The following is a 288,358-nucleotide window of genomic DNA, read 5'->3' on the forward strand; positions in this document are numbered from 1 at the left end:
CAGACACCAGCAATGCACGTGGCTACCCTGCTTCTCCGAGGCTGGAGATTACTAGGCCAAGGAAATGCGGTTCCCTTTGAACTGTCTCCCAAGCCCTTGCTGCTCAGAAGTGTGATGCCTGGGCCAGCGGTTCTGCATGCACTGGGAGCTGGTTAGACGTGCAGACGCTCAGGTTCCCCCTCTCCAGACCTACTGAATCGGCAGCCGCGCTTCGACAAGCTCCCCCGGCTGATTCCCAGAGACTGCAGCAGAGCCGTGCTGCTCTGGGTCCCTCCTTCCCAGAGCCACACTCCCGCTGCCAGACCCAGCACATGCCACCCAGCAGCTCCACCCCCTGGAGTGCAGCCGGCAAGAACTGCTGCCCCTCTTGCTTCCCCCCGGCCTTCAGAAAGACAAGTTAGGACCGAAAGGTTAAGCAATACAGCTCTTTGCTTTATAGGACAACACAGCCTGCTCAAGGCAGGAGGCAGAGGTCAGTACTCAGAGAGTAAGTGGTAGGAGGCTCTTGCTTCTGGGCAGCGACACCCAGCGGCCCCCAGGGCACTGCCGCCGTCCAGGCTGCGGGTGTCTGATACCGCCCAGATGCCTGAAGTGCCACGTCAATGCAGGTCATCACTCCCAGATTACTAAAGGACAGGTCGTTGGGCGATGCATTTTAGACAGTCTTAAAAAAACGTTTGGAAGAAAAAAGTCCCGGCATGCAAATGTTATCTAGAAAGTCAATTCGTGGGCAACAATCCTTCCTTTCCCAATAGTACCAGATACACGAGGTTGTCCCGTGTCTCCGTAACTCTCACGATGTTGCTGATGAGCGGACCTACCGCTGTTCCCAACCCCCTTCCTCAGCCAAACTACTGTCAGCGGTTCCTGCTGGTGGTTAATAAAACACACAGGAGGCAAAAAAACACAATGTTTTTAGACTTTTTTTTTTTGGATTTGTTTTTAAAGAAACTGCATACATCATCAGAGACAAACAATAATTTAAATACCATGCAGTTTCTGTATGTACAAAACCTAGGCCATAGAGATCCAGTTTAACTGTATTCTATTTACACCGTCTTCCTCACACAGCCGTCTTGTTCAACGAGAACGCGCTCCTATACAAAGACAAACTATGTACAGACACCCGGGAAGCAACTGGAAAAAGCAGCTGGTCTGGGGGTTAACAGACAAGTGGGAAGAAAGAGTCATTTCATTGAAGGTGACCTTTGCACACTGGCTGGGCACAGGGGGGCCGGAGAGTCCATTCACCGAAGCACACCACGGTTTTCATTCAGCAAATACAAGTACACGTTCATAAACGGGAGAAAAATGAACTCGGGTTTTCACCACACCCACCGTCACATGGTTTGGTTTCTCTAATCTGATAGAAAGGCTAAAATTTTCAGGGTCGTCCAGGGCTCTGAGGGCCTTTGGGGAGGAACACAGCGATTTTGGAAGAGCCCACAGGCCTGTGGATGGCACAGGGGGTCGGGGCAAGGTCCGATTTTCAGGAGGAAACACTTTGATCTGAGAAGTTTCACGTTTTCCCTTTCATGCTCATCCGAATGGCAAGAGGCTCAACTGGAAATCTATCCACACAAAAGAAATCTTTCTCTGTAAACTGTAGCCTTTTCAGAAAAGGAATGCATTGCACTCCAGCTGGGCCAGCTCCCCCCGCCCCCAATTAATGACCATTTGTCATCTTGGAAAGTAACGTATGCTTTTTAATTGTCATAACAATGTGGCAAAAATGAATAATTTCTATCAAGTCTTCCGGATTTCAGAAAAGGAAGGAGACAGCCGAGGGGCCATCCTGTGGTTGCTGAGCCACCTACAAGGGGCTTGAAGCCCCCCTCTGTGGTGGGCACTCTCGGTGGCACAGAGGGGGCACTTCTGACTCCTACAGGTGGCTCTGGAAAACCGCGCTCTGCAGGAAGAGAGGTGGGGCGTGTCTGATTTCTTCCGTGCAGAGTGGTCAGATAGTAGGTCACTTCGGGTGGACAATCTGGGCTGCGGGCTGGCTGCAGGGGGGCGGAGCTGGGCCTCCTGTCCCCGGGGAGTCTGGACAGCCCAGGAACAGGGGCCAGCAGAGCAGCCACGGGCCTTGGTGGGAGGAGCCCAGGTCACGGAATGAGCTCCCGTAGGACTCGCTGCTGGGCCAGGGGAAGGCCTGCCCGTCCTGCCAGGGCGCCGAGAGCCGCCTGAAGCGCAGCGGAGAGTCAACGGAAGCTCAGGCTCGACTCCTGGCAAGGCAGGCCCTGGGCCCAGAGCACGTGGCCGCCGCAGGGAAGTCACAGGAAAGCCCTCCGTCATCCCATCTGCACATTCACACGTCAGTAAGCCTTTCGGGAAGACAGTGCTTACAGCCGCACTACGGTCCTGACCACCCACATCTTCCCTGAACGATACTTCTACCCATGCCAGTAACTACTCAGATTCAGTGATCAAAGAGAAAGGGTCTAGTGGTGACGCGCTCCTGGGGCTGGGCAGCGGCGTGCTCGCTGCAGGAAAGCACGGGGCAGCTCTGCCCGCTGGTGGCTCTGCCTGCGGACCTGCCCGGAGCCCCCCCACAGCTCCTGGCCGATGCTGGCCCCAGGGGCCGTGAATGCGGCAGAAAGGCAATGGCCTCGCTGATGGTGCACATCCCAGACTAACTCGTTTCCCACACAGTTCGGGTGGGACTGGGTAGCTCCTGGTGGCGAAGGCCAAGCCGGCATCTCTCTAAAGCCCGGGCGTGTGGGGAGGAGAGAGAACCTAGAAAGATCGTGGTCCCGGGGGGCCACCCGGGAGGCCAGGCAGAGCTCCTGGCGGAGGGCCCTCTGCGCTGGCAGGAGGGGACAGCAGGAGCTGCGGGGGGCCTCGCGACAGCTGTGCGGGTTTGGGGCCTGTCCTTCCTTCACGGCCCACGCTCTCCTCGGGGCCCCTCAGGCAACAGAGCACTGCTCTCCTGTGGCCCGAGAGAGGCGGACAGTTAGAGCCGCGTCTCGGTCGCCCTCGCCAGCATCACGAGGGCAGGGCAGGGCTCTCTCTGGGTGGGTGTGAGCAGAGGAGCCCACGAGGCCGGCGTGGCTGGCGTCTGCACGGGTCTGGCACACGCCACGCCTGGGGCGTTCCCACAGAAACTGCCGTGCAGACAAAGGACACCAGAAGGCCATGAAGTGGTTCTAGAGTACCCGTCCCTCAGCGACCGGAAGGCCAGTCGTTCAGGAACGGCTGCCGGCCTGCAAGCATGGGTCCTGCCCTCGGAAGCCATGGATTCCCAAGCCCTGTAGTCCCCGGCCTGGGGCACGCAGAGGAAATGAAGACTGTCAGCCAAGCAGTTTCCGACCCCAGCCTTTATGCCCTCCGGATGGTCCTGTCACACACGATACCATAGGTGCACCTCAGCAGTGGCTGTGCCCCGAAGACCACCTGTGACGGTGGGCTTTGGACACAAGGGGTCAGTTCATTTGAACTGAGCAGACGACAGCCTTCTCCTCCTAAAGCAGAGCTTCCCGTGGGCAGCTCAGCTCCATCCGGGGGGACAGGGTGGGTGTTCGGGGTCAGCCTTGCACTCTCAGGACTGACAGTAACCACAGACTCACTGGACAAAGCGCTCTTCCCTTTTGTTCCCGCGTGGAGGGTGGCTGCAGGGAGAGGCCAGGGCAACCAGACAGGGCCCCCTTTCGGCATCCTCCTCCCAAGGGGACCCCGAACCAGAAGCCAAGCCTGGAGCCAGTGTGTTTGGCCACGTCTAGGAGGCCAACCGGATCATTTGCTTCTCGAAGTCATTCCCAGGCCACACCCCCCCCGACTTTCTTTGGACTTGGGTGACAGGTACTTTCGCGGAAAGGACCCCGGAGCCTGCGTGAACGCGGGGCCCAGGCCTGGCTGGAGGACCAGGGCAGTGCCAGGCCAGAAAGTCTCCCGGGAGGCCCTGGTGCCCTCGGCCGCGGGGCGGGCACAGTTCGGGGTCAGCGGTGGCGCCAGCCGCTCTGACCACGGAGCCGTTGCCATGGCGTTTTCGCAAACAGCATCCTGATTGTGTTTCCTTTTCTTCTTCTTCTTCTTCTTTTTAAAAAAGGCAGTTCTGAAGATTTACATCGTGATGGGGAAGTGAATAAATACCAGCACTTATGGTTCTTATAAATTTATGTTTCGACGACAGCATAGCACTCGAGAGGAATTTGACTGTTACGGTCGGTGAAACCTGGTAAGACAAACAAATGAATCAAGACCAAGCGGCTGCCCGAGACATCCGGCTCCACGGCCCGAGATTTCCATCCGCAGAGTCCTTGTTTCTGACAGTGAGAGGGGTTCACATCTCCAACCAGGGGCACATCCCACAGAACTGCTCAAGTGCCTGGGGCCCACCGAGTTCACCTCTGGTTTTGGAATGTTTGATCTGAACTCCTAGGGACCAGGGAGGTGGCTCTGGGGGCCCTCAGGCTGGCTCAGCAGCGAGGTGGAGAGCTCACGTCTGCGGGCCCAGGCACCATCTCTCTGGATGTTCACCAAAGAGGGGTGTCATAAGAATTGCAGTGGTTCTGCCACTGACTAGCCAAGTAGCCTTGTCTAAGCCTCTTGAATCTCTCTGGGCTGTTTCCCCAAGCAGCATCGCACAAGACCATCTGGAAGGGTGACATGGAGTCACAGAATGAAATAGGTTTGGCCCCTGATGCCTGTCAGTGGACAATGATTCTTTCTCCTCGGCTTAAGTTTTCATGAAAACACACTTTGGGGTTAGCAGTGGTCTGGCACTTAGCTCTTTAGTTTGAATGAGTTAAAACCCAGGCTTTTAGCCGGGCCGGTGTGGCTCAGTGGTTGAGCATCGACCCATGCACCAAGAGGTCACTAGTTCGATTCCCAGTCAGGGCACATGCCCAGGTTGTGGGCCCGATCCCCAATGGGGGGCATGCAGGAGGCGGCCAATCGATGCTCTCTCTCATCAATGTTTCTCTCTCTCTCCCTCTCCCTTCTGCTCTCTCTAAAATCAATACAGGAAAAAAAATGAAAACAAATAAAATAAAATAGAAGCCAGGCTTTCAGAAGGTGGGTTTTAGCCGGACCCTTCCCAGCTTCGGTGTCCACAGCAGGGACTGGACGCTGACCCGGCTGTCCCTTCTCCTCCGCGCCCACCTCACCGCCTGGGGTCCAGAGGGGGACTGGAAGTAAACATTACAGCATGAGGGGGAGAAGCCACAACTCGATACTAACCTTGTTAGATGTCTACTCAATTCATGAACTTCCATTTCAGTGCTTTTGAATTCATTCAGCTCCTTCCGAATGGCCGCCTGGAATGAAGAGAAGCCCGTGAGTACGCAGAGGAGGCCGATGGGTAGGAGTTCCCTTTTTATTTTTTTTTAATTTTTTTATTTTTTTATCCTCACCTGAGGACATTTTTCCATTTTTTACTCAGATAGAGCGGGAAAGAGAGAGAGGAAGAGAGAGAAACATCGATGTGAAAGGGACACATCGAGTGGCCGCCACCCACACGACCCAACCAGGGCCGGGGACAAACTGCAGCCAAGGTACATGCCCTTAGCGGGAACCGAACCCGGGTCTCTGTGGACCGCAGGCTGACGCTCTAACCGCTGAGCCAAACCGGCCAGGGCCCTTTTTATTTTATTTCTAACCATTCTTCATCCTTTGACCGAGTCATACAAAATGGGTTCATTCACGGGGAGAGAAAAACAATCACCTGAGACACTCTTGAGAACCTACTGAGACTCCCCGTACCCTGCAATCGAACCTGCACATGATTGTGTATGGAGACTGCCCCGCGCGGCGTCGCCGGTCCCCCAGAGCCGGTTCATCGGAGCCCAGGGTGTGTACACCTGCCCCACACCCCTGGCTCCTCCCAGCACACGTTGCAATGGCAGCCTCCCGCCTCCCTTAGGCAAACACTCCGAACACATCGCAGCAGAGCCTGCCTCACCACGGACACTTCCAGAAGGAGAGGGTGCCCCGCCTTGACTTAGTGCCTCTGCTCTTTCATGAGTCTTGACGCCGAGGGAATAGTTGTCCCCACTCTGGGTAGATGGGGTGTTCGGACTAACCTCAGCACGTTCTGAGATAAACCTGAACGACCTCACCCTTACAGCCCTGCGCACGGGGGCGGGCTGGGCAACCAGGTGCAAAGACAGGTGAGGCGGGCCTGGAACACAAGAGTGTCTGGGGCTGGAAACCCCACTTCTTCCTCAGGGGCTTGAATTCTAAACGTGCGCCCTTTCGCGGAGCTTTCTGAGGTCGACATCTGCTCCGACGGGACATCAAAGCACCGGGGGTTCGGGGCTGGAGTCTTTCGGGAGTGTCGCAGGGGCTCCCTTGGGGAGGGAGGGCGCACCTGAGTCTCCGTGTACTTTCCCGGACACCTGTGGTGCCCTTATCCTTGGAAAACAGGCAGACTGTGGCGCAAGTGGGACCAAGAGAGGACAAGGGCCAGGGCGCCCTTCTGTTGACATGTACAGACCCCGCTGCCTGCCCGCGGGCTGGCTCTGGGCCAGCTCCCAGGGTCGCGCACCCCGAGCTCCTGTGCAGGGAAGAGGGGTGCTATGTTCAGGAGGAGGGCAGTGTCCCACTCGGATGTGTGGGGCTGACCCATCTGAGGCCCTTTCCGGAGGTCTCTGGTCTGGCCACGTCAGTGTCCCCAAGTGCGGCGGCTTCCCTGCCGTCCCTGGTCCAGCCAGCGTCGGGCTGTAGCTGACCCTGCTGGGCCTGTAAAGGCACTGGCTCCGGGAAGCGGGGGCAAAACTCAGGAGACGGTCACATCATTTTGGACTGTTTTTTAAAAGGCCCTTAGCCCTCCAGTTCCTCATGGTGACTGGACTAGAATCACCAGCGATGACCAAGCAGAGTTCCATTTTAATACACGGTCTAACGCACAGATAAGAATGACACTTGCTTCCCTGCACTTTGTATACAATGAACTCAACGTCAGGTTGTTTCCACTGCTTTCCAGTCGGGGAGGGCTTGGTGCAGGGAGGGCGTTTGCTGTCTCCGTGATTTGTGTCGTCTTTGCCATTCGGTTACGAGAACCGCCAGCACAGTGGCCTCGTCTCCTTTTGGTTTTGCGAGTCCCCTGCTGCGTGCCGAGGACACAGGCCTCTGCCTGGAAGGTGTGATAAGCGTGGCACCTCCTGCCCTTGGACGGTCCTCTGCCTGCACAGGTGCGATTCCTCCTCCGGGCACTGCCGCCCACGCCGCCCTTCCTCCTTAAAGCCGCACAGTCCTTCCCGCTCCTCCAGAGCAGAGAGGAATCCACCAGTGACCTCTGCCGATTACCTGGAGCCTGGGGAGGGGCGCTGGCCACATGGGACTCGGCCTGCCCAGGGGGCCCTCAGTGCTCCTCACCGTGCCTGTGACCAGGGCTTTGCTGTTCGTGTCATTACAGCATCCCAGGCAGCAAGCGAGAAAGCCAGAATGTGGGGACCCGCACCCCTCTGCTCGCCTCTGCTTACTTTGTCGGCAGCGGTGAGGCGGGTCCAGGGCTTGTCGGCCCTGCGGTCGTAGTCCTGGGCGTCGGCCACCTCCACGTAGTCACTGAAGCGGATGAGGATCTTCCGTTCCCGAAGTTCTTCCACTGTGGGCCTCTGGCTGAGCTGCAGGAGGGAGAGGGGCACAGTCAAGCAGAGTTTGGATCACTTGCTGGTCCGTGAGTTTATAGCTGAGCAAAATGAGGGCCAGACAGGCAACCGAGGCATCACACAGCAAGGGAGGGACGGGGCCCGGTGGAGACCAGGCTCCCGACTCCTGCACCAGGGACTTTTCTAGGACTCAGAGCGGAAGGGGGAGAGAGAGAGAAAGAGAGAAGACAGAGGGTTTTACTGCTCCGTGAGCTACCTCAGGCCTGTGGGCAGTCAGACTGTCCTAGTGACACTCAAAGTGCCTCTTCTTACAGGCAGCTTGTGCTGTGGGTGTCCAGTGAGGATTTCCCCACGTCGGTCCCCCTTCTCCCACCAGGTGACAGGATCTTGCACAAAGATTTTGTCTTATTTGGATTTATGAGTCCATGTGTGTGTCAAATTCAGTGCTGAGCAATGGGTGTGCAAGTCATTTTACATGTGTGTGCTTCCTGTGACTGTGCGAAATCTGGGTATGCGGGTCAGAAATCTGGGTATGCGGGTCAGAAGAGACCCTGCTCCTCAGAAGGTCAAAGGAAAGGTCAGCCCACGGAGGTAGAGCTCAGCCTGGGGACCGGCCTTTTGGACGGGTGTGCGGTGAGGGACTGAACCTCGTAGGAAGGGACTCATATTCATTCCGCCATCGCCCGACGTCACCCACTAGCACCCTCCTTTGCCCTTTAACGACACAAGGCTGACGTTTCTGCTCTCTCTTCCCGTCACCAGGCTTATTTCTTCTGGAGCAACGAGCCGCCCTCTCCTCAGGATGCTGTCGCTTCACGTTTAACCGACAATATTTAACAGCAATTTTCCCTCCAAGCCCTGGATTGTACTTAATTATTCTATGAAGAGCAGATGCAGTCAGATAGAATCTTACCACAAAGGCCTGCACAACAGACACACACGGAGGGATCCAACCACCCTGGCTGCTCGCTCTAGACCAGGCAGCTGCCCTGTGCCTTCGCTGGGCCAGGGCAGCGGGCAGTGCCCTCCAGGCCAGTGCTGGGAAGATCCGGGGGTCGGAGGCCTCTGGGCCACATGTAGCCCCCCTCCAGCGGTTCTGGTGTGTCCTGGGCAGCCTGGTTCTCCTAGGACAGGGCATTTTGGCATCAGTGCTGGCCTGTCACAGGAAACCACAGGTCTCCCGGGCTCTTTGGGGTCCAGCCTGACTCTAAAATGTGTGTGGGGAGCTTTTGTACTATTGTTAAAATATAAAAAATAAAATATAAAGAAGGATTCCTACTCAAACTCCTCAGTTCCTGTTGCTTGGGACCAGCAAGGTTTGCCCCAGGGTGCTGGACCAAAGGAAATATTTTCGAAGTGTGCCATGACTCAAGAAAGGCTGCTAAGCATGGAATGTGTAGTTTATATCTCTGGAAATCACGACCTGGACTTTACTAACAGCCTGTCGATGGCAGAGTCTGGAGTGAACAGAAAACTATGTGTTGGCTCTGAAGGTCAGGGACCGGTTTCCATGCCTGAATTCTATGGGAACCTCAGACACGAGCTCTCCAAGTCATAAGGCACTCTGCTCAGGAGCCTGGGCAGGGCTGAGGTGGGACTTGTGCTGGGAGAGCCTCCGTGGTGTGTGGACGGACTCAACAGTGCCACCAGGCCTCCACGTGAGCGTGGGCTTGTGCCCCTTCCACGTGGGCTCAGGACACGTCCCTTTGGTGTGTGGCTGGTTGTAGCCACGGGGGCACGTGAACCCAACGGTCCTTCTTCAGATGCTGAGCAAGTGATCTTTGGGGCCTGAGCTGGTTTTCTGGGGATGGTGGACAGGAGAAGAGGTAGGAGCAGGGGTGGTATCAATCTATAGCAGCAATAATATCTCTGCAACCAAATAAATACTCAACCACAGGGAACGGCTGGTCTGTGCCATCAGCATCAGCTACCGTGCTATTTCCTCACTAGAACATGCAGCTAAATAGAACTGCACCGGGAGACCCAGGGCGGAGGGTAAACAACGGAAAAGCAGCCGCCGCCACTGGCGTCGGGTCCCAGTGAGGTCCAGGCCCCAGAGAGAACTGCCCGGGGCCAGGAGGTGTGGGTTCCCTGCCGACTGGCAGGCTCACACCTCTCGTGACAAACAGAGATGTGAAAGCGTCTTGTGGTCTCTCCCTCAAAACCAGTTCCTTCCCTCAAGTTCATTATTTCAAATGCCCCAGGCCAGTCCCCAGGGAGGGAATGCTGAAATGACAAGGCAGTGTTCCCGGGAGGAAGGACAAGAAACCAGAGGAGGAGGGGCCTTTATCTTGTCCTGGAGTCCTGCAAAAATGATGGCTGTCGGAGGCACCTGTCCCTGTGTGACTCGCCCTGGGGGGATGGGTGTGGGATGGAACCGTTTCCCCTGCCAAAATATGCAATTAGTCAAGTTTTTCTCTAAAACTATATACTCTTTTTATTTATTTATTAAAAAAAAAGTCTTTATTGATTTTTTTAGAGAGAGAGGAAGGGAGAGAGAGAAACATTGATTGGCTGCCTCCTGCACGCCCCCTGCTGGGGATCGAGCCTGAAACCCAGGCATGTGCCCTGACTGGGAATCGAACCAGGACCTCTCAGTCCACAGGACGCCACTCAATCCACTGAGCCACACTGGCTGGGCTATATACTCTTTTTAAAGAGATAAGAGTTAGATGGATGTTTAAGTATTTTTCTATTACTACTTTCTAGAAATCCTAAAGTTTAGGAGAATTTTTTGGGATCCAGCAATCAACTCCAAGGAACTTCATGAAAACTGGATTTAAACTTTTTTTCTGAATGTCTAGACCTTTCTGTATCAGAAATGAATCTCTTTTTGATACCATAGTCACTTCAAGGTCACACTTGGAAGAAGCTAATGCACTCCCCATCCTCCTCACTGCTCAATTTCAGGACAAGGGGTACCCTGCATCCGAAGACTGGGTGGGCTCAAGGATGTAAAGAATCAGACCTTGCCTGGGGTGAGGGCCCCTGGATGAAATGAGCCCACTTAGCTCTTGTTCTAGTTCCCACCAGGGGGCGCCGGCCTGTCCTGGCCTATCAGGCACTGTGTGTCCTACTGTTTTTCACTGGGATGGCATTTGGCTTGTCACCAGAAGTCTGGGATGCTCTAAGGGAGAGGAGAGTGTTGAGATGCACAAGTCATCACTTTCATAATTGGTATGATATTTTAGGATCTCTGAACTTCCTTTGCATAATATTTCTGGGGAGAAAAATCCATTAATAAACCTTTGAAAAATTAATTTTAATGGGACTCTTAACTGTCCCTGAGATCTGGGACTCTTTCTCTCAAGATGGTCACTATAGGAGGCTGATTGAGACCACTCTTAGACAGAATACACTGTTATATCTTGTGTCATCAATTAATTAAACTTGTCAACATCACCCAAGAATAGCCTCAATAAGAGTTTATTATCAAAGAGGCACTCATGTAGAATTGGATCCATTTGAGTCTATACTGCATTGCCAAGCCATCTATGTTTGGGGTTAAAAATATATACAAATTCTAGCTTTATGGCTTTTTTTTTGGTACGTGCCCCTAGTGGGAATTGAACCCAGGACTCTCTGGTCCGCAGGCTGACACTCCAACCGCTGAGCCAAACCAGCCAGAGCTAGCTTTATGGCTTTTAACTTAAGTGCTTTTCAAACATCTTCAAAAATGTATCAGTACTTCAGGCTTTTTCCTAATTCAGTACTCCAAATTGGATTTATCGTAATGAAGTTAAATAGTTCTTAGTTAATAGGTAAGGAATAGTATCAGGGGAGGCAAAGAAAATTCATATGTTCCCAAAGTCATCACAAATAACTATGTTGTATTTGAACTACTGATTTTGACAGTGAGTTTCCAATTGCTTGATGGGGTAACAGTACCTTGTTAAAAATAAAATATTCACAGTAACTGAAAATAGAACGCACTTGCCATCAAGTTGCTTGGGGGCAGGTGAGTGTCATGGAATCAAGCAACATAGAACGTCAGGAGACAAAAGGGCAAAAGGTCATGCAGCTGAGTCAACCATGGTCCCCTGGAGAGGTCCTGGGTGGCTGTTTACTCTGATAGCGGAGATATGGAAGCGCTCATGTGCCACCCAGTGGGCCAGGCAGCTGCCCGGCCACTGGGCCAGCAGCGGGCACAGGAGCGGAAGGCGGCCCACCCTCTCCCGTCCCAGCTCTCGGGAGAGAACGTTCTCACCTTTCGAGTTAGCCTCCTCTTGATCTCTCTCTTCTCCTCTTGTTCCTCTTGTTCATTCCGAGCTGCAAGAAATAGTTAAGATGCTTTTGACTTTGTAGCCAGGGCACACGGGAGCGCCTCACCGTGTGGAGAGGGGAGGAGAGAGCTTCCGTTGCCTACCCCGGCCACACTTCTGCCTGCGGGGACACTTTCCAAACTGCCTGCATTGTTTCAAACTGGCGGTGAGCAAGTTGACCTTCTGACTGCGTTTTCTCTCTGTTGCTGGGGTTTTGAGTCTCCTGGCAGAAATGCTGGATGAGAAGAGAGGCTTATAGGGCAAGGAGGGGCTCCTAAGAGTGGGGTGCTGTCAGCAGTGCATGGGTGTCTGGGGAGAGGGGAGGCTCCTCAGATTCAGGCCTCATTCAGCTCTGCCCCCAGCCTCACAATGACTGCAGGGGCTCAGTGTGATGCGCCCTCGCTGCGCTGTGGGAGCGGAACCCGAGACCGGCCTGTGGGGGTGCCGAGGCCAGCCTGGCTGCACAAACAGGAATTTCAAAACGCTCACCTTTCACAAGCCCTGATTCCACTAATTCTTTGAATCTTCCAAGAAGTCCTCTGAGCACGCGTGAGGCCAGAGCGTGGGGTACAATTGCCTGCATTGGGACTTCTAAGGAGTGTCTCAGAGGAACAGATGCCAGAGCCTACAGCTGTCAGCTGAACATGCGGGTGACTGGCTCGTCAGAGGTTTACAGAGCCGCAAGTAAGAGGGTCCGGGAAGGGCGCAGAGCCTGGGAGGGCAGAGGACGTGGGCGTGTTTCTCCAAGGGGCTAGCTGAATGACCTTGGGTGCGTCAGTTTCCTCCTGGGCGGCGGAATGGAAGCATGGTGGTAAGTATGATATTGTCTACAGTCATGAGTCCCAGGAGGTAGGTCTCTGGTCCTCACCCGCTGGGTTCAGAAAGGCATCAGTGACAGGGGCTGCTTCAAGCAGATTTTGGCACAGGGCATACACCGAATGCCTCGGACTCTCGTTCTCTCATTTTGAAATCAACTAGTGTTAAATTATGTTTCAATAACTAAATGAATGTGTTCTATCAGTGCACACTTGCAGTTCAGTTGTCTCGGTATAAGACAGATCTTTAATAAAAGAGGGAGACCCCAACCCACCTCATCAGCCCTGACAGCAGTGACCACAGCCACAGCCGACTCCCCCCCAAGGGGCAGCTCTGCCCACTGGAAGGGAGGACGGCCATTCAGAGCAGAACTCGGACCCTTGAGCCACAGCCCCAGGCGCATGGTTTGGCTGCCTGTGGGGATCAGGACCCTGTATGAAGGCAGCACCAGAAACGCCCAAGGCCTGCCATGGCCCGGGGTTCCCAGAGGTCCCCACTGTAGCCTGCCCACAGTGCCCCTAGCCACCTCTCAGAGTTCCTTTAAAAATGCAAGTTTCTTTCGGATAAAAACCCATGAAACTAGTCAGCCATTAATGTCTTAGTATGAATTAATCTATCAGAGGCAAGTAAGCTGGGAGGCCGACAGCAGGACCCAGAAGAAGCTGAGAGCCCAGACAGCTGCATTTGCAGGAGTGCGAGGGAAGACCCCGTCTGGGTGGGGCAGGTCGCTGTGCTTGGTTCCACTGTACAGACTCGAAGTATTAGGGCCACGGGGGGCCTGAGGGACCACCTAGACCCCCACTCCCAGTTCGTAAATGAGGATGGGAAGGCCCAGGGCAGTCCTGTGGCTGCCCCCAGGATAGATACAGGGCCCATCAGTCAGACAAACAGCCCAGCTTCTTTTTCTCACTGGAACACACTGCCTCTCCTCCTGTCATGTTTTGCCTGGGGCCGGCCCTCCTCACTGCTGGTTACTGGCCTCAGACTCTAGGCAGAGCTTCCTCACCCTACAGGCCCCTTTCCCTGTGCTGAGTGGCATTCTGAGACAGAGCACGGAGCTGTCATCTCCTGTGTGCATCTCTTAGGTTCCTCTGGGGGGCGGGGGCAAGACCACCTATGGGATCTGTACCTTCAGTTCAAACCCAGACTAATGTTTTCTTAGGCCAGTGGTACCAAGGCAACCCCACTGGGCAACTGGGGAGAGAGGCCAGGGTAGGCCCATGATGTCATCGCACCTGCAGCCACCATCAGAGTGTGCTCATTGTGTGGTCAGGTGGGCACGGAGCCTCCCGGCTGAACAGAGCTGGCCCTGTCCACAGGGCGGGCAGGGCGGGCAGGGCGGGGCTGGGAGCCAGGCCTCTGAGACATGGTGCCTCAGAGGACGCGGCTCAGGAGGTACGAACACGGGCGCTTTCTCATGCTACTAAAAATTTTCTTGTTTCACAATCAGATTGGAGGAAAAAAAAAAAAGGAAAAAAAATTTATTTAGGAAAAAAAACATTCCAGAATGCAGTGGAAAAATAAGAACCAACAGGAAAAATGAGTTTCTTCCCAAAAAGTTTTGGGGCTGTGGAATGACCAAGCCAGTCTTTAACTCGCAGCTACCTGAACAGGACAAGGAGGCGGCGGAACTAGAAGGAAACGTGGGAACAGTCTTTTAAGCGGCTTTGGTCTCCTGACCCCCCCCCCCCCCCCTCGACGTGAGTAACTGTCCCTAAGAAGCGAGTATTTTCTGGATGCAATGAGGACCCAATGCGGGGGCCAGCCTGTGATCTCCGGGGTCGGTAAGTGGGGCACGAGCCAGTGCCTTCAAGCCAGAGGGGGGCTGGGCTCTGGCACCTCCTTCCAAAACCCTTGCCTTTGCTGAGAGAACTGTTTCTGAAACCTGATGTTTTTAGCTTCTTTGAGTGGAGGGTCAGGTCGGAGGCCCATGTAGGGGCTCCTTCAGAAGACGACGGATCCGCGCCGGGCCCACGCGCCGGGTGAAGAGGCAGAGGCAGAAGGATGCACGTGTACCTGACTTCTGATTTCAAGAACAAAGGGACACTTTTCTGTTTTTCTTTCCCTCTAACAATGGAGAGTTCATGCATCAGGTGTCAGGTTGGGGCAGAAAGGGAGACGTCCCACAGGCCAAGTGCTTCCCTGACCACGGAAGGACACCCTCTGAAAAGATTCTCTGTTCCACAGCCTACGATGCTTACAAACTTCAGTGCGTGCCCCTTGGTTAAAAAAGGCAGACATACATTCCTAGACACCTAGGAGGCATGTGAGGTTTGATCAAGACCGAGGAGAGCCAGTCCTAAGGACAGCACCGAGAGGTGGGGACACGGTGTGGGAAGCCCACATCGCGCAGGTGGGTGCACCGGAGGGCTGCCCCCCCTCGCCCCCCCTCCACAGCCTCCCCAGGGAACGTCAACAGCTCGTTCTCAGCAAACGATTTCACACTGACCGGGTCACGCGACCACAACGAGGAAGGGGAGCAAAGTAAAATAACCAAGGACTTTTGAGTTTGGCACATGTGGAAATACCCACCCCCACACACTGAAGCTCCGCGTGACCGGAGCCTGCGTGTGTGGGCGCGTGCACACATGCGGGGCCTTGCCTTGGGTGCCTCTGCACCGCGCCTCGTTCCCGGCCCGAGAGAAACTAGAAGGGGTGTGCGTGCGGGAAGACGGGGCAGTGGAGTGAGCTAAACACTTATCTGCTGACCCTCTTGAGCAAAGTTTGGGGAGAGCGGTAATAACTGAGCAGAGGTTTTAATTTTTAATTATGCAGTATCTCCCCCTAAATGGAGGCTCACTGGTGTCCGTGCGATGTGTGGTTTCTTAGTATTATATATATATTTTTTAAGCACCAACTGGATTCTCTGCACATGGTCCGATATCTCTGTGTCCTAAACCAAACAAGGGGCTGGCGAGTGGCCTTGGTACCACAGCCACAGTGAGGTTTTCTCCAACGAGAACCTAAAGCAGGCACAGCAGCCAGCTGGGGAGGGGGTCCTGAGAGATGGACACACAGCATTTTCCTTGGCAATGCTCTCCCAGGCTTTACATTTGATGTTGGGAGGGCGGGGGGATTTGACCAAAGCAGCCAGCTGCACTGGAGAGTCATGTTCTCTAGTCCCAGGTGTCAAATAGCCATTTGCCTTATTTTTGCCTTCCGTGGAGTATTTGCAGCTCTGAAGCCAATTTTGGTTTAAAGGTGACGCCAGCGCTCCTCAAAATCATTTAGTAACAAGAGCCCTCGCAATGCATTTTCAGCTTTTCTCTGACTTACAGCTCACCACAGGGACGGTGGCTGGCGTCTGGGAGCTTCCAGTGAGCCACGTGGATTAAATCTGCGCTCGGTGGGGAGCTGGCCTCGGCTGTTCTGACACACAGGGCTGAAGCCTCAGCCATCAGACACCTTCTCAAGAATTTCCTTAAATCGTAACTACAGCCACCACAGAAACATCAGGAGCTGCCACAGGCTCAGTCACTTACGTTTCAAAATGTTCCTCTGCTCCAACTCCTCTGCAGTCGGCCTCTGGCTCAGTCGCCTGCGGAAAAAATCCAGGAAAAGTTTTTGGACCATATCATAGCCTCCTTGGGTCATTAATCTCTCTAGCCCTCGTAGGTGCATGAAACCGAGCGGGTGGCTGGAGTTCTTGTTCCATCCTGGGCTCCGAAAGACTGACTCTCACGACCGACGCCTCCTCAGTTCCTCAATTTCAACCCCAGGAAAGGCACCCCACGTCACGGCACCAGGCCGACCCTCCCCCTTCCTCCCTGCAGGCCCCTCCCCAGCCCCGCTCCTCCAGGGCCTCCAGGCAAGAAACTTCTCTCCACAGAAGTCCCTTTCTTCCCCTGTGGCCTCCTAACTTCGGGACCTTGGCCTCTGCCTTTCTCCCCCAGCCCCGAGGCCAGAGCTCACTTCCTGCCATGTTGCTGCAGACCTGGTTGGACTACAAAGAGGCCCATGGCCCCAGGGAGACGCAAGAAGCTTGTCTGTCTGCAGGGAACAATAGCTGCTCTTCTTCTTGTCCCCACCCACCACCATCCAGCCTTATTAGACGGGGAATAACACATGAACAGGAACAGAAGTGACACTCCTGTTGCTGGGCACATCAGTTCACCAGAACAAGTGAGCCACAGCAAGGCCTGAACCTGCTATGATGCAACAGCAGAGGGGTGGGGACCGACCACGGGCAGGAGCCACGCAGTGACAGAAGGAATTGCACCAAAGGGGAGAACTCCATGCTGGTACCCCGGGAAGTTCCAGGAACAGTCAGCACAAACACGGTGGGCCTCAGCATTCACAGAGGTGTCCGCATTTTTGGAGCTCTCGGAAATTATTTAACAAGCCTGCAGTTAGCCAGCGTTCTGCGTCACCCTTTGGGAGGAGGTGTGTCGGATAACTGGAAGGAGCTGGAGGCTTCTCAGAGACCTCCCCTGGGACCTGTGGGGTAGCAAGGAGCGTTCCCCTCGCGGTAGAAGTTCCAGTCCAGCGGTTCTCAACCTGTGGGTCGCAACCACTTAGGGGGTCGGACGACCCTTTCACAGGGGTCGCCTAAGACATAACAGTAGCAAAATTACAGTTATGAAGTACAACAAAAATAATTTTATGGTCGCCACAACATGGGGAACTGTCTTAAATGGCTGCGGCACTAGGAAGGTTGAGAACTGCTGTTCTGGTCTCTCCCCAAGTACTGGCAACGAGTATCTGTAGGGTAAGATCTTTACATCATGGAATCTGAATAAAAGTGTAAATAGTTTAAGTCCAACGCTATTGTCACTTGTAGTTTTCTTGTAGTCACTTGGAAATTCACAGTATTGGAGGATCTAAATTTGGACTCCGCCGTCTAGAAGTCCTCTCCGAGGAAGCATCCTCGTACTGCAGGAGGGAAGTGATCACACAGCTGAGCAAACTGTCAGAGGCCTGGACGCAGCCACGAACCCGCTGAGAACGAGCTTCCTGGAGGCTCGGCCGCACCTCTCGGTTCATTTTCCCCAAGAACGCTGGCTTCTTGGGTAGGGACGCACAGCTACTTGATGGGACCATTTGGTAAAACCCAGGTGTTGAATGAAGCTAGGGTTCTGGGGACAATGTTTTGGACAGACCCCAGAGTCAAGGTGGAGCTTGCACCTTGGAAGTCGGGCCACTGGTTTGGAGTCTTCGGCAGAACTTGCCCCCGGCTCGTGCTGAGCAGCCCAGCCGTTGGTTGCCTGGTTCGGCCTGGCTTTTTGTTTTTCTTCTGGGTTATGTTTGCAGGGGACAAGACAAGGAGGGACTCAACTACAACCAGAGAGAATGCTGTTATTAACCAGGCTTTAGTCCAACACGCATGATTTGTAATGAGGACCTTTATGTTTCGTTTCTCTTGAAGGGGTCTGAGGACCTCGAGGCTAATGATAGCTCTAAATTGTAGCTAAGCCCTCCCAAAGGGCATGTGCTATACTTAGCTTTGACTCTGAAAATGAGATTTGGTAGGAAAAGGATACTGTAGCACTGTAAGGACAAAGTACTAAACAGCACAGGGGTCATGGGTCTGGGTTCTAGTTCTGACTCTGCTCTGAGCCGCTTTTCCTTGGACAAAGTACTGGACCCTGCTGGGCCTATGCTCTTTTTTTCTGCAAATAATAAACAGTAATAAATGAATGCTGATTTAATGCCTGAAGTGTGCCAGCATGGCTCTAAGAACTGTATGTGTGCTAGTTCACTTAGTCTCCATAGCAGCTCTCTGAAGTAGGATGTACTATCATTTCCACTCTATAAATGGGGAAACTGAGGCACAGAAAGACAGTTGCATGCCTTGCCTCAGGTCACGTGGCGAGCACATGTCTTAAATCCAGGCATTCTGTCTCTGTAGTCTGAATACTCTTAACTAGTTTATTAGCTTCTTATTACTGCTGTAACAAATGAGCACAGATTTATTATCTTATGGTTCTGGCAGTCAGAAATCCAAAATGCATTTCACTGGGCTAAAATCAAGAGTGAACAGCCCTGGCCGGTTTGGCTCAGCGGTTAGAGCATTGGCCTGTGGTCCAGAGAGACCCGGGTTCGGTTCCGCTAAGGGCATGTACCTCGGTTGCAGTTTGTCCCTGGCCCTGGTTGGTCGTGCGGGTGGCAGCCACTCGATGTGTCCCTTCACGTCGATGTTTCTCTCTCTCTCTCCCTTCCTCTCTCTCCCTCCCACTCTATCTGTACAAAAAATGGAAAAAAAATATATATATATATCCTCGGGTGAGGATAAAAAAAAAAAGCCCTGGCCGGTTTGGCTCAGCGGTTAGAGCGTCGGCCTGCGGTACAGAGAGACCTGGGTTCAGTTCCCGCTAAGGGCATGTACCTCGGTTGCAGTTTGTCCCCGGCCCTGGGTGGTCGTGCGGGTGGCAACCACTTGATGTGTCCCTTCACGTCGATATTTCTCTCTCTCTCTTCCTCTCTCTCCCTCCCGCTCTGTCTGAACAAAAAATGCAAAAATGTCCTCGGGTGAGGATAAAAAAAAAAAAAAAAGAAGAAGAAGAGTGAACAGAAGTGTGGTCTTCTGGGAGAAGTGGAGAGTCTGTGCCCTTTCCAAACCAGTGCACCCTCAGCCTGTCTCTGACTTTGACCCTCCTGCCGACTCTTAGGAAGATCCTTGTGCGGACACTGGGCCCACCCAGGTTATACAGAATCATCTCATCTCAAGACCGGTGACTTAATCACAGCTGAAAAGTCCCTTTCGCCATCAAAGGCTACATGTTCATAGGTTTGGGGGTTACGACATGGACATTTTTAGCGGTCCAATATTCTGTCTACCACAACCATAATACCTTACTAGTCAGAAGCTGCAAACGGATGTCTTCTGGCTGGATTTGACTCTACAGATTCTCCTCCGCATGCTCAGACGTTAGAATTTCCCACCCGAATGCCTTTTGCTAGGGTGTGCGCTCCCCGCGGCAAGGGCCCCATCGTGCAGACAACACCTGTGAGTGCAGTGATATCTGTCCTGATTTCTTCCGTCCCAGTCACTCCTGGCCCCTGGCGGCGTCTGAGTTTGAGAGCCCTGGATGAGATCACCAAGCTATAACTTCTGGTTTCCTTCTTTCATCCACAAGCTACCCAACACCCACTAAGAGCTCCACCGAGGAGCACCGATGCTCACAGCTTAGAGGTGCACAGTGGTGATTAACATTAGTATGTGAAATTGGATCAACAATTTTCAGGAGCTGGACTGTAATAAAATGTCCTCAAAATGATAAGTTGGAGAGGATTTAGACTGTTACGGCAGTGTAGCAGGCACTACAGATTCTTGCAGCGCCTCAGCTCGGCCCTCTGCAGGGTCGACCAGCTGAGTCCACACCACGAAGTAGAGCTGGGTGCATAGCAAAGCCGCAGGGAGAGAACGTGGGAGTCCTGTCTCCACTCCGCCTCCTGGACTCTTCCCGTGTCCTCTGCTCTCATTCCTGTCCAGACCTGTTCCTAAAAGCAAATGCTACATACTCGGCCATATTCAAATGCAAATTCATTCTTTCATTTCACAAATTATTTGAGTGCCAGCTCCAGGCCAGGTCTGTGTTAGGCACAGGGGCACAGTGATGAACAAAACCACATCAAGGTCCTGCCTCCTGGAGCCTAAAGCCTGGAAGGGGCTGGGGGACAGGTATTCACCACAGTCGCAGAACCAGCTATGAGATGTGACTGTAGGAATGGCTTCCGTGGTAAGTCGCCTGGGGCAGTGATACTGGGATCTGACCAAATTAAGTCGTCAGAAAAAGCTTCCCAGAGGAAATGACGCCAGATCTGAGGGCTGGAGGGTGCCGGGCTGCTGGAGGGGAGAGGGCCAGGGGAAGAAGGATGGTGGGGACGAGGCAGGGGCCAGCTGCGTGGCCCATGTGGCCTGTGTCTGGGATTCCGATGTTTTTCCGAGGAGCGATGGGAAGCCACCAAAGAGCTGCAGTTTTAGGATGGGTGAGGGGAGAAGTGCGTGGACATTTCAGGTGTGAGACCACACTGAGCGTTGTGTGGAGAACGGACTGGGGGAGGCGAGAGGCGGTTTGCGTAGAGGCCTCAGAAGGCTAGACCTGGCAGAGGCTGGCGGGCAGGGGGCTCGGCTGTGGCGGTGGGCAGGCAAGTTCTTAGGAAGCCAAGCTGACAGCCTATGAAGACAGAGCATATGGACAGAGAGGGAAGGAGGAGGTACACAGGGCATCTGGTAGGTCTCCTAACTTACACAGCAGGACAACAGTAGTGCCATTCATTGAGATGGGGAACACTGGGAGGGAGCAGAGCACTTCTGGGGAGAACAGAGGAAGGATAGAAAAAAACTATGAGTTTGAGCCATTGAATCAGAAAACTTTTGTGATATCAAACTGGAGGTGTCAAGTAGGCAGCTGGATCTATTGAGCTCAGTGGACAGAAGTCTGGACAGAAACAATTTTAAAGGTTTTCTTTATAATTTTTAAATGACTTTTATAATATGTTTTCATTGATTGTAGAGAGAGAAAGGAAGAGGGAGAGAGGAACATTGATGTGGGAGAGAAACACCAATCGGCTGCCTCCTGCATGCCCCCTGCTGGGGATCGAGCCCACAACCTGGGTATGTGTCCTGACCTAGAATTGAACTGGTGACCTTTTGGTGCACGGGAAGATATTCAACCAGCTGAGTCACACTGGCCAGGGGAAGTGACAGAAATGTGTGACAAGTCCGCAACAGAGATGATGTTTGAAGCTAGGCATGGAGAGAACACTGAACGAGAAGAGGAGAGGGCTTAGGATGGAGACTTACAGAATTCCAATACTTCATGCTAAGGCTGAGGAGGACAAACCTGCCAGGGAGTTAGAGGAGAGGGGTGCATGGAGGCAGGATAAAAACTAGATTGTCACACCGTGAAGACTGTCTCGTCTTTATGGAAGCAAAGTAAGCGATGGGCGTGGTCAGCCGAATGCCAAGGGCTGCGTGCTGCTCGAAGGCCAGCAGGGCCTGGAAGGATGCCCACTGGGTTTGCACCAGGCAGGGTCTTAGCAGCCTCACCTAGAGCTCTGTCAGTGGGTGGCGGGGACAGAAGCCAGGCGGCAGTGGGTTGAGAACAGAGGTCAGAAAAGGGACATAGCATGTATGGAGGACTCTTCCATGAAGCCTGACTTTGAAGGGGATGAGAGAATTGGAGCTGAAGGAGGCTGTAGTGAGATTTATATTTTTTAATGGGAGAAGACTGAACACATCTAATGGAAAAAATCCAGATTAAGTGGTGGTGGTGAGAAACTAAATATATAAGGAGGGAGCAGATAGTACAGGAGTCCTGAGAAGGCAGGCGGGGTTGGGACCCACAGGACAGAGGAGGCCTCACCTTGCACATGGAGGATGGACAGCCCTTTGCTGTAACAGGGGGAAGAAGAATAGAGAGCATTGTACATAGGTCTGTATGTTTGGGTACTGGAATTAATAAAGGCCTTCCCAACTGATGGTTCTTACTCTTTCAAGTTGGACTATAATAAAGATGACTTATAGTCATTGAAAATGTTACCTTTCCTTGAGGGATGTGTCTTTGAAAAGAGCTAAATTCACAGACCAGAGGGATGAAGCTCTAGCCTCAGAATTCTAATCATCAGAATTTTAGGGGAACACCCAGGGCAGCCTGCCCCCTTCACCGAGTAAAGCAGCCATGGGCTAGGTTCCTTCTGAAATCTACCTGCTGCAGAAGAATTGGCTAATAGAAAGCTGAATGACAGCACAATTACTGTATTAACAAAGTGATGACTTTATAATTCCAAGGAGCCCAAAACTCCAAGAATAAAAGTATTGTATCTCTTACCCCCACCTTGCTAATAGATTAAAGTAATTGTATCTGATTTAGGCTAATATTAAATAAAAAAATTTTAAGTGTTTTTATTGATTTTTTAGAGAGAGAGAAGAAGGGAGAATAGAAACATGAGTGTGAGAAACATCAATCAGCTGCCTCCTGCACGCCCCCTACTGGGGATCGAGCCCGCAACCCAGACCTGTGCCCTGACCAGGAATCTAACCAGGACCTCTCTGTCCTTGGGACAGTGTTCAATCCACTGAGCCACACTGGCCGGGCTAACTGAAAAAAATTTTTCCTGACTATATATTTAGACATGACCATTTATATGCTTGGGTGGCAAGGGAAACCTTTTTGGGAATTAAACATGAATTGAAAACATTTATATAAAATAAATCCAAAAGTAAACATTTAATGTACTTTCAAGTGATCTATTTAAATAATTTTGCTATTATATATGTGGCCCTGGTTTATGAGCTATCTCTGAGCAGCAAAATCGTCTCCATGGCTAAAATGATTTCTTCTTTCCCCTGGACCACAGCTAAATGATTTTCATTTACTGTGAATTGAAAAAAATCACCGAATTTCCATTTAAATGCCACATGCCATTAATCACCATATATGAAACTTCCATTTTCTTTCAACACTTGAGAATTGATCTTTTTATCGGTCTTAACTCCCATCTTCACCAGTAACTATAAACAAGCATACAAACAAACGCACTTCAGTTTTGGCCTTGGAGAAAGGAGCCAGAGAATGCAGTACCAGGGTGCTTCCAACAGATGCAAAGCAGGGGACACTGCACTCAGGTGGGGTCATGTCTGCCCCATCCACCGTCAGGGCCACTGCTGGGCATCCGACTGGGCACTTGCACGGGGCCCAGAACAGCCCCCCCACAGGGTTATCCGGTCCAGGGAGTCAGCAGCGCTGAGGGGGACAAACCTCACTCTGTCGAACCAGTTCTTGTCAAGGTCACTGATGATTTAACTGCCAGCTCCGGTTGGGACCCCGTTTTATTTGACCTTTATTGTGTGACACCTTTGACTAATAGCTACTTCTTGAGCCTTTTTCTTCCCAAGGTTTTCAGAGGCCTCACTTCTTCTTTCTCCGCCGCTTTATTTCCTGCCCCTCACAGGTCTCACATACGATGGCAGCCCCGAGGGGCCGTCTCCTTCAGGGTGACTCCAGGGCCAGGAGTGCTTGCCAGCGCCCCCTGTGAGTCCACCTCTGGCCAGTGGAGCAAGGGGACGCTGATGGCCAGTCTCTCTCACACTTCCTATATTTTGGTGCCAAGCATGGGCCAAGGAGGAGGATGGGGGCGGGAAGGTGATAGATGGTCTCATGTCTCTGCGAACGGCCTCCAGGGGCTTGGCATTGCCCTCGGAGTCAAGTGCAAACGCCCTCCCGACCACGCAGTGCCGTGTAACGTGGCCCCCACGTGTTCACCTTGGAGATGAAGATAACGGGGTACACGCCCACGTGGCAGGGAAGCTGCCTGCTCCGCCTGGCTCTGCCCGGGAGAACTAGCAGCTGCCTCCGCCGTGTTCCGCCTTGATCACGGTCTCCGCCGTCACCCTGCTGACACACTTAACGTGACAGTCTCCGTCAGCGGCGCAAGTGATGTGTCATTCATCTGTTTCCAGACTTAGTATAGCACCTGGCACCCAGGAAGGGCTTGCGAGATTTTTGATAATTAAATCAATAATAATGAACAACCCTTTAACCCAGGTGTGCCCCTGGGGAGACCAGAGCCCTGGGTGTGAAGGCGCCCCTGACCCCCGAGAGGCGCCCCTGGCAGGCGGCAGAGCAGCTGTGCTTTCGTGCCTCAGTCACGGTGCCCGTCCACCTTCTCTCTGTGAACCAGCCAGCACAACTCTTAACACTGTTGATCCAGGCACCCGACTCCTTCCAGGTCCTTCAGTCAATAATTTTCAACTCTCCCCTCATCATTATTCCCCTCAAGCTACTAACAAATAGCCTGGCTACAGCAGAGGAAGAACTCAGAGGGGAAATGGATTGGGACCCAGAGCCCTGCCTCCTGGCCTGTCTCCACCATTGGCCAGAAGGTCGCTTGGGTACATTACCTGGCGTTACCTCTCTACACCCGCGTGTCGCCGTGTGACAAATGGCCATAACATCAATCTAGCCTGCTTGCTGCCTAGGAGTGTTGAGGACCGAATGAGAACAAGATATGAAAGTCCCCTTTAAAAAGAAGTATGAAGCATAAAGTATTATTTTTGGTAACTTGAAAAAAGTCTCTTATCTCAAATAGATAAACAGGTTATGCTTCAGAGAAAAATGTTTTTGGATGTATTTACTGGAGGTTGTGTTCCCAGTGTGAGACCCCAAGGTATCATAAGATAATATGATTATAATAAAGTCTAATAAGATATGCAATCGGGTGTTGTGAGGCGATAACCAGGGAAAACATTGAAGCAATGCTGGCCATGTTGGCTGAAATCAGTTCAGGAATAACAATGGGACTGTGTCATCAGCTAGGCGACAAAACCATTAAAAAAACCCCCAGCAGGACAAAAACTAGAGCCTACATAGTAAACACCTGCAGTGTTGTTTCGGTTATTAGACATAAATCCAATATTAGCAACCAGGAAGGACACACCTAGAGATTAGGATAGTTAATAAAGTTAAACAAAGAACATACTCATTTCAATAATCTTTACATAAAGAATCAACCAAAACAAATGCTAAAACAATGTGATGTCAAAAGATAAGGAATGTGGGAATTCAGAAAATGTCCACTATTCTACCACTTTAAAGTGACCAAGATGATTTGATCACCTTTAGCTTACTCTGCGTGAGTCTGTCTGTCCATCCATCCATCCATCTATCCACCCAGCCATGTGTCGATGCATACTTCCATATATCCGTCTGTCCATCTATCTCACTGTGCATGCATGCATCCATCAATGTACCCCTCAATTCATCCACGTGTGAGTCCATCCATCATCCATCTGTTACTTACTAGACATTGATCTGGGTCTTCAGAGCTAAGTACAAGAATAAACAATACTGTCCTGGGAGGTGTGGCTTGATTGATTGGAGTGTCATCCCGTACAACAAAAGGTGGCAGGTTCAGTTCCCGGTCAGGGCACATACCCAGGTTGAGGGTCCAATCCCCAGTGGGGTGTGTGTGTGTGTGTGGGGGAAGCAACCAATCAACGTCTCTCTCTCTCTCCCTTTCTCTCTGTAGAATCAATTAAAAAAAAAAAAAAGAACTAACAATATTAGCAAGAATGACTGCGTATGGATGATATAATAAAGATCTACCATCGAATGTATAGTGTTTTATCTTTCGCCATTAGCCTCTCCCTAAAACACGAAAGTCAAGATTTAGTCTCTGCTTTCTTTCTTTCTCCTTCTTTTAAATCCTCCAATAGATAGCTCTACTGTAAAAGTTAACATTCTCCCTAGGAGCACAAAGCATTTTTTAATAACCTTCCATTTGTCTTCAGCAAGTTTAATACGATCTGGCAAGAGGTCAAGGCGAGACTGAGGCAGAACCCGTACGTCAGTACTGCCCTAATCAGCATGCTTCCCTAGCCCAGGGGGAGCAAAACCCATCCTCCAGCTGTAAGTTCACGCTTATCCTTGGTCCTCCTCCTGTAGTATTTTGTCTATGTTCCTGATCTCTGTCATTTCAGTGGTTTCTGCATGAGTGCTCTCAATCCTGTAGTGCATTGGAATAACCTGTGTTACCTTTAAAACTACCACTGGCTGGGCCACACTCTTGACCAGTTAAATCAGACTATATAATAGGGCAGAGCTCGGTTACTGATACACAGTTTCAACAGCTTCCCAGGTACTTTGAACACGCATTCAGGACTGTGAAGCACTCCTTTAAATCAGTCCCCAGGGCCAGCAGCATTGCGTCATCTGGGAACTCATTAACTATGCAACTTCTGTGTAATCAGAAACTCTGGGAGGGGAGCTGTCTGTGTTGTTTCAACCCCGGAGACTCACAGGCACGTTGAAGTGAGAACAAGGGCCCTGATGGCGTTCAGAGAGGCGGAGGAGGCTGTTTCCACAGCTGGGCGGGGCTGTGGCACAGGCCAGCAGGTGAGCCTACAGAGCCTGTGAGGATTTGGAGAGGTTTTGTATATCCGAACGCGGTTCAGTCATTACTCATGTCACTGAAGTTAGGGAAATCATTGAGCAATTAGGAGAGAAATGAAGCGTGCAAGATGTTGTTCTCCCACACAAGTGGAAGAACTGAGATTTCTATCTTATGAAAATGAAAAGATCGGGAAGGAGTTAGAAGCCATAATTTAGACAAATGGGTATAACATTTATTTGACTTCAATTCAATATGCTTCAAGATATATCTGTTGAACACTGTCCAGATAAGGTACCGGGTAGGTGGGAATTAAAAAGATGAATATGAATATGTAATAAAACTTTGTAGAGTTAGAGATGTGTTAACCCTGCTGGCCTTGGGGACCTAAGAGGTAGGTTTTTCTTGGTTCAGAACTTAACTCCTTTCTTAACCAGTGCATTTGAGAATCTCCCACATATCTTTACCATCTTTGTGTCAAAAGAGATACGCAGTCTACTGCCTTCTTGGTTCTAAGGGAAGATGTAACCAACAGTAATATACATGACTCACTTTGAAAGACAGAGCCTATCATTTGTCAACTCCAGCTGTTTGACAGAGGCTGTCAGGGGGGCTTTGTATTGAGGATTCTGAAGCCTGCCCACACCTCTATAATTAGTCCTGCTGGAAATACCACCCCCCCACCAAATTATCATAACAAGTGAACCCTCTGTTTCCTCTTGACACCTTGATGGATGGGAAGCTCATAGTAGGGAAAGTCTCTGATGAAGCTATTCAGATTTGAGACACTGAGGAAAACCCAAAGAGAAGGAGACACTTAACCATATCAACTCTGGTGATCAACAGAGTGACAGACGACATTCTAATTATATTATCTTTATAACATTTCTCTTTCAGGTCAAGGATCAAACTGGGTACCAGGTGCCAACCAAGGAGCATAAGTGAAGACAAATATTCAGATGACTTATACACAATATTTCCTGTGTCTCACAAACATGCCATCTCCAATCCTGGCAAATTATCCCAATGACTTCCGAGAGTCCCTGCTTGATTTTTCACATGTCACCAAAACAAGTCCTGCTGTGATCAAATGGCATCGGCCACTTTTTCCTTGCATGCGTTAGCCCCTTCCGTGAGGTCTCCTGCCTTCACTGCTGGTAAAGCCGTGATGACCCCTGAGCACCTTACTGCCAAAGGACGCCTGCCCTGCGTGAGGGCGCACAGGTGCATGTCAGTGAGCTGACCCACAGGAAAGCAGCCCTTTGGTGGACCCAGGGCATGCTCAGCAAGCATGCCCGCAACTGTCTGCATCTGGGCAAAAGACCCGATTTAGGCTCACACGGGAACTTCTGGTATATGCAGGCACCCAGAGAGTCTTCTCTTAACTCAAGCCTTACCTGGGCATCCCTGTACTTACTGTCCTGACTTCTTTAAAGAACATTGCTTCTGATGAACACAGATCTCTTGGACAAGGACAAAGGGTGATTCAAATGAAGGGACGAAGCTCTGGGGGTCACTGCTAAGTGGCTGTCAAGGCCAATATCATGGTTAGGTTGGCATGCAAGCTAGGACAACACAAATGTGTAATAAAGGACATACTTAATCCATTCATCCATTCATTCATTCATTTATTCACAAAATACGATGGGTCCAGATTTCCCCAATGCCTCTGTTTTGTGGGGCCTCCATAAACAACATACACAGCCCTGGATTCCTTGGCAAAGCAAGGCAAGGGACGAGAAGTTGGAAATGGGTCCCGGGATGCCTCCTCTCCTGCCCTGCCCTGACTGTAACAACTGGGCTCCTCCAGGAGCTGCAGAGTATGTGCAGTCCATGCCTTTTTTATATTCACTCCCAAAGGGCCAGTCCTCACACGGGGCCATCAGCACTTCCCAAGGAGAGGTCAGAGGGTGGAAGCTGAGGCGGAAGTGGGGAGGCAGCTGGCAGGAACCCCCAGCCTCCTTTCCCCTTGCAGTCAATGGGGCTGCAGCTGTTTCCTCCGGCTACTTCCCAGGGCCTCATCTGAGCTCTTACTTCTGGAAAGAAATCACAACTCTGTGCAGATAAGACCCCTGCTGCTTAGAAACCTGGAAACACGATCCCCAGAGTCTCAGATGCACGAGTGGAAGGGTTTTGGTCAAATTCTTTTTTGTAGCACCCCCCCCTCCCCCTTATTAAAACGTCTCCTGTCCCGTCCTGTCTCCTGATCCTTCACGCTGCAATTTTAAATGTACAGCTTCCTTTTTAAACCAACAGCCCTGGAGCCCAAAGGAGGGTAGAGTGTAGTTCTTCTCACTGAACTCAAGGCGCTTTCCCACGCCTGGTGATCTTTCCGAGTACATTCTTCTGTAGATGTGATGCTACAAAAAGAAAAGACTCCCCCCACTCGCACCTTTTTTACGGGAGGGGGTGCGGATTCCAGCAACATGATGGATTTTAGGAATGTCTCACCAGTCTGGATTTGCAGTTTTGCATCTTTGAACATCTTCTTGTTAATTCTAAAAAAGATCAGGGAACATGAGTTCTAGAAATGGAATGGGTTCGTTTGCCCAGGAGAGGACCCGCTTGAGGGGGAGGGGAGGAGGACAGGGAGGGGAACGCAGGGTGACCTGTGCTTCAGAGACTTCACGGTGACTACATGGGGACAAATACAAGACTTCTCACCCATTCTTGGCTTTATCCGTCCAATGCATTGGGACACCCCTGTGAGAAGACACTGTCTCCCCTCAAATATGTTCCCCCAAAGGAGCACGGATTTGTAGCACACATCTAACGCAGGCCGGTTAGCTCCCAGCCTGGTGAATCTTAGTCCGTCTTCTTCCCTCTAGTTTTTTTCGGTTTAATTTCCTCACATTCTGGTCACAGAAGGTACAGAGCACACTCATACCTCACACCCCAAACACACCCCTGTCCTGCACGTGCCACACGACGTGGCAGTGCGGGAAACCTGAGCACAGCCCCCGCCCCGCCGCAATGCCCACAGGAGCGTGGGGACCGCCTGGGCGGACTCCACCAGCAGCCCTGGGCTGACACGCGCCCCTCACAGGAAGCACCCGCCAAGCCAACTCCCGGGGTGTCGGATAAACACCCACGGCCACCCGAGGAACAACGTGCCCCTCGGGATCAGGAGCGACCCCTCCCCGAGGAGCGCCAGTGGTGGCCGGCCTGTGCCCCGCGTGTGGCTTTACCGCGGTCACTGGGAGGCCGAGCTCTGGAAGCGAGCGGCACCCAGCTGACAGCAGCTCCCGCTTTGCAGAGCCCACCTCCCCTCCTCAGCCAGGCCCGCACCCCCGGAGAAGCGGGGGCAATGCACCGCAGCAAAGCTCAGAGACCCTGCTCCGGCCTGTCCTGTTAGAAGACAGACCTCCTGGCCTGTGGCGTGTGCAAGACACCTCTTCCTTCATGCAGGAAGTGTTGTGCAGAGGTGCTGGCAGCCACTTGTCACCAGTTTTACACACCCATGTGACATTCAGCTCAGGTGTCACCGTCTCATCTGTCCTGAGGGTGAAGTGCTGAGGCTTGGCCTGTCTCGGGCCCAGGGAGCCCCGGCTGGTCTTGGATTCTTCCCGGCCGCCGTCCCCTCAGCAGCCCACACCTTGTCCTGCGGGGCCTGGAATGCAGCTTCGGCAGCCGAAACAAGGGGACGTCCATCACTGCTGTGGACATTGGTTTCCACGCTAGGCCCACTCAGCGTGGCGTGTGGCCTTCCTTTCTCGAGGAGAAACCACTTCTGAAACGGGTCTTCTCTCTCACGTGCCTGCAGAGCTGGTCCCTTGGCAGCTGCCAACAGCTGAGCTGCACGGCTTTCAACACCAGCTGGCGTCCCCAAAACGGCTTCTCACTCCCCAGGTAGCACCTCGAATATAAGACACTGGAGTGTATCCCCGGAATAATTTGTAAAGCAAGATGATGCTTTCGATTTGGACTAACTCGTAAACGTAGGTGAAGTCATTTTGATGATTAGAAAAATGAGCGCAAAGAAAACCCTATTTATGTGAAGATAAATTTGTTTATCCCTCTAATGGGGATGTTTTAAGTTTATGCACTTCCTAAATGAATCCCCTGCCCACACTGTGACAGCAAGGCCACTTTCTGGAATGTCCTCAGTCCAGAGCCTTAAATATGTCATCTCTTCTTCAAAGGCTCACACAGTAAAACCAGGTTTGATGGACAGATAGTCTCAATCACAGCTACTCTACTCTGCCACTACAATGTGACAGTAGCCACAGATGACATAGAAATGGGTGTGTGTGTGTGTGTGTGTGTGTGTGTTCCAATAAAGCTTTATTTACACAGACAGGCAGCAGGCCGGATTTGGCCCCCAGCCTGCAGCGTGCAGCTCCTACCGTGGAGTGTCGCCTGTCCTGAAAACTGTCCCTGGAGCACCAACCACTGGAGTGGAACCGCAAGAAACGCCACAGCTTACTGCATGTGGTTACTTGGGTGCCTCCATGCATGACGAGAGGCTGAGTCTTCAGTCACGTGCTGTGAGGTTCTCAACCCCATTCGCAGCACGTAATGAGCTGCGTCCTTCAGCACATTCGATCAAAAATATGAGCACTGCACAAAGGTCACAAAGAACAGTGCTGGTGACTGACAACCCGGATGCAAGTCTTCAGTCATTGTGCGTCTGGTTCACGGACTGTGGGGGCAACGAAGCAAGGAAGGCCTAACAGCTTCCCCTCCTCCTCTTCCCCATCATCGTGAGGGGTCAAACCTCTGGAAGACGCCACGTCTCTCCTGCGTGGGCTTTTCTTAGCCTGCACCCTATTTTGGTAGCTGCTGAGTGTTGGTTTGGTCCTACCAACGCCCCTGCACAGCACTCTCGTCCTCCACTCTGGCTTCGGCCACTCGAGGGTTAGACTTTCGGCGGCTCTGCAGTCAGATGCGCCCGGCAGGGTCTGGCTGCAGCTGCGAGTTCCTTCACCCACGGCAGCTGGAAGCCTGCCCCTCCTGACAGGACTCACGGCCTCATCTACTGATTGGCCTTACAAGGATTCAATTCCTTAACAGGTCGATGGCCTTAGGGCTCCGCCTCAGCTCCAGAAGGGGATGACTCCCGGACACAAAGGAGATCAGGACTTCTCCCTCAAGCCAAGTTGGCTTGTCAAATAGGCAGTTGGAAAACTTTTATAGAAATGTTTGATGTTTTAAGAAAATGTTCCATATATTTCTACATACTTCAGCATTCTGTTTAGTAAATTAGTAAATAGATATCCTGTAATACGTGATGTAAATTTAGGACAACTTTAAATTGATTTCTTAGGTAGTATAAACCTGACGTTATATACAGGCTCTTTTAAAAAAAGAAAGGCTTATTTTATTTTTTACTTTTTTTTTATTTTTTGTTAATCCTCATCTGAGGATATTTTTCCATTGATTTTTTTTTTTTTTTTTTTTTGAGAGTGGAAAGGAAAGGGGGCTAGAGAGAGGGACACACATCGTTTGATTGCCTCCTGCATGCCCCTCAAACAGGGCTGGGGATCGAACTTGCAAGCCAGGTATGTGGCCTTGACCGGAATCGAGCATGGAGCGACGCTGCTCTAACCATTGAGAAACACTGGCCAGGGCAGGCTTATTTTATTTTTGCCTGGACAAAGTTATATAAATTCACAGTTCCCTTGTGGAAACGCCTGGGCACATCCTGGGTGCACTATTTGTGAACCATGAAGTGAGAATCAGATTTCACAGGGAACGGCCCCAATGGCGCTGCTGGTTAAGGACTGTGAGGAGGGAGAGCAAGGTGATAGAGAACGAGGCGGAGAGCCTGGGTGGGCAGGCAGGTGTGCCAGGGACGGGCTGTGCTGATCGGGCAGGCTCCGGGCAGAAGCTGCCCATTCAACTAACATGAACACAAAGGCGGAGCCAGCCCCTTACCCAGGGGAAGCTGAGGGCAGTCCTTGTGTGGGACGGGGACTGGGCTCCTTGGGGGGAGATGCGCAGGAGGCGGATGTATTGGTCCAATCAGGTGTGGGGAGGGCAGCTCCTGCATGGTGTCATTCTGATACTCAGGAAGGTGCAATCGCCCGTCTTAGCATCTTTTAAGAGAACTTAATGTTACAACATAATGATGAGCAAGAAGGAAAATCCTAACAGTCAAAAGGAGGGTTGGATTTAAGGTGAAACTGTTTACCACACCGATTACCTGTCAGCACCCACTATTTAACTGCCTGCCTATTTTTCCCCAAAGGAACTAACAAGGCTGCCCACTTTGAAGAACTATTGTTTTAATGATTCAATGGGCACAGGACATAAAATTTTTATGATCACACTTCCTAAAATAGAAGCGCATTCACTTGTATTTCAAAGGAAATGCCTTGAGAATCAGAGGGAAAGCACTTTTCCAGGGTTTGTGTCTTTGGATGATTTTTCCTGTTTATATCCTGTCTAAAAATGACTACTTAGTTAGCACATATGTGATTTTCATGGCCATTATAAAAATCTTTGCATTCTAACCAAGAAGAGTGAAAAGAACATAATGGAGCTAAATAAAATGAATTACTCTTATTAGCATTTTACATGAGATTTGAGATATTTTGCCAGTAACCAAACATGAAAAACAACTGCACTGGAAATTTCTCAGTTATAATCTAGTTGTGCTATTTAAAAATTCAGGATGGTGTGTAAGCTCTATACAGGAGCTGCAGAAAAACCGCATAGGAGCCAACATTGGTGGGTGAAGGAGAAAGGGCATTATACACTGTGGAAATCGTGCTGCCAACTTCACCATTGATATACGAACAAAGAAGTCTTCTTACGTATAAATGATGAGAGCTTCATTGATCTAAATCTGAATCACAGAAATCACTAGAACAGAGTGACTTAAGATTAAGGCTCTAGCTAAAGAATCTTCCAAAGTACCTGCTCAGTTTTAAAATTTATTAATGGAACTTTCTCAGCTGTGATGAACTACTAACTGTGAAGATGGGAAACATCTCTCGCTCGGGCATTTAACTTAAATGTTCTCTTAGCTAAGTGGGCTGGAGGAGGACACTGTGTCTGTGAAAGAGCCAACCTGTGCGAGAAGTCAAGGTTTCCTTCTTCATGGCCCTTTTGAGTACTAAAAATATTTCTTAAAGATCTAATTAAAAACTTCTGCTTTAAGTCATTTGTTTTTCTTTCAGATATGAATTGAGAAAATCGACTAAGATATATGACTTGTTATGCTTTCTAGGTAATAACTAGCCTATTCTTCCAGAGGAAGTGAATAGATTTCTCTCTTTCTTGAGGAATAGTAATTTTTAGCACTGGGGGCAGGGGACCTATTTTCAAATCTCAGTGCAGCCAGGTAGCTACGTGACCTTGGCTAGCAGCTTCACCCCTTTTGGCCTCAGTTTCCTTACCTATAAAATCAAAGGTGTTGGAGGCAATGATGGCACGTATCCATTGAAGCTCTAAAGTGCTCTAATCTTATGATCTTTTCAGATTCAGAAGATGCATTTGTGAAGTGGGTGAAGTGACTCACAAATAGTCTCCTTGAGATACAGGCACAAACCCATAGTGGGGAAAAGATCTCAATAAGCCAACTTAAAAGAATTAGACCAGCTTTTGAGTTAGTATTCCCTGCAACAAAATTACCTTTCAACCAAAGTTTAAAAAATACTTTGATCCTTCATAGGATGGTTTAACTCCTCGTTTATTCATTGCTTCCTGGTAAGTTCACAAATGGCTTTGAGAAATTGTTTCATGGATAAAGCATGATGGAAATGACATGTCCTCATGACTGTATGACTTAATGAGAGGATCAAAAGATTGTAGGAAAGAAAAAGGAATAAAGAATATATTGCAAGAAAAGTGGTCTGAGAACTCAAGTTGCAGTTGTTAATTAATGTGTAGGTTTAAGGAAAATACACTCTGAATCAAATGTTTAGATTATTCAGTGTTCAAATTATCCAGACCCCAATCCCACCCCGTTACATTTGGGAACATTTTAAGGGAGAAAAAAGTAGAAAGAAAAATAGTCTACAATAAATTCAAAGCAATAAAAGAGTGTGTGCGCCATAGGACCTATATTTTCCCAACTTGCCATTAGCATCCCAGACTTAAAAATGAGTGCACTTTGATTAATTAGTCTTTATCCTATTAGAAGAATGGCTGTCTAGCTACCCTCTAAATGATACTGCGCACAGGGTTGTGCACACAGTAGGTATTAAATAATACATTCCAATCAACTTGTTGGAGTTGGAGTTCCATGATCTTGCATAGTAACGGTTTCCCTGGAAAGTTAATCTTAAACTTATAGAAAACAAACTCATTCAGTCTACCATTCCTTTTGGGATTTCCCAGAAGTAATTTAGCTATTTTTTTTTCAAGGGAAGTAACATTTATTTTAGGTTTCATTTTTCTCTAACTGGGATTGTTTTAATTTCCATGAGTTGCTTGACTAACCAGGACCCCAGGAGCAATCCATTCATTGATGTAGATCATGAACATGTAGTGTGGTGTTCCCAACACAGACCCCCGGGTCTCCAGTGCTGCTCAGATTAACCACGAGTCTCTGTGTTCCAACTGCCAATTGGCTGCCTTCTTCCTATAGCCAATGGTGACGTCTTTTATTTTTAAATTAAAATTTTTATTTATTTATTTTTGACAAATAAAAATTATATTTAAGGTGTAAAATATAATGTTTTGATATATGGATACATTGTAAAATGATTACTGCAATCAAACTGATGAACATATCCATCACCTCCCATAGTTACCATTGTGTGTGTGTGTGTGTGTGTGGTGAGAACACCTGAGATCTACTCTTTTTGCAAATTTCAAGTATAGAATACATTATTAACGACAGTCACCATGCTGTACATCAGGTCTCCAGAACTTATTCATCTTATAACTGTAATTTGTAGCCTTTGATCAATATCTCACCTCTGTCCCTCACTCCCCAGTCTCCGGTAATCACCATTCTACTTTGCTACTATGAGTTTGACCTATTTTTTTAAGGTTCTACATATAAGTGAGATCATGTGAAATTGGTCTTTCTGAGTCTGGCTTAGCAAAATGTCCTCCAGGTTCATCCATGCTGTTGCAAATGGCAGGATTTCCTTCTGTTTTAAGGTTGAATAATATTCCATTGTATGTATATACCACAATTTTGGAAAAGTCTTGTAATCAAGTCTTTTTTAGAGATGATGGTCCCTTTTATATGGAGCCATGACTGGAACAATCATCACATAAAGGCCCATGACAAACGGAGGGCTCAGTGGAGCGTTGGCCAAGACTCTGTGCCCCTCACACACGCCAGGTGTCCTCCGCCTTGTTCTGGTGAATGGATTGTGACCAGGAAGGATGTGTGTGCCTCCTCCACTTTGGAGACGTTGCGTGATGTTGGAGCCCTGTGTTCTAGAAGTTTCCAATGACTACATGCTGGATAAAGACCATCTGACCAACACAAGGCTTTCCTCCAGTGAAAAGTAAACCTTGACTCCCTTGGGATGTAGGCTTTTCCTATTAGGGCAGCTAGCATTGTTTACTCTGGCTAATCAGAGTCTAGTGTATATAGCACTCAAATTCACAATGAGAATTTGTCTGTGCTCTTGTTGCTGTGGGTGGGAGGTCCATCTTACAGATGTGGAAACGAAGGCTTGACAGGAACCCAGCTACAGGGCAGGGGACTTTCCATCTATGGTCGAGTTTCACAGTCTGTGGTTGATCTTTCTGCTCGACCACTGCTCTCTTGAACTTTTGTGTGTTTGTTAAAAATGCAGATTTCTGGTGCCCACCTTCAGAGGTTCTGATTCAGAGTCTGCGTGGGGCCTGAAAATAGGCATTTTTAACAAACTCCCAGGTGATGTTGATGTCAGTGTCCCAAGGACCATAAGGTGGGACCACTGCACTGGCCCACCTTGCTTTTCACATGGCCTCAGACATGAGGGCCTTCAGTCCCACACCTCAGTGTCAAGTGTTGTTATGAACAGTGTTGCTGAAAGGCAAAAAAAGCCCACTCGAGTTCAAGATGGAAGCAAACTTCCTATTCCCTGGTCCTTCCATGGCTTATCTCTCTGAGCACATCCACACACACAAGCCCGAGTCCGGACAGAACTCCATCATTCCATCCGATCCCCGCGCAACCACAGGGAGCTGGGAGGGAAATTCTGTTCGAGGTAAAAGCCGAACACGCAAAACATTTGTCTCAGCACGTTTGCCTGCAATAGGAAAGTCTCGGATTTAGATGTGCTTCCCTTTGCCGCTCATCTCTAAGATCATTAGCTCGGTTTCCTCACCTACAAAGTGCGATTCCCTACAGCAACCACCTTGCAGGGACATGGTGGAGATTATCAGACGAGGTGCTGATGGGAGAGCATTTTGTCAATGGCACAGGGCTCCAAAGTCTTAGATAATGTCACGTCAGGGACCATCACCTGGTGGTCATCTCTAAGTGCAGATTTTCTTTTACAGGCTGATTTTTCTTTTACTTAGCCAAATATTCCAAGAAACAGAACCTTTCTTTCTGCCATGTGCTAAGATGAACAACAAACAGGAGAATCATTTCAGATTACTCCAGTAGACAAGAAGGAAAATCACAGAAAAACTAAAGCGCTCCCTTTATCTAGCTCAGGTCAAGAGGAACCTCCTAAAATGTGCCCAGAGAGTAGCCTGGAGGATTCACCTATTTACTTAGTCTGTAGTTGAATATAGTTGTACCCTCTCCACCCCCTGCACCCCGATTTTGGGATGCTGTTGGGATAATCAGCCATTTATAAAAGCTATGAAACAGAAAACAAAACAAGACTCTCTACTCCCCTATCATGGAACATTAAAACCAACCACCCAAACTTTGCAAGTTTTAAACACTGAGATCAAGTCTGCTCCTGCTGGGGAAAAAGCAGCTCTTTTGTCCCCCACAGTTACTATATCACTGAAAAATGCACAGGCGACCGGGCCAGCTGCAAGTCACGAACACAGAGCTCAGGAAGTGCCTGACAAGATGCGGCTTTGTTCCTTGCCATCCAGTGTGGGCTCGAAACTGTGACTCCTGTCCTGGACACACACAGCCAGGGCTCAGAAACTCGTCTCAGGAACAGGATGTCAAGAGCTCAGTCTTTGCTGCATTTCTTAACAGCTGGAGGCTGGGTGAGTGGCCGAGAGGCTACGGCTGTCTCTGTGAGGCTCTGAGACAGGTCGCATGGCTGTGGGTCCCTGTGGTGGGCTCATGCGTCAGTGCCCTCTACTCACGAGGTTTTGAAATTTCATCCCACCTCCTCTGGATGGCCTCGCTCAAACCTTATGGGGACAGCTTTCTCATCTTTCATTTGAGAAACAAACAAACAAATAACCAAGTAATCAATGCGTGGTTGCCCTTCTATCAAATAGGTAGTGCTGTGGTCTTGACTCAACTCAGTGCCTGTCAGAAGATGTCAGCATTTCGAAAGGGCCCATTGAAGGCATTTTCTCTGATGTGCAGTGAAGTAATGGGAAATGTCAAATGATGTGAAAGCAGCCCAGCTACCTGAAGAGGTGGCGTGTTTGTTACGCAAACGCTGCGGGACTCAATAACGACCTTCAGGTCATATTTTGCTCTGTTTTCGCTTGTTCCATCCCTCGGTCTCAGCTTGCAGACTAGTATCTAATTCCAGTGTTGTTACTGGGAGGTCTCCGAATGCACAGAAAAAGCCCACCCGTCTGAGCCCTTCCCATCCAGGCTTTGCGGATGTGAGGATGAGCAGATAGACCCAAGTGGCCTCTTTCCATTTCTCTCAGGTCCCCAATCAGCTGTGAGCTGCTCCGTGACGATGATGGCAGCCAAAGTGATGACAAGGAGGACGCAAGGGCCGGGTCTACCCCCAACTTCACTCGGGTCTACTTTCTTCCTTTAAAACGATTCGGTGACGCATGTCCAGGGTGCACTCAGTCAGTCCGAGCTGGGTTGAATTCATAGTGCCTTTGATTGTTATTCCTATTTCCAGAAAGTGCCTTTGTAGCAGAAGAAATTTCCTAGCCTGGGAGATGCCAGCCCACACTTAGCATCGGTCCTTACATTTTTGGGGGGGAGACGCCATTTGCCACCTTGAAACGAGGCTCCGGGGTGTCAGACTCAGCACTGATTTTCCCAAACCATACACAGGATGCCAGCCAGCCGCAGCGAGAAGTCAGCAGTTCTCTATTTTATTGCCTGTGCTATGAGCACAAAAATGGATTTCAATTTTCTTCCTTGATCATTGAATTATGATTGAAAGCAGCACAGAATCCTCTGTACATATTATTTTTATACTGCCTGGAGCGACTGCAATGTGAACCCCTTGGGAACACAAAACACGGATTTAGGATTCCCTTTCTTTCTAGCACATTGTTAATTTCTAAATAGAAAGGAATACCATATTAGGTCTCATGGGATGGTCAGGCTACGATCTGTCCACCGTCCCTGTCTCATTCGCCTCCCTCCTGCCACCAGAAAGACAACAGCTTTTTAAGTGATGGCAAAGAGAAGTAGTGAGGAGGAGCGAAGAGGGTCCTCCCGCTGACCTAGCATATGGTGTTGAATGCTGGTTTTCATGCCTGAAGTACAGCTTCAAACGACCAACACTGTCCGAGAGCTGTGATCCCAAGTCCGCCTGACTCCCAGACTCACGAGCAGTAAGGACAAGAAAGCAGTCCCATCTATTCCAACTTCTTCATCCAACCGAATGCATTCTTCAGTGGAGTCATTTGTAAACACTCTGAAAACCATCTGACTACATTTATGAAACAGAGAGAGCTGGAATTCAAATTCATTTTAGGAACATGGTATGTTTCTTTAATGATCAATCCATATCAGTCACCACATTCAAATTAATTTAGATCCTACAAGATGTTAATTCCAAACTGCTACAGACACACCCATGCACATTCTCACACTTACGTTTACCTCACACATAACAAGAGTCTGTCTCATCTCATCACAATGTGTGGTGTGTGCTCACATAGAATTTACACTACAGACAGGAAGTACACAGCTTTCCAGGAGGCCCCGGTGAGGTGTGGTCCTTGGGCTGAATGTAGTCCATAAATATATCCTGCTTGTTCTGTACAATGTTTAAAAGTTTAGGAATTTTCATTTGAAAAAATCCAAATTTTTCTTCAGAAAACTGGCCCTTCACTTTATAAAACAGCAGGGGGCTGGAGCTGAGTAGTGACGGCCCCTATAGATAAGGGGCGAACTTCCACCTTGCCCTCGCTCTCAACACTCCCTGGTAACAATCTTTAGCACTGCCTGCTTCACTTATGTTCGCGATCTATTTGGCCCTGGCACGCATTTGAGGTTGTAGCCTGTTTTCTAGGTAGACTCGTTTTATTTATTTTTAAAAATTTTATAACTGTCATTTCTTTTCTTTAAAATGTTTTCATTGATTTCAGAGAGAAGGGAGAGAGAGAGAGAGAGAGAGAGAGAGAGAGAGAGAGAGAGATTGATTGGATGCCTCCTGCATGCCCCCTACTGGGAACTGAGCCCACAACCCAGACATGTGCCCTGACTGGGAATCGAACCGGTGACCTCCTGGTGCAAGGAATGATGTTCAGCCAACAGAACCCTTCCAGCTAGGCTAGGTAGACTGACTTTATACTTCCCCAAATGCTATTAGTTGAACTGTGTTTTTCCAAAATTCATATGTTAAAGTCATCATCGCCAGTACCTCAGAATGTGACCTTATTTGGAGAGAGGATCTTTATAGAAGTAATCAAGCTAAATCAAGGTCATTATGATGGGCCCTGATCTGATATGACCAGTGTCCTTATAAGAAGGAGAAAATTACTGCAGAGGCACACAGAGGGAGAAGTGAAGATGAAGGCAGAGATCAGGGTGACTCGTCTACAAGCCAAGGGACACTGCAGATGGCCTGCAAACCACCAGAATCAGGAGAGAGACCTGGGCCAGATTCTCCCTCACAGCCTCAGAAGGAACCAACCCTGCCACCACCTTGATCTTGAACTTCCAGCCTCCAGAACTGTGAGATAATAAATGTTTGTTTTGCAAGCCACTCAGTCGGTGGTCCTTTGTTATGGATGCCCTAGAAAATGAATGCTCCAAGTAGCTCAAAATAAGTATCTTCAATCACTGACTATGTCTCATCTAGAAAACAGACATCACAGGGAGAAATATTCTCTCCAAAACCTAGCAGCCAGGCTTCCAAGATCTTCCCCATAGAGATGTTTCCAATGATAAGTGGGGACGTATGTCTTCTCCAGCCTCAGGTAGGTACTGAGAAACTTCTGATCAAATATGACTGCCAAAGATTATACCAGTTCACCCCTGGGTGGGTGGGTGATATTTTAATGGTATGAAATATTTTAGGGGACAAGTATGTCAGGGAGGCAGAATGTTTGAGCCCCCATTTACTCCTGGGCTTAATTTAGATTACATACTCCTACACATACAGTTCAAGACACCTTATGTTTTATTTTTCTTCCTGGGCTTTTTCTCCCTCTGTCTGATCTAAACTTTACAGAGGGCATTGGAGGGGCTGAGGGAGAGGAGCTCAGCTGGAGAGGACTGGGCCAGCTGCACCCGAACAGGACTGGCTGTTCCCCAAGAGGAGGCCTAGGAGCACTGGCTGTTGAGTAACCATGAACAGGTCATGTTTCAGAGTCTTGGTTCCTTTCTTTTAAAATAGGTAGTCCTGCCCTGGCTGGGTAGCTTAGCTGCTTAGGGCATCATCTTGATACATCGAGGTTGCAGTTTCAATCCCTGGGCAGGGCACTTACAAGAATCAACCAATGAATGCATAAATAAACAACAAATCAATCCCAATTTCTCCCCGCCCCCTTCCTTTCTCTCTAAAATCAATCAATAAAAAAATGTAAAATAACTAGTCCTGGTGACTTACAGAATGATTCACTTTCTGTGATGTTTCAGAAACAAAAGCATTACTTCTCTATGCATTACAGTTCCTTTAGTGCCTAAAAACCCTATTCCCATGGCCTGAGCCCCATCCTCTGGGGGATTTCACTTCTTCAACCAATCAATGTCCCAAGCTAGAAAGCGGAGAAGGCCAGATGTGTTGCTCTGTCACCCTATGAACTTTGAGAAGCATGGTTCTTATTTTTTAAATGATATATTTGGGGGAGGGGTGCAAATTGGATTTCAAATAACTGAAATGGAGTTGATGTGGATTATATGTGATTCTGGGTCAGGGTGGGGGGGATAAAAGGCTTAGTAAGTGAGGGAACCATTGGTAGATCTGATGGTTAAGATCACAGTTGGGCTGACGACTTACTAGGGTTCAGGCTGAGGGACCCTGAGAACACACCTGGAGAGAAAATAGCATGCTCCTGCATTTGGAAGTTCTCTGGGCGGGGGAGGAATTGTTCTGAGATCTCCACATTTCCCCTGACTAGAGCTCACTGGAGATACAAAGACCTGAGAAGGGACCCTCAGGCCTGTGGACTCCCAGCTTTTGGAGGACTCCATCAATAAAAGTCTAAGCATGTGCCCCTACATATGCCATTTCTTTATTTAGAAGTTATATACGAGTTATATACAAGTACACTCTGATACAGGGAGAATCAACTTAAAAAGAACAATATCAAATAAACAGAAGTTCTATTTTCATCCCCCATACACCCAAGTGGACAGCCTTGTGTGTCCCTTGGTTCTCTGCACCTGTCCTGAGTCTGTACAGCAGCCCCCTTATCTGCGGGGATGTTTCAAGACCCCTAGTGGATGCCTGAAACTGTGGGTGGTACTGAAACTTATATACACTATGTTTTCCCTTCTATGTACATACCTATGATAAAGTTGAATTTATATATTAGGAATAGTAAGAGATTAACAACAGTAATAAAATGAAACAATTATAATAATTGCAATAAAGTGCCAGCCAGATGTGCTGGCATTTCACATCTGCAGAAAAGTCTTCCATGTCCCAACACCTGGGGCTCTGCTTGTACTGCGGCAAAGTTGGGGAAATGCGATGTGAGGGTAGGACTATGATAAGGAGGTCCACACTCAGGCGGTGGCACTGAACTCTGAGAGGAAGGGCTGGGATCAAGGATCTGCTCCTTCCCTTTTTCCTGTACTCCCCTCCCCCTACACCCACAAAACAGCCCTGTTATATTAGGTATAAAACTAAACAAGCTGGTCAGGGATCAGCCCAGCACTCTATCCACCCGCCCCACCCGCCCCACCCACCCCACCCGCCCCAGGGAGAAGACCTGGCTGTATGCAGCCTAGGCGGGAAGACTTGGGGAGGCGGGAAGACTTGGGGAGGCGGGAAGACCTGGGGAGGCCCGAATCACTGTCTCTGAGTACCCTACAGCATGCATGCTAAGAGGCATGAGGCTTTGGGTAGCTGCAGATAAAAGAGAAGAAGACCCATGGGTGGGAGTTGCATGGACAATAGAAGGAAGAATGTTTAACAATCAGGCTCTGCAACAATGGGACCATCTCTCCAGAGGGCTGGAAGTAACTACCCCAGAGGCATTAAGGGGGACCGGGATGACGGGCGTGTGGATGTGTACCACATTCTCTGACCAAGCGGGTGGGGAGGTCGGGAAAGACTGCATAACACAAGGACACATCGTCCGCCAGCGCTGACTGTTTTACCCAGCTCTGTAAGAGTAATAGCATCCAGGAGGAAACCAAGTTATTTATGAGAAAGAAGCTGTCCTTCAGTAAACAAAACAAATCAGGTGGGAGGGAAGATCCCAGCGCCCAATGGATGGCAACTCTGCCTCCACAAACTCTTCAGGTACCAGTTTCCCCACTTGTGCTCGTGGAAGTGATGATGAAAGCCACCGGTGGGGTTGTGGGGAGAAGCAAATGAAATGACAGGTAACTGAATGTTTACTGTGGGTTGGGGACTATTGTAAAGGCTTTACCTATATTATTTAATTCTTATAACTGCACATTTCACAAACAGAAACACAGGCGAAGAAAGTAAGTGAGATACTCAAGGCTATACAGCTAGGAAGAGGGAGAGGAGGATGAAGCCCAGGAGATGCCTACACGTTGCACCCAAACACTTAGCACAGTGCCTGGGACAAGGTGGGGCCCAGGCGATGACTGTCATCCCAGAGGCAGGGCCATATGGTAGTCGGGAGGGAGCATTTCTGTGCCACGTCATACAGGTAACTGAAGTTCTCTATGCCTGGCGTTCTTATCTGTAAAGTGGGCACAAAACATCCATTTCATAGGGAACCTCAAAGATTAAGTGATTCAATGCATGTAAAATGTTTAGAAGAATCCTTGGAAAATAAATGCCCCACAAATATAAGCTAAAGCTATATAAACGTGCTCTAGATTACAAATACATACAGTGTTTAGGATATTAATACGATACACTCTATGCCTATGTCTAGGGTAATCACTCAAGAAGGGTCAGTGCAGTGACGAGGCATCATTAACAGCCACTGATGTCTTCTGGTTGCACAATTTAGAAGAAAGTGCATTTATTAGATTTCTTTGTGTGTAACCAAACCACAACTTTCATGTATACAGGTCAGTGGCGATTTTACTACAGGAGGTTCTTGTCCCAGAAACCAGCCTCTCAGCTTCTCCCTGAACCTCTGATGAAGTGAAATCTCCCAGACTTGAATGCATGAAGGGGAGGGGACTCTAGAAGCAACCCTGGAGGAGAGATGGCATATTTCCCGTGGACTCTTTCTGCAGTAGGCTCTCCAAGAGACCCCCAGGACTGATTTGGGGATGGAGACTGACGTCTTCCACCAAAATCTGCAGAGCTGGTGGTCCTGCTATCCTACCTGGTGAGCTTGGTGCCGATCTGCTGCCTCAGCTCCAGTCTCTCTTCATCTGTCTGCCTGGGAAGGATGTTCTTTTCTTCTAGCTCTCGCTTGGAGGGCCTGTTGCTGAGTTTGATGGCTAAGGAGTCCTTCCTGCACACCTTCATGGCCAGGGAGCCTGCAGGAGGGAGAAACAGGTAAATAACGCTGACACACACGTATCCGGGCTCCCACAGGACCAACTGTGGGCCACAAGGTAAAAGGCAGGAAGACTATGGGCCTCACTTAACACCTGAGTGGTTAAGGCCCAAAGGACCCTTCAATGGAGTTCCTGCAAGCAACATGATCTGTATACCCAGCAGTGTGTTGGGCATGCGAAGAGCACAGGGGGAGCCTCGCTGGCTCTTGGCTCTCCAGGGACCTCCGGTGTGCAGGCCACATCAAAAAGGAGGGACAGACTGGAGTGCAACAGGATGCAAAGGGGGTGGGGTGGGGAAGGACGGGGCCTTTAGTAGCCAAGGGAGCTTCACAGAGCAGGAAGGGCTGGTACCTGCAGGACAAATGAGATGCGCCAGGCAGCAGGTTGGTGGACATTGCATGTGGGAAACTCAGAGGTGACAGATAAGCCAGGAGATCACAGGAGACAAAAAGATCAGTGACCATGGAGCCAGGGGTACGTGAAGGAAAATAAAGCTGGGCCGACAAAGTTGGGTCCATTTGAGGTGGGAGTGGAAGTGAATTCATTAAAACAGGCAATCTTCCGGGATTGTTTTTTCTTTTCAATGGAAGGGGTTCTGAGCAGCCAGCCGGGGCAGGGCGTCCTCCCATCTGGAAATAATCTGTGGTTCTCAACCAGGGGTGATCTTGCCCCCCAGGCGACACTTGGCAGAGTCTAGAGACATTTTTGGTTATCGAAAAGGGGGTTTAGGGGGCAGTGCTCCTGGTATCTAGTGGGCAGAGTCTGGGGGTGCTATTAAATGTCCCACAGTACACAGAACAGCCCCCACAACTTGTCTGGTCCAAAATGTCAACCGTGCCGAGGCTGAGAAATGCTGGTATAAAACCACCAGTTCTCTGGGCAGGAAAGGGGCTGGGCAGCTGCTCCTTCCACCCGGCCTTCTCTGGGCCCTTGGCTGCCCCTCAACGTTATCTTGATTATGTCATCGCTCCCCAGGAGTCTCACTGCGCAGGACACTGGGAAGCAGCGGGTTGGGGGATTCCTCTGGATTTTATTTCGTAGGCTAGTCCTTTCTTCCTCACGGGGCTTACAGCATGGGCTTTGGGATGAGACACGGGGGCATCAAACCCCAGAGCAGCCGCTGCGCGGATGAGAGGCTCTGGGCAAGCCGCTTGCCTCTCCCTTTCCTCCCTCGTCTGTCATCGGGCAGCGGGGCCTACGCCACCGCCCGCTGTAGGGGTAGATGACAGCAGTCCGAGCACGTGGCCTGGCCCGGTATACATTCAGGGAAAAGCTGCTGTAACACAAATTCACTTATTAAAAAGTTAACCAAATATCAGCCCCTAAGCACTGAGCTGAGACGTATTGATTATCCATGGCCAGAACGACAGGTTTTGAACTGTGCTTTCTTCATTTCTCCTCTCTTAGCACAGGAGAGGCCTTAACCATGAAACTTCAATCCAGGGCTACCAAAGCCGTTGGGTCTGCTTAAAGCAAATCTGCTGCACACACAACGGTGAGTACACCTGAGTGCTGTGTAGACAAAACCGAATGTTAAGGTCCCCACCCCGTTTACTGAGGGAGGGGCTGCAGCCCCAGGGAAGCGGTTAAAGGAAGGGAGCACCATCTGAGAAGTCGCAGGTGGCAGCATGATGCAATTTTTAGGTCTATAAGGATGTTTAGAGGAGACGGACACTTCATTTTACTAATGGAGACACTGCCGCCCTACGGTTAGCTGAGCTGCCCCGAGACAGGCCCAGCTGACACCAGGCCCGCATCGGAACCAGAGTGCTGCAGCTCCTCGGCGCTTTCTCCACGCCCCGCCCCCACCAGAGTCGGATGCACGCACTGGTGTACAGGGAGCTGTCGTCATCCTCGTCTTCCTCCTCCTCCTCCTCTTCTCTGGAGTATAGGCAGGAAGAGTCTTCGTAGTCTGATTCATGAGGCACATTTTCTTTATTGTCATCACATTCAATCACAACAGTTGGCACTTGTCTTATTTCTGGAAGGCCCAGAGGTCCTGTTTTTGTGACACCGTCACCCGAGTGCAAACCGGAGCTGTGGTAAGAAGTGGAACAGGGGACCCGCTGCTCGGAGCTGTGCAAAAGAAGGAGGAAGGAAGTCAGTCACTCCAGCCTAACATCACATAAACACATCAGAACCTCTGCAAAACTCAGTTGTCCGGTCCTAGGAGACAAAGGGTCTCCAGGGCAATTGAAGTCTCATTTCTTGTCTTACAGCCAAACACCTGAGGACAGCAGACTTTTCTGATGGTGGCAGCAACATGGATCTAATTCCCATGTGAATGTACTTAATGCTACTGAACTATACACTTTAAAATGGTTAAAATAGTCGTTTTTGGTCCTGTATATTTACAGTTAAGAAAATAAAAATACAAAATTGAAAAAATTCATCCCACAAGCGTTTCTGGTTAAGATCAAAGGGAAGTTCCTTTGCCACCCGAATGTCTCACAGGAGTGAAATGCTGAGTGAGGGAGAAGCTAGAGACCCAGGACAGAGACCAGGCACGAGGTTCTAGCCTCCGAAGCCCCCGTGAGTGGCAGGGGCTGAGGTGGGGCAGACGGTTTGAAATTTTGTGCATGGAGATGCAGGGAAAGAGAAGAGGTGGGACCACAAGGCTGGCGACCCGTTCGTGAACGTCAGGGTGGACCTGGTCAGGAACGACTTAGAGAGTTCTCCCCCAGGGATGGCGTCGGACCCTCAGCAGCCACAGGTAATGACAGCCTGTTTTTTTTGTGTGTGCTTTTCAGGTCAATTTTCCAAGAAGCAGTGGTGAGAATAGTCTTGGTTTTCCCTCTTAAATTGAGCCAACTCTGATAAAATAGATTTTTTTATTTTTATTATTTATTTTATCCTCACTTGAGGACATTTTTTGTTCAGATAGAGCGGGAGGGAGAGAGCGGAAGAGAGAGAGAGAGAAACATCAATGTGAAAGAGACACATCTAGTGACTGCCACCCAAGCGACCCAACCAGGGCCGGGACAAACTGCAACCGAGACACGTGCCCTTAGCAGGAACTGAACCGGGTCTCTCTGGACCGCAGGCCAACGCTCTAACTGCTGAGCCACACTGGCCAGGGCTAAAATGTATTTTTTAACTACAAATGATTTGCTTCATAAATAGAAGCCACATAGTTCATTGTAGGAAAATTAGGAAATGTATAACATCAAAAAAAAAAAAAAAAAAGTAGCTATTTTCTTTAATAGACTCTATCTTAGGCTTCTAGAGCAATTTAAAATCCTTTTTATGACAGTCTCTGAATGAAGCTCGGCAAGAAAAATGGGCCAGAAACACACAGTTAAATTTTATAATTCTTTTTCAGATTAATTGGAAGTGGGATTTATATTTTTCACTTAAGGAATTTCTAAACATAGAGAATCCAATGCATTTACTATCCAAAATTGTTTGATAGTCACAAAATAATGGACTGAGGTTATACTATATATCAATAAATTCACATTAAAGTATTTTATACAAAAGAAAAATCCTACTCATGACATATGAATGCATGATAGTCTCCTTTGAAACTTTCAATTATGCTTTAAATTATTGCTATTTTAATTTAAATTCAATTAACTCTCTTCCTTCCATTGTTTCCAAAGCACTGTTTTGCTCTTTGTATTTTTCACATAACTCTTCAGTGACACAAATGGAAAATCTACTTAACACACTACGCTGTGATGTGAGAGGCAATGAATTCACTCAACTAAAAAAAAAAAATCAAAAAACAAAAAACCCAACTGCTAAAATTAAACACATTATTACACAAATGCAGCATCTTATTAGACATTCGCAGCTACAGGGGTCCATTTCTCACCTAGTTTAATACAAATGGTAATGAGAGCAGGAAGGTGGACTGCAGGGTAGATGGCCTCTGGGTGACAAATGCAACAGTGGACTGAAGGGTGACTGACGGGGGATTAGTTGCCCCCCGCCAAGGTGCGCCCCCTTCAGACCACAGCACCCACTGCCTTCCCGTCCTGCCGGGATTCGACATCGGCTTTTACAGGGAGGGGGACAGAAGAGACAAACATAATTCCGTGGCTCATGAGGTGCCCCACCTTTGCATTCTCCTCTTCTTAATCTATAAAGTAATTAACAAGGGTTCCCAGAAAGGCACAGAGCTGGGGATATTAGATTCGGGGGATGAAAAGCAGCCAACAGATATTCTTGTCAGTGGGAAAAAAGTTGGAAACCAGAAGGTGTGAGTTCTTCAAGGCAAAGGGCTCCTCACTGCCTCGAGAAGGAGAGAGGAGAACTGTTCATGTGAAGGGAGCCAGAACACAGCCTCCCGGGCAGCCTGTGGCCAACAGCGCCCTGCGGTTTCTCTTCCCTCAAAGACACGTGGGAAGTGTGTGACCGAGTAGAAGGGGACTGTGAGGCCGATCCCCGAGCTGCTCAGGCAGGCAGGCATCATGCTACCCATCTGCCTGCAAAATAGGGACCAGTCATGACGATCGGAGACGGACTGTTGGGGGTGCTGTAGGAACAGCTGGGACCGCACCAGGCCAATTAGGTCATTCATGTTCCTGCGTGTGACTCCAGCATGCGGCAGAACGTCTGCTTTCCCTTAGGGGTGAAAAGGTGTTTTCTAGGCACCGAGGTGAATCCACCCAAAGGGTTTTTAAATATTCTACCCCTAAATATCCACTGACTGCCAACTTGGAGGGGAAGGAAGACAAACACCCAGGCGAGCCTGTCTAGGAGCAAGAAAAGACAGACGCGAGCGAAGATTGGCTGAGAAGGAGGCCGGGAGGTCATGGTTATTCGGCTCCGATGGAGGGATCAGGACACAAATTGGAGTTCAAATTGTGCCACTCACTATGGGTCACATTGTTTAACCTCAGCCTCAGCTTCCTCAACTGCAAAATTAGGTGAACCCACCCCTTTGGTGTAGGGCTGGTGTCTGTGAAGTGTCCCACCAGCCGTGCCCTTACGTGAGACCCTCCCCGGTTATTTACAGAAATGGCCTTCCGGGAGGTTTCAGAACGCTCCTGGTTTCCACCTGTTTTCCACACTGTTGTCGGGGCAACTTTCTGAAGCTCAGATCTGGTCACACCTGTTGGAACTCCGAACGCCCGTCCATCTACAAACCAGTGCTTCAGGGCTGACACAGATGGAAAAGCCAGTGAACACATCATGAGCTATACTATTCAAGGCAGAGCTAAATCAGCTTAAATGTAGCACCTCATCACACCCGGCCTCCACCGCTGGCGGCCGTGGGCAGCAAGGGCACCCGCCGCTGAACATCAGTCTTAGCAATGCCGCTATGTGTAATGGAGCTGTCACTTGGAAGGTGTGCTCTACATAAAAGGTCTCACTGTTCAAGAAGAGGGAAAACCTAGAAGTCATTTAAACACAGCATGACAAGCCATGCCTTGCACATGTGGCCCGTATTGCAAACCCCGCCTCTGTCCTCCTGTAATTTATCCCTTGGTCAGGCGCCACGCACTGCACGCTCGTGGCCTGGGACGTGCTCCCACCCCACCCTCACCTTAATTCTATTTAACTTCTTTTTGGGGGCTTAATCCTCACCTGATGTTTAGATGCAGTGGAAGGGAGGGAGGGAGAGAGACACAGAGAGAGAGAGAGAGAGTCCTGCATGACCCTGACTGGAGCCAGGGACCGAACCTGCAACCCAGGTATGTGCCCTTGACCGGGAATCGAACCCGAGACACTTCAGTCCATTGGCCAATGCTCTAACTGCTAAGCCTAACTGGTCAGGGCTCTATTTACCTTTTAATAATTGTCGCAGGTAACATGTTGCCTATGTTCTCGGGAGATTCCACAATAGTGAACATTACTAACACCTGTTTGTTTAGTGTCTTCCCTTCCCACTAAACCCTGCTGCAGGCTCTGTGAGGGGCAGGGACCATGTCTATTTTTCTTTATTTTTTTTTTATCCTCACCCAAGGACATTTTTGCATTTATCTTCAGATACAGTGGGAGGGAGAGGGGGGAAGAGAGAGAGAGAAACATTGATGTGAGAGAGACACATCGACTGGTTGCAGGGACAAACTGCAACCGAGGTCCGTGTCCTTAGCAGGAACTGAACCGGGGACTCTCTGGTCCTCAGGCTCTAACCACTGAGCAAACCATCCAGGGTAGAGACCATGTCTAATTTATGTCTGCAGCAAGAGCCTAGCACCATGTCTGATACAATGTGGACACTCAGAAACTGCTCACTGTTTTTACTCAATGAAAGAAATTTGGGCTGGAATCACTGATACAGTACTTAGGTGCGGCTGTAAGTGGAGGACAAATCCTACTTATAGGGTATAAGTGAAGAGATCTGGTTTTAATTTTCAGGGAAGCATCTGGTGGTGTATTGCAGGGTTGCAGGTGCCCACCAAGTCTGACTTGGTTGCCACTTTTATTAATGGCTTAATAACAAAAAGGGCATCCTGATCAAATGGGCGGAAGAAGGGAGGGAGAGGGGAGGAGGGAGGGCCGAGAGTGAGCATTTACTGAATGTGCCGCCCACTGTTCTAGAAGCGCTCACATCCAGCGTCTCATTGCCTCTTTGTGAGAACTCTGCAGGAGGGGTGCCCTTATCCTCATTTTATTAAACGGGAAACGGAGGCTCCAGGAGGGGATCGAATAGACCCACGAGGACACTGGTCGTAAACAAAGGAGGGAATCGGAACCCGCTCTGTTTCAATGCGCTACACCTCAAAACCGAATTACAATACTTGTAAGGCTGTATACTTTGAACACCAGTCCCACTCACTGTACACATGTAAAGTGGAGAGAACGTCATGCTTGATGAACAACATGCAGAAATGGGCATCGTTACTCGGTGAATATTTTAAATCTTGCTAGCCAGGGTAAGGGGCAGTGTTCGGCCTGCCATGGCCAGGCCATCCCCGGGGCACAGAGTTTAAGGGATTCATCTCAGATGCTGGGTTATGACGGTCAGGGTAGTGGAAGGGGTCACCTGCTGATCTACTGTTGTGTGGCTTTTGCACCAGAGCGGCAGAGCTGAGCAGTGCCGCGGAGCCTCAGGTATCTGCTTACTCTCCAGTTCTTCCTGGAAAGCGTCCTCCGACCGCTGGTCCAGACCAGACCCTCGACCACACCCACACTCCTCAGGTTTTTCGTCTGTGCCGTATCTGAAGCCCATTTACCATTATTTACTTTGCATTTTTAAACCATCACTTTAAAAAACTTAAAAACGAATTTAGCCTCATCGTAAGGCTTCTTTTGATAACTGTGTGCTTATAACTTACTTTAAAATAAATATGACTACTAAAACTTTTATACAAGGCTTGCGCTCCACAGCGATGCCCATGTCACTTTGGGTAAGTGATGGGCTGACATTTCAGGCTAGACCATGCTCTGTGGTGGCGGCTGTCCTGTGCACTGGAGCACGTTCACAGGGCCCCTGGTCTCTAGCCACTAGATGCCAGAGGTGTCTGTGCTACTTGTGACAACCAGAATTATCACCAGACGTGGCCAAATGTCTTTTGGGGGAGGGGCACTGCCCACGTGGGAACCACAGGTTTGGAATATGCTGGTTCTTGGAGCTGTACCAGGTTGAGTCACTTCTAAAGCAAGCTGGGGACGGACCATCAGGAGTGAGCAGTAGTGGTGGATTGATGAAGTGTCCAGATGCGGTCTCCTATGCTCCTGACTTGCTGTGTCTCAGGCGGTCGCTGGGGCGGCAGCAGCAATTCAATGCTGTTAGCATTCCACGGCGTTGTTACTTACAGACCTGGTCTCCTCCCCAAGCAGCTGTCCCACTAATGTAAGAGCACGAAGCTGACTCCTGAGTGCGACAGCTCTTCTCTTCACGATGCCCAGCTCAGTGATTTACAGAAAGACCCTCCAGTGGCCTCCAGAGTCACCACGTCTTCCAGAAGACCTGTCAACCCCCGAGGAAAGGCTGACTCATGGAACCAGGGCTATTCTAGACCACTCACGTCAACACTCCCAAAGTTAAGCTGTTACATGGCTTGGAATTCAAGTGGCTCTCACTGCATGTCTGTTCTTCCTGGTGGCTGACCAGGGACTAAAGCCAGAGGTAACCAGAACGCCTCTCATCCTGACCCACGGAGCCTTCCTTCACTCAGACTGGACTACCGTGCCTACGATGGTAGCAGTTAGTGTTCTTAAATGCTCACACTGTGCCTTGTGTCGATTCATTTAGGCCTTACAACAGCCCAACGGATAGGTTGCTGTGATCCCCCTCATTTTAGAGAGAAAAAGATGAGGCACACGACCAAGGTCACAGCTAGAGGGATGCAGGCCTCATTGGACGCAGGCCACAGTCCTGCAATGGCTCTGGACGCTAATCTTCTTCCAGAACCTTCTCTCCCCCCCCCCACCACTCAGTCCACTCTTTACTGCTGTCAAACAGGTCCAATCCCTCAACTCTCCCATTTAGAACCTTGAAGGGTCTCACCGTAAATGGCAAATTCCGTCCTCTTTGGCATGGGGTGGGGGTGCCTCACGACCTGGCCCCACAATGCCCTCAGCCTCGGTTGCCAGCGTTCTGTACTGTATGCCCAGTGTTTCAGCCACAGGGCCGCCGGCCCCTTCCCAAGCGCCTGTCAACCTTCCTGCCTCCTCCCTCTGCTCCTGCCATCGCTCCGCCCCCGAACTCTCCCCCGAGTCTGGCCGGAAGCTTCCTACCCTCCCTTCAGGGACAGATCACGGGCCATTTCTTCTGAACAGCCTTTCCTAACTTTCCCAGTGGAAATCAGTCCCTTCCTGTGTTTCCTCCGTAACAGCACCTGTCACATTATGTTGTGATGCTGTGTCGAAGCATTTGCCCCTGCCCCCACCGGCTGTCCTCTTTTGAAGACAGAGGCCGATTATTAGTGATCTTCAAATCCCAGTCCCACTGTGTGTGTTTGTGGCACTGACGGAGAAGTCGGCTCAGTAGCTGGGTTGAAGACTCTTGGAATCAGAGTAGGTCACATTACATTTCTCATTACTTAATACTAAAATGAGGATCCCTGATCCCTAGGGTCTTACTGGTGCAGGGCAAGTATCCTTGTGAAAGGAGAATTAAGGTTTTGGAAATAGTGATCTAAAGTTTTTTTCTAAGAAGATAATCCACAGAGGCATGGCACAGAGATCTATGCAAGCAAGAACGCCATGGTCGCTCCGTGCCCTCCGTCCTGGCACTGTCTGTGTGAGCACAGATGTAACAGAGAGAGCGTACGGTCACTCCGTTTTCCAACTGTACACTCCAGGCGGCCAGGCCCCGCAGGGAGGACTGTCCGGGCTAGGCTGCTGTGTAAGGCGAGGTAGAAGAGAATCATAAGGTTTCTTCTTATATGATATTCTATAATGAATTTAAATAAACAGCAAAGACCCCCAAATTATTCTACAGGGAGATAAATGAGATTCTGTTCCCCACCTAGGTAGCTCCAAATGATGCAATTTTCCTGACAAATGTAACCGAGATGAGCATGCGAAAACGCAAGTGCATTCATGCCAGTCATGAGCCGTGGGACAGCGGCACCGCTGAGGGGTATTTCCACGCTATTCCACACCCCCGGGCCGCCCAGCTCAGGAGGAGGGAGCAGGGCATCCAGCACACCCGCTAAAATAACTAACACACGTGGTCCCTGGGGGGCCAAGGTGCTTTGTAAATGTCCATTCTCTCAATCTTCACAAACACTTGCAAAGTTAGGAAGGGCATTGTGATAATTTTGACTTTAGGGACGAGAACATTATTACGTTTCCGAGAAAATAAGTGGAGTGATCACGGTAAGGGCGTGACCTTGGGTCTCCTCCCTCCAGGGCCTGTGCACGTTCCATCAGAAATGCTGTCGTGTCCCAGAGGACCCTCATTACATTTTCTTGTCTATGCACACACTGACTGTGAAATGCAATTTGCACCACAAATTCAAACAACAACGACAACACATGGGATATACTCATGATCTGTGCAGCAGAAAGCAAAGAGAAGAGGTGCTCACAGAACCCAGCACTCTTCTGTGAGCTCTGCTGTGCACAGCTGGGGGTGGGTCGGTGTGCAGAGGGCTGGGACGTGAGGGAGGAGAGAGCAAGCACCGCGCTGATGACCCAGCCTTGGCTAATGGAGTGTTGTCAGCAAGGAGGACGGCAGTGGGTTGACTGCGGCCGCGTTAATGATGGTTTTCTGGAGGACAGAAAGGCATCACTGTTATCCCCTCCCAGGCCCCCACGTTACCTTTCTTCAGTTCCCCGTCCCCACTTTACAAACTGCAGCACAGTCATTGGTATCACCTGTTTCTGCCACTAAAAGGTGAGCGCGTGAGGATGCGGACTTTGTTTTGCGCTCGCTGTCTCCCCAGACTGGAGGGTGGAGCAGCCTGAACATCTTCCTTCATGAAAACAAAGAAAGGATAGCAACGAGTAAACAGTTGCTCGCCCGAAACAGGAGGCCTGCCACTCTCGAGAGCTACACTGCAAACAAGCCTTCAGAAAGCCTGAGAGTACAATGGCTTCAATTGGTACAAAGCATGCACGTCACGGTCTCTTCATTAGTCCTTGTGACAAGCAGGGACGTGAAAAGCAGCTTCTCCCCCCTCCATCCTGTCTCCATCGTGAATAACATTTAATGCGTCTTCTGTTTGGAAAACTCAACTCTCTTTACTTCCACCAAACCAAGAAGTTGACACATAGATTGAGAATACAATGGCACCTCTCAGACCCCCATTCCACCTCCCCCCATTTTCCTACCATTTAAAGGGTCTAAGAAATGCCTAGATTTGAAAAAATTAAGAGACTGCCTTATCTTTCATGTTTATTACCAGTGAGGGACAGGCAGCTTATTTTTTAATTATTCATAAAGAAATGAAGGCCAAGACATCCGCAACACTGCAGAGTCAGTACAACAGTCGGTTCCTTTCCAAGGAGCTTTACCTGCAGCAGGTGGTAGCAGGCGATGCTCAGTGGAGCGCATGACTCGGAGTGGGCGGGGATTACAGGTGCTCAGACACCTCTGCTGCTCTCGTAGAAAATCAAGAGTAGGTTTTGAAAGGAAAAAAATCACTGTGTATTTTAAATCCTTCATCTTCACTGAAAATACCTGAAAAGCATGTCGCCATCACTTCTAAAGAAAAATGTGTGACAGAGGAACACTGCTCTCTGGCTTCTGATCTCAAATGCGACAATTGTGAAAATGAACAAAAAGAAGACGTTAATCTCCTCAAAGGACAGAGGAAGTTTGTTATCTATAAATATGACAATGAAAATGAAGTTAAGCTTCAAGGGGACTGGCCTTTGTAATTTAGTCTGCACGAATCATGAAGGGAGTTTTCGGAGGGAAGAGAGAACGGTCGGACGTTTTCTTCCGAGAGACCAAAAATGGGTGAGAAATTATGCTACAAATTGCAGTGCCTGAGGCTGAGGCTGAAAAATGACAGAAATAACACCGCAACCCAAGAAAACAGTTAATTAGCTTCCTTTTAGGAAAGCAGTCACACATGGTATGTTTCATCATGGCCCAGGATTAGCGTTCTGAGATAAGAAACTCAACATTAGAGCTTTTGTTTCTTTTGTTGGACTTCAGTCAGCAAGAAACTATGCCCTTCTATATATAGACCAGGGTACTGAGCTTCCCCGAGTAGGGAATGTGTTTGGAGCTTCTTTTTTTTTCTTTTCTAGCAGTGGTAATGAATTTAAATTAATTCATTCGCAACCCTCTCTGTCCTTGAAGGGACAAATGACCCACATTTCTGAAATACGGTCTGGGCTTGGGATGTGATGAATGAAACAATAAGACATGGAGAGTCTGACCAACAGCCCACCCCTCCCCTCATGCTCCATTTCTGATGAAGGAAGCACACAGTGGTGGCTCTTTCCCGGGACTTCATCCCTGGATATCAGTGAATGGCCTAGGTCACTCTTGGCTGGACGGGGGTGCCAGAGGGCAGGACGTGGAGGGGGGAGGGCTATGTTTGAGCCCCAGCTGGGCCATTCAGTAGTCGTGCATCTGGGTCTCCGGGTCGTCATCAGTGACATGGAGAAGCCTATTTGCCCCTCACAGGCCGCTGTGAGGTCAGAAGACAATGCTGGTGCTGTTGTGCTTTATGAACGTCAGTGGGGGTAGTTGCTGTTTTAACTAAGGATGTACTTAAACACCAGCCATGGCCATAACCCAGTCATTATGGATGTTATTCGTTAATTTATTAAAAATGCTTCCTTTAGTGTTTTTATACTTTTGGCCCGCAAAATCTTTCTGAACAATGGTTTGCAAGATCAAAGAATCATTATGTATGCATTGGGCAAGGTAGAGTTTCTACTGATGTACACATAGGAACTCAGGTGCAGATTCTCTCTCTTGAAAATAGAATTCCTTTTTAATTCTCTTAAAAGACTTCCAAAGATGTGAATGGTTTGTACAGTCTCCTTTAACCTGACTCTAGCCAGTGTGTCACCAACCTTGCAGGGGAAGGCTGTTCCTGCTCACTGTGACAGTACCTTCACCGAAATCTCGTCATGCCCCTTGGAACAGCAGTTACACTGCAGAACAGTCACTATTGGCAGCCACTTACAGATGATAAGTATATGCTTTAAAATCAAAGAACTGACCTCAAGCAAGAGGGTGATAAGACTTTGACCTCAAAGGGCCAGGGACAAATGTCTAACCAGAACTGGAAGAGATTTTAGAGATGGTCATCAACATAAGAAAAAGGAATCTTTCCCTGAAAACACATTTCCCTTAAAAATGTATACCATTTGCACAATGATAAAATTGTGAACTTCTTCAAATATGCCACTTCACGAGCAAGTAGCGCTCAGGCATTCAGAGTTTAATTCTTGCTTCTTGCTAGGGCACCAATGCACCTCTGCTTATCATCATGGAAAACTCTTTTATTTGCAGGTGGAAACATCATTAACATAAGCCAATGCAGTAATCATGTCAGACTGTCAAGACTAAAAGAACCCTAGCCGGTTTGGCTCAGCGGTTGGAGTGTTGGCCTGTGGACCAGAGAGTCTTGGGTTCGGTTCTCGCTAGGGGCACGTACCAAAAAAAAAAAAAAGACTAAAAGAAACCCTGGGGATCACGGAGTTCAGGACCAAGAATTAGTCTTTAGAATTTCCTGTGACCCTGGAGGTCACACAAAGAGTAGTAATCGTCACAATGAAATGTATTTATACTAGGATAATGAATGATTTATGCTCTCTGAAAGGACTAAAATAATTATGGAATAATAGAATTGTAGAGATTGAAGGAATTTGGGGGGGCTACTGTGAAAATTAGTGGCTGATTAGGATTTGAAGTCTAACTTCCAAGACTGATGCCAACTAGATCACAGAGCTTACTGGAAATATTAAAAATAAATATTGCTTAATCTTTGAAATGTTAAAACATCACCTTCAAAAAAGCTATGAAGCATCAGTGGCGAGAAAACCAATGAAAACAATCTAATTTGCGGAAACCGACACAAACAAACAAAATCTACAACAAGACAGAACCAAACCAGTTTGAGATGTGTCTTTTAGGGGCACCGAAGGCAAACTTGGTGTGCTATATAATTCTGCTTAATATTCACTACCATTTACCGGACACTTACTGTTATGCTACCTCATAAGATGAGTGACTTGAATGAAGTCCTTTGTTCCTCACAAACAATTCTACTGAGGTTGGTAGTGTTATTAATATTCCTACTTCATACATGAAGAGTCAAAGGCAAAAGGAAGCCGTATCTCTGAGATAGAAACTGTGGCAGTTAGAGGCTGGAACCCATGCAGGACGTGGGCTGCCTCCAGCTTGGCCATGCTGCCTCGGCCAGCCCTGTGACTTCGGGTAAACACGGAACTCTAAGTTTGCTTCGGGGGTCTCGAGTTCTCTCCTTTTGCACCCCTCCCACTGAATCCAGCGAGTCAGTGTTGTACCTATCTAACCACATGTTACTTTTTAGTGTCCACAAGCAGGGTTCAGGTTAGGGCAATGATTAAGAATTCACAAGCCCTGGACGGTTTGGTTCAGCGGTTGGAGCGTCGGCCTGTGGACCAGAGAGTCCCGGGTTCGGTTCCCGCTGAGGGCACGTACCAAAAAAAAAAAAAAAAAAAAAAAAAAAAAAAATTTATATAAATCAAACAGATTTAGAAAAATCTATGGAGAACATAGACAAGATGGTAAAGGGTCTAGAAACCATCTCAGTAAACGATTCCATGAATTTGGGATTATTAGCATAGAAGGGGGAGTCAGATGAAGTAAATGGCAGCTCTCTTCAAAGATTTGAAAGCCTTTCACAGCAAAAGAAGATTAGAAATAAGATGGGGGGTTTATAATAGGTAGAACTTTTAGCTTAATGGAATAAAGAACTTCACAGTAATCAGACCTTGTCGATAGTGGGGTGGGCTGTCTCGGGACCTTTCTCGAAGGGACTAGAGGACAAACAGCTGGGAGCAATGCAGTGGGTGGGCTGGTTGCCTGGATGGCCTTCAAGGTCCCTTTTAATTGAAATATGATTATTGATTCAAGTTTATGGTTCAAAGTCAGATATCAGAGCTGTTTAATTCTTCATTCGATTTTTGTGTTAACTCCAATGTTTCGTGAGGATCAGACCGGAAGTCTGGGCTAATGCCCTATAGGTGACGTTCAGGGAGGTCTCGGGACCTTTGTACGTGGGAGATCTCACGTTCCTTTCTTCCTGTGGTATTTTTTGGGGTCACTGGAAATTGCTAGGAGAAGAGAGAAAAATAATGGTTTCCTTCCGTATTACACTTGGTCAGAACACGAGTGAAATCACGTTGAAAGCCAGAGGGAGACATTTCAGAAAATAAACAGAAGAAAACTTCACTGGAGACAGTGGCAGTTCCCACACTAAACTGACAGGTGGCCTGGGTCTGTTTTCTGTCCCCAGATCCTGCCAGGTCTCCTGGAAGACAATGTGGATGCTCAGAAAAAATCGCTCAATCTTTATTTGTTTGGGAATAAAGCCTCTCTTTTTCTGAAGGGTGACCTTGTCAAAGTGATATACGCATTAATTCCCTACATCCTGGCCGGCCTATCAGAACAACCCTGGGCCGTGACCTAGGATGAGAGGGAGGGAGGCAGAGGAGGTAAGAAGAGCCTGGGGATTCCCTGGGCTCAGCTGCCAAGACCATGCTGTCCTCCTGCCCACCCCCACCTCCGATAACATCCCAACACCTCCCCTCCCGCCACCCCGCATGTGTTCTCTAGGATTCTTTTGTTGTTGTTGTTAATCCTCACCCGAGGATATGTTTCCATTGATTTTTTAGATAGAATGGAAGGGAGGGAGGGAGAGAAACATCATTGGGAGAGAGACAAATGGATTGGTTGCCTCCCGCACAGCCCCAGGGCTGGGGATCAAACCTGCAACTCAAGTATGTGCCCTTGACTGGGAATCGAACCTGAGACCCTTCCGTCCACAGGCCCATGCTCCCACCGCTGAGCCACACGGGTCAGAGCTCTCTAGGATTCATTTTGATAAAGAACCTGCCTCAGTTTAGGTCAACAGACCTACCCATTGGTCTACAGTCAACTGAACTATTCTGCAGACACACAGAAGTGAATGAACCGAGAAACACTGTGTGACTTGTTGCTTAGAACTGTCAGCCCTTTGCAAATGGCATGCTTCAAGAGGAAATGCGTTTAGCGATATCCTCCTAGTGTACTGTCCTGAGTACCTTTTTCAAGTACTTTAGGCTCCCAAAAAACACACAGCTTACTGGATGCAGAGCAGACAGGGGGACAGGACCGTACGTGGATCGCCCGCTGTCTTCAGGAAAGCGGCTGCACTAGAACCGAAAGGGGTCTGGCACCCCGAATACTACTGAGAGCAGTGCTTTCTAAAGGTCTATGGGAAGGACCCGTTTTGTCGGTTTATTTACATACTCTAACTTCAATCCATTCCAAATGGATGTTCTTATAAACTCTGATACCTATAAAAAATGAAAGTCTTTTTTATTGTAATATCCCACAGACATCACACTAGTCTGTCGAATGGCTATGAACGTGTGGAAAGGCTGGCTCTCCATTTCCTACCCCTCTGGCCGCAGAGGGCGACAAGCAGGCAGTGGGCCGCTATTCGAGCAGCTGGCCGGGCACTCGCCTTCCTTAGTCTCCCCAGGTGCTGTGAGGACTAAGATGATTGGAAAGGTGTGTAACCATCCACAAGGTGCCATCCACATTTTAAATTATTATTGTCCTCATTAACAATAAGAGCAGTTGAAAATGATGACAAGGGGCCAAGTCCATTTTCTGTTCTTCTGCCAGGCAGCCATTAAGGTGGCGCAATGGAGACAGAACACCCAGCGGCGGCGCCTTCCCAACAGTCACCAGTTCCCCAGACACAGAGTCCCTGGCCGGGGGCAGAAAGGGGAGAAGCCGCTGGGAGTTGGGAAACTGCACCAGAAAGCTCCCGGCAGGGTCCACCTTGCCTCTGGCTCTCTGCCGGGTGACCAGCAGGGGCCCCGCCGTGCAATGTTCCACCTGCAGGACCCAGTTCACAGAGGTCACTGGCCTGGGACAGGCGGTCCAGGTCCCAGCTCGGGCACACCCTTTGTGCCCGATGGCCACTTTCTTCTTGTCATGCCAGGGAGCTAGGTCAAGCAACACGCCTTGGACTCCTAGTGGGAAATTTCAGCCACCTCTGGGCACAAGAAGGGTGGTGTTTGAACACACACACACACACACACACACACACACACACACACACACTTCCGAGCTATTCAGAACCAGCCGGAGAGCTCTCCCCAGCGGCAAAACCAGGGTCTTTGCTGCGGGCCTGCCCGTGGGGTTCTCTCGGCAGATCCCCCAGCGATGCCGTCGGAAGCAGGTCCCGGTGAAGGAGGCTGCACCAGCTGCTCCACTCTGGAGGCTCATGGCATCTACGCAGCCCCGACTGCCCGCTTCCGCCCTCCTCAAGAACAGAGCACACCTTCACCTCCCAGCCCTCTGGTTCCCAACGCATGCTGCCAGCTCTCACCTTTTCTTATTTTGTATTCAAAGGACATTTTATATAATAAAACACTTGTAAAATAAAGAAAAAGCAGTACAGGAAGAGATGAAATAGAAAAACAAAAGGTTTTTCTCTCCAACTCCCTGCCCTAGGGGTAACTACTATTTTTTAAAAATTATTTTATTTATTTATTTAATTTATTTTTATCCTCACCTGAGCACATTTTTTTTTTTTTTTTGCATTTATCTTCAGATAGAGCCGGAGGGAGAGAAGGAGGAAGAGAGAGAGAGAAACATCGAAGTGAGAGAGACACATCGAGTGGCTGCCACCCACACGGCCCCATGGGGCCGGGGACAAACTGCAACCGAGGTGCGTGCCCTTAGCGGGAACCGAACCTGGGTCTCTCTGGTCTGCGGGCTGACACTCTAACCGCTGAGCCAAACCGGCCAGGGCGTAACTACTACTAATGATGATGTGTGTATGCTTTCCCAGAACATCAAGGCCCATGCAGATACAACATGTGCTAGCATCTATGTTACTTTTTCTTTTCGACAAATGTGATTGTACCATAGTTTGGCAACTGGCCAACATTATTTTTCCTTCTATACTTCCTTCTATACTTTCTTTGATATTCAGATTTTGGTCAAATTTTCCTTTCAAACGTTTCTCCCCCCCAGTGGCCTTGGTCCTCACATCCCTATGTCGTGATCAAGTCCCCAGCCCTTCTTCTGTCCCCTCCCCAGCCAAGTCCATCTTGCACCCCCCATTACCTTTCCAGCCTCTGCATGGTCATGGCCAGCGTCTTGTTCAGCTCGTCGATCATCCTGCAGCCCGAGGGGTGCATGGGCAGGGAGCCGGTGGCGGAGGGGAGGTGCTGGCTGAGACTGCCATACTGCAGCTGGTGCTGGATCTGGGATGGCAGGACCGTGTGGTGGTGCTGGGCCCCACCCTGCTGGCCACTCTTCTGGGCTGCGTAGGATGCCAGGGAGAGGTCTGGCCCCCCTACGGGCATGCAGATCATGACTTTCTTTGGAGGTAGCGGAGGCGACAGTTTCACTGGCAGACAAGGCAATTTCACAGGGGCGCCAGGATCTACAGCAGAGGAGGTGAGACAGGTGTGAGCTTTGGAGGAAGAAACGCAGAACACTGCACATGCCCACCTTGGGCATGGCCACCGAGAGGCCTGAGATAGAATGCACCCACCGAAGACACCAGCAGAGTCGGTGCAGCTCAGCACGCCCCCATCCTCTTGTTTCCTGCCTAAAGTGTGCTGGCCCACAGGGTCCTCGGGGGCTCAGGCGTTAGTGGTGTCTGTCACACAGCTGTCACACACCTTCCAGCACAGGAAAGGGAGCGAATGCAAAGTGCCCTTCTGCTCACGGAAAACCAGGGACCTTCACACACCTTTGCGAGGCTGAGCCATGATGCCTACAACTTGGCCATCACGATGTGAACTAACCTATCAGGTGGCACTTTCTAACAGGCAAGAGATTGGAGTCAGCCCCAGGTTCAAGCCCTGTAACAGCATACCAGTCCGCAAGAGACTCTAACACTGCCAACCTCCACTCCCTCCCTGCAACCTGAGGACGATGTCCACATCTGGGAGGGGGATGCAGTCACACAGGGGCCCAGGGGCCCATATGGGGTGGGCTGTGGGCTTGGTGGCTGGACTGGCCTGGCCACTCACGTGGCATCCGTGGCAGGCTGCTCGGACTGCAGGAGGCTCCGACAGGCACTCTGGAGCCCGGTGGAACTGGCCCCCGCCAGCCCCCTGGTTCCACGCAGTGGCACTGCAGCTTCCCACAGACACTGAATCAGGGAAGCTCCGGGTTTAACCAGCCCTCAGGGCGTCTTTGGGATGGCCTTGCCGTCCTCTGCTGTGCCCACACTTCTGGGCATCATCCAGCACGGGGAGGGGGCACGGCCGAGTCCTGCGGGTTGCAGGCTGCGGGAGAACGAGGTCAGGAAGGCAGCAGGGGAGGGGAGGTGGGTGAGCACAGGCCGCTCACCCCTGCTGCTCGTGCCCGGAGCAGTGCGGGCTCCACTCGGGTCTTTCAGGCTCTGGATTCTTCTCCAACTCTGTCTGCTTTGAGTGTGGCCGTTTACCTGCCACAGTCCTGCCAAAATGACATCCCTAGAGCACACATCTGATCACGTCGCTCCTGGTGTAAAACCCACCAATGGCCTACGACTAAAGCTCAACTTCGAGGCGTCCATGACCTTTGCTGTTCGGCGCCTCTCCTCAGGTCACACTGACCGCCTCGATCCGCTCCCTCCGGTTGGGGACAGCCTCTCCTTCGACGTGCCCTGCTTTTCTCCCACGAAGTTTACTCATTCACCCCAAAACTGAGTTCCACACTCAGCTCAGTCCTACCAGGTGGCCTCTGTCCCTCATAGTCTCCCGCCTTCCCTAGCCCCCCACATTCAGTGATCACCTCTCCCACTTCACAGAGAACCCCGTGGTGAGCCTTGTTCTCCCCACGACCCATGGGCACCCACCCTCACTCCTGAACCCCCTGGTGCTTCCACACCCCTGGGCCTGGGTCGCTTTCCCTCAAATAGGAACTTTCTCACTTTTGTCTTCTTGGTCAATTCCTTCTCTCTCTTCAAGATCCAGCTCAAAAATGACCTCACCTGAAACATTTCCCTTGATCATCACATCACTCCTGCCATGCCGCACCCCCTGGACCACTGTGGGCGTGTGGTGTGTCGGGGGGCGGCGCCAGAGGGCCACCAGGGCCAGCACCCCCACTGGCTTCCCACGTGCCAGAGGTTGTCCCAAGTGCTTTTCGCGCCTGACCATTCAGTCCCACGGGAGCCTGTGACGTGGACCGCGCTATCGGCTCCCCTTCACAGAGATGATGGCACTGATCTGCGCTTCCTGTTTACATCGCCAGCTCCTCTGGAGAACAAAGACCGTGAACGATTTGTCCTCATCGCCTTAGCATCCTAACAGGCACACAGCTCACACAGCAGGAGGCTCAAAACATGTTTACAGAGTGAGCTGAGTCTAGATGCTCCTGTGAGGGATGAATTCACACCTCCCACAGAAAGAGACAGGCCGGGAGGTAGATATGAGCATGAAATGGATCACAGTTCTGGGATCGTGCAGCTGAGGGTGTAGGGCCACTCCACAGCTGATCCTACAGCAGAGACACAGAAAAGCCTACGGGCCCGGGGGCCTGATAAGATGGCTCCCCTAACACCAAACTGTGAACTAAGCATAACCACCAGGCTCCCGTATACTCTCCCCTGAAGCTCATGCTGTTCAGGACGACCCTCACGCACAGGCCACCGTGGTGCTAATTCCAGAGTGGTTGAGATGCAGAAACTCACCACCTTTATCCTGTTCCTGTTACTAAAGGGGCATTCCCGTGGCTCTTGGACGCTTTAGCACACATCTAGCAAATGCAACGTGTCTGCAAGCGTTCAAGTTTTTCATCAGGGACCCTTAACCCACGAGTCCTTCATTTGTGGGTCTAGCTGTCTGTCTAAGGCAGGTAGGTGCTCAGATGCAGGAGAAAGCAGACCAGGAGGGCAGCATGGACGGTCTGCCCAGGGAGGCACAGTGACTGCACCAGGTTCCACTGTCTTGTGACGCTCTAACTTCCTGCACACTGTCCCCCACAGCACTACCTCTCATACCTCCATGTCGAGAATTGCTTGGTCTCATCCCTGGGAAAACAGCCAAGTGTATGCCAGGAATTCTACCAAAACAGGCCCGGAGGAAATGAACAGCGGGAGCACATCAGAGGAGGTGGATACTTTTCTTATCCCAGGAAAGATGGGCTGGGCCAGGAGGACCCGCTCCTCCCTCTCCCGCCTGCACCTGCCTTCGGTTGTTTCACTACGTACGAGAATACATTTAATAGTGGCAGGCAATGAAAGTCAACCGTTCAAAATAATTTTTGGCTCAGTAGGTTTGGTAAAAAGGGAGGAAATTAAGAAAGAGGGTAAAACCAGGGGGACTTGCTGGCTCTCAGTAAATCAGCTCTGTAGTCTCTATCTCTTGCCAGCACTGTGGGTGACCTAGGCGTGCCCAGGCAGCTCAGATCTTTAGAAACCTGGCAATGCCTGTTGTTATATCTTCATGACCTCTTTTTTTTAATCCTCACCCAAGGACATTTTTGCTTTTTATCTTGAGATATAGAGTGGGAGGGAGAGAAAGAAGAAGGAAGGAGAGAGAGAGAGAAACATCGATGTGAGAGAGACACATCGAGTGGTTGCCACCCACACGACCCCAACTGGGGCCGGGGACAAACTGAAACCGAGGTATGTGCCCTTAGCGGGAACCAAACCCGGGCCTCTCTGGTCCATGGGCTGATGCTCTAACCGCTGAGCCAAACTGGCCAGGGCTAAGGCCCCTTTTTTATTAAAATATATTTTTATTTATTTTTAGAGAGAGAAAAGGGGGGGGGGAGGGACAAAGAGAAACATCAATGTGAGCAAGAAATATTGATCAGCTGCCTCCCACATGCACCCTGACCAAGGATTAAACTTGTAACCTGGGCACGTGCCCTGACCGAGAATCAAACCAGTGACCTTTCGGTGCTCGGCACACACTGGCCAGGGCTCTCTGCAACATCTCAGTACCAAGTCACTCCTTATGACAGACCTGGAGACACGACTTGGAGCCATCTGTACCATCAGTCATTCTGAATGTGTCCATTTCTCTCTGTCCCTCGCAAACTTCTGTGTTCTCTGCCTTCCCCAAGGCTGGATTAGGTGCCCACCGCTGGGTTCCCCCAGGCTCCGTGCTTCGTCACAGCGTTTCAGAGAGTCCATTGAACTCATTTCACTTTTCTTGGCTTGTTGCTGATTTCTGTTCTTTTTTTGCAGTAGGTGGAGGCGATGCACTAATGAAATCACATTGGATTTGGCTGTTTCCTACCTGTTCACTAGTAGGGGCTGAGCCTAGCGCATAGTAGGTGCTTGATAAACATTTGTTGGTTTTCCTTCTCACTATGTCTTTCAGGCAGTGAGGAAGGTAGAGCTTAGTGACCTGTTTCTCTCACGCTAAGGCCCTGCCAGTCAAAGTGTGGCCCCTGGACCAGCAGCAGCAGAACCTCTTGGGAGCATGACAGGCATGCAGATCCCAGGGCCGAGCTCGGACCTTCTGGATCAGAAGGCCCCAGGGGAGCCTCCACGGTCCAGTCTGAGAAAGGCATCCCTTAGGCGCCATTCCTTTGTGAAGAGGCTGCTCCCTCCACAGGCAAATGGGGGAGGAAGCTGCTTGCTCTCTGAGGGTGGGGCATGGGCTTCCGGAAGCTTCTGCTGCAGGTGGAGGGTAGAAAGGCCTAGCGAAGTCACCACTGGCTTAGAACTCAGAAGACTGGGGTTTAATCCCCCATGTAAGGCCAAGAAGCCCTGTTCCTTTGCCTAAGCCATTTGGCCTTTTTGAGCCTCGGTTTTCTCATCTGCAGAAAGAGGGCATCACCCACCTGTGGGCCTGCTTGAGAAGGAAATGGGTCAGCGGCTACACGACCTCCATGGAAGGTGCCGAGGGGATGAGTGTGCTGAAACCCCGCCTGAGGTCCGCCTGACGGGGGCTGGGGCTCCCCAGAGGAAGGGGCAGCTGCACTGCACTCATTCCTCCGAAGGGCACATTTGTATAATCTCACAAAGTCCCCATACAGACTAGCACAGGATCTGAGTATAAAATAACCCCTAGTACAATCCTTAATATGTAACAGTTCAACAGATAAGGTCCTAATGGATTCTGAAGAAATGGTGACACACTCGCTGCCTGCCCCAGAGGTGCTGTGAGGGTCAGCCCAGAGGAAGTGGGCGAGCTCTGTGAACCGCGAAGCACTGTAGACCTGGGCAGTGTTACTAACGGGGCTCTTGCCACACCCTGAGAGTCCACCTGGCCGCGTGCTTCCTGGTCTGGGGCGTGAAGATGGCCAGAAAGCAACAGAGAGTGTGGTGCTTGTTGTAAGTAGGGGAAACCGGGTGCAAGTGAACCAAGCAGGGGGCAGAGAGGCCCCCCCAGCACCATCGTTGCAGTTCACCGTGGATGACAGCGCGGCAGGAGGGCAGGAGGAGGGGCGCCCAGGTCTCGGAGTGCCGTTGCCATGCGCGGCCTGTCAGTGCTGAGGCTGCTGGAAGAGGGGGCGGCTGGGAAGATAGCTAACCTTTGCTGGGCACGAAGGCTCTTTACCACTAGAAATCCAGGGACAGAAGTGCCTCCTTTACCTTGACCGCCCCTCACCGAATAAAACGCGCTGCCCGCCTGCTGCATGACGTGAGCCGCCTGCCGCGGGCCTGGCTCCACCCCGTGCATTGACCACGCCCCTAGCGGCCGGGCCTGCGGGGGCTCACGGGGCGCTCTGCTTGCCGCCTGAGAAATGGACGAGTCCTCCGCAGCCAGACTGATCAAGATGCAGCGTATTCATAAAACTGTCTGTGCTGATGGAGTGGAAGGAGCAAAAACAACCAGTTCCAGAGAACAAGGAAAATAAACGCAAACTGTGAGGGTCATGGAGCCATAAACCCAAGGGGGCTGTATTTCCAAACACGACACGGCTCTGGACAAGGGAGATGAAACCTCAGACTGCTTCTGCAGCGGTTCTCTGGCCGCAGGACTGTAGGATGAGTCTGGGCTAAATGATCACACCCTAGCCTCTCTTCTCACTTTATTAACACCTGCCGCAGAAGCCATGTGTAACTGCTGATGTAGCAGAAGTACGTGTTCATGATAGTAGCACTTAGGGTCTTAATGAACAAAGATGTAAGAAGTCCTCAGTCATTTGCCGGTTTGCAGGTCAGAAATTCTGGTCTACTTTCATAGCTACAGACACTCCCTGCAAGACATAACGGGCATGAGAAGTGTACTAAGAACTTAAGAAGAGCCCAGTATCACCCAGACACCCCCGGCGGCAGGAAAGGCGCTCGGAGGAGCTCCGTGGGTTCCTCCAGGCCATCCCAAGGTTCTGTGGCGGTCCCTGCAGTCCTCGGTCGAATGCCTGTGAGGACAACCTGGGTGGCCTGACCCCTTGTGGTGAGAGGGATGTGCGGAGGGAAACAGGTCTGGCCAGCACGCGGAGACTGCAGCAAACGCCTGCGTGTGAGAGGAATATGTCCCAATACCTTCCAGAGTCCTGAAACGGGGGCTCTTGGAGCATCTACAGCACCGGCACTGGCACCGGCACCGGCACCAGCACCAGCACCAGCACCAGCACCAGCACCAGCACCCGGCTCTGTTTCAGAGACACTTCCCACAAAGAAACATTTCTGGTTTTAAACTGAGCCCTCCCAGGCCGTGTGGGAGGATACCCGGTGGAGAGGAACGTGCCTCACTCGATGGAGAGGCTGGGCAGTGCGTGGGGCCACTTGCCGGCTGAGTTCCTCGGGCATGTTACCTTTGCAGAGCAGGCAATTCAATTAGACTTTTAAAATAGTAAAATTTGCCCAGCCGGTGTGGCTCAGTGGTTGAACGTCGACCCATGCACTGAGAGGTTGCTGGTTCGATTCCTGGTCAGGGCACATGCCCAGATTGTGGGCCCGATCCCCAGTGGGGGGCATGCAGGAGGCGGCCAATTGATGTTCTCTCTCATTGATGTTTCTATCTCTCTCTCCCTCTCCCTTCCTTTCTCTCTCTCAAATCAATAAAGAAAAAATCAAAATAAATAAAATAATAAAGTTACACATATTCATTGCCTGAAAACTGCCCTCAAAGAGTCAGAACTGTAGATGTCCCTATCATCACGAGGACAGACACCTGTTGAAAGATGAGTATTGTGTTAGAATTTACAAAGTGTTTTATATAAAAACAAATGTATTGTTTATTTCTGCAGGGATGCCGAGGGCTGCCGCCTCCAGGGAGACGGAGAGGAGAGTGCCCTTCTGTTGACAATGTGCTGCTGAACCCGAGCCCCTGCGAGGCAGCGTGGAGGAAGATGGGAAGGTCCAGAGACGGACCAGCGAAGGGAGCGAGATCCGGCAGTGCCTCCTGGGAGGGCCGCTGTGTGTGAAAATCCAGGCAAAGATGAGAAGGAATCGAATCAAGGCTACAAGGCATGAAGATGAGTGTAAATGTGTTCCTCTGAGCTCAGAACACCAGGACCAGAGGAATATATCTATGACGTTTGAAAGCCATCCGCTTAGATCATCTGCAATGAAATAAATAGTACCCAGAGGTAGCACAGTCATGGTGAAGATATAGGACATTAAGTTAGATCCATACATATTATAAAGGAAGAATAGGGATGAATGCAGTTCATCTCTAACCTTGCATCTACTTGACACACAGTATCTATTCACTGCTGCAGGACATACTCAACTTCTTGCGTTAGTAGTGATGGTGGTGGCTGGTCTAACTATCCACTGTTGGTGTCTGTGAGGTCATCCTGTTTCCCCCTGAAATCCCCAGTGCGCTCCCTGACACCTAAGGCTGGACCACAAGTGTGACCGATGGCTGGCTGGCATGTTCTAACTGCTAGCTACTTATACAAGAGGTTGCTTTTCCATCTAGGTTATCCTGTTCCGTTCAAACACTACACAAAGCAAGAGAATCAGATTTTATTTACGGTAGAAGTCAGAGCTGGAGAACAAGCATCTAGCTATGAGCTTGTGGGCAAATGATCATCCAGCTCCTCATTCCATGTGTCAGCGACAGCGGCTTCTCTGGCTCACGGGCCCTGGTCTGCTGCGGTGCGGGGCCTGCTGAGGGTGCAGCAGGGGGCACAGCAGACGAAATCCCTGCCCCCTGGAAACTTACTCCAGGGACACAAACAATGCCCCAGAGGAAGGACCAAGGTGCCCTTGGCAATTTCAGGTTGACGCTGGACACCCCCCAGTTCAACTCATCCATCTAGTTGTAGATCCCTCTTATCCATGGGAACGTCAAGGAGAAAAGCTTGTGTGAAATCAAGTAAGCATTGCTAACAGTCCACAGAGGGTGCCCACTTCCTCCTCCAAAGTCAAATCCCTCATCTTGGCCTTCCAGGCTCTCCACAGTTTTGCTTCAGCCCAATTCTGACCTGATCTTTCATTACTTTCCTAACAAGAATCCATGTCCCGCCATGCTGGGCTCTCTGCTGTTCCTTAACTACACCACGCCTCAGACTCACGTGCCTCTGTGCCGGTCTCCCTCCACAGCGACCTCCTCTACCACCCCTCACCATCACATTTTTCCTTGTCTTTAAAGCCTGTTCCAAATGCACCCTCCTTTATGATGCTTTGTCTGATTCTTCCAAAAGGATTTGATCTCTTAGCATTTGAATTTCTTTAGAGCCATGTTTATGTATCTTCATAGGAACCGTTTTCTGCAGTTTACAGCTGCCTACAACCCCCATGGGACTGGCAGAACACCTTGCACATAGTCGGCACTCGAAACACGACTCCATTCAGCCTTACAAAGAAGGAAACACTGTCCCGTGTTAAACATGGGAAGGCTTGAGGCCGTTATGCTGAGTGCAATAAGCCAGTCACAGAAGATAAATACTATATGATTCCACTTCCATGAGGTACTGAGAGTTGTCAAATTCACAGAGAAGAGGATTAAAGTGGTGGTTACCAGGGATTAAAGGGAGAAGAAAGAAAAAGAGGGGTGTTTAATAGCTGTAGAGTTTTAATTTTGCACGATGAGAAAATTTTGGAAATCTGTTGCACAACAATGTGAGTAGCCTTGGCATCATTGAACTGCGCTTAAAAATGGTTAGCGTGGTAAATTTTATATTCTGTGTTTTCACCACGGTGCACACAGTGCCAAGTGAATTCGGTCTCCAATCTAATGGCACTGCAAAATAAGAAAGGTATTTTCCTGAGACCTTCACTCTGATCATAGAGGTCAGAGCTGAAAGCGCCCTTTTAAAAATGTTTTCATCAATAGTCTGTACATGCACTGGAAAAAGAATTTCTGCACTTTGAAGACAGAAGATGAAGACTGGAAAAGCAGAGAGAAATGGACATAAAGAGTGAACTCAGGTAAATTTCCCCTTCCTTCAAGGTATCAGCTGTCAAGAGAGTGTGAGCCTGGAACCTCTTCATGAGGCTCCTGGGTTGCAATTCAGTGACATTTAAAGGCACAGGTGAGTCCAAGGTCGCAGTGGTCTAAGTGTCAGTTTTCATGCACTGTCAGAGTAGAAGACTGTAGGGAAGGCCAGGCCAGAGGCTGAAGCAGTTAGACGATTTCATAGGGTTGGAGAGGAGGCTGGATGGGTGGGATATTGAGAAGCAGTGGGGGACAGACAGAATCGGACAACAGAGAAACAAAGCGAAATCACACATCAGAGTGTAAGTGTCGGAAAGTCCATTGTAGACAGTGCCCCCCAAAATGAGAGAGAGCTGTAAACAGGAATACTGGCTTGGGCTTGACAAGCACTGGACAGAGGACTGGCATCAGACATGTGTTGGGGCTGAACATACCACCGGGCATGGATGGCATTTGTCAGGTAAATTTGCACATGCAAATAAGTTGTGATGTTGAAACTAGCAATCAACGGATTTTTGATAATAGTAAGTTTCCTTGTATTTCAGGTTCTAAAGACTGCGAATAAGCCTTGTTCGCATTAACAGCAGGACTTGTTTTTTAAGGAGCAGCAACAGTTGCCTTTATTCACCCCTGAATTGTGGCCAAATGCTTCCAATGTTATTTGCCCCATTCTTGAATACTACAGACTCTCCTTCTAGCATGTTCTTTGAAACCCAACCCAACTGTGCTCAGGTCCTTTTTGCAACCAAGTGCCTTCAGAATACACCTTATTTTTGAAAGACTGGATAATTATTTTGTCTTAAACAAACTAAAACACACAAAGAAAAACAACAACAAAAAACCAAAGAAAGCAAACGATTTTGTTTTTTGTTTTTGTTTCTGAATTTTAGGAATAGGTATCTTGGCGGACATGTGTAAACTGATGGTTATTAATGAGGGCCCTGGAGTCCAGTGATATAGATCTAGTCTATGTAACCATGGCCAAGTCACTTAAATTCTCTAAATTTCACTTTTCTCCCCCGAGAAAGGACAGAATAATCATAATCACATTTACCTCACAGGACCAAATGGTATGTTGTAAAGTTCTCAAAATCGGGCGGCTGCCACTAGTCCTGCTCAGGTGTGAAGGTCCGACTGTGAGGCCCAGCTACCTTGTTGACCGTCCTCTGTTCAGTGGCCCACGGGGCACCTGGCCACAGGTACGTTATGCAGGAGGCATGGATTATTCGTGCCCTGCCTGACATTCGACTTCTGGAGACAGGATGGCTGGAGAGGTGACTGGTGAAGACTTAGAAAGAAAGAGAACAGTGGGTTTTTGTCTCAGTCAGCTTTTCCTCTAGGGTCAGCCATCGTCCAAGAAGGATCCATTTTGAGAGTCATTCATCTCAGACCATATTCATTATGCAACCAGCTCTGCTAGGCACTGTGCTTCTGGAGTGGAAGGGAATCTGGTGCCCAACACTCCTGACCTTTACCACGTGCCGCTGTGCACGCTGGTGTTGGAGAAGATGAGGTGGAAAAGAATGACAGTGGGAGAAAAGAGAAATCGTTTGGGCGAGCAGGAGGGCTTCTCTCTACCTGGCCCACGGACAGGGAACGTTGGTAAGACAAACAGTCTCCAAGTTAATTATGGTTTTCCTGATGGGTGTGGAGGTAAACACCAAAGCAGAGATATTTCTGCATCTTTCCCCCTAAGCGGGCACCTGGAAGTAGCCCCAGTTCAGGCTCATGCGTCCTCTAGCCCCCTACCAGACCATTCACCACCGTCCTTCTCCGTCGGTCATGCTCGCTGTCTTTCAAATTGTCCTGTGTTTCCTTTCAAAACTGTCAACAGAACAACAGACGTTGAGAACAGGTTGAAACTCCGACGTTTCAATTTAGAGCTTTAGAATTCTCAATGAACCATTTTAGAATTCTTAGTTTATTAATTCATTCTGACATGGCCCAGATGTCTCCAGAGTGATTAGTAAGAGAACAGGGTTCATATAGCTGCCTCATGGTGATGCAGATTCATTATGATGATTACTCACTTATAAAAACTAAGCAAGTCTAATTGACTTTAAACCCAAAGGATAGCGCCAGAATCATAGCCCACAGGCTTCTGCACCTGTTTTGTCTTCATCATATTTAAGGGGCTGCCAGGTACAATGTGGTAAGGATGACTGGCTTCTATGTATTTTTTATCCATTTGATGTGGAGGGGAGGTTTATAGATAATAGATAAAGTCCAGTCTTCTTGGGAAAGGCAAGGGAAGCCAGAGAGATTGGGTTAATTCACATATCTTCAGTTCCTCAAATATCAAGAGTCCTCCGGATACCAGGCTCCCCAAGTTCAGGGCTCAGAGCTGAAGCTATGAATGAATGGCGTGTTCCTTCATTAATTAAATAACCAGATCAATTAAAGGGTGTTGTTAGCTAAGAAATTCTGTCAATTCTTCTTCAAAATGTCTTATCTAATGTTCTGTTCTCTCTCTGCCCACTGCTATCAGCCAGATGCTTGTTAGCTCGTATTTCAACCACTTACACAGGCTCAAACTGTTCCGTTTAGTCCAGTTGGTGAGTTTGGGGAAGGAGGCAGAGGGCTGGCCTCGGTGGCTTCCACGTCAGGCCTTCAACCCTCTCTTCTTTCTGTTCAATCTACACAGTGACCCAGGAACATTTTTTAAAGGTTAGATTTCATCATATCACGTCCCTGCTCAAAAACCTCTACAGGCTCCCACTGCCCGGGAACACGACCCGAATCCTCTATGCCTTACCCAGTGAACCCTCTCGACACATCCCGAGACGGGCCCGCCCTGGCGCCACCACCTGGCCACTGACCCGCACGTTGCCACCTCTGAGTCTCCATCAGGGTCTTCTTTCCTGGAATGCTCTTTCCTCGTTCTCTACAGATGCCTTCATACTTCCAGGGTCAGCTCACACTCAGCCTTCTCCAGTCACCTGTCTTAGATTGCATGCACTGAACTGAAAGGATCACTCTTGATGATGGTTATTTTGCCTCTATCTATCTATCTATCTATCTATCTATCTATCTATCTATCTATCTATCTATCTATCTATCTACTGGTTTGAACTGCGTGGGTCCATTATATGCAGATTTTTCAATGAATAATTTTTAGATTTGAGGTTGGAGTCCGCAGATGCAGAGGGCTGACTGTATGCATTGTTCTGCGTCATTTTATATAGGTGGCTTGAGCATCCTTGGATTTTGGTATCCGCAGGGGTCCTGGAACCAATCCTCTGCAGATACTGAGGGGAAACTTAAGTTTGTATGGAGTCAAAAAGTTAAATGGGGACTTTCAACCGCACAGGGGGTTGGCACCCCTCACTCATGCATTGTTCAAAGGTCCACTGTATAGATAAATAAGCAATTTTAATTCTAGAAACAAACTATTGAAGATTGAAACATGCTTAGAAAGAAACATGCGTGCTGCCGAGGATGTGTGCTGCTGTGCTTTTCATATGAGAGAAGACGGACAGCCCCAACCCCAAAGAGGCCAGTCAGGTAAATCCGGGGCTGCACCAAGCAGCCAACCAAGTCATGTGTACCTTCACTCATGTGAGAATCAGTTCACGAGCTATCACCACGTGCACAGAGCAGACATACGAGCCTGGACAACAGGGCTTGCCTTTTATTAGATAGGTAGACAGACAGACAGATGGACAGGGGTGCTCTCTTAGAGGCGGGCTTATGAGAGCATTTTCTCCTTTGTGGTGTTCCATGCACTTACATTTTGGGGCACTGACTAAAGTGTATTTAAGGTGGTGGATGATTCCTTTAGTTGGAAATTTGCTCTTTTAAACCACAAACATCTGCATAGGTGGGTGCACACATCGATGGAGTAATTTGACACAACCCCATGTTTAGGCTGGACTCTGATGAAACTCAGCCCTACGTGAGAGACGTCCCACTACCCAGGAACAACATCCATTGAACTAGGAGCTGGGAACCACAGGTCCAACCGTGCCTCTAAGGTGGAATTTCTGCTAGCCCAGGAAAAGCCACTCATTTTTCTTTTTTTAATCCTCACCAGAGGACATTTTTCCATTTTTTTTTTTTTCAGATAGAGTGGGAGGGAGGGAGGGAGGGAGGGAGGGAGGGAGGGAGAGAGAGAGAGAGAAACATCGACGTGAAAGGGACACATCGAGTGGCTGCCACTGTCACAACCAACCAGGGCTGGGGACAAACTGCAACCGAGGTACATGCCCTTAGCGGGAACCGAACCCGGGTCTCTCTGGACCATAGGCTGACGCTCTAACTGCTGAGCCAAACCGGCCAGGGCCACTCATTTTTCTTGATCCTCCATGTTTCTATGATAAAATAGGTGAATATTCTCTCCAACCTCTATCTCTTTCTATCTCACAGAAATGTACAGAGATGAGCAGAAACGGTAAGAATACCAAAGACATTGCAAAAAGGCAGCCGGTCAGTATCAGGTGGGGTATCAAGGTGGAGAAACAACCCCCTGAAATCTTTAGTCTCGGACACACCACCACCTCGACCCCAGGTGCTGCGATCCCCGGGCTGATAGGCAGGGAAGAGCCATTTACCAGGTGCCCGAGTCAATAGCCGTCGGTACATTTGTTAAGTAACACTTTAAAAATTAAAATACAAGAGTCATTTTAGGGCAACCTTTCTACGCTTACTCTTCTTTTAAAAATATTTCTCACGACACTTTACAGATTATTGTCTGTACCCTTTTTTATTTATAAGAGAACAGCGCAGATACAGATTTTAATTAAAAGAAATAATGCTGGGCTTCAGATCAATAATTTAAAGACAATAATTTAAAGCTTTGACAAACTCATTATGAAGGGAACAAGGCACTACTCTATCTTTGCAAAAATTTTTGACATTGAACCTAATTCACCTAGATGGGCCAATAGTCTTAAATTAGTCACATAGCTGCCAACGTACATATTTACAGACACACATGGCTGAAAGCTCTCGGCATAGGACTGGTAGGTGTATATCGAATATCTCTTGACACAAACACACAAACCCAGGCATGACCGTGTGTACCCAGACACACACAGAAACACCCACATGTCCCCCGGAGCAGCCTCACTAAGGAGGTGCTCAGGCTTCAGGTGAAAAGTGAGAGAAGAGATTATCCCCTGAAGGGAAGGGAGGGCGGCGGGCCCCCAGAGACGTCTTGACTCACCTGTTAAGTGGTTGGCAATCCTGGCAGTGGGTTTGGGAGGCAGGGCGGGGGGTTGCTTGAGAAGGGACAGCTGTTTCACTGGGGTCTCCTCATGGTCTCCAGAGAAAGCAGCAGGTTTTTTGGGGGGCAGTAGCAGGACTGGTTTGGCTGAAGGATCTTGGGACAGGAGGACTCCAGACTCACTGGCAGAGGGACTCTCTTCAGACACTGAGGGGACGACACAGGACACACAGGAGACATTACACAAACGCAGTGTGGGGGGGCTGGCAGGAGCGCACAGGACAGGGATGCGGGTGGCGACACGGCAGCGTACCGACTACTCCAGGTGGTAGCACGTGTGCAGAGTTAGAGAGAGGACGCCGGGATCCGACAAAGCACAGTGGTTGGGGTGGGGCACAGCAGGGAGGCAGAGGCAGGAGAGGGAGAGGTAGAAGGACCACGAGGGAGAGGAAGGAAGGAGGCATGTTCTCAAAACTATCCAAAGGCTCGTCACTTTGGTTTCGGCATTTATAGAACCAATTCTGCGGGTGCTCCAGGCTGTGACAGCCCACTGATGGCAGGTGTGATGGACCAGGGAGGAAGAGCCCCCTCGGACCCCCTGACCCAAACCAGCACCAACGCCAGCCCTTCCTTTGGGCTGTTTGCCCTTTTCAAGGCAGAAAGAGAGAGTGGATTCTTGTTTCTGCCTGCTGGGTCTCATGGGGCTTTGCTCCCAGGTCTGGGACACCAGGTAATGAAGATGTCCTAGAGGCTGACATCGGTGGGCCCATCACATGGCTGGGGTGACTGCTCCTCAGGTTCTGGAGCCGGGAGCAGCCTCCAGGGGGCGCCCTACACTTTCACAGGCACCTTCTGCCCCTGCAGCTTCTACAAACCTTGATAAGATGAAGGATGCTCCAGTCAACACCTTTCTGTCTTCCCCCTTCCTCTCTCCTCTTACTTGCCAGAATTACGGGTTTCTTGTTTCAATTTCCCCTTTTTCTCTTTGCTCTGCACTGGCCCTGATTTTTCCTTTTCCTCATGGGGGACCCCGACTGGCTCCAGTGAAGAGCCGTCTCAGGCAGGCCTCCTGGCAGGTGACAGGCTGGAACTGTGACGTCTCTGGAAATGGCAGAACTCACTATGCCGATCAAACCCACTGGATTCAATGTTCCAGGAAGGTTGGATAAAAACACAGTTCACTGCCTGGGGGGTGGGGGATGTAACTCAGCTGCATCTCCTCCTTCCTCCCATCGCTGCCACAATAAGAATGCCCTTCTTCCTCGCTGATCTGGGCGGCAGTGTTCCGTGCAGCAGCAAAGCCCTGCAAATAACCCTCCCGAGTGCTCAATTCTCCCTTTGCCTCAAGGGACACTGTTATTCTCTGTGTGGGACACACCGGTGGGAAATGACTCACCTGGTCCCAAAGTGAAGCCTTGGAACTGACTTTGCGAGACACCATCTCTGCCTTCCTCCCACCCGAGCTCTGCTAATGAAGACTTCAGAGCTGGGGTGGAGAAAGGGCATGACCTTTCTACCCGCCCCAGCGATGTCCAAACGTCCCTTCCCCCAGGCTTGTCTCCTGACCCAAGGACCAGTCCTTACTGGCTGTGGGGAGGGTCTCAGCTTCAGGTAATGACTATTCTGAAAACCTCCTGAGGGGATGAATCCTGGCCACGCAGAGGGCCTGGGACCAGAGAGGGAGTGACGGTTAGATGGCCTCAAAGTCATCTGTTGGCAGGGTACAAGTTAACCAGCGAACTGTAAACAGTTAAACGGCCAATGAACACATTGATTGTACGTAGTGAGTTGATACGATTTGCTAAATTGATACAGCCATGAACTGGCACACTGCGACTCGAATCAGAGGGCACGCCGGCGCCTTGCAGGCGGGCGAACTGGTCCGGTGCGTACAGAAGTGCAGGAGTCTTGAGCTTGATCCTAACAGAACCGAGTGTTCGAAAACAAAACAACGGCCTTTGAAACCAATATTACAAAAACAGAGTACATCTCTCTAAAGATACTAAAAGTATAAAAATATTTTTAACACTATAGAACAATAACTGCAAATATCCTCCCCATTTTTATACTCAGGATGTACTAGTTGGTCAGTTTTATTCCTATTTCCAGGAGATTCTTATACTCAGCGTGGCTCACCATAGAACCCAAGGTCCAGCCAGGCCCAAGATCCTATTGCCAACATGCCGTGCGGGGGCCTGGGTTACAGCTCTCGCAGGGCCTTTACCTGTCCCATCCATGATGTCTGAAGGCTGGAGCACCTCGTAGGAGCAGGGATCTCTGGGCATCGGGACCGGCTCCATTTCCGACAGGGCAGGCAGGGACAGCTGGCTGGCGCTCAGGGACTGTCCGTTTTCCAGGGAGTCGTCCTCGTTCGATACGGAGAGCTCCCCATCTGTCAGAGAGAGGGGCGCAGAGTCAGACGTGCCTGCCTCCCAGGGAAGGGGGCGTTTATAGCCCAGTGACTGGGCTACATGTGTTTGAGAGTCTTCATCCCGGTCCACACTTGTTCTTTTGCCTTTGAGACACTCACTTTGTTTTGAGAGACATACCCTCTAACTGCAGGGCAACCATTTCCAGCGACCTTTAGCCAATTGCGTGTGTGCTCTCCACCTTTCTAACCATAATCTACCATATTTTGTCTCTATTTTTTTTAATGAAAGTGAATAAAAATTGTTCTTCAACCTGGAAAAACTGAGCAGGTCTCAGAGACTGGAAAACCAGGATTAGGAATTCCTCCTTCAGGAATAAAGGGCTTCATATCATCCAACGAGTGCCCAGAGCAGGGCCCTCCAAGGCCTGGGGGAAACTCACCCTGTCTTCTCTCTGCCCAAGTCCCAGCTCAAAGGCTGTGGCCACCAAGAACGCCGGGAAGTGCCCAAATTGTCCAGTGCTCCCCACTGACCACTCGGCCCTTGGGCAGGCCGACTCCGATCTGGCCTGGAGCTCAGCCAAGCAGCTCGCTAACACCGTGGTGAGGACCAAAGGTGCCTGCACAGTGGCCATTTGTCACATCGAACCCACCCCCACTCCTGTGTTTTATCCTAGTCCAGGGGAGGCCTAGACAACTAGACATTCAAGTTGTTAATTTTTTAAAGAGGACTGAAAGCTGTTCCAGTTAAATGAGTAAATGCCCAAATGAAAGACTCTTACATGATGCTTCGTCAGAAACACAGAGACTGGCGAGGCAATTACCTGCCTTAAAAGTGGAGGGAAGGTGATTCACTTGTAGAAATGAAACAGTGAAATGACTCCAAGGTTAAACTAGGGTACTTCAGCCTTTTGCTCTGCTCCTGCCAAGGCTTAAATTTTATCCACAATGATAGGTGGTGACGGAGGGCCCTCTGCCAGGCCCACTCCCCCAGTAGAACCGTCTGCTCAACAGGGTAAACTACACACTGACAGGCTTCAGATAACTTATGGTTCAAGGACATTTAATATTTGATCTGAATGTTCTATAAACATAGAGGAAATATAATGCATAGCAAAAAAATCTTCTGAAGCAGATGTACAGATCACACTAATTTCTTAGCTTATGGTCATTTCTTCAACATTAACATTGATAATCATGTTCTATCTATCTATCTATCTATCTATCTATCTATCTATCTATCTATCTATCATCTATCAACATATATACTACACGTATATACATACCTAGTAGAAATATCTAAAGCCATTCAATATGTACAAAAATTCATTATTAATATCATTTATGACCAAGATTGGTAGCAACAGGAGTGAAAAACATTTTATTTGGGTTCATATAACATGGGCATAGAATGATGCTATCATTGTTAAGTAACTGTTATTTAAAAATTCTTCTTATGACATTTTTTAACATATACAAGTAGAAACATTAATATAATGGACCTAATATACTCATCTTCACGCCAAGGGACCAGCTGGGAATTCCTAATTGCTTGGTGATTCCAAGTTTGATTAACTTGAAGACCATGGAGGGGCTCCATGTCCTTTTACTATTTACCAGCATTGTATAGCAGCACCTTTACCAGCATTACTTTAGTAGCATTATTGGAAAAACATTTTTTTTTCCAGGAAGAATTTAACTTTCCTGGTTGAGTCTTCTGGATTATTTGTACCTTCATCTAACTAGATCATCACCATCTCTTTTACACGATCTTCTAAAATTACCTGTAATAATGACCTTCAACCATAAGATGTGTCCTACCAGAATTGGTAAAGGGTGGATAGGAGGAGGGGAGAAAGAAGGGAAGAGAACAGGTGGTCAAGGCAGTGGTTCTCAAACTGTAAGCAAGCATCACAGTTCCCTGGAGCAGTTGAAACACAGATCGCTGGGTCCCACTCCCGGAGTTTCTGACCAGAGTGCACATCTAACATCTTGGGTGATGCTAAAGCTGCTTTTGCTGTGCACTGTTCCACACTTAGAGAACCATTGGGTTGGCCTTCTCATAATGAAATCTAGGGCAGGAAATGCTGTTTATCTGGCTAACACGGAACAGACATGGTTGGTTTAAACCTCGGAGAGGACAAGAAAGCAGGAGGTTGCATTTCCTATCCACGGATCATGCATGTGAACTTGTCACGAAGGACAATGAGAATGGAGAGACCCGTCGGGTAGAGTGGAGATGTACAATGTGAGCCAGATGCGGATGCATCTGACAAGGTAAAGTCAGGTCACAGAGGTGGGAGAGAAGGGAATGCTGAAGTGGACTGAACACAGAACTGGCCACGGATGCTGTGCCAGCCCGATTCCCCTCTTCTTGTGTGGCGTGACAATGAAGACGGTGGTCCAGTCAAGTTAACACCAAATCAAGGAGGATGAAGGGGAAGGTGAGAGTGAACTAATCCACTCAATTGATAAACACCTGCTGAGAGCCTATAATTAACAACATGCATCACGGACCAGAAACTGCCAACCCTCACACCACCCACGAGGAAGGCAGACGTTTTCTATGGGCTCCTTATGACATGTGTAGAAACCACAACCAGTCTGTTGCCTCCACAGCCCCAGGGCTTCACCACACCCTGCCCCGCCTCTCCTCTCAAAGTCAGGTGGGCACCGTGCCAATGCTACGGAGAAAACAGGCATGCTCTGGGGAAGAGAGCGGGGTAAGATGTGGTGGTGACATGCAGAAAAGCAGAGAGGAAGTAGTGTGAACCAACTGGTGTGAATAAGGATAAAGAAGCCAGAGTGAGCCCGGCCGGTGTGGCTCAGTGATTGAGCATCAACCCACGCACCAAGAGGTTGCCAGTCTGATTCTCGGTCAGGGCACATGCCCAGGTTGTGGGTCCGATCCCCCAGCTGGAGGCATGCTGGAGGCGGCCAGTCGATGTTCTGTCTCATCGATGTTTCTATCTCTCTCTCCCTCTCCATAAAGAAAAAAAAGAGAGAGAGTGAAGGAAGACAAGACATGTGCTCTGACTACATGGAGGCCACCTGTTAGAGAGGGTCCTGTCTGGCATTGAATTTTTAGAATATTCTAAAAGCATAATTTATGCAAAAGTTGTGTTCCAGAAGATAAGCCCAAAAGATTCACTTGATTTTTTTTTTTTGGTTTGCTTAGGAATTGCATCTGTACTCCAAGTGGGTTTTAAAATCATGGTTTTGCTGTTGTTTATTTTGCTTTAGGAATCCTCTCCAGCTCTCTAGTGTTAGGGGGACTGACATCAACTTCTGATCAATTTAACTTCCTCAAAGCTTAAGGTAACTAGAGTGTTTTTTTTTTTTTTTTCTAAAATAGATGAATGCCACCCCAAAGAATGGACAACTAGAATTTTTTCAGGATCTAATGGATACCTATGTAATAACAGTTTTGACTTTTTAAAAGTTGTATGAAAGATAGACATTTTGTTCTGAGTGGGTTCAAGGTTTGTGATATTCTGAAGATTAAGAAAAAAGTATTAATTTTAATTTTTTTTTTTAATATCCTCATTTGAGGACATTTTCCCATTTTTTGTACAGACAGAGTGGGAGGGAGAGAGAGGAAGAGAGAGAGAGGGAAACATCGATGTGAAAGGGACACATCGAGTGGCTGCCACCCACACGACCAACCAGGGCCGGGGACGAACTGCAACCGAGGTACATGCCCTTAGCGGGAACCGAACCCGGGTCTCTCCGGACCGCAGGCAGACGCTCTAACCGCTGAGCCAAACCAGCCAGGGCTAATTTTAATTTTGAAAGGCAAAAGTACTATACTATAAACTTAAGCTCAGCACTGAATTGGATTTTTTAGTATATCATTATGGTTTATAAAAAAAAAACCACACCTGTTTAAAAATGTATTTCTAGTTGGACAAGAATTCTTCATTTAATAAATAATAGTTGAGTGTGAGTATAAAGAATTGCATCATATATACATATTAAACCATTATTGCAATACATTTCTCAGAGATAAAACACTAAAAATTAAAACTAAAAACTAGAATAAACAATGTAAATAAATGTGTGTTGCACACATACATATTTATTTTCCAGGTGGTGTAGAAGAAACGCAAAATGGATAGCTCTGACTTACTCATAAAACTTTTTTATTTTTAATTTGCAAAATAAAATGCTATAAACCAAATAAAGAACCCAGCATAATGGGGAAATATGAGCTAAACATAGCTAGCTAATAAAAGAATAATTATTCCAAAGTATGAAGAGTATTTGTGTAAATAAAGAAAGATCAAGTCCTGGTGCCACTTGACAAATGCATGGCCTCCCTCGGAATGAGAGAAATGCAACGAAATGACCCTGTGGTGATGCAGACACATGAGGATTCTTGAAGCAATGTCAAATACAAAAGGAGGAATGGACACACCATGTACACGGTGACTATAAAAACATCCACATGAAGTGTGCATGCAGGTTGGCAAAGTTCTGAAGTAAATCTGGCAAAATATAAGTAGGATATAATGATTATTTTTTTCTGTAAAAATGTCTCCGTTTATAAAACATAAAACAAAATCTGCATGCTGCTTTGTTATGTTAAATGAAAAAAGTTTTTGTTAGGAGAAAACCTCTTCCTCACTCCCCTGGTTGCTTGAGGAAGCATTTTTCTAAGCCCTCCCTATTTTTGCCTGGCTCCCTACCCCTCTCCATCGTTACCACACTGCTGAGGTGCAACCACTGGGTGGAGAGAGTCCCAACTGTACGCACAGGGGTGTGCTCTGCACGCCGCCCTGGCCACCTTGGACTAGTGTTGACTCAGGACTCAGACTTTCCCTCTTGGTGGGCTAACTCTGCGAGCTGGGTTTGGGGGAGGGCAGGAGCATAGAGCTATCAGGCCCATCAGTGACCTCCTCCAAACGAGCCTTTATTGGTAATAAAGGCGACATCCTCCCTACACTTTGATCTCCCATTTGTCCGATCTCTAAAGTGGTTCAGAAACTTGGAGAGGGAAGAACAGTGCTAATATTGGGCCACTCAAGTCCTTAACAGTTAGGGGACTCAAGGGAAGAGAACGCTTTTCCATCTCAAGTAAAAGGAAGTTGAAGGAGCACAGAGAGGTGATAGAAAGGATGCTGTTATAAACGGCTCCGGGGAGGCCTGCATCTCAGCAGGCGGAGGTGTGCTGGTGGGCACCCCTACCGCCCTCCGGAGAGCCGGCGGGGACAGAGGAGCAGCAGGCTCAGTGCACGAAGCCAGACCTTGAACTCGGGAGGGAGGAGCTGCCTGCTGGTTTTTGTTGTCACTAGCTTGTAACAAGTCGCTTAACTCCTGGGACATCCGTTTCTGTCCCTCGAACACAAAAGGTCTATGTTAGATGAGGCCCAACTTCCTTCCAGATCAAAGTATTATCTGTATGCCAGTTGGAAGACATAGAATAAGACCCACCCCCAACCATTATTTGCAAATAACTCTGAAATAACACATCAGCTAAAACAGCAAATCATTTTTTGTTCAGGTTTTCTTCTCATTGTATGACTTACTCTGGGCATATTACATCAAGAACTAGGAAGCACATTGATGGATTTTAGGTTTCTTTGTTAGCTAAATACAGTTTTATATTTTTATTTGAAAGAACTGGCAAGTAGAGCTGTAGCCTAGAGCCAGTGGCTTGGCCGCTACACGAAGACCTCTGCACAAGGTGGAAAGAACGGGAGGAGGAGAGGAAAGGGAGAAGGGAGGGTGAAAGAAACATGTTTGGAGCATTTAAAGCGTCTTCAGTGTCAAGCACTATGCTGGACATGTTATATAGAATAGCAATAATCGCAACACCTGTAACAGTGTTTCAGGAATTTATTATGTGCCAGGCTTATGCTCATTACATATATGTATTATATCAACTATATATATGTCTTAAATGTGTGTGTGTGAATATATATATTCACATACACACATACTTATAACAATATAATGAAGCTGGTACCCAAATCACCCTCACTGCAGGAAGAAAAGTGAACCTAGATGGTCCAGGTACCGTGGAGGGTTACTTGGCTAGCAGGTGCTGAGCTATTGTGTGGTAGGAGTGTGTGTGAGCTCATTTAAAAGGACTTGTTTAGAGATTTTAATTACTTAAGGGTGGTAAAAGAACAACATAGCCATTCTTTACAATTAAGAGATAGTTGTCATAGTTAAAACTCAAATTCTGGTAGTACCTGCGGAGAAGAATAATAAACACCACCATGAAATTATGGCTACATTTATGCCTCTACTGTAAAGAAATTATGTAACTGAAGTGTCCTGTGATGGTTTGGGGCTGAAAACACTGGGAAGTGTTAGTCTGACAGCTTTGCTGGTGATGGACGTGTGCAGATGTACATATGCACACTTGTGAAAATCCATACACACTTCACTGTGTGGTGATCACCGATGGCTATCAGTCCACCGTTATGGGCACGGACCCTGTGCAGTTGAAAGGTCACGTATAACTTTGTCTTCCCCAAGACTTACCTACTAATAGCCTACTGTTGACCAGAAGCCTTACCAATAACATAAACAGTCGATTAACACCATTTTGTGTGTTATACATATTATATACTGTATTTTCACAATGAAGTAAGCTAAAGAAAATGTTAAGAAAATCATAAGAGAAAATACATTTATAGTATTTATTGAAAAAAATCCACATATGAGTGAACCTATGCAGTTCAAACCCATGTTGTTTAGGGGTGAACTGTAACTAAAAAGCAAAAAGTGAAGTCTCCTATGTTATATGTTAAAATGAATAATTATCTGTGCATGAAGAGCCTAATGCAAGAGTTTGCTAATTGTTTTTCCCTTTGAGACCAGAGTGCTGTTCAGCCTGTTGCATGGTTTCATGTTACTTTCACAGATATGCTTCCTGACTGACAAGTGCATCTTCACGGGTACCCCATGGAGCTGAGGGTACTTTCGGAAGATGCTCACTCTGGTAGCGCTGGTCCTAATTTTAGTGAGCCATGAAATAGAGACTTCATTCATTTTTTTATACACTTTTCCCACTAGAGTAGGAAAAAAAATCCATCTGTTAATCGAAGTATTATCTGTATGACAGTTGGAAGACATAGAATAAGCCCCCCCCCACTACTTGCAAATAACCCTGAAATAACAGATCAGCTAAAACAGCAAATCATTTTTCGTTTAAGTTTTCTTTTCATTGGACCACAGCCATAGTTTTGTTACTCAAAAGGCATCATTTTAGCACCAATATGCAGTCATTACCACTAAACAATGGCAATGCGTTCTGATGAATGCATCGTGGGCGATTTGGATGTTGTGGGCGCGTCACAGAGTGCCCTTACTCAGACCTAGATGGTGGAGCCCACCACACACCTGACTAAGTGATGCAGCCCCTTGCTGCTAGGCTACAAGTCTGTACATCATGTTACGGTGCAGCATGAACACTACAGGCAACTGGGACACAAGGGTAAGTATTTGTGTATTTAAACATATCTGAACATAGAAAAGATACAGTATAAAAGATAAAGATGGTCCGTCTGTAGAGGGCGCTTCCCATGAATGGAGCTCCAGGTCTGGAAGTTGCTCTGGGTGGGTCAGGGAGTGAGTGGTGAGGGACAGTGAAGGCCCCGGGCATTACTCCGCACTACTGTGGACCTTATACACACCGAACACCTAGGCTACACTAATTTATATCACAACACGAGATTAAATCAAGGCCAAGAGAAAATGATGCAATCAGGAGATGCGGCAAACACAAGATATATGAGGTGCTACTGGTGTAACGTGGCACACTGTTTTAATTTTTTAAAATATGTTTCTATTGAATTTTTAGAGGGACAGATAGAAACATTGATGTGAGAAAGAAACATCGCTAAGCTGCCTCCTGCACGCCCCCTACTGGGGGTGGAGCCCGCAACACGGGCATGTGCCCTGACCAGGAATCGAACCAGGAATTGAACTGGGACCTCTCAGTCCATGGGAAAATGCTCAATCCACTGAGCTACACTGGCTTGGCGGCATATTATTTTATAGCAAACTTTTTTTGTTACAAGTAGAAAGAGTACATTCTTAACTACCAATAAAAAGCATAGTATGGTATATGCACAAACCAGTCCCATGCTCGTTTATTCTCATTATCAAGTAGTGCGCACTGTACACAATTGCAGGTGCTGGACTTGTACATGACTGTTAGCAGTAGCTGCGTCTACACCAGCGTCACCACAGACAGGTGAGTAATGCTTTGCGCTCCACTGTAATCTTATGAAACCACTGTTGTCTGTGTGGTCCCTTGTGGATGGAAACGTCAGTTATGTGACGCTCGGCTGCGCTGAGACCAGGAGCAAAGCTGCGGTCACGGTCTCGGTAATGGAGCGCTCAGTGCCCGCTGGGCCGGCCGAGTGCTGCCTCCTCGACCCCTTTCCCTCGGCCTCCAGATACTCTAAGAGGTCACTGGATTGATTCTTCACTGGTCTGGAGAAGGCACCCGACGAACACGTAATACCATGGTGCTTTTCAGGAGCAGGAAAGACAGCGGGGAACTGCATGCGTGTGTGGTCCCTTGTCGACTGTCTTATGCGGCACGTGACTGTACGGAGCTTAGTAAAAGCTTCTGTTAATCCCAGTAACATTTTAAATCTTTGCAATTAAAGCCACTAGCAGTTCTCATAGCCAGGAAAATGATGTGCCAAGCAACAGTTAGCTAAGACATAATTTATTTAAGGATTTTATTAAAAGATTAAAGAGCTTTCAACCTAGAAGTGGGAAATGGCTTCCTGGTATTTGTTGACTTTCGCTGAAGACATTTTCTTCATTTTGCCCGACTTTAGGGAGTTGATGTGGTTAAACTAAACGATGCTACAGATGTTATTTTGTAGTATTGTCAACATACATAGAAAGTAATACTTTCCTATTAAATATTGCTTATTTAGTAATTAATGTATTTGACTCAAGCATTTAAAAAGATTTGAATTTCAAGTCTTATTTGCAAAAACAAGTAAAATTTTTTTCACTCTTCTGGTGCATTTTCTTTCTCAGTGAGGAAATGTCATTCTGTGTGTGTGTGTGTGTGTGTGTGAGAGAGAGAGAGAGAGAGAGAGAGGAGAAGAGAGACAGAGAGAGAGACAGAGAGATCTATGCACCGTCAGGATTTAAGGCAGACACTGCAGAATTCTGTAGGATCAGGAAACCTATACTTTTAGAATTCACAATTTAGATAATCTCCCAGTTGATCTATTATCTCTATTTGCAGCCAGAAGTCTTTGGATTGTTCTGAACAGCTCAGATGCAGGAGCAGTTTTCCAAGAACCATGAGGTTTCTTACTGCCGATATAGGCATCTTTGTGACTCAGAATCCTTTTGAACTTCCTACCTTGAGATCTGTGTAAACTTTTTAAATCTCAGCATTTAGCCCTGGCCAGTTTGGCTCAGCGGTTAGAGCGTCAGCCTGCGGTCTTGAGAGACCCAGGTTCGGTTCCCGCTAGGGGCACGTACCTCAGTTGCAGTGTGTCCCCGGCCCTGGTTGGGTTGTGCGGGTGGCAACTACTCGATGTGTCCCTTTCACGTCGATGTTTCTCTCTCTCTCTATCCCTCCCACTCTATCTGAACAAAATATCAAAAAAATGTCCTCGGAGCTGAATAGACACCTCTCCAAACAGGACATACAAATGGCCAAGAGACATATGAAGAAATGCTCAACATCACTAATCATCAGAGAGATGCAAATTAAAACAACAATGAGGTATCACCTCACACCTGTCAGAATGGCCGCCATCAACAAATCATCAAACAACAAGTGTTGGCGAGGGTGTGGAGAAAAGGGGACTCTAATACACTGCTGGTGGGAATGCAGACTGGTGCAGCCGCTATGGAAAACAATATGGTGCTACCTCAAAAAATTAAAAATTGAACTTCCATTTGACCCAGTGATCCCACTGCTGGGAATATACCCTAAGAGCCTGAAACACCAATCAGGAAGAATATGTTCATAGCAGCACTATTTACAATAGCTAAGATCTGGAAACAGCCCAAGTGTCCACCAGTAGACGAATGGATAAAAAAGCTGTGGTACATATACACCATGGAGTACTATGCAGCGGTAAGAAAGAAAGATCTCTTATCCTTTGAGACGACATGGAGGGACCTGGAAAGGATTATCCTAAGTGAAAGAAGCCAAGCAGAAAAAGACAAATACCACATGATCTCACTTATATACGGAATATAATGAACATAACAGTCTGAGGAATACAGTAGACCCAGACACATGGAAGTAGGGCACAGACTGACATCCCTCAGAAGAGGGGATGGGGGGTGGGGGGGGTGGGAAGAGATAAACCACAGAACTTATATGCATGTATGCATGACCAATGGACATGGACAACTAAGCAGGGGACAGGGTGGAGGGGGGGTGGGGTGGGGGATGCCAATGGGGTAAAAAGGTAAAATATCTGTAACAAAAAAATAAATAAAAATTCATAAAAAAAAAAAAAAAAAAAAGAACTTAGCCAAATAAACAGCATACTTTACAAGCCAAAAAAAAAAAAAAAAAAAAAAAATGTCCTCGGGTGAGGATCCAAAAAAAAAAAAAAAAACTCAGCATTTAATTCATCCCATGACACTGTGGATGATTTCATACATGCAGTGGAATGTACAGGCTTTTGTGCTTGAAGAATCAGACCTGTTTTTTTTTATTTTTAATTAAAAAATGTATATGTTTTTGACGAGAGAGAGAGAGAGAGAGAGAGGAAGTAAGAGGGAGAGAGAGAGACAGAAACATCAATGAGAGAGAAAGAGATCGACTGCCTCCTGCACGCCCCTGCTGGGGATTGAGCCCACAAGCTGGGCATGTGCCCCGACCAGGAATAGAACAGGTGACCTTCTGGTGCATGGATGATGCTCAACTAACTGATACACCCCAGCCAGGCTCACCTGTTTTTTAAATTGTTACTATTGTTCTGGATTGAATATTCTATTTGGATGTTCATATCTTCTTCCCCTTGTTCACAGGCTTTTGCCAAATTAAATATGTGAGTCACAATGACTTCCTACCACAAAGTGGCCAAGACATGAGCCCTGCATAGCTCGTTTCAGTTGAATTTCCTGGTAGCTCTTTCCTGCTGGACTTGTGAGCATTCGCTGCCTTCTACTGGACCCACGGTCAACCAGCCCTGCTCACGTGGATTTGCACTGCATCCCTCGCTACAAACATCTCACCGTGTCAAGTTGTGGTGTCCGTCTACCAAAGGGGTTCCTTTCACTTGTCCTGTGTGAAGCCTCCTCACCGAAGTCACACAAGCTCATAGGTTCTTACATCACCTATGATGTAAGTTTGGTGGCTATGATGACTATTTCCAAATAATGACACTGGCTCCAAGGTTTGTAGATAAAAGAGGGTTTACCCTCTTGCTATTCCTGGGCGTTTTGATATTAAAAATGCAGTTGGGACAGGGACTGAATAGAAAATGAGCAAAACGTCACAGTTTCTCTTCTATGCTATTATATGATAGTGTGACTCTCACAGAATCATACATTGTGGTGCAAGAGGCCTTCCATAGGGTAGCCCAGCCAAGGCTGAAACCCAAGATTTTAACAGTCTTTAATAGCTAGGGTTGGGGGAAGGAAGTGATAGGGGCTGGCCATTTAAAAATGTAAGCAGCTCTGGCCGGCCTGGTGTGGCTCAGTGGTTGAGCATCGACCCATGCACCAAGAGGTCACCGGTTCGATTCCTGGTCAGGGCCCATGCCTGGGGGTTGTGGACTTGATCCCCAGCAGGGGGCATGCAGGAAGCAGCTGATCAATGTTGATGTTTCTCTCTCGTGGATGTTTCTGTCTCTCTCTCCCTCTCCCTCCCTCTCTCTCTAAATTCAATTAAAACAAAAAGACAAGCAGCTGTCTCTCTAGCTGAGCTCTCCAACAGGGTACCCACTAGACACATGTGGCTGTTATTCAAGTTAGTTAATATTAAATAAAATGTGAAGTGCAGTTCCTCAGTCAGACTGAGCACATGTGAAGTGCTCGAGACGCACACGTGGCTGGTGGCTGCTGTCCTGGGCAGCACAGGTGGCACGGTATTTCCGTGATTGCTGGAAATGCTGCTGGACAGCACTGCGCAGGGCAGACGGGGAAGCCACAATGACAGGCCTCATGTATCTGCAACGGTGAACCCATTTCTGGACCTGAGAGGGTAACGTGATGCTGCGAAGCGGGTCCACGTCCCTGTGAGTGGTCAGTGCTGTGGCTGTTTCCTTTAGGAAAACTGCAGGTGGGAACGGGAGACCTGCAAGCAGCAACACAGGACTGCACGGTGGACACGGCCTTTGGAGAAGTCGGGAGTCTCCTGATGGAATCTCAGCTCTCCCAGCGGGGAGAGTCTAGGCTCAGGTGAAGGGGAATCGGAAGGGGAGGTGGGTCGGGGAAGGCAGGCATCTCAGGAGAGCAGTGCAGGCCGGATGTCTGGTGGAGAACACCGCTAACATTTAGTGAGCACTTACTCTGGGCAACAGACAAAAAGCCCAGATTGGAACGTGTCCTCTGATCCGAGAACAAGCAGAGGCGGAAGGGAGTTGAAGGGTCTGCCACTCCTGAGTATACCCGGAGACCCCGGGAGGCCTTCAGTCCAGCGTCTGAGCGCTGGGAGCATGAGAGGGGATGGAAGGGAAGCATGGCCTTGCTGGCGGAGCAGTCCAGGACCCTGCAGTTAGCGACATCACAGAGCAGGTCCGGAAAGATGAAAAGCTGCCCTTGCGCAGATAAAAAACGAGAAAGCCAGGACAAGAGCCTGGGCTTGTAGCTCCTAGGACTGTACTGTCGTCTTATAGATATTTCTGTGCGTTAAGGTCCCTCTGACTTACACAAATCGTAGGCAGAAGCATGAAGCCAGGAAAGGTTTTCTAAACCTGACAGCTTTCCTTTTGTTAGCCACTAGCCTTCCGAAGTTTGGCTTGCTTTCTCGTTACGAACAGCAGCGCAGCTCAGTGGCTGTGGAGGGATCAAGCATCATGCTGGGGGCATGTCAGTGGAGCAGTGATGCCCACTATGCCCAGGGTCCCCTGCCATGCCTTGATTTCACAGGTGGGTGCAGGATAGGCAGCGAGAAAGGGTGGTATTGGGGTGGATCTTCCAAGGATAAGTCATGGCAGGCAGCAACAGCTCTCCACAGCTGACTGTACCTGCAACACTTAATATTATGGAAAAAACTGTCAAAATAGGGCAAAAAATATTTAGTGGATTAGTTCCAAAAAGTCTGGTCAATGAGAAATAAGAGTAATTCTAGAGAGGCTGTTGGGTTAGCTTTTCTTACTCTTAGAGATACCAAGATCCTCTGGACATTGTGTCTCATGTAATGTTGGAGCAACTGCAGCCATCTTGTTACTATGAGGTGTTGCAGCTTGAGGATGGTATTCCTCAGGCATGTTATCAGTTAACCTGGAGCTGTTCTGTCATTGGATATTATGTGAGATTCACTCACTGACTCACTCACTCATTCATCCACCCACCCATTCATCCAATAAATATTCAATAAGTAGTGACAAATGCCAAGCATTGCTCAAAGCATTTGGAATACTTTAGAGGACAAAACACAAAAAAATAGTTAGTCTACATCTGCCTATTGCTTCAGCCTCCTTGAATGAGGGTTTTTATTACCTGAAAACAAGTATCTGAACTTACATGCTGCTGACTGCACACTGGCTTCACAGGTGACTCGAGGCTACAATTAAGCAGCATGAGAATAATCCAAAGGTCACTTCTCAGTCCTTGTTTGTTTGATGTGTCTGCACTTGCCGCTTTGGACCCCCCCCCCAAGCCCAGCAATGAACCCCTACCCCCACTGAACTGCAGTCTCTTATCTTGACTTCTATAATGCTACTCCTTTCTGGTTTACTTCCTATTTTTGGCCACTTTTCAGTCTTTGAGAGGTCTTCTTACTCCCAGACCATTTTTTAAAAATTCCCAGATCATTCAGTGCTGGGGTTCCATAGGGTTTTCTATCAGGGCCACTTATTTTCTCATTCTACATCTTCTAGAAATGTCAATTTATATGACTTCATGATCATTTATACACGACAATTCCAACCTGCATCTCCAACCCATTCTCCCTCTTGAACTTCAGAGCTGTGTATTGAGTGGTCTGTTTAGACATCAGATATTTCAAACTCCACGTGGCTTCTCTTGGGTTCCCAGCTCAGTGGATGTCCCCTGTATGCCCAAGCCAGACTCCTGAGTATCAGCCTAAACCCTCTCCATCACTCCCCAACTGAGTCACAGGGCCCTCTGGACTCCATCATCTATAATTCTCCAGTGTCCCCACTCCACCCCCATCCCTGCCACCCTCCTTCCTGCTACCCGCCATCATGTCATCTGCTAACTCATCTCCCTGACTCATGTCTTGGTCTCCCTCCAAGGCCTCTCCCCGTAGGTGGAGTGATGAGGCTGCAAATCTGATCATGCAGAAACCCTTCCGAAGCTCCTCACTGCTCTAGGGATAAAGAATAAACATCTAATCGAGTTCTCCTGCCTGCATGTCCTACCCCGGCTCCCCCTCACCTTCCAGACACACTGGAATTCTCTCTCTCACTGTCCCCAACCTAGTACCTCTACATACGCTGGTCTTTCCGCGTGTAACCTTCCCCCTACCTGTCCCATCTTCTCTAAGACAATCTATCATATTTCAGGATCCCTCTAGTACACCACTCCCTCCAGGATGCCTTCCCGAAATCTCTAGACATGGGTGGGTGACTCATCCACGTGCCCCTGGACATCCTGTACTTCCCCTATCGGAACTGCTGAGTGCCTGTTCTCAGGACTGTAAATTCTGTTAGCCAGGGGAGCCTGGCTGTCCCTTCCGGTATTCCTAGTACCCAGAATGGCGCCTGCAAGACAATAGCTACTCAACAAATACGCAAGAGGCGAATCTATTCACTGGGGAAGGCTTGCTCATTGCTATAATAATAATTGCATTAATTTTTGGCTTGCGATAGTGCTTTTCTGAAAGAACAGTGTTGTTTGTGAGAATTTGATCACAATTTCTTTTTATTCTCTTTATTGCTTAAACCACTTTGCAGTTACCCCACTGGGGACAATCCCTTGTATCAGCTGCTGAGGTGCTACGTAAATGATTGTATGTCACTGATGCTGAAAGTAAACATTCTTCATTTTCACACCGTTACTCAAAATCACAGCTTTCGGAAAATGCCATTTCTAGGCGAGACATCAGAAACAGCTAAAAATGTGACAAAATAACTGCCTGGTACTGGCTGTGAAAAGCATTTCCCATCAACTTCTAGGACTTTTAAAAGTCGGTGCACCTGGGATACCAGATAAAGAATGGGATTTCAGGGGGCTGAAGCCAACTACATTGTCTGTTCGGATACAGAGAGTTTTTATTTTAATTTTTTAAAAATGATGACCTTTTCCTTTAAATACCAGTCTCTTTTCTCCTGAATGCCGAGAGCGGAAAATGCAGCCTCCGCATAAAGGAGTTGTCCATTCCAGGGAGCTTCTGTTCGTGTTTATAATAAAAAATAACACTTTCTGAAAGGTTGCCCTAACTCGATTAAGGGGGAAAAGGCACACCTCATTGCACTTCAGTATTTGCTGTGACATGCCGTCTCTAATTCTCAGCACCCAGTGAAGAGGGAAGTCGCGCACTGGCACACATCGGTTCTGTTCTTTGTGGCCCCTGCCTCTTCCCCTCCCGTGGGATTGTCTCTTCCTCCAGGTGTTGATGGGTCTGCAGCAGAAACTACTCGGTGAGCTGCTGCAGCTTCACCCACGTCCTGTGGCTGCCGCACATTCCCGCATCACGCTCCCACACAGAGAGTGGGCATGTGTAATATGCATGGCAGGGTCACCTCAGTCCACGGGAGGGAGAAGGTCTCCCGTCCCTCTCCGCCCCTCCTGATAAGTGGCACAAACATTCATGTGCACTAAACATGCCCACACTATATGAAGCAAGTGGCATGGTGATAGAGTTGAGGTTTCATAGAACCCAGCGGTGAAAATACAGTACAATCGCCTTTGTTATCCCTAATACTCTTTAAGTACACCATTATGTTTATTTGTAGAGACGATTTGCAATAACCACAAATAGCAATGTTTACTAAGATCCTTTGACCACCACCAGTAGGTAACACATTACAAAGTTTTCCTGGCTTCCTATACATTCCAAACGGAGGACATGTGGTCTGGGCAGGGTTTTCAGTCCATGCACACTGGCTCTGCACCCTCGAGCAAGTCAAAACGTGGCTGGGCTTTAGCTGCTTCATCTCCACATTGTTAAAATCACAGGAGCTAGACCACGTCACCTCCTGAGATCCTTGCTAAGTTTGAGAAGTATCATCACTATTGTACTAATGGGCAAACAGCTCACTGTTTTCAGGATATTTTTTCTCCGTATTATTGAAAAGCCACTATTTGAAAGTATTTAGCACACATATACATAAATGAACACATGATATAATATTGTCTATATTGTATATTTAAATAGCTGGCAATAAAGTGTCATGGACCATAAAACTGAATAAGCCAGGGGGATCAGAGTTCCTAGTCGTCTTGGTTTTGCCAGCAGAGGTGAATAAACCAAGTCACGCGACTATGCAGTTAGAGCCTCGGTTTGTACGTGTTGTTCTTTCAGTAAACATTACTGAGCATCAGCTATGTCTCAGGTACTGTCGTTGGCAGGTGGACTATATCAGTGAACACACCAGACCAAGACCCTGCCTGCCTGGTGGATCTTACATTTCAGTGAGGAGAGACAGATGACAAAAACATGAGCACAATAAACAATTTATAGAACATGTTTGATAAGAGATAGGGGAAAAAAGAAAACAGTAGAGCAGAGATGGAGGACTACAGATTTAGGGAAGGAGGTGGCAATTTAAAATCTGGTGGTCCCATGCCTGGCTTGTGTGGTTCAGTGATTTAGCGTTGACCCATGCACCAAGAGGTCGCCAGTTTGATTCAGGGCACATGTCCAGGTTGTGGGCCCAATCAATCCCCAGTGGGGGGCATGCAGGAGGAGGCCAATCGATGTTCTCTCTCATTGATGTTTCTATCTCTCTCTCTCCCTCTCCCTTTCTCCCTCTATGAAATCGATAAAGAAAAAAAATAAAAAAAAATAGATAAAATCTGGTGGTCCCAAGGTAGGCTGCATCGAGAAGGTGACATCTGAGCAAAGACTGAAAAAGAAGGGAACCATATGGATGGAGATCCGGGGAAGAGGATTCAGGGAAGAGGGCATGGCCAATGCCAACCTCAGGGGCTGGAGAGGTGCTACAGGGAGAAAGATACCAGGAGGTACGGTCAGGGAACTGAGGCAACTCAGGGGTTGGAGGGCCCGTCATGAAGGGCTCCATGGGCTGTCAGGAGAACTTGCAATTTCCCTGAAATGTGGAACAACTGCAGGCTCTTAGCAAGGAGAGATGTGCTCTGATTTATGAGAATTGAGAGAGAGGCAAATGCAATAAATAGGTTTTAATTTAAAAGAAACACACTGAGTCAATTTAAAAAACTTAAGAGCTCATGAATTAGGTTACAATTTGTTTTGAAGTGGTAGTAGAACCAATGTCTTCGTTTCAGCTGCTGAGCCTTCATTTAGGTCTCTGTCCAAATATCACCTCCTCCAGAGGTCCTGCATGATTGCATTTATCTGTAAAATCATCACTCTCTCACTTTGTCTCTTTAGCCTCCTGCTTTGTTTTCCTACATCGTATTCATCACTCCTTGGCAACATAGCATATGCTTGTTTAATTATTCCCTGTAGTAGCATTAAACTCTGAGACGGTGAGGAGTTTGTTCTTTTTGTTACCACTGTAGCTCGACACCAATTTATTGAATGAACCAATGAATGTCCTAGGGGTCTAAGAGAACCCTTGAGTTTTAGTTCACAAAAAATAGCCCATGGGATTGGGGATAAATAGTTAAAAATAAGCTGTCAATCAAATTATAGATTATGTTCTACCATTAGTTGGTTGAACGTTTAAATTTTTTTTTTTCCCTTTATTGATTTTAGAGAGAGGAACGGAGAGGGAGAGAGAGAGAGAAACATCGATGAGAAAGAACATTGATTGGCTGCCTCCTGCATGCCCCCCACTGGGGATCGGGACCACAACTGGGCATGTGTCCTGACTGGGAATCGAACCAGCGACCTCTGGGTGCATGGGTCGATGTTCAACCACTGAGCCACACCGGCTGGGCTGGCTTAACGTTTTTATATTTAGAGTGACTAAGGTTCATTACATTGTGTTCTTCATCACACTGCTATATCCGTATTGTGGACAATTTAGAAAAAGGGAGAAAAACAATTTACAACGTTACGTTCCTATACACATCATGATTAACATAATTTAAAAACTCTTATGGAGTTTTCGAAGATGGCCGCGTTCTCACATGGCCTCAGAACGTACAAAATCAAATAACTTTCTCTGATTTTAAAATTTTAATCTAAAGCTCCTTTTGGACTCTAGACTTATGTGATTTTATATACAAACAAACAAACAAAATTCAAGCCATCGAGTAGCTCATGCTCCTCACACCTAAAGTGTTAAGGGAGGGATTCCTGTGCTGGCTCCTCTGGGCATTTGGGATAAACCCCCTCTGCGACCGAAGCTCTCGTTTCGCCTGATTGGAATGTATTGCCCAGTTTGGAATTTTAACCCACTAAGAAAGATATCAAGAATTTTGAGGTGCTCTGGCAGAGTAATAAAACCTCATTAATTCTGAGTTCACCTTGCTGTCCCAAAAGTTACAACTTCCAGATCACTCGAGTTCATTTTTCTACATTCTATGAACGAATGGGGCCTTATTAGGCAAAATCAATACCGGGAAGAAGTTGGAGGAGAAAAGCCCATCTGCCAAAGATCAGTGCTTTCCACCACCTTGTAGCCTCACACCCGGAGCAGCAGGGCCGCAGGGCGCGCGCCCGAGCGGCTGGGCCCGCACAGGTGTTGCAGTCAGTGGGCCGCTGTCGGGGACCACACCTCTCTGTGGACTCTGTCTTGCTGCCAGGTGACGAGAGTCACGTTTGCTAACACAGGAGGCGGTGCACAATGAGGAATCACCAGCCAGGCCTATGGAAGAACTGCTCCAAATCTATGAGATTTATCTTTGCCAAGAACAACTTGAAAAATGATTCAGGTCTCTTTGCCACTTGTAGTTTACTCAGGTTGTGGCCAATCATTTTGTGTGTTTCACCCACCAGAATCCCAGAGACGGGGGTGAATGATGCTGTAGAGAGAGAAGGAATGACAGGAAAACAGCTCATTTGGAGACCGAGGGGAGGCAGGCGAGGGGTGAGAAAGGCGTTCAATCAGGCCTCGGGGCGGGGCCACCGACACCGATAAGACCATTTTGAGGGGGTTATAGATCTTTGCACCTCAGATGGGGACAGTGCTGTTCCCTCCTCACTCCTGGGCCCACTGATCTAGGGCAGGGCATGTAAAAGGTTTCAAACACATAAACGATGATAATGATGAGACTAATACCGATAATGGTATGTTAACATTTTCTTGAGAATTTATGGAAAGATAACTACGATTCTAACTTTACATGCTGCTATGGACTGAATTGTGTCGCACCCCCACCTAAAATCATATTTTGAAACCCAAACCCCCGATGTGACTGTACGCAGAGAAAGGGCCTTTAAGGGGGTGACTGAGGTCGAATGAAGTCATAAGGGTGGGCCCAAATCCAACAGAACTGATGTCCATGTAAGAAGAGGAAGACATCAGGAGTGTGTGTGCACAGAGGAAAGGCCAGGCGAGGACATCGTGGGAAGGTGACCACCTGCAAGCCAAGAAGAGGGGCCTCACCAGAAACCAACCCTTCTGGCACTTTGGTCTTAGACTTCCAGCCTCCAGAACCGTGAGGAGATAGATTTCTGTCGTTTAAATCAACCAGTCAGTAGTATTTTGTTATGGCCACCTGAGAAGACTCATGCATGTGTTATTTCATGTAATCCTCATTTCAAAATGTATCCAAACTTTCAGGTAAAGAAAAAAAGCACAGAGAAGTTAAGCAACTTGACTAAAGTTGCACAGCTAGTCGGTAGGGAAACTGGAATTGAATCCAAGCAACCTGATTCCAGGGCTCATGTTCCTAACTGCTGATATAACGTAACATACGGTAACATGATTAATGTCCACAGAATCAAAACAGATGCTTTTATCAGAATAACCTATAGCAAGTAGCAAAAACCTACAGCAACAAACTTCCACATATACTATGGGCAATGGACTACTAATTTTATTCCCTTTCTTCCTCCTCTTCTTCCGATCATCCAAACAGTAGCTATTTTATGGAGCTCCAGCGTTATTTGAGGCTTGGGGGATCTGGCGGTAAGCTGGCGAGGTCCATGTCCTCCTGGGGTTTGCAGCTAGTGAGGACAGGCAGCTGACAGCCAGACAGAAAGAGCAGACTGTACCAAGTGCAAAGACAAACATAAAACAAGTTGTGGTAAGAAGTGGGGGCCAGCCCGTCCTTTCCCCCACAGCCAGTCCTTGTGTACACTATGAAGCAGCTGTGAACAGGCCCAGCTCCCACCCCAGTCTCTGTCCAGGCTCCCCGTTTCGTTCTCCATGAAATGAGGCTTCTGTTCGAACAGGCTCTGACATCTTTGATCAAGTCAGGGTGTTACCTAGGCAGTGCTTACCTTGGCCCAGGTATTTTTTCTTTATGGAAATAATAAATGCTAGAGTGAAAGGTAGTCTCTACTTTAGAATAGTCTTAAGTTGTTTTTTTTTAATCCTCCCCTGAGGATATTTTTCCATTTGTGTTTAGAGAGAGAGAGAGAGAAAATCATCAATGTGAGAGGGACACATCGAGTGGCTGCCTCCCGCATGACCCTGACCAGGGCCGGAGACCAAACCGCAACCGAGGTACGTGCCCTTGACTGGAATCGAACCCAAGACTTTAGTCCATGGGCCAACACTCTAACTGCTGAGCCAAATCAGCCAGGGCATATTCCTGATGCTTTATAGTGAGCAATATAGAGGCTGCAGGAAGGAAAAAGGGAGGGGAAGGGATCATTTAACTAGAGCTGAACAGGCCTTAGCTGTGACAGTAACATTACTTACACACTTGGATGCTTATTATATACTATTTATTATAGCTGTAGTTAGACACCACCCGTCTCTCCTGGGGAGTGGATATGAAGAAAGGGGTTTGGAAGGAAGCATGGAGATTTAAGGTCGGCATGAGGAAGGTTTGGGGGCGGGGGTGTGGTACAGAAAGCAAGACTTTGGAAAAAAGTGACAAAATTATGGATTCTGTTTCCCTGGAAAGCTGAATCAATCAGAGTTGTCCTTGGGTGTGGCCTCACTCAGAAGTAGGGTGCACTGGCTCACCACAGGGATCCCTTGGCCCCAGGGGGCTCTGACAGTTACAGGCGGCAGTGTGAAACAGTATGGCTTCACATCCTTCCTCCAGACCCCTGCCGCTCGCTGGCGGCTCTTCCCACTCCTCCCCGTTCAGGGAAGCAGTTTGTGCTGAGAAAATACTTGAACAGCGCCACCCGGAGCCCCACAGTGGGATGGATGAGTGAAAAGTACCAGAGGGATAAAGACTGACTGACTGAGAAGAGGTGGAGCCAGAGACAAGCGGGTGGACACCCAACCTGCTTTTCCGTGTTAGAACGCAAACGAGGCAAGTGAAGACCTACAGCAACATGGTCAGCTGCCTGCATTGTCGGAGTTACGGGGTCACCCCGACTATCAGGATGGATCTTTAAAGCAGAACAGGAGATCTATGAACCTGGCCCACCAAATGACACCAGCCCCAAACAAGAGGACATGAAACAGACAATGACAAGATTGGAATCAACAGCCTGTCATTTTACTTAAAGCCTGAAGTGTGGCCCTGGGAGAGAGGACAGAGTGCAATTCAAAATAGCAATAAGCCAAAGACACGTGGTATTCACTGGCAGCCACCTGTGGACACATTCACAGAGCATCTCAGTCGCTGTAACCATCAGCATTTGAAACATCGTATATGTACAGCTATACTGTATAATTTTATCCACTTTGATTTCTCCTATTGTGGGGAAATGGACTGCCCCAAAAAATCTGTTAGGAAAATTCTAGATGCCTGTGGATTTTTGACATTTGTCTTGGGAACCCCAGTGTCTGAACGAGCCTAAGCAATTAACTTCAACCCAGCTGTGTGTATTCGAACACCAGCAGGCTCACAACCACTGCCTACATCATTCCTGGGGTCACATCATGTCTCTTAGCATCTCGTGGTTTGATTCCAGCGCTGAGAACAAGGGAGCTTTGTGTCCTCCCCCCATATAATGCTGACAGCTTTATCGCTGTCTGCTACATTCTCCTTTCTCTCCAAAACTGGCTGGAGTTTTCAAGGTTCAAAGCCTGAAAAAGTGATGCAGAAAACTGTATCCAACTCTGAGAAACACGCACACAGATCCCGTGCACGGCTTTCTGGCCCATGGAGAGTGGACCAGCCCCCTTACCTTTGTCATAAATTTCCTTCAAGACCCCTCGTTTTATCAGCTCCTCTCTGCTTTGCCTCATTGATATTTTCCTTTCCAGGGCTACAAGCAAAACACAAACAGAGAAGCAGTTGTGAATGGGTAGCAGAAATGCTATTCAAAGGCATCATATTTCAGTATATTGAAATGTAATGCATGGCAAAGCTTCTGTAAATTCTACTTTACTAATATAAGTTCATGATGTCAGCTAATGTTTTCATGATACTATGCTAAGCATTTTAGTCAGAGATTTCATTTAATCTTCAACATTACCTACGAGGTAGGCATTATTATTTCACTTTATTCAACCCCGATCTACGGTTGAGGAAACGAGCAGAGAAGCTCGAAACCTTCAGTCACAAGGTCACCAAGAACAGGACCAGGATTCAAACCAGGAACACCTCCGATCTCCGTCTACCCAGCGCGTCACAGAGCGATTTCCTGAGTGTGGTATTTTTTCATCGGTGGGGCTTCTTTTTAAAGATCTAGTTCATGTAGATTGTGCCGCACTGAGGATTTGTTTTTGCTCCCCAGCTATTACAAAAATATCTCCTAAAGAGCTCTCTGGATGGGGAGTCTGAAGGGCTGTGAGGGGCCTCCAGGGGACAGTCCGCCGCTGCTGTCCTCTCTTGGCGCCGAGTGGGAGCCTCCCAGCGAGTACTGTTCAGTTACCAAATGCGACCCACGAGGGCCCATCACTTCCCTGAGCCGAAAGCTCCGGCAGGTGGGAGCTGCAGGAGGGGAAGGGAGTGTTTCTTCTCGAATCAGTGGGCACGATGGAGGGTAATTCGCCTGGAAACAGTCAGGAGGGGGGCAGTGCGGGAAGCACCAAAGGGCAGGCCTGTGGCGCAGGCGGGGCAGGAGCGAGCAGAGCCTGCTGAGAACCGAGCCGCTGCCACGTCGTGTCTGGGCGAACACGGAGTGCAGGGGGGACAGGTTATTCTGGTTGCTTTGGTCAGTGTGAGGATTTCCACATCCTTTCTGTACAGTTATTCAGGGGGGAAAAGCCAGTTATAAAACTATAAAACAAGGAAACGATTTTATGCAGACAAATTAAGATAGAGATTAATATCTCTCTCTCTCTCTCTCTCTCTCTCTCTCTCTCTCTCTCTCTCTCACACACACACACACACACACACACTAGCCCAGTATAATTTAGTCCAAAGAACACCGATAAGAACTAGGAAGCAAGCAAGGAGACGGACTGTGATTCTAACTTGGTTACCCACTAGCTACGTGACCTTAGTCAAGTCACTTTGCTGGTCTGAAGAAACATTCAACTCCAGCTACTCTGATTTAATAGATCCAGGCTGGGACCTGGACATCTATATTGTAATAAAAAGCTCTCTGGGTTATCCTCAGCCATGTCAAGGCTGAAAATCACTGATGATATATCTTGCGACTTACTAAGGTTATGTTCTAACTCCTTCTGTTAAATTACAGTGAATTAAGGGGTAGAAGACAGAGAGAGAGAAATGTTAGATTAGGACGCCTCGAATATCGCTTACTGAGAACATACTAATGAAACAGACACATACATACATGCCCACAGAAGTGGGGACAGGAGGGCTACAGGGAAGGACCAGCATCAGCGGCGGGTGCAGGAACACTGGAGGAGTGCTTGTTTGGGGATGGAGCGTTTTATGACCCAGACCAAATGACATGCTACCTGGTGTTGGGAAGGCAAAGAGCTGCTCTCCATGCAGAAGAGGAACAACCAGAGAAGACACAGAACTGCATACAGTGAGGTCAGAAAGTTCTGTCCGATGTAAAAGGGATTCTCTTAGCAGCACAGTGGGAAAGACTGGATAGCAAGGGGAGATGGTTGTTTTTTTTCAAATTCCTCACCAGCACCTGAGGGTATTCTTCCACTAATCTTCAGATAGAGTGGGAGGGAGGGAGAGAGGAAGAAACATTGACATGAGAGGGACACATGGATTGGTTGCCTCCTGCATGACTCCGACCAGGGCTGGGGACCGGGCCACAACCGACCTACGTGCCCTTGACCAGAATCGAACCTGCGACTCTTTGGTCTGCCAGCCGACACTCTAACGGCTGAGCCAAATCGGCCAGCGCAAGAGACGGAGGTTTTTAAGGAAGAAATGTGTGTAGGTCTTTTGAGTTTCATGAAGACATGCTTTGCCATCCTTTATTGAACCACACACATTGACCAGATATCTCTTCAACAAAGTAAGGTTTCCAGGGGGCTTTTCAAAACCACAGAACAAAGTGGATGGACTTGGACCCACAGCGCTAAACAAATTACTTGCAGCAAGATGGGCCAAACCCTGGGCTTGGAGGCCCGAGATGGCACGAATCAGTGGAACACAGACCATCTCAGGCCACATACTTAGCCATTCGGACTCCAGCTGCCCCACTGCAGTTACTCACCAACCAGGGACCTGCGCCCAAGTCAAAGTCACTCTGCCAGGTAGGCAGGTGATGGAGACCAAAGGCACAGCCCCTACCTCCATAGAGTTTACAGACTAATGTTCACTTCAGAGTCAACATATAACAGTACTTAATATGTGATTACAAATTGAGACCAGGCCTCTTAAAAGAAAAGGACATGGTTCTACCTGCACTTATGATAAATAACCTCCACACTGGGCCATGAGAAAAAGTTTTTCTGAGGAAGAGACCTCTGAGCTGAGTTTGAAAGATGAAGATGTATTATCACAGCAAAGAACAGTCAGGTATGGGCTTTGTGAAACCCACACATAGCAAGCTGGGCAATGGCTCCTGATGATCAAAACGAGACCAAGCTGCTGTACCTGTGGCCACCAGCACCAGGGGGACAATGGTTCAAGGTGTGTCCAGAGGGGAGGAGGGGCTGGGTCATGCACGGCAATGGGAATAAATGATACGAGTTGAGTATCTGAAAGATCACATCCACTTTAATGCGGAGAATGGACTGGAAGTAGGCCAGGAGTAGGTGATCACAGCAGACCAGCAGGAGATGATGGCAGCTGAGACTCAGATGCTGGTGATGGAGACGGAGTCAAAGGATGCTTTCAGGACACAGAAAGGTGGCACCGTTGCCACAACTTGCAGTTAAGAATTAGATGTGGGACGTGAAGGAAAGAGAGAAGGGTCGAGGACAACTCCTTTGGTTCCCGACCTGCACAGCTGAATGGACGGGGTGTCAATTACTAAGGTCGGGGACACAGGATGAGAATCGGGTTTGGAGGGATGATGGCGAACTCAGTGTTAGTCATGCCTGCGAGGAGACCTCAGGTACATGCTAGGGAAATGTAGTCGGATCCTTCATAAAATAGGGATGGGAGTTCAAGGAGACCGTGCTGCGTGGTACTGGCTATGCTGGACTCTCATGTACCGGTGCTTCTCGGCTCTTCCACGGAGAAGCTGCGGGCAAAGGAGTAATGCCAGGGGCTCCGAGGGCATGACTGAAGCTGCCTGTCCCAAGCACGCCATTAAAGACGTACTGAGTTTTTCCTTAAGAACGAAGGTGGACCTCACATAATGTATCTGTCCTTATTTAAATAAGAAAACAGCCCTACCCACTACCACAAATTTCTTAAGTTTGACTGACATTCTGGGAAGAGATGGCTCATTTATTCTTTGGTTTTGTGTTTTGCCTAGAATGGAACCCCGTGCCCAGAGGGGATACACGGATCATTTGGGGGAAGGGCAGAATGTCATATAATTTAACTTAATCTTTACCACAATCCTGTGGTGTATTATCATCCCCTTTTTATAGATGATGTACCTGAGGCCTAGCAAAATCAACTTGCTCAGAGCCACACAGTAAGTGGAAGAGCAGAAAGAGATGTTAATGCCCCTTCTCCCACAATACCACCTTGTTGTGAAGATGGCTCTAATGTATGTACACAAGGCTCTAAACAGTATCTCATATATAAGGCTCTAAAAATGGAAGGCAGTTTTATTATCAGTTTATTTGGGGCTCAACAGCATGGTAAAATGACATAATTACACTGTATTTTTAGAAGCTTCTCTATTCTAAGACACTTCTTACTCGCTGTCTCTTTCAACAAGGTCTGCACGATCCTCTCCTCTATCCTTCTTTGCAGCAGCCCTTCCTAAGTTAGAGCGAAATGAAGTAGGTTGTTTGGTGTAGAAGGACAACTCAGATCTTGTCTACTACTGAGCCATAAAACACAGGGGAAGAGGATTTAATGTGGGGGGAAATATAATGACTTTCTTTTCACTAACCAAGGCTGGGTCCAATCCTCCCTCTCCAACAAGTTTGGTTTCAGGTAGAACAAAGACAAAGAGAAAAAATAAGCCAAGATATGAAAGCACCTAAGTGTCCATCGATAGAAACATGGATAAGAAAGATGTTCTTATACTACATACTGGTACATTTCTAAAAACAATTTTTTAGCCCTAACATGGTAGTACCAAATATGAAAGGCAGGAATCTGATTACCCCGCAAAATGAAAGTACAGCTCAGTGTCAATGCAACCCTTGGCCCTTCAGAGAAGACCTGTTTCCAGGCCGCAGCAAGTGCAGAGCTCAGACACAGGCCTTCGAGATGGTCCGATGGCATCTGAGACATTAGGACAAGGCCACATCTGCCAGCAAGTGTGCAAAGACTAATTTAGAGACACCAGGTCTAAGATTCCATGCCAACAATGAGATAGCCTAACAGTTAGGGAAAGGGAAAATATATTACGGATTTGCTTTTATAGACTGACAAAAAAATTAGTGGAGTAGGTTAAAACACATACAAGGAAGCTTCATATAGCTTTTCTTGCCTGAAATGAGTGGGAGAGGGATTTCTCAATCACTGTACCCATAATAGCCCACAATGGCCGTCCCATCCCACCTCCAAAAAAAAAGAAAAAAAAATTTTCAAAGGTTGGCACATCCAAGGAAGACTTTCTAAGCTTGCCATCAAACTTCACCTTAATATAAAAACCATGCAGAAAACCTTGACAGGCACAGTTTTCCTTGCATCTTTATCACCACCTATTTTTTTTTTTATCCTCACCCGAGGACACTTTTCCATTTTTTGTTCAGATAGAGCGGGAGGGAGAGAGAGGAAGAGAGAGAGAGAGAGAAACATCGATGTGAAGGGACACATCGAGTGGCTGCCACCCGCACGACCAACCAGGGCCGGGGACAAACTACAACCGAGGTACATGCCCTTAGCGGAAACCGAACCCGGGTCTCTCTGTACCGCAGGCCGACGCTCCAACTGCTGAGCCAAACCGGCCAGGGCTATCACCACCTATTAAATCATGCCTTTTTATTTTCTGTATATATATTTTTTATCCTCACCCAAGAACATTTTTGCATTCATCTTCAGATAGAGTGGGAGGGAGAGAGGGAGGAAAAGAGAGAGAAACATTGATGTGAGAGAGACACATTGACTGGCTGCCAACCACATGACCCCAAATGTGGCCAGGGATAAACTGCAACTGAGGTACGTGTCCTTAGCGAAAACTGAACCCGGGTCTCTCTGGTCCGTGGGCAGAAGCTCTAACTGCTGAGCCAAACCGGCCAGGGCTATTTTCTGTATTTTTGATGTGCTGACATCTTGGGGCTTCGCTGATTCTGAAGAGGCTGTCCCTCCCAGGGCCGGCCAGTTCCTACAGATAGTAAATGACGTGCCTAGGAGGACACCTTTCATATGAAACCAAGCAATCCAGAGCCCATCCCCACCACCTCCTTTATGAGTTCTTGTACTACAGACCACTGTTCCCTGCCCTAATCACCAGGAGACCACGTACCGACCACCAGACTGTCCCTATGCCCCAGAGGCTGGTAAAATGATTCAAACTAGCTCAGTGAGCCTGCTTTCCCTGTCCTGCCCATTTCCGCCCATAGAAACCACAATAAAAGGCTCTTGCCCATGTCTCCTCCTTCTCTCTCTGTTTCCTGACAGATCCTGGTGCTTCCCCATTCGGCCCTCATGGCATGACCCCTCCTCTTGGGATCTGTGAATATAGCAACCATCTGTGCAATGGCGCTTGTCTCCTGATTTGTTGGCCCAACAGTACCTTAGTAATCATAAGACTCACATTTTAATATGTTTATTTTTATTGATTTTTTAGAGAGAGAGGAAGGGAGAGAGATAGAAACATCGATGTGAGAGAGGTACATCGATCGGCTGTCTCTTGCACGCCCCCTACTGGGGATCTAGACCACAACCCGGGCATGTGCCCTGACTGAGAATTGAACCAGGACCTCTCAGTCCATGGGACGATGTTCAGTCCACTGAGCCACAATGTCTGGGCAAGACACACATTTTAAAATCAGCTATCTTTGCACTAGTTTGTAAACAAAGAAGAAGAAGAAGAAGAAAAAAAAAACTAGGGGGATTTTCCACAGCTTTATGTTCCAATCTATTATTTAAAAAAGTGTTTATATTTGAGCAAGAGCTTTAGAAATCAATGGAAAGGCTGGTGAAGGACTGATCCTAGGCAGTAAATTCCCCCAGAGCCCAAAGGCTGACTAACCATGGAGTGACAGGAGCTCTTCGTGAGCACTCCTTCGGAGCCGCCGTGGCAGTCTCTGCATGCTGACTGAAAGCCCTCCCCGTCACCTCTCCTTAATTACTTTCCCAGGCTCCTCACCCACATGGTTTGTGCTAAGCCAAGGAGTCCTATGCTTCTTTGACGTCAGCGAGTTTAAAATAGGCATCTTGAATGGGCTCATCTCCTTGGTCAATGCCTGGATTGGATGAGTTTGTTAAATAACTAGGCATTCTCTGTTTATTTTTTGCACACACACATATGCCTTTATTTTTTATTTATGAAAATATTTTCCCTTTAAATAATTCCAAAAACAAATAGAGAAAACCACCTCCTTTTCACCTGCTTCCTTCCATAGACCCAACTCACCAAATCTCACTACTGCCCTCCTTTGAAATTTGCTCTCCCTCTCTTTCCTTTCCACCCCTCTTCTCTCCTTCCCACATACTCAGTCCTCCACTCTCTATAAATACAGGTTTAAAGACAAATGGAGTCATTCTGCTCATATGTTCTACAAGTCCCCCCACCTCATCTATCAGCATGTTTTAGAGCTCTCCCCATGAGCACAGACAGAGGGTCATTCCCTTAGAGTACTGCAGACCATGGGACATCAGTACCACACTTTATCGAACCATCTGCAACGGAAGGAAATGTGAGTTGTTTCTAATTTGGGGCCTACAGACGTTGCTACTGTAAATATAATTGTTCGTGTATGTGAACAGGTGTAAGAATTTTTCTAGCATATATCACTAGATATACAATTTCTGGGCAGGGCAGTACCGATAGAAGAAAAAAAACGCATGTTTTATAATATTTAAATATTGCTTGTTTATTTTAAAAATGAAAAAATAGAAAAAAGCAATATTGAGGCTGGAACAAGTCATTTGGTTCTACTCTGAGTAACAGAGCAGGGACTTAGAATTTTCCCTAGGATAACCCATCTCTGTTGAGTTCTTTGCTCAACTGCCTTTAAATTACATTCTGTCAGGAAGAGAAGCTTGAAGGGGCGGGGGAACAACTGAGAAATGATGAAATTTTCAGTAGCTTACTTTAGAGTCTTATACCTTCCATTGTTAAAATAGTCAACGTGTAAGTAAAATCTGTACCTTTTAATCCCTTTAAAATTTTACAACTCCAGTGAAAATATATTTAGGCTAGAAATCTACAAATGATGAATGGAATGAGCCTTGAGAAGCTAAGCAGTACCTCCATGCCCGTCTGACTTCATGAAGAATGAGGATCTAGCCTAGAAGGACCCAAAACAAAACAATCAACCCACATTTACATTATGTATTTACATTATGTTCAGAGAAAATGCTTTCCTTTTTTTTTTTTTTTTAAGATGAAGAGACTCTGTTTCAAAATTTAATTTATACAAGGAAGGAAGGATTTGGAGAAGTGGGCAAACCTGGATGTCTTCCACTATGAAAGCTCAAATGGCAAATGCCAGTTGATCTTTTATTTCATAAGGAAGTTAATGAGGAAGGCAAAACGGTTGTCAATCTAAACGCTAGACTGAAAAGAAGAGAAAGTAAAAGAGAATGCAACTCTACATGCCTCGTTCAGACAGAATGGGTAAACATGTTCAAGAAGTGATGTTAATCTAGCTCAGCTGGTATGGCTCAGGTGGTTGAGCCCAGTACACCAACAGGTCACTGGTTCCATTCCTGGTCAGGGCACATGTCCGGGTTTCGGGCTCCATCCCCTGTAGGGGGTGTGCAGGAGGCAGCCAATCAGTGATTCTCTTTCATTGATGTTTCTGTCTCTCTCTCCCTGTCCCCTTCTCTAGCAAATCAATAAAAAACTGTCCTGGCCAGTTTGGCTCAGCGGTTAGAGCGTTGGCCTGCGGTTCAGAGAGAACGGGTTCGGTTCCCGCTAAGGGCACATATCTCGGTTGCAGTTGTCCCCGGCCCTGATTGGTCATGCAGGTGGCAGCCACTCGATGTGTACCTTTCACGTCAATGTTTCTCCCTCTCTCTTTCTTCCTCTCTCTCCCTCACATTCTATCTGAACAAAAAATGAAAAAATGTCCTCGAGTGAGGATAAAAAAAAAAAAAATCAATAAAAAACATATTAAAATAAAAAGAAGTCATGTTAAATTACAAGTAATTTGTATGAGCACCACTAGTGTGCTTTTTACTAACTCAGATGTTCAAGAGTCCTATGACTAAACATTTGACAAATGTAAACAACTAGAAAAGGTTGTCAAGAAGTTGATTATCTAAGAAAAGCTTATTGAATTATTAATTCAAAATGAATTTAAAAATATTTGTCAATTAAGGCCAAGTGATCCTCAGACTCAGAGACACTACCAGTTTAGAACTTTTTTCCCTCTAAAACTCTAAACCATGTGGGAATTCCACCTAAAAGAATCTAAGGCTTAAGTGTCCTCATCATATGGTAATAATCACAGATCCTGATGCCCCCACTGTTACAGCATGGATGCCAGCGGACGTTTACGTGGAGGGGGCGTGTGGACCAGGGTCCTCATCTCTGACATCCCAGCCCGGCCTCATTTTTGTGTAATGCTGCCCAGTTGGCTTGGACAAACTCTTCACGGCCCAGGAGGTAGGAGATGAGATTGTTTATTTCCTACTGTTTGTGATTACATCCAAGCCATGTAGCTCAGCCCTTTCTAAAGTCTGTTGTGTAGAATAGCAACCCCCAGAGATGCTCCAAGGAGAGGGTTCTAAGGACAATAATTTGGGGAAATACCACTGGAGAATCACAGCGGTCATTAGCACAAAAATACCTACAGTGTAGAAACCAGTCTGACTTGGTTTAACCTGGTGTTTCTCCCAAATACATTCGACAATATGACCTTTTCATGGAGTACCATGGGACTGTCACTCTGAGGAGAAACTCCGGGAGATGCTGATCTAAATACCAGGTTGTAGGAAGCAAAAGAACCAGGAAGGTCAGTCCGTCTAACTCAGCAGGACATAGAGGGGCCAAGCTCTTCTGTCAAGAGCTTTCCAGTAACTGGATGAAATGCAACCGAAAACCCAAAGTCCTGCAATATCAACCCAGCAAAGCATGACTGACTTGGAAGATGCTAATGGAGATGCTAATGGACCAGCCCTCTATCCCCCTGTCCTGGTGGAAATTCCAGTGAGTTGAGACCTGTATTCCAATGAGCTTTCTGGTGGACCAGCCTCCTCCTTGATTCCCCAGATAACTAAAGACGAGACTTGTTTAATCTTGAGCAGCTCACTACCACACACTATTTGCCCCAAATTACAGTTTTGGGTTTGATGTAATTGATATTAGGTAGGTCCTTCTGACAGTATAATTCTGCTGGAGTCAAAGCATGGAGTAGGATCATGTCATTAGCACAGACGAGGTGATTTGTTCTCAATACTGTGGAAGATGTGCCTACAGCCAGGTCCCAGGAGCTCCAGCCACTGATTGGGTGACGGGAGAAAGGAAGGAACACAGACTCATTTTAAGTTATAAGTTGTGCTGTTAAAAGTATATTCTCCATGGATTATGAATGGATCTTGGTTTGAACAAAGCATTCAAACATATAAAAAACTGTAAAAGTGTTTTGGGGTCAGTTGAAAAAATATGAATATGGACTGGGTATAAGAAAATATTAGGGAATTATTATCAGTTTTGCTGCATATTATTATGGTTTTGTAGTTACATAGGACATTTTCCTTATTATTATTTTTTTTAGAGATGCATGATTAGAGAATTCAGTAATTTATTTTAAAACATTACAGAAGAAAAAACAACAAATATAGCCAAATCAAGTAACTGTTAGGTGACTGTTATGTGACCATTATACAATTCTTTCAACTTCTCTTATGTTTGAAAATTTTCAAAATGAAAAGTAAATGAATGAATTCCTCAAGTCATGTTGAGTGAACACAGCAACACAAAAGAACACAGATGCTATGATTCCCTCTGTGTAAAGTTAAAAAACTGGCAAGACTAAATAAATACGTGGTTTGGAGACACATATTTCTAAACTTTAAGACTACAGAGAAAACAACGGGCATGATTACACTAAAATTCAGGTTCGCGGCTGCCTTTGGTGGGAGGGGACCTGCCATCAGAGAGGCGAGTTAAGCAGCTTCCAGATGCTGCCTACGTTTTCTTTTTTGACTTGGGCAGTGGTTACATGGTGTTACTTCATAACCATCTGTTAAACTGTATGTTGATGCATTTCTCAAGGTGTCCTATTTTCCAAAATAGAATCATTAAGAAGACATTCTTACGAACTCTGCTTCTCTTTGCACTGTTGCAATAGTCTCTCAAGGGGAGTAAAAAACTCAGCCACCATACAATGGAGTTATGTAGTTGGCCAGCAGACTAACTCGTTAATGAAAGAAAGGGTGATTAAAAGGCAATAAAAGCCACAAGTCTTCTCCTGATCTTTTCTTCAAATGGGTCAGACCAGAGTGTGTTGCTCCTAATTATGCACGCTTCTAGGCAGCAAGACAGAGACCTGCAGTTTTGGGGGGAGAATGTTCGCAGCCAGTTTTAGAGCAAAGCAATTTTGTAGAAGTAATGATTCTGAATTTTGAAAACAGGATGACTATTCTTGGAGCCCATCCTGGAAGTGACAAGTAAGAAGCATCTTATGGGAAGTAGTTTTGCAAGGATCGGGCTCCTCACTGTTGGGAGCGCACTGAGGAAAGTTTAGGCTGCAATCTGCAAATTCTGTTTTCTCTATCTCCCACCCCGATCTGCACAGGAATCTTCAAATCAAATTCAAACAGAATTTAAGTATTTGTTTTCTCTTTTGAGATCTATGAGACACAAGAGAAACAATTCTTTCTCCATTTACTGCGCCCCTTCTTACGGGAACATGGTAAAACATGATTTAATAAAGCTGAGATCTGAAAAATAATTCACATTAAACCCTATTTACAACCTTCACTTTGTCCTTTCACCTATATATCACCTATCATGACAGGCTTTTTTATTAAACGGGAAACAGATGGCCCTACAGTGACAGAGAATGCAATGTGATGGCAGTGTTTACGCTCGAAATAAAGCTTTAATGCTTGGGGCTTGCTCCTGTTACTTGTAGGAAAGTGTGTCATAGCATCTAATTTTTGTGTGATTGTGCACGGAGCCACAATCCACATTTCCATCGTGTTCGCTGCTGCCTCTAACACTCCCCCCAGGAATAACGAGAAAATTCATTGATTTAGAGCTAGTTAAGTGAGTTTCTCCTTCCAGATGTAGCAAGCATAATGCTGTACTGTATTTCATTCCAGGCACCTAATTATTATTGATCGCTTTATGATAGAAGTGTACTGCCTCGAGCACCAAAGAATGGAAATCTGAAATCCTGCCCAGAACAGCTTAATACCCCAGCTACCACCTGTTACCTAAAAGAGAATAGGGCCCTTGTTCGAAGTGTTTTGGTGGTGCCAAGCTAATGGAAATGAGCTTGCTGCTTCACTGCTTGTTTTTCTATTCAGGTCAGATCAGCCCTGCTGCAAGGAAGGTTTCAGAAGGCGGTGTTAAGGTATTTATGCTGTAAAATCTTACTTCTCTGACACTGTACAAGACAGAGAAAGATAGCAGCGTTGGATGGAGGGTATGTATTTGTTCTTGTTATCTACAGTCAGAACTAAAGTCAGCTAAGAATTTTGAACCAAAATTTTAAAAGTCATAACTATGCAGAATTATGTCAGCTGTCCACTCAAATATGTTGCCAGAAAGGGACATTTCTAGTGAGGACTTGGTTTCGCCCTTCCATTGCCTTGCTAACACTTAAACTATGTATTAGGGGCTACTCTATGTGCTATCCATGTAGTACTTTGTGTAAGGTTCCAAACAACTTGACAAGGTTGGTACTATTATATCCATCTTGTAGATAAACATGTCAAGTAACCTGCCCAAGGTGCATCGTTGGACTAGAATCCAAGCCCTGTACTCCAGTGTGTGAACACTTAAACAGCACGTTATACCACCATCGATGCCTTTAGAAGCTAGGAATGTGTCTCAGATTTGTCTAGCCTATTTATAAATAAACAATCTTGTATAGATAAGCTATAGTGTATATATAGAAGAACAAAAGATATAATTTTTGTTATTTCCTGGGAAAAATTTCTAGTTTAATACGATAATTTCTTAAATCATTATATGAAGGGTAGCAGTTATGTAATTTTCCTTGAATAAGGTTTTACAGACGAAATGAAGTATACGGCCTTGCACGTAAAACTCAACGATTGTTATTATGGTCACTCTCCACTTTAGGAAAAAGTTCAACTGGTCAGAGAAAATGCAGCCACACATAAATTGATAATTTTGGCACAGGCGGACCTCGTTTTATTGCATTTCACAGGTGTTGCTTTTTGTTTTGTTTTTTGTTTTTTTTTGCAAATTGAAGGCAAGACCCTCCACCAGCAAGAAGATTACGACTCACTTTATCGAGATACTTGCTTTGTTATGGTGGTCTGGAACTGAACTCACATCACTGAGGCGTGCCTGTGTGCGGTAAGAAATGGTCGTATTTAGGAAGGTGAAGAGCTGCCGAGTTACTTCTCATGTCATTTCAGGTGGGGAGGACTATACAGAAAAGAAAGGCGCCGGATTTGCTAGGCATTTCCACGCCTGCCCTTGAAATACGGAGTTACATCAGGACTTAAACCCACGCCGAACAGAATCGCTCGTGAAGAGGAAATGCATAATCATCACGTGCAATTAAATAACAAAAATTTCCAAATCTAAGGAGTCCAAGTAATTTAGGAATGTCCCTTCCTATTCTGCATTATCAAAGGAATTTTTTTTCATTTCTGTATGCTTCACCCAGAAGTGGACTGGGTTTGCCTGTACTTTATCCAAGCATTCGCCAGCTAATGATAAAAACAACACGGTCAAATATCCATTATCTTTGAATAGAAAAACTGAATTATAATCTGTAATGGGGGAAAAAAAAATCAAACTTTGGGACCTGGATCCTATCCCTGAAAAACAAACCAGAATACGCGAATAGCAGATTTGTGAATCAAACCTTTACCCTAACAGCACTTGGAAAAATGGAAAAACATAACCACTGTGAAGAAGAAGGAAGGAATCTCATAACACATGCAATAAAGGAAAAAGGTCTAGAAGCGCAGTGCTGCTCAGAGCTTTCTGTGAAGCACTGAATGCCATCCGCTCCCAGCTGTGACGAGGCAGTGAACCCTGACCAGCAGCACACTGCTCCCTTAGTGAATCCGCAGCCTTCTCTGTCCATCCTCTGTGCTGCAAGCTGAGCTTTGCACTTTTTTTGAAGTCACTGTAGCAGGCATAGTAGGAGCTGACAAACATCCAGTCCTTAATTCACAAATAAAAACAGCAGAATTCAATTTCTTTCATTTGCTTGAGACTGACTGCCTACAATACTGTGAATGGAACTTTGTTCCATGATATTGCCCGGCAGTTTCTCCATTTTAGAAGTTGACTCCTAGTTCTGGGTTGATTTGGGCCAAGGCGGCAGTGCAGAATTCAAGTTCTGATTCTTGGGGTCATCACGACTTGAGTGAGAGAGGGGATGAAGTATATCATGGGAATCCAGCAAATCTCACTGGTGGTCAAAGGCAGATGTGAACTGTCAATCCATTTTCTTTATTCCTGGCAAACCCATGAAAGGGACTGTGCAGGCCTCATTATCAGGCTAATTGAAAATCTTGCCCAAGGTTATACCTACACAATATTACAGGAATGAGTGATGAAAACAGATCAATCAACTTGATTTAATTTCTTTTCCTTATTAAAACATCCTGTCACCTGACAGTTTACTAGACAAACTAATTGTTGTGAAACCACAAACACGGGGCAGAAACAGAATCCGACAGGACTCTGTCATCTGTCGTGTTAAAAGTATCAGCTCAGCCCTGGCCGGTTTGGCTCAGTGGTTGGAGCATTGGCCTGCGGACCAGAGAGTCCCGGGTTCAGTTTCCGCTAGGGGCACATACCAAAAAAAACCAAAACAAACAAACAAAAAAACCCTATCAGCTTGGTGGTGCCATAAGCTTAGTATTTTTTAAAGTGTGCTAATATACACAGAACATAAAAGTTACCATCTCAACCACTTCTAAGCGTACAGCTCAGTAGTGTTACGTATATTCACACTGTTGTGGAAACAATCTCCAGCACGTTTTCATCTTGCAAACTGAAACTCTATACCCATTTAAATGACTCCCACTTCTCTCTACCCCAGCCCCTGGCAGACACCATTATACCTTCTGTCTATGAATTTAACTACTCTGGGTACTTCATATAAATGCGGTCATACAGCATTTGTCTTCTGTGACTGGCCTATGCCACTTAGCATAATGTCATCAAGATTCATCCATGCTGTAGTGTGTGACAAGATTTCCTTCCTTTTTAAGGCTGAGTAACATTCCATTGTATGGATATATCACATTTTGCTTATCTGTTGATGAATAGTTGGGTTGCTCCACCTCTTGCCTATTGTGAATGACGCTGCTACAAACATGGGCATGCAAATATCTCTTTGAGATGCCACTTCAACTCTTTCTGATATATACCAAGTGGCATTGCTGGATAATATGGTAATTTTATTTTTAATATTTTGAGGAATGGCCATACTGTTTTCCACAGTAGCTGTACCATCTGACATCCCCACCAACAGTGCACAAGGACCCTGACTTCTCCACATCCTTGCTAACATTTGTTATTTTTTGGGTTTTTTTTTTTTTTTTTTGACTTGTTGTTTTTATAATAGCCATCCTAATGGGTATGAGGTGATGAGCTTAGTTTTAAGATGTCAAAACTCAGGGAACGGGGAATTATGAGACTCCAGAGATATAATATTTGGCTGTGAGCTCAAATGCTTTTAAAAGTTGTCATTTTTTCATCTCAGGTCACAGAAATAAGATCACAAACGGAAGATCTCATTGGGACAATAAAACTTGATTTCCTTACAGAGGAAAAGTTAGAATGGATTTTATGAAAAAGGATGAAAAAGAGGAAAGATTATATTTTGCAAAGAAAGAAATAAAGGTTTTATTGTAGTTATTTTTATTTTCAAAATAGACACTCGTCCATGCACTTCTTCATAATTAAAGAAGGACAATAGCTTCACCACAGATATTTGCATCTCCCTTAATTGTGTGTGATGAAGGTCCTTAGTTATTTGAGGCAAAGTTGCTGGTCTGTGAGGAAACCTGGCTACCAGTTATGCACTTGGTGTCTCTCTCTCTCTCTCTCTCTCTCTCTCTCTCTCTCTCCCTGCCGAGAGAGAGAGAGAGAGAGACATCAATTGGTGTGCCCAAACATCAATCTCTCATGTGCCCCAACCGGGGACTGAATCTGCAACCTGGGTATGTGCCCTAACTGGGAATTAGTGCATGAGACGATGCTCCAACCGACTGAACCACCCTGGCCACGGTGTACTTGGACTCTTTCTTTGAAGTCTCACTGGGGCATAAAACAACGCTGTCTGTCCCTTCAAGCTGACTTCCTCAGCTTGAACATTTTGGGGGATAGAACTGAGTCCAAAGGTATCAGTATGGATTCTGTAAGTCTTCAAGCTCCATGTTTCAGATAGACAGCAAATACATTTATAGTGGGAAAAAATTAGTTTGTGAATATGTAGAGCAGGTGTTGGCAAACTTTTCCTGTAACAGGCTAAATAGCCACAGTCTTTGTGAAACAACTCAACTCTGCCACAGCAGCTATAACTAGTGTGCAGATGAATGAGCATGCCTGTATTCCAATAAAACTTTATTTACAAAACAGGCTGGAAGATGGGTTTGGCCCATGGGTCGTAGTTTGCTAACCCCTGTTGTATAAGCCTCAAAGGAAAGAACTATAAAAATGAGAGTTTTCTCATAAGTTGAAGGAGGAGGAATAAACCTTCAAGCTCTGTGGCAAACAAAACAAAACAAAACAAAATAAAACTAAAAAACAAGTGGCACCCCCCTTGGATTTCTTTCACCACCAAAAATACAACTGCGGCTTTCGTGGAAACAAATCCACTTCATAGCTCCGTGGCATGGGCATGCTTTAGATCCGTGACCTAAAAAAGCTTACAATAAGTGAAAATCAATATAACCTTGGATGTGGAACCTTGAAATCTGAACTTCCTCAAAAGCCAACGTCTGACTTTACAAAGAAGAAAATCTCAGGTAGAAATCGCACCCTTAATCACAGGTCACTTAACAGACGCTTGCTGTCAGTATCAGGGGGTGATGTCTCCCTAATGAATCAGGCTCCAAGGTGACCCCCGGAAGGAAATGCTTCTTTCTCAGAGGTGGCTGGGCCAATGTGCCCCGACATCCTCTCGTTTTCCCCTGGGATTCTCTCCCAAAGTGGAAACAGTCTCTCTCCTTGACCAAGCTCTAGCCAGGCTCCTCTGAATCCTCTTCCTGACTCGGCCTTAAACCCGGGCCAGTGAGAACTCAGTTTTTAACAGAGATGATGCCGTCCGGCCCTGCACTGAGAGACAAGGAGAAACCCGGCGTGCTTCCGAGCAGCTCGAGGCCGCGTCCTCAGATGTGGACTCTGTGCGGTCAAATCCCAGCACGGAAATCTCGCCACAAGCGCTCACTACCTGTTCCACTCAACACCCGGCACAGGCCCCTGAGCTCCCTTTCCTTAAAGCATCTATGTTAGAGAACCTACAATATTAAGTCCTTTCTGTCTCTCTGTCTCCTTGAGATGTTATGTATTGTCTACAACTCAGGCGTGTCTTTTCCAAGGACCTGGACACCATTCCTTTGAAATGGCATCAAGGAAGAGACAGAGCCTCTGTCTCCCAGTCTCGGGGAGCAGACGCCTAACATGGATGGGAGCCAGTTGGGAGACACAGATGGCCTACTCACATCCCTAATGCCCCTGAGCACCTTCCCTGCGGCACACTCCAGAGTTTAAAAGGCCTCCTGCCTTTCGCTTCCCTGAAGTTGAACTCAGGTTACACTGGAGTCTTGCCTCTACCGTGCTAGTCAAGAATTAGGTTTGCCTCACTGACTTTAACTAGTGTCCAGTTCTTTCCTCTTTGACAGTGGCTACTGCTCCCCATTGCCTTCAAGGGACACTCCTCCTTCTTTAATGCTTGGGCCCCAAGACAGACAAAACATGTCTTAGCATGTCTTAAGACACATCGCCTCTTCCAATCCCAGGAGGCCAAGCAGACTTTCTGACTGATGCTTCACAGACCTGTCCTCTCCTGCCGCCTGGAGCCTCACCTGTCCACTTCAGAGTTCCGGAGAGATAGGCTCTTTGTCTGGGTGAACGACACCAGCAGCAGACTCACTCATTCCCATTCCCGATCCCCAAGTGCAAGTGTCACCTGCGCAGTGTAACCACATCTAAGTACAACACAAGTACGGAGCATTCAAACCACAGGAATGACTGAATACAGAAGCCTGAGTGTTATTTCCATTTTGGACAAGAGAGGGTGGAAAAAGATATCTGGATGATGTATTCCAAATATTTAAACACACACCAGCGAAGCGACTTTCGAAAATAGCATGTGTAGGATCTGAATGAGGATGGCTTGTGTCCAATCTAACTGACTCATTCATGTATTCAGTCACCAAATACTAAGTATCTTTATAGCTAAAACACTGAACTAGCTTTAGGGAGTAGGCACGTTCCATTAACTTGATTCCTGGGAACACCGTGATAAACTACTTTTTATCTTCTGTATTTACTAAATAAAAAGACAAACAGAACGGAACAACATCAAACCAAAAAAATACTTGTTTCCAGGCTGAAGCTTGCACATCTGGGCACAAAAGATTGTTCACTGATTAACTCAGCAGCCTTAACTTAATTTTCCCCTAGTGCTTCCCAAAGATAGTTATCCCCCCACAATGAGTTATTGTCATCACTCTGTCCTCCACCACAATGTCATGAATAGACACTTGCTAAGTCTTTGCTCTGGGCATGAGGCAGAGGATGGTGGAGGCCTTGATGTCTGCAGAATGTGCTGTCCGTAGGTGTCTGGAGAAGGCTGATTAGCTAAGGGCCAACTGATGGGGATGGAAAGAAGGGGCTGCTGGGGGTTCAGAGGAGGGAGGAGTCACCTGGTAGGTGCAGCCAGACGGCACTTGGGCTGGGACTGGAAGGGGAGGCAGAGCCAGGGAGTGTCACTAGTCAGTCAGAACTAGAACAAAGTCCTCCCCCAGCTCTCCCAGCGAGTTCCTGCAACGCCTGCTGAGTTACCGGGTCTGAAAGGTTCTTTAGAGAGGGTGAGTACATGGGCTTTACTTTAACAGAAGAAACTGGTGCCTGGGATCAGTTTCCTGTCTCTTTCAGCCGCTTGGGGAGGAGCCATCTGTATTTCTGTTCCTGAAGAGGGGGTCCGGGGCACGCTTTTACTTACGACGGTTCTTGGGAAGGATTTGGAGGAAAGGTTAGGGAATATCATGAAGGTCAAATTTTGAATGACATCTGAGTTCAGCTTCTTTTCTGAACTCTGGCTTGGGGCGGGCTCCTTTGCACATGGTTAGAACATGAGAGGATTTTATGTTTGTGTCCGAGGCTCAGTGAAATCACTGAAATGAATTCTTAAAAACGGCTCACAGGTCTGCTGAACAGGTCTAACAGGCTGAGGGAGCTTTCAAAATATTTAAATGTGGAAATTATTATTTTACAAGCAGAATGCCAGGTGTTATTAAATTAAATGAAGGGAAAATTTCTCAAAAAGTTGGGTAGGCTTTTGAAACATGGAAATCTTGACGGAAGAAATTAAAAATAAACCTGGCCCTTGACTTACTGTGAGTTATAAGAATGAAATGGGGCATCTACATCTCTTGTGACTAAGATGACTTTGAGAGAAATACAGGGACAGAGTGACCCGATGTGCTCTGTCTCAACGGGAGATGTGTCCCGACTGGGGCGGGCGCTGCCGCTCAGGGCTGTGCGCTCGCAGGGCAGGAAGGACGCGCAGCCCGCACCGTGTGCTCTGCTGCCAGGCGACGAGCCCACCTCGGCTATTTTACCTGTGGGTTCCATTCATTCTTGCTGACAACAACTTTCTGTTGTTGCTGTTGTTTTTAGCACATTCTATGTCCTAGCACACAGCTAGGCACTGGAGATAGGATGGTGACCAAGACACCTTACGTGGTATTAAAAATCGGGGCTCATCCTGCTCTCCCCGGGTATTCTGATTCTAGAACCCTGATTTCAGTGACCGAGTCCTTTTCTCAGTTTCATCTTGGAACGCTCTGTCCTTAGGGACTAAGATTCTGTTTCCCATACTTTCACTATTTTTTTTTTTTTTAATTATTATTATTATTTTTTATCCTCACCCTAGGACACTTTCCCATTTTTTGTTCAGGTAGAGTGGGAGGGAGAGAGAGGAACAGAGAGAGAGAGAGAAACATTGATGTGAAAGGAACACATCGAGTGGCTGCCACCCGCACGACCGACCAGGGCCGGGGACAAACTGCAACCGAGGTACGTGCCCTTAGCGGGAACCAAACCCGGCTCTCTCAGGACCGCAGGTCGATGCTCTAACCGCTGAGCCAAACCGGCCAGGGCTAATTTTTTTTATTCTAAGGATTCATTTAAGGAAATGAATGTCCTTGTCCACTTGCATCTTCAGGACTGTGTATGAGTGTTCGCTCTGTACCTTCCTGACTGATTGCTCACCTACCTGCATATATTCAGATAACGTCCCATTACTTTTTATTCTTCTAGTGATGTAAGCACCTCATTTCCTATAAATCCTTTTCCGCACTGAACTTGAGTGAAACCCCAACCAAGACGGGGAGGTTGGGAGGGAGTCTGCTCTGGGGTGCTAGGTGGGTAGAGGTGGGATTATCTTTCGTACGAGTTGGGCTATCCGGATGATGTCCCATGGTCAGCTGAATATTTGTAACTGGGGAACAGACAGGCGGTCAGAAGCAAACAAACAGAGCTCGGTATAAAATCGAAGGAGGAAATGAGCTTCCTAGGGAAATGAAATTAGATGAGAAACAAGAGGGAAATCACTGAGCCTTAGAGACAATCATAGTGATGAGGCTGGAAGATAAATATTCACTGAAAATTACGGGGAATACACAAAGCCGTCAGAAAGTGGGCTTGAACAAATCCTAGGCATTTGGAATATTATATGTAAGAAGTACTACTAGCAGCCCTGGCCAGTTTGGCTCAGCAGGAGTGTCGGCCCATGGATTGAAGGGTCTCGAATTCGGTTTCCGGTCAAGGGCACGCACCTGGGTTGCTGGCTCAGTCCCCAGCCCTGGTTGGGGTAATGCGGGAGGAGACTAGTCAATGTGACTCTTCCACATTGATGTTTCTCTCTCTCTCTCTCTCTCTCTCTCTCTCTCCCCCCCCCCCCCCTCTTCCACTCTGTCTAAAAATTAATGGAAAAATATTGTCAGGTGAGGATTAACAACCACCAAAAAAAGGAGTTCTACTGCCCTGTTTCATACAAGGTTTGTGAAAAATTTTGAACAAGAATACCTTTAATGAGATTTACTATGTAACTCATATTCAAAGTATAATTTTTACCTCTTTAAATGTTCATTGCAAAGTTACTGTCATGCCCTAATTTGCATAGCTGAGGAAAGACATTTTAATTTTCCAAATAAGGAAATCAAACATTCAAAACTTATGTGAATACTTCATTTATGAAAATTGCCTACAATTGACTTCTTCAGCTATTGGGAAAATCCAGGCTCTTATTCTCCTATCAAGACTCCAAAGACAAGAAGCAAATTTATAGAAGCAAAAAAGGTGAAAGAAAATCCAAATCTCAGCTTACAAATCTGAGGTGGTAATTTTACAGAAATGGCTTCATTTAAACTTTTAAAGCATGCATTCATTTAGAATACACCTAAGAGGTTATTTCAAAATGTACCTGTCTAAAACCACAGGTTGGATTAATTTCCTAATGAGGTCATTAAACTATTTTCAAGCTTCACATTGTTGGTTTATGAGAGGGTTCGGTTAAAATTTTAATTTGCCTCAATGGAATTGCAAAATTTATATTGGACTCTTGGTTGCTTAGGAAAAATATGTTAAAAAAAAGTCCTTCAGACTGTGAGCCAAAGCTAATGGAAGAAAAGTCTTCCATATTGTGTCAATTTTTTCCCAGTTCAAAGAAACCACTGGAATATCAGGTGAATCAGTTAGCGTATGATTCTGAAACTCAGTTCATCCTTTTTCTTTATACCAATACATTTAAAAAGGAGGAGAATTTTACTTTTCTTAATGCCTTAAAATAGATCCAGCACATTTTCTCCCTCTGCACGAATCCAGGAGTTACTGTAAGCTACTTCCCAGAGTTTTAAGTCATCACAGCATTCGCTCACCTAAACCACAGTCAAGCTTCCAGCCAGCAAGAAGCCAAAACAGCAACGCAGCCAGCAGCACGGTGGCACCCGTCCAGGCATTAAAACTCATGCAGCCAGTCGTTCTGGGAGCTCCTCAGACTCCCTCTCCTCGCTAGTTCACGTTGATTTTATTACAGTTAAAATGGGCTTGGTAATCTGGTTTCCAAGCCCAGATCAGATTAGAAACACGAGTTAGAAAGTAAGAGGCAGGCTGCTAGGAGAGGTAGCTTCTGACAGAAAAGGAGATGGGGGAGGAGATTTAAAAAAGACTAAATGATCCTACACTCTTTATTAGCCCCTATGAGCATCATTATTCAGGGCACAGCATAGTAAGAAATGTTTTAGTAAGAACTCTAAAGCATCAAGAAAATATAAAATTAGGCTTGCTATTATATACTCTAAGGAGAAATAGGAAAGTACATATTTTGAAGAGACTTCTATTGAAGAATGATTTAAAAAATTCTTTAAGGCATTTAAGAGAGAGAATCTGCTGGTAAGATTATTCATACAGAACACCCAGTGCCCACCCCATGAAGCGTTATATTTCCACGAGATGTACACTGACCTAAATCACACGGAGACGAGATTAGCCACAGAGCTATACACCACTGTGTGCTGTACCTGATGAACAACATCAGTAAAAGGAATTAACAATTTATAAAGGTATATTGATGTTACTATTCTTGAAGCACTTCAACAATTGTAACACGTATTTCGTGAAATTCAGGATGATGACTTTCAGTGTTGAAACCAAAAGACTGTTCTAATTCCACAATATAAGTCCCATTCAGGCTCCATTTAAATCTAGATTCCTGAGGCCAGTTAAACAAATCCTAGGCATTTTGAATATTATATGTAACATTTCTGGCTACTGTCACTAAAGCCATCTACTATTTTTAGACAGTAAGAGGATACTTTGGGGAACCCATTGGTCTCTTACTTATGAGTAATAACCTTGGTTAAACATGAAAAAATGTAAATATGACTCCAAATAAGCCATAATTTGTATAAACTGTTCAACCCAAAGTCGGAGCAGAGAAAAAAATATTGTGGTCATCAAGCCTAACAAATCATCTTGTATTAGAGATACACATGTGTTTATATCGTTATATACATCAGTCTCTTTACATTCTTTAAGTTATAAATATAGTACACACATCTTTATATTACATGAACATATGGTAAATATCAAAGCAGCAAAAACATCATTTTACAAAGAGATGAGAAGTCAAGGATTTTCTTTTCCGACCTTCTAAGAAACAGAGGCTGAGAGATTCTAATGATACATGTGATCAAGGCTCACACTTAGCAAGCAAGACCAAAGCTAAATTCTAGGACTTTCTGCTACACCAAGAGTCAGTCTCAGAAAGGTCAGATGCATGCTGACATGTCAAACAGAACTCTTCCTTTGCATTTCCGCCCTTCGAGTCTTCTCATTCCCCCCAAATAACCTGACAGGCACTTCATATGAACCTTATACTGAGAAGTCAGGACGGAGAAGTGGGAAAGGAAGACGAAACTTTCCAATGGGTAAGAGTTACAATTTCTCCAGGCAGTCAATATCTGCCAAAATTTAAAAACTCCTAGTCACCTGATTGACTTCTACAGCCCACTTCCACAGTTTGAGTCTTTAAAAACAGTGTCAATTGGCCCTGGCTGGTTTGGCCCAGCGGTTGGAGCGTCGGCTCATGGACCAAAGAGTCTTGGGTTCCATTAAGGTCAAAAGCTTGTACCTCGATTGCAGTTCGGTCCCCAGCCCTGGTCGGGTCGTGAGGGAGGCAACCAATAGATGTGTCTCTCTCACATGGATGTTTCTCTCCCCGCTCCCGCCCTCCCTCCCCGCCCCCCCCCACCCCCGCCGCCCTGCCTCTATCCGAAGATAAATGGAAAAATATACTCAGGTGAGGATTCTAAAAAAAAAAAAAAAAAAAAAATAGTGTCAATTGTTTGCACTGTATAGAACACTTAAAAAATACACTATTTATGCCCCCTACTACAGCACCCACTACACATAGAAATGGCAAATAATATTGAGGCACATCACTCACCAAACGGGCACCTAGCAAAATGGGTTGATGCTAATGGCCAAGTTTTGACGTTTGGTTAGGACCACAGATTCTGGAGTCCAACAGATCTGAGCTCGAATTCCATTTCTACCATTTACTAGCTGTGTGGCCCCAAACAAGTTACTGAGCTTCTCTGAGCCCCAGCTTCCTTGTGTGAAGATTAGAAACAATGATGTTTGCCACATAAGATGGCTTTGATGTTAAATGAGCTAGATACTCACCACATGGTGGGCATTTTGCCTGGATAACGTGGTTGGTCGTACTTTTTGGTTCTAGGACTAAGAGGCTAGTTCAGGGCCATTCTAATCTTTTGTGGGAGGGCCCCAGACTCCTGTTGTAAATCTGTCACCCACTCTCCCAAAATAAAGGGGTCTGTCCGACACTGCGCATGCTTTCGTTAGCAAGTAGTATTTTATGGGCATCTGTAGTTGTTTTCTTTCTTGCACATTTGAAGAATTAGGTAACTGAATTCCTTCTCCTTCATTCTCTCCCTCTCCTTTTTCCCCTTTTCCCCCAACATTTGTTTGGTATTTACTAGATTCCAGGTATATTGACATTTATTGTTATTTAAACATAAAAGCAATAATGTATCTTCAGGAACTAGAACATTAAGATAACTTCTAATACATGCACACACACATCGAATTTAGTCATATCATTTGAACTACTTTTCTGTCTTTTGTCTTCATGCATGGTTATCTGTTGGTCTGCATCCCAAGAAGAAAATCTTATTTAAATAAGAGAGATATTTTTAAATATTATTGAATTTTTGATAATAAATATTAACTGGGTACAGATGTACAAGTTGGACATCTTCCACGTGGAAATATCTTCACACAAAAGGCATTTCTTTAACCTGGACTATGTTCAATGTGATATTTTTTAGAACATAAAAACCATGTGTCTAAATACTGGGGATTTCTCATTTAAAGCCTTGATGACCTTTTAGGAATGATGTACTTCTTACTCTGTTGGAGGCAGACAGAAGATGAAGTCTTAGCAGTAGCAATGATAAATTGTATCTCAGTGGGCTTCTTCCATCGAAGGAAACATTAACAATGGCTGAAAGGTAAACTAGAATAACCTCAAAAAGCTGTTGGCCTTAAAAATAAGATTAAATCAAGTTATCAAAGAAATTTGTAATATAACAACTGCTACTGGGGTTACTAGATAACCTAAGAATACTAATAAAATTACTAGTCAAGGAGTCAAGGAGACTCCTCCTAAAATACCTAAAACTACAACTATAGCAGAAAGCAATTGTCTTCATTATCTGTGGCAGCTGAGTGAACACTGACCACGTGAGCCTCTGGTAACAACACTTGTGAATTGATCAACATATTTTGTTTCATATGTGTTTCTGTTTTCTCTCCCCAGAGTGTGTTTACTGAGGTACCAATGACAAATAAAATTATAACACTGAAGTGTACAATGTGAGCCCTGGCCGGTTTCGCTCAGCGGTGAGAGCATCGGCCCTCGGACCCAAGAATTGCAGGTTCGATTCCCATCAAGGGCACGTATCTCGGTTGTGGTTCATCCCTGGTCATGGGCAGGGTTGTGCAGGAGGCAACCAGTCAATGTGTTTCTCTCACATCAATGTTTCTCTCTCTCTACCCCTCCCACTCTATCTGAAGATAAATGAAAAAATCCTTGGGTGAGGATTAAAATAAATAAATAAATAAAAAAAAATAAAGTGTAGAGTGTGATGATTTGATATGTGTATGTATAGTGAAAGGATTCCCCCAACGAGCTAACGCATCCATCACCTCACATATTTATTTAATATATTTGGCGCATTAGTCCTGAACGCACGGCCAACAGCACTCTAACTCGTGCCTGCACAAAGCTTCCTGAGCACGTGGATTTCCTCCCCCTCACAGCCTCTGCTCTCAGGAACACTGGATCCACGTCGGCACTGTGCTTGGCCCTTTTGAACCGAGACGCCGCCACCAGAAAGCACTACGGTGTAAAACAAGCGGCACTAAGTAGACTGCAAAAAGCACCCTTATTTACCTGTGAGAGCGAAACAAGAAGGCAGGTCACTGCCTTGTCTGACCCCAGCTGGGAAGGTGCACCCTGAGGGGCTCAAATTCTTGCTGCTCTGCACATAACACAAAGTGCTCACGAAAGTGTCGTGAGTAGCAAATTCACGAATATGAACTATGTGAATAGTGATCAATTCTCTTCTCGTTACAAATGAAGCCACTATAGGGACAAATTGCCCTAATACTGTTACTATAGTACCTGACTACAGGAATATGATTGGGAAGGAATCGTGCCTGTTTGGAAAGATGAGGCCTGAATCTACATCCACATAAACACGAACACGCTGCATGTCCTCAGACGCACGATTACTTGCTCATAAGTGGGTATCACACTTGTGCAAGATTGTGGAAGTCCTGCAGGGGTGGCAAGGTTTGCAAAGGAGAGACGAGAACGGGGTCAATGACTTACACAGTGTGTTCAACTGGCAGAAGGGAAATTCCTCAGGAACTGTTTGGTGGGCACAGAAGTCAATACCACTGCTTCAGTAAAAATTGGGGTCAGTTGTCTAGGACTGTGCTGTCCAATAGGGTAGCGTCTGCCCACCTGTAGCTATTGAAAGTGAAGTTCCTTAACACAAAATAAAAAATTCAGCTCCTCAGTCATGCCAGCCACATTTCAAGTGCTCAGCGGTCACGTGTGGCTGGGGGCCACTGTACTGACTGGCACGGAGAGAGGTGAGGGGTTTGTCAGCCGATGGACATTAGGCAGAGAGCCCTCTGTTTTGGGGAGGATCCCAAACTATATCTGGAAGTCTTTCCTGTGGCCTGAATGCATTCCTAGTTAGAAGTCCTCCGATCTCCTGCTTGGGGAACATAAGCCTTGGCCCCCCGCATTCCTAGCACCGGGGGAGAAGAGGTGGGACCCATCACAGGTCAGTGTGCAGTTATGCATTGTCCACTATGATGCCGCCCGACCCCAAGGCGCCTGGTCCATGTGGCCATAATCACTCTGGTTCAACCTCCACGAAGACTAGACCCCATTTCTTTCCCTAGAGTTGGGGTGTGGCAGTTGCTTCTCTGTATGAGGTGAGAGAAAACCGGGATCTAATTGCTTCTTATATGATCTTTCAAAGAATTCACCTTTTGCGGTCCCACCTGCACCCCTGTCTTGGAAGCTTCCTGAAGCCTCTGGCTCCTGAACCCCTCTGGGTAATGCAGCAGGACGGTCTGGCCCGAGGCCCCCCAGGCCAGCGGCTAGCTGTCACCTCTCTGTTCTGCTCAGTCCATTCCTCTGCTTTCCAGCTTTGAACGTTTGTTGGATTTTCTCACTGGTGTCTCCTCGATATTCGGTCCATGCGTCTACTCTCCTTCGGTATCATTTACTGGTGTTCAGGAGGGTGTGATGAAGTCAGGGGTTCAGCCCACCATGTTACCGTGATCCCCTTGGCTAGCATTCCAAGATTTGGACCTTGCATTGACCTGAATGTTTGTGTCCCCCTAAAATTCATATGTTGAAGGCCTACCCCCAATGCCATTTGGAAATGGGGCCTTTGGGAAGTAATTAGGTTCAGAAGCAGTAATGACTCCAGGGTCTCCATGAGGGACTGTTGTCCTTACAAGAAGAGGCGCCGACAGCTCGCTGTCTCTCTCTGCCATGTGTTTTCATCAGAGCCCAGCCCTGCTGGCTCCCCGATCACAGACTTCCAGCCTCCACAACGGTGAGAAATACATTTCTGTTGTTTATGCTACCCAGTCTGTGGTATTTTGTTATGGCAACCCAAGCTAACACAAATTCCTGTCTTTAATTAAAAGGCTGTCGTAGGGATACATGCAACAATATTGGACGAAGAATGAAAACAATTTTGAACTGGATTGGTGGCTACAACGCACGCGGGTAAGCGAGGTACGACTGAGCAATGAACTGACCAAGGGATGGACTGCGATGAGCCTGCGCCTGGGACCACCCTGCCCACTGCACATGGCTGTCATGCCCTCGAATGCTTTCTGTCCATAAGGAACGCACACAATGATTTAATTGATTCATTTAAGAAAATAAGTGAAAACAGATGTTACACATACTTGTAATGACCTGAACCCCAGGGAGCACCAGTGCTCGGGGAACCCTAGGCTACGGGAGGCTGTGCGATGTGGTTCGTGCCAGCTGGTTGGAGATGCAGGCCTGCCCCAGCCTTAACCCTCCAGAGCCCAGCGGTCTGCTGGGGAGAGGGAGGCCAGCACAGATGCTTAGCACTGCTCATGAACCAGCGCCCCGGCTCAACACCCAGACCCCCTGCCTCTTTTTGAGGAGGGTCTTATCCAGCGTTCTGGATACTGGGAGCATTCTGTTTCCTTGGGTTGTATGAATATGGGAGGGGAGGATCCGTGCCCTCCTGAGCTCCGGGTGGCAAGCTCTCTTGTGCCTTTGAGACTGGGCTGTCACCTCTGTGCAAGGTCCGCTGCCTTCATCTGCAATCAGCAATTGGAACCACTGCCCTCAGGATTGTCTGAGCGCCCAGCCTGCCTTCAGACCCACCACGGTGATGGCCTGGATGCACGTAAGGTCTGCTCGGCACGGAGCACACGGCGAAGGGACCTGGCGGGGCCAGCATGTGTAGTAACATATGCGAACACAGTTCTTAATTATTTCCCTGATTTCAACTTGTTATTTTTTTGACCTGTTTTAGAGGGATGGTTATGGACACTGGCACTCGTCAAAATCTCAAATTAACAACACAACACCCACCCACCCCACCCCCTCTCACAGCAGCCTGGACAGATATCTGCCCATTGGATGGAGGATATTACTATCATTCATTTTCCCAGAGCTGGTTGTGGGATCCAAGCTTACGTGGCCTTCCAGCTCTCATTTTAAGAGACACACACACATTCTAAGCCTGTAAATGTTAATGCTTTGCACCTGGGTGAGAGAACAGGCCAAGCTGTTCAGCTTCTCTCTCCTCTTGTCCTTCATTTCTTATTCCTGTGACAACCCCATTCGGTTCTTATTCCTGTGACAACCCCTAGTCTCCCAATTGTGAGGCTATGCAGATTTGGATTCCTTCGACGTTTTAAAAATGTTCCCACTCCCAAATCTGATCTCTCGGGAGCTCAGCTGCAATCTGGCCACTCAGAGCCAAAAAGGCCATAAAATTCCCTTTTCAATCATTTTCATACCCAGGCGCTCGATATAGCCTGAGCTGGCTTTAGGTGAAATTAAATAAGGAGTGTTTGTCTTCAGCATCTAAATGACTTCTTTCACTTTTTTTTTTTTTTTTTTTTTTAAAGAATCCCTTTCCCCTTCAAAGTTTGCTAGGTTCTTGATCTTAATGTTATTCCTTCAAAAATTCAGTCCATGAACCATTTCCTGAGTGGCTCAAACTTCATCTCTGGCTTTTAAGAAGTCTGCTAATTAAAGAAAACAAAAACAAACAACGACACTGAATATATGACACTGAAACAATGACCATCTACTGAATATTGTGAGGCAGTATGTAATTTCACAGGTAGAAAACCCTTGTTAATTTTCCCTCACCTGGGGATATGCCTTTCACTAATTTGAAAGAGAGAGAGAGAGAGAGAGAGGAGAGAGAGAGAGAGAGAGAGAGAGAGAGAGAGAGAGAAAGAGAGAGAGAGAGACATTGATTTGAGATAGAAACATAGACAGGCTGCCTCCGATGTGCCCCAACCAAGAATTGAACCTGCCACCCTTTGGTGTACAGGGTGATGCTCCAACCAACTGACCCACACTGACCAGGGCCCTTGTTATTTTTAAAAGGACTAACAACAGAGTCCTCTGACCTCAACTGACAGAGTTAATCTAATGGGGAAGCATCAGGCCAGATGGAGTAGGTGGTCCTCCATTCATACAGCATCTTCTCTAGAAACTGATTCCTAAAAGTACCTTCCAATTTGAAGATGACTTCTTAAAAATTAAAGTCAAAAGTAAGAAAGACTCGAAGTGTTTAAAAGCTGAGAGACTATATTACAGTGAAGCCCCATCTACTTATCCTCCATTCAATTGTCCCGACAACGCTGTAGGTCTGTTGGGTCAGTGAGCACATCTCTGGAGTACAAACCCCATACTGGACTTGAGATCATTGGAAACTGTCAGGGTGTCTTAACTGGCCAGCGCCACGCTGATGTACACATGTGTTTTCAAAGCTTGACTTCTTTTGACAAATACAAAGCTCTTGTCAGACCAGGAGGAAGCTCACCACAACTTTCCCTTCAGGAGAGTTAAATTTCATTTAATTACAGACGTAAGCCGAATGTATATTGGGGGGGGGGGGTAATCAGTAATAGGTTATTCGACCCCAATTAAGACTAACTCTTGAAAACACAGGTCACCTAGATGTAAATAACAAAGTCCTTATGTCCTGAGACTCTTAAGCATGATCTTAATTGTTATTGGGTTGTTTACTACTTCGAAAATGCTGGCGAGTGTCCCGACACAGATGAGTCCTCATTGAGGAGAGGTGGCCGCAGGGCTCCTGGAGCACCCAGAGGCAGGGGCACACAGCACATCATCCACACGTGGCATGTCACAGTGCTGCCTGCAATTCCCCCTACACAGCTGTGTGTGTGGGTACATACAGCTAGAGACGTACTATACACATATAGATGTGCACGTTTATGTAAGAACACAAATACACTAGTGGTCCTAAAATTCATGGTGCGTGGCACACACTCTGAACCCGGTAAGTCCCTCCACTCCTGCCTCCCTCACCGATTCGCTGTGCAGTCCGCCCACGAGCTCCATCCTTCCACACAGCCCTGCCTCCCAAGCAGACGGCCGCGGCCCTGGTTACGGCCCTTGTGCCCTTGTACACCCGGTCTTGATTGAAAGAGGCATCTGGTGTCTTTCTGCCACCAGGCCTGCCCATTGCCACCATCCTGCACACGGCCGCCAGGGTTATCTTCCAGAAACCCTGTCCGACCATAGAGGATGTACTTGGTCCCCCCACTGTTTACAGAATAAATTGACATTCATCAAATTAACGTATTTGGCTCTATGCCACTGAACCTGAAATTATAACAGCTCACCATTATAATGTAATGTACATAGCATAATATATGATTATAATTCTTACATACTATTTGGTCAATATGTAACATTACAATATAATCTCATGTAAGATTATAGTATATGTACTATAATATTATAGTGCTTATTACACAACAACCCTATGAAGGAGGTACTATATATCCACTTTATGGGTAGGGAAACTGAAACAGAGTTTTTAAGTAACTTGCACAAGGTCACTGAACTATTACGTGGCAGAACTGGGAGTTGACCCCCGGCAGTCTGCCTCTGGAGTCTAACCGTTATGCTATCCTGTCTTCCCTATGCGGGCTCCTTCTCCCCATTGCTGAGGACAGAAGCAGCCAACAACCAGCTTCAGTAATCAGACCTCCCTGCCTCTGCCCTGGACTCACTGAAGGTCATCATTTTCCTACGGACTGTCCATGCCCAGCTCACAGCTCAGCAGTGTGGGTTTAAGGACGCCACAGTGGGCCCCTCATCACTCAGCCAAGCGGGGCATTGTTCTCCTGGTTTGTTTAAACATATTGTTTTTCCTTTTAGGAAGGGGGAAAAGAGGGAGAGGTTAGTTTAGAAAACTAGACTGCAGACCAGGAGAGAAGCTCTTATTATATTTCTCCATTTACTCTTTCTACGTGAAAACAATTCATAACAGATGTGTGCACCCCCGAGACACTGACAAGGGAAAGTGCCTTCCCCGCAGGGAGCAGGAGAAGGGCACCTCCAGAGCCAAGACTGAGCAGAGATAAAGATTAGAGATGTGCCCACGAGCCCCTGCCCGGCTGTTTCCTCTGCAGGTCCGAGCTGTGCTATAGGCAGGGTGCGTCTTCAGCAAGCCACTGTCATCGAGCGGAGGGGACGTCTAACTTGGGTGCCACAGTACAAGCAATAACCTCTGACACACGTTCTTACCACTCAGGGTTTTGCTAAGTGTGGGCTCCTCCGAGATGACACAGGTAAGAGTGAGTGGGGAAAAGAAAAACACAGGTGAGCTTCTCATGGGAACACCTGTTCTGCTAACACTCTTTAAAGGTGAAAGTTTCAGGTCTAAATAACAAAACATACCACGTACCAGCAGTGTGACCTGGGACAAGAAATATAATCTGCGCGTGGCTCAGGTTCATCATCTGACAATGAGGATAACACTCTCATCTGCTTCATAGGATGTTGTGAGGATGAAATGAGATAATGCAGAGAGAAGGTCTAAACGTTTCTCCTATTCTTCTCTCTTCGAAGTTCATTTGTCTGTCTAGTCACTAAACAAACTTAATATTTAATGTTCTTTATTTAAAATTTTTTTTTCCTTTTATTGATTTTAGAGAGAGAGGAAGGAAGAGGGAGAGAGAGGAAGGAAAAGGGAGAGGGAGATAGAAACATTGATGAGAGAGACATCGATTGGCCGCCTCCTGCATGCCCCCCACTGGAGATTTGGCCCACAGTCTGGGCATGTGTCCTGACTGGGAATCGAACCAGCTACCTCCTGGTGCATGGGTCAACACTCAACCACTGAGCCACACCAGCCGGACTAACCTTCTTTAAATGGTAAAATATAGCCTTACAAAAAAGTATATAGAGCATGAAAATGCACTGCACATCATCAAGAGCACATTTCTGTAACCACTATTGGAAAGAACCGTGCTGGTTCCACAGAGAGCCAGCTCCCTCCACTCTCCCTAAAGTGAGCACTGCTCTGTCTTCCACAATACGTCAGTGTTCTCTCGAGGTGGAGTTAAAAGACTTGATGGGTGGTAAATGCTCGATAAAGGTTGGCTACTGTTTTTTAAGAAAACAAAGGAACTCTTCACAGTCTTCCCCTTCCTCTTACCCACTGCGCTCATTTCATAATTGCAGGTGTATGTCCCCCGCTCCTGCGAGCCTGTCTCAGGGCATAACCAGCTACACTTGTCATTCTGAATATGCCTTCAGTCACAGCAGACTGGATTTGTAAAACTGTATTAATTTAATGCACTTCCCTCCACTTTCTGTCTAGGTAACTGCTATACTTAGCTTCCCCGAGAGTATCAACGAGGAACTAGAGCCATAATGATGGTCTCGTGTTGATCAGACTTGTCCAGAAAAAACAAAGTTCCAGCAGCGTGTTGAAAGAACAAAGTGGCGAGCTTGTGTGTCCAGAAGCGTATGTCTGCAGCACACAGGCATCCCGGCCGGCGGTCACCCGTCATGACAGCTCCCGTCCCGCCCGCAGACCCCTTTCTCTACTCGAAGTGGAAGACTAGCCGACATTCAGTTTAGAAATCACTGTGCATCTGCTGCCTTGGTACTGTGCTGGGAGCCTGGCAGAGGAAACAGGTTACACTGTAGCGTGGAGGGCAGTCCGCGGGAGCGCAGACCCGGTTCTGCCGACCCGGTTCCACGGAGACCGCCCTTCCTCAAGCGGACCGCGCCCTTCGCCTCTTCCCGCTCCCGGCCCCGGGCCCTGCACACGCAGCCCGGGACCAGCGCCCGTGGGCCGAAAGCAGAGGGCGTGGGAGCTCCCGGCGCAACCCCAACAGCACACCTTCACATTCGCTCCTCTTCCTTCCCGACCTCCTGGGCCTCATTCCTGTTCCCTGGGACCACCTGCCAGATAAACTACCGGAGGCAAACCCTGCCTCAGGCTCTACCTCCCGGCTACCCCAAACCAGACATGGGGGAAGGGAGGAGGCCCCCACAGGCAGCTCTGTGGAGGGTGCAGAATCAGTGCCCTAAAGACATACCTGGGAGTCTGAGGAGTGTGTGGGGGAGCCTTGCTCAGCCCCACCTGCAGCAAGCTGTCCGGCCTTAGCCAGGTCGCTTTATGTTGACTCAAGTAAGACATGTAAGAGATATATAGGTTTTCAACCAAATAGTTTTCCAGTAGTATAAAAGTAATTCTGGCCGAAACCTGTCCCCCATCACTGCAGCACTGAACTATCAGACTGAGAGGCACAAGCCTACATTAAGATCTCTCATCTATAAATGAGGGCATTGGCCCTGAGGAGGAGGAGGTGTAGCTTAGTGGAAAGTTCCGGTCCTACAGTCAGACAGACGAGTCGGAGTTCCAGCTGTATCCTTAGCCGCTGGCTAATCCTACAGAATCTTACATAAACCCCTCTCAGCCTCATTCTTCTCATGTGTATGGTAGGTAGAGGAGCAGTACTTTCTTCACAGCCGTAGCATGGAGGTCCCTTGAGGATAGTGTATGCATGCGACTCATTGAAACCGCGTCTGGGATATTGTTGTTACCACGATGGTGGTTCAGATTTACAGCTTTTGGAGGATAAGCTCTTGGTTTAGAGCAGGGGTGTCAGCCTCAGCACTACTGGCGTTTGAGCCAGGTCCCCCTTTGTCGTGGGGCCGTGTGCTGGAGGATGTTTAGCAAGATCCTTGGCCTCTCCCCACCCACTACCAGAAGCACCACCACCATCTCCTAAAACCGTGACAGCTAATTGTGTCTGCAGATGTTGTCAAATGTCCCCTGGGGACAAAAATGGCCCAGCCGAGAACCCCTGAACTAGAGAAATTACATTCTAATGCTAAACCTGCAGATTACTGATTCTTAAATTTATCATGTGACAAAATGTCTTCCTGCTGTATAAGTGTGTATTTGTTTCTTAGTACGTTATTTTATTATTTTTTCTTTTTAAATTGAATTTATTGGGGTGGCATTGGTTAATAAAATTATACAGGTGTATAATTCTACAGCACATCATCTGTATATTGTATTGTGTGTTCACCATCAAGTCTCCTTCCATCACCACTTACCCCCCCTCCCCTTTGCCCTCTTCTATCCCCCTCCCCACGCCCTTCCCCTCTGGTAATCATCATACTGTTGTTTCTGAATACTTTTAATATCTTGATATTCTCATTCTCTAATAGAATGCCATTTTCCAGGAGGATGGAGATTTAACCAGATGCCCAGACCAAGTCAGAAAGGAGTACTCAACCTGGCAAGACCAAACCATCATCCCTGTGGATATACCAAGAGCAAGAACTCCAGGGATGAACGCAGACCAGATGCTCCGGAGACTTCAGTTCTGAGAGATCTCAAGGGAACACAGCATCTGGGGAAAGAAAAGAACTGAAGTCTTCTCTGTTCTTGAGCCAGTCCCTGGGAGCAGCTGGAACAGTCCTGGCAGAGGGATGAGCCTGCTTCTGGAGGCTGGGAGCTGGAGGGCAGGGCGGCCAACCCGATGGACCAGAAACCGGTGCCTGGCTCGCAGCCACTTCCAGATCAGAAATCAGTGCTGGGCACGGCTGGTCGTGGAATGTTTTTGCAGATCTATTTCTTCCCATTTTGGATTTTCTTCATATTTTGTTTTTCCAAGATTAACATAGTTGCATTGCTTTTTATCCAGTAGGAACCTGGTTTTTGATACTCATAGCTCATCTTTTCAACACTTTTATTATTTCTAATAACTAATCTTAGAGCTTTTTGGTTTTTTTAAATGTAAACTCTCATATATCAATTAATGACGGTTTGTTTATCTTCCAATCTCAGAATTTTAATATAATTTTCTTGACTCAATATACTGGCCAGGTCCACTAATTACAATGGTGAATTAGAAGCCTGAATAGTGGGAATCCTTGTCTTGTTCCTGATTTTAAATGCTTTTTAATATTTCAGCATTAAAATTGATGCTTGCTCCTATTTTTCTTTATTGATTTTAGAGAGAGAGAGGACAGGAGAGGGAGAGAGATGGAAACATCGATGAGAGAGAACATCTATTGGCCGCCTCCTGCATGCCCCTCACTGGGGATCAGGCCCACAACCTGGGCCTGCGCCCTGACTGGGAATTGAACTGGCGACCTCTTGGTGCATGGGTCGACGCTCAACTACTGAGCCACACTGGCTGGGCAGCTCCTGTTCTTTATTTTGGTTTGTTTTTGCTGTTGTCAGTAGAAACCTCTCTTTCTATTTCTAGTGTTTCTGTTGTTAATTATGAGTAGGTGTTAAATTTGATGATATAATTTTTCTGTGTCTACTAAAATGATCACATGTATTTTCTCTTATAATTTTTACAATATGAGTTATGAACTGAGTCCAACAGAATGAAGTAGAATATGTCCCTTCTGTATCCTTTCCCTGAAAGAGAATGGTTCAGACTGTAATGATCTGTTTCCCGGAAGTCTGGTAAAAGTTGCTTTGAAACCTCTGATGTATTATTTGTTGAAAGAATTTTATCTATCGATTCAGTTTATTCAATGGTTACAGACTTATTCACATTTTTCTTTCTTCTCAGATCAGTTTTGATTACCTTTTTCTAAGATGAATTTCATTTAAAATTTTAAATTTATCTACATAAAGTTGTACCTATTCTACATAAAGTTGTATCTCTTTTAACTTTTAAAACTTTGTCATCCTTTTCATTTCTAATATAATTTATGTGCCTTTTTCTCTTGATCTCTCCAACAGGTATTTCTATATATTAATCCTCTGTATTGTATATTTTTCTATTTTATTACTCTTATCTCTGTATCTCTTAAATCTATTTTTTTGAAGTTATTCTTTTGTTCTTTGTTTAGTTTGTTGTTAGATGTCTTAATTTTTGTTTTTTTTTGAGAGAGAAGAAGGGAGAGAGAGATGGAAACATGGATTTGAGAAACATAGATCAGCTGCCTCCTGCACGCCCCCTACTGGGGATCAAGCCCCAAACCCGGCATGTGCCCTGATAGGGAATTGAAACAGGACCTCTCAGTCCATGGGACGATGCTCAATCCACTGAGCCACACGGCTGTGCAATATTTAGTGTTTGAATTGTGTTCTGTTCTAAATATTGTAAATTTCAATTGTAATATATTCTTTTTCCCAGGAGCCATCAGATGTATGTTTTCAAGTTTCACATATAACAGGAATTTAAACCTTCATCTTTTGGTTGCTGCCTTTGATCAGTGTTCGCTTAATTGCAAACCTGTCTTTCTGCCAAACAAGTTCTGCGCAGGTGTCAGAAGAGGCCTTTTGTTTCTGCCTCCTCACTGCAGCGCTTGCTTACGGTGGGAGGGGAGCTCCAACGTCCTGTCACTTCCTGAAGGCTCAGCAGCGCGTTACAATAGAGCTCAGCCAAGAGGAGTTGTTTTGCAGGGTGCGTTTCCGAGAACAAGTCCCAAACACTGCGGGACCTGGACATCTCAGGGCCCCCCTCTTCAGTGTAAACTCACAGCAACGAGCACCTGGAATTGAGGGGACACTCCTATGTGAAAGAGGGACACCATGACAAATAAAACAACAAAAAAGCTGGTCTAAGGAAAAGTAGATCCCATAAAGAACGACAGGAAACGCCATGAAAGGTTCTCCAAGTCCAGAAGAACTGTGTGCTCTGGAGAAGGAGCAGAGAGCAAGTGCTCATGAAGATAAAAGCTGAGTCCGGGAATGAATACAGCCGGACGCGTATGGTTAGTACAAAAAGTCAAGAAAGTCCAAAGACTACAGAAATGAAAATCAAAAGACTACAGACAGAAAATAGAGAATAAGGAGAAAGAATCACTTTCTTTCGGAAATCTAACATCTGACTGACAAAATGCCAGAATGAGAGAGCAGACGAAGTCAGAAGGGGTCGTTTTATAAGAAATAATGGAAGGAAATTTCTCGGAGCGAAAGGACAAGGACCTTTTGATTGAAAACCTCACTCAGATGCCACTCACAACGAATGTCAATGTGCACAATTATGAGACTCTAGAACATCAAGGGTAAAAAGAAAACACCCCCAGATATTACAAATAAGTAAATAAGTAAGTAAATGGTCAGATTCAAAGCAATAAAAATCAGAACGCACCTGACTTCTCAAAACCATTCAAGACAACAATAACACCCTGAAATATTTCTGAAAGGTATTTAAAATCTGAAATTCTATATTCAAAGTGTGAGGTTCTTGATGTTTACTTGGGAATGTGCTGCAGAGATGTAAAAGGGTAAAGATGTGGGATCCAGGAAAACACTGGGTTTCGTGCAGAGATCAGCTCAGGAAAAGCGTCCTGAGGACAAGACGGCAGGCCTGGGGGTAAACGGCCCCCACTTCAACAGGAAGACACTGGTGATCGGGCCTCCCAGGAAAAGAGGAGCACTCAATACATATAAGTATGCTGGAGCTAAAAGATATATTAAGATATGGCAGGAAGAAAAGAAAAAAACAAAACATTCCAGGAAGGGGAAAATAACTGTGCAAGATGAGAATCTAATAACACAACATCAACTCTGCAGAGAACATCATTACACAAACACAGGAATGTAAACACTGCTCACTGATTTAACTACATCTGTATATTGAGAGGATGGAGGAAGGAGTGTGGAGGACTGGAGAAAGAATCTAACCTAAAAGAGGAGAAAGTAATGAGTAAACATCTGAAACTGATAACTGAAGCAGTAGCATTATGAGACATAATTTAGAAATCTAAGGCTTAAAACTGGTTTTCTTTGAGTGACAAGGCTGGACTGATGAGGTATGGAACACAGGATGGCTGTTTTCATTGTAAGAACACCTCCTCTATTAATATTTTAAAACATGCACATTTTTTAAATGGATAGAATTTAAATAAACACAATGTAAATGGCCAATAGGGTTATGCAAATTCAAGCACAGCAATAATAAAATAAACTTTCAGCTGAATGACATTCCAACAATAAGGTATCAATTTTTTCCTTAAATTATAGATTAAAAATATTTTTAATATCCAACACTAGTAAGGTCACAGTGATACGCACACCCTCAGATAGTATTGCTGGGTTTAAATGAAAATAATTGGTAATTTGTGCCATACAAATAGCTACTTCCTTTGACACAGCAATTTCATTTTATCCCATGGAAATGATAAAAAAAAATTGGGTATTAATATTAATGCACTACAACTGGGGTGGATGTTCTTATGTAAATTATGGAGATTTATTAAAAAACTGTTCTCCAGTCATTCAAAGAAGAATTTCTACAGTTTATTGTTTTACGATTCTTATATTGTACATAAAGCAGTATAATAGTATGTAAAGGTAGCCAGTGATAAAGATAAATATAGTAAATCTCAGAGCAATCAAAAAACAAAATAAGAAAATATAGCTAGTAAGCCAAAAATGTTAAAGGAAAAAGAAAACAAAAACTCCAACTAGAAGAAGGCATGAAAAGTGGAACAGAGAACAGATGTGACAAGTGGCAAGATAATAGATTAAATCTAATCATATGAATAATTCAATTAAAATAACAAACACCCTAATTAAAATACAGAGACCCATATATGCTATCTGCTACAAACAAAATTCACTTTAAATATATACATAGATGGGTTAAAAGTAAAAGAGTGAAAGAAAGATATATTATTTAGACACTAACAGCAGGAAGCTGGAATAGTTACATTAATACAGACAAAAGAGTCTTCATGACAAGGAATAGCACCAGATATAAGAAATGCTAGGACACTCTGATATGAGTCAGAAGAAGAAGTACATAACAATCCAATCAATAGAGCTTCAAAATACATTAATCAAAAACTGGCAGTATAAAAAAGAGAAATAGACAAATTCATAACTATACTTGGACATTTTAATACTCTTGTAGTTGCTAGAAAAGTAAATAAAAACACAGTGAGTGTATGTGAAACTAGAACAACACTATCATCCAGCTTGACCTAATTGTCATATATGGGATACCTAAACCCCAAATACACATTTATTTCAAAGACACTTGAAATATTCACTAAGATATTCTATATGCTGGGCTATAAATAAGTTTCAATAAATGTAAAACAGCTAAAATATGTTCTGTGACAACAATAAAACTAAATTAGAACTTAAAAACAAAATAGTTTTAAAATAATTAAATATTATAAAATTAGTACTACTATACATAATTGATGGGTCCAAGAACAACTCACAAGAAAAATTAGAAAATATTTTATAGATCATAATGAAAATGTAGCCTATCAAGTTTGTGGGATGCAGCTGAAATAGTGCTTAAAAAGAAAGTCACTTTAAATGCTTGTTATAGGAAAAAAACACCAGTGAGGTAAACTTCCCATTTTAAAGAAACTGAAGAAGCAAAATAAAATTGAGAAAGTAAGTAGAGGAAGGAAAATAATAAAGACTGGTAATTAATAAGAAAGAGAATGAACAATAGGTAAACATCAATAAAACTAAAAGCTGGTTCTTTAAAAAGATCAGTAAAATTGATAAACCCTGAGCAAAACTGATTAAGAATTTGAAAAATAATCAATTATCAATAAATCAGGAATCTAGAAAAAAACCACACTAAGAAACATCACTACAAATACTACAGACATTAAAACGATAATAAGATGATATTATGAAAAAATTTAGGCTAATAAATTCAGCAACTTACATAAAATGACGAGACTTCTGGAAAGACAAATTACCATAACTGATACAAGAAGAAAAAGAACAGTCAAAGAGTCCTCTATCTATGAAAGATACTGAATTTGAAATAAAAACTTTTCCAAAAAGAAAACTCCAGGCCCAAATGGCTTCACTGCTGAATTCTACAAAATATTTAAAGAGGAAACAATAATAATTTTACACAAAATCATTCAAAAATGAGAGGAGAAAGCTTTTCCAACTAATTTTATAAGGTCAACTTTACCTTGATAACAAAACCAAACAAAGACATTACAAACAGTTACAAACCAATATCTCTCATGAACATAAACATGAAAATCCTTAACAAATGAGGCAATATATAAAAAGTATAATACAGCATGATCAAATGATATTTATCTCATGAAATGCAAGGTTGGTATAACATTCAAAAGTCATTTAAGCACAATCTAATTAACAGAATAAAGGAGAAAAATCAAATGATCATCTCAAAAGATGAAAAAAAAGCATTTGACAATATACATCATCTATAAAAAACAAAACAAAACAAAAACAAAAGCAAAACAAAAAAACACTTGCAGAAATCTAGGAATAAAAAGAAACTTCCTTAACTTAATAAAGGGCATCTATGAATAATCTCACAGCTATACTTAATGATGAAAGACTGAACATATTTCCTCTAAGATCAGGAACACGCAAAGATGTACACTCTCACTATTTCTCTTTAACATTCTACTGTATGATAAAATGCACTTAAAAATATCCTGGTAGCCAGAACAATAAAGCAAGACAAATAATATAAAGGAAATACAGATGGGAAAAGAAGAAATAAAACTATTTCCAGGCAACATGAGCATACATTTGGAATATCCTAAGGACAATGTCAATATACAGAAATGATCTGCATTTCATATACTAAAAATAAATAGTTGGAAAATAAAGGTTTTACAGTTACTATTACAACAGCATCAAAACAGTAAATACTTAGGGATAAATTTAACAAATTATGAAAAATCTATAAGCTATACCCCAATATTGTTTAAAATGCAGAAACGAAATATTAAAAATGTATACCAGAACATTCACTGTGCTACTATCACTGTGTAAGATTATGGATGCTTTTTATGTTCTTTTCCATATTTTCTCTGTTTTCCAACAAGAAGGCAATATCACTTTTTCACTATCAGAAAAACAAAATTAAAGAAGAAAAAATACCCCCAAAGAATCTGGCCTTTGTCCTAGGAGGAAGATGGAATTCTTGTAATTTTCTGAGTAATTCAAGTGTCTTTGTTGGTTGGCCCTGATAGCTGATGCTTAAAGAGGTGACTCACAGTAGCTCCCCTAGGTAGTTTCAGAATGGTCCTGCTGGCAAAGCCTGTGATTAGAGGGTTAGGGATTTGAGCCTTGACATCAGCCTGACCTCCTGACCTCAGGGGAGGGATGATGGAGTTAGAGATTGAAGTCAATCAAGAGGCCAATGTTCAGTCCTAAAGAAACTCTAATAAAAATGCCACTGGGTGGAGGTTTCTGGTTGGTGAACACACTGGCATGCTAGGGGTGACACACCCTAATTCCCTGCAGAGAGGGCATGGAGCTCTGCATTCAGGACCCCCCACACCTTGCCCCAGGCTCCCCTTCATTCGGCTGCTCCTGGGCTGTACACTTCGTGATAAAACTGCAGTCATATTGTTTTCCTGAGTGCTCTGGAGGTTAATGTCAGAACTGAAGTGCAGTATACCCAGTTGGAAGAGAACAGAAGAAGAAGAAAAAAACATTAGCAATATTTTTTTCTGGTACGTCTCATCAGTTAAGTGAAACAAAAGAAAAAATAAACAAATGGGACTATATCAAATGAAAACATTTTGCACAGCAAAGGAAACCATCAATAGAATGAAGAGAAAACCTACTAAATGGGAGAACGGATTTGCCAACAATACATCTGATAAGGGGTTAATATCCAAAATTGATGAAGAGCTCATACTATTCAACACCAAAAAAAAAAAATCCTCAAACAATCCAATTAAAAAGATTGTTTTCAACCAAATCTTCATGGCTTTTTTTTTTCTATTAATCTTGATTAGTAAAGTTTATTGAATAAGACTAAGTTGTCATATTGTATTGATGTATTAGAAAAATCTCTAATATTTTTCTTCAAGCAAACAAGGAGTTAAAAGCTTCCTGTTCAATGACCACGCCCACCCCCCAAACACACAGGACCCCTTGATATAATAATAAACAAAAATGTGCTTTAAGAAACACTTCTATGAAAGAGAAAGAAATACTGATGAATTGTTACAGACTACAGGAGACTAAAGAGAAATATCAACTCAATTCACCTTGGGGTCCTAGACAGGGTTCAGGAAAGAAAAGACAGTCATGGAAAAACAAGTGAAAGGTGAAAGAAGTCTGTAGTTTGGTTGAATATGTACCAATGTTAGTATCCTGTCCTTGATCACGCACTGTGGTTGTGGGAGGTGCCATCACTGGTGAGCCGGACAGGATATAAGGGAGCTCTGTGACATCTGTGTACTTTTCTGTGAGTCTAAATACAGTGGTTCTCAACCTTCCTGATGCCGCGACCCTTTAATACAGTTCCTCATGTTGTGGTGACCCCCAACCATAAAATTATTTTCATTGCTACTTCATAACTATGATTTTGCTGCTGTTATGTCTTAGGCCACCCCTGTGAAAGGGTCGTTCACCCCCCCAAAGGGGTCGTGACCCAGAAGTTGAGAACCACTGGTCTAAAATGAGTTCAAAATCGTAAGTTGGAAACAAGAAAGCATTTCTATTCCATATGAATATTTTTACATTTTTAAAAAGTATTTTGTTTTAGAAAGAGTAAAGTTCATTTTAAAAAGCTTTGAAGGCCCTAGCTGGGTAGCTCAGTTGGTGCATCCTGATATACCAAGGTTGTGGGTTTGATCCCTGGTCAGGGCACATACAAGAATCAACCAATGGATGCATAAATAAGTGGAACAACAAAGCAATGTTTCTCTCTCTCTCTCTCTTTCTCACGCTAAGAAAAATCAATCAATAAAAATTTTTTTAAAGAAGCCATTACAGGTACTGGGGTGTCAGTGAAATAATGGTAGTCTTGCAAATTATAACACCTGTTATTTTTACATATAATTTCCTATTAGAGAAGTAATATAATCACTATTCAAACACCAGGGAAGTATCTGCAAATTCTCACAACAGTGAACAACCACTGACAGGGTTTTGTCAGCATCTCCCTCGTTTTCCTTTGGAAAAGAATTCTGATGCTCTCCTATATGTGAAGTTTGCACAGGACACAACAGCAGTCATGTCAAATTTATTAATATGCCTCCAATTATATCTACTGCTTAATACTAATATGCTTGCCAGAAAAGCAATAAAATTAACAGCATGGCACTTTTTCCAACAGGGCAAAGTAATTTATTTAGAATGTTTCCAAGCCATATTTGTGACAAACCTTAATAGGTGGAGGTTAGAAATTTATCTCTTTTGTTTTGATGGTATCATAAAATGAATTCCTATTACATCTGAGCACGGGCAGGCTGAACCTCTCCACGAAGAGACAGCAGTTTGGAGGGCCTTTCACTGCCAAGAGTGAAGAAAATAATGGTCATAAGCTCCCTTAACCAATTTCTTGGTCCGAGGTCATAGAGGTCAACAGCCCACAAAAGAGGCACTGGGTGACTGTCTATTTGTCATTTTACAGATTATATTAAAAGGCATGATTTGCATATGAATAATATCTATAATGCAATATCAATTACATTTTCAAGGTCCTATACACTGTTATTACACCAGGATGTTTTGTGAGCTTTTCAAAATAAGAATAACTTTTTGCTGCTAAATGCAGATTTACGCAAGGAAGCGTGGTTTTCCTCCTGATGCAATTCTGTTTACCCTGGAGGCTGCACAGAGCCTACCTAGGCACCTGCGACAGATGTGGCAACAGCCTTGGCTGCTCTGCAATGTCACCAAGCACAAATAAATAATACCTACACTTGACAAAAAGTATACCTAATTCATAGCATAATTGCTGAAAACGAACAGGCTACGCTGTTAAATGCTGATTCTCCCTGCCTTTCATATCTAACTACAGAGCCTCCTGTGGGGACGTACAATTTTTATTCATTTTTGTCCTTAATCCCTTGAGACTAAGGAAAGATTCCAACTTGCTGAACCACAGTTTTCCACACTGCCGATGACCCTCTCCAACAAAACCAGAAACTTCCCCCCTCCAAGTCAAGGAGAGGGGTTTTCTTAAATCTCTGCAACAATTCGGTCAATGTTGAATTCTGATGATTAGTCTGAAACTTAATTTTACTTGTTTCTCCTCCAGCCCAATCGATAGCCCCGTCCATGGGGCTTGTTAGAAGCTGATTGTTAGATACTTGGCAACTGCTTCACCCACAGGGAAAGCAAAGAAAAGTGCTGCTCTAATTGCAGAGGAACAGCTCTGGGTCAGTGAGCAGTACAACTGTTTTTCAGTTAGCCACACTTTGACAAGCCTCCTTTAGTTGGCTCTGCTGGGTACCTAGACAGTGAATGTCCAGTAGGGCCTCACTGAAGCCTGGTGGTATTAACCCACAGGCAACAAGGCCCCCCACTCCTCCCACCCTGAGAAACCCAGAGTTCTAAGCATCTGCCTTGAACCCAAAGAGGCTCCTCCGCTCGCTTGAGGGCTCTTCACTGGTCTGGAGCATCACTGAGCTGTACCACTGAGTGGGTGACTGACATGCTCATTGCAAAAGCTGAGCTCCTGTTCTATCTCTTCAGAGATGTCTTGTCCTTTCCTACCTATTCAGAGTCTAGCAACATCCTTTCTGCATCTGGATATACAATTCGTTTCCACAAGTTTCTGCCACGGTTGGCCCTCGGGCTGCTTGGGCCGATGGTGGAATACTGTCACCACTTAATACATTGCTTTGAGTTCCATGCCCACCATACTCTGTGAGTTAGATAACAATGTAGAGGTTCCATATTTTCTAAGCGAGTCCCCCTTTTCTTTCAACAAAGGTTTATTGCAAAAGTGGCAAAGAGAGGGGAGAGGGAAATTGTGTGTCAGCCGCTTCTGCTGTTGGCCAGACCAAACCAGCTCCACTCAGAGTGTGGCCAGACCAACAGCAGCAGCGTCGCTTGGAAGCTTGTAAAACTGACCATTTATGGGCCCTATCTAGGATTTAGTAAGTCAAAACCTCTGCAGGTTTGGAGGTGGATCCCAGGAACATGAGTTTTCACAAGATTGTCAAAAGATTCTGTTATATACTAACGTTTGGGAAGAACTGGGCCGAACAAGCTAGAATCATTACAGTTGCAACCTGGGACATCTCTTTACCTCAACTCTCTACCCTTCCCTCTACTCCACATCTGAGCTTTGTTAAGTAACTGGGAGGTATGAGCCGGGCTCCAGCATCAATCTGCAGAATCTTTCCCTATTAGCTCATAGTTACACAATAAGTGCTTGTTAATTGATTAGTTCAATTGCACAGAGGATTTCCTAAGCTGATAATCACACACTTGCTGAAGGCAACTATGCTAAAACACCAACCAACCAGCCAGTTCACAATTTGGGAATTAAGAAGCTGAGAAACAGGAATACCAAGAGAGCCATGATGGGGCGGAAGAGGAATACATGAATAAATTAACATGCGTAAGTGTGCGCCTATGGTATAAGGAGACAGAATTCTGGAGGTGAATGGATGGGGAACTAAAAAAGGATTTTTTCCCTTTAATCCGATACAGAATGGTGTGTCTTCATAGTTTTGTAACATTACCTACCACAGGCAGACAATTTCTCAAGTTTGTGCTGGGAATCAAACGGTTGGCCAGGTCTTTGATTGAGGTTACTAAGTTCTCTTTTGCACATCTTAGAAAAAAAAAGTTATTCCCAGAGTCTAAGATTTGTAATGTGACTGTTCAAAGGTCTGAAGACTTTTCTTGGCTCAATTGCCTGTATTATTATCACGAGAAAGGTGGAAAACAGAAAGACTCAAAACAAATAATTTGGAAATTTCCCAACGTTTCTCAGTTAATCAGGAGAAAATAAAACATCCTGCAGTTGGGTGGACCGGGTATAACAGCCCTTTTGCTTGGGGCCTCGGTCTTTTGCAATAGCGTGTAGCTTCTTTTTCTTAATATCATTTCTTTTATTCCTTCCCTCGCCCCCAGGGTTTCACAGCACGTCCGATGTTGCTCATTCTGCAGTCGAGCAGAGGGACAGTAGTGATGGCTGGGACATCAGATCAGTGCCTCCCTGTCTTCCCACCATCCGTAAGACCCAAAAGTTACAGAGACTTTCACTGGGGCAGGCGCTAATCTCTACATGTGGATTTGGTTTCTTTTTCCAATTAATAAGCAACTATAAACTATTGGAAAGCTGAAAAATATGTTTAAGTATGAACAGTTTTTGTTGAATCATTATAAGGTAATGCCATTTTATTGGATCAATAATCTATGTTTGGATTTTAGTAGATAAGTTATCTTTTATGTTTATTTAGACATTTTTAAAGATTACATAACAGTCTGAGGAATGGGGTAGTCCCAGAGACATGGAAGTGGGGTATAGACTGACAATCCCCAGAAGAGGGGGTGGTGGGGGAGAGATAAACCACAGAACTTATATGCATGTATGCATGAACAATGGATATGGACAACAAGGCTGGGGACAGGGTGGGGAAGGGGAATCAGTGGGGGTAAAAGGAGAAACATCTGTAACAAAAATAAATAAATTTAAAAAAAGATAAAAAAATAAAATAAAATAAAAAAATTCTTCAGAGGCAGAAGGTAAAAGGACTCATACATATACATATACATATACATATACATATACATATACATATACATATCTAGCCTCAGCCACCGGAGTTGTTCTAGGTCAATTCCAGGAAGATGTTTCTATTCATCATTTACTCACTGATTCATTCAACAACTATCACTAAGCACGTACCAGATACCAGGAGCATGTCTGTTCTCTGCAGTCCACAGAGGGTGGCAAATGTTAGACAATAAGAAGAGGAGACAAATGACTGTGAATTGAGAAGAGCTCTGTGGAAACCAAAAAGTACGAGGAACAACTGTGACAGGGGTGCCTGATTTGAATTGGAGATGTCTGAGCAGGTGGCATTTAGAAAAGAAGGGATAAGGAAGAGTTTCTCCAGGTGAAGACCGGGAGGGCGTGTGCCAAGGCCTTGGAGCGGGAGCAACAAGCATAGACAAGGCTGTGTGGCTGCAGCAACCCCCAGGGAGGGAGGCAGGGGTGCAGACGGCTTGCAGGCAAGGCTATCTCAAGCACTCCAGACTTTCTAAGTGTGTGGGAAGCTACTGAAATGTCTTGAAGAGGAAATATGACCACATTTCTGCTTTAAAAGCTTTGCTGTTGTTACAAAGCAGAGACTTGATTGCAAGGTGCCAAAGTGGATGTAGGGAAACCCGAGGACCCTGCTGTGATAGTCCAGACTAGAGAAGTTAGAGGTTGGCCTAGGAAGGAGGCCTGGGAACTAGTGAACATGTCCTATAAATAAACAGGAGCTCACAGTGCACAGGACTTAGGACTTGACCAAACGTGAGAGGTGGCAGTCAGGGAGGTGTCTATCCTGAGTAAGAGGATGAGGAAGGAGCCACACAAGGACAATCAGGTTTGGGGAGGTGGATGATGAGTCTGATTTTGGCCAGACTGAATTTGAGGTCCGTGTGAGACAGAGTCGAGATACCCACCAGGAGTCTGGAGCTTAGAAGAAAATACGGATGGAAATATAAACGGGTTTTATCAGCATGCAGATGGTACCTGAAGCCATGTGCATGATGAGAAGAATGCTCTAGTGACAGAGTGCAGCGGAGAAGGGGCTCAGGGCCAAACCCACGGGGACCTTTAAGGGTGACTGAATGGGGGGAGGCGGGAGAGAGTTCAGGGAGAGAGAAGGAAAAGCAGAAAAGCGCAATGAAACAGAAGCCCGAGAACAGGGTGTTAGAAAGGAGGGAATGGCCACCCGGGCACATACCCTTGGGATGTTAAGAACGAGGAAATCTGGAAGTGGCGACGTGGAAGGTGCAGGGCCTTAAAGGAGCCATTTCATAGCGCGGAGAGCAACCCGAGAGGCTGGCGGGAGAGGTGCACCGGCTGCCCTGGTCGTCCGGGGCGTCAAGGGAGAGCATCCAAAATCGGAGGAGCTGCAGAATCTGTGCGTGGGGAAGGATCTAGTAATAAATGAAAACTGGATTCCAGGAAAAAGAGCAGCTGAGGTGAGATCCTGACCCGGTGGAAGGCAGGATCCAGATGGTCCTTCCAGAGGTAGCAGGAGTCGTCTTCATCACAGCAGGAGGACGCAGAGAACAGGATGAGCAGACGGTGGGAACTGGGAGCATTCTTGTCTAAGGGCTGCTGTTTCCTGTATTAGGCTCCTCGGGTCAAATCACATCGTGGGGATGGGAGCAGGGCCGGGGAGCCGGAAGAAGAATGGGAGGGGAGGTGCTGAGATACTAGAGGAGGGAGAGTCACTGGGGCGGTGGGAGGCGAGGCACTGAGGGCGGGCAGGCAGGAGGAGGCCAGCGCGGTGCTGAGGCCCCAGCCGGCTGCTGGCTGCACGGGAGGGCCGCCCACGGCTGTCCGTGAGTCTGGCTATGAACTCCTCGGTGCCCATTCTAGCCAGATCCAGGGCAAAGGGACAGTCTTCAGCTCTAATCCAGTTTCCTTGTATAAAGCTACGTGGTTGGCAAGGCTCAAAAGGAATATAACTTTCCTCTCTACTCTAACAACCAAAAAATAAAATCTCAGAATATTACTACAAATAACTCATGATTGAGTGTAAAAGTAACAATAAATTACCCCCAATAAATTATTTTAAGAGTACAGTCATTCCTTTATTCTGTTGCCATGGCAGTTGGGCAGGAGGTGGAGGGGTGTTGGGGGAATAGGGGGAAGGGGTTAGGGAGGGCAAGGAATAGATTAATTTGCATTGACCTGGAAAATATTTTCTTAGAAATAAATCAATCTTGAATAGCCACAATACTTTTCTTTCTTCAGGAAAACCTATAAAGAAATCCAGTAGATTATTAGAGTTTTCGAAACAGTATTCTCTACCTAGAATACCAGCAGAGCTCAAGAGAGCTCAAACTGACCTTATTTGCAGCCTTGGGGGTTGTAAGGAGTTAACTTTGTTCTGCACAAAGAGTGTATGCCTGACTTGTCTAAACTTGTATTTATGGGAAACACAATTTCTAATTATTTTCCCTCAGGTTAATGGCAACAAAGAGCCGGAGATTTTTTTCTTCTTTTAATATCAGATCTGTTCTTCCCTATGCACCTAAAACTTCCATTACCCTGCTGTTCTATACCATCTTCGATTTTGTCCTTTTGAGCACAGATGCAGTAAAAGGCCTTGTCGGTATTCCAGAGGTCATACATGAGGGCAGGGAGCAGCTCCCTGCCTCTTGAGACCATTCATAGACTAGATCCAATCGGCACTTGTTACTTTTCCTGGCACCTCTACACATGGACACCTTCCCTTAAAGGAACATGCACAACAGCTATGCATAACGAACAGATCTGTCACAATACTGACTTACTCCCTAAAGCCATGTATTTTAGAAACAAGTGAAAAACTAAGACCACTGGAGTTTCTAAGCAGGCTTCCACCACTGAGTTCTGTCTTGTCCTCGGTCTCTGAACTTGCTTTTCCCTACAGAACACATCTCTTTCAATGTCCACAGCCACACATGGCTAATAATCCGCACCCATGGTGTCACCGAGATTTGATCTGCTTTCTTAAGAAACTTCCCAAGTATAATTTCTCCAAGTTTAAAGAGTAAAAATGATGACACATTTGTAACCAGCCTTCCCTCCCAAGGCTCTGCTCCCAAGAGCCATCCAGCTATTTTGAATTATCTACATATTAAAAGGATCTGAAACATTAGTGTAACATCTAATCAGAGGAGGAATTTCTCCTTTATTTTTAGTCTTGTGAATGAGCCAATCACTTGTTTGCTCTTAGGATAACAGAATTAATACCAGGGATATAGAATACAAATGGTCAAATTTATTTCCCTATCAATTTGATTTTTATGCAGGGAATCATGTTGGTAAAGATTTTAAAAAAAGTGTGGGTGGGGAAGACTCATTTGAACCTCCACTGGCTGCCTGGCTACACTGGCTGTCTGCGGAGTGCCATAAACTCGCACGTTAACATTATTTGTGGGGATGAGGTTTAAAAAACAGGGCACACAAAGAGGAAGAATGTCATCCCCAGATGTGATTATTTCAGACTCCAGCCAATGGCAAGCACATAGCACACAGTGAAAAGAAATGAAACATAAATCAAAAGAGGCCTCCCTTCTATCTTTTAGATTTCAAAAACTGCAGCTGGCCCGGCCTATGTGGCTCAGTGGACTGAGCATCATCGTCCCATGGACTGAGAGGTCCCGGTTTGATTCCGTCAGGGCACATGCCCGGATTTTGGGCTCGATCCCCAGTAGGGGGCGTGCAGGAGGCAGCCAATTGATGTTTCTCTCTCACATAGATGTTTCTATCTCTCTCTAAAAAAAAAAAAATCAATGAAACCATATTTAAAAAACTGCAATTGTTTCTGTTCACTTGCTTTGCTGTACTTATGTGACTGAACACAGACATGACATGTGACAAAGCCAGTGGATGAAAACCCAACTTTTTCTCCTGATAAGTCATCCAGTCAGTTGAATGAGTCTTTGATCTAACGGACAACTTCCAACTAAACCACTTTAGTTGTTCAAGTTTAGTATCCATTACATTTTTGAAGTAAGCTCAAGGTCACAACCCTTCCCCCACTCTTCACCCTCACCCTCCAAGCACTTACGTCTTTGGATGAACTCCCGTCGTGGGCAGGTTTATTTTTCACTCTCCCTATTCCTGCATAGGAATGCCACAGTAATGTTAGTATATGCTGGGGATCCTGCAACATGCATCTTTTTGGTTAATGACTGAAATCAACAAAAGTCCCTAGAAGGCAGAGACTGTGCCTGCTTTACTTGTGCAGACGTAGCAGAGCAACACTGGAAGTGAACCAAAGTGAGTGTCCAGGGCAGTCACTCCCACCGAAAGACAGTATGCTCTGTTCTTTGCTTCTCTGACAAATGAATAGGCCATCTAACGATGCCGCATCCTCAGTGGGGCCTCCTGTCCGGGATCGATGCTGGGAATGGGGAGGTGTTAGACCGCTCGGCCTGCCTCCAGAATGCACAGACCGGTGCCTTCAACTGCAGATGTGTAGTCCTCACAGTTCTGGAGTTGGGAGGTCTAAGGTTGCGGTGTGGGCAAGGTAGGTGTCCCCGCGGGCAAGGGGCTGCCTTCTCTCTGTGAACTCCCATGCCTCTGCTTCGTGTGAACAGAGAGCCCGCAAGCTCTCTGGTGTCTCTTCTTATAAGGACACCGATCCAATGGGATCAGGGCCTAACCCTTATGACTTCATTTAACCTAATTACACTCCAAAGTCAGTCATACTAGGGGTTAGAACTTCAACATATACATTTTGGGAGACACAAACATTCAGTCCATAACAGGGAGAAAGAAGGGGTAAGGGTTGAAATAATGCTGCATTGTTCTTCGTAACTTTGTCATATCTTAGTGTAATCAGATGTATATGATTTTATACTCCCATCTGTGTCGAAAGTGTATATTGTATTTGTGTTATCAAATACATACATCGATCTTATGTTGCCGTCTCTGGCTTCTGCACCCTCTTTTCTGGGCTCCTTTTCCTTCTCTAAACCAGAAAGATATATTACCATTAAAAAATAATAATAATACAACCATGCAAAAGAGTATGATACGGGTAATAGATTTAATTTTGAAATTCAAAGTTTGCTGAGCTAACTTTAACCTAACATAAAAATAGCAGATCCTGTTGAAAGAATGACCCTTCAGACTCTGTCCTGCCTCCAAGTCTATCTATTTACTGGACTATATTTAACACCCATTCTAGTGTTCAGTCCATGCTTGGCATCTTTGGTCTTTGCCTTACAGAAGTGCTATTCATAAATTAATATCAACAAAAGAACCTAGCTTCAGCCCAGGACCGATTAAGACACATTTTAGTCACAACCTGAAATGAATTAATTTGGGGCACGGAGGCCCCTGCTCCCAGTCTTAGTTGCCCTAAGTTAGAAAAATCCGTGCTGAAGGCAGAGTGACCAGCCACATTGCCCTAAAGCATGTACCACGAGAGCTATCTTCCTGCCATAGCGCTCGGTGAGACAGGCTGGCTGTACTACCAATAACAGTGATAAGACACAGGATAACGGCAATCGGTTGTTTATTATTATTCTAGTAATGGGAAAGATAATTTTTTACAGCACTTTTGGTTTAACCCTCAATTTATGCACTTGGATCCATTTCATAGTTTTCTGGCTAAATATAGCTGATTGCTAACACATTTTTAAGTTGTTGCAAAGAAAGACACATGAAACTACGTGGCTGGCTCAGAAGATGCCTCTTCTTTGTAATGTAATATTATCCCACTAAAAGAGCATGATGAAAAGCTGGGTGCTTTGGGGTTATGTGTATCTCACCCACAGCTCACAAAACCTGCATGAGTTTTACACTTTGTGATGCCAGTTTCAAACAACAAAGCAGACACATCTTGCCAACAACACTAAGCATTCTGTCAACCACAGAAAGGCAAATCCAGCTTGCACTGACCCTGAGGGGTTTCCCAGTTCATTACTCAGACACGAATAAGATCATGGCTACACAACAGTAGGCTAGGGGGGTCTATTTTATTTATTTATTTATCCTCGCCCAAGGAGAGGGAGAGTCAGAGAGAGAGAGAGAGAGAGAGAGAGAGAGAGACAGAGACAGAGACAGAGAGACAGAGAGAGAGAGAGACATCAGTTGGTTGCCTCCCATACACGCCCTGACGAGATGGAACCTACAGCCTGGGTATGTGCCCTGACCTGGAATTGAACTCTCCCTCTTTTGGTTTACGGGACAACACTCCAACCAACTGAGCCACACTGGCCAGGGCCTGGGTCTATTTCAAAGTCCATCAGACAGGTATACTCCATGGTCTTTTCCAGTTGCCTATTTCCTATTTTAAAAACTTTGGAAATACGAAAATGTTACTTTCCAGCGGAATTCCTCAGGCTGTCCCTCCCTTTGTTCCTATGAGGATGAAGAGCATCCGTCCTCACCTCACCTCTGTTCCGCATCGGAGCATCCAGCTCCACCATGGCTTGCTCTGTCTGGACTTCCTACATTCTGGGTTTAGCTCTCTCACCACCTTCCTTTCCTTCTCAAAGGTCTTATAAGCCCTGGCCGGTTTGGCTCAGTGGGAGAGCGTTGGCCTTCGGACCAATGAATCCCAGTTCGATTCTGGCCAAGGACACGTACCTTGGTTGCAGTTCATCCACAGCCCTGGTTGGGGTCGTGCGGGAGGCAACCAGTCGATGCGTCCCTTTCACGTCGATGTTTCTCTCTCTCTCTCTCTTTCTCTCCCTTCCACTCTGAAGATGAATAAAAAAATATCCTCAGGTGAGGATTAAAAAAAAGAAGGTCTCGTGGTTCTCCCCATTAGACAGGAAGCAACTCAAGAGCAGGGACTGTATTTGTTTTGTTTATGTCTATATTCCTCCTGCCCAGCATGGCCCTAGTGTATAAGAACGTGAAATAAATATTTGTTAAAGGAACACATAATATGAAAATAAAGAAAAAAAGAACACCCAAGATATTTTCCTCCCCCTCTCTCACTTCTCTAAAGAATAACCCCGGGGAATGACAGCTACAGACGTCAAGGCTGGGCGAGGCTGATCTATGAGGCCACGTTGGATCCAGCACGTGACCTTGCATGTATTACTCTGGAAGGACCTCTGCAGGGATGAAAATGGACAACTTGAACGGAAGCCAACAATGCAGTGTTATTCCCTTCTGTTGTATTGGCTCCTGGCGTTACAACCTACCAGAGAGCTCACTGCTGTCTATTCTAAGTGACATATCCCATTCAACAAAGGGAATTTATTATTTCACAATTCAGAGAAACCTAGTTACGTAGATGCTGCCGGACATGTGGCTACATATTCCTCTGCCTTCTACCGTGAGTTTGCATCACGGTGCTTACCATTAGTCACTTTTATTTAATAGCAACACAGCTAGCAACATAGTTTGACAAAGCATCCAGGAACTGCGGTGATAGGTATGAAATCCTCGCTGGAAGAATGGGAAGGAGAGGGGTTGTCTGGACTCCAGACACCTGGTTTTCTATTACTTGTATAAGGCTGACCACGTGGTATGACAGCAGGCACATCAGTTCACGTCTCTGGCCTTGGTTTCCTACGTTCATGAAAAGTTTGGATAAAATGATTTCGAAGGTCTCTTTAAGTTCTTGCACGTTATGATTCTATACAAAATAATGGTATGTCGAGTCAGAATTCTTTAGGCAAGAAGCTGATGCATGCCTGGCTGCACGGGAAGCAAAGAAAGCTTGTCCTGTGCTTGGTACCGAGGGTCTCCCTTCCCAGCTCTGACCCCCCATGTAGGGCAGGATGTCTGGGCCAAGGGTACACCTTGAAGTCTGCACACACTTTTAAATCACATTCTGAGGACTGGGTACTTGAGACCACTAGATTCCTTGCCCAGATGACCAAGACCTTCCAGAAGACGAAGCCTGAGCTGGTGTACTGGTGGGCACCCTCACCCCTGCCCCAGAGATTTATTGTGGTTGGGAGATGGGCCTGGAGTGGGAAGGGAGGGGCGAAGCCAAGGGCCAAGGGGTAGGGCGACTGCATTTGTAGTCTTTTCCAGGCCTGACAAACATTAGCATGGGACCCATCAGAGGTCACTTTATGACTGCACAGTGACAGCGGAGGTAAAAGAGAGAGAGGGGACAAAGCAGCAGCTTCCCATCTGCTTGTGGAAAATCTAAAATAAATTGCTGTGTTTCCTGGACACTGGAGGTTTTTCCTCATCCATTTAAAACTATAATTGGCACCCTCTTTTTGCAACACACTCTGTCAGGCTCAGAGGGTACAAAGCTGAATGGCAGCATGCTGTCCCTGCGCTTGAGAGCACACAGGAAATACCTGATTGTGCATTGCACTGTTACCTCTGTCGGCCTGCAGACAAAGGGGTCATTTAAATGTTGACATTAATGTTAGAAGGCCTTCTTCGGGATTATTATGGGGACAAATGGTAGCCAAAGGCTCAGAATCAAAGGTGGGCAAAGTTAGGGAGAAAATAATATTATATATAGGAATGGGGGTCAAAACAAAGGCTCTTTGATCTGTGTTTATGAGGCTATGAAGAGCAGCTGTAGAGAGGAATTTTTTTAGATCTAAAAAAGGAAACTTGTTAAATAGGTACCGGATAAAAGTAAGTACATGAAACATAGTAGTTACTTTATAAAGGTTTGGGAATAAAATTAAATGGATCAAAACATACACACACACAGGCAGAACCACCTCGGGAACCAGTATTTGTAAAGAAGTCAAAAGGCATAGGAAGAATCAAATTTTTCCTCGTGGCAATATAAAGGGTCAGGTCTTTATGGGTGAAATGGAGAACCAACATAGAAACCAGAATCACAGTAGTGAATGGTTTTGAAGGCTGTCAGGAATAGAATCTCTTTAAAAATTATCATTATGTTGTATTACTTTTAGCTCTTATATATGACTTATGGTGAATTTTTAATATATATTAACCTTTCATTCAGCAATCTTGCCAAACCTTCCACGTTAGTTCTAAGTCCTCTATAGACTTTCTTGTACTGTAGCTTTCTCACTATAGATAGGTATCTTAGTAGCATTTAAGGTCATAGGTTTCCTCTATTTGCTGCTTTAGCTGTATTTCACATGTGTTTGATGTGAAATATATTTTCTGCTAGTTATAAATATTTAACATTGAGTATAATTTATTCTTTAATCCATAAAGCATTGGGATGTTTATCTTTAAATTTCTAAACCTGTGATGGGCTTTGGCTGTCTTACACCTTGTTGATTATGTATTTTCGTTTCCACGTCCTTACTTGTTTTTGTCTGCCTGACCTGTCAATTATTGCTAGACATAGGTTAATAGGGGTATTCATTTCTCACTGTATTCGACAAACTTTTGCTGTATATAGAGGTGAGCAAACGTATGTTTTCAGTTATTCATATGGAAAAAGACATGCAGGTTATGATTATTACAATAACTTAATTAACTCAAGAATGTGACGACGCAAGTGTCAGCCTATGCTTGCCCACCCCGTGCATTCTGAGACTACAAGGTTAGTTAGCTACATACATATTTTGAATTGTTGTATCTCCCTAGTGAACTGCCCCTTTTATCAATATACAATGGCTCAACTTCATAAATGCTTCTTGACTTAAAATATATTTTGCCTGATATTAATGTAGATAAACTAGCATTCTTAAAAAGAAAAAAAAAAAACTTCATTGGTGCATTTTGTATCCCTTTTATTTTAAACTTTTCTATAACCTTATGTTTTAGGTATGTTTCATAAATAGCTTTTTTTAAAATCTGGATTTTGTTATATACTTTTTAACAACCTCAATCTTTTAACTTGTACATATGGACCATTGATGTTTATTATAATTACTGATATATTTGGACTTATTTCTACTCTATTCTTTGCTGATTACCATGATTTTCCTTCTTTATTACCTTCTTTTAGGTAATAATAAAATTTCATTTCTTCTTTTCCTTCTTCATGGGTTTAAGTTATAGATTCTACTTCTATTCTTTTAGTGGTTAGCCTTAAATATTTAAAATGCTTACTTGACTTAGAAACTTCAAAATGAATCATATTCCCCACCCCTAGAACAATAACAATGAGTTCAGGACATCTTTACTCAGATCATACAATCCTATTTATATGTTGTTATCTAGAACGAATGTTCTTCCCTTAGTTAACTAATCCCATGATTTCTCATAATACTGATCTTTATTATTTTTAAACTATCAGTACTTATTCACATTTATAAAATTTTAACAATTTCTTTGCTCACTATTGTTTTCTGCATTCTGCTTTGTTATTGTGGGGTCTAGTTTCTTCTTCCTGAATCATATTCTTTTAGAAATTTCTCTTCTTTTTGGGAATAACTCTTTTAAATTTTTATTGCCAAAACATTTTTATTACACGAGAATGATGGTTTACCCAGGCACAAAATTGTCAGTTAATAGTATTTCCCCTCAGTACTCTAAAGACGTAATTTTCATGGTCAGTCATCTCCGATGTGTTGACTTTGGGCAGAGTGGTGCCTATGAGAGCCATTGGTGACTCAGTGGAGAGAGCAGAGAGTGTTTACAAGGGAAAAAGAAAAAAATATGGTGACCTGATGATAAGCAGAGGTAGAAAGTAGAATAATGTAGAATGGATGACAGAGAAGGGGACCTTGGTGGTATCCCTAAAAATCTGTGCTGAGACCTCACTCTCTCTTCTTGGCCCACATCTGTGCTTCCTCTTTAAGTATTAACCTCAGTCTGGCTCTGAAGAAAGGGTGCAGGAATGATCTTAACTGCAATTCTTTGTGCATCGTTGGTCAAACGAGAAAAGGGACAGTGACAAGAGGGCTACCCCTTGTTCCTAGGTCCCCTGGAAGGGAAGCATACTGTTGTACATTTAAAGGGGCAAAGCAGACTTCTTTTTGGTTTATTTAAATAGGTTTTCAGACAACACCACACAGCCTTTTCAAATATCCTTCTTTGCACAACACCCTCCCCACAGGGTGTTGTGCAAAGAAGGATATTCAGTTAACGGGTATATAGTGTGTTTATCATTTCCACTGTTACTATATTTGGGTACAACTGAAACCATAATAAAATGTGACATGTTTTCCCCACATGTGTTGATTTAAAACCAAAGCGTATTAAGGCTGGCAGGGGCCTCAGAGATCATCTATTTTGAACCTTTCACGTTATTCATGAGAAACAGAACTGAGGGGGAGCTGATCCAGGAGCCGAGCCCACTTCGGGAAGGAAGATGGGGTTACGCAAGGACTTCAAATCCTGCAGAGCTTCACTCACTGTGGTTGTTGCTATAACCCTACATTTTATGTCCCAACACTTTCTTGGGTACATACAAAGAATGACACTCTCAGGGTTTCTTTTCTTTCTTTTTTACCCAGCATTTTAAATACCATACTCAGCTCTGCTCTCTGCTCATCTGAAGAACGAATCCATTGGCTATTCAACACGTTCTGATTTAATGTTGATGTAACAAATTGTTTGTACTCCAAGTCCTTGCTGTATTTTTCTATAAATATTCTCATTTTCAGCACAGCCTGAAAATTCCTTCAGTTTTTCTGTTAGTTAGGGAAGCAAGCCACTGTAAACATTTTTCTTTTCCAAAAAGTGCTAACCTAAGATGACATAAAATTTAGGCGGACAAAGTTCTAGCATTACTGAACTGGTCAATTCTTAACACCTCTTTATTTTCTTTTCCACCTGGCTTTCCTTTTATATTTTTTCTTGTGATATTGTTTATTGTCTTCAAGGACAATGTAAGGAAATTTAGTTTTCAGTGACAGCATCCTGGCTCCTGATCAAAAGAGTTCATTCCCAAGATAATTACTTCTACACAACAGACCTAGGCAATGCATGGTGATGAAAGCAGATTCTATCCTATCTTGTTCACTGTGCATTTGAATTATTAGTTCTTGGAAGACCGTCTATATATTCAGAAGGCTATCATCTCTTAGAGGACTTTGCAGAAGGAAATCACGTGTACCACTGATTCAGTTACTTAAGCATCCTGAAAGCCTTATCCATCTGGACACTGTAGACACCCCAGTTCCAATTAAGCCACCTAGGTACACATTTCAATAGGGTTAATTTTGCCAGCTGAGCAAGTTCATGCTCACCGAGAATGGAGGCTCATTACAGAGGACTCTGGCCCACTCTTGTCCTACAGAACCTGAAACTCCGCCTCTCGAAATGGCTTTTTAAAGGGTCCCTAAAGAGATGTGCTCAATCTGCTAGGTCAGGAGTGACGGTTGTATGGGTCAAGTGGGAAGAGGGCAGGGAAGGTCAGGAGCCAGCATCCAATGTCAAGACAAAGAGCTAGCAGTGAGGTGTCCTAAATAGAAGATTTCTATGTGGCATATTTCTTACATCAAGCTAGATACGGGCAGATTTTTGAAGCCTTCCAGCCCACAGATCCTGTTCTTGGCTAGAGAAACAGTGACACGGAGGGAAACTTGTTAAATGCCTTTTCTTTATACTTGCAGAGAAGAACGCTCGGCTGCTGTCAAGATGAAAAGAGGGTTGGGTGTGACAGAATCTTCGAGATGGTCTAGTCTAAGCCGCCCATTTTGAAGAAGAAAAGATAAGGTTCAGGGGGTAAACTCACTTATCCATGGCCATCTAGACAGTGACAGCCAGGCCAGTGATCTTGCTAGTATATCACACCACTAACTCTTAATTTAACACCCAATTTAAAAAACAGAGAGAAGAATAAAATAAAAAACAGAGAGCAAATCACTGCACACCCCAATACGGGGAAATAGTGCCACTTTCTGAAGGTCTAATGGGAACCCCATAATTAGAGTGTGAGCAGGCACTGGGCATTTCACTTGTCAAAATCCCCGAAGGCATGTTTCTGAAATCCGTTGCCGGGCGGCAGTGGCCTGCCAGCGTCCCTTGGTCGGCAATCCCAGTGCTGTATCTCTGTGCATCTCCCGCAGGGAGAGAAGTGAAAAATTAATGAGGAGCTCAGAAAAGCTCATTTTCAGGGCTATAGAGATTGGGAGGGCAGTGAAAATTGGAAGTGAAGGGAAAGGTTTAAGCTATCAATCTCAAGCTCCGGGAAATCACATAAACGGGGTGTAAATGTAAATATCCTCACATAAAAATGGGAAAGCACCAAAGAGCTATTTAGGGAAGGACAGGAGCTGAATGATAAACACCCAGGGCAGAGCTCTTTGAGATTCTCTGATGGGCATCCGTTCATCTCTGGGATGCCCGAAACTACGGCCATAACATAAACAGCACAGCCCAGGTCCCCCGAGCTGCCGTTTCCTTTTCCCGGGAAAGAAGCGTGGATCCAAATGTTCTTTCTCTGATCCTGCTTAGACATAGCCTAAGCCTCATGAAGATGAGGGTGACTTTTTAAAAATCAGATAGAGCCCTGGCCAGTTTTGCTCAGCGGTTAGAGCGTCGGCCTGCGGTCCAGAGAGACTCGGATTCGGTTCCTGCTAAGGGCACGTACCTCGGTTGCAGTTTATCCCCGGCCCTGGTTGGGTCGTGCAGCTGGCAACCACTCGATGTGTCCCTCTCATGTCGATGTTTCTCTCTCTCTCTCTCCCCCTCCCACTATATTTGAACAAAAAATGGAAAAATGTCCTCAGGTGAGGGTAAAACAAACAAACAAACAAACAAACAAACAAACAAAAAACAATCAGATAGATACCTTTAAAGATGTTTTTGAAGAACATTTTTTTTTTTCTTTTCAATAAGGTGATACAATTCATTCTCCAAGAAGAAAAAGAAAACAAAACAATTTGACTTAAAAACTGTAAACTGTTTCATTGACAAAGCTTGAAGTCCAAAGAAGAACAAAGTGGCGCGAACCCCTTCCCACTGGAAGCTGGATGCGGGGCTCTGTTTGCCCTGAACATCCTGGGTGCTGCCAGCTCAGGCTCTGGTCTTCACCTGCTCTTCCTCCCAAGCGGTTTATTCCCAAGTGAGAGTTCGTTCTCTAGCTATAGGCACATGCTCCTGGCTATGGAATCAGTTTTTCTGGAATATGACATTTGGCAGAAGGATTATCATTGCTCAGAAGTGCTCTAGAGCTGGGAAGTCAGGAGGATGCTGCACAGAGGAAAACTGAGTTACTGACACTTTGTGGCTAATTCGAAATATTTGCAAGTCCGGTAAGACCTCAGCTCTTATTGATGTGATAATATACATATATTTCCACTTTTATTTTTCAGTTACAATTTACATTCAATATTATTTTGTATTCATTTCAGGTATACAGCATAGTGGTCAGATAATTATATACAAAAACAAAGTGTTCCCCCTGATATTTCTAGTATCCACATAATATAGTGATAATAGTTTTAAAGTCAATATGACTTGCTCACAAACCTTCAGAAGATGTTTCAGAACAGAAACCTGGTTATCTTTGGAGAGCAAGAAGACTGTTATCTCATTCACTGTTGTTATGGGTTGAACTATATTCCCCCCAAATCCACATGTTGAAGTCCTAACTCCCTAATGTCTCAGAATGTACTCTTATTTGGAAGTAAGGTCACCAAAGATGTGATTAGTTCAATTAGGATAAAGTCATGTTAGAGGTAGGATGGGCCTTTAGTCCAATATGACTGAAGTCCTTATAAAAAGGGGACATTTGGACACAGAAACACATACAGGGAGAACACCAGGTCAAGGTGAAGGCAGAGGTCAGGGTGATATATCTCTAAGCCAAGGAATGACAAAGGTTGTCAGGAAACCACACAAGCTAGGAGAGAAGCAGCAAAGAGATTCTTTCACAACCTGCAGAAGGAACCAATCCTGCTGATACCTTGATCTCGGTCCTCCAACCTCCAGGATTGTGAGACAATACATTTCTGTTATTTAAGACACTCAGTTTGTGGCACCTCTTTTTTAAAAAATCCTCACCCAAAAATATTTTTGCATTTATTTTCAGACAGAGTGGGAAGGAGAGAGAGAGAGAGAGAGAGAGAGAGAGAGAGAGAGAGAGGAACATTGACGTGAGAGAGACATATTGATTTGTTGCTTCCCGCATGACCCTGACCAGGGCCCAGGACCAAACCGAAACTGAGGTAAGTGCCCTTGACTGGAACCAAACCTGAGACTCTGGTCCGTGGGCTGATGCTCTAGGCGCTGAGCCAAACCGGCCAGAGCACTGTGGCACTTTCTTATGGGAACCCTAGAGAACAGCACAATGTCCTCATCGGTGAAACTGATTCCATCTTTTCGAGACACAGTGGGCCCAGCCTGGGCGCCCTGCACTCCCGGTGGGTGGCCTCTGCATCACGGGGTGATGGGGCCTCTGGATCCGCTCTGGGCCTGAGGATTCCGTGTCAAAAACAGAATGCTTAAATTTGACTCTTACCCATTCTTGCTTAAAAAAAAAAAAAAAGCACTACTAATCATGAGTCACCCAGGGTCAAATAAGCTATCTTTGATTTCTCCTCTCTCACCCCCACATCTTGTCTCTCAAGTCCTGTCATTTCTACCTCTGCAGTGTCTCTCAAATCTCTCTTCTCCTTTTCATTCCCGAGGCCACCACCCCATGCAGGCTCCAGTGATCTTGCCTAGACTGTTACAGTGGCCTTCTAACTGGCCGCCCCTGGCCAGGCTCCTTCCTGTGCCCCTGGCAGTTATGTCTGTAACTGCCAGTGAGTCACTCAAAGGCCGGCGGTGATCATGTCACCTCCTCACTCAAAAGTCTCCAAGGGAATATGAGCCCAACTCTGGAGTCTTGACCCCTTTCCATGGTCTAATCCTAACATATCTGCCTGCACCTGCCTAGTATGGACTCATGTTCCACTAGCAGACTCCTGAGATACACTGAGTCCCACCTATGCCTCTGCTGATCCCACTGGCTTGGTCTGGGGTATCCTCTCCGCTAATTCCGTCACATTCCAGCACGGCGTCAGGACTGTAACTGTGGTGCTGTGGCTACGTCTGCAGGTTCTCAGGGACAACGGGCCAGACGGGTTCTGCCTCCCTGACTCACAGGGACGAGACACCGGCAAGTTCTTGGACTCCCCCTGCATTTCAGTTTCCTCAAATGCAAAACAGGGAGAGCAGTACCTATGGGGCTGCAGTGAGAATTACACTGGGAAATGCAGGAAGCACGTTTAGAATAGCTCCCGGCTTCCGAAGGAGGCACCGGCTCTCACCTGTCACTCTTCCCGACCTCTCCCAGCATCCTCACTGATCCGCTCTTACGCCACTTATGTTTCTTGTATAATTTTTTTGGACACGCTCTCTTAAGTCCATGACTTTGTCGCATTTCTTCCCGTCTCTGGAAGGTCTCTTCGCTCTGGAGCCTGCTAACGCCAGTTCCCAAGGCCCCGCAGAACCCTGGGACTTTCTTGCTCCTCAGCGCTCCGTTGCCATGGCCACCCCCACACCAACTGGGCCAGGCTCAGGTCTGAGGGTAACTACCTAATTTTTCATATTTGTGTCCAAGGGCCTAGCCCAATGCGTAACACTTAGTACGTTCAAAATGACTGCTCAGAAAACAAAGACCGAATGTTGAACCGCCAGCAGGCGTGACCGTCCCCGTGGCCAGCGAGTCTGTCGTGTTTTCTCCGACAGCTGCTTGCATTTCCAGGTGCCGCACGTGTTCGCTGCGTGTGCGCACACCCAGGTGAGGGGCTGCAACGGCCCAAGCGAGAGCAGTTCCCAGGGGTGACGTTAGCCCAACGCCCTGTGCAGGAATCTTCAGTTGGGACTAAATTCAGGCAATCACTTCTTTTGCGATTCCAGAGCACTCCGTGTATTCCTCGTGACCGCTAATCTCGCAGCCTGGTAATTACTGGTTGCCAGTTCTGTTTCATTCCAGTAGTGTGTGTTCAGTGTGGGCAGGCTTTGTTTTATTTAGCTCCCAGTTTCCTGTGCCTGGCATCTAGGAGATCTTGGGTAAGTATTTCTTGAACAGGAATTTGCAGGAGAAACCTGAGCTAAACCGTGGGGCCCTGTGAGCCATGAAGTAGCATCAGATAGTCAGAAAAAGAAAGACGCTCACTTACATTGTCTTTTCAAATAGTCCATTGCTAGGAAGGTATATCTGATCAAATACTACTGTTATTTCCATGATATAATTCAGAGGAGAGTAAAAGTCTTAGCTGTATCCATCGAATCCCCCTGGCCTGATTTCTAGCTAACTTATAGTATATTTTGTTTTCCAAGCAAAATATACAGGGAGTCCGAGAGCAGAAAGATCCCTGGCACATGACCTGGAGCTCTCCCATGTCCTGCCATGGGGCAATGAAGCGAGCCAGGCTGAGAGCCTGCAGCTTATAGAAGACAGAGGTGAGTGTGTCCTGGCCAGCTGCTGGTGGGGCTCACAGCACAGTTAGAGGAGCTCGGTCGGTGGGTTTCCCTTTCAGAGAGTAAAACCAAGGTCGACAAAGAGGAGGGGGTGCCTCAAGGAGTAGTTCCCACCTTCCCGTAATGTCCTGGTTATGGACAGAGGAAGGCTGAACAAATTCTGCATCTGAAAAAAAGGTACCTGTTGGAATAGAACAACCTCAGCTTCTTAGTAAATAAAATTATTTAGTGACCGAACAAAAAGAACTTCAAATCGGCCACCAGTAATGGTATACAGGTCAGCTGTCACCAAGATCTTACTCTAGGAGACAGATTCCTGTTTCGACACTGGCAGATCCAAATACCGAACAGAGGTATAGAGAGCGGGGGCCAGGCTTCTAGAGTTCAAATCCTACCTCTGCTTTTCAACAGCTGTGTGCCTTGGCGGAAGTCGCTTAACCTCTCTGTGCCTCCATTCCCTCGTTCGCAAAATGAGAATAAAAGTAGTTCCTGTGTTGCATGGGGTTGTGATAATTAACATGAACTAATAAATGTAAGGAGCTTGGGAGAGTGAATGGCACATAAACAATATGTGTGTTGATGAACAGATTAAATCAGGCAAAGGTGATATGTGGCTACATACAGTTCAGTGAGAATGTATCTTTTGTAATTATTTTGCATAAAAGTAACACATACCCATGGCAATTCTTCAAATGCAAAGAAATATGATGACATGTCAAACCCTCTTTCTTTGTCTAATCTCAACATCCAGTTCTATTCCCCCAAAAGCACCACACTCAAATGTTTCTTCCATATTTTCGCAAAAAAGATTTTATTCAGAAACCAACACTACGCATACGATCTATGCCTTAGTTAGTAACAGTGCACTGACTACTGGAAGTTTGCTAAGAGTAGATTTCAGGTGCTTTCATCACACAGAAAAACTGGCAACTATGTGAGGAGATAATATGTTAATCAGATTGAATGTAATAGTTATTTCACACGATGTATATTAAACCATCATTGTTGCATAACTTAAAGGCATACACATTTTGTTAAAACATGAAAAAGATGGAATGTACAGTCAAAAAATAAAGTTGACGCGAACAATATCGCGATCCACGTGCTGCTCCGCACCTCACCTCTCTGTTCCCACCTAACGCTCAAAGTTCTCTGCACGTCTGAGCACGCAGCTCCACCTCACATTCTTGTGCAGCTCTGCGGCACTCCACTGTGTAGAAAGACCATGCTTTATGCAACCAGGCTAGCTGATGGCCTCTGTTCTGCTTCCAGCTTTCGGATGCTATAAATAACCCACCGTGAGCCACCTTGCACGCCCATCTCACGGTGCTTCTGCAAGCACACATGGACGTTAAATTCCTGGAAGTTACGGCTCCTGCCAGCCACGCCCTTCCTCACAGTTTTTTGTGTTTTTTTTTCATCTTCACCCGAGGACATTTCTGCATTTATCTTCAGATAGAGCGGGAGGTTGAGAGAGAGAGAGTGAAACATCGATGTGAGAGAGACACTTCAACTGGTTGCCTCCCACACAACCCCAACTGGGGCCAGGGATGAACCGCAACTGAAGTACGTGCCCTTAGCGGGAACCAAACCCAGGACTCCCTGGGGTGTGGGCCAACACTCTACTGGCTGAGCCAGACCAGCCAGGGCTCACAGTTGTTTTTAGGCAGCATCCTCTTATCCTGGGTCTGGAATCTTCTTCCTTGCCTGACCATCCTTTGCTAGAGGTGATGAATAGCAAGGTCAAAGGCAAGTGCATTTAAAAATTTGGTTCCTCTTTCAAATTGCCCCCTGAAAGGCCTGCCCTTATTCATCCTTCCAGCAGCGCCCGTGAGTGCAGCTGTCTCCCACTTCACGAGCTGACTCGGTGTGGTTATCAATTTCTTTTATCTTTGCCAAAGTCACAAGTGAAAAACAGTATCCCATTCGCTTCAATTGGTGTTTCTTTCATTATGAGTAAGGGTGAGGGCTTTTGATACATTTGGGACACTTGTAATTTTCTTGGATTTGCGAGTTTATATCCTTGGCCCAGACAATTTGTTTTGAATTAAAAATATAAACTGTGCTACTTCCCTGAATCAAATCTTGAATGGTGACTCACTGCCTACAGGATAAAGTCTGAATCCCTAATATGACAGAAAGGGGCTGTGGTCCGGCCCCTTCTCAGCCTTCTCCTGGTTGCTCCCCTCGCCTCAAAATTAATGGTCTGGTAACACCTCACGGTGTGTGCTCTCCAGCCTTCTTCAGTGAAGATCCGTGGAGGCATTTCTCAGAATTTACCTTAGAGGACCGTTAGGAAACAGTCTGCTATTTCCTCAAGTGTTTTATTTCTTTTCTTATTAATCTTATATCAGAGACCACTGGTAAATAATATGTCTTTTCTGGTTTCTGCTAAGTGTATACTGCTAACGAGGTCCAGATACTGTCCAGCCGGCCCTTGTTAACGTTCTCACTAGAGTTCAGTTATTCTGATAGGGAAAACGCTAGACTATGAGCAGATTGAATTCACACCAGGAGTTTAAAATAAACTACAAAAGAAGAAATCAGTCCAAACAGAGGCCAATGATCACAACTTCCCCGCAGAACCTCCCCTGTTGCCCGAGGACCAGGCTGAGCCTGGAAAACATCGGAAGAGCCTAGAAAAGCGCCTCCTGACTTCTCACTGACACTCACATGACTTAAAGCCACTTCACACCGCCGTACGCCAACCCTGCTGTGTGCGAAGCTATCACCCGCCACACCACACCACACACAGCCTTTGAGAGAGCAAGTCAAAAACACATATTCACACCCAGTGTGCCCCAGAACCAGGTCTCTACCCTAAAGAAGAAAGTACAAAAGAAAAAAGAAGAACGCTGCTGCACACACTGACATTTGTGGCAGGGGTATTTATAATAGCACACATCCACCTGGCCGGGGTGGCTCAGTGGCTGAGCATCAGACCCAGGCACCAAAAGGTCGCCGGTTCGATTCCCGGTCAGGGCACATGCCCAGGTTGTGGGCCTGATCCCCAGTGGGAGGCATGCAGGAGGCGGCCAATCGATGTTCTCTTTCATCGATGTTTCTATCTGTCTCTCCCTCTCCCTTCCTCTCTCTCTTAAAGCAATAAAGAACAAATCTATATAACAGCATACGCCCAAGGCAATGTTTACAGTCATTAGGAAGGTGACTTGGTGGACTCTGAGAGTTCCACTCCAACATAACACTAAGTTAAAAAAGTCAAATGAAGTAAGAGAGTGAGATCAAATTATATTTATACTTTGAATTCAACTATGTGAAATTATTACAAAAGACTACACGGAGATATGTAAAATGATCACAATTCGTAAGTGTTAGGAAGGGTGAATTTTTTATTTTCAACCTCTAATGGAATGTATTATTTTTATTTTAAAAACATCTCTAAATTTTCTTCTATGTCACATGGGGGTGCAGTTTGTGATGAACATGTTAAGTGACTCATTTAGAGATATTTAGTGACACGTCCACAGTTAGGATTCAACACACGCGAGCTCACCCGTCTTTGCAGACCCACCAGAAATCCACGGGGCTGTGGCCACCAGGAAAGCCCGCTATTGCGAGTATCTCTGTAACTAGCTCCCTAACCCAGATCTATCAAGCGATGTTTCAGTCTTTCATGAGGCAGGTGAGAATTATCCTCCTTGTAATGGCAAATTTTCTAGTAATGAATCTTCCCAGTTGTCCATGCATGAAATAGAGTTTTGTGCTACGATGGATACATTGGATGTGTTTGTTGGTTTGTTTTAACTTAGGGACATATTATTGTAAAATGATGCTGTGGAATGACAGTTCATAGTTACTTCATACAATCTTCATAGAAACGCCTGGAAATGTAATCAGCACGATGCTCAAACTACCGCATTAAACAACCCCTTTCGCACGCGGGAAAGCATTTCAAGGCCCCTTTCGCAGGTGCCCTTGCCAACAGCATGCTGGGGTAGCAGGCGGCTTCCTACAATTTCAGAGCATCTGACAGTTCCCACAGAACCGGGGATGCGAGGCCCAGCTCGCTGGCACGGAACAGCTTTTCAGAGGACACAAAGATGCTGCTATGCCCTGGAAGAGGCAGTCATTCTCTTCAGACTCACACTTGGTTAATTTGGGGACAAAAATAGACTCCTGTTACAACAGTCTTCTATGCCCAAATTCTATCTGCATCTGAACATCATTAGCTCCCCTCCCTGACTTCTCCTCCACAAAGACCTCTTCCTGTACTGCATTGTGATTCAACAGGGACGTCCCCTGAGACATGTGAGGTTATCACAGGTCAGGCTGCCACTCAGAGCAGGTTCTCGCTGCACAATACTTTCTCTCATTCGTGGGACTTCATTAACATCTCACACATGTTATGTTCACACATCGCCCCCAACTCTCCTGCCAGCCAAGGAAAGGAAGAAAGAAGACCTTTAAACTAACCTCCGAAAACGGTTTGACTCATGTGTGGCCTCACAGTCTGTTTTTCTCTCTACTAAGGTTACTTGGTATTTGTTTTAGTCCAACAAGCTCCAAACCACAATTGATTCTTTGCCTAACGTCATTCTTATATCGCCCGCAACTTAACAAGGAAACCAACAACAACAAAATAAATCAACCAACCAATGCACAAAGAAAACCATTTTCTTTTTAAGGGACAAGTTAATATGCATCGTATAGGTGTCTTTCTCTGCCTCGGGAATGCTAGCTTCAGTCACTGACATCACAGAGTCCTAGCTCCCATCTTATCTTCTGGTTTCTTAATGAGATCAGCTTTCTAAAGGTGATCCAGCCACACATACATCTTCACCTTTTCACTCTTGGTGCTTTCCAGTCATGTGTAACAGAGAGATTTCCGAGCAAAGCTGAGCAGCCTTTGGAGGAGACAGCCCTGCAGCCAAACCCTCCAGTTCCACCTCTCACCAGCCGCGTGGGCTGGGCAAGTTCCTCACCCTTCCGAGGATCCATGATTCTCACCTACGAAACAGCCACAGCCCCCCGAGAGCTCCATCGCAGCAGTTCCGTATTTGTCAGTGTACGCTACGGGCACACACCCAACAGCAATGACCATTGTTACTAGTGGTGCTAATTATTATTTATATTAATTTAAAAAGTCAAAGGGAGCCCAGGCCGGTGTGGCTCGGTTGGGTGGAGCATCGTCCCATGCAGCAAAGGATCTTGGGTTTGATTCCTAGTCAGGGCACGTGCCCAGGCTGTGGGGTCCATCCCTGGTTGGGGCTTGTTCTGGAGGCAACCGATGGATGGTTTGCTCTCATATCGATGTTTTTTCTCTCTCTCTCCCTCTCCTTTCCTCTCTCTAAATTCAATTATTTTTTAATTACAAAAAAAAAAAAAAGGAAGAGGTCAAGGAATCTAGGGGAAATACGGGAGACCTGCATGAGTGTCTGTGATAAAGTAGTTAAAGTGATAGAGAGAGAGGGAAGCGCAGCCTGTAACTGGACTGGACATGGAAGGAAAATGGAGACTCGATTCAAAGGAGCCCCCAAGGTGAACGATGATGCGCTTCATGGAGTCAGGGTGCTTCTGCAGGGGAAGCTGTCAGGCAGAGAGGAGGCACTGGTGTGGCCACCCTTATGTGGGGTGACAGTGCACAGGTGGTGCAGAGGGCTGGCCTCGGGGTGGAGGCCGGACCTCCCTCCGGGGATGTGAGTCCATGCGGGTAGAACCGGCAGATTTCATGAACTTCGGAGACATGGAACTCCGGCTGGACAAATGGGTGCTCCAAGGACAGGGAAGGGAGAGGATGATGGGCACCAGGGCTGAGGAGGAGACCTAAGGAAAGAAGAATGTGTTGAACATAGGGGTGCTCCAGGCGAGTCCCAAGTGTTCTGCAGGCCTGGCCAGTGAGCGGCAGCAGCAGGGTGTGTGGCGCCCTCCTGAGGGCCAGGAAGAGGGGCCAGGAATCGTGAACTTGGGGCGTGAGAGGAGTGTGGAGGAAGGGAGAATGATCGGTGGAGGAAATCGTGGCTGGGACACAACTTCCCATCAAGACAGGAGAAGAAGAAGGGCGGGAGAGGAGGCACAGACACGGAGGAGGGTTGAGAGCAAAAAAAAACCTCACTTCTGTAAAGATGCTCAGGGACTCAGCTGCCATTATTTGACCAAAACAGCAGGCAGTTGAAGGCCATGCTCATGATTTTCTGAGTCTCACTTCCAATGGCCCCGTCTACTTTCTCTGAGGAGTCAACTGGCACTTCTTTTCTATGTGTGAAAGGGAAGTGACCTCAGGGTCTGCAACTTCTGTCCCGGTGACTTTGTATGGAGTGAATGCCCCGGCCTTGCCTGGCACAGGACTAGTTCCTGCTTGCTGCCCTGGCCTGAGTTGTAACGGCACCTCATTGTACTCCGAGAGAAGGCTAGGTTAGGGATATACAGTGCATGATCGTCCTGGTTATGTCCTTAGTTCTGAGCATTCTGAATTGCCACAGAGCTCGAATTCTTCCAAGAGAGACTATGCACCTCTCCCTATACCATGTGTATTTTTGTCTGTGATGTAGTAAAGGAGAAACAGAATGAAGCACTTCCTCGGGGTCATTGTGTTGGTCACGTCACTGCGAATTCTTGGAGAGAAGGAAAGACTTCGGTGAACTACTTGTTAGAAAACACAGGATGAACTCCCGCTCCGTGGAACTGTGCAGTGTGTCTGAAGTCAGGCCCCTCTAGCCAGTGCCTCAAGGAACACCACCTGGGCTGCTGTCTAGCACGCACGCCATTCAAACACGGAAACTACGTAAGGAGTCTTTATTTCTGCATGTTTGTTTCACAGTGAAGTTCTAGGTAAAGAACTCATGATAGATAAAACTTGCATAGAACTTATTCTCTGCAAAGTACTATTCGAAGAGCTTTCCAGAATTAAGTTCTTTTTCTATCCTCACCACTTTGTGAGGTGTCAGTCTTGTCCCTGCTTCGGAGGAGAGAGCTGAGCGGGGGGTACGAGTAACCGGCCTGAGGTCACCTGGCAGCAGGCCTGCTGGGCCCGTGCAGTAACCAGCACCCCGACCCCTCCCCGCACGGAGCTGCTGCTGACCGCTGGCAGTGGCCACACACACAGCGAATGGTAAATGCTGCAAGGTGTGTGTCCTTCCATAGAACTAGTTCTGTGAATACTGAGCCCCAAATCTGGCGACCACCCCAGAGGTCTGTGTAATTACTGTCTGCTTACCTTTCTATGCATATTTTACTCCTGTATGTTATACAGAAGAAACAGATTGTGTTCCATACAAAACATAAATGCAATGATTTTGAATGGTATTCGCTTGGAGCCAGTTACTTTTTCTTAGCCACTCAACAAACAGCACCTGCCTTGTACATGGCATCGATCTGGACACGGAGGTAAAAAGATGAGATGCTAACCACTGCTCTAGGGCATCGATGATAGACTCACATTACGACTTCCACAGTCAGCTCGTATTGATGAGCTTCTCTTTCTTCACATTTTAGCTACACAGAGATATGTCAGAAAAGGGAAGTGTCCTGTGATATCACTGTGAAGTATAAATGGGTTATGTTTAACAACAACAACAAAAACTTTATTGTTGAAAGTATTACAGCTGTCCCCTCTTTTTTCCCCATTGACCCCTGCCTCCCTGCTCCCACACCCCTCCTGCCTGCCCCAAACTGTTGTCTGTGCCCACTGGTTGTACATATCTGCATATAAGCTCTTAGGTTTATCTATTTCCAACCCCTGCCCCCTGTCCCTCTGAGGTTTTTCAGTCTGTTCCTTACTTCCAGGTCTCTGGGTCTATTTTGATCAACATTTTATTTTGTTCATTATGTTGCACAAATAAGTGAGATCATGTAATACTTGTCTTTCTCTGACTGGCTTATTTCGTCAGCATAATGCTTTCCAGGTCTCTCTATGTCGTCTCAAAGGGTAAGAGATCTTTCTTTCTTAAAGCTGCATAATATACCATTGTGTAAATGTACCACAGCTTTTTTATCCACTCATCTACTGATGGATATTTGGGCTGTTTCCAGCTCTTAGCTATTGTAAATAGTGCTGCTATGAACATAGGGGTGCGTATATTCTTCCTGATTGGTGTTTCAGGCTTCTTAGGGTATATTCCTAGCAGTGGGATCACTGGGTCAAATGGCAGTTCCACTTTTAATTTTTTGAGGTAACACCATATTGTTTTCCATAGTGGCTGCACCAGTCTGCATTCCCACCAGCAGTGTACTAGAGTCCCCTTTTCTCCACATCCTTGCCAGCACTTATTTGATGATTTGTTGATGGCAGCTATTCTGACAGGTATGAGGTGATACCTCATAGTCATTTTAATTTGCATCTCTCTGATGATTAGTGACATTGAGCATTTTTTCATATGTCTCTTGGCCGTTTGAATGTCCTGTTTGGAGAAGTGTCTATTCAGGTCCTCTACCCATTTTTTTAATTGTATTGTTTGTCTTTTGTTGAGTTGTCTGACTACTCTATATATTTTGGAACACTGCAAATGTGATCCTGGGCCAGATCTGGACATGAGTCTTTAAAAGACCCAGCAGTTTCTACGTGGGTGCTCCTGGGGGCCCTGAGCTACCCTGCTGGAGAGAACATGGGGAGAGACCGTGTAGAAAGGCTCTGAGAACACGTATGCCCATGAGCCTCAGCGACTCCAGATGACCCTGATTCCATTTGTTTGCACACATGAGAGGACCCAAGAGAGGCCAGCAGAAGAACCACCCAGATGAGCCCAGTCAATCCTTGGTCACAGGAGATAATATGACTAGGCTGTTGTTTTAAGCCACTAAGTTTGGGGTGTTTCAATACCCAGGGACAGATACCCAAACAACAGTGCTGCCCACATGACCTGAGATTCCACACACACTGTCACTGAATCCGACCCGTGCACAACTCTGATCAACTGAAAGGCAACCAGGAGTGACGGCAAGTGCTTCAAAGGTCGGACCTGTCACGTGCTGCCCTTGCTTCTCTCAGATCTTGGTATACAGAAGCCCTAAACAATACAGCGGGCTGGCTGGGTTGGCTGTAGTGTCATCCCGTGCACCAAAAGGTTTTGGGTTCAATTACCGGTCAGGGCACATACCTAGGTTGCAGGTTTGAACCCCGGTTGTGGTGTGTACATAAAAAGATTGATGTTTCTCTCTCCCTCTCTCTCTCAAATCAATAAACATCCTCGGGTGAAGATTATATATAGAGTGAGCTGACCACCTCACTTGGCACCCACAGTGTCAGGTGCTCTTCTCAGTGCTGGGAGACAAGAGACAAGGCAGGGTCACTGTCACTGAGGATTTTACAGTCTTGACATAGAGCAGAGGATGGGTAAAGTTCACTTGGAGAGAAAATAATTACATCTTTACACCCTTGCTCTAGGGAGGTACTAATTCCCATGGTCGTTAGCCTGTACCATCTAAGAAGAGATTTAAAAAAGTCTTAATCAAAGCCATTAAGTCTACTTTGCTGTCTAACCCCTAGACGTTCCCTTTGTGGGTCCTGGCGGATACTTAGGTAAGAAGAGTCTTTGCCTGTCCGAGCTCAACTTCTTTCTTAAAGAAACGGAATGCTCCCCTCGGCCCAAAGGAATGTGTGTTCCAGGCAGATGCCGAAAGCTATACAGCTTGGTCTGACAGTTTCTTATTAAAATCAGATGCTAAAGTGTGCTCCAATTATTTGCATGTTTGTTTTTCCTAATCATGAGAATTGTCATTGCTGAAAAATGTGTGGAAATATATTTATTTGGCGTGACAGACAGTGTTCTGATGTTTCTATCTTCCGAGGAATGCCACAGCCACGTTAAGGCAAATGTGGCTGCTTCACACAGTCTGACTGGTCTTAAACAACACTTCCCTCGAGCTCATACAGCCTTAGGTGGTGACTACACTTCTTCTCCTTCTCCTTTCTAGCCAAACGTCTTCAAAGAAGAAATCTGTCTTTCCCCCTCAATCACATGCTGTGTGAATCCCACCAATCTTCCCTGACACTGTTCTCCCCAAGGACACCAATGACGAGTCGTCACTGAACCCACTGGACACGTCTCTGTCCTTATCATCTTGTCAGGACCTGGCAGAGTAGACCTTCCTCCTCCCTTGAACTTGTTCCCGCTCTGGTCAGGTGACACCACTGGTCCTTCCTGGCATTTCTGCCTCTGCTGTGGGTTCTGCCTCTGCTCCTGGCTTACAGTCCAGCAGCCCTCAGGTGCTGCTGCAGCGCCTCTTGCTTCCCAGGCTTCTCTCTTCAGGGTTTTCACCCCATGACCTCAAAGAGGACCCGGGTGCCCACGACATCCACATCTGCATTTCCAGCCAGACCTCTCCTGATCCTGGTTCCCTGTGTCCAACGTCCCCGCTACCTTGGATGTCACAGCAGCACACAAAAGCCAGCACGCCCCCAAGTAAATGGTCATTTCCCCCCACGCTCGCTCCTCCTCCGTGTTCCTGATGCAGTGAGTAGTGCCTGCACCCCGCAGCTGCTCAGCGAGGAACGGAGGAGCAGTTCTTTGTTCCTTCACCCTCCGCATCCCATCTATAATTCAGTCTTGCTCATTCTGTCTCCTAAATAGCTCTTGCAACTGTGTATAGTCTTCCGTGCCTAGTGTCACTATTTTAGTCTATCTTCATCTCTCCCCAACATTATAATCAACAACCTGCTAAACAGTTCCCTTGTTCCCAGAATCAGTAGGGACACTTAATAGTCCATTTGCAGTGAGGCGTCCTCTTAATTTTGTCACAAGCAAATCTGCTCTCCATTACAGACACAAATACGTATACAGAAGTAGTTATATTAAAAACTTGAAACAACGCTTGACGCCACTCCAAACTTCCCCATATTCTAGAGAACACTCCTGGGAAAGGCAAGTCCGCTGACAGCTTCATTAGGACACTGTACTCGGCTCAGGTCTAGACTTCACGACACACCGTGGAAGACCCTTTATGAGCAGACCCTTGCCCACCTCTTCATCCTCCTTTCCTGTTCCTCTCTGCTGCCCACTAACAGTCCTTTCCAAACCATAACCTCCTTCCAAGCTCCAGGCTGCCAATCTCTCCTCACGTCTCCGGCGCGCTCACGTTCTGCGCTTTCTCCCAGGGAGGAGACGCCCTCCCCTCCATTCCCTAGCTCCTTGGTTAACCATTCATTTCTCCGGGGACTCAGCTGGGGCTGTCTCCTGTGACTTCCTGGAGACCCGTGAAGGCTAAACACGTAAGCTCTGACCGATTAGACGACGTTACTTTGTTAGCTCGAGAAGGGGGAACTCCGAGGGAATCAGAGTTGGGGGACAAAGGTCTGAGGCAGCGGCCTTTCAAGCACACGTGCTCATCCACGATCCTCAGTGTGGTCAACCCCCGTTTCGTCTCAGTGCCCGAGTGGGAAGGACGCAAGCTTCCGCTCAAGAGCCGAGCCGGGGAAGGTCCGCCGGACCTAACAGTGGACACAGCTGGCCCAGGCGGGGCGAGAGGCAATATCCCTTTTGTTAACAGTGGTTTTAATCCTACACTGTAAAAGGGTGTCTAGAAAAGCCCTGCTGTAAACCTTAGGGTTTATCTGTCTCCTCTAAGAACTGCAAATGCACCCCCCCATCACATGGCAGGCTAGGCACCCCGAGTAAAGAAGAACGAGGGATGTGGCCTCTGCAAGGGACCAACCGTCCCGGATACAGGAGCAGACCTTCCTGAAGAGCCCAGGAACTCATCCCACCAGACCCCAAGGCAGCATCCAGAGCACGGAGACTGTCTCCATTACCCAGGGGGTTTGATTTGAAGAGGAATGATTCTGGAGATGGGCTTCCTGGGAAGGAAATCCTGAAACCTCATGGTTTCTAAAGTCATTGTTATTGTGGGTAAATTGATGGAAGAAACAAAGGAAGCATAGTGGGGCCCTGGAGGAAAGAGGCAACCAGGGGCGCGGTGAACTAGTTAGCTAACAGGTCAGGGGTAAGTGCTGGCTCCTGTTGCACTGGGAGATGTGGGGAAAGCAGACCCTACAGCAGAAGGCCAGCGAGGCAGAGGGGCCCAATGAGAAGGCTGGAGCCCATGCTCTTGTGAGTACCCAGGACTCCTGCCAGCAAACACTGGTGCATCGATGTTGCATCGTACAGGAAACAGTGGACACACACAACTAGACTGTTTCTGGGCCCCCTAACATGTACAAGGGGAACTCCCAATATTGTTCAGACCCGGCCCTTCATCATTACTGGCAAAGACTGATGCTCACAGGTTCCAATCGTGTGGCACGGGAGGGGAAGAGGCAATCAGTTAATCCTATTTGAAAGCTTCTGCCTTATGAAACTACTTTACCTGTGTTAGGTGGGTTTGTTAATGGCTGGAATGACAGTTTAATAACCAACCTTTGATTTTCCATGAATCAATTACATTGCAGTACTTTATTGGCCTATGAGTATGACGGACTGAAACATCTTAATTTGAGAAAAGAAAACACGGAGACTCTTTCCAAGAAAACATCAGTTCAGGAATGAGTTAAATGTTAAAATCAAAGAGGAAAGTTCCTTTTGTTTCTTGACAGAGAATGGCAAATTCAATCAGCACAAACTTTTGCAAGTAAGTTATATGGGCTTTTGTCTGTCAGGAGATAGAATCGTTTACCACACTGTACATGACTTTCTAACTTACTCTGCCTCCTCAGGCACCCCCTGCCCTGGCTTTATCTGTGTTTTGCCTCCCCTTTGAGACTCACTAATTCGAGAAAGCAGCCCTGTGCTCACAAGCTCCCCCGCTGCTGGCTGGCTTTTGGGAACTGCTCCCACCAACTGCTTGACCTCTTTGAAACTTAAAGTCTTGATTTTTCTAATCTGCCTCAACCCATTGGACTTTTCCTTTCTTAGCCAATTTGAAGTTTAATACTAACGTGGGTTGAATTGTGTCCCACCAAAGTCATGTCCAAGTCCAAACCCCAGGACCTGGCAATGTGACCTTACTTGGAAACAAGGTCTCTGCAGACATAAGTTAAGGATCTCTGAATGAGATTATCCTGGTTTAGGGGGGACCCTGACTCCAAAGTCTGGTGTTCTTCTAGGACAGCGGTTCTCAACCTGCGTGTCGCGACCCCTTTGGGGGTTAAACGACCCTTTCACAGGGGTCGCCTAAGACACAACAGTAGCAAAATTATAGTCATGAAGTAGCAACAAAAATAATTTTATGGTTGGGGGCCACCACACCATGAGGAACTGTGTTAGAGGGTCGCGGCATTGGGAAGGCCGAGAACCACTGCTCTATGAGGACGGAGGGATCTGAGGCACGGGGACGGCCATGTGGAGACTGAAGCAGAGTCGAGTTCCGCGGCAACACGCCAGGCCGAGGCACACTGAGGGCTGCCCGGCAGCCTCGGGAAGCTAGGGGAGGAGGAACTAACTCTGCCAACACCTCGATGTGGGGCGTCTGGCCTCAGGAGCGTGAGGGGATCATTCTGTTCTGCGCCATTAAGTGTGTGGTGATTCGCGACTCTCCGTCTTTACTTTCTACCCATATGGTAAAACTCCAGCCCCGGATACTCAGCTATCTGCTTCACCCATAGCTGTGCCTGGACAGCCAAAGCCACAGAAGTAAGTCCCAGCGCCGTGCAGATTCACAACCAGCAACCCGACATGGGCTCCCCTCTGCGTGTCCCCCTCTTCTCCGCTCTGTGAGGAGATGGCCTCACTTATTACAGGGTCACTCCCCCCCGCCCCAGCTCTGCAGCCAGCCCACTGCTCCGCTCCCCGGCGGTGAAGTGTTCGTCACTTCTCTGCTACCAACCCTCTACTGGGCTCTGCGTCCCGCCCACTCCTGACTGCTCAGACCCTTACCTGATCTCTTTCATCTCACGTATTTTCTGACTCTTTTCTCCCCTGGATCTTTCACCTTGGCTGGTCCTGCTTCTGTCTTTTTGATCATAAAAGGACAACAAACCAGAAGGCACGCAGACAGCCCCACTGCACAGGCAGACTTCTCGGAGACGTAGCCTTAGTTTCCCCCATTTCCTACTAACTCCTCATTCCCACTCATCGGGCATCTATCCCCAAATAATCCACCCGAGAACTTGCTAAATCATCAACGACCTCTGGTGGAGCAGAATCACTGACGTCAACGGGCATTTTTCTGTCCATCAGCTGACCTCACAGCACTGAACACAGTTCATCACCCTCCTCGAAAATTTTCTGCTCCCGGCTCCTATCACACCACATTCTTCTGGCTTTCCTTCCACTCTGGAGCCTCTGCCCTGCTGTCTCCTACGCAGGCTCATCTTCCTCCTTCCTTTGTCGGTCAGACTGCCTTTCACTCTCTTTCTTTCCATTTTATTTAATTAATTAATTTATTTTTTATCCTCACCCAAGGACATTTTTCCATTTTTTTGTTCAGATAGAGTGGGAGGGAGAGAGAAGGAGAGAGAAACATTGATGTGAAAGGGACACATCAGTGGCTGCCACCCGCACGACCAACCAGGGCCGGGGACAAACTGCAACCAAGGTACATGCCCTTAGCGGGAAGGGGACCAGGGTCTCCCTGGACCGCAGGCTGACGCTCCAACCGGCTCTAACTGCTGAGCCAAACGAGCCAGGGTTCTTTCTATTTTATACTTGCTCCCTAAGGAATCCCATACATGGTCACCACTCTAATTAACATATGTATGCAAATGACCCAACATTTCCATATCAATCACAGACCTCTTCTTTGCTCTCCATATAGTCAATGGTCAGCTTTGGCTATCACAAAGTCAACTCAAACACATTCCAGGACTTGCGGTCTTATCTCCAGCTCATTCCTGCCCCCACTCCCCCAAACCTGTCACTCTCCCAAAGCACTCATTCCAGGAAAGGCCCCCAGCACATACCCTAAACCAACACGAGAATGCCAGCCGCGATGCTTCTCTTTCTCCCTCCTCCGTCTGACCCGTCATGGCGTCCCATCACTTGTTCCTTATAACAGACCCAAATCCATCCATTCCTACCACCAAGTATTATCCCGACGTCCATCACCTGCACAGTGCTCTGCTAACAGTCTACCTGCAGCCACGCACACCCTTGTCTAATCTGTTCTACAGGATGCAGGCCCAGCGAAGGTCCCATCTCTGGTTATCCCTCCAGCCTCAGCCTTATTCCACACCACACTAGCCCTCCCTTCCCCAGCCCCTGGTCCTTCCTGCTCTCCCAGACGGCTCACTGGCGGCTTCTCCGGCAGGACTCGCACGTGCTCATCTGCTGCCTGGCTGCAAATCCCCCCCTCCCAGGTCCCAGATCAAACTGCTCTTCCTCAGGGAAGTTTCCCTGACGCCTCAGACTGAGTCAGGTCTCTCCTTCCCCCAAGGTCCTTCCTTCCTCTGCTCTGTCACAGCTGTGACCTCACCTTTCCTCCTGGGATTTGATCACGTGCCCCTCCAGCTCCCCGGTGCGGGTCTCTGACAAGGTCTGGTTTTTTTCACAGTTCCATTCCCCAGGCCAGGTACAGTGTCAGCATGGGGGAGGCACTCAGTGAGCTTTGTGGCTGTTTTTCCTTCAAGGCTGCAGGTATGCAGGAGAGCTGACATGCACAAAGGAAACGTGGGTACGTTGTAGATTCCCAGGGCCACCCCTACAGCTCTGGGTTTTCCGTTCGGAGGAAACAAAAGCTTAACCTGGTGGCACCTTCACAGCGTATTCCTGCCAGGTCTACTTTTTTATAAATACAGTTCTTTTCATGAGAAATTGGATAAGATGGCCGCAGGTGACTGTTTGAGGAGGCACCGTCTGTTCTGTTTCGGAGGGATGTCATCATCCGTTCGTGTTCCTGGGGCCGGTGTAAGGATGTGCTGTGGACGCCCACTGCCCATTTCATGAAAGAACCTGGGCGTGGGTCGGGCTAATTGCTCCCCAGGGCCTGCGCGGAACCTCTGAGGACTGGCTGAAAAGCACGTGGAGATCACATCCCCGAGGACCTATTGTTTTATGCTCTCCTCCGCAGGTGATGCAGGGATGCTTCTGCGAGAAACTGTCTGGTTGTGCTTCAACCGCCATGCAGAGCTCAGTCTCTGGGTCTGGATGCTGGAGGCCTTTTAAGGACACAGGCCTTCAGCTTGGAATACAAAGGATGTATGAGCAGCATGAGGCATGAAGATCTGTCTTTGGAAAATTTATGTAATAGCTGTTGATGCCAAAACTGAGGACAATGTCGAGATCATGATTTTCTAATGCCGTTTTCTTATTGCTCTACAACTTGCAAAGCAATATTTCTGGGTGTACTTTGGAAGGGGTTGCATATACACAGACACCCATGTGTTGTACCTTGAGTTACAGTAAAACTATAGCATAGCTAATTATGGCAAATTATAAATGTAACTCATTATGGGAATAATAACAGGCCAAGTATGTACTGTGTTAATATAATTTCATGTGTTCAAAAAAAGCATGCAATTTTATTTGTTTTTGGTTAATCCTCACCTCAGGATATTTTTCCATTGATTTTTAGATAGAATGGAAGGGGGGGGGGGAGAGAGAAACATTGATGTGAGAGAGACACATTGATTGGCTGACTCCTGCACGACCCCGACTGAGGCTGGGGATGGAACCTGCAACCCAGGTAAGTGCCCTTGACTGAGAATCAAACCCTTGGCCCTTTGGTCTTCGGGCTGACACTCTAACACTGATCTAAACTGGCCAGGGCAAAACATACAATTTAAATATAAATACATAATATACATGCAATACATGAACTTACTCTTTGTATTCAAAATTGTGGACATTATTGTACATATGAAGGGACATTACACACACACACACACACACAAGACAAATATATATATACCAGCTAAAATTGGCCAACCAATTAACATTCTCACAACCAATCAATCCTCTTGTATATTTAATATTTGACTCTTATCCATGCATAGGAAAGTTTGCAATTCAAAGTGTTACTTGAACAATATATATACAATTTATGGTGTTAAACATCCTTTTGATGCCAATATTTTCCTCCTTTGGGCTAAAAACTAGCACAATCTCTCCTTTCCAAAAATAAGAAATAACATTTCTGAATCCAGTTAAGTACAAAGAGAACTACAGTGTAAACCACTGACTTAAAAAAACAAAACAAAAACAGAACAGCTTCAGTTACATCATGAACCCATCCAACTACTGTGATATAAAGATATTCCATAGTCTATCCTCCAGCTTCTCTCATTTGGAAGCTGACAGTCTCTTAAAAAAAAAACTACCTACGAATGTCACATTCAGCTGCCAATTCAATCAGCTTGGCCACAGAAATCAAAGGGAACTTGTTAGGAATAGTTAAAAATAAGATCGATTCAAGTTGCAACTTTGCCTGTCACATGTTTTTTAATTCTTTCTCCCCAAAGAATTTTAAATGAAAGTTTTCTTCAGACTTCTAATGACTTGTGAGTAATCTGATACCACTGTATTTGCATCTGTCCAAGGACCGGCTTGCCAACATCCCGAGGAGCCAGCGCGGCGGGTCAGGTGCCTTCTCCCCGAGCAGCCCTGCAGCTCTGTCTGGGCCCGGCGGGAGCTCCGGAGCTCTGCTCTGCCAGGAGGCAGTACATCTGCCACCTCATCATCCAGTCACTCACACGTGCGTTTCTGTGATTACAGACCACTTTTCCTTGCAAAGTCAGGAAGAACACTGTAAAGGATCTTGTGGAATCTTGGCTATTATTTTCCCTGGGGCTTGCAGAACTCTCCCTTTTACTTTCTTGTTCACATGCTTTACACCTCACTTTGCTTACAGAATGTATTTCATTTAGCTTCTCCTCCCCCAGGCAACGGTCTAAGTGCCCTTCTCCTTGTCACCTCCACGGAGGGGTAGAGAGGAGTCATCCATTCAGAGTTCCACATGCATGTAATCTCTCAGTAGTGTCTGGGGATGCATGCATGACCTGCACATGCACCTTAACGGACCTGTGCAATGACCGAGAGGCAGGAGAATGCAGCAGGTGGACGTGGAGACTTATGGAATGCCGAGTTCATTCGAGCCTCAGGAATGAACCGAGTATATATAGCAACAAGGTGCCGGGCTTCCATCTAAGAAACAGAGTCAGAACATACACTGGGCAGAATACTCTGAGGACTGTTTTTAAGATTCAAGACTTCCTGCAACTTTCCTATGCTTGTTATTCTCTTTCATTCCCTCAAAGCAATTAGCATGAAAACGACTGGATCTGTAGAACAGTGCTCAGGTACAAAAAGCAGATCATCTATTGTATGGTGAGTTTGGGGCAGAGGATAAGGGCAAGGGGACCAAAAAATAGAGGTGGTAATTCCGAGGCGGAGAGAGAGCAGGTTGAGTGGTTTAGGACACAGACTAGAGGAAGAAGGAAATGAAGGTGCAGGGGTAGGCCTGGAATGACCTGGGCACGTAATTAGCAAAATCAAAGCAAAACAAACAAAAAGACTTAACAGCTCTTCCGTCATCGCGTCTACATGGGGTGAGATCAGAGCTCCTCACGGCACACTGCTTCTCATTTAAAAAAATCCACATTGTGTGCCACAAAGACGCTCCACAATTTTAAGTCATGTGAGGTACGATTCTTAACCCTATTTCATAGATGGGGAAACTGAGGTACAGAGTTACATAAAGTGGGCAAGGCCATATAACTACCAAGCATCGGAGCTGGGACTTGAACCCAGGTACACAGACTCCAGGCTCTCTCTTACCCCTCAGTTATGCTGACTTGCCCCGAGTTCCTTTGCTGTCCACTGGGCTACACACTGCATAGTTATCTTTGTCATCAGTGATGCTCCATTTCTGTTCTCCTGTGTTTTCCTGCCATGGCCAAGAGCCACTTATTCAAGACGATTCCAACGTGAAATAACCTATTCTATCTGCCAACAGCTATATATAACTTATTTTCTGCTGTGTGTTGATTTTTGCTGGAGCAGTGAACATCAGAATGAAAAATAAGAGATGGATTGTCAATGCTAGAGGGGAAGCGTTCAGTTACAGAAAAGGTGGCGTTCCAAGTTCAGATATTTATAGATCAGATAAAAGTGGTGGTTCTCTAAAAAACAGCAGCAACACAACCCCGAGACACAAGAAAACACAAAGCATCTCAAAGCCAATCCCAGTCATATGGAATCATTATTAAGGACAAGAGCAAGTCCAAGGCTTGTTTTTTTTCCCTTTGGTTCTGACAGCCTACAGTAATTGAGGTCTGCTAATTAACACACGGAGCTGAAGTCAACAGAAGTCCACTGAGAAATGAAGCACAAACGAATCTTACCTGCAGACGTGTGTTTGAACTTTTCGCTTTTCTTCTTCCTCCATTTCCAAGGCTTGAAAATCCTTCCCAGGTTGGCAAACTTACTTCTCCTCCGGATGGGTGGGGTGTGGGTACCTGGGACCAGGGAGTCAGAACGCATTGCCGCCAGCCTCTCCACTTCCTCAGCTTGTTTTTCCCGAGAAAAAGATGGAAATAAAGAGAGGGGGGAGAAAAAGTGTTAAAATGGGAGCCTCACAGATGGCCAGCGTTTTCCATGGTTACAGATAACAGAAGCCACATGACTGAAGTTCCGTTTCTCTTTTTGTCTTTGGGAATAGAAGTCATGCCAGCACGATAGTCAGCCAAACCCTACGGATTCCGAAGACCCCAACCAAACTGGCCTAACCTTAACTTGGACCTGAGAAGGAGGAGGAGGTGGGGGAGGACCAGAGCCCTCGGCACATCACCCCCCCCACAGGGCAGGGGGCGGGGCATCAGAAGAGTCAAATGACAGAGTAACTCCTGGCCCAGCAATTTCTCAAATAAGACTTGGCGGATGCAGTCACTATCACACCGTCTGCTGAGGAAAGAGGGAGAAAACATTTATCAACTGTTCCTGGGCCAGCGTCTCCACCGCCCACAGCTCTCCTTCCTACACCCAGCTTCGCCCAGAGCCACAGAAGCGCTAGAGTCTGTTGAGCGAGCGGCTCCACCTGAGGGGTACCGACCCATCTGAGACCGCTCGCCCTTAGTTAGATGTCACAGTCGCTCAATCGCTCGCGTTTTTTTGTTTCTGCTTTAATGTCTGAAAGAAGATTCTTAGAAAGCCAAAGTCAAGAGCACCTTTAGGGACCACCTAGACTACTCCCAGTAACTTTACCTTTCAGGACATTTGAACCTGTGATGCTCAGGGGGACCCTGATGGAAGGCCGCAATCACCCTGACCTCCTGTATACCTGGAAGAAAGCGAACTCTTTTCCAGCTTACATGAGAATTTACACAGCCCAGTGAGGTAAATGTGCCATGACTTGAATTTTTAAGACGGGAACAATCAGAGAAAATAACCTCCTTGGCAAAATCAAGGGGGTGGGAGGGACTTGCCTTTCCTGAAAGTCAAATTACATCGAGAGCTGTGGCCGATGCAAACACCACTCTGCGGGGCCTTTCACACGGTCTCAGAAAAATCACCTGGACAGGTTGTCCTCGGAAGCATGGCAGTCTGCCTGGCGCCGTTTGAAATGGTTTTAACTCGGGAGATTCATTCATTCCACAAATATATACCCAACCTCTGCCCTGTGCCAGGCAGTGTGCTGTGGTGACAGATGATGACAGGCTAGCAAAGGCTCCCGGCAGCAAGACTAAAAGGAAGTAGCCGAATTTGAGAGAAGTCTGGGAAGCAAAGTCCAGAGGACTTCGTGACTGACTGGGCGGTCTCAGGGAGGGGAGGCAGATCATTCCTTATGCCCAGCTTCATATCAGTGGGGTGCACCTCATCCACGGGAACAGGGAACGCGGAGGAGGTACAGGCTTGCACGCGAGGGCAGCAGCGACGTGGACACGAGGCATGGTGATGGCTGAAAACCTTTGACCGCGTGGTTCAGTGCGCTGGTAGCTCCTCTTTTGAATCACTGTATTAAGTAACTACTTAATACTGTGCCAGGTACTGTGATCATTTCTTGGGCAGACACACAGAAGAATTGGACATGGTTGAGCACAGAGTCCAGAGGAGATAAAGGGCTCAGTGTGTAAAACTGCCGAAAAGGGAAACTGCGTAAAATTCAATGCAGGCAAAGGGCAGAGAAGGGCTAATTCTGCTTGGCCGTGTTGGAGAAGACCCCGGGGATGTAACGCTTGGCTAGATTTTAAAAGAGGAGGAACTGTTCTCCCCACATCCCTGGAAGGAGAATAGACCCATAAGGAACAGAGAGGCTGGAAGAACGTAGCATGTCTAGGAACTGCAAGAAACAGTGAACCGTGAGCGTCGGTCACGCTGCTGAGATGGAGAGCCAGTGGGGAGAGGTGGCGGCTGGGGGAGTCTGCAGCCAGATCACGCGAACCTTTGAAAGGGTGGATTAGGGGTTTGTATCCTATAAGCAGGGGAAAAATGAGAATTTGGAAATGGAATCTGACTTGACTGCATTCAACAAATATATATTGAGTGCTTGCCATGTACCAGATGTTTAGGCTGTCAGTCAACGAAACAGATAAAAATACCTGTGGAGCTTACACTAGGAGGCAGGGTAGGGAGCATACAATACACATTAAAGCTAAGTACACTGTAGAGTAGGTTAGAAGATACAGGCTTTGGAAGAAAAATAGAAGACAAAGTGGAACATGGCAACGGAGATCAAGAGTGTCTCGGCGGGGAGGGGTCCACTGTAAACGGCCTGATCGAGAGGGTCCGCGTCAGGACGCAGACGTGTTTCCAGGATCACTGTTCCAGCGTCATGGGCTCTGCGCCCGAAGGCGAGCAGACGTGCTGCAGAGAGAGTAACGAGACCACTGCAACAGTCGTGAGGGGCAGTGACTGGAACCCCAGCAGGGCCGGGACAGAAGGACACGGAGGAAAGCTGGCATTCAGCCAGGTCACAGAATCCACAGATCCTGGTCACTTCCTGATACACACGAGGGAGGACAAGGAGCAACCGCAGCAGTTTTTGCTTCTCATGGCGTAGATTGTAAGGACTTTACACACTGCAGGCAAAATTCAACACTCCTGCTGCACGGCCTCATCCCGGGGCCCGGGGACAATGGGCATCGGGCCATTGGAATTGGGTGCAAAAGTGCCTGTGTGTTTGGGTATCTGCATTGGGGGGGGGGGGGTCATAGAGTTTCCATCTTCCTTTTGTTCCTCCAAATGGTCTATCACACAAAAAGTAAAAATTTTAAAGTATCCAGGTGAGGATTTTTGGGCTCAGCCAACTTACAACATCTGCTAAAGGTTAAAGGGAGAGATTATACTGTATATTGAATCCTAAGGAAAACTTTCTTAAACCAAGACGTGAGTTGTTCAAGCTTGGTACTGAATATGGTCTCATAGTTGGCACTCAATGATGACTTGTTAACTAAGCAAACGAATGAGGGCGTTTGATGCAGCTCGTGAACGTCAGTATCACTATTTGTCTTAAGAAAAATACACCACTGGGACCAAAAAAAGTATCTCATAATCACATCTTTAAGAAATGAATGGAAATCATTCTGCAACTGCCACATTAAAATAATTGTAAGACATCGGGAGTGCCTTGGAAAAACTTGGAGTGTCAAGAAGCTGACGGAGCGTTATAAAGGTGTAATTATTACTCCATAAATAAATAAATCCTGAATAAGTAAGTATACTATTGCATTCAAGATGTTTTGCCCTAAAGTCCACTAGATGATTGAGCCGACTGAATGGATGACTTTAAGTAAAACTGATTTACGTTTTAATCATCCACATTACTCCCCCCCCATTCATTTGACAGAGGGCCAGCTCTCAACCTCACTGCTTTGCCACCAGAGAGTGACACCGATGGCTTAACAGTGAGGAAAGAGGCCGACGTGCATACAGTTTGAAGAGGAAGAAAACGAAACTGGGCTCAGAATGCAGTGGCCTTCGAGGGACCGGGACGGGAGAGCGACCAGGACGGAGACGAGTGGAGAGGACAGGCGTGCGGCCCAGGCGTGTTTATAAGTGACCTTCCTTCTAACAGGTCAGGAAGAGACTGCGCTGCCAGCCCAGGGCACGGAGACAGCTGCTGGAGAAAACCCTCCCCTACACAGGTAGCTGCCAAGCGCCTGGACGGAGAATGCTGGCTCAGAGGGGAGGACGCGGCAGCCGGGCTCAGCCCGAGCTGAGGGAGAATGCAGGCCTGAACCACACGACCTGGGGTCTTTCCACCAGCACCCCCCAAAGAAGACTCTCCTGAGAGACCAGACAGTCTGCGCTCCCTTTCATGACATGACTGGGATCTGCTCTATCTGTCGAGACAGAAATGGGTGGGAGCAGATTTTTCTCTCCTTTTAGAAAAGTGGGAGAAAAAAGACTTGATTTATGCATGACTTCGATCAACGAGAACCCGAGTAGCTGTGTCGGTGGGCGCTCTGAAGCCCCCCTCCTTGTAGCCTGGGGTTGCTCCCCGCGGGCGTTCGGAGGAGGTGAGGAGGTGGGGTGGTGGGGGTGGGCAAAGGGCACTTCACCTGGCACCTCACCATGACATTTCTCATGGCTGCTTGGTTTTCAAAAGGTGTATCCACAGCAAGCACCAACTCTGGAGTCCTGCTGGCCTGGAAAGGGTTAGTCATGCAGTGTCCCCTGAGAAGTCTGGAGAGGAGGCCACGGTGTCTGTGCCACCTGCTGTCTCGTTAGCACAGAGGCAGAAGGGGCGGGACCTGTGGGCCCCCGCTGGAGGGCTTCCTATGCTCCTAGGCCTTTGAAGGACCCGAGATTCTCACAAATTAAATATTTGCATCTCAACCCAGAGTGAACCCCGAAATAGAATGCTTATGTAGCAGGATCTGAGACCCTTCACTTTTCCTTCCAATTTCGTTAGCCGGGGTTATGTTTTCACCATCTTTCCCCACTGTCAGAGTGAGCCCAGAGCTGGGGAGGGGAGGCGAAGCGAGCTGTCAGTTACCCCCCCCCCCGAGCTGCCCAGGGGCTGACCCTGGCACCTTCCTGCCACAGGCAGCGTTACCTTTTCTTACATCATCTTTTGCAAAATGGTGTCATACAGGTCCCCACACATTTAGCAAATTCTCAATGACTGTGCCTTCCCCTTTTAAAAATGCACTTTCAGTTCCACAGAGATACCTCGTGGCAGGGACATGAAGGATTGATATGAATGATCAGGCCTAGGAGGGCCGCCTTTCCCCTCTCACCCAGGAGTCACACCAGGCGCTTGGAAGGCGAACGGGTCTGTATTAACAACAGGGGGTGTTTATAAAACAAAATATGGAGTGATGCATTTTTATTTTAAAATCATGGGTCCCCTTGTCCCATGAGTTGAGAAGTGGGATGAGAAGGTGAGGGGGATCTGAGAGAAGCCCGGGCATTAGAGGAGATGGCCCGGGGACCGAGCGGGGCTGTGGTGCGCAGAGGCGGTTGCCTGGTTTACAGACCACAGATAAGCCCGTGCTGCGCTGGGAGATACAAGGGCACGCGGACCACGAAGCTATGCAAGGGTTTGGTGTGCACACGGACAGGAGCCTGGAAACACTGGTGGAGCCCTGCTGAGAGGTGCACTTAGGGTGCCCTCCCCCAGCTGCTCGCTCTGCCCTGTACTTGACCTTCACCATCCTCCCCAGCCTTCCACCCTCGGTGCACCACCTCATCCCTTACGATCAGGCAGAAGATGATCCGTATATTAGCAGTAAGGTATTCACGCTGATACCGGCCGAGCACGGGTTCATGACAAGAGAGCTGCATTGACAACGGGCTAATCTGTCTTAATCCAAAGTCCGCTTGACTTGCTTTGAGGAGGGAGGAGGGCTCTGGTGTCCCTCAGTTTTCTGGACGCAGAGATGGCTGCCTTCTCTACCTGGGATCCACCAGAAGAAATACCAATTACATGCCACACAAAATCACACTCCACACACACCTATCATACCCCATTGTGATATTTGAGTCCTGCCCACTGTACCTCTGGAGGGACATGCAAATGTTCGTGTCGAGAGAGCTGCTAACCAGTCTTGTTGCTCCAAGAAGGGTACTCTCATGGTGGAAGAAGCCACGGTGGGTGTGACTAGACAATACAGGCCTGCGGTTGGGAAACGGTGGGTAGAGAGTGAGGCTGCGTATACCCAAGCAGGTACATCTCAGCATATTTGCTCAGGCGCTTGGCCAATTTCCTCCTTTCCTTCTGGCTCCAGAGCTTTCTGCCTGGTGGGAGGCGATTCTACCCACCGTGGGGAACAGGTCCCAAAGGGATGCTTTCACAGGCTTGCTGCTGCCTTGGGCACTGTGGACAGGTACAGGGCACGAGGACTATGCCAGCATGCAGGGAAGGAGGAGAGAAGGACATTTATGGATCCATGTGACCAAAGAGGGTCCAAGTCACATTTCCGTTAATCATCACTTTTTTTGTGTGTATGTCAGAAGTGTTATTTAAAAAAAAATATTTATTGTTGGAAGTATTACAGATGTCCCCTTCCCCCCACTTCCCACTGACCCCCATATTCCCTGCTCCCACCCCCCTTCCTGCTTTTCCCATGCTACTTTCTGTCCATTGGTTATAAATATATGCATATAAGTTCTTTGGTTTATCTCCTCCCAACCCTCCTACCCCCCTTCTTTCTAAGGTTTGTCAGTCTGTTCCCTACTTCCATGTCTCTGGATTTATTTTGATCGTCAGCTTATTTTGTTCATGATGTTCCATAAATAAGTGAGATCATGTGGTACTTGTCTTTCTCTGACTGGCTTATTTCGCTCAGCATAATACTCTCTGGGTCTCTCCATGTTCTCTCAAAGGATAAGAGATGTTTCTTCCTTACAGCTGCATAGTACTCCATTGTGTAAATGTACCACAGTGCTAATCATCTCTTGAAGCTGTACCTGAGATCCAAGAGGAGCACAAGAACGCCCCTCAGTCCTGCGCCTTGAGAGGTGCTGATTTTAGCCATTCTAGTGGTTCTCAAATCATAGGCCATTGTAGCGGGAAGAGGCTACATGACTAACACAGTCTACAGAACTCTACGTACTATTAACAGGGCTTCCCGCTTCCTCATAACAGGAACAGGACAGTGCTTCCTCCAGCACTGATTCTGATGATGATAATGATAAAAATAATAATAATGATAATGATAATGAAAGTATTAATAACAGCTACTACTTTTCAGTCACCAACTCTGTGCCAAACGGCAGCCAAAGCACTTAAAGTAACACCCACACTAATCCCATAAGGAAGTGCTGTTATTATCCTCATCTTCCATTTGGGAAAATTGAGGAGGAACTAATGAATAAGAAGACATCATTCCCAGAAGAAGAGAAACCCATGCTATTAAGACGTGTCTATTTTCAAGAATCCCTTCCCACTCAGTGGAAGCTGGCTATTCGAATCTCCCTATTACTGACTAAAGTAACAGGAGGGCTTCAGAGAAGACGGAAGACATGAGCTTATCTTTTAAAAGGCTACCAGCAGATGCCAATATAAATTGATCCTACTCTAGCAAGAACAAGAGGGTGTTATCTGCCTTATCCTAAGATGCCGTAAAATACACGCATACCTGAATGCAGGTGCCCTGGAGGGTACCCAGGTCAGTAGGATCGTGGAACCATAGGACATTCTCTGCTATGCACCTGTAATACGCCACAGGCTACAATTATGAACTCGGCGGGTACCAGTTTGGGTCTGAAATCGAGTCAGATCTGCTTCACTGAGAAAATGCTATCCATTGTGGATAGTGGGAAGAATGTTAATTTTGAAACCAGGAGGATGTGCGTTCAGATCTGGCTTAATAGTTGTTAGTGGCTGAGTTCTTTTTGGCCTCCCAGCAGGTGGCATGGGCTTCCTCCATTTCCTCCTCCATTCCCAGTCCAGGTGGCTCAGGAAAGAAGGCTCTCACTCCTGACTCTAGAGGTGGGCACATGACCCAGTGCAGGCCAATCGGAACATTGCATTCTCCCCCCTCACCCCTAGGCACTCATTCAGAGATGAGCAGTCGAGCCTCGCCAGGCAATGAGACGCAATTCTGGGTTTTGTTGGGGCTATTGACAGACATGTTCTCCCAACTGGGTTTGTAGATTAGACTCCAAGCCCAGGCAAAGCAGGGACTACAGACTTAAAAACCTTCACTCAGACTTGGTTAATATTAAAAAAATTGCGAGGTCACAATGGTAATTCATATGCTTTGAGAGGAAACAATCCTATTATGTCCAATACTTCATATTTTCTAAGTACTGTGCTGAGAAGCTATTTATATTCCATGACCACAGGAGTCAGTGAACAAACAGCATTGCTAATAGACCAGACCAGCAGGGAAAAGTCTTATTTATATTTAAATTTATCCAGGTCTGTGTTGTTTTATTTATTGAGATAATAGATGTTATCAGCACAGTTCTTTCTGAGATACTCAATACAAAATTCCTGTTTTATCTCCCAGGAATGTAACCTTCAATGGCAAAAGTGCGTAATGACTACAAAAGCTTATAAAACATTCTATTGTTCATTTAGTCCACAGAATATATTTGTGTTGGGAATGAAATTATTTAAATTGTAAATGAACTCCCAAATCAGATGTTAATCCAAAGCAACAATCTTTAAACAACGTAGGTTCTTTGCTCATCTTAAAATCTCAGACCCCAGGGTCTGATAGTCCGGAAGTCAATAAACAGGGCCGCTCAGAGGTTCCAATCAAATCTCAACAAAACCTGGTTCCTCCTGCAGGGATCGGCAAACTCTCTCTGAAAAACCAAATCATAACTACTTTGGGGTTTATGGGCCAACCAGCTCTGCTGCAAATACTCCACTCCACTGTTGCAACATGAAAGCAGCCTTAGATAGACGTACATGGCTGGGCAAGGCTGTGTCCAGTAAAATGTTATTTACAAAACAAGCAGCCAGCCCTGAGGACCTTGGTTTTCCAACCCTCGACCTATAGCATGGAGCTGCCAGTAATCTTTCTGCCACCTCGAGGGGAGAGCCTGCCTGCGACTGAGATTTCATTATACCATTTGGGTCCCTGGATCCAGCCCTGCCTGAAACCACTCTAACACTGGAGATTTGCTTTATATGAACCAATAAATTCTCTTTTTTCCTTAAGTCAGGGTGGGATGGATTCTCTCTCACTTGCAACCAAAAAGGTTCTAACAAATTCACTGGGTGACCTCCTTAGGAAAGTCAGCTTGCTCTCCTATAACATGCAGAGAATACTGACTTGTAAGGATGAATAAATATGTACTAAAAGCTCCCTACTGGGGCATAGAATGGGAGTTCGATAAAAGTTATCTAAAAGTGAAACATCTCCTCTGGCACCAGACAGATGGTACCTGACCAATCAGGGCCCCTCAGGGCAAAGTTTCTTGTCACCTCACCACTAGGATGTTCCTTAAGGGATTACATAAACTTTTAAAATTTTGGAGGTTCTGAACTGTGCCAAGACCCTCCAGGCTGGTGGACCTCCAAATTGTAGTGTATGCAAGAATTAGCTAAGGCATCTGTTAAAAATTTTGACCCCTGGCCTCCATCTTAGACCTGCTGAACCAGGAACATGAATGTGTAACAAGAAGCCCAGGTAATTTTGATGCAAATGTTTGAGAACCACACTCTGAGCAACATACTACAGCATTCCGACAAGAGCCTAGAATCCTACTCCCTTCTCCCCAACTCAGCCCATAGCCTTTGGGAGGCCGGCTAAGGGACAAGATCCTTAGTGTAGAAAACTATTGCTTCAGTGGCGTCAGCCAGCCCCAACCCTCGCATCACTGGGAATCCTCTAAAGATGCCTAATTCCATGTCCTGCTTTATCCTTCCCAAGTGCTTTTGCAGCTATTATCCCATTAGATCTTCCTAACATCCCCATTATGTAGGCAGGTATCAACTTTCCTGTGTTTCCCTATAATTATGATTAACATACAATTTTCTCAAAGAATTGCATAAAATTTAGCCTCCTTAAGGCTCTGAGAAGACCTGGAATAAGGCCCGCAAACTGTGTTTAACCATGCATGTCCCAAACTTAATTTAATCACAAATATGGTTGGTGGTGTTTCCCTGTGGGGCAACTTTGAAGTCACATAGTGGACGAGGGTTCCATGGAACACAGTCTGCAAAATGCCATGCTAGTGTCTTCTCTGTCCCTTCTACAGATGCAGGAAATTAGACACAGAGAGGTCAAGTCACTTGCCCAGAATGTGCCAACTCGCACAGGCAGTAAAGTGGCCCAGGCTCCTGAATCTAGAGGTGAGTCAATCACCAGTTAGACCTTCTATACTGTGGTGGCTTAACAATGTTCAAGACCAGGCAGTGTAGGTTTTTTGATTCAACTCTTTTCAAACTGTCTTTCCTTCCATAATACTGTCAAGGTCAATACACTCCTCTGCATTTTCCCTCCCTGGGCTCATTCCAAGATTTCATAATAACAGCTACTCAGTTCCCTGTTGATAGGGAACCTACTTTGAAACCAAGCATTCCACTGAAGAATCACTGGAGTCGACTTCCCTTCAAGCTCAGGTATCTAATTTTATTTCTTTGATGACATTAGATAGTTTCCTTATTTACCTCCCATTAGTCCCCAGACCAGTTTTTCAGTGCCAATTGTCAGCTGTGTAGTGATGGTGTGAAATATAAATAGTACTCCTGGGGGAAAAAACGGAGCAAGAATGTTGGTCTTTGTTTTCTCTCCCGTGTGTGTATAATTATCACCAATAGCTCGGACATGGGCCTGCTTTGACCATTACTCAGAAAGTAAGACACTCTGCTTATACATTTTTTGAGACTTTCACATGGAATTCTTACTTCCCTTGGTTTCAGGACACAGAAATTGAGTTTGTCTTTGTTCAGAGGTAAACGTCCTATTCTTTCTGAAAATAACTCCTTTGGGGACACTTTATTATTCTTATGCATAAAAGATGTTCAATTTCTGAAGAGGTTTTAGGAAAGTCATTGGTTCGTTTCTCCCCATAAAAAGTTCTAAATTCACATTGATTTAGTTTATTTTTATTTATTAAAAAATTTTTTTTCCTTTATTGATTTCAGAGAGAGAGGAAGGGAGAGGGAGAGAGAGATAGAAACATCAATGAGAGAGAACATCGATTGGCCACCTCTCGAATGCCCTCCACTGGGGATATGGCCCATAACCTGGGGATGTGCCCTGACCGGGAATTGAACTAGCAACCTCTTGGTGCATGGGTTGATGCTCAGCCACTGAGCCATACTAGCAGGCAAATTAGTTTATTTTATATATTTTTATCCTCACCCTAGGACATTTTTGCATTTATCTTCAGATAGAATGGGAGGGAGAAAGGGGGTAAGAGGCGAGAAAAACATTGATGTGAGAGAGACACATCGAGTGGTTGCCACTCACACGACCCCAACCGGGGCCGAGGACAAACTGAAACCAAGGTACATGACTCTCTGGTCCACAGGTTGACGTTCTGACCACTGAACCAAACCGGCCAGGGCAGAATTAGTTTATTTTTAAATTCATATTTTTGTCCTAATGATTGAATATATTGACCTAAGAGCCTATTATTTGAACTCTGAACACCAAGGATTAAGTGCCAATCAATCATCAAGTAGCTCTGTGACCACAGGCACTTTAACCTCTCAGAACCGCATCCACTTGACAGCAAAATGGGGATAATAACATCTACTTCTCTGTACAATCATTATATTAACGCATGAAAACTTTAGACTAATAACTGGCACTTAGTGTGTGTTCATTAAATATCTCCTGACTCCAAACCTAGGGTGTTGACTTATTTTTCCCACTGCTGCTCTTTGTCCAAATTCCCTCTGGGTTCCACTTGAACCTCAGCTGAAGGTGTGGAGGACTGCAGGGCTGCTGTGTCTTAGCTGGAGGGCACCAGAAAGCTCAGTTAATGACCATCAAATAAGACTCACGCTCCAGGGCATTGATGAAATGAACTTCCCGGATTGCTGAAGTTGAATTGTTAGAATTTTCGCTTACAATATGTCAACCAATTTCCCCTATTTTACTTGCAATATGGTATTTTAATTCATAAAGCATCCTTCCAGTTTTTCTTTGAGGGCACATAACAAAACTTGTCATAACTATACTAGCTCTAATTGTACTAATTTCCTTTTCCTTTGTGAAGTTCTCAGGCACTAACAATAAAGTATCAGGTCAAGGAAAGGACAAAAGGGACATCATAAGGAACAGGTTGATGTCAGGGCTCTGTCCTCATATCTGTTCCTTCAGGCACTTTAAGGAAGTACCAAGACCCATGATCACAAGAGGTGATGATACACTCACTCAGTAAACATTTGTCACACATTCATGGCCAAACTCGAGGTATGGAACAGGGAATTTGAGGGAAGAGAAGATGAAGTTGCTAATCTTTAAAATCCTAACATGAAAAGTACCACACAAAAGCAAACACTATGCTACTTGTAGAGAAACTGGAAATTGATGTGAAATAGAAAGCACATTTATAATGAAAGATAATAGGATTCTTTGCTGTGTGTGACAGAATCATCTTAAAGGTCATTATTTAATGCAAAAGCATCATCTTTCTAGAGTCAAACTCAAAACTTAAAAAGAATATTAATAGTCAGATAATTCCTGACTGTCTTAGACATATTTTAACAGGAAAAAGAACTTTGTTTGCTTTCATCCATGCCTGAGAATGTCCAGGCTCAATCAGTAGCTATAGCATCTCAAATGCCTTGCTAGCTTTGCATTCAATTTCTTAATGATCACCCCAAGTACTTTCCGAATGACAGAGCCATTCCCTTAAATGCAATGATCACAAGGGACCTGGGCCTGGGATCCTCATTATGTTACCAATAAGTCAGAATGGTGAGGACCAGGTGGGTTAATGACATGAGCTACTGTCCCCGTAGTAATTCTCCTGCTTTAACCACCAGAAAGCATTTCTTGGACAGTGCCTGGGTTCAGCAGACACTATGCAATACTGATGGGACATTTTACTGCAGAGCTAATCAAATACCAACCGTGGATATTCTGAAAGGGGTTCTGAAAGCCAAGGAAGGCTTTGTCATGAAAATGCAAGATTTATAGAAAAGCATTCTTTCTCCCAAATTCACATTTCCTGCTCTTGAACCTACAAATTAGTGAAAACTCTTAACTTTGTTCAAGATATTCTCATTAAAGTATAAACACCTACTGTATGCAAGAGGAATCAATGATCATGCTCACAGCAGCTATCTGACTAGTGTTTTATCATTTATCAAGCCCTTGCCCCATTATTGTAACACTGGATCCCCACAACAAACCGACGAGAGAGGTAAAGCGAATATTCTAACCCCTATTTAACAAAAGAGCAAATTGACAATGGCAGAGATGGCTTGCTGCCTGCCAATATGCATTCCTCCATCCTTTTAAATGAAAACTTCTTTGTTTTATGCCCAGCTAAAAGACTATTTCCCATCTTCCTCGGAAGGCTGGTGTGGCCATATTATTAAGCTTTGCCATTGAACTGAAGCTTGAAGTTTTGTGAGAGATTTCTGGGAAGTCTTAAAGGACAAGGATGAACTGTTTCTTTAGTCCACATTTCCCTTCATTCATGTTTCTAAAGCAGAGATGTGATGGCTGGAACTTGGCAGCCATTATGAGGACAAGGGCCACCTCATAGCAATGGAAGAGCTATAAGCTACGTGGCACCTTGGTCCTTAAGAACTCTGTGGAACCATCATACACAGCAGCTTTGAACTGGCTCTGCACTCTTCTCTGTTTCTGCACTCTTCTCTATGAGAGAAATAAATCCCCATCTTGTTTAAGTTATTACTATTTTCAATTTATTTGTTTCTTGCAGTAGAAGCTAATCCTGATGCAAGGAAGTGACTTTCCTAAGTTTATACAAACTATGATTTGTAAGAGGCAGAACATCAAGTACTAACATACATGTCCACATTCCACACACTCTCTGGCAGAATTTTCAGAACCTTTTATAACCTGTTGCTTAGCTTGTAAAGGAGCCAAACACTTTAGTATTTTTATTTTGACATTTATTTTTTTAAAGCCAACCTATAGGAAGACTTTCTCCCTCTCCTTCCCCTTACCCCCCTCCTCTGTAGTATTTTGTGTCTCTCAGGCTCTGGTTTAAACCATGGGATTTTCCAGGGCTCAGCTCTCCCTGGACAATTTCATTTGCTCCCATGGCTTTCATGAGCACTGAGAAGCTGAATATTTCTAAATGTATACTTCCAGGCTAGAAGGCTCTTCCAACTGACACAAAACCTACTAGCTGTGTAACTCTGGTCAACTTACTTAACTTCTCTGGGTCTCAGTTACATCTATAACATGAAGATAATAACAGCATCTACTTCACTGTGTTATTGTGAAATTTGATTGTTTCATTCAAATAAAAGACTCTGAATGGTGTCTGAACCACTACTACTACTGTTACTACTCTTCATCTCCAAATATTTCATAGGCACCTCTAACTCACTTTCTTTAAAGGGAATTATTTTTACCTTTCATTTGATCATTCTTCAGTAATGGCAGTGCCCGCTGTCTAAATCCTCAGAGAGAAATCCATGGGTCATCCTGGACACCACCTTTGCCTTACGTCCCCCAGATTTAATTCATCACGAAGACTGGTCAAAACTGACTTTTAAATATTTCTCAACTTTCTCCACTTCTCTCCCCAGGCTAGCTCTCCACCTCACCAATTTCTGTGTTGCTGTTCTTGTTACTTACCCCCAAGTCCTCCACACGGCAGCCTGGGAATCTGTCCTAACCATCAATGAGAGTGTGTCCCTGCTCTTCCCTAAGCCCACCAGCGAGTCATCTTGTTTTTAGGACAAGGTCTCAGAGTCTTCACAGCAACTCAGAGGGGCAGGATCTGCTCTACTCCCTGGCTCCAACACTGTTCATCTTTCTTTTCTTCAAACACAAGAAACGCATCATTTCTGCCTCAGCCTTTCCACCCGTGGTTCCTGTCACCTGGACGGTTATCGGTGTCACTTCCAAATGCCAGTGTCCTCTTTAACAGAGAACGTGGCGCCCATTTCCGTCCACATTCCTTCCTAACAGAACTCAGATCGTGCTCAGCTCTCCACCCCTTCTCCACAGCCGCTCAGGGCTGACCCCATCCCAGCGCTAGTGGAAAGATCGCTGGTCGGCGACTGATTAAAGGATGGGGGCTGCCGGGTCTGGCCCGGGATCTGTAAGGGAAGCCGGTAGGTGGCAGGGCTTCTAAGGCGACCTTCCTTACTCTTAAAGACAGATACAGGAGACAGTCCCATTTCTCCCTCTGGTCGATGCGGTGTCTGGATATGAGGCCTGGACTGGGTAGCCATCTTCCAACTGGCCTGAGGATGGCGTCCTGAAGCAAAGGAGAGCAGAGCAGAGAACCACAGGGCAATGGAATCCAGCTTGGAGCCTGCCCCACTTACAAACTTAGGTTAGACAGTAAGTGACCTTAACGTTTAAGGTTGAGATGCACGGGGTCTTCTCACACTGCAGCGAAAAGCATCCTCATTGACATGCACCTATTATTAGATTGATTCCTCTGGAGGAAATGATCACTGACTATTTTTTTGAATGAACAAATGAGTGAATATTTCTTAGGAAAAGATGGGATAGTCTCTGATTTGGGGATATATAATATTTCCCATTTCCTGGAATGTTCACGCTTAAGAACAAGCAACTTACTTCTAGGCAGAGCCATGGCTGGAGGTAGACTGTGGAACAGAAAACAGTGTCTACCTCCACGCCATCGGTAAGAAATGACGTGGGGGGAGTTTTCTCACATACAAGGGAAGGACGAGGGGGTATGTTTCCTGAAAGATTTGTCTTGAATATAAATGTCATCCCAAATACAACTGAACTGAGCATTTGCTTCAGCTTCATCATTGGTGTTTCACAAAAGTTGGTTTCATAAACCACAAGAGATTTGCTGACTTGGGTCAAGTTTGATATATTATTGAAGGCTGACCTCACAAACTAAATTTTACTTGTATTTTAATGGCATAAGACAGTAACCCAAATGTCCAACCACAAAGGATTGATTAAATTAAGGATCAACCATCAAATGCACAACTATGTGGTTATTAAAAAATGATGATGGATACCTCTTTTCATCTGACAGGGAAAAACGGGCATGGTTTCTTGTTCAGTGGAGAATAAGTTGCCAAATATTATGTGTAGAATAATTCAATTTTTCTAAAAGAGTAATTACCTGCCTGTCTATATATTTGTCTATGCACAGGCACAGAATCTGCAAGAAGAAACTCAGCTAAATGTAAGTTCTATTTTGGGTCATAAAGTCACAGATGATCTTAAATTTCTCTATAATTTCATTTTTTTGCATTTTATTGTCCCCCTCCTCCCCCCTCCCACCCCTCTCCTGTTTTCCCCAAACTAATGTCTGTGTCCATTGGTTGTACATATATGTATATAAGTTCTTTGCTTTATCTCTTCCCACCCCTCCACCCCCATCCCTCTGAGGATTGTCAGTCTGTCCTCTACTCCCATGACTCTGGATCTATTTTGATGAACAGCTCATTTTGTTCATGATATTCCAAAAATGAGATCATGTGGTATTTGTCTTTCTCTAACTGGCTTATTTTACTCAGCATAAGACTCTTCAGGTCCCTCTGTGTTGTCTCAAATGGTAAGAGATCTTTCTTTCTTACAGCTGCATAGTATTCCATTGTGTAAATGTACCATAATTTTGGTTTGGAGAGAGGTTGGATTTAATCCCACCTCTGTCATCCATAGCCATGGGCAATAGAGAAAATAAGAGAATGTATTTCTTAAGTTGTTATGAAGACTGAATATCTGTAAAGCATTTAGTATGGTATCTGGAATATCAGCTATTGTGATTATATTATGAAAATTATATTGTCATTATTGTAATGTAAATATTATATTTGTGTTTAAGTCTAACAGAAAACTATAAATGGTACTTAATGGAGCTGTGGTTGAGTGTACAGGGCAGAAAGGCATTGCTGATAACTTTGAATGTTACCACTCCTACCAGAGGCTATCACTGTGGTATGTTCAGTGATGCAGCATTTAAGAGCGTGGCTTTGGAGTGGATAGACATGAGCCTCATGACCTATGGCAAGTTTCTTCACTTTAAAATATCTTCTTGATAGGGTTGTTGTACTATATAAGATAATGTACTTAAATGTCTAATATAGTTCCTGGCCATAGTTACGAGACCAACGTATATTATTATTGTTATAAATTCATTATAAAAATTATACTTTCAATATAATAAATAATTGCCTTAATATTCCACTAGTACTAATTTTTACTCAGCAAATTTCTTGCATTTTGAAATGGAGTTATAGGAATTATTAAAACATAAATTAGAACAGTACACTAAAATGGTTTGCTGGGTAAAAAACAAAAACAAAAAAACAATCACATACAACCTTTGTAGAATATTTATATTTTGAAAGGAGATGAATTCCTATGTAAATAGCAGAGGAGAAAATGGGAGGAGGCTTTTTATAAGAGGAGGATATATAATAAAATAAATTCAAATTTAGTTGGATGCCAAATTCATCTTTATTCTACAGGATTTAATTTACATGAAAATGGTGCCCTAATGAAAAGTGGAAGTATCATATTTAACAGACTAATAAAGACAACAGAGTCCACTAGCTAGTCTAATAAAACATAGCTACAATTTTTGCCTTGGGGAAAATAATTTGGACTTTCATCTCATAGCTAAGTTGACTGGAAATGCAGAGTAATTCAAATATATTCAGAATGTTCTCATACAATGTGCAGAGCAAACTCTTTGAAGGCTTTAGGGGCATATATTTAAATGGAACTTGCCCAAGATCTGGTATAGATCCACTGAGCAGAAAGAAATTAGATATCATCATGTTACTATTTCCACAGGCTTTCTAACAGTATTTGATATTTGTTGAACTATCCTTCAAAAAACATTGAAGATAATTTCTTGATCTATTTCCTGGCTGCTGCTACTAAGAAAAGTAAATGTGTGCCATTCATACTGGCTCAAATGCAAATATAACTGTTCTCTTGCTGCCTATTTAAAAATTAAATGTAGTTACAGAATTGAATGGATTTTAGAAAGACAACTCAGAAAGTCAAGCCAGATTAAGGGACTCCATATCTTCAAATAGAGAAGACATTGCCAGAAAATTTAAGTCAGACAAATAGGTCCTTTCTAGACCATACAGATACTCACGACCTCAACACCAAGCCCACAATGGGATTTTTAACTTTATCTGAAGAACTCAGCCCCGGAGGGAAAAAACAGTCGCTGTCCACTTGAGCTCTTTCTCAGCTCACCAACAGGGCAATAACCGAACCTCTAAGATAAAATATGAGGGGAAGTGGTTTACAGAGGGGGAAAAAAATCTATATTAAGTACATTAACAAAAACTGGCTTCCCAAATAAACTGCCTTTTATGAATTCAATTCAACAAACATTTCTGAGCATCTCCTCTCTGTGCAGCTTTGTGAATCAGACAGAGATGAGTCTCTGCTCTTCAGAAGGACGCACAGCACGGGACACACACACACACACACACACACACACACTCACTGATGGCTTAGACAAGACAAGGAAACACTTTTCAGAGTTCCTTGAAGATAGATCATGAAGAGGTTTTAGCAGATACAGTTCTTGGCACCATTTTTGCTCCATTATATTCGGTATAAGGTACAGACAATTTTGTTGAAAACCATGAACTAGCACTTTGTTTAGGGCACCCTGTGGGACAGGAAGACAGCAAACTGGCTCTATCATTATGGCACCAAGTACGTTCTTTTCTGGAACAACTCAGACCACAAAAGTTGAAGCAACTTTTGTGCCTCTAGTTAGGTTTGTATGAATTAAGCCGCAAAGTTCGGACAGACTGAATCCATACCACATACGGCATCTTCCTTTCTGGCTCTGAGACCAGCCAACTAGGGTGAACAGCTGGAAACAAACGGCATTCTCTAGCGATCTTATTTTTCTTTGGTCTAATTGCCAATAAGTGCTGTGTGTAGAAAGGAGCAATGATACAATGATACATTTCAAAACAACATCCACAGAACTCTAGCATTAATGCTTTTTGTACAGTACATAACAATAGCTAAAATAAGTCAAGTGTATGCAGTCACTAAATACTGAAAATGAAAAATAACCTCAAATAGTTACATGTCTACAATTTAGTTGGGACTGGAAAGAGGGAAGAATATCCTTACTTCATTCTTTCAAATCAGTTCTCTGATTTTTTAAAAAAAAGGTAAAGATTTTGCTGATGTTAAAAAATCTAACATTTCACAATTTAAAGATGATTTTGTGTTATTACTAAGGTTTGGAATCTGGCGGGGTGGGTGAGGAGTCTGCTCCAATGCTACAGTTACACTTTTGTGCAGAAACAGCGGCCATCTGGTTGTTAATCAGTTGCTCTTCTCTACAGATGTTTCTCCTTACAAATGTAGCTGCAAGTTAAGATGAACACCTTAGCACATTCAAGACAACGGAAAGTCCAGGAAAAGATGAGGAAAAGAAGTTAGACTGATTTTTGTGATATTCAGGAAAAAAAAGTAGGTTTCACAAAATTGAGACTTTAACTGATAATTTGGAGCAAAACTCCAAAATGACAACATAAAACAACAACAAAAATGTCTATATCATATTATCGTCCAAGTTCTCAAACAGCATAAAGATTCATGATGGAGGTCAGTAAATGTCATACAGGCACAGTGGATATTCTGTACACTCTAATAGGAAGTATCTAGAAAATATTGTGGTAACAGAGCAATAATAGGGTTTATTCTACTGCACAGCCAAGGACTGAGAGCTCAAAATTAATAGAGATACTTTCTTATTTATATAGTTCCTCTTCTGTAGTCAACTGCTATAAAATGGGAGGGAGAGATAAAGGCAAATTATTACATATACAGATTCAGGAAAAAATAAATAGGTTGAGCTTTAAATAGTTGTTTTGGGAAAGCCACCATTTAAAAAATATTTAATACTATGAGCCACAATTATTTTTCAAGATACTGATGTTCAGTGTAAAATGTATCTCTTTGATAAATGATAACTATAGAATAGCCCAGGAATAATTTGGCAAAAATATCTCCACAAGTAATTATTGTACAGAAATTATATTATATTATATTATATTATATTATATTATATTATATTTCTGAATTCGTCTATGCTGAAAATTTGGTATTTCATTAAACTAGTGAATTACATAGTCTCAGAATAGTGATATGGAAAATGATATACATTTTCTACCATAAATATTTTCAAGACACAATTTAAATACTGATGCTATTCTCAATATCCCTTATAATTTATCACCTTATAATAGGCTAGACAGCCACATTTCCACGTACATGTGGCACTTGGTGTGATATCTATTAAGAAGTACAAACTTTGTTCTAGCCAGTTTGGCTCAATGGAAAGTCACGGATTCGATTTTGGTCAGGGGCATGTACCTGGGTCGCAGGTTCCATCCCCAGCCCTAGTTGGGGTCATGCAGGAGGCAACCAATCAATGTGTTTCTCTCACATCAATGTTTCTCTCTTTCTCTCTCTCTCTTTCACTATATCTAAAATCAAAGAAAAAAAAATATCCTCAGTTGAGGATTAACAGTAACAACAACAAAAGTATAAACATTAGTTTCATTTTGCTTGCTACCATTGTATTCCTGTAATATCAGCCTTATTTTACAAATGAAATTTACCCTAAAGATGAATGAACTTGCTTCAGGTAGTACAGCCAATGTGCCAGAATATTAAAATCTAAGACATTTTATGTACACTGAGGGCTAAAATCTCCCTATCAGAATTTCTATTTAATTGAAATTCCACAAGATTTCTAAGTAAGTAGTGAATTTCTTTATATTCTTCATTTAAAAAACTTACATTTTTCAACTTCTTGTCTTCCTCCTTCTACTAGCTACGATATATTGAGTGTTCTATTTCAGGCACTCAGTAAGTAGTGGCCATTATTATAAGTAGTATTGATTGTCTACTCGCCTTTTTTCTTTTTTGCTTTTCATTGTACTAAATTAATTCACATGGAATTCATGCTTGTGAGTATTATGGTCAAATGTTTTATTTTCAGTCCCCTTTTTCTTTGTCCAGACTTTTTGAGTTTAAAGAATAATAAGGAAAATAATATCTTAATACATTATTATTATCCTCCCAACTAAGATTGCGGAAACTAGAACATTCATGTGCAGTAATTCATACACATTCCAAAAGGCCATCATTTTTCAGACATATAAAATATGACACATTACTAAACCAATCAGTGGCCATGTTACATGAGAAAGCCACCAAAAGAGCTTTACTTTAGCATCAATACAGGAAAAATCAAACCAAAAATTTATACTAATTAGTTTTTTAAAGTCTCAACAGATACTTCTTTCAATTAAACTAATGTCAGACTTATATCACTCTTAGGATACATTACATTTAATGTCATCAACCACCATGAAATGCATCAATCATTTGCCTAAGGAAAATACATAAAGACTAAAATGAATGATGATACAATAAATGCATTCAAGCTTAAAGTCCTAAACGAGACAAACATTGCATAGGATGGTCCCCTTATTTTCAAATTTAAGAAAATCAGCCTATGTGGGCTTCTAAGTCTAGGCATACATGTTGAGTCAGTGGGTCAGATGATCTGAAATTAAGACTATTTTAAGAGATATGGCATGTATGTTTCCATGGAATAAGATATTGATTAGATATGTTGAAATATGATGTTTCCAGGCACTGTTTAATCATCAGTCTACACCAGTGGTTCTCAACTGAGGAGAGACATTTAGCGATATTTTTGTTTGTCACAATTGGGGGTTTGCTACTGGCATCTGGTAGGTAGAGACCAGGATGCGGCTAAATCCTACAATGCACAGGACAACCGCCCATAATGAAGAATAATCTGGCCTAGAATATCAATCATGCCAAAGCTGAGAAAATCTGCAACCTGTACCATGGCTTAGAACAAAACTCCTGAAAGAAGCCAGGCCTATAAATGCATTCACCTCTGCGATGTAGTGCCGAACAATCATTGGCTCAACTCGTGTCTGACTGTTCGTGAGTGTTCCCAACATGTTGGTTAGTCCCGACCAATAGACAGCTGTTTTGCATGTGTGACTTGTCTTGTTTTGGCTATAATATAAACAGCTCATTTTGAAAAGCAAATGGCTTGACTAATTTTAAAGTTCCTCGTTTATGAGCAATGGATTCCACTTTAGGAAATCATTGATTAACAAAGCCAAGCAATTAATCGATCCCAAATGCTAAAATCTAAGTCACTTTTGTGTACACGGAGGGCTACAATCTCCCCATCAGAATTCCTATTTAATTGAAATTCCACAAGATTTCGAAGTAATTCGTGAACTTCTTTATATTCTTCACTTTAAAAACTTATATTTTTCAACTTCTTGTCTTCCTCCTTCTACTAGCTACAATCTATTGAGTGTTCTATTCCAGGTACTGTATGAATTACTGCACATAAATTTTCTAGTTTCCACAATCCTAGTTGGTAGGATAATAATAATGTATTAAAAGATTATTTTCCTTATTATTCTTCAAACTCAAAAAGTCTGGACAAAGAAAAAGGGGACTGAAAATAAAACATCTGACCATAATATTCACAGGCATGAATTTCATGTGAAGTAATTTAGTACAATGAAAAGCAAAAAAGCAAAAAAAGGCAGGAGACCATCAATACTACTTATAATGATAGCCACTACTTCCTGAGTGCTCACTATATGCGGGGTCAGTGCCAAACACTTTATGGTACGTTATTCATTTACTCTTACCACCAGCCCTAGGTGTGGCTGTTGTCTGAGGCACCACTTTACAGATGCAGAAACTGAGGCTTACTCGAATGAAAGCCACACAGTGAGCCAGCAGCACAGCTGGGATCTGCGTCTGTTCTGTCCCTCTTCTGGGTCTACACCTGGGGTTGGCAAATTATGACCCTTGGTTCAAATCCGACTTGCTGCCTCCCTTGTAAACAAAGCTTTTTTGGAACACAGCCACGCGTGTTCGTTTATGTTCTGCCTGTGGATGCTGCTGGGCTACAACAGCACAGCTGAGTAGTTATTACAGAGCCTGTGTGGTCAAAGCCTAAAATGTTTACTATCTGACCCTTTACAACAAAAGTTTGCCGACATCCATCTAAACTCTCCAACAGTAAGGACCGTCTGCTGGACCCTGTGCCCCATGTCGCTGGGCGCAGGGAGTCCTTAACATACTTCTCCAGCTGAGTAGCTGCACCTCCTTTGAATATGACCCCCTGCTTCTATTTCGTAGCCATCTTTAGGGCTAACACTATCCCTTTCTTTAGCAAAGACTTGATCTGAAGGACAGTAATGTTATACAGTGAAATTTCTTTACCTGATTTCCTCACAGTCTAAAATCATTTAAAAGCAAAAACGAAATGCAAAGATGCATCTTGATCTTCTACTGGGAACAAGTTATGTGCCAGGAATACAAAAATGAATAAAACACAATCATGCCCTCAAGGAGCTAACAGATGAGCAGGGGAAACTGAGGTACACACGTGGCAGAATGGCTTCCTAGGGACCAGGCTCAGCGGCCTAGGATGCCAGGGAACGAGCACCTTCTTCTAAGTCAACCAAGGCCTCAAAAAGACGTGTGAAAACCCATTTCTCTGTTTAAGAAAAAGATCTCCATTATCTTGGATCAAACGACAGAAGTATGTCTGATTTATTCAGATGTAGAATGGTGGAGCTGAAAGGATTTACAAGCTCAGCCTCTGCATTTCATAAAGGGGAAAACCAAGGAGTCCGCACACGTGCTGAGCAGCGAGAGGAGGTGGAGTTGCCCAGAGCGCCCGGGAGCCGAGCATCACTGCCATGCTCCAGAGGCTGCAGAGCCGGGCACTTTAGGGGGGGCTCTGGAGCCAGGTCTGGAGCAACCTTCTGAGACTCGGTTTCTTCTTCTGCCAAGTGGAGATCATATTCAGAGGTCACTGTGAGTAATAAGTAGGTTCATATATATATAAAGTGCCAAGAGCGGTGTCTGGCTCCTAGAGAAGTTAGTACGAGTGTACGCCAATATGAAAACCACACGAGGCACGGACATGGACTAATCTCGAATCTTTAAGTGAGCCCAAATTCACTGTACTCCTGAGACCCCAGCCGGCCTGCCACCCTCTTATAGATGATCTATGCCCTTCCCACTGGGGATGGGTGGAGGGGTTCCCCATTCTTCTAGGCTCTGTCTTAGACATAATAGAATAAGCCTTCTTCATTGCTTCACCCCTGTACTCCTGATGTCTGGAAACACCACTCTGACACCCCTTTCCACGCCAGTCTTACTGGCACCACCCTTGGCCAGGTCCTGGTCATCTCACTGGGATTACTTGACCTGGCTCAGCTCCGTGCCACCCCAGCTCACCTCGCCCAGTTCCCTGTGCCTGCGGCATGGCGGACGTTGCAAGGTGAACTAAGATACTACTTTCACCATCTCTTTCACCGTGAGAACGTGCACTCCTTCTGAGTGGGACAGCCCTTTAAGTCCAGACACTTGTCTGTGATTTCGCATCCTTTAATTTTACCGGACATCATTTCTAATCCTATTAATACACTCAGATTATAAGAGGCCTGCTTTCGAATCATAACACCAACACATTCACGCGACCAATGAGACCCAGCGTGTGGCTTAATTCCTCTGAGGCTCAGTTTCCTTTTCTGCCAAGCTGAGATAAATGGGACCTATCTCATGGGATTCTTGGGAAGATTAAGTACATAATTCCCCTCATTGGCAGAGCCTGGCACAGAGTAAGTACTGAGTAGTTATTGTTAATGTTATTATCTGAAAAATAGTCCATTTTGCTCTTCCTCCCCGTTTGCTTGTGTTCGTGTGAATCCTCCCTCTGAGGATGCCTTCCTTCCTTCCCGCTGCCAATCAGATCCGGCACCTGCACACGGAGCCTTCTCCCAGGGCTTCGTCCGCACTGATCTCCTGTGAACTCAGGGTCGGCACTGCCCAAGTTGGCCCTTAATCAGTGGTCTTAACCCAGAAGTGATCCCCTCCCACTTGTCATTTGGCAACATCTGGAGATATTTTTGGGTTGTCACAACTGGGAAGTGGCTGTATTAATCATGTGTTTCATATTTTCTGTATTTTATGATGCTGACACCCTGGGGCCTTGGGAGACGCCCCGTCTACAGCTGGCTAATCCCGGAGACAGTAAACAAAGGGCCTGCCAGCACCACAGCCCGTTCCCAGGCAAACCACCCACTCCAAACCTGCACCCCAACCGCCGCCTCTGTCTAACTCACACACCAAGCTAGCATTTCTCTGTCCTAAGTCACCCCAGGGCCAGGTACCTGACAACTACAGACCACCTGTGTAGCCCCAGCAAGTGGAAATTATTCAAACTATCCAGTCCGCAGCTTGCTCAAACTTGCCTAACCTGACTCGCTCATTCCTCCCCTGCAAACAACAACAACAGCAACAACAACACACAATCAAGGCTCTGGGCTATGCTCTCCCCTATGCCTTTCTACCTCCCGAATGACCCTGGTGCTTCCCCCTGTGGCCAGCCCTATGTGGCACGGTGTGCCCCCTCCCCTTGGAAACAGTAAGGGATAAACTCTTCTTACAAAGGCATTGTCTCTATGCCTGTCCCATTACCATCTCTGATGAAAACAAATCCCAGGTACATTTTAAGACAGTGGATGCTATTAGTGGGTAGAGGCTATGGATGCTGCTAAATATCCCATGATGCACAGAATAACGCGCCCTCCCCCCCCCCCAAAAAAAACCAAAGGATAATCCAGTCCAAAATGAAAACAGTCCTGAAGTTGAGAAACCTGACCTCAAATATCTCACACGTTGGGATCACAACATTTCTGGGAGCCCAGCCCGCCATCAAGTGCCATCAGAGGAAGTCCCTGACTCCTGAACTTGCTGAACTACAGGCACAATCAATATCATAGTTTAATTTGCAGTTATAGTTCTTTTAACCAGAAATCACTGGATGAATACTGTTCAGCGAAAGTGAAAATACTTCTTCTCAGCCACCATGTGAAGTTTAGTGCTAACAGCTTCTGGTGGGAAAGAAAAATCCATGGACAAGCCTCACTGTTCTGTGCGGTTCTGTGTCTCTTGCAGTGGGAAGTGTACTCAGTCATCAGAATCATCATTGGAGGATTCTGGAAGAGCCCATTCATTTTCCTCTAGGCATCTGCCAGTTATGATGCTCTGCAAAGACACCATGCGTGATCAAACTAATTTGGGTAAAGAAGTATATATACTCCGTTCTTGCAGTTTCACATGGCACATGGGCATACCAGGGGCTCAGAGACGGAGACAATCTACTTAACTTTGTTTTAGCTCTGTTTTCCCAATAGTTTGATCTTGACATTTTTTACATACCATCTATTTCCACCCAGTGGAGCAGGTGTGTTATATAGAACACAGTTTGGAAACAGCTCATAAAAGTTGGACAGAAACCTCAACATTCAATTTCAGAACTTGAAGGATACAGCTCCCCACCCTGTAATCAGAGCTGCTTTGGGTCACGGGTGGCAGAGGAGCTTGACAGTCTCCCCTAACTTCAGAGGTCTCGGCAAGAAGAGCCGTGTCCGTGGTCTCTGCTGGAATCTGGGCAGACTGCACGTCCAGATGGCACGGAAGAACATGTCTTGCTCATCGTATCACCTCGGATTGGTTTTAACAGTACAGACATCAACAGATTTAGACACCAGGCCAAAAATTATTGATTTTCCACAAGCCATAAGGCTAATTAAAATTTCTGAGTGAGGAGGAACCAAACGACTATGGATATTCCTTGGATATTCATCAGGAAGCAAAGCAAGGGAGAAAATAAAGACCAAAGGTTATGGTGTAAAGTACCCCAATGTTCCCATCCACTTCCTGACTAGTCCCTAACCCACTCTAACATCTTCTATCCCTAAGTCACAGGCAGGTTTGTTCATTTTTTAAACATGTTTTTTTTATTGATTTTTCAGAAAGAGAGAGATAGAAACATCGACGTGAGAGACACACATCTATTGGCTGCCTCCTCCATGCCCCCTCCTGGGGATCGAGCCCACAACCCAGGCATGTGCTCTGACTGGGAATCGAAACAGGACTTCTCAGTACATGGGTCGATGCTCAGTCTACTGAGTCACACCAGCCGGGCTAGGTTTGTTCATTTTTAAAACTCTGTGACATCTATGGATGTAGCTGACTAGCAGAGAACTGAATTCTGAAGAGGATCTGTACTTCCTAGCGGACCTCAGCCCAGGCCCCTTGCTTAAGAGTGTGCAGCCTTTGTCCTTCGGGCGGGAGGAAGAGCCATGAGCAAGGCATGTCGGTCTCCAGAACAGCCTTCAGCAGACTGCTCTTCAGACTCGCCCCCGCTCTGTGACCTGAACAGTCGGAAAAGGCTCGGCCGAGTGTGGGGTGAGGACACGCACGGCCAGAAGCAGTGTAGCAGCAATGATTCCGCCATCTGTTCACCTCGCGCAGGGGATCCCTCTGCTCTTTCACCTTGAGATAAAACAAGTGTCATTTCCCCAGTCCTACAGGCGTCCTGCCGTTCCCCCCCAAATCGCCCGGTGCACAGAGAGCAGGCGCGCGGAGAGAGGAGACCTCATCTCCTTCCTCCCTTCGGAACGTGCCAGCCAGCACCCTGGGTATGAAAGCAGGGCACCACCCTGGGTGTCCTATGCTTGAAAAGGTTCCAGACGCCTCCTGAACAGTCTCAGACCCCTCTGGGAAAACAAGCATGGCCCTGCTGTCCTTCACGCCCTTTCGCAAGGAGGAGACAGAGGCCAGGCCTGCAGGGCTGTCTGAGGCCAGTGTGTGCTAATTACCAGAGGGGGCTCTGTTCCTAACCCTCCCCTTGAGGCTAATTCCTTCTGTCTGCTAAGCACTGTCGGGAATTGTACTCTTAGGATTTTGCAATAAAAATAAGCCCTGTGTGCTTTCTAAAACCATGGTGGAAATCTTCCCAGTTCAATCTTACTGTAATTTAGGCAATGATTTTTTTTCAAAGTAAATTTGTGCCACTTCGTTCATGGTGATTTATGTACTCTGAGCTAGTAACACACACTGACCCATCTGTCATACTTATGGTTTAAATACCGAATGTCATTCCTGTTTGGTCCTCAATACTTGCTTATAGACCCAGTGGTGGCTTTCAGAGCCATCCGTGTTGTTAGGAAGGGGGCAAAAGGGACTATCCACCTGATCCAATTTCATTGTAAGTAGTTGTCGTTATTTAAGAGGCGATTATTAATGTTGGCACCAGCTTCAACATTCCTACTGAAATCATTTGAATCTAAAAATGTAATATTCCTACTCATTTATGTATGATGTCATATAATTCTTTAGCCAATATATACATTTTCCAAAAAATAACTCTATCCTAGGGTATACCACACACACACACACACACACACACACACACACACACATAACTTATAATATATCTGGCTATACATTATTTATGTCTCAAGCTGCTCTATTAGAGGTTTCATCATCTTCAAAGAAGTAAAATGTGGGGTATGATATCCCCTGTTATCAGCTGATATTTACATTTTAGAAATACAATAATCAGTCCTCAATATATTATATGACATCTGAATGGAGCACGGCAGAGAGCAACTTCTCAGCTGCGGTTCTGACAAGCTGCAGGGCCGTCGGCACCATGTGAGGGCAGGCCCACCACCCGCCTAAACCAGAGCAATCCTGCTTTCATCGGGCTGATACATGGGGACCTGCTAAGAGAACTATTTTCTTTTTCCAAAGAATAACTCTCCCTTTGGTTCGACATTTCTTGTCTTTACTTTTATTTCTTGAATACAGATGCTCCCTTTTGTATATGTTCCCTTCTTCTTGAAAAATTAACCTAAGTGCCCGGCTGGTGTGGCTCAGTGGTTGAGCGGTGACCCATGCACGGGAAGGTCACGGGTTCGGTTCCCGTTCAGGGCACATGCCCGGGTTATGGGCCCAATCCCCAGTGGGGGGCATGCAGGAGGTGGCCAATCAATGCTCTCTCTCATCAATGTTTCTCTCTCTCTCTCCCTCTCCCTTTCTCTCTCTCTAAAATCAATAAAGAAAAAAATTTTTTAAAAAGAAAAATTGCCCAGCTGGTGTAGCTCAGTGGTTGAGTGTTGACCCATACACCAAGAGGTTGCCGGTTCAAATCCTAGTCAGGACACATGCCCAGGTTGTGGGCCCAATCCCCAGTGGGGAGCATGCAGGAGGCGGTCAATTGATGTTCTCTCCCATTGATGTTTCTCTCTCTTTTTCTCCTTTCCTCTCTCTCTAAAATTAATAAAAAAATAAAAATAAAAAAAAAGAAGGAAAAAAAAAATTAACCTAAGCATGCAGCCCAATGGCTGCTACCCTCATCAGGTATTCCAAGCCATGTCTACTGTTTTACAATAAGAAACTCACATTTACAGTCATGATTCAACCTCAAAGATCCAGGACAAGGATGGGAGGGGTCCAGTAGCTCACCATCTCTATTTCCACTGCAAAGGACTCTTTCAGCTGCAAATATTAAAATCTCTCCTTTTGTGTTCCGTTTTCCTTTGGGTGGTGGTGTTCTGACCACAGGCTGCTTAATCATGCATGAATAATTCACATCCCGGCCAGTGGGAAACTGTAGCGCAGTGTTCATTCTGGACAGGAAAACATTAGGGTGCTGGGCAAGCAAAACCTTCACTGCGTGTTCATTTGGGGGATGACAAGCTCCTGTCTGTGGCTCCTCTGACTTCTTGAGTGGGTTGGCGAACTGACTCATACATCAGTGAGTTACTGGAATTGGGAGAGGGCGATTCTTGACCATGTAGCAGATCTGCGATGGTCCCTGTCACCGAGATCTGCTTCTCTATATATCCTTCCATCATGTGGAGTAGTCGGGCTTATCAAACAAGTGACAGTTTCCAAACATAGAAATAAACGTTACCCACAGTGTCTGTTGCACATGTCAGACAAACACTCGCCCATAAACAGACGTTAGGTCTCTCGAGAAAGAACCTGACTCTGGCACGGGTCCGCCTGTCGGAGACGGATGGTGGCTCGCTGCGTGGCAGATTTCGTCCCTGCCTTCGTGCCAGGACACGCTGGCGCCAAGCCTGACGGAGAACAGAACCGGGATCTGGAGGCCTCGCTACAGGGCAGCTCCCAGGAGTTCCAACCAGCCCGTAACAGTCGGGCAGGCTGCTAGTCCCTTTTTAAGTTGTACTTCCTACCACCAGAAGAATTCAGTCGGGCTTGGCTTTCCCCTTTTCTTGCTTACTCCTCTCTCTTTCCACTCATGAACTTGGAACTGGGCTCCTGTTTGGAGGAGGTTACTATTGGACTTGAAACAACAGAAGAACTGAGGTAGGGGGGCCAGGAGAGCAGAATGTTAAAGCCCTAAACTTGAAAATTAAAGAAGAGGAACTCCCCCCCACCAAGAGCCCCTGCTGGGGTTACAGCTTGTGTAGAAGATAATTATTTGATTTTATCATTACTTTCGTAGCTTGCAAAATAATTACCGTGGAGGCAAATCTCCGTGTGTGCCAAAATAGCAGAGGCGATTGGTCTCCAGTTCATGCCGAAATAATAACTGAGTCAAGATGGTGAGGTCTGAGGTGGCGATCAGAAATCCAGCCCCTGTCAGAGGACCACCTGAAGCCCATGTCAAGGTCAAGGTGGGGGTGGGGACAGCAAAGATACTCCACAGACCTCGTTCAGAGCAGCTGTTCTTTTAAAGTTGATTTTCATTTAAAATCTGTCCCTCTGAGTCTCTAAGACTTCAAGTAGCTTTTTTAAAAAGACCGACACCGCAATTCAGGTGAATAACACAGACATGTGACTGGGTCCCTTTCAAGTCTAAGATCAGACGTGGTGCTGTGACAGGAGTTATCTTCTAATGACAGGAACTTGGCAGGAGCGCAGGGTCAGGGCACTTTTTTGATAAAGGCCAGAGGTGACTTTATACATTTTCACATGAACAGTGTAGACTCTGAGGGTCTCTGGTGCCACTCTGAGCTCCGCCGTGGCAGTGCAAAGCCACCACGGGAACGGCTGCGGGGCTGTGTCGCAGCGGAACTTGCGTTATGGACCCTGACATTTGAATTCATGTCAGTGTCTTCGGTCAGGAAATAGTCTTCTTCTTTTAATTTTAGTCAACCATTTGAAACTGGGGAAAAAAAAATCTCAACCTGCTAAAACAGAGGGCTCATGGGCAGCAGCTTACCAACCCTGATCTAGATGGTTTCGGGCACCTCGTTTTACAGGTGAGGAGGCTCAGAACAGAGGGGACTCAAGAGCCAGCAGAAGGCATCAGCGGTCCCTCGGGCTTCCTAGTCTAACCAAATCCACTCTCTGCCAGATGATTTCCTCTTCCACTTTTTTTTTTTTTTATCCTCACCTGAGGACATTTTTCCACTTTTTTGTTCAGGTAGAGTGAGAGGAAGATAGAGAGAGAGAAACATCGACGTGAAAGGGACACATCGAGTGGCTGCCACCCACACGACCAACCAGGGCCGGGGACAAACTGCAACCGAGGTACATGCCCTTAGCGGGAACCGATCCCGGGTCTCTCCGGACCGCAGGCCGACGCTCTAACCGCTGAACCAAACCGGCCAGGGCTCCTCTTCCACTTTTTAATAAAAGGACAGTTTGCTTGGGGTGTTCATGTTTGCCCAAATTTTCGTAAAAGAATCATTTTCACATTTAAGTCGTTACTTTAAGAAGTTACACTTCATTGGCCAAAATAATGAGTCTTTCTTAGAAGCTCACTTCTCCAAGGCAGCCAGCTGTGGTATAGAGGAGGGACCAGAGGGCAGCCTGGGTACGCCCGTGTGGGCAGGTGACCTGGAAGAAGCCCCGAGCACCCTAATTCTCTGTCCCCTCTTCTCTAAAATAGTTATGATCGTAATTCCTACCATAAAAGTTGTTCTGAGGTTACTAGGAAATAACATGTAAGTGGAACATAAATACATTTCTGTAAGGGGTCTAGGTTTTCTAGGCATAATGGCTTTCTTCAATGGACTGAATTAACTCTCTTTTTGACTACCAACTCAGAACCTTCCCACTGTCTTTCCTAAAACTTCTCCAGGGTGGCTATAATCCAAAATATAGATAATAGCAAGTATTGGAAAGGATACAGATAAATGGGACTTCCATATACTCATTGCCGGTGGGAATGTATAATGATGCAGAGTTTGAAAAACACCTGACAGTTCCTCAAATGGTTAAACAGATCCAGCAATTCTACTACTAGGTAGACACCCAAGAAAAACGATAACATAACCACACCAAAACTTGTACCTAAATGCTTTAGCAATATTATTCGTAAAAGCCCCAAAGTGGAAACAACCCAAATGTCCATCAGCTGATTAAGGAATAAGCTAAATGTGTCATAGCCACTGAAGATTCAGCAATAAAAAGAAATGAAGTGCTGATTCACGCTATAGCACGGCTGAACCTTAAAACCTTATGCTAAGTGAAAGAAGACAGACTCAGGACCATATATCACATGATTCTATTTGTAAGAAATATCTAGAATAGGGAAGTCTATAAAGACGAAGAGTAGATTAGTAGTTACCTAGAGACAGCGGAGCTAGAAGTGGAGGGGGCAGGCCAAGGGGAGCAGGATTTCTTCTTGGAATAATGAAAATGTTCTAACATTGATTGTACTGATAGAGGCACAACTCTGTGAATATACTAAATGCCACTGAACTGAACACTTTAAATGGGTGAATTGTATGGCATGTGAATGATATCTCAATAAAGCAACTAAAACTCCAGGACATTCTTTACAAAAATAGAAAAAACAACCCACCTAAAATTGATATGGAACCACAAAAGACCCTAAATAGCCAATGCAATCCTGGGAAAGAAGAGTATCCCACTTCCTGGTTTCAAACTACACTACAAAGCTCTAATAATCAACACAATATGACACTGGTATAAACACAGACACACAGATCAATGGAATGGAACAGACAGCCCGGAAACAAACCACTGTGTATATGGTCAATTAATTTATGACAAAGGAGCCAAGAATACACAATGAAAAAAGGACAGTACTTTCAATAAATGCTGTTAGGAAAACTGGACAACCACATGCAAGAGAATGAAACTGGACCCCTATCTTACAGCACACAAAAATCAAGTCAAAATGGATTAAAGATCTGAATGTAAGCCCTGAAATCATAGAGCTCCTGGAGGAAAACATAGGGGTAAGCTCCTTGACATAAGTCTTGGCAATGGTGTTTTGAATTTGTCACCAAAAGCAAAGGGAACAAAAGCAAAAATAAACAAGTGGGACTACATCAAATTAAAACCCTTCTGCACCCGAAAGAAAACCATCAACAAAATGAAAAGGCAACATACCAAATAGGAGAAAATGTTTGGGAATCATATATCTGATAAGGGGTTAATATCCAAAATACATAAAGAACTCATACAATTCAATAGTTAAAAAAACAAAAACAAAAACAAAAAAAACAATCTGACTTAAAAATGGACAGAGGAACTGAACAGACATTTCTCCCAAGAAGACCTAAAGATGGCCAACATCAAAAGGAGCTTAACATCACTAATCATCAAGCAAATGCAAACCAAAGCCACAAGGAGGTATCATCTCACACCTGTCAGCATAACTATTATCAAAAAGACAAGAAATAGCAAGTGTTGGCAGGATGTGGGGAAAAGGGAACCCTTGTGTACTGTTGGTGGAAATGTAAATCAGTGTTGTCACTATGGAAAATGGCACAGAGATTCCTCAAAAAATTAAATGAGAACTATCATATGATTCAGCAACCCTTACCCTTCTAGGTATATGTCCAAAGGAAATGAAAATGGGATAGTGAAGAGATATCTGAGCTCCTTTGTTCACTGCAGCATTATTCACAATAGCCAAGACATCGAAACAACCTGTGTCACACTTGAATGAATGGATAATATATACACACAAAGGAATATTATTCAGCCTTGAGAAGGAAGGAAATCCTGCTATTTAGGACAACATAAATGGACTTTGAGGGCATTATACTAAGTGAAATAAGCCAGACAAAGAAAAACAAATACTGCATGGTATCACTCATATGCAGAAGGTAAACAAAAATAAAAGTCAAACTTACAGAAACAGAGAGTAGAAAAGTGGTTGCCAGGGTCTGGGTCGGGGGGTTGGGGAAAATAGGAAGAAGTTGGTCAAAGATGAGTAAGGTCTGAGGATCCAATCTAAGCACGGTGAGTAATAGTTGATAACACTGTTGTATACTTGAAATTTGCTAAGAGAGTAGAACTTAAATGTCCTCACCAAAATAAATAAGTAAATAAATAAAAATAAATACATCAACATGAGAGGTGATGGATGTGTTAATTAACTAGATGGGGGGAGTTCCTTCACCGTGTACAGGTGCTACATAGATCAAATCACCATGATGTATACTTTAAATATCTTACAAATTTTTTTGTCAATTAGACCTCAACAAAACCGAAATTAAAAAACAAAAACAATAAATCAAAAAAGTTTTAAAGCTACTTAATAAAACCCCTCTGGTTCCTACATGGCGTCACTAGCAAGGCCAGCTCCTCAGCGTGGTGTCTGAAGCCTTTCATGCTCGACTCCCCTCCGGGCTCCTCGTCCCCACACTTACACGCTCTACCCAGTCCCATCAAACTACTGGCCTGCAGTCACTGTAATAAATGGATACATATTAATTAAACAGATTAATAGCCAATAAGTTAACATGGGTAGTCCTATGTTGAACACATTTTTAAATGTCTAATAGCTATGCACTGTTCCAGGAACTGAACACACAGCAGTGAAGAGGAAAGATCAGAAAGACCCTACCCTCCTCGGGCCTGCTGACCTTCCTCTGCACGTGCTCTTCATCCTGCCCAGTGACCCCTCAGACACCTTTGCCCGTGCAGTCCTATTCTCCCATCACCCTTGAGCTCAAGAGCCATCTCCTCCCACATGACTCCCTGGTCTTCTCTCCCAAGGAGATGGAGTCCCCTGCTGTGCGTCCACAGCATCCTGAGCTACCTCCTCTACACACAGGAAATATGTCCCAAGACCCCCGTGGATGCTGAAGCAGAAGATTGCACTGAACCCTATACACTGTTTTTCCTATACATAAATAATCTATGATCAAGTTTAATTTATAAAGTAGGCACAGTAAGAGATAAGAACAGTAACTAATAATTAAACAGAATAATTATAACCATATACTCTAATAAAAGTTATGTGAATGTGGTCCCTCTCTCTCTCCCTCCCCCTCTGATATCAGATCTGATGAAGGACATGGCTAACTAACAGGCAGGTAGCATATATATCGCAGAGACAATGGACAAAGGGATGATTCACACCTTGGGTGGGATCGCGCAGGAGGACAGGAGATTTCATCATGCTACTCAGAATGGCAGTTTAAAACATAAATTTTTTGTTTCTGGAATTTCCCATTTAATATTTTCAGACAGCAGTTGACGATGGGTAATTGAAACCATGGAGAAGGGGGGACAATGTCCCTCACTAGACTGCATAGATGCTTGTTATGTGAGTAAACGGATGACCATGTTCTACCCTTCTTCTGGCGTTGGACATAGAAATAGTCTAATGGTAAAAACAACCAGCACAGTATTTCTCTCATGTGGTTTACTGCTGACATTCTGGCTGAGTGTTCCCCAGGCAGAAAATCTCTACTATTCATTTCTTCTTTCCCAACCCAACAACTGGATTCTTGTTTAGGTCCTGGTTCTCTCACCCAGAGCTTTGCAATGTTTGTCTCTTTGGCCTTTTCTCTTCTTATCAACCTGGGGTTGAAGGGAGGCACATGTCTTCTTTGGCCCCTTATTTCCTGGCCTTCATCTGGCTCCCCTTCATCTCATTGCTTTCACCACAACTGCCCACTTGGCATTGACCTTGACGCCTCTGAAGGTGATTCCTAACTGGCTCACCATGTCTCAGACACATCTTTAGACTCTAAATACCTGCTGAAGTTAAAAAAGTTCTTACCTTTCATGTTAATTACCAAACGACAGAAATGCATGTTTGGGGCTAGCAGACAAGTATGGATCCCTTCTCCTCCCAATAACATTTTACGTACATATTTTTCTATCAATCTTTTTAAATCTCCTTTAGACACTTAGGCATATTTTTAGCTACAGATTTTACAAATATTTTAAACATTTCTTCTCCTGAATTAAGTGAATATTTACAGATGTTGTCTATCAAGTGTCAAAAATATATAAGAATGGAAGAGGAAGTTACTAGTAAAATTCCGTAAGTTCAAAGTTAGTGAGGCAAACTGGCTTCGAACTGCTGGTGCTTGAACGTGCTACCGGCCTCTTCGTGGGTCGGAAACACAAGGGAAGCGTGCTGGTTTCTGCTCGAGGTCTTGAAACGCCCTTGCCTGCGCCGTGAGTGGCCGTGGCATCCAGGCCCTTTCCCTTGTCTGGTCCCGTCTCCGCACGGCCAGCAACACCATCACGCAAACCCACTCAGATTTGCTTCAGCCTCATAGAGGAGTGAGGAGAATGTGGGCGATGAGCCTGTAGGGGTTCATAACTCTGTTCTGCCTTCTTCTGTATATGTGTAAAACTTTCCATAATAATAGGATTTTGTTTTCAGGTAACAAGATCACTCCACTCTGCTTAAAACCTCCTGTGCTGTCCTGATCGGTGTGGCTCGGTGGTTAGAGCATCGGCCTACACACCTAAGGGAAGCAGGTTCAATCCCTGGCCCTGGTTGGGGTCATGCAGGAGGCAACCAGTTGATCTCTCTCTCTCTCTCTCTCTCTCTCTCTCTCTCTCTCTCTCCTTCACTCTCCCCCTCCCCCTATCCCTTTTACTCTCTCTAAAAATCAATGGAAAAAATATCCTCAGGTGAAGAGTAACAAAAAAAACAAAAAACAAAACAACAACAAAAAACCCTGTGCCTCCTTGGGTATTCATGGGATGAAATCTGAACTCTTTCATAAATTGTATCAGGATTTTTCTGACCTCTCTCTTGCCCAAGTGAACCACTCTCCTTTCTGTCTCTGAAACAACACTTTTCTTTCTCAAACATTTAAAACTTTTGTGCACATATTTGTCTTCCTGTCTAGCTCTCTGTACTACAGTATAAGGCCTTTGACGGCAAAGACCATACTATATTAGTGATATTTATATTCCCAGTGTTTAACATGGCACATAGAAAAATGCTTCACAAATATACTGCTGGAAAAAAAGATGAGTTGCCCCAAGACATGTTTCCAGACTAACATGTCATTTCCTCCCACATTCCACAAATTCTACCTGCTGAACTTATTCCCTTTACCCCCCAAAACATGCTCTTTTATAGTTTAAATGGTCAGTGTACAGTTTTTTCCTTACTGAAATGCTCTCCCCTCTTTATCTGGGATAACTCCTCTATTAGGTTCCAGTCCACAGATCACCTCCTCTGGAAAGCCCTCCTGCCGTACTCACTCCCTTGTGACTTCCTCCAATAATTCAGCAGTTTACTTTCCTGCTACACTCACTAAAATCCAGACTCTTCAAAGGCATCTACCCTTACACCGAGAGGGCTCTGCACACGTAAGCTGCTAATTTTACAAACAAATGTAGGAGCATCAACAGCTCAGCTGTTTGAGCACACACAGCTTGAATAAAATTGTAAGCGCACAACTTCATTAGAATCTCCCTGCTCTGTACACGGCATCCTAACATCCTGCTCAGCCCTCTCTACTTCTCCCTACCTCTGAGCAAGGGCCTTTTTTTTTAAATCCTCACCAAGGATATTTTTCTATTTATCTTCAGGTAGAGAGAGAGGGAGAGACAGGGAGAGAGAGAGAAACATTGATATGTGAGGGACACATCGACTGGTTGTCTCCTGCACGACCCGACCAGGGCCAGGAATGAACAGCAACTGAAGTACACGCCCTTGTCTGGAATCGAACCCGGGACTCACTGGTCTGAGGGCTGATGCTGTACCGCTGAGCCAAACTGGCCAGGGCGAAAGGTCTTCTTCTCAGGGTTCCACACAACCGCTACACTCTGCCCAAGTGAGAGCTTTTCCCAGGCTTTTCTGATCTTAGGAGAGCAGTTTCCTGCTTCCGTCCTTTGCCTCAGGCCCAGTCCTCCAAACCTGTCACTTTGATTCTGAGTCATATCCCTGGGACCCATGGAGACAAAATTCTCCAGTAACACTTCCTTCAGCTATTAACCTTTCCTCTTCCTCGCAAGGATCTCACCCTGCCTATGTTTTTGATTACTCAACTGACCAAAAATGCTTAGTCATTGTAAATGTAGATAGATATATGAGTACTTTTACCTAGAACGTCCTGGTCATGATTGTTGAAACTTGAAAACCAACAAAAAAAATCGTTTGACAGGAGCAGTGTCGGAGGGGCTCTTCCCCGGTCGCACTGTTACTTCCCTCGCCTTACTAGAAATACGTGTTTAACTGTTAAATGTGGAGTCGAATTGGGTGCTTTCACCTTGGAGCTCATCCAAGGAAGTTTAATTACCAAAGAGGCCAAGCAGCGCAGAATAGCAGGAGGAAAAAGCCCAACACAAAATTGGACTTGGCGGTAACAATACAAATGATAGTAATCACAGCTAATATTTCTCCAGCACTTGCTCTTGCCAGGCTAAGTGCTTTGTACCAATTATCTCATTTAGTCCTCAACTCCATGCAGTCAACAATGCGGTGGCATCCGAAAGTCACCCAGCCAGCAAGTGCGTGAGCCGTTATCTGAAAACAGGCAGTGAGGTTCCAGGATCCGGCTCTGGGCCTTCATCAAGGGGCCGGTTCTGGGAGCAGCCCCGACCCCAGTGGTGGTTGGACCTTGGAGGATTGCTCACCAAATCTTTACGCACCTCAAGTTTCTCATTTGCAAAATGAGGGATTTCACCCACAAAAACTCGTAAGGCACTCTCGTCTACAAGGCTGTCTTGCTGATGAACCCTACCGTCAGGGTAACAGAGAAGTATGATGACAAACTGTCATTCCAAAAATTCAGATCGGAATACATCAGAAATCATGTTAAACATTTCTATCCCTAAAACAAAACTTGGAAATGCCATCTGGTGAGTCGATGAATAAGTAAATTTGTACATGACTATTTGAAGAATAGAAATAATATTTAGTGAAATAAAGATAACCCTGAAATATTGATAAATTAAATGTAAAAAGTACCAAGGAGCAGCTGCAATAATTATGTCTTATTTCTGAATTTCTTTATCATTTGATTACTTTTTAAGTATGCCGCTATAGGACAGAGGCTTCAAGATAGTTCTAATAACTATTTCAAACTGTTACAATGTTTTATTTCTATTGAAATTATATCTTAAAATGGAATTCTTAATAATGTTATAATTCCTATGACAATTTCTCACTACTAATAGACTCAAAAGGATTTCAAATGAGAATAGAAAATATGTATGAAATTATATACAGAAATACCTGGCTTTCTAGAACAGATTTTTCCCTAAAGTTGATATAACTATTAGTAAATTAAATCATATTCTCCTATTGACTTCTAGTATGTTTAGTGATGATTTGGCTATGTCTCTTTAGCTGAAAGTTATTTACAATGTATATAACTTCTAATCTACTTAATTTTTTTTTTTTTTATCCTCACCTGAGGACATTTTTCCATATTTTGTTCAGATAGAGTGGGAGGGAGAGAGAGAGAGAAACATCGACATGAAAGAGACACATCGAGTGGTTGCCACCCACATGACCTAACCAGGGCCGGGGACAAACTGCAACCAAGGTACATGCCCTTAACGGACACCGAACCCGGGTCTTTCTGGACTGCAGGCCGACGCTCTAACCGCTGAGCCAAACCGGCCAGGGCTGAAAATTTCTCTCCCTCTACTTCTACCAATGCCAGCCTCTTTATCTGTATATAAAGCAGATAAAAATAATTAAATGTACTAGGAAATTCTGCAATTCATTCTAATTCTGTGTCTTAATAAACCTGGCTTATCACACCTACACATGTATAGAACACAGACACATCACAGTACTTAATTTTCCACATTGAGTGTAGATGTCATTTAAAAAAAAAAATCAACTTGATAGCATGGTGGAAAGCACCTTGCTTTGAAAGACAGCAAACAAGGGTGTGAATCTTTGTTCTATCCTATGCTTGCTCTGTAGCCTTTAGTGTCGAAGTGCTATGTATGCTTGCTTCCTCATCTGAAAATGGCTTCAGTTTATAAAAAATTAGTGAAGATAAAGTAAAACTATCTTTGGCCATTAATGATGAACTGTATTCTACAATTTTTATAATATTACTTAAAATCAAGTCAGAAAACATCTTTAATAGTATTTAGTAGATGTCAGGAACTTTTAAAAAATACTCCTAAGTAAAACAGCAATTGCTAACACATAATTTCACCTTTTATATTCACTCAACCATTGAGGAATATATTTTTTTTCCTTTAACGTTTATTCTAAATCAGCCAAAAACTTTAAGTTATAGATTGTCTTTAAACTGAAAGTTAGTAAAATATGCTTTAAACATGTTTAAAATAACTGCCACTTTTTGCCCTGGTCCATTTGGCTCAGAGGTCAGAACATCAGCCCTCGGACCAAAGGGTCAAGGGTTCGATTCTTGGTCGAGGGAATTGGGTTCGAACTCCAGCTCTGGTTGGGATTGGGTCATTCAGGAGACATCCAAACAATGTGTCTCTCTCACATCAATGTTTCTCTCAAGATCTCTCTCTCCCTCCCACTTTATCTAAAAATCAATGGAAAAATATCCTTGGATCAAGATTAAAAAATAATAATAGTAAAATAACTGCTGTTTTTATATACAAAGACATTAAGAATGAAACTCTGTAAAATGTTAGCTGTGTAAAATTTCAAGTGAGGGCCTTCCTGCTGGACCATAATTTTTACCAGTTACCACTCAATGGCCTCCTCAGTGCTAAATGAGGAGTCAAACACACTGATGGCGCCGGACACACTATAGCTGTGCCCCACCATAAGAAATATACTCTACTATGGTGCCCCACCAAACCTGTTTGCATTATTACACTCTTCACCACACATTCCCTTTAAAATAATAGGCTCGCCTGATACACAGAAAAGATGACTCAGATTGAAAATAGCTTCTAGGGAACTTACCTAACAGAATATCCACTCATGACAAACTATCATATCAGGTCAATCCTTGCAGAAAGTAAAATTTACTTGAACTTCCTTTCCTTTTACAGTGGGCAGTGCTGCTTTGGGCTCTGGCATTCAAAACAGAAGGGTTAAACTGACCTCATTCTATTTCAGTGGCTAAATGAGCCCACGACCCATTAGGAAGGCAGGATTCACAGTGTGGAATTAGGCAAAAAATTAGGCACCACAACATGAGGTCTCTCCTATAAGAATCTTTCGAAATTAAATATTTTTGTCAGATCTGATAATATGTGAACATCCATAGGTTTGTTCTGGAGTGTCTGAGACAGTAGAGATGATGCAAGCAGAAATGTGTGTTGTAGGCTAAAACATGCCTGCCTCCATCAACAGTGTACACCAACATGTTTACCACTGATCATGTTCGTAATTACACATGTAAACACACATCCTTGAGTGTAGACATAGACCCTTCCTTACTGTAGCAACATTTAGAGATTCTGATTTAAATAAACTCCCAAGGCTGTGAAAGCAGCCCATCAGAGAAGCAATTCAGTCAGCAGAGTGATTCCTTTAATAAATACTTCAGCCAGCATCTCACGCTCTATTACATTATATGGTAAAAGTCTGGCTTTGGGTCATCTCATTCATCCATTTATATTCCATAGGTGTCATCAGTTTATATTGTAACCAAAGGACCAGAGCCACGACAGTAGTCAGCAAGTGTGTGCTTCTGGAAGATGGATATCCTCCCCTAACCCGAACACAAGCCGCGTTCGTGTTTTGTACACGCCTGTCTTCCTCCAGTAAGGCCCCAGTTTTCCTCTTGGGTGCTTAGTGCCATGCTGCACAGCCTCTCTCTCAGTTTAATCAAAGAAAAGTATAATTACACTAGCAGGACGCTAATTTTGAAAAGACATTATTAGCCAAGCCACAGTCACTTCATTACTGTGCGCTTCGGAGGCCAACGGTGAACACAAGGGATCCTAAGTATTATTTGTTCTTCCAAAGGGAGCAAAAGAACCCGCCTGGTTGATCAGAAAAATCTGCCTGCCCAGCAGGTGCGAATCAAGCGAGGCACTGAGCTTCAGGATGGCCAGTAGCTACTTCTTTCCCTGAAAAATCTGCTGCCTAAAACTTTTCCGAGACCTTACGTGGCCCTCCCGTGTCTGCTGGGTGAGCTGCTCCGGAACCGCCCGGAGGCTCCTGCGAAATGCACCGCCACAGAAGCGCGCCCACATCTGCAGAGGCTTCTGCCTGGTCCGGGCGGAGCTGTCCCTCTTTCTTGGCTCCTTCTGCCGGTCTCTGGCAGCCAGGCACCCTTCCACCGCCTCACTTCGGATCGGGTTTGGGGGCGCTGTTTGGGTCACACAAGCTCGGAAGAAGCCGCTGCACTTCCCCTCCCCCCTCCTACATTTTGCCCACTAGGCATCATTCCAAGAGGGGCCAGCCGCGACATTCCAAAAACCACGGCCATGTTTTACTCGGAACAGACACCATTCAACAACTCCACAAGTCCCCAGGGCTCTGGGAGCTGCAGCCCAGGCCAAACCTCCTCTCCAAAGTGAACCGACATCTGTAACACAGCCCAGCCAAGGCTATATCCTATCATAGCGCAAGGATGCGAGAACAGCTAAGAACCCAGGAAACTAAGAAAGCAGGTGCAACGATCTTTCTAAAGCTAATAATGTTGCCCCTGATAAATAACCTAAAACCCCACCGTCCCAAGAGAAAACCCCAGATTTGTCCCTTTTCAAACCCTCATTTCAAACGCCTCATTTGGGGGACGCAGTCCAGGTTTGGCTCCCGCAGCACTAAGCAAAGTGCCTGGCGGGCGGGTGTCACGCCTGGGTGGAGGGCTGACGTCCCTGCGGTTCTCCAGGAAGCAGACACCGGTGGTGCCCGCTAACTGGGGACCAGCAGAGCCACCTCCCCGCCTCCCGCGCTCGCCGCCCCGACGGGCCCCGGCACTCACCGTCCCTAGTGTCCTCTCCTCGGCTGCAGTTGCTGCAAATGTGTTTGATCTCCTTGCCTAGTTGACAATGGATCACAAAAGACACGTTGTTGTTGTTGGGGGCGGGCTCCTTCAGGGGCTTCATCCTCAGCAAATAAAAGGCTTTCTTTTTGGGTCTCTGGGCGCTCGCGCCTGGCACCGCGCCCTCCCTGCAACGCGGCGAGCGGAGCGTAGACCTCCCCGGCTCCACGGCGCGCGTGGGCTCCGCCATCCGGCCCCTGGACGCCCCGGGCCGGGCGCTGCTCTGGCCCCGGCGCGCTGCCACTCGCGCCCGGCCGCCTGGCCAGCATGCCCCCGCCCCGCCCCGCACCCGCCCCTCTACAGCCTGCGACCGGCGGGGCGGGTCAGGGGAAGGCACCGAAAGGGTCTTGACTTCGCTGCCCCCGCTGCCCCAGCCAATACGAATCCTGCGTCTGGAGGAGGGTTTCCGGAAGGTACTTCGTGGTCCTACCTGAGTCTCACGTGCACATCCTCCCCGGGCAACCCCACCCCGCCGTAAATCTCCGCACCCGCTATTGGAGCCTGCTGGGTTTGCAGCTACCTTCACTCTCTGGAGCTCCAAGGCAGAACGCCAACCTCCCCCTCCCCCTTCTGCCAGCTTCACAAGGCCAAGGAAAGCAGGACGTGCCACGCACGGAAGGCAGCTGCGCTGGGAGCCCTCCTGCAAGCGCCTCTCTTGGCCCAGAACAAATGACCATTCTCTGATGGGTCCAACCCATAGTCCTTGACTCTCAGTGGAACCTGCAACCTGTTACAATATAATTGATGTTTTCACCCTCAACAGAAATTCCCCAGCGTGAAGGGGGCCTTACTCCAGTGTCATTAAAACTTTGAGTAAAAGGGAACAGAAAAGGCTGCTTTTATCTCAAAAATTCAGAAACAATAACCACTTGCAACTTTGGGATCCCGGCTAATCTGGCCGAAGATTCCCAGCCGCTTTAGCATAGTGACTAGGCTTAGCCGGGCAATTACATCAGAGGCTCGATAATAATAACAGCTACATGTTATTGCGCCTTCGTCGTTCTCCTTAAAAAATAAATCACACTATGTCTATACAATAGTCCTGACTCAGGTATTATGAATCCTACATCACCCTTTGGAGACTAAGATTTAGAGAATCCTCATATCACAATCACTTTGGGTGCTTATTTTAAAAATAGAGACTTTGGGGCCCCAAGCCCTCAGATTCTGGTTTAGCAGGTCAGTTTAAGGGCCAGGAATTTGTAGCTTTAACAAGCCCCCCAATGATCTTGATGCAAAACCTAAGTGGAGAAACAGTTGTTTGCAGCCAGGTGTGTCTGACTCTGAGCCTCTGTCTTCCCACCACCCGCTCCCTGGCATCCACAAGCCCTGCCCTCTTCCTGGCCTCCTGAAACAGTGTCAGTTAAAGGATGCACTATCACTACCAGTTGTTTCCAGAAACCTCCCCAAACTTAATTTCATAATACCTTGTGACGGACACTTTCACAAAAGGCAGGGCACTGCTAGTCTTTCCTCCAACTGGGCACATTCTACATGTATTGCTCACCTTACTGGTAACAGGGTCAACAATCCACTGGGGATATTAAATTCTGTTACAATGTGCTCTTAATCGTTCCAATTCTACCATTCTGTCATTTATACTATTTCTCATCTGCAAAATGTTCTGCCCAAATCAGCACATTCAGAGTTTCATTTTCACACTGTAGTGGGGAATGTCAGGTGTCCAGCCACAATAGACTGCTCTAGAAGGACATGTCAGGGACTGAAGTTGAATTCAAGTGTTGGACTTGTGCTCTCTTTAATTAGAACACAACCAAGTCTCCCCTGGTGCCCAGCAGGGCCTTCAGAGACCTTTCCCTTCCTGCCTGGATTACCAGCCAAACCAGCCACAGGTAAATCCCACTGTATTTGCTCATGTCAGATTCATGTTAGTGGTTCCCTGGCTAATTAGTAGCTTTATCTTAGAGATAGCAAAGGACCCATTTGTTATACTGGTGGAGTGTTTAAAGGAATTCATTGCATTGGGTTATAGGCAAACATTTATTATTCTCTTTTTCGAATCCTCAGGTCTCTCCTCCAAACTGTATCATCTCTTAATGCCCTCTGCATTGCATCTTTTCTTAAATGAGTTTTTAAAATTGCAAGCCTTCCTCTCTGTCTTGCACGTCAGAATACTGGGCCTGTATAAACCCCGTAGGGTCATATTGAAACAACTGAGCCTGCAGCAACCTGTTATTCACTCACCGGATACTAAACCAGACCTCAGGGCTCTGGGTGTCTCTATCTTATATGGCCAAGTGGCATTATAGCATAGAAAACACTGACACAACCACCAGCTTAGGCTCGAATATTAAAGGAGCTGCCTCACAATTGTGGGGGTTCTTTATTCATGCTAAGTATGTAAAAAGACTAAGGTTGCGGGTTCAATCCCTGGTCGGGGCACGTATGAAAGGGAACCGATGGTGTTTCTCTCCCACATTAATGTTTCTCTCTCTCTCTCCCTTCTTCTCTGTAAACATATCCTCAGATGAGGATTTAAAGAAAAACAAAGCTAAGGTGTACCTTCAGAGGTGATCCAGCTTCCCAAACTGTCTTCCCTGAGTTTACAGCTTTTTCTGTGTAACTGTGTGTCCAATATAATATTCACTTGCCACATGTAGCTGTTTACGCTTAAATGAATTAAATTATATTTCAGTTCCTCAGTTGCTCCAGCCATGGTTCCAGTGCCCATAGTCACATGTATCACGTGGCTACTGCATTAGACAGGGTAGATGGTAGAACATTTCCGTCGTTGCTGACCATGCTGCTCTTGCAAAGTGTTTGAATTTGAGTGTCTTGGGCTGACTTCAGAAGCTGAGAAGCTTTCTCTCCTGTTGTTACAACAGCAGGTGGATGGCGAGGGGACCCATAGTGCTGGCACCACCTTGGAAGATGGTGGCTCCCAGCAACACCTTCCTCTGACCCTCAGCAGGCAGCAGGCCTGATGTGCACACAAATCTGGCATTTTTCTTTTGACCCTTCTCTGTATACCCTGGACATTACCTCACTGAAGATTTATTTTGATACCCATTGCTATCATGTCCCTATAGCTCTCAATGCAAGAGATGTCTTACACAGAGTCTGTGTTTGTCTCATCCTGTAAGACAAACTATAAAACTGTATTTAATTATGATCTCAGTATTATAATTCAGAAAAAAGAATATTGTGGGATTTGGGGATCCAAATTGGAAAGGAGGAAGTGAAACTGTCATTATTTGCAGATGACATGATATTATACATAGAAAACCCTAAAGACTCCATCAAAAATCTACTAGACTTAATAAATGCATTTGGCAAAGTAGCAGGATACTAAATTAACATCAAGAAATCGACGGCATTCTTATATACCAATGATGAACTCACAGAAAAAGAAACTGAAAAAACAATTCCATTTACCATCGTGGCAAAAAAATTAAGATACCTAGGAATAAACTTAATCAAAGAAGTAAAGGACCTATTTGCAGAATACTATAGGACATTGAAAAAAGAAATAGAGGAAGATATAAAAAAGTGGAAGCACATACCTTGTTCATGGATTCGAAGAATTAACATCATTAAAATGTCCATGCTACCCAAAGCAATCTATACATTCAATGCAATCCCCATCAAAATACCAATGACATATTTCACAGAACTAGAACAAATACTTCAAAAGTTCATATGGAACCAAAAAAGTCCCTGTATAGCCACAGCAATCTTGAAAAAGAAGGACAAAGTAGGTGGGATCACAATATCAGATATCAGGTTATACTACAAAGCGACAGTAATCAAAACAGCCTGGTACTGGCACAAGAACAGGCATATAGACCAGTGGAACAGAACTGAGAACCCAGAAATGAACCCAAGGCAATACGCTCAATTAATATTTGACAAAGGTGGCAAGAGCATACAGTGGAGTAAAGACAGCCTCTTTAATAAATGGTGTTGGGAAAATTGGACAGCTACATGCAAAAAAATGAAATTAGACCATCAACTTACACCATACACAAAAAATAAACTCAAGATGGATAAAAGACTTAAATGTGACCTGTGAATCCATAAAAATTCTAGAAGAAAATGTAGGCATCAAAATTTTGGGCATCATACACAACAGAATTTTCACGGATACATCACCTAAGGCAACAGAAACAAAGGAAAAAATGAACACATGGGACTACATCAAACTAAAAAGCTTCTGCACAGCAAAAGAAACAACCATCAAAATGGAAAGGCAACCCACTGTATGGGAGAACATCATTACCAATGATACATCAGATAAGAGGTTAATTTCCAATATATATAGAGTACTCATACAACTCAACAGAAGGAAGACAAAGAACCCAATTAAAAAATGGGCAGAGGAGCTGAATAGACACCTCTCCAAACAGGACATACAAATGGCCAAGAGACATATAAAGAAATGGTCAACATCACTAGTCATCAGAGAGATGCAAATTAAAACAACAATGAGGTATCACCTCACACCTGTCAGAATGGCCGCCATCAACAAATCATCAAACAACAAGTGTTGGTGAGGGTGTGGAGAAAAGGGGACTCTAGTACACTGCTGGTGGGAATGCAGACTGGTGCAGCCACTGTGGAAAACAATATGATGTTACCTCAAAAAATTAAAAATTGAACTTCCATTTTTTCCACTTTTAAAAGGAAGTAGGTAAATATTGAAAGGAAGGACCGTCCCAAACTTCCTATCACTTATAACAGGGTCTCAACACTGGGCCTAGGGAGCTTGCATGGGATTTTTACCCAGATGAACTAAGTGGGAAAGAGTCCCCTGTGGGCCCTTTTAGTGTCACTTAGCTGCATGGCAATTTCATTCCCATCCCTTCTTCACACTTAACTTGTAGGATCCCTCCTTGAAACTGTTGGGGCCCTTAGACCCTGCTACGCCAAGTGTAACTCCGTAGACTGGGAGCTCCGTGGGAGCCTGGGAGAAATGCAGCATTTCAAACTACTCCAGAATCTGCATTCTAACAAGACCGCTGGGTGATTTAGGGCACATTAGCTTTGAGAAGTACCCCTAGCAATCGGAGCAATCCTAGTATTATGTGCTTACCAGTGGAACACACATTTTGGTTCTGAAGTAAATAATGAATTGGACCCCTGGTCATAGAACTTAAAATATAAGAGACGATCCGCTCAATGAAAGGACATACAAGAATAACCAAACACACCCAGCTGAGAATATGTGTGCAGATTTGTAACCAGGAGCAGCCATGGAGAAATACACGTGCACTATCTGCACGGGAGCCGCGTGTAAGGGGACTTCTCAGTGACTGATGTGGAAGAGGTGGAGTCGATGAAGGGCGAGTTCACTGGGGAAGTGATGTGAAGCAGGTGGGGCAGAGGGGTGGCGGTGGTGGTGGTGGTGGTGGTGGCTGTGTAGGGAGGATGCAGGGTCTTAGGCTGGAAGGAGTTCAGGGTAGGGCGTGGTCAAGGATGGTAGGACTGTTACACCCAGAAAAAGAATGACTGCAAGTTGGATTCTCCAGAGGACACCACCATAATGATGATGGGAAGGCAGCTGCAGACCTTGGAACCCCCCAAGTCTGAACATGAGAAACAGTATGTGATCCACTTGGAACTAGGAATTGGCTGTGCGTTCTGCCCGTCCGAGCCCCAGCCTGCCTTACCTGCTCAGCAGTGTTAGGCTTACAGGAAGTGAAAATCAAAGTTCGGGTAGACATTTGGAAATGCTCACATATGCTTTAACTCCTATGAAAAAGATAGGGTAGAAATATCACTTAAAGAGATGTACTTAGATAAGTATCACTGCAGATATTTGGTGTAAGAAAATATTTAAAAATATTTTTTCTTTCTTGATATTTTTTTTTTCTTTGGTTTAAACTCAAGCTATCCATTACAGTTCCTTCCTGCTTCAGTCTCCTCACTTGTTCCTTTCCTCCCTGTAGTGGGTTGAACGGTTCCCTACCTCGTCCATGTCAAACCCCCGCAGCATGTGAATATAACTTTATTTGGCAAAAGGTTTTTTGCAGGTGTAATTAAGTTAAGAATCTCTGATGAGGCAAATACCCTGGACTGTCTGGGTAAGCCCTGAATCCAGTGACAAGTGTCCTTATAAAAGACACACAGAAGAGAGAACAGCCAGGGAGGAGAAGACAGACAGGAGAGGAAAGGCATTGTGAAGACGGGGGCAGAGACAGGAGAGATGCAGTCGTAGGAAAGCCAATGGCTACAGGAGCTGGAGGAAGACAAGGAATGGAATCTCCCCAAGAGCCTCTGGAGGGATCTTGGTCGTGCGAGAGGGTAAGTATCTTGTTTGAAGCTACTAAGTTTGTGGTAATTTGTTATAGCAGCTCTAAAAAACGAATACATCCCCTACGGACTAACATATTCCTAGTATAAGAATAACATCTAGCCCTAGCCGGTTTGGCTCAGCAGTTAGAGCGTCGGCCGCAGACCAATGAGTCGCACTTTCGATTCTGGTCAGGGGCACGTACCTTGGTTGTGATTCATCCCCGGCCCTTGTTGGGATCATGCAGGAGGTAGCCACTCGATGTGTCCCTTTTACATCGATATTTCTCTCTCTCTCCTTCCCACTCTACCTGAACAAAAATGGAAAAATGTCCTCGGGTGAGGATAAAACAAACAAAAGAATAACATCTATTTTTCTCCAAGTTTGACCTGAATGTGTAATATGTTAAAGCCAGAACTGTAAGCTAATCTACAAAGTACAGGGGTCTAAGTTACTTCCAGATGGTTCACACACACAGAATCTGGCCGCACTGCTGCTCTGTGTGTGTGCGGTTTTTGTTTGTTTTTGTTTTTACAGATGCTGAAATGGAAGGATGGACCAGAACGGAAGAAGACTGTCATTAAGAGGGAGATACAGCTTCCAGGCTTTTAAGAATATATGTATTTAGTCTGCTGCGTTTATATTCTGATCAGGAGACCCGAGCAGAGCTAGCTGTGGGAGGCCGGAGAAAATCCTCGAGGCGATTCAGCGACGTGGAAGTGCAGCCCGTGGCCGTCCTTGTCACCGGCGCAGCCGCATGCGTGGGGCGTGCGGCGTCTGCTTGCATAGGTGAGTATCCCTTCTGACTCTTGCAAGTCTAGTTATTAACTATGTTGACTGTCACGTCCCGCGGATAAATGTTAGAAAGCAGCTGCACAACTGGCAGGCTTTATTCTCCCCAAAGAACGGCTTTCTAGTACTGTTTTTCTTTAGACTGTTTTGAAGCCGATAGCAAAAGGTTTTTGGCCTTAGTTTAATCCAACCTGGCAGATTTGGGGTATGAGAGCCAGGGAGAGGTCAGTGGGCCGTAGGGCCGGAGAAACAATTTCATGTCTCTGGTTTTCGATTATGAGTTATTAAAGCTATAGCGGAGGCAATTAAATGATGTAAGTGCGTGTGTGTGTGTGTGTGTGTGTGTGTTGTGCTAAGGGGTTTGCTTTTCCTCCCCCTAAAACTTTGAGCAGAACACAGTTTTATTTACTTCTACACTTAGTAAGGGATTGTTTGCTGCAAATCGCTCTGCAAACACTTAGGAGACAGCAACCTGATGAGAAAGGGAGATTGGAAGCATTTAGACAAAACAGGTGATTTGAAAGAGGTGATTGAGGGAAAACTGTCAGGAGTAAACTCCTGTAGCTCCTTGATTGCAGTGTGCTTTGGCAACGTTTCTTTCTCTTCCTACATGGATAGGAAGAGAAGTAAAGTGGTCTCTTAGCACAGCAGGCCTTGCTGTCCGAGTGAATGTAATTTTTGTGACTGCATTGGGAGGAAGATCAGGTCAGGTAGGAAAGTTCTGCAAGGTCTTGACATGTCAGGTGTCTTTAAGGTCTGCATTGTCTATGTCCAAGGGAGGTTTAGGCATTTCTGCTCATACCCACGGGAAAACAGAGGACGGATTACATAGAGGTTGAAACTTATTGAAGATTAGTAAGTGAGAAGTGTGTTGTTCTGTAGTAGTGTCTTTACATTTTGCTCCAAATTGTAAATGGGATGTATAGCCTCATAAACATAGCCCTATGTTTTCTTTTTAAAAACAGGTAATTTGGGTAGAGGAAGACACTTCAGGATATTTATCTTACAGAAATAAAATCATCAGAACATAAAGATGTTATTGTGATTATATAGCAATAAAATAAAAGTTCACTAATCAAGAAATGGCCGCATAAATTACGGTATATTCATAGCATGATGCCACTAAAAATAATGAGTTACATGTAAACATGTTGGCTGAGAATAATGCCCGCAATGTGTTGCTATGAGAAAATTAAGATTCAAACTGAAGTACCAAGCAAAAGAGAGAGAGACTCTTAGATTGAGAGCAGGCAGACGCGCTGGTGGCGTGGGGAAGGGCGAGGTGAGGGGATTGAGCTAAAAGAGAGAGAGAGAAACTCATGAACACAGACAACAGTTTGGTGATAGGGGATGTGGGGAGGGCATGGGTGGGGTGGAAAAGGGCATTGAGGGGATAAATGGTGATGGAAAAAATAAAATATTTTATTTAAGAAAAAGAAAATTAAGAGTCAGAGAATTGATTATGATTTTGTTTTCAAAAGATAAGTATTGTAAGCATTAATATTGTTCTTCAAATATTCCTGATTTGCTATGTTCAGGTCCATGGTAGGATTGCAGTTTGAACGTCTAGATCCCCTTGAGGGTGGAGGGAACCGCATGACCAGCTCTGAGCCGTGAGCGAGGAGCTGACTTTGGGGGTTTCTTTCAGGTTCTGGGTTCTGGAGTGAGTCCAACCTACCTGCTGACTCAAGGGCCATGGAGTATGAAAAGTGCACTTGTGCTCTTTTAAGCTTCTGAAATTCTGGAATTGATTCTACTAAATATTAATCTAGTCTGTCAAGACCAACACAACAACGGCAAACGTGCACGCGTGTGTGTATGTATTTGTCTGCTGTATTTAGTCACCACACCAACACCGTGTGATGGAACTATTATTTCCATCCTATGCTTCAGGAAACAGAAGCTCCATAAGATTAAATAAAATTTTCAGGTTACACAATTAGCATTTCGCCAACTAAAAAATCGGAGCCGAAATATGTTTACCAGCAAAGCACGCCTTTCCTGCGCCAGCTGTCCCACTGACAAGCAGAGGCGAGCGGCAGTTTTTCTTCAGAGGCCTCGGCACTATTTCAGCCCAGAAGCATGTGGCATCACGAAATACAACCAGGAAAGGTTACCGACCACAGGCGCAGGACCCAGAAACCCGCCCGTCATGCAGAACAGAGAACAGGGGTAGAAATAGGACGTACAGGTTCTTATCTATCACCTACATTGGCGGATCCCTGCCCTTTCGATCTGGAAAGCAGACTGCAGTTGATACTCACTGACGTTATTCTCTCAGGGCTAGGATGGTATCCGCAGTGTGGAGAGCCATTTAACAAAAGCTCTGGATCTGCTAATGATAATTGGCCATTAGGACAGAATGACAATTGTGTTTGTGCGGAGCAGGTGCAGGAACAAGGTAATAGGATAATGTAACATTGGCAAGAAGCACAAATTGGCCATTTTTCCAAGTGTGAGAACTTTAGTTAAACATGAAACATAACTCTGTGTATGTGTGTGTGTGGGGGGGGGGGGGGGGAGGCGGTGGTAGCTGTGAGTAGCCAGCTATGGGGAGATTTTAAGTGGGTATTGCAGGTTTGTAAGTGAGGGAGATGCAAATTATTCCTTCCAAGGAAAAAAGATGGTCTTATTCACTGAGGAACACATCACGTTATGCTCTAAGACTTGCGGGATGAATGATCAAAGGAACATCTCTTCTTCTAACAAGCCAGGCTGGACTCCTCTTCCCAGTACCCCAGGACCCTGTGATCTGCTGAGTTTCTAAAACAGATTTTTATAGTAGGGAAGCTGTGCTTAAGAAGAATTATATTTATTTTCATACATTAAATGTCAGTAAGGTTTTCTACTGAGATACATATTATACCCACACAAATCATTATAACGACAGTTGTAGCCATCCTACATGTGAAAGGAAGGTAAATGAAAAAGCTAAGAGAGATCCTGTTGGAATTTAAGAGTAGAAGGACAGATACCCGCGCAGATAGAGATATGCTCTGAAAACCCGTTTAGGGTGACAGAGATGGGTTCGCAGGGGACGACGGTCGTTGTAGGGGGAGGCAGGGAGGGACGTCCCCTGTGAGTTGGTGAGCTTCCAGTGTGTCAGAAACACTGTGGATTTTTTTTTTTTTTTTTTTTTACAAATAATAGATTGCATGTTTTAATTTATATTTTATTTAGAAAGTATAATTACATAATAACAAATATATCTTAAAATGAAATATAATATTATATATTTTATGTATTTTTTTTTAACTTAAAACATTATCATTTAATCCTCACAACAATTCCACGGCTCAAGGAGTCTGACCCCTCCTGAGCAGGAAGGAGCCAGAGAGGGAGGAAGGGGCACAAACTGTGCGGGGCAGACCAGGCGGGGCAGACCAGGCGGGGCAGACTGCCCAGAACACTGCCCCGCCCCCCTCAGAGGCCCTTCACTCTCACGGTGTCTGCTGTTGCCAGGAGTCTGCACACGGGAAAGAGTGAAGATAAAAATATCTTTCCAAACCAGCACAGGACAGATTCTTGGAGGTGTCCTAAAGGTGAAGGACAAACCTGTTATATGTGCTCGCTCCACCCACTGACACTGGTAGTAAATCTACCCTTCCGTTTTTACCAATTAACAGAAAAGTACAGAAACAAATAGTCTTTCATTCCCAAACCTTATAAGTAGCTTACTTTTTCAAACATGCTTTTTTTCTTGAGACCCATCAGGTGAAAACAGAACTATTACACTTTGACAAGAGAATCAAGTCTTGGGAAACAGGTGTGTTATAATTTTTTTTAAATAAAGGGAACATGTAGAGTATGGACATTAAATCAATATATGTTCATATTTTCTCAAACCCAATGGATAAAAACTATTTAAAGGTAATCTTGCAAAAATTTTAACTATGTGAAGTCCCTTTTCCAGATTTGCTTTCTGTTCCTTTTCCAAAACTGACAATTTCTGTAACTGTGGTGTTTGGGGCAGCCTGGAGCCCCCAAGTTAACATTCCTTGATTTCAAGAAAACAACTTTGCCCTTCCAGGCTAGCACCTCTCCCCAGAACAACCTGTCAGTACCTGAAAGGCAAAGAAGCCTTTTACTTTTCTAAATCCTAATCTCAATTTGACCTCAAAAATCAAATACTCCTGTTCCGGTTGTACAAAGAGGTGTAGGCATTGCCCAGTAGCCTGCCTAAGTCTGATGTCCCAAAGTTAAAAGTCCTCAGACATGCTCAAAGGCATTAGTGCATATGAATTACAAGCATCACTCATAAAGCTTTCTTACTAATATGTTCATGAGCCCATACAGGACATACTAGTGTGTGTGCATGTTACGATCTGCTAATTTTTCTTAAATGGTGCATATTAAGTCAACTGTGAGTTGTTCGAAACATTTTATACACCGTTTGGGAACTATTACCCATCACTAAATTAATTTAGAATAACCTCCCAAGGCAGACATTGGCAAAACTAAGCTTCGTTTTTGACGGTTGTATATGATCAGCCAATAGCTAAAATCGCTTCAATCCCAATATACTTCCAAACAGAGACAGGTTTTTTTACTGTGCTACTGTGTTTTGAGCGTAAGAGTAATACAGGGAACATAAGAATCATAGGAAATGCTTTCTGCTTAAAATTTTCCTTGAGTTTTGTTAACTTGTAAATAATAAGAGAGAGAGATATTTCCACATGTAATATTGAAATAAAAAGAGAGCTGAACTATTTTTCTATGAATAATATTCACAACTAACAATGAAAGTAAGCAGAAATGTCTATAATGCTTTGTAGTGTTGGCTGGCATTTCGCCAGGCCATGAAAGAAATTGGATGGTTGAGTTACTACAGCAAGAATTTTTCCTTTACCTGAGACACTATTATTTGTTAAACGAGATGAGCAGTGTGCTGCTGTGTTCTCCAAAATGACCTTAGCTCAGAACTGTATAAAACAGGGCAAAGATTGGGAAGCCAGGAAGGAAAGGACCTATTACCTGCAAATGCATAGTTTTGGGTGTTAACTGTAAATAAAGCATAAGTTTGATAATATCAAGAGACTTCCCAGAACTGTTTAGGTCACTAATTGTTGAAGGAAGGAATAAATGAGTCCATGAAATATTCATCTTCAAATTCAGATGGATGCTACTCTCCACAGTAATCACCTGTCAGTGTCACCTGGACCCAGGTCCCAAGTGGTGGCAGTCTTATAACTGAGGGGAATTCTTCATGGACATTCTGATTTACCTGTGGCTCAAGCATGGCCCGGAGGATCAGGAAGCACCAAGTTTTCAAACTAAGAGAAAACAGAGAAGACCAGAAACAAGAGAGCAGTTCTCCAAAGTGAGGGCACATTCTTTATTGGATTCTACTTCCCAGACTGCCAGAATTTCTTATTGAGAGGTGGAGTTGAATCAAGAAAAGGAAGAGATTGTCCTTTTATGGTAGAAACCATACTTCAGAACATTTGAGAGCACCCTCGAGAAAGCCTTGATTATGATCTGCGATTGCAGATGGTGGAGCTGGGGGAAGGGAAAGAATCGCATTTGCCATGTGTAGTCTTATTCTGAAATTCAACAGTCTGGCCCAAACCACTCTCATTGTCTCCTCATGCAAACTCTTGCTCCTTCCCAGGGCGCCCATTCCTCCCTCTCACCTAGACTTGAATCCTCTGTGCTGTCTACGATCACTTCTTCCTCATCCGCACACAGCAACCAAGCCCTATGCATTTCTCTTCCTATTCCTTCTCTCATTGAGGATAAAAATCCCCAAAGTTGGGGGTGGAATGAAACGGGGTCTCATTCTTGAGAACATGAATTCAAGAGACAACGTCTTTGATCAATTTTTATGATTAAGAATCCATCAAAATAATTTGGAATTTATGAAGCACCCATCTGTATATATCACAGGACTACTTCCACCAGTGGACGACTTCTCCAGACACAATCTTTCCCCTGATTGCTTCATAAATCTTTTCTAAGAATCAATTTTTTTTTCAGAAAGCTAACTGAGTTAACTTGGATCACAAAGGTAAAAACTTTCAGACTCGTTTGCCTTCTGAGTGATCAATATATTCTTTGGTGAATAAAATAGGGAATTGGACCAGCAGATGACTGCTAAGGGCTGTCCAAAACTGCAGTTCTTCGACTCTGATAGATGTTTAATGATTGGAAGAGTGTCTCCAGGAGGAAATACATACAGAACATTGATTGTATTGGAAGAGGAAAATGACTCTAGCTAGAAGCAAGAGCCTTCAGTGAGCGTTTCTAAGACATCAAATTTGACCCACAGCCATGACAGGCCTTACCTTCCTCCGCCTTGCATATGTCCTACTACCTCATGGTTAGCCGCTCCAGGTGACCTCCGGCTACCACAATACATGCCTTACATGGCTCCCCACATGCTATTTCCCCTTCTCTTCTCAGGAGCCTCTTTCTCATTATTCCTATCACAGTATCAAGAGTGTCATTTTGGAAGGTTCCCCCAGGACACTTGGGCAGACAGAGCCACCCGCCCAGTCCTCAGTGCCACCTTGAAACCTAGCACAAGTGGAAAATTTACTGTAACATCTAATAAATATAAACTTTTTGTTTATGATCTATTCCATGATACAAAGACAATAAATACTGTACTACTCATGTGTGCAATTATTCAGGTTTGAAAGTGTTAACATTGCTTCCTAGTTGTCTTATTCTTTTAAATAGAATATAAAGAAGTAAAAATTATAGGTATAGCCAAATTTCCTCAATCCTCCCCTTTCCCAACCCCTTTCCCAGAAGCAAGTACTCTCCTGAAGTTGATGCTTGTGTATCCCATCTATATTTTTATACTTTTACCAGATATGTATGCATTTGCAGGCATCATATATAATATTGCTCTGTGAGTTTCAAAGGTACATAAGTGGTATCACATTTTAAGAATCATTTTGTAATATTCTACATTTAATTCAACATTACGTTTTAAGATTATTGCATGTTGATTCTTGTAAAACTAGTTTGTTCTTATCTCCTGCTATGTTAGTATTCCAATACAGGATTATATAACAACTTATTTATATACTCTTTTATGGAGGGTTATTCAGTCGGTATCTAAGTCTTTGGTAATTACAATCCTCAGTGAGCATTCTGATACATTCATTTTTGTGCAATAATTTCTCTAAGGGATTTAACTAAAATTGGAATAGCTGTGTCATAGGATACGCACATCTTTAGCTTAACTAGACATTGACATTTCTCAAAGCGATTGTAGCAATTACCATCTCATCAACAGTGTATGAAAATTCCCCTTTCCACCTCATCACCCCTTGGTATCACTAATATTTTAACTTATTTTTCAGTGTGCGATGTGTGATTTAATTGCTATATCCTGATTACCTGCTAGCAATTCAGATTTTTTTCTTCTGCAAGTTGCTTGCTCATATTTTTGTCCATTTTTTTTTTTTTACCAGTTGTTTATATTTCGTTTTGCTTTTGGATTTTTAAGAAAATCTTTCCTACCATGAAGTAATACAACTGTCACCTATATTCTCTTTTTAAAGTGTAAAAGTTTGCTTTTCACATATTTAGGTCATTAATCCACCCAGGATTTGTTTTTATATATGATGTGAGCTAGAAATCCCATTTTACTTTTTTTAGTATGGAAAGTCTTATTTTCCCTCAGTACTGTTTATTGAATAGTACATTCTTCCCTCATTGATTTATAAAACTACTTTTGTTATAGTCCAATGTATTGAGTTATACTGAATGCTTTTTACATATCTATTAAGAGAATTGTTTTTATTCTTTGATCTATTAATTGGTGAAATCCTAAATAGACTTTATAGGTTACGTCAACCTTATTTTCTTAATTTTAATTGACCTTGGTATATGACTTTTATATAGTCTGCTGATTTCAGTTTCAAATATTATATTTGGGATTTTTACATTTATATTCATAAGTTAGATTGGTCTATAAAATTTCCCTGTCATAAGATCTTTTTATATCAAGGGTTTTATATTAAGTTTTTATGCCAAGGGTTATATTTCTTATTTTTCTATCTCCTTGAACATTTTGTATAAGATAGAGGTTACGTATTTGGTCTCTAGAACAGCTTACATAACTTAAGGTTAACTCTGCTTGAATTCTTGTTAATACTCATCACCAAAACTTTCTGGCACTAATGATTTTTTGGCTAGCAGTTTCTTTCTTTCTTTTTTTTAAATTATGGATTCAATTTCTTAGAAATTATTGAGATTTAGTTTTCTATTGTTTCTGTAGTCAATATTGGTAACATCGTTTATCTGGAAAACTTCATTTTATCTAAGTTTAAAAATTTTTTTGCATAAAGCTGATCATAATATTCTCTTAAGATGTATTAAATTATATGTTTCCCTGGCGGGTTTGGCTCAGCAATTGGAGCGTCGGCCTGCAGACCAGAGAGTCCCAGGTTCGGTTCCCACTAGGGGCACATACCAAAAAAAAAAATATTTTTTCTGTTAACTATACCCCTCTAATATTTTTATTGTAACTTCTCTTGTTTTGTTTTTGATGGATCTTGCCAGAGATTTGCTTCTTTTATTAGTATTTTTATGACACAACACTAGCTTTTGTTTGGTTTGTTTTTGAGTCTTCTGTTGTATCTTGGTTTTCCTTCTCAGTAAGTTCACCTTTCATTTCCAATTCCTTTCTTTATTTTTTGGATTAGCTTGTTGTATCATTTCTTACTTCTTGAGTTGAGTGGGTGGCTAATTAACTCCAAATACTAATTACTTCTTAATATATGCATTTAAGGCTACATTTTCCTCTAAGCACCACTTGTAAATCTCATTTTTACAGTTTTAAATTACTGTTTAGTTCTAAATATTTCATAATTTCATTATGATTCATTTTTGATCTATGAATTTCTTAGACATTTATTTAATGCCAAACATATGTTTTGAGTAATACTTTAATATTGACTTATAGTTTTATTCCATTTTAAAGCAAATGCTTTGTGTGATAGTAACAGTTTGAAATTACTGACTTTTTAATGATCTAGCTTGTAACTAATTTCTTAAATGATCCATATATTGGTCTCCCATTGTTGAATGTGTATATTAAGTAAAAATGTTAGTTGAATCGTTCAAATCTCCACTATACTGACTAAGTTGACTGATCTATCAGTTACTAAGAAAAATGTGTTTAAAATCTCCATTTATAATTTTGAATTAGCCAGTTTTTTCTTATAATTCTGATCACTTACCTTTTCTATATTTGGAGGCTATTTTATTAGCTTTTTATATTATCCTATGAAATATTCCTTTTGCCATTAAGTAATGTTTATGTTTAATAATGTTATGCTTAATAATGTTGGCTTTAAAATTCTATTTTATTCAATAGTACTGTTACTATACTACTTTCCTTTTGCTTAATATTTGCCTAGTATATCATTTTTGCATTTTTCCTCTGACTTGGAGCAAGGCAGTTTAATTCATTTATAATTATTTTGACTCTTATATCATATTATTTTGGTATCCTGTTTGTCTTTGCTCCTCTTGGTCTCTGATTGATAGTTTCCTTTATTGCCTTTTTTCCTTTCTGCTGGCTCGGAAGTTATAGTTTTACTTCTATTGTCTTTACACTAATCACTAAAACTATACTATATTCTGGCCTTATATATCTGGCAAATATATCCTGAACAACCTTATAATCATAAATATGATCACCCCTCTCCATCCTCCATGTTATTACAGCCTTGATTCTAGTTATCCCTTGTTTGTAATCCCCCTTACTTAAAAAACATCTCTGTTTTACTTTGCACACATATTTGTCAATTTCACATCTGTTTCTTGACTCCTATTCTTTCTTTCTTGGTTCAGTGTTTTTTCTTTCTGAATATATATGATTCGTTCATTGTCTGAGGGTCCATGACTGATAAACTTGGGGTCTGTTTAAAACATCTTTAGTTCAGCATCAATATTATATATCTTAATTATTATGCAAGACATGCATGTAAATAGTGCCGAAAGTAGTGGTCTCACTTCCCCAGAGATACTTTCAACTTTTTTTGGGAGGGGGGGGGCTCTATCTGATGGTATTTACCTCCATGTTTTTAGTCTGTTTATAGTACTCTCTTCATTCACTAACTTACAATATTATTAATGATCTATTATAATAGATATCTATTAACTGTTAATGATTGATCTCAAGGGTAAAAAGCCAGGGCTATGAGGTTGATACAATGGAGAAGTAAGGCAAGGGAGAAGGGAAGTGATGCTACACGATGCACTGCTTCTGCCCACAGTGAGCCCAGGAGAGACAATTCCTTCCTCATGCTTATTTCCCATCATTTAACTTCTCTCTGCATGAGTTTTCTCATCTGTAAAATGGGGGCTAGTATTAGTACCTACCCCACAGCGTCACTCTGAGGGTTGAATGACTTAATACCAAGAAGCAACGTGAACGGTACCTGGTGTACAGTAAGGACTTAACGAGTGTTAGCTATCTTATTGTTACTATCTTCCATATCTCTTGGTACATCATATTTTTCTTCTTCTTATTTCTCTAGGTTTCATTCTGAGTGATTTCCTTAGATTCATCAGCACATTAATTCTCTTTGGGGCTGTCTCCACCCTGCTATTTAATCTAAACAGAGTTTAATTTCAGACGATATTTTTCATTTCTAGATGTTGTGCTTGTGTCCTTTTTAAGTCTGTGTTTTGTTTATTTTTCTTTCATAATGGTCTCTTCTTTCACAATGCCTTCTATTTCTTCTTTACTTTTCTTATTGTAAGCACCTATATTGTGTAATAGATTTTTCTCTTATTTCTAGTTCTTCCATTGTTGTATCTCCCAACTCTCCTTATTGTGGTCTATTTCTTCATGTGATTTGGACATTTTTATTGTGAATATATGTGCAACAGGATACGTTTTCATTCCCTAGAGTAATTTTTCATTTGCTTCTATTAGTATTCCAGTGATTCCAACGGCTCGGAGGGTAATAATGTTTGTTTGGCCCTAGGATTTCTGAATCCCGTGGGCAGTATACATTTGAACCCCACACAGAGTGGCACAGGCTTGCCATTTCAATTTCTCCCAGGAGCCTTCCTGTCCTACCCAGATCCCCAGAGCGTAAGGCTTCTCACCTCTTCTCTGTCCTTAGAGTCAGAGCTTTTGTTCTGTTTTGTTTTTCCTATTTCTAGGTTGAAGTATGGGCAGGCCTTTGAGAAACCTTCCCTTCATCAGGGTTGTAGCTCATGGCCTTCAGCCAGGCCAAAGCCTCATCTCTCTTGCCCCTAAATTGGACACGGGAACTCCAACTCTCACTGTCTGGGGTGTATATCCAGGTCAGGCATGCCACAGAAACTGCAGTTCAGTCTACTCTGCTGCCAAAGTCCTTCTATTGTGTCGGTACATGTTCGTCACTTTCGCTGGTGAGTAAGCATCTTTAAGGCAAGCACCAGAGTTGAAAACCCATCATTTTGCTCTTCTCAGCTCTCCCAGCCTCTCGCATAGGCCTGACACTCGGTAAACAGGAGCACAGCAAACACCGGATGAATGAAAGATGAGTGACTTTAAGGGAGTTTGACATCTACTAAAAAGTTCCCTACGCTCGCAGCATGGCGTAGAATGCTCCGAGACACACATGAAGATGAGTCAGAGAAACCCGAGGGTTGGAGAGAGATGCTTGGAGACGTCTTGGGGTACCTGATTGTTCTGATCTGATATGCAACTAGTTTCTTCCTCACTGTTTGAAACATTGCTTAAATTAAATAATTAAAACTGTGTTAAGACCCAGGAATAGCACCCGGATGCTGTCATAGCTTCGGGCTCCCTGGTCATGCAGGGCGCGGAGTGAAATGAGGCAAGACGCTTTCTGACAATCTAATTAACATCTTCCTTGATCTTCAATTTCTTGAAAATTCTGGGGTGCTTCGTTTTCAAGTTGCTTACAGTGTAAGAGGGCAGTACTCTGATTTGTCCCTCCTCATCTATCACTGGGAGATTTGGGTGGGGGATTGGAGGAGGGAAAAAGAGGGAAGAAAAGCCTTATCTTTTTTCAAACTAGAACTTGTCCTTTTCCTCAGCTTACTTTAAGTTATATTTACCTTTTGGACCTGGTAAATAACAATGCATATGGTGTCAATAGATTTTTGGGTGTTAAAAAAATAACAGTAGATACTAGTTAGGATCAAAAGACTTTTCATAATAGCAACACACACACACACACACACAGAAACAGAGTTTTGTTAAATCAGCTGAGTAAAACCATTGTAAAATATGTGATATGTTTATCACATTGACTACTTGATAGTTGCATTATTTGAGATCCTGCTTTTAAGAAAGTGTATTTATAAAATATGGTTTATCCCGGCCAGTGTGGCTTAGTGGGTTGAACATCGTCCCATGCACTGAGGTTGCTGGTTCAATTCCCAGTCAGGGCACATGCCCAGGTTGCAGGTTCCATTCCCAGTATGGGGTGTGCAGAAGGCAGCGGACTACAGATGTTTCTGTCTCATCAATGTTTCTCTCTCCCCTTCTCCCTTTCTCTCTATCTAAAAACAATCAATAATAATATATTTAAAAAATATATATGGCTCATGTGATTCCCCTCCCCCTGGCCCAACATGACAGTTAAATCTAATTAAACCAAGTCCATTTCCTTCTTGGTGCTCACCAGAGTGTACTGGCCACTTGAGAAAATGTGCCTTGTCATCCTTGCCCCGGCTTATTCCTACAAAACTAGCCAGCTATATGAGGCAACAAAATGCTGATGAGCTAGTTCTCCACTTACAGTTTTGTTTTGTTTTTAAGAGAAAGCCAAAAATATAGACACAGGACTCCTTTGGAGACTAAACCGAAGAACAGAAGGAAATATTTTAATGAAATCAGAGAAATGGCAGAGACTAATTTTTCTGTACTGCTGGCCTCTTCCAAAAGCAGTCTGCTGGGCAGGTATTTTTGCCATAGAGGAGTGAGCTGTTGTGATTACCGAGCACTAACTTATTGGTCAGCTCTGCAAGTGGAAAGATTTCCCGGCATGGGGCAGTCCTGTGGAGACACATGCTACTACTACCCTCAAACCACAGCTGTCCCCAGAGTGTACAAGGTCCCTGTCTGCAAACACTATGTGAACCACTCCAAATCAGTGTGCCATCACCAATTGCACCTGATTTACAAAAGAAATAGCACATTGTCCAGGAAAGATAGACCACAGGGCCCTTGACCAACCCATAGACGGGAGTTCTGAGCTCCTTGAGGCATCTAATCAACCTCACTTGTTGGGTATGGGGTGGGATGGAGTTAGAAGGTTGGTTCTCCCAGAATATATTCTTATCCCAAAAAAGGGGAACAGGGCCCTGGCCAGTTTGGCTCAGCGGTTAGAGCGTCGGCCTGCGGTCCGGAGAGACCCGGGTTCGGTTCCCGCTAAGGGCATGTACCTCGGTTGCAGTTTGTCCCCGGCCCTGGTCGGTTGTGTGGGTGGCAGCCACTCGATGTGTCCCTTCACATCGATGTTTCTCTCTCTCTCTCTCCCTTCCTCTCTCTCTGTACAAAAAATGGAAAAATATCCTCGGGTGAGGATAAAAAAAAAAAAAGGGGAACAGAGATCTGAGGCCCAGAGGGGTTCTGGTCCAGGTCCAGGACTACCCATTCAGATAGCTGTCACCCCTCAGTCCCAGGCACCTGAAGAGGCCTTAGAAAACTTCCAGATAAATGCTTCAAAGTGGGACTTGGAGGGCTGGGGGCGGAGGGGGGGTTCCTGGGATGTAGGGCCTGAGTCAAGACCCCTGAGGTTACACTGCTGTGAACAGCCCACAACCCCGGCGTCCTGTCTAGGTGGTCTGCCCGGCACTGGAATCTGCAGCTCAGATGCCATCTCCAGGGCGAGACTTTGCAGGCAGAGCCCCTCCCTATTTCCTCTGTGCACCTGCAGCCTTCTCATCATGCCTCGGCTCTCTCTAGGCTTCATGAATGTGTGGCGATCTCTCTCCCTCCCCCTGTAGGCTTTGAGACTCTGTAACTTGTGTTCCTTTCTGTCTTCACTGCCTGGATGCGTGGAACAGCGGTGATGTCTGGAAAATTAATGAATGAATGGCTTGTTCACCTGGAAATCAGTGTATGTAGTCCTATTCCACAAGCTGATTGCTAATTGCCATGCACAGAACACAAAGCTCTGTGACAGGCGCTGGATGGCCCGTTAAATATTCATAGGAAGGGGTTCAAAACAGTAGTTTGCTTTTTAAACCTTTGCTACAGTAGCTGGTTGGGCAAGAAGCACACTGTTTTGGGGATCAATATTCCTTAGTGGGCTCTGCGAAGTTCACAGATGGGCGGGAGCTTTGCAGTCTGGTCACAGTGACCGCATCTCGTGTTTGAACCCTTTGTTCACATCCATCATCTCTTTGATCCTCTCAAACACCCTACGAGGTGGGCTTGCTCTTTTATTTCATAGGAGAAGAAAGCAAAACAAACTGGCCAAACGATGCATCCCTGGTCCCCAAATGCGAACGTGACTGCCTCGATCAACTGAGAGTTTTCCTACTCTGCCTCTGCCATCGAGATGTCGGCCCAAGTGTTTGTTTCCCTTGCGGCAATCTTTCTAGATGTCCTACCTGAAAAGAGGGAAAACGTACTCTACAGAGTGGGGAGGCGAGAGCAAGGAATTAAAAGGATGCTGAAATACTTTGCATGTATTATTGTTTCGGGTCTCGGTGGTGGTTTTCCATGATGGGCTGATGGATGTATCATCCACATGCATTCATAATGCATCACCCTACTCTTGACACTGTTGATAATTTGGTATCCAAGGATCAAAGGGGAGCCTTCTGCTTCAATACTTCATGATGAATATGCGACATGGCATCCGAGCACTTGTCACACCCTTTTCCTGCCTACCCGGGACCGTTGGTGATCTGTGTGATGTGACTTCGTGGCACATGAAACTTTGAGATAATTTCTGGGTCACCTACAGCAATCAGTCTGAATGAAGACTATTTAATTTGTAACTGCTTATGACAATTCCTCCACCTTTTAAGAAGCTTTGATGGAAACGGCGCCTGTACTCCCTACGTCCTTTGCCCACCAGTACATACTACAAATGGAGCCCAAGCCTTTATTTCCAATATTAATCCACATCAGTTATTTTAGTTGGCTGTCACACGGTATGTACAAAACTAGAGTTCAAGGTGGGCCTCTGTTATCAGGTAGGTTTGCTCTTTCCTATGGCCATAGGCTGACCATCTGTTTTATAAATGGATCACCAAGGGGTTTCAGCAGGAGAATATGAGTGGTTGGACCAATTCATCAGAATTACTGGAAAAATTCAACATTTACACCCTCAAGATGAGGCCTGGTGTTGCCATTTCCATATGCATGGGATTCTATGACTTTTTTTTTTTTTTACATTTATCATCAGAGAGAGCGGGAGGGAGAGAGAAGGGGAGAGAGAGAGAGAAACATCTATGTGAGAGGGACACATCAACTGGTTGCCACCTACACGACACCAACTAGGGACAGGGACAAACTGCAACCGAGGTACGTGCACTTAGCGGGAACAGAACCCGGGACTCTCTGGTCTACGGCCGACGCTCTAACCGCTGAGCCAAACTGGCCAGGGTTCTATGACAATTTATAGTTATCTTCTGGACTTTAGAATTCATTTCTATAGTGGAAGCACCATTAACTCTTTCCTCTCAGTTAATTAGCCACTCTTCACCCACTTAATTGATTTTTTAATTTTAAAATGAGCTTCCTCTGCTGCTCTGCTCCTACCGGCATCAGCCCGCATGGAGACCAGTGCGTCTCCCTCCGCATCGCTCTGCACACTGCCGCCGAATGAGGTTCATTTGCTCAAGCGCTATTTTTATCTCATCATTATCCTCCTTGAAAATCTCCCCTGGCTTACACAATCAAGTCCACAGCCTCCCTTCTGGAACAAGGAGCGGCCGTAATCTGCCATTATCTCACCTCTGCATGCCCAGACCTCATTATTTCCAAACAGAAACATTTGTCCTCATCACTTTACTTTTGCTCACACTTCACTTCAGCCTAAAACGTCCTCTCCCCTGCCTTTTTCTCTATCTAAATATTACAACTCTTCCCAAGATGTCTTTCCAGAAAGCCAGTCTTGAACATCCTGGTCCACGGTGCTATTTCCTTCTCTGGCCTATTGTATATGTTGATATAATGCATTTTGGAGCTGAATCAAATACTGTTCTGAATTGTTCTCCAGTCATTTCAATTAATAATGTAATCTTCCGGAAAAAGGTATTCCTTTTCTCTCATTTACCTGTGGAATAAAATTCAAATCTTTAGGATTCTGGACCCTTCTTAACCTAGTCACAAGAGAGTATTGACTTGGATCATAATGTTCCAACTACATTCCTTTTAAAAGCCATACATACACATATATTTTTATTGTGAAAACAGTACACTCTTATTGCAGAAAATGTTTAAATAATATTCTGATGTAAAGAAGTAGGGAAATCTACCACGCCTAGGCGGACCCATTAGCATCTTGGCAGGTGTCTCTCAGATATGTTTCCCACCAAACCACGTACTTTCGCTTCTCACATTATTCCCTCTGAACTACATTGTCCTACTAGGTCCTCTCAAATGAGTATAAGTCAAGAACTGGTCAAATAACGCCTCACCTGTGATGCGCTCTTTAAAGCCCATGCTCACAGGTAAGATTGATCCTGCTTCCCCGGCGCGTAGGTTTCTAATATACTGGCATCATGGTACCTAGTCATACAGGCACTACATACACACACCCATCACCCTAACAAGACTGGGAGCTGTCTGATGGCAAGTACTGTATATCCATGCCTGTATCTTTAGCACACTGCACAATGAGCTGGCATTAAAAAAATGCTCAGTGAGTAATGAATACATCTGCTTTTGGTTTCTCACCTAGTGAGCTGAAGATTGAAACCATACTTATATGCTATTTTGAAGTCCCACAGTACTTCATAGGTACATAACCTCCAAGAATACATGTTGATTTTACCCGTGTTTCCAGAATATTATACCTTTTATGATGGAAACATTGCCCAATTAGGAATAAAAGGTCTGGAGGAGATTCTAGCCAACCCAATACCAAGCTTACAAAATACAATAGTGTACTTCATCTCTGTGAAGTCCCAGGAATATCCATGCAGATGTCACCTACATCAAGATATCACACTTTGCAGCACCTCAGAAGCTCCCTTTAATGCAACTTCCTAACCACTAACCACACCCTCCTCCCCAGTTCAGGGGAAGTTGTTTCTAATAGTATAATATAATTGTGCATGGTTTTGAACTTGACATAAATTGAATCATGCAATATGCATTCTAGTTTATTTTCAGCTCAATATTACTTTTGTGGAATTCATCTATATAATTGTACTTTGTTACTTTTATTACTATATAGAATACCATTGTATGATTATATCATGATTTATTTATCCATTCTATTCTTGATGAACATTGGGTTGTTTCTAGGTTTTAACTTTTCTGAAAAATGCTATCAACCTTCATATTTATATATATGGATATGTACATACATACATATTGATATGTACAAAAATACCTAGAAACTAGTGTTAGCTAATATCCTATAAATAAAAGGTATAACCTGGTCAGTGTCTATAAAATGACAAAAATCAAAAGTAGTGATCAGCCTGGTTTGGCTCAGCAGTTAGAGCACCAGTCCATGAATCAAAAGGTCACAGGTTCGATTCCTGGTTAAGGACATGTACCTGTGTTGCAGGTTTACTTCTTGGCCCCTGTCGCAGTCATGCTGGAGGTAACCAATAGATGTGTCTCTCTCACATCAATGTTTTTCTCTTTCTCTCCTCCCTCCCTTCCACTCTATTTGAAAAAAAAAAAAAATCAGGTGAGGATTAACAACAACAACAAAAATAGTGATCATATTGAAAGATACTCTTCTCTGGAACACCAGAGGGGATAACTTAGAAGTGAGCAATAACATCAATTCCTAAGGTTAGAATTACAGATATATATATATAATCTTTATATATGTATATACATATGTATACATATATACACACATATATGAAGGTTAATAGCATTTTTCATAAATGTGAAAATTTCTCATTTATTTTTCATAAATGTATATATATAATTTAATTTATAGCACTTTACTAATTTCTGATGAAGCAGTATGTTCAATGTAAACAGTAGCCACATTTAAATACAGATGAACTTTGATTTTCATTGGAATAAAAATTAAAGGGGGTCACTTAATAGAACACAGGATATCCAATTGCATCTACTCGAATTAATTTTAGACCTATATCTCCTGCTTTGAGCCCATGAAACAATCAGATTGTCTAGCCTCTGCAAGTTAACTTCTCATTTATAGGTAAGACCTTAGGTTTAGATTTTTATCTGTAGAAGAAATCTGAACCATAGGACAATTTGGATTGAGATGATTTATGGTAGATCAGTGGTGAATTAGAGAAATTATAAACAGAGTATTTTTCTCAAAGTACCTCTTAAAATATCAGTTTAGAATGATGACAATGTTGAAAAACAACAAACCTCATGTTCTGTTAGTGAAATTTCTATTTGAGGCGGTTTGATTTGGACAACATTTCCAGTGTTTACACCAGTGGAATACTGCGGCCTAGCTGACATCAGCCGAAGTGAAAACCTGGCTGTGGCACGGAGAGAACCAGTGCTAGAAGTTGTAAATCAGAAGTTTCAAACCCCAAATGACGATCTTAACTATTATTTTTTGGTTAAATTCTGTTCTTGCATTTCCATGAGTGTGCTATAAAAATTTCCATGGGCTTCCTGTTTGTTACACCCATGTCCTCGAACAGGGCCAGTGGATACTCCAGTATCACAGTCCCAGTACTGGGAGGTTTGCCTTTCCCTTGCCACGCAAGCTGCGTAGTTGTGTGAGCAACATTACCCATTCGCCACAATAACACAAAACATACTTAGAAACCAGCTTTAGCTAACGTTCTGTAAATGAACGACGCAACCTGGTTAACATCTATGGGATAACAAAGTCAGATAGAAAGATACTCTTTTGGGGAACAACAGAGGGGACAGATGAGATGGGAGTAATGACATAAATTCCTAAGGTTAGAATTGTTGATTTATAGTCAGTCCTGACATGGCATGTGTCTAGAATCCACCCTCTTCTCTCCATTACCACTGTCTACGCCCTTTTGGCACCCCCCACCCAAACTAGACTTCCTTTTTAGGTGTTCCTTTCTTAAAAGATTAAATCATCTCACATATCCAGCCCTCTCAAATACCTGCAATGGCTGACCATATACAAAAAGAGGCCAAAGCTCTTGACAGTATGGCTCCAAAGTATTTATGTTTTTAACCTAAATTCTCAATTCTCTTGTACACCAGTCTCCTCTGTATCCCCAGTACACACCACGCACCTTTGAGACCTTGCTTTAACTTTTGTAATTTCCTCTGCCTGGGATGTACTTCCTTCTCCCTCTCTCCCTCCCTTTCTCTCCTTGTTTCCAAATTTTTCTTAACCATTAAGGTCCAACTTAAGTGCCATCCCCTCTCTGAATTAGAGAAATCACAAACATTTTGCCTTTATTTAGAATCTACTTCATTATGTCTTGTATTAATTAGTTGGTGACATATTTCTCTCCCCTGCTTGTTCGTGATTTTTTAGGAGCAGAAACTAGGCTTTCTGTCCATATCTTCAGTGCTTACCAGAGTTCCTTGCAGCAAAGCATGAAATTAATTTGCATTTATTTGAGTCTGAAAATTCAGACTGTTATACAGAAAAAACTTAATGAACTGGAAATCTTGAGGTGTGGGTTTTGTTCTGCATTTTGCTGCTAATTATCTGATTGTGGGATCTTGGGACATCACTTCCCCGACTTATAAAAAAAAAAAAAATTGGTCTTCATAGCTTTAGGGTTTTTAGCTTTAGAGATCAAAAAAGTTTTTTAAACCCTCTCATTTATTCTGAAGACAACATCTCCAGTTACATAGTTATTGTGAATATACAACTCATTGATTATAGCTAGGAAGTAAAAACATCTTTTGAGATTGAGGACTGATCTTCTGGACATATAAGAAAACAGAGCTCTGGTTGGTTTGGTTCAGCAGCTGGAGCATCGGCCTGCGGACCAGAGAGTCCCAGGTTCGGTTCCCGCTAGGGGCAGGTACCAAAAAAAAAAAAAAAAAAAAAATAGAGACCCTGGCAGTAACAGAAAGTGGAGTTTAAACTCATGTTGGTTGATTTCAAGTCTAGTGTTTTTTGTTTGTTTGTTTTTTATGCAGGTAAACTGTCTCTTGAGAGCAAACCTAGAAAGGAAGCTTCAGATAGGTTAATCTTTATAATGAGTAAATAGCTGACAAGCAGTAGAAATTCATCTCCATGTCTCAGAGAAAAAGAACTAAAAATGGACTTAAACAGTAGCTGGGAAATTCTGCACTGGGAAGACGGCCCGTCTGAGGGCTAGGCGGGCAGCCGCACACGGGAGCGGCCAGTTTATTCAGGGGAAGTTGAACGAGGAAAAGGCTTACGAAGAGGGATGTTGGGACCTGGGCTACAGTTTATGTCAGTTTCAGTTCTGGAATTTCAAGTCGATATGCAAACATTTCATTTCTTCCCAAAGACAATCAGGGAAAGAAGTTTGCTGAGATTTGGGAAAGGAGAGGAGAGGCTACACGGATGAAGGAACGTGGATTTCGGGCATGCGGACAGTTTGACGGGGGTCAAGGAACTGCCAAGTCATTCTGACTTAACCCAGGCCTGGGAATAAAACACAAAAGATTGGAGGGGAAAAAATATACGTCTACACATATATAAGTCAAGACAAGCTGAGGCTCCGATTATGCTACCTACTACGACTGGTCCCATTTATATGCTTCGTGCCCTGACGTCCCCTCCCGCTGTAGTTCAGAAACTTCTGGTTCCGTTAGTTCCCTGGCCAAGTGACACCCGAGAGAGGGCTGGAAACGACCCCATGGTAAAATTACGAACTGGAAATTTGTAATCCTTCACTTGAGATAAATGTCTAGCAGTTAAATATGTAAAGAAAAATGCCTACCTTTGGGGATGCTTTGTGGTATTTTTCCCGCAGAGCCAGAATAGAAATCTTTCCAATGTGAGTTTTTCTCAGATGGCTCACATCCTAACAGAAGGGAAGGGCATGTGTGCTGTTTCCTTCCCTCTAAAAGCTGTCTACCTCTTCACGGTGGGAACCAGGACGTGCCAGGGCAACAACCAGAGGCTTTGGCTGAACAACACAGTAGTTTGCTTTGCAAGGGAGGCAGATGTGGGAAGGAATAGTTACGGTATTATTTTAGCATCTTCTTTCGGGTCACTTTTGCACAAGTACTTTATTCACAAAACCTGCTCTGAAAAGTCATAAAGTTCTTGACAATTCCCAAATTAGTCACACCAGTCCATGGAAAAGGCCAGTATTAGCCCTGTTTTCCAAACCGTGGCACTTCTGCAGGAGGGGAAATCAACGCAGCGTAGCACGAATGAGCCTGACGGTTGCAGGCTGCGTGGCTGAGGACGTCTGGCTTGGAATCCCGTCTGGCCGGCGATCCCAGCAGTCACGGGCAAGCCAGCCGGGGTTCCGTCAAGCAGAATGGAAGCGTCTTGCAGGCATCCATGTAACCTGCGCACAGCTCAAAAATGGGAGGAAGAGGAGGTGGAGCTATGAATACTGATGCACAAGTTTAATTTTAAAGAAACTGTGTAGGCAGATTCAGTCCTACATGGGAATTTCTGAAAAAAAATTAAAATAAGACTAAGGGAAAATGTATAAAGGCATATAAATAACAGTAAGCCTATCTTTCTCCCGGCTGTCTTTATCTTCGGTCTGCACCCGTGTCTCTAGGAAATGGTAAAAAGATTGGTGTAAGACCTAGGAGCTGGGAGTCTTTTTTTTTCTTTTTTGATTTTAGAGGGAGAGGAAGGGAGGGGGAGAGAGAGAGATAGAAACATCGATGAGAGAGAACATTAATTGGCCGCCTCCTGCATGCTCCACACTGGGGATTGGGCCCACAACCTGGGCATGTGCCCTGACCAGGAATCGAACCAGCGACCTCTTGGTGCATGGGTCAACGCTCAACCACTGAGCCACACCGGCCAGGTTAGGGGCTGGGAGTCTTCAACAGACCGTTTTCATAGTCAGGCAGTGGGCATTTTGAAAAGAAACACCTGCCCTCTTTGTCCTACTGTCCTTGCCACAACCACTCAGAGAAACGATTCTATTTGTGACTCAGAAATGTGAATCCCAAACTTCCCGCAATTTCAAACCCTAACTCTCCTGTGCAGTCAGTCCAATGTTTCCTAAGTGCTCTGTGCTATCCTGGTAGATGAGACCACAGAGGGCTCATTCCCTTGGAGAGTTACAGTATTGAGGAGATAAGACACATAGCAGAATAACAGCAATGCCAAGAATAACTATGGTTCGCATTGTAAGAAAGACCCAAACTGTGTTACTGGAGTGAAAAGCTTCTGGCTTGGAGGGTCTGCACCTGGTCCTAGGGAAGGTCCTATTGAGAGGTCTGGTTGGGCATCTGTGGGGAAGAGGGCACAGGGAAATTCTAAACACAGAGACAGCATGGCAAAATCAGAGAGGTCACCGGGCACAAAGCACATTCCCCTCTGGGGGCAACTTGCCTGACACCTTGGCCTTGCAGCCCTGAGGTCTGGGAGGAGGGGGAGGCTGAATTATCTTCTCAGCCTGGTCACTTTAAGGCCACTGGGGGATGGATATGCAGGAGCAAAGACAATGAAAGAGGCAACATAATAAATCCTCTGGCATTTGTCATTTGGTGCGTGTGTGCGTGTGTGTGTGTGCATGCATACACACACCATTTATAATTTTTTTTCCGTAAGCTTTTAGCATCACCAGCATTTTCATACTATTTGATAAGAAACTCTGTCATACTGAGGGCTTATTCCAACCTTTTTTTTTTTTTTTTTTTTGCTGTGACACAAAACAACTCTATAATTTGACCAGGATGATGTGATCATTTTACCAGCAACAATTGAACATTTCTATATATTGTGAAGAAAACTCTCTCTACTTGTGGCTAATAAAGCATGCTTACTGTGAACGTGATTTCATTCCCATGCAACCAAAAAGGAACCATTCAGAGAGCCATCTCAGGATGAGAAACGAGTCAACTCAGCCGCTCCAAATCAGCTGTGTTATTTAGCAAGCATTCGCCAACTGAAGGACGAGAGAGCTTTTATTACTTGATTTTGTTTCAGAAAGAATCAGTGTCTTACAGAATTCCCAGAATACACTGCAACATTTGTTGCATGGTGTTTTATGGGGGGTGGGGGCATTATTCACTTGTAAGGAAAATTCACTGGGTTGCCTCCCCTCCATGCACAAACATAGAAGAATGTTTCTTGAAACAGTGGGGTCTATATGTGAGGTTCACAATGCTACCAAGTTGTGCCAGAAAGACACGCAGCAAACAAGGAATGCATGCAGGTGTGTGCTAGCCAGACACACTGCCCGTCCCCATGTTTGACTGCTGGGACCCACTACCAACTGCAAAGCAGAGCTCAGGAGGCTCTGTGGATCTCGGTGGCCTTTCTCTCTCAAGGAAGTTTGCATGATGAACTCCTAAAGGTAAGATTCACTGGTGGCTCTGTCCTTAGTTCCGTGCCTAGCAGAGTGTCACCCCACTTAGAGGGACACTGAATGATTCAGAATCATGTTTAATGATCATAATTATGATTTAAAGAAATCCGTGCAAAGGGGCCTGGTAGAATTATTTAAGTAATAAAAGGAAAGCAGACTCACCCTCCCCTTTCCTCCACCTGAAGAAAGAGAAATAAGCGTGTCTGGCCAGGCAGCCCCTGGTCCCTCAGGAGCAATGCGCTCAGTGTCTGTGCTGGGGCTGGGGAGGGAGAGAGCCCTCTGGCTCACCTTTCAAGTGACAGGTCTCAGGGCCACTCTCTCCTTCAACTCCTTCCAGGCCACATGGCATTTGATTCCTCCTCATGCACGAGTGATGCATTTTGGAAAATGCCATTAGCCTTTTGATGGGCTAATGGGACAGAGTTTGGAATTGCCAAGAACACTGACTTAGAATCAACAATCACTCTGAGCCTGTGCAGGACAAAACCGTGCCCAGAGCAGCCCCACCAGCTTGTTACCCCTGCTGCTGAGATCTGCGAGGGGCGGCCGGGCTGTGACGACGAGGAACGTTCCAGAGAATAGCTACGATCGTGATGCTGGTGTTCACGTAACTCGAATGGAGTCACTCTGAGTTTTTTATCTCATTGGTTCCTTTATTTCATTCTGTAAAGCTGTCAAACACACATTTCTCTTGAGACCTGCGACTGCTGTGGTGATTAAAGAGTTAACGTGGCACAGACTTCATTAATTAAATACTTATTCCACAACTCTGTTCTGGCGTTGGGACTGCGAAGACAGGCAAGACTGCCCCCAGGCTCTGGAGGAGGAGAGATGACGCAGAGCAGGGGTGTCCCAGGAGGTAAGGCCAGGTCGGTACCCGTGAGCGTGGTGGGGGAAGGAGTGGTCATTTTTTTTTTTTTTTTATCCTCACCCGAGGACATTTTTCCATTTTTTGTACAGATAGAGTGGGAGGGAGAGAGAGGAAGAGATAGAGAGAGAGAAACATCGATGTGAAAGGGACACATCGAGTGGCCGCCACCGCACGACCAACCAGGGCCGGGGACAAACTGCAACCAAAGTACGTGCCCTTAGCGGGAACCGAACCCGGGTCTCTCTGGACCGCAGGCCAAGGCTCTAACCGCTGAGCCAAACCGGCCAGGGCAGGAGTGGTCATTTTTATCGGGGATCCTGGAGAGGCTTCACTCTCAGACAATCTGGGAGCGGAACTGAGAAAGAGGGATGTGCCGGACAGTCAACAAAGAAGGGGCGCAGGTGGCGGGGATGTCGGCAGGAGAGCCCCACCTGCTTTGGGACGGCAGCCAGGGCGGATGGTGAAGTGTGGGGCGGTCCTGGGGGTCTGGCCAGAGCAAGTATTGGAAGGGCAAGAATTAACTACTTGTAGAGGGCCTGAAATGCCTTTCTAAGGAGTTCAGCTTTAAGATAACGGGGAGTCGGAGAGGATGTACAGGAAGTGGGTGGCATGATTAGATTCCGATTCGGAACACTTCCTCGGGCAGCCAGTGGGAGACCCACTCGAGGACTGGACGGGACGTAGGCAGGCAGAGGGCCAGCCAAGGGCGCGGCCACCCCGTCAGGCAGGATGTGGGCCCGGTTTCTTGGGATAGAAGGAAACCTTGTGGAGGATACTGAAATGTATGTGTGCATTTGTCACAATGCAGTGACTCTCAAATTAGGCACAGTCCCCTTTCAAAGTCCTGGGAGGGAACCTGGCGGTGCGTTGACAAGGACCTTTGTTTTTCCCAAATTTCTGAAGTTACATTTTTGTATCTTTTCTTAGAAAAACCCCTCCAAAACAAGATCTACCCCTGCCAAGAAGTACCCTATTGTTCAAACACCAGGCAGCTCGGGTTCAGAGCTTTAAATGACAACTACTGTGGAGCAGGACAGGCAAAGAGAAGCTGAGAGAAGCAGACAGAGCACCAGAGAAAAGGTGCCTTCTTTTTATTTAAACCCACCGGTCTATGGTATATTGCTGAAGATGGTAGAGACAAGGTCTGGACAAAGACTTTCTGTGAAAACGCCCCCTTCCCCATCAGTGGCATGCGCAGTCACCTTCTGTCCTTATATAACAGCAAATTATTTCGCTCTCAGTTTTATTTATATATTTATTTATTTACTTATTTTTCTAAATATTTTTTCTTTAATGATTTTAGAGAGAGAGAGGAAGTGAGAAGGAGAGAGAGAGAAACATCAACGAGAGAGAACATGGATTGACCATCTCCTGCATGTCCCCCACTGGGGATTTGGCCCACAACCTGGGCATGAGTCCTGACCGGGAATCGAACTGTCAACCTCTTGGTACATTGGTCAACACTCAACCAGTGAGCCACACTGGCCGGGCTTGTTCTCAGTTTTAAACAAATAACCATAACACAAATCCTTGCAGACCTTGTATGACTGGAGGATTTCAATGTTTTACTTTTATCATTGTAAAGCCGGGGTAACTTTTTTTTTTAACTGTGTGTGTGTGTGTGTGTGTGTGTGTGTGTGAAGCTATTTATTACACGTAGGAATAATCTAAAAGAAATGAATCCTAGATAGTTGTTCTTTCAAGTCGTTTCCTTGTTCAAATGAAGAGGAGGAGAGAAGGGGGAGGAACAATGTAGCAATATGATGGGGTAGAAAGAGCACTAGACAGGGTATTAGAATAATTGAATCCATAGGGTCTGGGATCCTGGTGCACAAATCTCTTGAATCTTTCCAAGTCTTGGTTTCTTGCTGAGTCAAATAAGAGGGTCAAATTTGATGCTCTAGAAGGCCAGTTCTTATTCTGAGTTTAATTTGCATGTAAGTCAGATCTTATTTAATATTTACTCATTGAGTTTCGCTGTCTAGCAGTTTGACTGTTTCCCAAAGGAGTTACACTATACTTGGCTTTAGGAGAATATTCAGTATGTTCTCGAGAATGCCACTTCTCAGAGGAAATCTGAAGTCAGCAACCCTGCTCTCGTGTCCTGAAATACATAATGATTGAAGCCTAGAGTTCCTCGGCCAGCTGTCTCGTTCCCCTTCCATCACCTCTTTCCCTGGTAATTGACTGCTAAGCCTCTTCTATATTTTACAGATGTTGGGTTCTCAGAAATAAAAAATGGGGAGAAAGAGCTAAATTATCCCGTTCCTCCCACCCCACATATTCCTAAGAGCGTATCTGAAGGCCAGAGCTTTTCAAGGAGCAAGGGATGATCATAAAACCAACTGGCCCGTGTTACACATAGCACTAGTTATGCATTAAAGAAAAGACCCATAAAAAAATAAGGGAAGGCTCGTTGCCAAACCGAACCGTCTATAGCAAGCAATTACAAAAGAGCACCTTCTTAAGTTTAAATGCATTTCTACGTAAGTAATACGCAGTGTCCGTAATGTATTAACACCACCCTTTTCACTCTAGTCAGCCTTTGTGGGTTTTTCTTTAATGTTTAGCTCCAAATTGATTTCCTGTCCATGCTCATCACCGAGGTAGCATGTATAGGCTGCGAGACGTTCAGAGCAATGCCTTGTAACCTCTGGAACATTCATGGCAAGTTTAAATAAACCAAAACATGAGACTACTGCTCTCTCATTTCCTAAGTGACCATTGGTTTCCCACACCTCCCCCACACATTGTAGCAGATGTCGTCGGCACCTCGCCCACGTCTCATTGGCATTTATTTCCACAATCAGAAAGCTCACTGGGAACACTTGCAACACTATACAGAGGGTGTGCTTTTTTATTTTTCTGAATACAGGAATAAAGGAGTAAGAAATACTGTAGAGACAGGGTCACCCAAAGCCCCATCTAACCAATGATAGAGGAGAAGTATGTGAATAAACACCCCATTTCCACACCTCTACATCGGAATCACTTGGAAGTGTTCTGCCTACAGTGGCAGCTGGCTTGATAACACGTGCATCGTCTTCCTCCTCTTTTCTGTCTTATCTCCCTAAACCTCTGCCAATATTTCCTGAGTGCACCTCCCAAATAAACTACTTGTACACAAAATCTTATCTCTGGGTCAACTTCTTGGAAACCCAAACCAAGATCCAACACACAGTTCTCATATCCACTAAGTGCTCTGGGCTTCATAAGATATTAGAACCGAAAGGCACCTCATGGTCATATCAAACAACCCTGATATATTTGATTTTGTATGGAAAAACTCAGATCAAGATAGACTGACCCCAAAGTCACATAAGAAGTTAATGGCCATCAAAATAACAACTAAACTACGGAACAACCATCATTCAGAACTGCCTGAAATCTAGCTGCACAAAAGTCTTATAACTAAGGACACAAAGAAGCCACATTGAGACTGGTAGGAGGGGTGGAGGCACGGAATGGGCTGGTCCCACACCCATGTGTGGTAGTTAAAAATCAGGAGGGACATCTCAGCTAGGGATGTCCCCCCTGAGGAGCAGTTAATGGCAAAAAGTAAAGATCCTGTATCCCCCATAGTTTGACTTGAGAGTAAGACTTAAATCTGTTTACCACCCAGGATATGTTTGAACTGAAAGACTCTCTTAGCATGGTCTGCCATGGGATTTGAATCGAAGAATAGAAAAGTCCATGGTGATATGCTGAGTGTAAGAACTAAAGGGATATCTCATTCTCTTCAACTCATGAACTCTTACTACTCAGTGTTTTGAATGTATATGTTTTTTAAAATATGGTAAGGTCTCCTGCCTTGGGAACAAGGACCCCTCAGAACCCCAGACCACTGATTAACAATAGATAAGCCCCCTTCTCTATATTGTGCTTTGGTGAGAGGATTCAAGGCTGTCACATAGTCTCTGACTTTGTTCATCTGCTGTTTACTTGGTGCCTTGACTTCAGCAATTTACAGCTATGGCTGTAGGGCGTAAACCTAGCAAAACAGACACCACAGAGCCTTTAGAAAACAAGACATCGACCCATTTAAAAACAACTATGAGCCATGGCCGGGTTGCTCATTTGGTTAGAACATCCTCCCAATAAGCCAAGGTTGCAGGTTCGATCTCTGATCAGGGCACATACAAGAGTGCCAATGAACACATAAATAAGAGGAACTACAGATCTCTCTCTCTCTTCCTCTCCCTCTAAAATTAATCAATAAATAAAAATTAAAAACAACTACAGTGATACCTCGGTTCTTGAACATAATTCGTTCCAGGAGGACGGTCGAGAACCAAATTGTTCGAGAACCGAAGCAATGAAACCCAATAGGAAATAATGGAAACTGGATTAATTCGTTCCAAGCCCCAGAAAATGCCTATTTACTGGCCTAATTTGTATATAATATGTAGAAAAACATAAGTCTCAACAAGAAATAAAAGTGTACAGTATGTCTAAGGGTTAAATTCAGTGTAAAGCGTGACTCTCTCCACAAAGCGTGACTCTCTCTCTGCACTCACACTGATGGCGCAAGCAAGGCGCGCTGGGCCGAATGAACGCCATTCGGCTCAACTCGGCTCATCTCGGAAGTTCGAGTTCCAAATATTTGTTCGGATTCCAAGACAAAAGTTTCTCGAATCTCCTGGTCGAATACCGATTTGGTCGAAATCCCAGGCGTTCGAGAACCGAGGTATCACTGTATGAGCTTTATGAAACTCAGTTGTCTTAAATGACAATGTAGAAAAGAAAGCACGCCTCAAGAGAAGTTTGTGAGCAATATAAGTATTATTCTACGTGTGTCCTCATTTGTCCAAACTTCCCCGTTCCTTTGGCATGTGACCTGAATTCAACTTATTCATCATCATTTCCTTAGTATCTTGCATTGTACTTGGTACTCTAGAAATGTATTAATGCAGATAGATTTAAAAAGTCTTTAGTTTGAACAAATTCAGACTTCTCTTCTGCTAAATTCAGAGAAGATAAACTTAGGCTGAAACTTCAGAGATTACGTAGGTCCATTTGTCACTAATGGATATTTAATTGGTGGGTATGTGTATGTGTACAAATGTATAATATATCAAAAATATATAGCATTATATAGCATTTCGTTTTCCTCAACTAGTTCCTGGACAAAACATGGCTAAATGTTTTACATAGTTGTATTCTACTTAATTCGAGAGATACAGGGTGGGGCAAAGTAGATTTACACTTTTAGATATGCAAACACAGTTTATTCTTGTATTACTATTTATTATTGATTATATTATATTTCATACGAACAACTGTAAACTGCTTTTGCCCCAGCCTGTATTTCCACCCAGGGTAGGTTGGGAAAGATCGGTCATCCCCAAATCTCTGTTGGTGTATGTTTTAACCTTTGTGCAGAAAGCATCTATTGAGCGACAGAGAAAAACAAAAAGCAAATTTAATTTAAACCACCACTTTTTTTTTCAACCACCACTTTTTAATACAAACAAACCAAATAAGACATTTTATATAAAAACGTCTTTTGTTCCTATGGCCTTCTTCTTGTACTTCCTGGAGCTGAACTTCGCTATTTTATCCTCAGGCCCTAGAATGGCCCTGTCCAATAGAAATAAAATATGGGCCACACATGAAATTTAAAGTATTCTCATAGCTGCATTAAAACAGTAAAAAGAAACAGGTGAAATTAATTTTTAAAATATATTTTCTTTAACCCAACTTATCCAAGGTATTCTTCAACATGTAATCAATATAAAAATTGTAAATGAGATGTTTTATCTTTTTTTAAGTGAAGTCTTCGAAATCCAGTGTTATTTAGCACAGCACTTCACAGTGTGGATTAGGTACATTTCAAGTGCTCGTTGACCACACATGGCTGGCAAATGCCACACTGGACAGCGTGGCTATAGAATATCCATTCACAGAACTCACTCTTATCCTAACAGAATGCCCCAGGGAAGGTTCCTGAGGGGGTCAGTCCAGTGATTCTTTGTATTGTTTCTGCCTGGTACTGTGTATGCCTATCCTTTATTATTTATTTGTTTGTTTTTTGATTTGGAGAGAAAGAGAGAGAGAGAGGAAGGGGGAAGGAGGGAGGGAGGGAGGGAGGGAGGGAGGGAGGGAGGGAGAGAGAGAGAGAGAGTGAGAGAGAGAGAGAGAGAGATTTGTTGTTCCACTTATTTATGCATTCATTGGTTGATTCTTGTATGTGCCCTGATGAGGGATTGAACCTCCAACCTTGGGTTATGGGTCAAAGCTCTAACCAACTGAGCAACCTGGCCAGGGCCTTATTTGTTTTGTTTTTAGTGTTTATAGTAATTTTCTATCCTCTTGTTTTGGCTTGTTTCCTTATTGAAAACCCATCTACCCTAAACTATCTGATCAATCATCAAAAGTTAAAAACCACTTTCTGGCTATTGGAATTATAAAGCCCAACCCAGTGATTGCTATTGATGGGATTTTTAGGCAATGTTCCCTCAGATGAATTGCAAATGTGGTTTAATCTAGCTTTAAGAGGAAAATTTCACTATTTAAGCAACCAGACATCCATGAGCTTACTGGCCATTACTTCAAAATTCTATACCAGCTTTTCTTTTCTCAAAAAAAAAAAATAGTTTACTTAAAAGTACCTCTGAAGGGAACTGGGTTTTATTAGTCAGAACTTCCAGTATTACCGTGAACTGAAATATAAAGGGTACATTTTAAATTTATGATTTTTCAAGACTAAACAAATTAAAAATTTTTTTCTGTATTGATTTTTAGAGAGAGAGGAAGGGAGAGGGCGAGAGAGATAGAAACATCGATGAGGGAGAACATCAATTGGCTGCCTCCTGTATGCTCCCCACTGGGGATGTGGCCCACAACCTGGGAATATGCCCTGACCGGGAGTTGAACTGATGACTTTTTGGTGCACAGGTCAATGCTCTACCACTGAGCCACACTGGCTGAGCAAGAATGTACATATTTAAAAGCTCCCCATTTCTCTCCTCCTCCCCAATGCCCAACTCAAACTCTAGCGTCAGTGGTGAGAGGGCTTGGTATTCTGGAGATTCATATAGGTAGACCCAAATACTAAGGGGTTCCATCAGCTCCCTAGTGCATGGAGGGTCACCCTATCCTCCTTCTCTCCACCCTACATAGGTGTTTCCAGTAATCTGAGGGCCAGACACGTTTCATTTTGCCTACTCCAGGCTTCTCAGTGGCCTGTTGTAATCTCAGCTACGTGGCCACAGTTGTCACCGTGGGAATGGTGCCCTGGAGGTGAGTTGAGCATGAAGCTTCTAAGTGGCACCGGAGGGGTGTGGTAAGCCACAAGTGGCCAAGTCTAAGCCTGTGAGAATATCTGAAGTCCAGTACTGAAGAGAACACCAATAACAGTATGCTGTTTAGAGAGCTCACCAGAGGGGTCCCAGGCTACTGTTGGGTGCAGATGAAATCAGAGAAGAAACTAGTAAAAGGAACCCTAAAGTATTTCCTCCAGCTCTGGTTGGTTTGTGCTGCTCACTCTGGTACTTGAGTGGGTGAAGTTCACTCCAAGGCACAAGGCAGAGCACAAAGGGGCTCAAAATAGTGTACTGAACTAGAGCACAGGAGCCATCTCTTCGGGCCTGTCCATCCATGTCCGCTCTGTCACTGATTACTCTACTGATCATTACCACACATTCTCAGCTCACGGAGATATGTTTAAGAAGACAATCTTTGCAATGATGTTTTTGTCAGTCTCAGATTCATGGCCGTGAATGACCTATAGCTTAAACGTGGAAACTTTTATATGGCATTGAAATTTGTAATTCTTTGAAGCCTGTCATAATACCTCTGGCAAAAATAATGGGGTGGATAAGAATGCTTCTTCAGTGAATTAAATTTAACTTCTAAAATAGTGCTGTGCATATACGTTTCCTTCTTTTGGATTTAATAGTCAAATAACTTGATCCAGTTACTAGAGAAATTGGGCTTGCATCCATCTGCCACAGTAAACATGACACAACCTTCTCTGTGTTGTTGTAGTTTTATCATCAGACACTAGGAATGACCTTAAGAAGTAACTGAAACTGTTGGCTAATTATTGTGAGAAAGATAACTTCAGATTCAACTAAGCTAAAACTTAGATAATTGTATTTGGCAGGCATTCTCTGATGTTTAAGTGCACAATATTTAATAACCCCAACCTCAGATAGCACATTCAGCTACTTAGGGGTGCACTTTGCTGATGACTCATCCAAGAAGGTCCTTCCGGGCGCAGTTATAAGTAGAATCAGATGTTCTACTGAAACAGTACTACATTTATTTATGCCGGAGACAAGTGGATTGTAACATCTGCTCTTAACATTTTTTAAGACACATTTTTCTCTGATGTTTATTTACTTTGTGCAGGGTTCTGAGTTCTCAAATATGTGTCTCAGTACTTGATCACATTGATCATTTTTTATTTTGACTATCAGTGTTGGTTGTACCCATACTTATATCTGTCGCTCGCCTATGTGAGTAAGTAAGGAGACTCTCTGTAGAGGTGAGAATACAAAACAGGTTGCTAAATTGTCATAGCTGAATGTCAACTCTGCAGTCAGTCAGCACATCTGGAATCAAAAGCATTTGGCTCTTTCTCTTATCAGCAACATAGAAGAGGGCACTTAAGGCTCTTATTGGAGAAGTCAAGTATGAATTCACTGCAAGCTAATACTCACCAAAGACTCAGGTGAGATGCCCAGAAACATTAGCTCCACTTTTCCAAATCAGAGGTCCTCAATGCTGGCTGCACAGTAACATGTGTTCCTGGGGTGCTTAAAAAACATCTATGCCGAGTCCCACCCAGGCCATTTGATCTAGAACTTTTTAAAAGGTTTTCCAGGGTCCTAAACCTCTGTTCTAGAATCTTGCTTCTTTACGTGTGGTTCATAGACCAGCAGCATTAGCATCACCTTGGAGATGGTTAGAAATGACCTTGAGCCTCATGCAGACCTGCTGAACCACAGCCTGCATATTAACAAGATTCTCAGGTGATTTTAATGCATTTGAAGGTTTGCAAACCATTTTTTCCCCCAGAAGGTTCTATAAGCTCTTTGTTGGTGGTGTGAGAATATCCCAAGCAGCACACCAGCAGAACTCCCTGCTGCCTTCATGGTGCTCACTTCATGGTTCGCTTGAGGTTAGGACGGTCCACTTGTGTCAGTGACACAATGCTCACCAAACATTGTATCCCCAGTGTTCCCTAAGCAAGGATCCATGCAACAAAAGTCCTTTTACGTCTTAATGGCAGAAAATGTGCATGTCACCAGATGGGCATAGTTACTCCTTGTGTACATTTAAACTCTAAGATAGGCTAATTCATGAAAGTCTCGAAAAACTACAGGTGTTCTGCATACATTGGCCCGGTGGTGCTCCTACTTCATAAACTAAATTTCTGCGGCAGCCTCAGATTTACACAATTATTCCAATAATTATGTAAATGACTCCATTTCTTTGGCCATGAATAGTGGTGAGAGGAATGTTGAAAGATGGCATCCTTGTTCAATCATTGAAACACATCCCCAAGTTGAGACCTGGCATGGTCTCAACTCATACCTGTGCTCCAGCACCCGCTCCCTGCCACTCAGTTGCAAACCAGTAGGCGGTCATTCTCCAGTGGGGGCCTCGGACCAGCAGCACCAGCTGGGAGCTTGTTAGAGATACAAGTTCTCAGGTCACACTCAGACCTGCAGATCAGAAATCGAGCTGGGGTTGGCAGTTGTGTTTTCGGGAGTCCTCGGTGATTCTAAAGTCAACTGGAATCTGAGAACCACCGGGAGCAGCAGGCATGAGGTGGGTTCGGAGAAATTTCACGTCTAACAATTTCCCAGGTGAGGCTGATCAGAGAACTTGGAAAACCTCTGATGATCAGCAATGAGAGAGAGAGAGCAGCATAAACATTATTTTATTTAAAACCATTTTAGAAGTCTTCAGTTCTGAGAATTTTAGTAAATAAGTAAATAGGAAAACAATTTTTTTTTTCTATTTCTAGGGTCAATGGCTAACCTGAAGATGCTGTTTTCCAAGAATTTATGAAATTCTACCTTAGGGTTCTGAGGGCTAAGATTCTAATATATAATTTCAGTAGAGACGTTATCTCCTGAATTATCATCTCGCAAATGGAATATGGTGAATGGGGATGAGATTCCATGAAAGGGAATGAGTTTGAGTGGAAATCATGGGAGCCAGTGGTCGCCTTCCCCTTGGGTTATTTTTCCTGAAGGGTTTCTATTACTCTCATGAGTGAAGACAGACACACAGCACCAATTCCCCAAAGGGACTCTGAAGTCAGCTCTGTCAGAACTGGATACCACAGTGTCCAGGGCTCTGCCCCCATGACCAAATCCAGAACCTCGGCTTAGGCATCTGTTAGCTCTTGGCAAAACGGGCTTCCTGTTTTCAAGACAACGTCTCAAAATGGCTCATAAAAGGTTTCTGAGATATAACTAGTCCTTGCAAAGCAATATTTTGATAATTAAACTATAAATGAATCAGAAACATATGGAGTGAATTTTCCTTGTGTTTTGCAAAACATACTTTCGACTTTATTCCATCCAGAATATTTGAAAGATGGTTTCGAGTGTTGGTTGAATCAAACACGGATTCACTTTTCCCAGCTTTCTTTGTATGCTCTGGCAATTTCGGAAGAGACAAAGATTTCTTAAAGCCTTTTAAATATATATATATATTTTTTGGTCCTCGCCTTTGTTCCTAAGTTACCAGATCTCTACACAGATGCAGAATTTCTTCATCTAAGAGTTTCAGTTGCCTGAGAAGAGAGAGCAGTTTCCAGCTGCATTGCAACTCTCTTTCTCTCTTTAGGTTTCAGAACAGTTCAAGAGGTTTCTTTTTGATTCATAAAGGAAGGGTTTCACACTTGGATTATTTCAAAGAATAGAAGCTCCCTCGGAGGTGAGCGTTCCCCCACTTACCCACAGAGATTAAGCTGACTGTTCCTGCAGTTTCTAGCATTGAACTCTGGGCAGAGGTGTCTGGATGGATGCGGTGAGAGCATCTTCTATGGGCAGAAAGAATGCTCACTTTCTGGACACCTCCGAGGGGCATTTCAGACAGAAAGAAGGAGCCCGAGATGGGGGCATAGAAGTTTCCCCCTATTATATATTGTTAACATGTTTTTGAATATAATAAACAGCTCTGGCACTTTCTAGGCCAAACACCCTTTGTCCCCAGGCACAGTGGAAATAACCCTTGATACCTAAGTGTCAGGGGAGTATTTAATATCTTAACCTTTCAGGGAAATAGGCAAAGAAGTCTCAACAATACAGATTTGGGACACTGAAACAGAAACTTCATACCTTTAAAAAAAAGTTAAGAGATATTTGATGTCTGAGATGAAAAGCAAAAAATGAGGACCATGTGATCCAAACTAACTACATAAATAGCATGATGAAGCTTTCCTCTGAGGGCCTGTGTAAATAAACCATAGTTATGTTAACATGAAATACAAGGATGATTAGGAAGATACTTCTTTAAATTAAAACATATTGCATTCTAGGACACTTTGAAACGTCTGACCTTTGTTATTAAACAGCACAGCATAACATGCCAATGTCTGCAGCTACCAAGTAACTTCAGCCTCCTCTTTGCCACATCAAAAGCAAAACAAAACAAAAACCCCTAAAGCGTTGGGGAAAAGAGCAGCATTCCTGTGGGAGTGAAGGATTTAAGCAAAACCTTAAAGGTAGGAGAAGAGTGGTGTAAGGAGAGAACAAGAGAAGGTATCACTACCCTTGACGCTTCTCTTCCTCCAAAACCTCAAACTCCCAAATTCCCAACTTTAATGCTAACCTCCAGGGTCACTGCCTGGGTTTGAATTCCTCGTTCTGTTGTTTACTTGTAGGGTGTCCATGAGCAACTTTCTTTACTTCTTTGAGCCTCATTCTCCTCATCTAAAAAATGGGCATAACAGTCCCTGTCTCATAGGGCTGCTGCGAGGATTCAATGAGATTATTTAGCGAGAGCATCTCAACAGCACCTGGAATACAGTGAGTGCTCAAAATATGACAGCTGGCTCTTCTGTGCCGCAGCCCCAGTCCTTACCCTGCTGAACTTGTGGCTTACCTTCTCCGCAAATTGGGCCCTCGGGCCTCCAGGTTCCGACAGTTTGTCACCTACCTCTTCAGGATTTCAGAGTCCTCTTGGACCCCTTCCTCCTCTTTGCCCTCAGTGGTCAAGTCCTGTTGATTCAACTTCCTAAGCCCTTTGTAGGTTACGCCTCCCCTCCATGCTTCATGGCTATCACCTGGTCCAGGTCCTGGCTCTGTCATAACAAATGCAAGTCATTGCATGATTGAGTTCCAGACTGGCCACTGGGCTCACACCTGCTGTGTAGCCTTGGGCAAGGTCCTTGTTTCTCCCAGCCTTCCTTTACCTCCCTGTGAAAGGAGATAACTGGAATATTCTCCAAAGTCACAGTCACCCTGTTCTACAAAGACACTGTGAAATGAATTCATGAACACTGAACCATTGCTCCTACAGGAAATATAGGGTTAGGTTCCTGCAAATCTCTGCTCACAATGTTTTCTACAACTGACCAATTAATACCTTGTCTTAGGTGTGCTTCTACTTAAATACACCTTGTTTAGTGTATACAGTATTGTTGATCGATTCATTAACCTTGAACTCATGGCCAACAGCGCTGTAAGTCACGTTGTTTATAAGTAGGGTGTCCGTAAAGCACGGCACAGCACCCCTGTGCTTGGGAACACAATTCAGTACTACACCTGGGGGGGAGTTCACGCAGCAAAATCACCAACAAAAAGCAAAAAGATGCAAAAGAACACGAGAACTAGACTGCGAAAACAACACTTGTTTACGGTACGAGAGCTGAAACAAGAGGCGGGTCCTTTTTAGGGCAAGTCATGAACCTTAAAATCAGGGCTAAATAATAGTCTCTGACACATTCCACATTACATCCCAGTTTCTCCCCAAAGCCTCTTTCTAACAACCCAAGCACGGGACACCTGGAGAGAACATTATATCCAAATAGATTGGAAGCTGGGCAAACTAATTTAGCTCGGTACGCATTACACCCCCGCCTCCGAAGCGGGTCCTGGTGTGAGGGGAAACTGCCTGCTGAGGATGGAGCGTGTTCCTGTTTACGATGAGACCGCACCAGAGGGATCAGGAGCTAGGACCACGAGTCCTGGGAAACTGATTCTTTCCTCTTGTTCTAAAGGCATGCCTTACTTTGTTTGTTTGTTTGTTTGTGTTAATGAAAAAGGACATGGCAGGGTGTTTTAAAGTTAGTAAGTAAATATGTGCTTATTTGTTCCTCTCAATATAATTTTCTACCACCCTCAGTTGTTGTAAAAAGAAAATCAAGGTACATTCTTTGCTTGCATGATATCCCCATGTTTTCAGTTTGGATCTAGCATCCAGACTGACTTTATTTATTTATTTATTTATTTATTTATTTATTTATGTTTTTTCTTTATTGACTTTAGAGTGAGAAGAAGGGAGAGGGAGAGAGAGACAGAAACATCGATGAGAGAGAACATCAATTGGCCGCCTCCCACATGCCCCCCCTGGGGATTGGGCCCACAACCTGGGCATGTGCCCTGACCGGGAATCGAACCGGAGACTGCTTGGTGCATGGGTCAATGCTCAACCACTGAGCCACACTGGCTGGACTAGCATCCAGACTGTTAACTGGGAGCTGAGATGTCCCCTACCAGAGGGTGCAAATGGTTCACCTAAAGCTACAAGCGGGAAAGGGGACGAGGAAGGCAGTGAGTAGGCTCACCCTTATCAGTTACACTGGCAAATCACCTGTTACCACTTTCCCTTTCATGCCTCTTCATGTCTGTGAACTTAATAGAGGTGTCCATTCCCCTCTGCTTCCCATATTTGTGGGGACAGCTCAGCCATGAGCTGGGCCTCATCTCTCTCTCTCTCTCTCTCTCTCTCTCTCTCTCTGAAATCAAAGATCTGAAATTTAGAAAGTGATATGTAAATATCACTTACAAATTGTCTTCCTCTCTTCTCACAAATTTTGTTTCAGGAATAAGTAAATGTGTGTGTGTGTGTGTGTGTGTGTGTGTGTGTGCACGCACCCGTGTGTGTATTTCGGGTAACCATGTTACTGAATGGAACAGGAAGAGTCTAAAGAAATGGTGAAAAGTGTGCGCGATCATACCAGACACGGAGGAACCCGGACGATAGGGTCAATTCTCCGCTTCCGTTACGAGACAGAATACTGAAAGGAAGTGGGGAACTAGCCAATGAGATGCCATCCTTTTGACCTCAAAGGAGCATCTAATTCCAAACAAGAACAGTGGTCACCAAGAACAGATGTCTCCAGAGAGATGCAACCATGCTAGGGTCAATCTGCTAGTTCTTTAACAGAACACCCAGGTGAAAGTCCGAAAAACAAGGTCCTTACTTCCCCTCTTAGTTGAAATGTGCCAGGAAGTCAAGCTTCTCCTGAATCTTTGCCAGGTCTACCAGGCTACCTTCAACGGTGTCTCCCCATAGCAATTTGACATTATCATTTTCCTTTCCAGACCTGATACGTTCCTAAAAGAAGAATATACCCCTTAATGAGTTTCTTAATAGAGGTTATGGGCTGAATTGTGTTTCCCCAAAATTCTCATGCTGAAGCCCTAACCCCAACTTCCTTAAAATGTGACTGTATTTAGAGATAAGGCCTATAAGACCGTAATCAAAGTTAAATGAGGTCATATGGGTGGGGTCCTAATCGGATAGGATTGGTCTTTACAAGAAGAGGAAGGCACACCAGTGATGTGCACACAGAGATGAAAGACGTGAGAACAAGCGAGAAGGCGGCCATTGCAAACCGAAGGCAGAGACCACAGGAGAAACCAACCCTGCAAACATCTTGACCTTGGGCTTCAGCCTCCAGAGCTGTGAGAAAATACATTTCTGTTATCTAAGCTATTGAGCTCGTGATGTTTGTTACTGCAGCCCTAGTAGACTAATACAGTAGTTATTGGTTATTTGTTAGCTATGCTAAAAAGTGACGTTCTCCCCCTACAATTAAGAAGAAAATCCTGTTTCTTAGTATCACGCACATCTTTCTTGCTTTTTGGAGAGTTGCTTTCCTTTCATCCTGTACAGTTATTAATACCTGTTTGACACTTCCAGGTGGAGATCAAACTGCCAACATTGTTGAGGGAAATACTCTAAGGTTCTTGTTATCCCTTCAGTTTTGACACAGCATCTCATTTGTTCCTCTCAGTAACCCTGGGAGTAGGGAATTATTATTGTTATTGTTATTTTTTCTTCATTGATTTTTAAAGAGAAAAGAAGGGAGAGGGAGAGAGAGCTAGAAACATCGATGAGAGAAAAATCGACTGGCCGCCTCCTGCATGCCCTCCACTGGAGACCTGGCCCACGGCCTGGGCATGTGCCCTGACCGGGAATCAAACTGGTGACCTCTTGGTGCATGGGTGGATGCTCAAGCACTAAGCCACAGCGGCCCGGCATGGGCAGAAATTATTTTTGTTATCATTTTATAAATGAGGAAAGAGACTCAACTGAATGACTGACCCGGGGAATAGGACTGAGCTTATAACCTAGACGTTCACTCCACTCTCTCTGTCGTTTCTCCTTTCCGCTCCTAGTTCCTTCTCCTTAGCATCATGATGCATGTTTCCAAGTTTAGGTGTTTTCACATTTCAAAATTTGCTTTTTTATTTTTGAATCATGTGTCATTTTTTTCTGTAATTCTGAGTTTTTTTGTTTTGCTTTTGTTTTTCTGTTCTCTTAATTTTAGCCTCTGGTGTTGTCTTTGTGGTGGGTTTCTCAGAAGACGCTACTCTATGCCATTCAATGACCAATCCCAGGGAGGACTTTTGTTTCAGGTATTTTCCTTGAGAAGCACAGGCTCCACCTGGAAGATTCTATGAAGTCCCTTCTCTTAGCCCCTGCCCTGTAGCTGTGGATTCTGCATTTCACAGGAGGCCGAGTACCCATGGAATGCAAAAGTAAAGGTCTTTGGACATTTTTGCTCTTTTGGTTAATTATGTGACTGTCTTCAACTTCATAGTATAGCAGGTCCTCAAATTTATCATTTAGTTCAACATTGTATCATTATAAAGTTGATGGTAGGAACTCAATTCTTATTTATATCAAGTAGCCTGTGGTAAAATTGGCTTTGCTATATGTTGTTTTGCTTCAAGTCACCGAATCAAAGATGACGTCAAGTGAGGGCGGACTGTGTATGGTCGGGAGTGGGCTCTGTGTGTGTGTGTGTGGGGGGGGGGGCATGGAAGACCCAGTTAGGAGACTACCAGAGGCAAACAAGAACACAGTCCTTAGGGGGCTAGACACGGGCAGCAGATTCTGTGCTGTCCCAGCTGGGAACTGGGTAGTCATGATCACGCTCGCACATCTGCATGAGCTGCCAAGTGGGTAAACACCTGTGGCTGGAGCCCGGCAGATTCAGGGCAACACTCCTATAGCAGGGCTGCAGTAGGAAAACCAAGCGGCCAAACCCAGGCTACACCCATGGGGAGGTGTTTGAGGCTCTCGGGAGACAAGGGCTACTCTGCTTCTGCCAGGCCACCCCGGTGTGGTCCCCTGGCGGGGTCATCAGGAGCAGCACGATCCAGGGGGCAGGGGGCAGAGTCTGCAGACAGTATCCTCACCTGCTGCCGCTGCTGATGTCTGTGTGGCTTAAACCAGTTTAATGAACCCTTCTGTCCGAAACACAGGGACAGGGATGCCTCCTCAAAAAGAATAGACATGCTCATGACTTAATTTCCGAGCACTTTGGAGATCACAAGTGTTGATATGAATTTGCACGACATAGTCTTTACCCTTGGGTGTATTAAAAGAAAAGAAAATGACCAGTTTTTTTCAAGTATTTTGTGGTCACTAGGTCCCATAAATAACAATAATAATAGCAGGTATGTTTATTAGGTGCTGATTATGCCGGACCCTCGACTATGTGGTGCTTCAGTCGACCATTATTTTATTTATTTCCCATACAACCTATGAGGTTAGTACTGTTACTATCCAATTTCACAGATAAAGAAACTGAGTCCTAGAAAGATCAGAAAACTTGCCCCCAGTGTCACTCACTGAACACGTGGCAGAATGGAAATGCAAACTCAAGTCGGTCTGAACACAAAACACGTATGGTTTTAACCAAAGTATCTCTATTTCTATGAGGACCGCATTGTCAAAAGTTGCCCTATTTCCCATCTTCTGGCCAGTTGTCCCGGAAACCATTGAACTGTCCCAGGAATGGACGTCCAAACACCTGCATTTCCCAGACTGTGCTTCAGACTAAAAAGTAACAAGAGAAATCTGCTCTAAGCCCCAAGTCCTGATTCTTAGGGTGGTCGGTGTGGGCACCATGATGTAGGTAGATTACCACCGTTCAGAGACCGAGAGTGCCCGGCCACGCACTCCGAGCTCTGCAGAGCATGTCATCTCTGTGACTGAGAAGGCACTGAGGGGTCCTGTAGTGCATGGTGGTCATTCTTACGCATCTCAGACCTCATTGCACTACTGAAGCGCAGGGATGCAGGTATCCTTCCAGCTCATGGGAATCTGGAGAAAAGGAACTCCCTGTGCTCAGATCAGTTAGGTAAGCAGTGCTTTCTTGAGGGGCTGCCATCGCGAGAGGGGCTTCAAACGCTCTTCTCTTATATCATGAATATTTAGAATATCATACTGTCTATATTTCAAGTGTGGGCTTTAGTTAGAAAGCTCGGTATGCTTAGCCTTTTGGCTGTGTGGTCATTGTTCAGTTTTGTTTGTCGAGTATCAGAAGAGATGGGGGTGATGGGACCACAGTAGACTTTTCCATGTAGTGTGGTCCATGATCTCAAATATTTAGGAACTGCCGATTCAAGATAGTTTTTATTCTAATATCCCAATATCCTCTTGCAGTGATCATTGTACCACGCTACAAAGTTGTTTAGATTAGACACGCTGAACTCACGTGATTTGCTCCAAACTGGTTGTCAGGCAGGGCAGGAGTGAGGGCAGCAAAAATGTGAGTTTCTCTTCCTAGGCCTATTTCTAACATCACCCATGTCTAACATAACATTCTGTTTAGAGCACCTCATGTGGCCAAAAAAGAACAGCAACTAGAAATACACTCATGCAAACTAAAGCCTTGCCTATTTCTCAGGTTGTCTAGGAGTCCGTGAAAAAAAGATCCATCCAGCATTTCTTATTCTTGCCCAGTGAGCTCTTATCAGGTCCCATATTGATTTTTATCTTCATGCCAAACTTTATTGCAAAATGCCACAGCCAGAGATGGAGTCCCACCAAACCTATTCCTTTATTTAATTCTTTCATTTTTCCAGTTACCTTTTTTTCTTTATTGTCAACAACTTCTCCCCATGCCCACCGCCCCCAAAATATCAATTGCTGATTCGATTTTTCTCTTCCTGTCTCCTTAAGTCAGAAACTTCCCCAGGTTCCTGAGCGCCTGGGACTCCCAGCAAGTCTCCCTGGCGGTGAGATTTGCAAGTGAATCTCCCTGATCTGAAAAACACCGGTTCCCTATCCATCTCCTCTGCCTTCCAGGCATCTGCTCAGCACCAGCGAGTTCCAGCACATCCCAGGAACCTATCGGAGGATTGTAAAAACAAATCAACGAATATTGGCAACTCCAAAAAGGAAAAATGCCCTAATCCGAACAAAACATAAAACCAACACAAAATCCAACTAACAAACACACAAAAGGCAAGACAATCATTTAAGGCTCGAATGCCTACCTTACAGATTTGCCAGTGCTCTCAGCTCTCACACGGAGCCTCCTCCCTGGCTGTTTGCAGGCTCTCTGATAACTGTGCTTTCTTAGGCGAAGCAACAGTCTCAAGTGTGGGCTCTGAAATACACATGCTGCACACGCCCATACAGCCTTTCGTGCCAGGCAGCCCCTTTGCCTCCCTTCCCTCCCCGGCCGGCCCGTGCCAATTCCCTGGCTCCCACTCGGGATGAAATGGGGCAGGGAAGGGGCTCCACAACTCACCATGGATTGGGTGGCCACCCATCTAGGCAGGAAGGGTCCATCTGATCTCTTTCCTAACCTGAAACCCCCTCCACAGATGGTTTCTCCAGGCTCATTCAGATCCCAGAACAAGTTGGCAGACTCCTGCTGGCTTCCCTGCACGCACCCAGACCACTCCGAGGCGCAGCCCCCAGCCTGCGAGACCCGGGTCGCCTCTTACCTTCACAAAGCCTCGGTTCTTAAAAGCCTGGCTGGAGTCTCCAGGGAGTTCCGAGTTTTACTTGACATTGGGGGCAACCAGTTTCCGAAGCAGGGAACATTTTCGAAATGAAAGAGAAAGTAAGCCGATGATCCAAAGCAGACCCCCAACCTGCACTTGGCCCTCTGCAGCCTCTGCAAGTCTCAGACTCGGCCCACCCGCCCGCGGCTGTTCCAGACGGGAGAGAATTCCCAGGAACCGGCAGCTTGGAAGTTCCTAACCCAACGCCTGGGCTGCTTGTCTTTTCCTTCCTTCCTTCCTTCCTTCCTTCCTTCCTTCCTTCCTTCCTTCCTTCCTTCCTTCCTTCTTTCTTTCTTTCTTTCCTATTTGTTGAGCTTTTTAACATGCAGTTTGTCTCCTTCTGCAGGGAATTACTCAGTGAGCCTGTCACCTGACTCACAGCAGCTCCATTATATAATTCAAACTGTGCTATTTGAGTTCTGGTCAGAAAGCTCCCCTCCCCCCTCTGCCCCCAGAGTGAAGGGAGAGGCAGAAAAAGGCAAACAATGACAGTTAACCTTTGCTGAAACTTGGCAGGGAGGTGCTACATTTTTGGTGGTTTTTTTTTTTTTGGTGTGTTTTTATTTCTCATTGGTTTGACTCCTTTGGGGTCCAGGACCCCCTAAATGCCAGTGCTGAGTTAGCTGGGTTTTCTCAAGATGCTACATCTCGATGTAACTGTAGCAGTTCCTTGATTTTCTTCCAGGGTGGCTGTGAATGGATTTTTGAATGCCAGTGTGCATCATCAGTGCAAAAGCCTCACATAGATTTGTAACACACGTGCACACAAAATCTAACACACAGACTTTATTACTTTTGCCACGTATCTGAGTTCTGTGAAATGCCAAAGGGGTAGCTTGGGTAGAAGGGGCTTTAGCTCTGAACTTGATCCTCAGAAGCCCTCCCCAGCTACCTCAAACAAGCATAACATCCAACTGAAAACGCACACCTGCTATGCAAACACCTCTTAAAGGCTGAGCCCCCAGCCTCTACGTTCAACCACACTGAAATCCCTAAGGCCAATCCATGTGGGTATTTTGAAGCCACCTTCTTGGGTGAAGGTAAGAAGAATCATTCCATCTGTCCCAATGTCCCTTTCTTTGCTTCAGCCATCTCTGTCCAAATTATGTCTGTTGAAGGTCAAGTGTGTTAAAACAGAATCAACCCATGAGTGACAGGCTCTTGCAGAAACTTAGATGGCACACAGGAGCATAACATTTAAAGAACCATGAAAGACGATGACCAACATAAACTCCAACCTGTTCACTTTTTCCATGTCAGAGTGGGGGTGACCACGTGCAGAGGGGCTCTGGGCTCCCGATCTCCCAGTCAGTGGAGCCTTTTGGCTGAATATGGAAAGTACTCGAAAAGGACTGTTAAAGTCTGTGGGCACAAATGCTAGTACCAATCAACCTTCTTTTGACTTTTCCCAGTCTGACCTCTTTTCTCTCTTCTGCACAACCCCCTCCCCCACAAATCCACCAAAGGAAACTATCTGGTCCTTCCTGCCCGTCTCCAGCATTGTAAGTAATATTAGATGCCATTAATTCATTAAACTGTGTGACATTAGACTGATACGGTGCCCTAAGAACACCTTTCAAAATACTTTGTAACTATCCAATTATCTACCTGAAGGAATACGAGATAGCTAATATTCTCTTTATACAGACCCAGGGAAGCTGGTAACACAGGCAGAAATTTGAAGCCAAGTCTCCTCTGCTCAGAGACCTGTTTTGCAAAGAAAAACCCAGATACACATGAAAAAATTATAAATGTGTAAGCCGGAATAACAGATTGATGACTGTTTATATTTCTCCCTTCAGGTGTAGTAAATATAATGTGTTGTGGCAGTTGCTATGGCAACTACTTTCTTAATGAGATAAAGATACATAGGAAGATATTCAAAAACATCAGGTGGTGAGACCATCCCCAATAATAGGAAAAGAAGCAGTAATACAAAATATAACCTTGGCTTATATGAAATCATCAAATACTGACATTGCAAAACTCGAATTTCCTAGACCAGTACTGTCCAATAGAAATGTAATGTGAGCCATACATATCATTTTAAATTTTCTAATAGTTGCATTAAAAAAGGAAAAAAAACACCTGGTGAAATTAATTTTGGTAGTACATTCTATTTAATCCGATCTATTCAAAAATATTTCAATTGTAATCAATACAAAAATTATTAACACAGTATTTTGTACTTTTTCTTTATTCTACGTCTCTGAAGCCTATACTTACATCACATCTCAAATAGGAGTAGCTAATGACCACCACATTCGATGGCTCAACCCCTGACTATATTTGATCATTTTGGGTTTGGAAATTTTTCTTTGAGTATATTTGTCTATCTCCATTCAGAAGTTTTAGGAAAACAAGTTGCATTCATTTGATTCTAGCCTTATGGCATAATTCAAGTGGTGTTTTCTTGAGTGGAGCAAGAAAATATTAAATAAGCTTAGAATTGAAATGGTATTAAGGATTCAGCTCCTTTTTGCCACCAGGGAGTCATGAAGATTAATAAGAAGTCTCTGGTTTATAGCAAGTTTCTTCCTTGAGTTGCCCAAGTTAGGGACCTCAGAGTTGTACTTGGTTTTAATTTCTACATACCTTTTCTCTACTCTCTTTTCTAAGCCCATCTAGTAGACTATTACATCTTATCAGGTCTACCTGTCACCTTGGGCCTCTGTTACAACCCACATGATCCCAAGAACCCCTGCTGGGTCTCCCTGCCTCCACTGTCCACCCATTCAATTCATCCTCCTCCTGCCTGCATGGAAAGCAGACATTTAATCATGCATCTTCTCAGCTTAAAGCCTTTAATAGCAACATGTTGCCTTTCTTTTCTTTTTCTTTTTTTTTTTTTTATCCTCACCCGAGGACATTTTCCCATTTTTTTTGTTCAGGTAGAGTGGGAGGGAGAGAGGGGAACAGAGAGAGAGAGAGAAACATCGATGTGAAAGGAACACATCGAGTGGCTGCCACCCACATGACCAACCAGGGCCGGGGACAAACTGCAACCAAGGTACGCGCCCTTAGCGGGAACCGAACCCGGGTCTCTCAGGACCGCAGGCCGACGCTCTAACCGCTGAGCCAAACCGGCCAGGGCGCAACATGTTGCCTTTCAAATGAAATCCTTTGCTGTGATCCATACTCTGGTGTGAACCACCAGGCAACCATAAACTGGCCTCTGGGGAACTTTCTGGCTCATCTCCTAGCTCTACATTTTTTAATTTTACCCAGGTCTTCCTACTTGACTGTGCCGTGATTTCCATGATTTCATGCCTTTGTTTAAGCCTGCAATGTGCTACCTTAAAATACCTACCCCTCACCAAACAGCAGAATCCTTCCAGCCTAGCCCAAACAGTTACTGTAGCTTTTTCTGGTCTTGCAGCCCAAATCAACAGTTCTCTCATGCATGTTTTCACACCACTTGTATAGACCTGTTATAAAATGTGTTATAACACGTATCACTTTCTATTATAATTATATGATATGCTAGACAAGAACTTCCTCAAGAACAGGAACACCATTTACGTTGAATTTACATTTGGACACTGTGGGATCTCAATCGATGACTGAGGAATTCCAATACCCTTCCCTTTCCATTTCTCCTTCCTCCAATTGTCTATCCACTTGGTACATCATTGCCATCATCATCATCACCATCATTACATAGTGGTCAATATTTATTAGAACTACTGGGTACCAGACACTGTGCTAAACATCTTACATACATTTCACAGAATTCTAACAACAAATCTGCAAGTTAGGGACTTATAATCTCCTTAGTTTTTAATAGCTGTGGCATCTTTAATACTGTTTCCTTCCTTCCTTTTTTTAATTTAAATTTTATTTTCAATGACAGTTTACATTCAATATTATTTTGTATTATTTTCAGGTGTACAGCATAGTGTTTAGACAATCACATACCTTACAAAAGGTTCCCCATGATATTTCCAGTACCGTTTCCTTCTTTCCATAAGTGTTTTGAAGTGATTCTTATAACGCCTGTGGTGACAAGCCAATGTGCAGCTACACCTCCAAAGGGTACAGGATGTCATCCTTGTTGGTTAACTCATTTGTTAACAGACTAGTGCATGTGTCTTTTGTTTTATATTTTTAGTGACTTTATTTCTTTAACACTTTCAATTCTGAGTGGCCTGGAAGAACAGAAAACCTAACTTAATAGTATTTTGCGCAGTCACTCAGGTGACTGAGTGAGGACACGAGAAACCCTGCCACAAGAACATCTCATGATGCGACCTTCGGTTTTGCCGCTCGGTCACTTTTGGCTCTCTAGCCGCTTCCGCAGCAGTCAGTCTAGTCGCGCTTTAAAAAGTAGAGTGATGGGCACCCAATGCCGGCGAGGATGCTGAGCCACAGGAAGCCTCATCCGTTGCTGGCGGGAATGCAAGATGGTGCAGCCTTCAGAAGACAGTTTGGTAATTTCTTTCTAAACTGAAATTACTTTTGCCATGCAATCCTGTAGTTACTCCTCAGTGTTCACCCAAATGGACTGAAAACTAATGTCCGCACAGAAATCTGCACGCGGATAAGCAGACTGTGGCGCGTCCATACAATGGCATATCGCTCAGCGCTGCAAGAAGTGGGGTGTGAAGCCATGAAATCACGTGGAGGGAGCGTAACTGTCTAGTACTAGGCGAAAGAAGCTGATACGAAGATGTTCTATACTGCACAATTCCAACTTTATAACATTTTGCAAAAGACAAAATTATGGTGACAGTAAAGACATCAGTAGTGCCAGGGGATGAAGGGCGGGGGGTGGGGGGATGAAAAGGTGGAGCACAGAGGATGTACAGGCCGTGAAACTACTCGGCACCGGCCTGTCATGGTGGGCACGTGCCATTTCCCATTTGCCTAAACAAAGAATGCACAACGTCAAGGGTGAACCTTTATGCAAACGAAGGATTTTGGGTGATAATGATGTGCCACTGTCGTAATTGTAGCAATGTGGCAATGTAGATTCGCCCATTGTAGCCAGCGTAGTGTTCTGGTGGAGGATGCTGATAGTGGCGGAGGCTGTGCGGGAGGGGGAGGGGCAAGGGGTAGGAACTCCGTACTTTCTGATCAGTTTTGCTGTGAACCTCAATCTGCTCTAAAGTAGTGTTGTTGTTGTTTTTTCCAAGTGGCTTGCTCATGAGTGCCCAGGGATTGTGCTCTGTGGGTTCCGGTACGATGTTCAAGTTATTTTCCCACTAGGCTGTCAGTTGCTCAAGTTTATTAATTGTTTTTTTGTTTTGTTTTTTCTATTTTGTTCCCACAACACCACTAAACTAATGGCAATGTATGTACTAAGGGATTAATCAATATTTGTTTAAATGAAATGAAGAACTTAATGCTTCATGCAATAAATATATAGTCCCCACCCACATGATGGCCTTAGAGTCAACAGAAGAATGATTACTGATATGGTTTCAGAAAACCTTGGAGGCTGGGGGTGGGGGTGTGCTAGGAGACTTTGCTCCGGATTAGAACAGCAGGGACTTGGGAAACCTTGGGGAGAGTTCTGTGCGTCCTGGGGTTCAGCCCTTGGCCCTCGCCTGCTGGGTTTACAATACCCGACACGGAGCAGGGCTGTCTCTGCTGGGCAAGGTGCTTGCCCGCTGTGAACCTCAGTTTCCTCCTCTGTAAAAAGGGGATGAGAATATTATGGCCATTACATGAGATCACGTCTATAAAGTGCTTGACAGCGTGATTAGCTAATGTCTGTGTCAATGAAAAATGCTTACTCTTAATAGTAAGTATTATTAGGTATTGCATGATAGCGAAGTGTTGGGGATGGTTGGTGCCCGTGAGCTTTTCTGCCGTCTCGCACCTCCTCCTTTCGACTCAGCTTGTTGTTGGCACGTGTTAAGATGGTGAATTTTTTCTTTGTCTTCTTTCCACCCCTCTCTTCTTTATTTTCCTTCTTTTGCCCTCCCTCTTCTCTTTTACTCTCCCTTCCCATTTATTATTTTAAAAATGAGTTTATTTTGTCCCTTGCTATTCTTGGACAACTAACTGAGGTTCTTTGTATCGAGATTTTCCTGCCTGAGCCATATTAAGCTCACCAGGTTGCTAAACTTAAACCAGCCTGTTTCTGCTTTCTCTCGGAAGGCCTGCAATACCCAAGCAAGACAAGTACGAGGTCAAAGGAGAGCTGTTGGGAGCACGGGTCTGCTTCGCACACAGGGCCCGGCAGGAAGGCAGGGCCCGAGAGGGAAAGGATCTGGGGCCTCCAGCATAATCCGTAACAGAGCAGTTCAGCCTCCCTCCTGCCAAGTCAGTGCCACCGCCAATCTCAAAGGCAATTTTTCAAATTGCATTTTTGGCCAGCTCAGCATATTGTCTATGTGATAGCTTTACTTCCTTTGGGAGAACAAGAGGAACAAGCCGTTTCCCAGACCGGTAGGCAGTGCAGTTGCTTCCTTTAATTCTCTCCACAGCCCCGTGTGGAGTTTACGTGATGATCTGCATCCAAACAGCACCACAGTCCAAGAAGGACACAAAAGGGGAGCTGAGAGGAACAGTGACCCTGATCTAGGACCAAAAGAATGGGGCAGGGGAGACCTGGCATTGAATTCTAGTTCTCCCACCTTTTCACTGGGGGAAGGTTATCTTTCCTCTGTTTCTTTCTGTGTGAAATGCTGAGTAGAGTAAGCTGGAGGTGGGGGAGGGGAGTCTGAAGTGACATTTGGAAAGTATCGTCCAGGGGCCTGGTGGACAGCAGTACAGAATAACTTTGGCCAGGCAGGCTTTCTCATGTCTAAAATGGGAAGAAATTACCAAATCCTTTCTGTAAAGTTCTGTGGTGTAAGTGAAATGACACCTCCAGCAAATGTAAGTACCATGTGTGTGTCTTCCCTCCCACCCCCTCCATCCCCAGACCTCTATGCCGCAAACTGTATTTTCCAAAGATGGACCTCCCATCCCATCTGCTTTTCTACAACCTTGCCACACCCCCAGTCAAGTGGTGGCATCCAGTTTCTCTCCCTCTGAATCTGGGTGGGCTCACAGTATACTTGTAGTAATTCCGTGGGACTACAGAGGCTAAGTCACCAAAGGCAGTATCAGCGGATACCTTATCATTTGGAATACTTATGCTTGAAGCATTCAGCTGGGAGGGTAGCAGCTGACGTCACCGAGGCTGCCATGCTATGAGGAAGCTCAGCCGAGCCCATGTGGACAGACCATGGAGAGAGTTTCCAGATTCTCCAACCCCACTGCCTCCAATAGTCATGGTCTGACTGTAATCTCATGAGAGACCACCTGAACCAGAGTTGTCCAGCTGAGCCCTTCCTGAATGCCTGAACCATGTAGATAATGAACACACAACAAAAGCTAATTGGAAGAGTAATATTGTCTCCATTACACTCTTGTAAAACACAACAAAGGGTTCAAATCTTAGGCCCTGGTATCAGGGTTTAAATCGACACTATTACTTTAGCGGTGTGACCTTTAAGAAGTCCACATGTCTAAAAGGTGATGAAAATAATGCCTCGCCCATAGAATTATTGTCAGCGTAAGTGAGGTGGTTCAGGTTAAAAACTTAGCATCAAAACACACAGAGTAGACACACCTCTTAAATATTGTTCGCCATCATCCTCGTCCCCACCAATACACCCGATGCTGACACCAACACCAACAACAATCCTATTCCATTATCACTGTGATGGGTTTTGCTTCTAAGGCCTCAGAGCTGGTTGGATTACGCCCCTTTCTTTCCTTAATCACACTTTCTTCCTTGGAGACGCTTTCCCTTCAACCCCTGGTCTGCCTGTAGGACCGCCTGTCTCAGCCTTTGTGCTAATGTCACAATCATGAGAAATGGTTTCAAACAATCCAATCAATCTTCCCTGCTTTGCATGGCTCACCCACAATCAACATCACTTCACCCTCAATATTCTCACTGTCTCGGTTATCATTACCTATTAATGGCCAAATATTCTGGAACAGAAAATCTGTTTTAACTAAGGATGCAGGACTGTCTATCCCTGGGTCTGTTGGGCTGTTCAGCTCAGCCTTTGAATACCTACATTGAGCCAATAGAAAAGAAAATCAAGGTTCAAAAAGATAAAGTATATTGGAAACAGCATTATAGTTTATTTGTTCACTCACTTATTCATTCATGTATTCATTTGGCCCTTCCACAAATAGTTATTAACAGCTTCCTATGGGCTGGGCTCTAGACACACAAGGCAGATGAGATTTCTGTCCTTGAGAATTTAAGTAGTGGGCTTTGTTGTCATCAAATAACCCAGGGTTTGAATCTGACTGTCACTTAATACATATTTAAATTATGTAAATCTTTTGAGACTCACTTTTCCCCCTTAGGCTTATTGTGAAGACTGGATGAATTAATGTAAGGAGAGTGCTCACCATAGCACCTGGCAGTGTGTATGTTTCTCCCCCCAAATGTCATGTATCTTGTAGCTACTAGACTCAGGAGTATCTGGCTCCCACATTTGTGCTTTTAAAGGATTTATCTAGTTGTTATAATTATATTTTAAGCCTCACTACTTTTGTTTTTATCCCCTAAGTCATTAATTCAATTAATCACTCATTAAAATTTTTTAAAAGTGCTTTTCCATGTCTTTTTTATCCCTCTTCTGCAGAAACCAACGCAGTGAGCATTAACTGATAGGAAAATCACAAGGCAACTAGTGTCATCACAGAAACAAACACAAGAATAGTTCTGTTTCTTCAGGTGGTACCTGGGAAGCTGCAGTCAGGTGCTGGGTTATGCAAAATGTCTTATTTAAATAGTAGAGCAGAAAGAGCCGTAGTTAACATCCAGTCCGAAAGAGCTTACCTGGCCATTTGGTAATTTATAGAATGTTTTTCCTATATTTAAAAGTTGGAATTATTACAAAATTGTATTAATGATCCAGGGGACCGCCATTAAAAATTCACCAGCCTTGCGGCACTGCACGTAACGTCTTTCTCCACCTCGGAGACCTCTATGCAGTTGGACACCACACTGCAGTTCTTCTCTTGCCTCTTATAACACCACTTACTCTCGGCTACTTCTAAACCAACCAACCAACCAACACCAGACTTATCTCTTTTTCTTTTCGCCATTTCTTGGCTTCTTAAATGTTGGGTTCTCTCCTAAGTCCTCTCCTGGTCTTATTCCTCATTGAATGATCCCATTTCTGATCTTTTAATCTACTTCTCAGGAGCCTTTGCTTTTATATCCATTGTGGTTTCTCTAATTTACACCCTTAGCCTCTCTCACTAGAACTATCATAATAACCAACTGGTCTCCATTGGCAAGTTGCTCATCTCTCTGGTCTTTGTTTTCCACACTGCCACCAGAATTATTTTCGTAACATCAGGCTAGTATATGACACTCCTCAAAGTCTGGCATGACGCCTCCAGCATAAAGTTCAAGTTGTTCAGCATGAGATTCAAGGTCCTTCCTGATGTTGCACTGTCTCCCTGTCTTCTCTCTCACCGCATCCTTCCCTGATGACTGACTGTGTTAGAACATCTTGGTATTTCATACACTTTTCATCTTTCCTACCTATCTTCTCATCAGACGAGGCACTTTTCTTATTTTCTATCTTTTGCAGTATTTCCCAGTACATGCTCCTCAGAATACTGACCTTAGGAAATGCTCTACGGAAGAAAAGGAGCTCTGGTCAATAGTTCTGGGTAATACTGTCCTCTCGCCACTTGGAGGTTACATGCACATTAGCATTTCAAATGCTCTGAGAAGTCCTGCAACACGTAAACTTGGTTAGTTTAGTTTAATCCAATAACTCCTAAACATTAGATTTTTTTTCTGGAAATTCTTAAATTCTAGAGTTTATATAACTATATTTTGGGAAACACCGAACTATTAAAATCCTCTTCACTCATTTTTTTCTTTATATGTCCATTACTCATTTAATTGGCAAATATTTACTTAACACCATGCCAGGCAATGGAGAATGTACTAAGGGAAAAATAGAAAGCAAGATGGACATAGTTTCTTACACTGTGAAGCTTCCATGTTTGCCTGAAGGGCACATAAATAAACATGCAACAACCACAACATGTGGAAAGAGCTATCATAAGGGAAAGTCAGTGCACTGTAATGGGACTTTGTTTGGGGGAATGGTTAGTGGGCTTCTTGGAGGAAGCGGCTTTATATGAGGACCTGAAGGAGAAGTGGAGATTAGCCAGATGGAAGTTAGGGGAAGAAAGGGGAAAAGTAGGTGAGCAGGGTTAACTGCTTGTGTGAAAGTCCTAAAACGAGAGAGAACATGAGGATGATGCATTATCTCAACCCAAAGGTCGCCCTTGCATCTCCCTTCCCAGAATCGTCCTCTGTCCTTCTATCATACCTGGCTTACAAAGTGAATGTTTAATACATGTTTTTTGAATTGTTATTTCCCTTATAATAATTTGATCACATTATTATTTTAGGGGGACAGGTAGGATTTGTTGACACACAGAGCTACACCCTCTACCCCAACACACATACCACCCCTACCACTTTTAATAAAGTCAAAATAAGGAAGTGGTTGTTTTTTTCTAAACCATTTATCATAAAAAATGCATATGGATGTTGTTTTACTACTTTTATTTCTAATTTATTTTTTTAATTAAAGAATTAAATATAGATATGTGTTGTAAA

The 288,358-nt window shown here is 45.2% G+C and overlaps 1 protein-coding gene across 2 annotated transcripts; it reads right to left on the reverse strand.

Moving 5' to 3' along the window:
- Window positions 1-956: 956 nt before the first annotated feature.
- Window positions 957-227,247, reverse strand: LOC118626224 (phosphatase and actin regulator 1). Of its 2 annotated transcripts, XM_036255616.1 has the most exons (13): window positions 226,998-227,247; window positions 184,357-184,521; window positions 101,088-101,168; window positions 78,506-78,673; window positions 76,282-76,488; window positions 61,954-62,275; window positions 46,138-46,385; window positions 44,132-44,288; window positions 16,108-16,163; window positions 11,755-11,816; window positions 7,422-7,562; window positions 5,179-5,255; window positions 957-4,171 (listed from the first exon to the last, which is right to left on the reverse strand). In XM_036255616.1, exons 1-13 carry the CDS (start codon window positions 227,245-227,247, stop codon window positions 4,156-4,158), a joined length of 1,950 nt encoding a protein of 649 aa, XP_036111509.1. In that variant the 3' UTR covers window positions 957-4,155. The 2 variants fall into 2 exon arrangements, with proteins under 2 accessions (XP_036111509.1, XP_036111508.1); XM_036255615.1 differs by lacking the exon at window positions 76,282-76,488 and having other exon boundaries at window positions 226,998-227,069.
- Between the last annotated feature and the right edge of the window lie 61,111 nt (window positions 227,248-288,358).

Source organism: Molossus molossus, unplaced genomic scaffold, assembly GCF_014108415.1.
Source record: "Molossus molossus isolate mMolMol1 unplaced genomic scaffold, mMolMol1.p scaffold_m16_p_12, whole genome shotgun sequence".
NCBI lineage: Eukaryota > Metazoa > Chordata > Mammalia > Chiroptera > Molossidae > Molossus > Molossus molossus.

Bases quoted from the DNA above. Each gene is read 5' to 3' on its own strand.
- LOC118626224 (XM_036255616.1), bottom strand. From the start codon at position 227,247: ATGGCGGAGCCCACGCGCGCCGTGGAGCCGGGGAGGTCTACGCTCCGC. The intron at 16,164-44,131 runs GTAGGATAGCAG...TTTTTTCCGCAG, and splicing joins ATCGGCACCAAGCTCACCAG to GCGACTGAGCCAGAGGCCGA. The intron at 5,256-7,421 runs GTAAGCAGAGGC...TCTTCATTCCAG, and splicing joins GCCTCACCGCTGCCGACAAA to GCGGCCATTCGGAAGGAGCT.